The 250,087-nt window shown below is 38.3% G+C and overlaps 2 protein-coding genes across 3 annotated transcripts; one reads left to right on the plus strand and one right to left on the minus strand.

Annotated features, from left to right (window-relative positions):
• Nucleotides 1-60,273: 60,273 nt before the first annotated feature.
• On the minus strand, nucleotides 60,274-63,008 carry tpbgb (trophoblast glycoprotein b). Of its 2 annotated transcripts, none has more exons than XM_028797660.2 (2): nucleotides 62,849-63,008; nucleotides 60,274-62,297 (listed from the first exon to the last, which is right to left on the minus strand). In XM_028797660.2, exon 2 carries the CDS (start codon nucleotides 62,062-62,064, stop codon nucleotides 60,901-60,903), a length of 1,164 nt encoding a protein of 387 aa, XP_028653493.2. In that variant the 5' UTR covers nucleotides 62,065-62,297; nucleotides 62,849-63,008; the 3' UTR covers nucleotides 60,274-60,900. The 2 variants fall into 2 exon arrangements, with proteins under 2 accessions (XP_028653493.2, XP_028653491.2); XM_028797658.2 differs by lacking the exon at nucleotides 62,849-63,008 and adding an exon at nucleotides 62,593-62,706.
• A 31,038-nt stretch (nucleotides 63,009-94,046) lies between these two features.
• ibtk (inhibitor of Bruton agammaglobulinemia tyrosine kinase) lies at nucleotides 94,047-243,367 on the plus strand. Its single transcript, XM_028797661.2, has 28 exons — nucleotides 94,047-94,214; nucleotides 103,833-104,631; nucleotides 104,925-105,021; nucleotides 105,282-105,406; nucleotides 117,653-117,763; nucleotides 126,196-126,366; nucleotides 129,768-129,885; nucleotides 138,435-138,615; nucleotides 139,215-139,338; nucleotides 157,551-157,728; nucleotides 157,937-158,108; nucleotides 164,691-165,287; nucleotides 166,500-166,586; nucleotides 166,905-166,987; nucleotides 167,062-167,099; nucleotides 169,039-169,135; nucleotides 181,811-181,912; nucleotides 183,243-183,360; nucleotides 183,444-183,504; nucleotides 193,408-193,535; nucleotides 194,324-194,436; nucleotides 195,303-195,451; nucleotides 209,857-209,957; nucleotides 212,067-212,153; nucleotides 213,850-214,017; nucleotides 219,537-219,674; nucleotides 234,351-234,483; nucleotides 242,594-243,367. Exons 2-28 carry the CDS (start codon nucleotides 104,305-104,307, stop codon nucleotides 242,717-242,719), a joined length of 3,930 nt encoding a protein of 1,309 aa, XP_028653494.1. The 5' UTR covers nucleotides 94,047-94,214; nucleotides 103,833-104,304; the 3' UTR covers nucleotides 242,720-243,367.
• The last annotated feature ends 6,720 nt before the right edge of the window (nucleotides 243,368-250,087 follow it).

Consider the following 250,087-nt stretch of genomic DNA (forward strand, 5'->3'; position numbering starts at 1 on the left):
GCTAAACGTACAGAGAAAGAATATGAAAACTAAGAATGCTCAAGTCAAGTGTATTCACTGCACGTTATCGTGCAATACATGGAACATGGTAGGGCAAAAAGATTTTCTGGCAAAAAGCCAACATCAAACTTTGAATTTGAAAGATGACACATGACAGACTGCCAGACCAAAAAGTTTTGGACACTGTGCTAGACACAAACAGAAAGTAGCTCTTTATTCATTTTACCCTGAATGGCAGTTGTAAATGTATCTTGTTAGGTGGATATCATTAGAAGTGAGGCACTTGTGTGATGGAGCAATGCAAGGAGAAAAATATATGCAAATCTTGACAATCCAGCAGGAAGACCAGCCCATGCATACAACTGAAGTATAACTGGAGTGACCTGGAGAATGAGAAGGTGAATGTTCTTGAGTAGCTCAGGAAATGGACCTACTGGAATCACACCAAAAATCTGAAGAAGGACTAGAAGGCTCTGGTTTGAAAGGATCTGCAAGGATGAAAAGGGGAAAATTCCATGTGTTCTTCTTTTTCTTCAACTTTTCCAACTTCTATGTGGGGTCAAAGTGTTCGATCAGCATTTTCCATACAGCTCGGTCCTGCATCTCCTCGCCAGTCAAGCCCTTTTCCTTCTGATCTTCTTTTAGTTTATCCATACACCTCCGCTTTGGCCTCCCTAACCTTCTCTTTCTCTGTACTTCCATTTCCATCACTCTTTTGCCCCCATATCCATTATCTATGTTCATCACATTTCCATTCAACTTCAACCTACTTTTGTGTACTTTCTTAGATATCTCTCTCACTTTTATTGTACCTCTGATTGTCTCATTTATTATTCGGTCCTTTTTTGTAACTCCACACATCCATCTCAACATTCTCATTTCTGTCACATCTAACTTCTTCTCTTGTGCTGTCTTTACTGTCCATGTCTCAGCTCCATACATCATTGCTGGTCTTACCAATGTCTTAAAAACCTTACCTTTAACCTTTGCCTTAAATCTTCAATCTCCTGATACCTTCCAATTGTTCTATCCACGTTGTACTCTATGAGATATCTCTGCATCAAATTTTCCATCTTGGGCTACCACTGATCCTAGATTTTGTATTTAAATTTATCCACTCTCTTCAATAGCTGTAGGCAAACTTCTGAATCCTGATCATCATTTTACCTCATATATTCAGCCTTCTTCCTATTTATCTTCAATCCTCTATTTTCCAAAGCACTTCTTCATTCTTCCAACTTCCTCTGCAGTTCCACTTTTCTGGTGCTACACAACACAATGTCATCAGCAAAAAGCATGCACCAAGGGATTGATCTTTACCCCATGACTCAACACATCCATAACCAGGTTAAAGAGTTAAAAGAAAATTCCTGGTGCAGACCTCCTCCAACTGGGACCTTGCCTGCTACCCCAACACTGCTTTTAACCCGATTCCTCACTCCCTCATACATTTCCTTGACAATCCTTGCATACTTCTCTCCTTTCTCTCTCATGCACCTCCAGAACTCTTGTCATTGGCACTCTATCATAAGCCTTCTCCCTATCAATAAACACCACTTTCAATCCTTTCTGTTTTTCTTGATGCTTCTCTGTGAGTTGTTTCAACTGAGAATGCATCCTCTCCCTGGCATAAAACCAAACTGCTCCTCCCCTGTTTGTGGTCTTATTCCCTAAGCCTGTTCTCTATAACCCTTTCTCAAATTTTCATTGTGTGTGACACCAATTTTATCCTTATGTAGTTTCCACAGCCCAGAATTTCTCCCTTCTCCTTATAAATCAATCAAACAGTTTCTCGACTCCTCTAGTATTCTCTCCTGTTCATAGATCTCATGTCTCTACACATCTACGTCCTCTTATCCAAAACTCTTCCACAAATCCTACAGGTGTATATCTCATATCTCGTACTCATAGATGAGTCAAAACTGTAATATCAACAAAAGACATTTCCACAAAGAACTGGCTTATGTTTCAATATTTGAGGTTTGTACATATTTCGGACTTTCTCTAAAAAATAATTTGATTAAGTTAACATTGTTTTTGTGGTGGAAATACTCCATAAGGGATTAAGGGATGGAACTAATTTCAAGAAAAGAAAAAAAAAATAGATAAAACTACAACAAAAGTTTTATTTGTTATAAATGGAAAATGCTGTCAAAACAGTATACATTGATAAATCCATATATGTTACTGTGAAATGATACCTGTCTGGCAACAGGATGGAATGGTCAGGTAGCATCCTAAGAGTAATGAGTCTTGGTGTTGGTATCCTGAGTTGCATGATGTTTAATTGGTAGACACTTTGCATTTATTTCTGCAGGGATTTATATGTTTTTATCATTTTTCTGGTAATGTAATTTACTGTTTTGCTTTTTTCTAGTAATTTGTGTCTAGATTTGAATGGCCACAGTCATTTTGTTTATGGTCAGCACCTACAGTACCTGCTATGCAAGGTCTCAGCCCACAGTGTTCTACATTCAAGTTTTTGGAGTCCTGTAACCAGAAAATATGCCTCTATGGTGGAAGAAAGAGCTCAGAGACAAGAGAAAGAATTGAGAGTGAATTAGATAGTGAGATAAAAGAATAAATTAGGTGGCACATCCAAGGGCAAATGGACATTACACCCATTGTTTAAAGTAGACCAGTACTCACTGGTATGGTGCTTCCTGTTCTGCCAAGAAGTATTGGCAGTTATTTTATGCATACCAGCACTTCACATCACACACCGCACTAACAACCTATATTTAGATAAATAAAATCTGTACTTTCAACAAGCTTTCATATTTCCAAAGGGTCCTTTCCCTTCCACTCTCTCAAACAGTTTCTGAATATCATCGCACATTTGGACACACTAAGGGGAAACCGATCACCAGTCCCAAGAACACATTGTAATATCAGCATTGCGTCTAGAACATTATATATGTAGGAGGAGAATGAAGATGCTGAAAGCATGACAGAGTACTGCCAGTTGTTTTTTTATCACTTCACTCACTGATTCCACACCAATAGGAGGATTAGGGGAGCGACCAGGATTTTGTGTTTTTGTGTAAAATTACCATGTAGAAATCATAACATACTATACACACACACACACACATTGACCAGCAAGGGGCAGTCCATATATTTAAAAGAAAACACCATGTAAGTTAAAAAAATAAACAAAATGGGAGCTTTATTGAACTAAAAATACAAAGCAGAAATAGAACAAACGGAATGAATGTAATGAAGGAATAATACAAAATAACAAAAGCTATGCCCTCTTTGTATTACTACACAATAATGAAGCCCTAACTGGAACTCTACTGTATAGGCAGTTGAGCCACCTCTGAAAAGACAACATGATTATTAAGCACTTGTTCATAGTGCCACCAATGTCACTAGCAACATCTGGCCTTCTCTTCCATCCTGCCAGGTGAACCCTTGCCTCTACTCTGCTCCCCACACCAAGCTTTTTTGATTGGGGATTGGGAGGACTTTACATGTCTGAACTCAGATGTATTTTCAGTGCCACTCCTATGTGGCAAGAAAGCGTTACAGAGTCATGTCTAACCCCATAAAACAGCCTGAACTACAGCTGCAGGGCACAGCTGCTGCCTGCTAGCAGTCTTTGGGACTAAAACAACTTCACCAAATGTCCCAAGCCATCCTCCATTATTTGGGTGTCCTGGCCAGGTAATGTATGTCTTGGCATCACATTAGGTTCACATAGAATATATACTATATACAGTATACTATATATACTGAATGACAAACGATGATCTTAATCTGTAGCCAAGATCAGAATAAATACCAAGGAGGCCCAAGTGAAAAAAAAAGTTATATTTATTATGAAAGCAAGAATTAAACCATGTTGCCTCTCTATATTTCCTAATATAAGGTATCCCCCCTTTTTAATAGGTAGGAATGCTGTTCCACTTCCCCTTGTGGTTCATCTGTGTCTGGGACCTTGTAGTAATTAACTCTGTAGCACATAATGTTTAGATATTGTTTTAAATTTTAATAACAATAATAATTCTATACATTTATATAGTGCTTTTCTCACTACTCAAAGTGCTTCAAAGAAGCTCATACTTTGCATGTCTTCCTCAGACTATTGACAGCAACACAAAGCCAATAACAAAAAATAAAAGCCAATTAATATTAAATTATACATTGAATGATATATACTGTACATACATAAAAGATCATGCATTTGTCAGGAAGAATATTGGTCCTACTACCTGTGACAGCACAGCATTCCCTCCAGGCATCTCTGCTGCCAGAGCTCACTTTTACTCTTTGTCAGGGTTTCTTAAGTTTATGCCATTGTCCTGTAACATGCAGTATAACCTGCAAATATATTATGTATACACTGTATATATATATATATATATATATATATATATATATATATATATATATATATATATATACGAGGGATGTTCAAAAGTTTGTGCACTTTTATATTTTCGTTGGAAATGGTGAAGGCATGAAGAGTAGTAATTGGGCATTAAAAAGTTGGTATGACGCTGGTAAAATTGCATCGCAAACGAAGGTGACTATGTAGAAAACTGATGTAATTTGTTTTTGAAATTCTTAATAAATAGAGTTAAAAAAAAGTGCGGAAACTTTTTCATTATCCCTCGTGTATATATATATATATATATATATATATATATATATATGGTTGAAATAGTTTACTGTCAAATAAATGCAAAGAGTACGCGATACGTGTTTCGCCCTCATTCTGGGCTCATCAGGCGTACACACTCCACTGCACTCCCTCTCGGTAATCGAACCTTGGACGTCAGCGCCAGAGGCGATGCCCCTAACGTTGCGCCACGGCGTGTGGTTCGTTTATTTGACAGCATGTAGATCGGGGTGATTACATTCACGGCATTCGTAGTCTGTGTCACAATCTGATTGTATGGGTGGTTACCACACGCCGTGGTGCAACGTTAGGGGCATCGCCTCTGGTGCTGACGTCCGAGGTTCGATTACCGAGAGGGAGTGCAGTGGAGTGTGTACGCCTGATGAGCCCAGAATGAGGGCGAAACACGTGTCGCGTACTCTTTGCATTTATTTGACAGTAAACTATTTCAACCATTCTATGATCTGCTCCTCACAAACTGAGGGCACTGTGGCGGATGTTAGCAGATTGCTGGCCAACCACAAGCGTTACCTGGTAGGTAACCACCCATACAATCAGATTGTGACACAGACTACGAATGCCGTGAATATATATATATATATATATATATATATATATATATATATATATATATATATATATATATATATATATATATGCTGTATATAACGATAGGGCTCGTTGTCGCCCCATTAACCCCAACAGACAAACGCTCTGGACACCAAGTAAAAGCAATAAGAAGTGTTTTAATCTTCTTTCTTTTAAACAGTGCCTCCAAAGTACCCCTGCCACAATAAAGAGGTAGTTAAATCAGAAATTACAATAATAATACAATTCTTCTCTCCTCCACACCACCACGCAAGCTCTGTCACACTCCTCCCAACTCCGGCTCACCTGCTGGATTCCCAGCAGTCCTTTAATTAGTTCTTGACTCAGAAGTGCTTCTGTCCTTCCAACCATGTGACTGGCTAGCACTTCTGAGTCTAATGAAGAACTGGCTTTTCTTCAGCCCAGAAGTACTTTGCCGCTTCCTGACTACCTCGTACTTCTGGGCTATAGGGAAAGGATGAGTCCAACAGGGCTGAGAAATCAAACTCCAAGTCCCAGGATGCCCTGCGGGAATCCAGGGCACCGCTGCATTCCAGGGGAGCTGCCATCTAGCGTTTTGGGGGAGGCAGTGTTCAAAAGTAGCTGCCTTCCCCATCCTTCCATCCTTTGGGTGCCCCAGCTGGGTTGAGCTGTAGGCCGTCCCTCACACATGTGTTTATGCCTCTTACAATTTCTTAGAATTGAAGGAGGTTAATTCTCTATTCACAACAACTGGTTAGAAGCTACATGCACAACATTCATGTGCCATGAAGCCTACATTTACTGCAATCCTCTACATTATATGAATTACTTCTCATTTTTTTGTATCTTTTATTCATCTATTGCAGACGTAGTCAGTTATTCCCGGACCCCTGTTCCCACAAGCATTAAGTATTTCTATGAATATTTTTGTGGGAACATCAATATACAGTACAGTATATAGTACATGCTGGCACAATATATATAAATTTAGGCCAGAGGATATGCTGCCAACATCTGCACGAGGCATGGAAGAACCATAGATGCCACTCATATTTTATGCACACATGCACACACATGCACACAACATATATTTTTATACCCATCCCTGTGACTTCAGAATAGCTTTGCATTGGATGTAGTAAGAAAATTATTAAACAAACCACACATACACACCCATAAAATTTTAAATCTTTATTAAAGATAATTGTAAGGCAATAAAAAGATCCCTATTTACAAGCTGCTTCAACAGCCTAGATTCATAAATGCAGGAACTGTAACTGCACATATTGCTATTCCACAGTAATATACTTCAAAAAAGCAAGTGCATGCAGCACCCTCACTGGACTTCATGAATTTCAAATGCCCATGTGGTTATGATTTCCATTGTTTATGCAACCATGACAGTGGAAATGATTTAGAGTTTTTCCATTCCTCCTCACAAAGAACCTTTGTTGTTTTTTTTTCATTTTCAAGTGGGATTGTGGCTATAGTCCAAGAAAGGAACTAAGAAGGATACTGCAAAGACTACGACCCCACTCCAAGGGGTACTGTATGTGTCACCTACCCTTGGGTCTGAAGTGCCAAACATGCAGTCTGTAAATAAGCTCAAACACAAAAATAAACACAGTAGCAGAGGATAGAGAATACTTGACAAAAATAAAGTTTTATTCACATTTGTGTTATATTACCACTGTGTCTATACATAAAATATAAATATTAATTTGTAAACAAATTCAATTTATTCAAATAAAAATGAAACAGCATGTCTGTAATAAGGAAAGAAATATAATGTTTTAGGCGCAGTTATTCAGTTAATTATGATATTAAATAATTTTACATGTTACAAAGTGCAACATTTGCAAAAGGGTAGCATGATGGCACAGTAGTTAGCACAGAGCCTTCTTCTAGACCAGGGGTGGGCAGATTCAGTCCTGGAGGGCCGCAGTGGTTGCAGGTTTTTGTTCCAACCCAGTTGCTTAATTAAAAACTAATCCTTGTCAATTATTTAATTGCATGGCTTGCTAGTGCTTTAACTCTGCCATGTCAGGTCATTCTCATATCCTAGATTTATTTTTCTTTCTAAGGATATCATCCAAATGATTTGAAGTCTAAAACAGATGAGTAATTCTCAGTGCTTCACTTTTTTCTCTTCACTTTCCTTCCAAGTATTTAATTAAACCAAATAGTGCATGATAAATACACACAGGTGTAAATGAAAACAAGCTAAATGGAGAAATGCTGGTCTCTTTTGTCATTTGCATGGTATTGCTAATTAGGAGCAATTAAAAACCAAGAATACAGCTGTTTAAGACTAAAATAAGCAATAAGGGTTCAAAATCTTAACGAGCGAGACAACTAAAGTGAAGCTGAAGTGTTACTTGAGCAATAAGCGCTTCTTAGTAAGCAACTGGGTTGGAGCAAAAACCTGCAGCCACTGCGGCCCTCCAGGACTGAATCTGCCCACCCCTGTTCTAGACATTGTGGCTGTGTTGTATAAAGTTGTCAACCTACGGCAGAGAGACAAATAGGTACATAGATCAGCAAATGGCACTAGACAGAATGATAAGAACTCACCATGTACTACTGTATACAGATTGATAAGTATAAAAGGCACTATATAATAGATAGATAGATAGATATGAAAGGCACTGTATACACTACAATGGTAAATGGACATACAGCAGTCAAATAAACACAAAGCTACACTTAAATCTAAAGAGTAAAATAAATAAATAAAAGAAACAATCTACTTCAAGATAACACACGAAAGTAGCTGAAAAAACATTATATACCTCGAGAATGTGAAAAAAGACATCCAATCACTTTCATGGTAGAGTCAGCTTTGTGCTGAAGGTGCTCTGCAGTATTATCCATCCATCCATTATCCAACCACTATATCCTAACTACAGGGTCACGGGGGTCTGCTGGAGCCAATCCCAGCCAACACAGGGTGCAAGGCAGGAAACAAACCCCAGGCAGGGCGCCAGCCCACCACAGTTCACACACACACACACACACACACACACGCACACGCACACACACACACACACACACGCACACACACCAAGCACACACTAGGGACAATTTAAAATCGCCAATCCACCTAACCTACATGTCTTTGGACTGTGGAAGGAAACCGGAGTAGAGTACCTGGAGGAAACCCATGCAGACATGGGGAGAACATGCAAACTCCACACAGGGAGGACCTGGGAAGCGAACATGGGTCTCCTAACTGCAAAGCAGCTGTGCTACCCACTGCGCCACTGTGCCGCCCCTGCAGTATTATCATGGTATAATAATAATAATAATAATTGGCAGGGCCCCAGGGGTGGATGAGATACGCCCGGAGTTCCTCAAGGCTCTGGATGTTGTAGAGCTGTCTTGGTTGACACGTCTCTTCAACATCACATGGACATCAGGGACAGTGCCTCTGGATTGGCAGACCGGGGTGGTGGTCCCCCTCTTTAAGAAGGGGGATCGGAGGGTGTGTTCCAACTACAGAGGGATCACACTCCTCAGCCTCCCTGGAAAAGTCTATTAGGGGGTTCTGGAGAGGAGGGTGCGTCGGATAGTTGAACCTCGGATTCAGGAGGAACAGTGTGGTTTTCGTCCTGGTCGCGGAACAGTGGACCAGCTCTACATCCTTAGCAGAGTCCTGGAGGGTGCATGGGAGTTCGCCCAACCAGTCTACATGTGTTTTGTGGACTTGGAAAAGGCGTTGGACTGTGTCCCTCGGGGAATCCTGTGGGGGGTGCTCCGGGAGTATGGAGTACCAGACCCCCTGATAAGGTCCCTGTACAACCGGTGTCAGAGCTTGGTCTGTATTGCTGGCAGTAAGTCGAACCCGTTTCCAGTGAGAGTTGGACTCCGCCAGGGCTGCCCTTTGTCACCGATTCTGTTCATAACTTTTATGGACAGAATTTCTAGGCGCAGCCAGGGTGTTGAAGGGGTCCGGTTTGGTGGACTCAGGATTGGGTCACTGCTTTTTGCAGATGATGTTGTCCTGTTTGCTTCATCAGGCCGTGATCTTCAGCTCTCTCTGGATCGGTTCGCAGCTGAGTGTAAAGTGGCGGGGATGGGAATCAGCACCTCCAAATCCGAGACCATGGTCCTCAGCCGGAAAAGGGTGGAGTGCCCTCTCAGTGTTGGGAGTGAGATCCTGCCCCAAGTGGAGGAGTTCAAGTATCTCGGGGTCTTGTTCACGAGTGGAGCGTGAGATCGACAGGCGGATCGGTGCGGCGTCCGCAGTGATGCGGGCTCTGCATCTGTCTGTTGTGGTGAAAAAGGAGCTGAGCCATAAGGCAAAGCTCTCAATTTACCAGTCGATCTATGTTCCTACCCTCACCTATGGTCATGAGCTATGGGTAGTGACCGAAAGAACGAGATCGCGAATACAAACGGCTGAAATGAGTTTCCTCCGCAGGGTGTCTGGGCTCTCCCTTAAAGATAGGGTGAGAAGCTCAATCATCCGGGAGGGGCTCAAAGTAGAGCCGCTGCTCCTCCGCATCGAGAGGAGTCAGATGAGGTGGCTCGGGCATCTGATCAAGATGCCTCCTGGATGCCTCCCTGGTGAGGTGTTCCGGGCATGTCTTACCGTGAGGAGGCCCCAGGGAAGACCCAGGACACGCTGGAGGGACTATGTCTCCCGGCTGGCCTGGGAACGCCTCGGGATTCTCCTGGAAGAGCTAGAAGAAGTGGCCGGGGAGAGGGAAGTCTGGGCATCTCTGCTCAAGCTGCTGCCCCCGTGACCCAACCTTGAATAAGCAGAAGAGGAAGGATGAATGGATGGATGGATGGATAATAATAATAATAATAATAAAATACTTTATTAATCCCTGAGAGAAAATTGCCTTTTCACATGACCTTCAGGGGCTCAGAGAACGGGGTCAGCTATTGTACAGTGCCCCTGGAGCAACTTTCATGTTAAGGGCCCAAACAGAGCAGGATCCTTTCTAGCAGTAATGGGATTTGAATCGCCAGCTTTTCAGATACTAGTGCAGATTGTAGAGCATGTGAGGCTCTGTTCATGATAGCCAGAATGCTTAGCTCACATCTTTCTGTCTGCGGCTGTCTTCAAGGAGTCCAGGCGAGTCCTAAGAAGAGAGTAGGGGTTCCTGATTAATGTTTTGGTCTCCTGCAAGATGGTCTCCACATCAGGATCACACAGTGTAGAGTGCTGAATGCTGGTCAGATATACAAATAAGAATTTCACTGTATTCTGTCCATGAGACAATCCTACTAGTACTGCAAACCGAGCCAAAGTGGCTTCCATGTATCTCCCACCACCAGCCTGATACACAACTAGAGTAGGCCAGTTTTGCCCTAAAACACAGCATCCTAGGTCAATATAGAGCTATAAAGAGGACAAAAATAGCTGAAGCAAATGAAACTGAAATTCATTTTAAGAAAAAAGGCACAAGTACCAGAATGTAAAGAAACACATCAACTGTTGTTCAGTGAAAGCTTTCTGTATCCGTCATGCATTCTATTTTTTTACCTGCTAGATTCATCCAGATTTTAATTTTAATTTACATTCGACCTCTAAGGCTGTATAACACGCTACGCCAGCAGATGTCTTTTTCTAACTTATCTGTTTCATTTGTAATAACCTAAAGGTGCAGGACGCTGTCCTGATGATTATGATTCTTGGCTTTCTTTTATTCTTTGTGGATGCTGTCCTATTTTAAGCATACAAGTGACAGGTCAGCATAAAAGCAGTACAGAGGCCAATGTCAGTCAAAATCCACACCACCAGGTAAGAAGGCGGCTGTAAATAATGAGCCGTTCTACTCACTGTTTCGCCCCAAATAAAAAGCCAGCTCACAAATCTACTGACTCAAATTTTATCTGCACTGGGGGTTGACAGCATGTGACCTAGAAAAAGTCAGACAGCCCTGGCTGCACTTACACCTCATTAGTTTAGACTAAAAGGTCATTGCAATAACATGCTTTAATTTACCTTGACACCGTCTTCACGACTATATAGAGTAGCATAAAATGAATTCCAAAATGAAAAAGTGACAGATATCCAGTTCAGAACTAAAAAAATGTTACTTCAGAACGATGGCCTTTTGTGTATAAAAGAAGCAACAGCTGTGAAATTCAAGTTCAAGACAGGTGGAAGGTGTTTATTCTGACTCATCTGGCGAAAATCAGCCAAGGAGACGTCATCCCAAAAAAAAACTATGAACTGAAAAATTAGCACTTAAAAAACAAAACATAAACTGTTCAAAGAAAATTTAAACAAAGACACCTTCACACCTAAACTTTGTGTCTGTAAATTTAAAAGTTCCTTTATAAGGGAGATTCAAGAGGAAGAACAGCCTGCAATTCATCAATCAGTTCAGAAGCACAGCCGAGGATTTTCTTTAAAGGTTAAATAATTGAAGAGGCACTGGAATGGGTGGAAACTAATGCTGCAGATGCAAAAAAGGATAAAGCCCGCTTGGGAAAAAAAAAAAAAAATTAAAAAAGGGTGAGTGCCCATTCAGTGACTGATATGCCATGTTCTTTAAAATACCCAGCACCACAATTTCAATAAATCGTTAATTTCTGACATTTTTGCAAGCAATCACCACATTTTTAAATGATGCTTATTCTTCTTTGCTGACATCATTATTTAAATGATATCCTTACTGGCTTTTTCATGTTTTGGTCCTTTGTGTATCTCTCAAAAATGTTTCTGCTTTGTCTTTCCCTGTTAATAATATTCGCTTCATCAGATCCACACCTTAAACACTACTTGATGGCTCGAATCTTTTGCTGAACCCCTCCATGCTAATGTACCCACAAATGTTTAACAAACAGAAATAATAGGCACATTGACTGATATGGTTAAAGCCTGGCAACCACTTCATGGTAGTATGGCGTTACTGAGATGCAGGCTTCATGCAAGCTAGGGTTGCAACACCCATAAACACACTATTGTCTTCTTTTCTTTTCTTTTCTTGTCTCCAACCCATATAACATAGCTGGTCTCACTACCGTCCTGTAGACCTTCCCTTTCACTCTTGCTGATACCTGTCTGTCACAAATTACTCCTGACACTCTTCTCCACCCATTCCACCTTGCCTGCACTCTCTTTTTCACCTCTCTTCCACAATCCCCTTTACTCTGTACTGTTGATCCCAATTATTTAAACTGATCCACTTACGCCAACTCTACTCCCTGCATCCTTACCATTCCACTGATCTCCCTCTCATTTACACACATGTATTCTGTCTTGTTCCTACTGACCTTCATTCCTCTCTTCTCTAGAGCATATCTCCACCTCTCCAGGGTCTCCTCAACCTGCTCCCTACTATCGCTACAGATCACAGTGTCATCAGCAAACATCATAGTCCACGGGGACTCCTGTCTAATCTCGTCTGTCAACCTGTCCATCACCATTGCAAATAAGAAAGGGCTCAGAGCCGATCCCTGATGTAATCCCACCTCCACCTTGAATGCATCCGTCGATCCTACTGCAGACCTCACCACAGTCACACTTCCCTCGTACATATCCTGTACAACTCTTATGTACTTCTCTGCCACTCCCGACTTCCTCATGCAATACCACAACTCCTCTTGAGGCACCCTGCCATATGCTTTCTCCAGGTCCACAAAGATGCAATGCAACTCCTTCTGGCCTTTTCTAAACTTCTCCATCAACATCCTCAGAGCAAACATCACATCTGTGGTGCTCTTTGGTGGTATGGTAGTTAGTTCTGAACTCCAGGGTTCAGATGCTGGTCTCGTTGCTGTCATGTTTTCTCCATGTCTCTATGGATTTTCATTTAAAAAATGTGCACATTATGTTAATTGGTCACTCTAAATTGAACCCTATGTGAAAAAGTGTAAAAGTCTGCAATGTCCACAGTTGATTCCTGCCTTAAACCCATACTGTTAGGATAGACTTTGGCTATTGATGCCCTGAACAGCCTTAAATAAGCGTAATACTAAATGGATGATTTGAAATTCTGTTATATAATATTCTGTTGTATAATAATGGGAACTCAAAAACAGTTTGGCTGGACCACACCTTAGGCTCATCTCACCAGTTTAGGATTTTTCAACCATCCCCTTTTGTCTTGTGAACTGGCACCTTGCTCACAGAGTTATTACGAATGGATCAGAAGATGAGTGCATTTTCAAAGGACTGGAACTAAAATAGTTTACTAAACCCCAAAGTTTCCTTCTCATACGCAAAAACCAAAACCCAGAGGTATAACTGTGAGCATAGTCAAAAAGAAACCACTAGAGACTGATAATGTAACCAAAACCAAAATGCTAATATTAAGAATCAAATTATGGGTCAAAGATATGAATCATAACCAGAAGACTAAGACTAAGCGTTCTTGATTAAGATCTTTTCAGAAAAAATTCCAAAATCTCGAACAAAGCATTGAAGCGATATACAAAGATTTATAGGAAACCTAATGTTAACCCTATACAATGTGATTACTAAAAATTCAAAAATGTCATTGTTAAATAAAATCAGAAAAATATTAATATCTTCCTCAAACTAAAAAGTAAATTAGGAAAAACTTAAAATAAATCGTTATAATGATACACAGCAATGCCTTAATAAAAATTTGCCAAAGACAAAAAAGCAAAAAAAAACAAATAACAATGATTTACTGATTCACATTTAAACCACCAGTTTCTTTATACATTTTTAGATCTATAATGTACAGTGGTGTGAAAAACTATTTGCCCCCTTCCTGATTTCTTATTCTTTTGCATGTTTGTCACACAAAATGTTTCTGGTCATCAAACACATTTAACCATTAGTCAAATATAACACAAGTAAACACAAAATGCAGTTTGTAAATGGTGGTTTTTATTATTTAGGGAGAAAAAAAAATCCAAACCTACATGGCCCTGTGTGAAAAAGTAATTGCCCCTGAACCTAATAACTGGTTGGGCCACCCTTAGCAGCAATAACTGCAATCAAGCGTTTGCGATAACTTGCAATGAGTCTTTTACAGCGCTCTGGAGGAATTTTGGCCCACTCATCTTTGCAAAATTGTTGTAATTCAGCTTTATTTGAGGGTTTTCTAGCATGAACCGCCTTTTTAAGGTCATGCCATAGCATCTCAATTGGATTCAGGTCAGGACTTTGACTAGGCCACTCCAAAGTCTTCATTTTGTTTTTCTTCAGCCATTCAGAGGTGGATTTGCTGGTGTGTTTTGGGTCATTGTCCTGTTGCAGCACCCAAGATCGCTTCAGCTTGAGTTGACGAACAGATGGCCGGACATTCTCCTTCAGGATTTTTTGGTAGACAGTAGAATTCATGGTTCCATCTATCACAGCAAGCCTTCCAGGTCCTGAAGCAGCAAAACAACCCCAGACCATCACACTACCACCACCATATTTTACTGTTGGTATGATGTTCTTTTTCTGAAATGCTGTGTTCCTTTTATGCCAGATGTAACGGGACATTTGCCTTCCAAAAAGTTCAACTTTGACTCATCAGTCCACAAGGTATTTTCCCAAAAGTCTTGGCAATCATTGAGATGTTTCTTAGCAAAATTGAGACGAGCCCTAATGTTCTTTTTGCTTAACAGTGGTTTGCGTCTTGGAAATCTGCCATGCAGGCAGTTTTTGCCCAGTCTCTTTCTTATGGTGGAGTCGTGAACACTGACCTTAATTGAGGCAAGTGAGGCCTGCAGTTCTTTAGACGTTGTCCTGGGGTCTTTTGTGACCTCTCGGATGAGTCGTCTCTGCGCTCTTGGGGTAATTTTGGTCGGCCGGCCACTCCTGGGAAGGTTCACCACTGTTCCATGTTTTTGCCATTTGTGGATAATGGCTCTCACTGTGGTTCGCTGGAGTCCCAAAGCTTTAGAAATGGCTTTATAACCTTTACCAGACTGATAGATCTCAATTACTTCTGTTCTCATTTGTTCCTGAATTTCTTTGGATCTTGGCATGATGTCTAGCTTTTGAGGTGCTTTTGGTCTACTTCTCTGTGTCAGGCAGCTCCTATTTAAGTGATTTCTTGATTGAAACAGGTGTGGCAGTAATCAGGCCTGGGGGTGGCTACGGAAATTGAACTCAGGTGTGATACACCACAGAGGTTATTTTTTAACAAGGGGGCAATTACTTTTTCACACAGGGCCATGTAGGTTTGGATTTTTTTTCTCCCTAAATAATAAAAACCATCATTTAAAAACTGCATTTTGTGTTTACTTGTGTTATATTTGACTAATGGTTAAATGTGTTTGATGATCAGAAACATTTTGTGTGACAAACATGCAAAAGAATAAGAAATCAGGAAGGGGGCAAATAGTTTTTCACACCACTGTATATGTATATCTTAATATTCTGGCACATCCGAGATAGAAGGAATTCCTTCATTCATACGTTTTCAAAAAAGGAAAATGACACATGGAATCCAACATATGAATCCTCATTTATGTGTTATTATCACTTCAAGTTCTGAGTGTAGCTTGCATATGGACACTTGCAAGCTGAAATGCTTATTTAAATGCCACTTTCTGTACTACATAACTGAATTGTATGTCTAAAGTGAACTACAATGGAGGAAATATGACTGAACATACAGGTTGCTGTAGCTCCCAGAGTGCTTCTGGGGTGTTAAATTTCCTTTTGGGGAATGCCTTAGAATAGGCAGAAAGCTGGCTTCTATAAAATCAGACCAAATTTGATGACAGTTCATCTGGCATGGCAGAAACCATAGCCACTTGGTGATCAAGTCTGCAGTATCATCAACCTCTCTTAATTGACAATAAGGCAGCCAAGACTGGGTACAACAAGGGGTTTTAGTTATATCCAGACAAACCAGTAAAACAATGAAAGTTCTTCATGATAGTGGAGGACTTAACATTTGGGGAGGGTGAGAGAGAGGGATCAGCCACTTTGAATATTATGGAGAGAAAGTAGACTTGGGTTCATGAGTGGTGGATCTTTTTTTTAATTTTATTGATCTTATTTAAAGAAAACTACATTCCATACAATCATGTCAAGGAGAGACTACAACATGAGCAAATCTTTCAAAACAACAAAGAAGAATGTCCTTTTCGCCACTATAAATGCTTATTCAAAGATTTGATCATTTAGATCTTGCAATATTTGTAAAAAAGTTTTGAACAGATCCTCTAAGTGAGAATTTATTTTTTTTCCAGTTTCAAATAGTATAGAACATTATTAACCCCCTGACTTATAACAGGTGAGCTGGGATTCTTCCAGCTGAGCAAGATAAGTCAATGTGCTAGTAGTGTGCAATTACAATCAATGTGTCCTTCTATACTATAAACCCATCCTGGAGTACTGTCTGATAGGCATTCAAAGATTTTTGTCCAAAATTATGTTAATTTTGTGCTCCCCAAAACATGTGGCCCAATGAAATGGAAGATAAATTGCAATGTTCATAGGTTGAATCTTGCCCTGGATGTGTTTTGGACAATTTTAAACAAAATAAATGTGATCAATGAAAGATTTTAAGTAGGATGATTGAATGCTATGTGCATATGGAGCTGGAGTATATTCCATGCTTGAATGCCTTCCACTCCTTTTCAGAAATGTTAAGTGAAAGATCCTTTCAATGTGCCCTAGTGTCTTTGAAAGTAAGAGACTCTAAAATGTTTTTATATATTGTTGAGATGCTGTCTGAGTCTTCAAGATTGATTGACCATGGAATAGAAATGGATGGGAAGTGTGAAAAACTGAGCAGGATTCTTTTAGTGAAGTCTCTGATTTGAAAGTAGTGGAAAAATAGTGTTAATGGAAAGTTAATTTTGAACCGTAATTGTTTATAAGTTGCAAAGACATTATCTGTATACAAATCTCTAAGTGTTTTAATCCAAGACATTATCCAAACATTAAATACTATGTAGGTTTGAGAGGGTAGAAAAAAATGATTATTACGTAAAGGTAACAGATAACAGCTTCTCTGTCTTAAACTGCATTTGTTCCACATTCTGAGTGATTGATGGATAATTGGATTATACAGTAAGTATATACGTAGATGATAATTTGTATTTACTTGGGCACAAAGTAGGGAATATAATGAAGTACACCAAGATTTTATTTCTATTGAAGTCCAGGCTTGTGTATATTCATTAATTTGTGTCGATGTCCAGGGACCTGATGTATAAACGGTGCATACACACAAAATTGTTGCGTACGCACAAAAATGTTGAGTACGCCTGTTTCCACGCTTAAATCGTGCTGTATAAAACCTAAACTTGCCGTAAAGCCACGCACATTTTCACGCCAGCTAAATGCTTGGCGTACGCAAGTTCTCCACTCGGTTTTGCAAACTTGTGGCACTCAGTGTCAAAGCAGTGCTTTTGTTCCAGTGTGGTTTCCCTTTCTTTTTTAGATCCACATCCCTGACGTGGCTTTATCATATACACTGAAATTAACCACATATTGTTTATTAGTTTAAGGCATCTGATTGTAATTAACCCGTAACAATATGATGGTCCACGGAATGGCCAAACTATTCCAAATACCATAGCTGCTTTAGCATTGTTACTCTCACTACACTTTCTTCTTTTTCTTTCAGCTGCTCACGTTAGGGGTTGCCACAGCGGATCATCTTTTTAGTTATTACTCTCACTGCACCACTCGGAGTATTTATATCACTATATCTGAGTGTGGAATCACAGCTCTACAGCAACTGATCAGAAAGAGAATTATCGGTATACAGCATCTAGCACACGCTTCCTCAGCCATACTGCCTATTTGAACTGTTCCCATACGGCAAACACTTCAGAGCCTTTCCTGTACTGACCTTGTGGTTCAAAAACAGTTTCATCCCAAGAACTATAAATGCAATCAATCAGTCCATCAAGTGCTCCTTGTAGAACTGTTTGTACTTATAAGTACAATTACCTCACTGTAAACTTGCGGTACAGTTATAATATTGCACAACCTGAGCCACTTTAGCACGTATTTACATATGATGATGATATTTTTAAGATAAAATACAGCATAATATGTTTATTACATTATACAGATAAAATGTTAACATCATTTAAATAATCTATATTGTTAATAATTAAACATGTGAGGACACTATGTTGCAGCGCAAGCAAGAAGCTGGTGCCCCATTCAGGGATTGTTCCTGCCTCGCGCTATATTCTTGCTGGGGCTGGCGCGACACTGGAAGGATAGATGGATAGAATAATTACACATGTACTACGAAGATATTTCAATGTTCCTTAAAAGTTTTGAAGAATCGGAGTTCTAAACTTACAGATGGCTTAACGTCCATTACTGAGCTGACTGTGTGGAGATTGGGTACTCGGAGAAAGAAAAGGAAGGACAGGAATTAGGGGTTAGTACATTTGAAAGAGATAGTACTGCTGCAATAAATGATTTCTTCGAAGGTCGCGCACAGCGCAGCACGCATCTTGCAGGAGGCTAAAAGAACAATCTCTGGAATGGGCACCAGCTCATCACTATCACTGCACCACTGTGTTCTCATGTTTATGATACACTTTAATTCCTAGCATCATGAAAATTATATCACATAGAAGAACACATACAAAACAAAGCATTTAACGTGCTACTTTAGTTACGATGGTATTTGAGAAACTAATAAATTAAACGATTTTAAGATGAAGTTTATGATGTTCTGCTCATTATTTAATGACAAAATAAACTACATGATTAAAGTGGAAATTTCAAGATTAAAGTTGACATTTCAAGCTTTTTTCCCACTGTGTCCCTATTTTTTTTTCATATGACACTCAGATGGTGGGCTACGACTTGCCTTTTCACGGCGACTTTGATATCTGACAACTTCTTTTTTTATGCGACTTTGTGAACTTGAGCTTTCCAGTTTCTCCGACACTCTATGTTTCTCGATCAACTTCCTTTTGTTGTTTATACCACTGTTTAAACCAACAAATAGTACATTTTTCCTTGCCTCCACTTGGCAATCGCTGAACTTCTTTTATTTTCCCCCGTGCTTTTGCCATTGCCATTTCACAGAACGCTGAGCTTAAGGGCTATTTATATTGATTTGCATATTCAAAAAGGCATAATTCTGGGAGGACTTGGGAAGTGGCAGCCGGCGCGTGCATGTGCATTATTTATGTAGCGGAAGAATGTGGAAGTTGGTGAACGCACAGATTAAGGCATCTGGATTTTTTTGTGCTTACGCTCATTTCCGCTTTTGTCCGTATGCCATGTTTTCGTGTGAATTCTATGCACGGCGTTACGCATGAGGCCCCAGGTCTTCATAGCTTGCGCCCATTAATAAAATTGAAAATTAGGTAGTGCCATGCCCCATTCTGCTTAGGTCATTGTAGAGTTGCCCTTTGGATGTGTGGGTGTTTCAAATTCCAAATAAATTAGATTATAATGGAATCTAATTTTTTGAAGAACAAGTTGATAATATATAAAGGGATGCTCTGAAATAGAAATACAAGCTTGGGAAGGATGTTCATTATGACAGTATTGATTCTTCCTGCTAATGTAAGATGGTAATTAGACCATCTGTTTACATCTTACTTATTTTTTTCCATGCAGATAGCAAAATTTTGTTGAAAAACTATCTTTATATTTACTTGTGATGTTTAAACCTAGGTATTTGAAATGTTCTGTTGAAATAAATTGTCCAATCTAATATTGTGAGTGAGAGAGTTCACTGTAAAAGCACACTTTTATTCAAATTAATTTTGAGTCTAGCTATCTTGAAATTCTGCTAGTGGATTGAGGACTACTGATATATACAGTACCATATCATCTGCATATTCTCTGGTAATTCCCTTTGATACATTTCAAAAGTGAATGGCCAATGGCTCAATGGCAATTTCAAAGAGCAATGATGATAGGGGGCTTCCTTGTTGAGCACCATGTTCTGGTTTGAAGCAGTTTGAAATAATGTTATTACTAGAAACAGAGGCTTTTGGACTGGTATAGAGTAGTTGAATCTATGCATATACATTTGGGCCAAATTTGTTCAATGTGGTGAATAGGTAGTCCCATTCAACCATGTCAAATTCTTTTTCTGCATAATAAGATCTCTGGTGTGTTAGATTTTATGTGTGAGTATACAGTAATCCCTCCTCCATCGCGGGGGTTGCGTTCCAGAGCCACCCGCGAAATAGGAAAATCCGCGAAGTAGAAACCATATGTTTATATGGTTATTTTTAGAATGTCATACTTGGATCACAGATTTGCGCAGAAACACAGAAGGTTGTAGAGAGACAGGAACGTTATTCAAACACTGCAAACAAACATTTGTCTCTTTTTCAAAAGTTTAAACTGTGCTCCATGACAAGACAGAGATGACAGTTCTGTCTCACAATTAAAAGAATGCAAACATATCTTCCTTTTCAAAGGAGTGCAAAGCAAGCAGTCAAAAAAAAAATCAATAGGGCTTTTTGGCTTTTAAGTATGCGAAGCACCGCTGGTACAAAGCTGTTGAAGGCGGCAGCTCACACCCCCTCTGTCAGGAGCAGGAAGAGAGAGAGAGAGAGAGCCACAGAAAAACAAAGTCAAAAATCAATACGTGCCCTTTGAGCTTTTAAGTATGCGAAGCTCCGTGCAGCATGTCCTTCAGGAAGCAGCTGCACACAGCCCCCCTGCTCACACCCCCCTACGTCAGCGCAAGAGAGAGAGAGAGAAAGTAAGTTGGGTAGCTTCTCAGCCATCTGCCAATAGCGTCCCTTGTATGAAATCAACTGGGCAAACCAACTGAGGAAGCATGTACCAGAAATTAAAAGACCCATTGTCCGCAGAAACCCGCGAAGCAGCGAAAAATCCGCGATATATATTTAAATATGCTTACATATAAAATCCGCGATGGAGTGAAGCCGCGAAAGGCGAAGCGCGATATAGCGAGGGATCACTGTATTACATTAAACAAACATTGAAGATTAGAGGCTAAGTGTCTGCCTTTAATAAATCTGATTTGGTCTTGTGATATTACAGAGGGAAGCACTTTCACAGTCCTTGCACCTATAACTTTGGAGAGTATCTTAAAATCATTATTCAGAAGTGAAATTGGTCTATATGATGCACATCATAATAAGTCTTATTTTTCTTTGGAAAATGCTTGGCGAAAATTTTGAGGTAGAATTTTGTTGTCTCTAGCTTATATAAACGTTGATAATAGTGGTGGAGCTAACTTATTTGAATTTTTTTTTATACAAGTCCACAGGGTAGCCATCAGGGCCCACTGCTTTCCCACAGTGGAGTGAGTTTATAGCGTCTAGTAATTCTGAGAGTGTCAAAGGTGTATCCAGTTTCCAGAGTATCTAGCTGTGGTATTTGTAATGTGTCAAAAAGTCATTGGATTGTGTCTTATCATATTTAAACTGGGCAAAATATAAGGACTTATAGTACTCTCTAAATGTGTGGGTTATGTTTTTATTGTCAATGATTTTATCACCATCTATGTTGGTAATTTCTGTTATTGAATTGTGAACTTCTTGCTTGTTGACGAGGGGGGTATTTTTCGTACGTGGATTACTCGCTTAGCCGGATGTAATTGTTGACGATTTGGCCTGATCCTGGATCTGTCGGTTTTTTGAAACTCTTGCTGGAAGTGTTGTCATAGCAACACATCCAAATCCGCAAACCTGCTCGGAGCAGGTTTGTTCTGCGTAAACAAGGATTAGTTTACACACGTGATCAGTGACGGTGCGTGGAAGTCATCCAGTCAGGGCTTCGCCGTTCATGAATGAGCGACCAATTGATATTGGTGCGCAAATTATACGAAGAGAATTTCATATAAAGAGGGTTTTGCGCGATCGGCAAAATCCTTTATTGCCCCCGGAGGAAATTCTGTACGAAAGATACCGCTTTAGCCGAAGGGGAATATTGTACCTCAAAGATTTATTAGCTCCGTATATTCGAAGTCAAACTCGGCGAAGTCGGGCTCTCACAACCACACAGACAGTAGGCATTGCTTTGAGGTTTCTTGCAAGCGGCACTTTTTTATATACTGTAGGCGATGCGGAACATCTATCGAAAAGTGCAGTTTGCCAGGCAATTCGTAAAGTCTGTTTGGCTCTGAAACATTTCCTTCAGGTTTTCATTGTGTTTCCTGGACACCTGCGTGTGCAGACAATAAAAGAGGCGTTTCATGCCATTGCAGGTAGGTAATACACAGGCTAAAACACCCACAGTTCCATAAAGAATCCCACAATCAGCCTAACATTCTCATTACCAGGATTTCCAAATGTGATTGGGACACATGGAACTGATCAGAGTGGAGTTTGATCAAACATTATTTGGAAAATGTACCTCTCCTCCTGATGAATAATCAGACACAGTGTCTTCATCAAATATTTGACCTTCGTTAATATCTCGTTGGTCAGACACAGGTTCTAGGGATATGACATTCCCTGCAACTGACCCAACAAAAAAGAGGGCTATATGGAACATACCTATAGCACACATGGAGGACAAATATATGCAATGACCATCCTTTACCTGAAATGAAATGACCACTGCATCCTGCCACTGGTTCTGAGGAGGAGCTTCCCCCTGGAATGTCCTCAGAAACAGGGCGATGGGCATTTTGCTGGAGAGCCAACTCTTCTGCAGGGGTTAGGTCTGGACCGCGTGGACCTCCACCTGTTTTTTGCTTGTCTGCCTCCTTATTAGCTTTAAAATTAATGTTTTTTATATTATATATGATTCTTTATGTCAACAATTCTTTAAATAGTTATATACCAATATTTACCAGTTTGAAGTATATTCTTGTACTTCACTTTAACCTGTTCCCATGTTCTCCTTGTGCTCATGTTTGATCTGGAATTATGACATATTAAATAATAATTAATCTGACACATAGGAAATGAAACGCTGCATTCAGTAAGTGCAATGTACACTTTTTAGCGTTTAATTTTTTCGGCCACTTTTTGCCAGCCGTCTTTTCTGGTCTGGGCTGCTTTTGCAGTGTTACCCCTTGTGTATATTAAATCTTGAAATTCTTCGTGTCCTTCGAATAAAAGGTCTTGCGCCGCGTGTGTGAAAAAAAAATGCGCCCGTTCTTTCATCATTTTGTTGCAGCCTATCAAAGACTTGCTGATCATGTTTTCTAGATTCAATATATATGGGCTTTTCACTCAGCGCATGCGCGCGCATTCATCTCGTATGATTAGATCCAGCTACACTAATCTAATACACAGCTGCGTTTGAAAAACCGACTTATCTGGATGAGTTTCACTGGCATTAACTCATTCAGGATGAGGCACCTGATCTCGGATGGTTTAAGCGACGTACGAAAAATACCCCCTTGTTGAGCTAATAGTTAATAGTATTGATGTTGTGATTAAAAGATGAGATGTTCTGTTTCTTTTGATGTAAAGAGGTTAAATTCTGATTGTAAAACCTGTCTTTTCCTATAAAGTGCCTCATTTGGAGACCTGGCATATTCTCGATCTATTCTGGTAATTTCAATGATTAGCTCTGACGCCAATTTATTTTTGTGGGAAAGACATGAAATAATCTTTCCCCTTAAAACGCCTTTCCATAATATTCCTGCAGAGACCTCTGAGGATTCATTTGGCTCAAAAAAATAATCAGTTTGCTTAACAATTAAATCTTTACAGTTCTCATCAGGTAATAAGAGGGGTTTAAGACACCATCTACAAGAAAAGTGTGTAGGGCATATAATGATTTAAGCTCCATGATCAGAGGAGATAACAACATTGTCGTACTTGCAAGATTGATTGCGGGCAATAAGTTATCATCAATAAACAAATAATCACTTAAAAACTGTGATCTACTGGTGAGAAGAAGGAATATGCTCTTGAGTTTGGATTTAAAAATCTCATTGAGTCTGATAAGTTATGATCAATTACAAACTGTGATTATTTTTGCAGTATTAACTTTTATTGCCGATGTAGTTGAAGACTTATTCATGTGTGGATTTAAAACACAATTAAAGCCTATGGCCATTATAATTTAATGAGTGTTCACAATAGGAATAGATGCCACCACATTTTGGATGAAATCTCTATCATCCACATTAGGTGCATAGATATTTATCAAAATTACTTTAGATTGAAATAAATTACCCATCACCATGACATATCACCCTTCAGGATCAGATACTACATCTGATGCTGCAAAAGAAATTGTTTAGTGTGTTAAGATTCCCACACCTCTTTGTATAGCAGGAGTGAAAGATTTCACCAATCCAATCTCTTTGCAACCAAAACTGGTACTTATTAATTAAGTGAGTCTTCTGTAAAAATGCTATCTTGGCATTTAAACCTGTAAGGTGAAAAAATACTTTTTTTCTCTTTAGATTGTGATTGAGACCTTTGACATTCCAGCTCACAACATTCACTATTTGGTCAGAGAGACACAGCTTCTGACCTTTTGAGAACATTTTGTAAACTTAAGTAAAAGAAATATTTTGTTTAATACAGTAGCTTGATTTCTTATTGTCGCAGAGTATTGTTGCTACGGAGCTTATTATCATGTTGGCACTTCCAAGCTGTCAGGGTAGAAAGGACAGATACAGTATGTAGTAACTTTTACTCTTTCTCCCGCCACCAGCCCATCTCCCCCGAGCCATCCCCAATTTGGCCTCCCCAAGTGAGGCTTGACAACGTTTTGCAAAGTTTCAGTCCTCTGACATGCCAAGAGACAAAGCACGTCCAAAACAAAACAGACCCCCAGTAGCGGTGTAGTAGAGATTAAAATTGAGATATCTTATGATAATACAGTCCAGATGCAATAAACCTAGGGTATGATCTAAAACAGTCTGCTTAGGTGGACAAAAAATCTAATAATATTGTAAGTAACTAGTTACTTAGTGGTTACCAAAATATTCATATATAATAATAATAATAATAATAATTCATTACATTTATATAGCGCTTTTCTCAGTACTCAAAGCGCTATCTCCATCCATTTTCCAACCCGCTGAATCCGAACACAGGGTCATGGGGGTCTGCTGGAGCCAATCCCAGCCAACACAGGGCGCAAGGCAGGGAACCAATCCCGGGCAGGGCGCCAACCCACCACAGGACACACACAAACACACCCACACACCAAGCACACACTAGGGCCAATTTAGAATCACCAATTGACCTAACCTGCACATCTTTGGACTGTGGGAGGAAACCGGAGCGCCCGGAGAAAACCCACGCAGACACGGGGAGAACATGCAAACTCCACTCAGGGAGGACCCGGGAAGTGAACCCAGGTCTCCTTACTGCGAGGCAGCAGTGCTACCCACTGCGCCACCGTGCCGCCCTATTCATATATATAATAGAAGAAATTTCAATATTGTAATTGAAAAGAAAAAGAAAAAACAAAATTAAAAAGTGGCTGAAAAGGAAATAAAATGTATAGTTATGGACATGTTGCATTACAAATAGCAGAAGCAGAATCTTCTTTTTTTACCAGGACACGATATGACTCATGATCATGTTTTAAATGATGTCAGGATCAGTCTTTTTAGCTCTTTCTCTGCTTCTTTAGGAGAATGGAAGTTGTAGGATTTGTCATCAAAAACCACTTTCAGTTTAGCAGGAAACAAGAGGATGTATTTGATTTTGGCTTTGTGTAAGCTCTGTTTAATGCTGTAGAATGCAGTTCTTTTAGCAGCTGTTGAAGGGGAGAAATCTGGGAAAATATTAACCTTTTTTGAAATTTGTTGGGGCACCTTTCACCCCTGATTTGGTTAGGTGGTGGCTTCCCCTCCAATACTATGTAGGTATATTTAGAGTAGGTTCATCAGGTATTTATTTTAATTATATTCTCATATGGTATTTTGCAATGAAGCCTGGCAAGACTTTCTTTACTACATTATGGATTTTTGTGGTGAGTATTCATTCCAGTATTCTTATTAAGTGCTCTCGACAGAAGAGTCTCAGTCTTCAGATTCACTCACTCATTAGAAAAAAACTTGAGTGTTTGTTATCTAATATTACATTTTTTTTTGAATACCCATGAGTTATTTTTTAGCAAAAAATTGCAATAATAGATAAAATCAGGAAAGGGTCAAATACTTTTTTCTTGACACTTTAAGTGTCTCCTAGAGGTGGGGAGGAATGAAGAAAAGAGGAACAGTAAGCTGAGAGTGAAGAAAAAAAAATCTAAACAAAGGGTAATTACTTTGCTTTTAGGATAGTTAGCCTTTTCTATTGCTATGTTCTTTGTAGACTTCACATTTGCAAAAAAAAAAAATCATTGTCTGTTGTGGTCGGGTGCCATTTGCTCTGGGTTCTTTTCAGTGCCAGTGTTTAATGTCATCACACAATTCTGCTTAGTTTTAAAATATAATGCACAGCTGCATTTAGTTATATATTATCCATTAACATCCCCCCAGATCATCCATATTGAGAGCATAAACCAAACTAAAAGCTACACTAAGTGAGTTTAAAAGCTTTGAATTCTGATACTTTGAACGCAAAAAGTTACTTTCTACTTTTTACAAGAGAAAGACCACAAGTGTTTAGTGCAATTAATTCACAGACATGTTTAATATCATCCTACATGGTCTTGCAGAAAGTAGGATGGACTTGTAAAGCAACTCCAGAAGATGCACTCTTTGGGCCAAAAGAGCTATATAAAGATTGATTATGATCCTTATGTCAAAAAACTGCCATTCCGATTCTATCAGTGCACTAGAACATCACAGCGCTCTTTCATCTAGCTGAATAAACAAGATTTCAAGGCCTGTTTTCCTGCTGTGTAAAACATTAAAGGCACTTTCCTCATGCAAATGCGTAAATTCATTTTACAAAAGCACAAGGAGCGGCCCTTTTTCGGTTCACTTGAAATTACAGAACGCTGTTAGAGGAATTACTGCCAGGAGATATTAAATAGCATGACTTGAGCTGCACTTGCAGGTAGGCTATGCAGCAGAGCAGTAGAGGTAAGCAGTGCTCTTGAAAAATTCTGAACCACAATCTGATTGCCAATGGGAGCGAATGTGATTTTTGCAAGAAGTCAGCAGATTGTGACTTTTCCTTAGGAACTGCAGCCTTTTGCTGCAATTTACAGACACCCTTTTAATTCCTGATTTAGCAAAAACCTCAGTTACCTGCATGAACATACTCATTAAGAATGGTGCCACTGAAAAGCGAAGCTGTGAGATCTCCCTGTTTAAGAAATCTGAAACTAAAAGTGTTACCACTTTTTATTGGCCTATATTCTTTTTTAGAATGTACTTTGTTTATTCAAGTGTTGAAGGAAGCCAGCAAAATCAGACCTAGGTTGGTCCTCCCTGAGAAGGACAGACTCACTCCCACAATCACACTCAGCCATACTGAGACAATTTAGAGTCACCAGTAAACCTGGTAAGTGACTAAGCCAAGAATGGAACCCAGGTGACCAAAGTTCAACTTCCTGTCCCTCCAAGTTAAGGACATGCCTTATTTTCTTGCTTTGGGGATTTTGCTGTTGGCATAGGCTCACAAACATTTAATCTTGAATAATAAAACAGTAACCATTACTACACACAATCCCAGCCCCATTTCAAAAATTCTTACTCAGTTTGCTAGGTAGCATTGAGAACTAGTCAGAATCTGAACCCTAAATGGGTTTCCCTAGTCCTCAATAGGATGTGCTGTAATTAACTAAAAAGCAACCCCATTTATAATTGACTTACTGTTGTGAACAGTGGGTGTGCTCTCTTTTATCCAGAATAACATGAAAGACACCAAAAACAAAATGACTCGTTAACTATAAGACTAAACATAGGTTCGTATATAGATAAAACTTTATTAAGGAAATTGCAGGGTTACAGCAGTAGACAAAAAAGGCATAAACATACAGATACAAAGAATTATACTTTAGGAAATCTGAAACTGTACAGGAAACTCATCATGAGGACGATAATATCTACTCAAATAAACTGACAAACTTAGGTGATGAGATTAGCAACTGCAGTTATCAGTCTGACATCCCCTATGAAAAGAAGTCATGTAATGCGACATCAGGTTGGCTACACGCTCCCTTGTCACATCTGGGAGCCTCTTCTACCCAGAGCCATTAATAGTCCTGAACTGAGATGAGCAAATGAGGACACACACATTCAGCAATGGGTTGGTACATAAGTGACAGTGATGTTATTAAAACCAAACAAAAAACAGTGTTCAAAAAGTGCAGTGCATAAAACCATAAATAAATTAATACTCCATAAAAACACAGTGTCTGAGTGGAGGTTAAAATATACAGAAAATAACTATTCCATTAAAATGAGGTTAAAATCACAAGCAGGAATCTGTTCCAGAGCAAACTCATGAGTCCTGGTGCATCCTTCTAAACTTGATGTCTCCTCTGCTTACCCCACACAGGATCTTGCAGCCTATGAGACATCCTTCTGACAGGTGCAGTCAACCCTCAATACTTGGCTCATGTCCCCTTTACCAAGCCTTCGACATCCATGGGGAAACGCACCGACGTGACGCATGTCTCTTACCGCCATTCCTTCAACATCTATGGGAGACCCTGCATAAAGGGCCTCTCCTACTCTCCAACACAGCTCAATAGGAGCACCCCTTCTTCAGTCCCAGGCTCCTCTCACTGAGGCTCGCTCCCAACCACCTGCCTCCATTCCCTTGCATGCTGGCGTCTCCCAATCCTGCTGTCTCTGTCGTTCTTTCCTTTAACCTCCATTTCCTTTCTTTTCATTCTTTCTCTGTTTCTTTCTCTCTGTTCTGCTTGTTTCTTTTTTTTCTCCTTCCCCACTGCTGTGCAGGCTCCTTTGTATGGCCTGATCGGGTACAGATGTGACCCTCTGCCCACTCTGTGAATGAAGCACCTAACTGATCTGCTTGCATTTGCACGTGAGTGCACAATCAGCCAAGCACTGCAATCAACCCTATCATGTGCACACCTACACACTCTTGGTACACGATTATTTATTTAAAAACCTGCACAATGCCACGGACCACTCATCACACATCAACCTAACTTATTGTATCTGATTCAACCTTTTATAAAACCAGAATAATGTTATTTTGTTTTATATTTGAATAATGTGTCAGGTTAATGGGGGCTTAGAAGAGGGGTAGTTAAGACCCAGCAGAGTTTGTACCCAGGAATCACTAAGATTCTTGAACAAAACAACTGAGCAAAATCAAACTCAAACTCAGAAACAAACAAAAGTGAAAAGCATAATTAAAAAAAATTCCTTGAATAGATATTGCTAGAGAAATTAATTTTTTTCTGCTAATAATCTTTGCTTTGACAAACAATTTTCAGACAATTTCTGATCACTTCACTTAGCCTTAAATAAAATAGCTGCCATATTGCTACACCCCCTATAGATGCCTAGTGTTATAGCCAGCAAAAGAGAAAATGGCAGAACAATAACATCACAATGAAAGGGGACACAATAGTAGAAAATAAGACTTAAATATTATGATTTTCAAATACGTTGTATCAAACCTTTGTTAAGTTACAGCAAGCAATACAACCTTCTCCTTCTCTCTCTCTCTTTCTTTCTTTCTCTTGGTCCTTTTCCTTGCTACTAGACAAGATTTTGATCAATTCACCTATTGACTCTTCATTTACTAGGTTGCTGGTTTTATAACAGAGACATCATAAAGCTCTCATCATGGTGTCCACATATAAATGAGTTTTCAGTTCTCTCTAGTGTTCTGGTGTAATATTGCACATTCATAGACTTGCAACAACATCTCCCAATTTATTCTCTTGAGACCCCTAACCAAATCTCTGATGAGGTACCCAGCTAAATAAAACATTTCCTTCCCAGTCCTGCTCATTGATATTACAACATCCAAAGCCATTGGCAGTGCATGTTATTATTATTCCTTCTGTTGTAGGAAATGCTAAGTAGGTAAAGAAGGGTCTTGAGACATCATTACAAATGAAATTCAAACATAGCTGTCCTTTATTTAAACCAACTGGAGGAGCCCCATGTGCTTTGTTTCATGCAACAAGAAATTAAACAAAGTATTTCAATTATACCAATCAGCATACAGAAAAATAGTATATTTTAGAAACACTTCTTTGCCATTAAGTATTATATAAAGTCCCAAAACAATTAATTATTAAAAGTTGTGGGTAAATACCTGGTTAAAACAAATGAGACTTCTTATAAATAAGCTGTTATCAGAGAACAAAATCTAAAGTCAAATGTTGTGTATCTCATTTTCTAATTTAAATGTCCAGGTATACATGAAATCAGCATGTCCTATTATAACAGTGGTGGTGGTAATTCCCTGCTGACCCATAGCCTCTTGCCTCTTGTCTTCCTCCCTCTGCAAAAAGAATGATTGACAGCCTCACCACCTCTGACATCACTTCCAGTGTCTGTCCACCTGGACCCGCCTCTTCCTGTCTAGCCTGTATTTAACCAGACGTGTTGCCATATTGGATAGTCTAATTTAAGACACATGTCTTTAGAGGCATTCTTTTTGTGGCTGAAAAGCATTTATTATTTTTCCTTCAAAATATACAGAGTAAATGGTGTCGCTGAAAACCTTTGTCTTGTCTTTGTCCTTTTTTTACAAGGTCAATCTATTAGGCGATATAGGTGACCACCATGGCCGCCATCTTCTGATGGGTGTCATTTATGAAAGTTAAGGGCCATACAGTCCGGATACCAAGGGGAACAACAGGATCATCAAATACTGGTGATACTGAGTGTGCACTGTTACCAGATGGGCACTGTTTATGAAATTAAAAGTGTGCTTGCTCTGTACACCAAACTGTGCGTGCTCCTTAATGTCCAGAGAATATACACAAAGGGGTGCCGTTTGTTCTACTGAAGGAACGTGTACTCCGGACACTTAGGTGGATTCCTCTAAACCCCCGCAAGTTGCCGAAGTCTAATAATACTGATTACCTGCAATGGACATTGATGGATGATGTTTGTCCACTAAGCCACAGGCTCCAAATGTAGTTTTGCCGGCACTGGTAACAGGCAAGCAGTTTTAAACACCTTTTTATTTTCCATTACTCATTCATTTCTTCATATCCCTGCCCTGTTATAGCTCTTTCTTGCTTGCAGTTTGCTTGTCCACTAGGCCACTAGTTTAGTGCAGGTGGTTGATCACTATTTACTGAAAAAGAATCTACTTCACTTTATTTGTCTGAAGTTTCCAGATTCTGGCCAAAATGGAACAAGTTGTCTTAAACTGGGGAGTTACTGGACAAACTGTACCTCAGGACACTTGACCGCAGTATTTCCTGAGATTGCGCAAGCTAAATTTGAAGCACCAGTCAAGGTATTTTAGACCCATTTTGAGCGGTAAAAATCCATCCTGTCATGAACAAAACAAATAAGCCACAAAACAAATGAGTTTTATAATAAACTACAAAAAACATTTTCTGGCAGTCAGCTCTGTGGCTTCAGCTCTCTAACCATTAGTATTATTCTCTGCTTATAGCAGGTTCTCTTCTGCCCAGTATAATTACATCTGCTCTATGAAGCATGACCACAATTTACTATACAAACTCATTAGTGAAACTCTGAAGAGCCTTGTTCATAACAAAGCAACAGCAAAAGGATTGAGATCATCTCCCTGGAAACATGAGATATGAAACAATCTCCACCTGTCCCCTGCACACGAGCCCTCGATTGTTACATGGAGAGTCTATCCCTTTTGTCATCATCGCCTGAATTAAATTTGCACTGAAGCCCTTCAGAAAATAGACTGTAAAACAAATGAACTGTTACAATTTCTCCAGAAGGGAAACGTGAGGGTTAACATTTCGAAGGCATTGTCTTTAGGTGGCTAATTAGGAATGGGCTTGAATTTCATATAGGCTTTTGTCAGGTAATTAAAGGATGTACTTTACATTAGTTTCTAGGCAAAATTATAAATATCCTTTCAAATACCAAAGGAAGAGGCTACACTATGTTTCGGGCTACACTTTAAAAGAATATATATACTCTCATTGTGAAAATCTGTAGTCCACTCTAAGTCTATAACAACAGCAATAATTATTTCTATAGTGCATTTGCATACACAGGATGTAGCTCAAAGTGCTTTACAAGATGTCAAACAAACATCAAAAGACAAGCAAAACATTAAAATTAGATAGAAATAATAATGAATGAATAAGAAAAAATGCATTTACATAAAATAGATATATAATTAGTAGGAAAGATGGAGTCCACATATATCTAGTATGGTTTTTTTATCATCTAAAGATGAGTGCAGACAGCCGTATGGAATGGGGCAGAAAAAAGAGAATAAAAACTAGAGGAAAAAGCTAAATCTGCAGAGGTTTCAAGGCCAAAAAACTACCCAAATACCACTGTACATTCGACTTAACATAAATGTGAGTCATTGTTTAGACTTAGGAGGCAGTAGTAAAATATTTTTGTTTAATATAGCTTGCATTTTCATATGAAATGACATTAAGTTCACAAATCTTGACACCTCTGTGAGATTCAGCCACTCACTTTAGGACAAGTGGAAAAAACTGCTAAGTTGCATATTTTTTACTCTTTTAGGCTTTCATGAATAAAAAATTCAATTGATGCTAAGCTTCCTTTTGTGATAGTGCGTTAATTAAGTGGCGGCAGGAATGTCTGATTTTTATTTACATTCTGTGAGCCCAGTAATGTTGGCCTGGAGCTGAAGACTATGCTGCTAGGAATCAGACCTGATCAGGATGCCAGTCCAAAGTGGTGTGGAGGTAGGATTGCTATCTTATGCTTGCCTACAGTTAAAACACTGCTTTTACCAGTAGTTTTAAATATTTTGCAGTTGAAAGATATCTGTCATTTTCTAACCCTCTTAATCCAGACCAGGGTCACAGGGGATGCTGGAGGCTATCCCAGCTAGCATAGGGCGCAAGGCAGAAACAAACCCTGGACTGGGCACCAGTCCATCGCAGGGCACACACACACACTCAAATGGCCCAATTTAGCATCACCAATTCACCTAACCTGCATCTCTTTGGAGAGTGGGAGGATGCCAGAGCACCAAGAGGAAACCCATGCAGACAGAGGGAGAACATGCAAACTACACATGGGGAAGAACCCTAGTCTCCTTATTGTGAGGCAGCAGCGCTACCACTGTACCACCATGCTGCCCCATATTATTAAAGAGACAATAGAAAATTAAGGCTTATGAACCATTGTGCTTAAAAAAAAGAAAAATAACTGAGAAGTAATAAACATGGTCAAATATGGAGAAAGACACAGCATAATATAACAAAGCATTCTCAAAACCACTTAACCCAATTTTGAATCACAGGGGGTCATATGGAGAAAAAGAATGATCTTAAACTAGACAAAGGGGCCACCAGGGCTCGATTGTCTTATACATTCATCTGGTATCTTTAACAAATTATATGATTGCTGTAAGAGCCATTCTTAGTAAATTAGTGCGCATACTGTATGTATTTGCTTAGTTGTAAAAATGTTTAGCTTTGCATCACTACAAACATAATGAAAAGTTCAGTCTTACTCCTTACAAGCTAACACGGAAAGGGAATGTCCCTGTCAACCTTCCAGAATTCTTATGCATATATATTTTTGTGTGTGAGTGTGAGTTGCAAAGTATAAGGGTGCACAGTTTTCTGACTGTATTGTAGTAACTTATTAAGTTAATAATGTTAATATACTGTGGTAACAAAAAGAAACAGAACAAAGATACTGAAGCCTGAGCCTGAAAGTGACATGGATAAGTGTACATTATGGACTTTTTCTTCCGTTTTTTGTGATTTGTATTTCTTTGAACTCTACTAAAGAAGGTTTAACAGCTATAAGTTACTTGGACTGTGGAACTGCTTGTGTGAAATATCATAATTGACGTATAAACAATTTTAGAAGCTGAGAGCACAGAAGAAACACAGTTACATTTGTTATGAACTTTGTATTGACCCTTGCTAAGTCATTTCTACCCAGATTTTTACTATTTTATTACATTTCTGGTTTGTTGATTAATATTATTGTTATAATGATGACATCAACATGCACCGTTTTAGATTTAATTTTTACTGCAGGCATCGCCATTTTACATCTGATGGCCATGTTGTTTTAACAATGAAGTCACAAGGCTGCATTATGTAATGTGACAGTGGATATTTAAAGACTACCTTTCAAAGATGATTAACTTTGTTTAGAGAATTTGTTTCCAGTTTTGGTTTTCAGTTTTCGTTCTTTTTTGACTATTGATTTTCGCTTCCCATTTTAGGTTTGTTGCAAGAACATTTTGATTTTCTGTTTTGTGACACTGGCCTATTTTGCTGACTAAGATTTTTGCCTGCTTCCTATTAATTCTCCTCTCCTGGGGCCTCATTTATAATGCTTTGCATGGATTTGAGCATCAAAAAATGCAAGCTGCTGAAAAACGGGAAAATGTGTATGCCACAAAAACCCCTTAGATTTATAAAACCTGTCGTACACACATTACTATGCATTTTACCAATTATAAATCATAATTACCTTCTAAGTATGCATTTGTAAATGCACCTCCAACACTGCCCTGAATATATGGAGCATGCCAATCAACCTCATACATATGCAATAGTGATGCTGCAGATCTTCATCGGTTGGTACAGCAGCTCCCACCTGACGCATTGAGAACCTGCCACCTCCATACAAGAGTATCTGGCTGGCCATACTCTGCAACTGAGTGCCTCTATTCTTCACTCTAGAAATCCAGGAAAGGTTTAAAGCACCATTGTCTGAGTAGGTAGCCACTATCACATGGAACGTGTAATTACGTAATTGCATTTACAATGAATAGTACAGATCATATGAAACACTGAGGGTTCAGCCAGTTACCTTACGTGCAGCACCATCATGTCTGTCAAAGCTACTTTGCCTCAAAGTAAATGCATCATAGGTTGACCCAGGCCACTGAGACACAATGTTTGCTAGTCACATCTTGGGTGACTTGTGTATTAATAGAACTGCTTATGGTTAACAAAAGCAGCTTCATTCTCGCTAGGTGTCAATATTGCAATATTAGTGCAGTAAAGTACTCTGATTACATTAAGAGAACCTGACACTCCTGCAAATTACCTTTTTATGTTGCCAAAAACATGCTTTTGTTTCGTATGTACACCCATGCTATATGAAAACTGGATTCAGTGCCTCAACAGTTGGTTAATTGCTTCCAGAACAGCAGGCATGATAGAGTGAAGCTGGGCTGAGATACTGTTGATCTGTCAGCCAGTTCCCTGAGAAGTGACGACAGGTAGCTGATATAAACTGATGAAAGACCAAAAAAGTTCTTCAGTGCAAATACTTAGGATTGGCCCTCTTAAAAGGAAACTAAAATAGAGTCTGTACATTATATTCATTGCTTTTGAGGTTTAAAATGTTTGTCACATCAGCCCTCAACATAGTAAAGGTTCTCCATCCATCCATCCATCCTCTTCCGCTTATCCGAGGTCGGGTCGCGGGGGCAGCAGCTTGAGCAGAGATGCCCAGACTTCCCTCTCCCCGGCCACTTCTTCTAGGTCTTCCGGGGGAATCCCAAGGCGTTCCCAGGCCAGCTGGGAGACATAGTCCCTCCAGCGTGTCCTGGGTCTTCCCCGGGGCCTCCTCCCGGTTGGACGTGCCCGGAACACCTCACCAGGGAGGCATCCAGGAGGCATCCTGATCAGATGCCCGAGCCACCTCATTTGACTCCTCTCGATGCGGAGGAGCAGCGACTCTACTCTGAGCCCCTCCCAGATGATTGAGCTACTCACCCTATCTTTAAGGGAGAGCCCAGACACCCTGCGGAGAAAACTCATTTCAGCCGCTGTATTCGCGATCTCGTTCTTTCGGTCACTACCCATAGCTCATGACCATAGGTGAGGGTAGGAACATAGATCGACTGGTAAATTGAGAGCTTTGCCTTATGGCTCAGCTCCTTTTTCACCACGACAAACCAATGCAGAGCCCGCATCACTGCGGACGCCGCACCGATCCGCCTGTCGATCTCACGCTCCATTCTTCCCTCACTCGTGAACAAGACCCCGAGATACTTGAACTCCTCCACTTGGGGCAGGATCTCGCTCCCAACCCTGAGAGGGCACTCCACCCTTTTCCGGCTGAGGACCATGGTCTCGGATTTGGAGGTGCTGATTCCCATCCCTGCCGCTTCACACTCAGCTGCGAACCGATCCAAAGAGAGCTGAAGATCACAGCCTGATGAAGCAAACAGGACAACATCATCTGCAAAAAGCAGTGACCCAATCCTGAGTCCACCAAACCGGACCCCCTCAACGCCCTGGCTGCGCCTAGAAATTCTGTCCATAAAAGTTATGAACAGAATCGGTGACAAAGGGCAGCCCTGGCGGAGTCCAACTCTCACTGGAAACGGGTTTGACTTACTGCCGGCAATGCGGACCAAGCTCTGAAACCGATCGTACAGGGACCGAACAGCTCTTATCAGGGGGTCCGGTACCCCATAGTAAAGGTTCTGTGATATGAATTATTATGCATGTGAGTCATAATTTATCTGATTTGGCTGCATTTCCCTAATTGATCAAGGGTGTCGTCATTTCCATTTAAATATACACATTACTCCGTCAAGTTTTCTTTTAGACATCCCAGTATTTCTGTGGGAAGTTGCGTCCACACATTTCGAGCCTCTTTTTGAGCGTGTCCAAGCTTTATAAATGTGGCTGCTGGTCTTTACAACTCCTTTCCCTTTTAAAAACTCTTCTCTTTTTAAAGTATTTCATAATTGAGCAAACAAAAAGACGAATTGGTTGAAGTAGTAATATATATATTTTTGGACACATGAATAACAGGGTAAATGAATAACATGAATAACACCTTGTAACAGGGTCTAAAAGTTGAATATATGGTCCTTTGTATGATTGTTTTTATTTGAATCAGTCCAGTAATTATGTGTGTTTGTGTGCCCACATTTTCTTTTTCAGTGTTTCTTGGAACTGGGTTTTAGAAACACCTCCATTAAGACACAGACTAGAGATTATTATCACCACTGTGAGTGCACAAGTGTATTCTCAAATGGAGGGGAAAGAGGAGGTGGTGCGCTAAGGGGTGCACAAAATCCATCCCTATGACTATCTGGTATGTTCTGTCTGGAAAAGCAAAGAGAATTAAACATTTTAGTCAAGCAGTAGAGGTTACAGGGGACCAAATTGGGTCTTTGGAATTCTTAAAGAAATCAATAAAGGTGAACGATTAAAATTTTTTCAACTAAATAGTGAATCATTTACATAAGGACACTTGTGGACACAATGCATCTTGATAGCTACAAGCAAAGTATGGAAACACGTAGTTGAAGTTAAAAACCATGGCAACATTTTAAAAGCACCTGGATGACATAACTTAGCTGTTAGTTTAACAAATGAGGTTTACCCTTTCATGTGTTGAACTTATGTTATTTTGAGGTTCTCAGATAAAATTGTTATTATCTACTGTATATGGTATGATAATTCAGTTTTAATACACTTTGGTAAAAAAGAAATACAAATGGGTAATTATGTATGATGAAAGCTAAACACTTTGGCACTAATAAACTGGAATAGTGGGGAGTGAAGTTCATCCTAATTCCCTCTTCCAAATTCCAATATGTCTCTTGTCTCGCTCTCTAGTGTAAGTTGAAGATCTAGAATTACAGCCAAAATGCTATTAAAAATTAATGGTTTACACTGCCTTCAGTAAATATTCAAGCACACTGCTAATTCATTTAAATGTACCATTATTCTCTACCTTGTATTCTGCACCACAAATTTAAGATACAGACACACCTAATAATTCATAAAACGGAAGAAAACAACTATGAGATAGCTAACTAACTAAACAGTGTTGCAAGTGAAGAAAAATTGTTTTCTTGTGAAATTCCTAAATTCACAATGCTGTGTTAAAAATCACAGGCACTTCCCCTGGCAGTAAAATGCACAACATGGGAACAAATCCTGTGCAAGATATCAGCAGATTGATATCAACTAACCAATTTACAGATGTTATATGACTTGATTTTGTCTCTGGATTGTGGGCAAAAATGTTATTGTCTGGAGGAAGCCCACATGAACATAAAGAGCACATGCACACTCCACAAAGAGAGTACTACACTTCTAAATTCACAGATCTCTAAAGTATGTTGTGGATACCAGGGGGCGCACAGCTCTCCAAACATCCGAACACAACAGATACCAGGCACCAGTTCAGTACAACACAAGTTTATTCAAGTGGGGAAAGCACTTTTCTCTTGCTCCCCACAGCAACACAGTACATCAAGCACAGTGTTTGCAGCACACAGCACTTTCTTTCTCTCTGTCTCTTCTGTCTCTTGTCCGCCTCTACTCCTCCTCCAACAATCTTTGTTCTCCTCCACCCGACTCAGGCTCCTTGAATGCAGTGAGTTGGCTCCTTTTATAGGGCCCCTGGAAGTTCTCCAAGGTGTCCCGTATTCACCTTATGGCCACACTTCCGGAATCCTGCAGAGAAGGGCTCTGTAGTTTTCTATGTGGGCCCTGGCGGTGACCACAGACCCCAACAGGGCTGAGCTTCCAAGCTCCAAACCTGTGGCACTGTCCTAAGCCAGGGGGACTGCCCTCTGCTGTTCTGGGGTAGGTAATGCCTGGTGTAAGCTCTCTCCCCTGATCATGTATTAGCCCCAGCTGTCCGTTACAGTGTATAACATATATGTTAAAACACAATAAGAGAAAACAAATGAAATTAATGCTTCAGTGTATGTAATATTTGTTCTTTGATCATTTTTCTAGCTGTCGTAATGTGATCAGCTAATTAAGCAGCAGAAACTCTAAGCTAAAGATTATTATTCAAAGCAGGAAGACAGTTCACGGAAATTGGCTTAACATGTGGTTGAGTAGTCGTTATGTTGCCCAAATTATTTACTTGCTCCTTAACTAGGTTTAAGAATAGGATTTCAAAAATAAACACAAATCAGGCCTTCATTTATTCTTGAATATTTTGCAAAAATGCTTTGTTCTGCTTTTTCAAGTCAAGACATATGAAGTTAAAGGTAGCACATGCCTGTGATATAGCATTAAAAAACACGCACACACCAAGTATAAATTTCAATTTTTGTATGACTTGGTGGTGTGTCACATAGTTATTTGAGTGGAATTTGTATGTTCTTGCATGTTTCCTTCAGCAACTCAATTTAGAAGTTATTGTTGTAAGGTGTGCCAAAACGTACTGAAAACCCCAATATTTAAAACAGTACAGAAATAGCATTTTTGGAATATGAAAATGTTGAGATAAGCAGTAGACATTCAGCAAGATGTGAGTAGGTATAGTTAAACATTTCACACTGAACTTGAAAATCTTCAGCAAGATTTATTCTCTCACGTATATATAAAATACAAATAGTGCATAATTTTTTTGTTTGACGAAGTTAATTGAATTGTTAAATGAAATCTGGGGGAATAATAAACTATTTGTGAACTCATTTAGAAAAATGTATTGTTAATTGTGGAGCTAAATTAAAAAAAAAAAACGTTATTTTAGACAAGGTAAATAATCTGGATCAATTATTTCATTTTTGAATGAAAAGGTTAAGTACCCCTAAAATAAATAAATACCTCCACACAATGAAGGTAGGCCATAAACAGGAAGCCATCCATTATTCCTTTTTGTCATCAGTATCAGTATTCAGTGTTTATCTGAATTGAACACAGGACTCTTGACCAATAATCATCACTTCCCTACCAACCCCAATGGGTTAAGTAAGAGATGCTTACTTACTTAGTAAGTAAGACTTAGTAATTACTAAAGGATTAAAAGTTGATATAAAGCAGGTCATTGATACAGGTCTATCAGACCATTTTCTTCTACTTTTTAATATAGAAATAATGAGAAGCATATTGTTAAAAAACGCTTCTTTGACTCATCAGCAGCTTTAAAACTTACAAACATTCTAAGCAATCAGTCCGTTTATAGTGCTAACTACAATAGTGAGGATAATGTAAATAGTAAGGTAGAAAGATTTAATACTAAGGTGAGAGCTGCTGTTGACATAGTTGCACCTGAAAAGAGAGTTAAAAAATTTTCTAGCATTGTTATACCATGGAAGACCCAAAGAGTATCTGATCTAACGAGAACATGCCGTAGAGCTGAGCGTAAATGGAGGAAGACTAAACTAACTATCCACTATGAAATATTAAAAGTTAAAATAACAGAATACAATAACACAGTCCGTCTTGAGAGGCGCTGCTATTTCTCTAAGATTATAAATAACAATGCTAGTAATCCCAGAGTCTTATTTCCGACGATTGATCGTCTGTTAAACCCAGGTAACTCAAAGGAATGCCTCCTAAGTACTTCCAGTAAAACCTGTGAGGCTATTGCTGTATTTTTCAATCAAAAAATTAATGATATTAGAAATAACATAGTATATCTCCCCAACACTAAGGATCCTCCTAAACCCCAGTATTCCGTTATAAACAAACTTAACTCTTTCACCAGGATAGATTTACCTGATTTACATAAAATAATTTCTCAAATGAAACCCTCCACCTGTGCCCTTGACCCAATACCAACAAATTTTTTCAAAGAAGTATCGGGCATGCTAATTGATAATGTTTTTGACATAGTAAATTCATCATTAGATACAGGGGTCTTCCCAGACTGTCTTAAGACTGCTGTAGTTAAACCCCTACTTAAGAAAAATAATCTCAACCCCTCTGCTCTTGAAAATTATAGACCCATCTCTAACCTGCCTTTCTTAAGTAAAATTCTAGAGAAGGCAGTCATTATGCAGTTAAATGAGCACCTCAATAAACATGCTATTCTTGATAAATTTCAGTCAGGTTTTAGAACAAATCACAGCACAGAAACTGCACTCGTTAAAGTAGTAAATGATTTGCGGGTAAATGCAGACAGAGGTCATTTATCTGTTCTCATCCTCTTAGATCTGAGTGCCGCATTTGACACCATTGATCATAATATTCTTAGAAATCGCCTTAGTCAATGGGTGGGCCTCTCTGGCAGCGTCTTAAATTGGTTTGAATCCTACCTGGCAGGGAGAAAATTCTTTGTTAGTTATGGTAATTATAATTCAAAGACACATGATATCCTATATGGTGTTCCACAAGGCTCTATCCTGGGTCCGCTGCTCTTCTCAATCTACATGCTTCCATTAGGTCAGATTATCTCAGGACACAACGTGAGCTACCACAGCTATGCTCATGACACACAGCTGTATTTATCAATTGCACCTGATGACCCCGAATCTCTTGATTCACTAACACAATGTCTAACTTGTATCTCAGAATGGATGAATAGTAACTTTCTCAAATTAAATAAAGAGAAAACCGAAATGTTAGTGATTGGCAATAATGGATACAGTGAGGCTATTAGAAATAAACTGGATGCATTAGGATTAAAAGTCAAAACGGAGGTAAAAAGCTTAGGGGTAACCGTTGACTGTAATCTAAATTTTAAATCACATATTAATCAGATCACTAGGACAGCATTTTTTCACTTAAGAAACATGGCAAAAGTTAGACCTCTTATATCATTGAAAGATGTGGAGAAATTAGTTCACGTGTTTGTTTTCAGTCGACTAGATTTCTGTAACGCACTCCTCTCAGGACTACCCAAAAAACGTAAAGACAGAAAGACATAAATCGTTTGCAACTAGTGCAGAATGCAGCTGCTAGAATCCTTGCCAGGAAAAGAAAATCCGAGCACATTTCTCCAGTTTTGATGTCACTACACTGGTTACCTGTGTCATTCAGAACTGACTTTAAAATTCTGCTTATGGTTTATAAAACCTTAAATAATCTCGCCCCGTCTTATATATCGGAATGTCTGACACCCTGTATTCCAAATCGCAACCTCAGATCCTCAACTGAGTGTCTCCTTAGAATTCCAAGAGCAAAACTTAAAAGAAGTGGTGAGCCGGCCTTCTGCTGTTATGCACCTAAAATCTGGAATAGCCTGCCAGTAGGAATTCGCCAGGCTAATACAGTGGAGCACTTTAAAAAACTGCTGAAAACACATTACTTTAACATGGCATTCTCATAACTTCACTGTAATTTAAATCATGATACTCTGTATATCCAATTCATTATAATAACTATTCATTCAAAATCTGTACTAACCCCTACTCTCTCTTCTGTTTCCTTTTCCGGTGTCCTTTTGGTGGTGGCCACCACCATCTACCCAAAGCACCATGATGTTCCAACATTGATGGATTAAAAGCCAGAAGTCTGTATGACAATCAGCATCAAGTGACTCCGTGAGAACCCTAACTACAAAGAGGACTATTTCATTTATGTTAGGTAGAATGCCCAGAGGGAACTGGGCGGTCTCGTGGCCTGGAACCCCTACAGATTTTATTTTTTTCTCCAGCTTTCTGGAGTTTATTTTTTTGTTTTTTCTGTCCACCCTGGCCATCGGACCTTACTCCTTTTCTATGTTAACTAATGTTGTCTTATTTTAATTTCTTATTTTGTCTTTTATTTTTCTTTTCTTCATTATGTAAAGCACTTTGAGCTACTTTTTGTATGAAAATGTGCAATATAAATAAATGTTGTTGTTGTTGTTGTTGCTTTTTGGGTGGACTATTGCTTTAAATAGTAACTAGGTTTACTTGTGAGTCATCTCTGAGGTTGGGGCAAGGCTTTTACATTATAGTCCCTATCAGTGATTTTCATTTAAAGTGAAAGCAGTGTTACAGTTGAAAGTCATATGTCCCTTTGGGCACACCACCCCTCATTTTTTGTGTTGGTGGAACTCAAGAGAGCTCCTAATGTACATGTCCCCCATAACCCTCCTCTCTCTCATGTTGATGTCCAACTAGGCAGAGTGGCTCTCTGTTTTCACACATTGGCTCTTCTTTAAATAAATTGCCTGTACCTGGCCTTTTCGCTGTCCCAAGACAACTAAATGCCCATTCTGTCCATGGTAACTTCTTCACAGTGAGTCAACCCATCACAATATTCAGTGATATTTTTAGGTAAATCCAGTCAGCTACAGTGGTGTGAAAAACTATTTGCCCCCTTCCTGATTTCTTATTCTTTTGCATGTTCGTCACACAAAATGTTTCTGATCATCAAACACATTTAACCATTAGTCAAATATAACACAAGTAAACACAAAATGCAGTTTGTAAATGGTGGTTTTTATTATTTAGGGAGAAAAAAAAATCCAAACCTACATGGCCCTGTGTGAAAAAGTAATTGCCCCCTGAACCTAATAACTGGTTGGGCCACCCTTAGAAGCAATAACTGCAATCAAGCGTTTGCGATAACTTGCAATGAGTCTTTTACAGCGCTCTGGAGGAATTTTGGCCCACTCATCTTTGCAAAATTGTTGTAATTCAGCTTTATTTGAGGGTTTTCTAGCATGAACCGCCTTTTTAAGGTCATGCCATAGGCATCTCAATTGGATTCAGGTCAGGACTTTGACTAGGCCACTCCAAAGTCTTCATTTTGTTTTTCTTCAGCCATTCAGAGGTGGATTTGCTAGTGTGTTTTGGGTCATTGTCCTGTTGCAGCACCCAAGATCGCTTCAGCTTGAGTTGACGAACAGATGGCCGGACATTCTCCTTCAGGATTTTTTGGTAGACAGTAGAATTCATGGTTCCATCTATCACAGCAAGCCTTCCAGGTCCTGAAGCAGCAAAACAACCCCAGACCATCACACTACCACCACCATATTTTACTGTTGGTATGATGTTCTTTTTCTGAAATGCTGTGTTCCTTTTACGCCAGATGTAACGGGACATTTGCCTTTCAAAAAGTTCAACTTTTGTCTCATCAGTCCACAAGGTATTTTCCCAAAAGTCTTGGCAATCATTGAGATGTTTCTTAGCAAAATTGAGACGAGCCCTAATGTTCTTTTTGCTTAACAGTGGTTTGCGTCTTGGACATCTGCCATGCAGGCCGTTTTTGCCCAGTCTCTTTCTTATGGTGGAGTTGTGAACACTGACCTTAATTGAGGCAAGTGAGGCCTGCAGTTCTTTAGACGTTGTCCTGGGGTCTTTTGTGACCTCTAAGATGAGTCGTCTCTGCGCTCTTGGGGTAATTTTTGTCGGCCGGCCACTCCTGGGAAGGTTCACCACTGTTCCATGTTTTTGCCATTTGTGGATAATGGCTCTCACTGTGGTTCGCTGGAGTCCCAAAGCTTTAGAAATGGCTTTATAACCTTTACCAGACTGATAGATCTCAATTACTTCTGTTCTCATTTGTTCCTGAATTTCTTTGGATCTTGGCATGATGTCTAGCTTTTGAGGTGCTTTTGGTCTACTTCTCTGTGTCAGGCAGCTCCTATTTAAGTGATTTCTTGATTGAAACAGGTGTGGCAGTAATCAGGCCTGGGGGTGGCTACGGAAATTGAACTCAGGTGTGATACACCACAGTTAGGTTATTTTTTAACAAGGGGGCAATTACTTTTTCACACAGGGCCATGTAGGTTTGGATTTTTTTTCTCCCTAAATAATAAAAACCATCATTTAAAAACTGCATTTTGTGTTTACTTTGACTAATGGTTAAATGTGTTTGATGATCAGAAACATTTTGTGTGACAAACATGCAAAAGAATAAGAAATCAGGAAGGGGGCAAATAGTTTTTCACACCACTATATAAGACTGCAATGTTTTTAGAAAGTAAATCTGTAATTAGGAGCAGACATTGTTTTAATAGTTCTGGCAAATTATATAATGAACAGAATGTATGATTCTTGGCATAAACTGCTGTCATTCACGTTTCTAAGTATATCCAAGCTGTATCAGCAGTATCCTTTTCTGTTTTTAAAGAACTTTGAGAAATCAAGCCTGTTTTCAACAGGGGAGGAAAGTCATCACATTGAGAAGCTACATGGTGTCTGTCTACTTGTATAAACATCTTCCTTTACGTTAAAATTCTAAATGAATCCATCATCTTTCTGCAAGTATGAAAGTCAGGGCAAAGACAGAAAAGTTTAAAAGAGTGATGTTAAAATATTCTTGGGAGGACAATGTTTGATAGAAATATTGATTCTGTAATTTTATTCATCATTATTTTTTGCACAAAAATAAAAAGGAAAGCAATGTAAGATTGCAAGAAAGATTAAAACAGCATTCATAATCCAAAGGGAAGAGTAGAAAAAAAAAACATGCAAATATACTGACAACCATCCTGACATGGGCTGCTGTCCTGTACAGGGATTGTTCTTACCCTGCATCTGATGCTTGCTGGGATAGGCTGTATCTTCCCTGTGGCCATGCTCTAGATAAGCAGGTTTAGAAAATTGATAGAAAGATGGTTATCATTAAAATCAATCAGAATAAATACACAACGACTTGAACATAAATAGCAGTCAGTAGACAATGTGAGTGGAGAAACAGTATTAGTGGAATGAACAAAAAAGTCAGCGCTGAGAAGAGTTACATGTGTAAACGGCAGATCAAAAATGAAGGAAAATATTTGGGCCTTCAGAGGTGATCTGACCGGTGGAATCCATGAAGTCACTTAAGCAGACCTGTCAGTCAATCAATTTTATATATCACCATACTGCACCATCACCACAAGTTTTATACAGCAACACAGACCATATCAACTTGGCAAACCCAATTAAACTAAATTCAGTATTCATAACACTAACAACAACATGGAAATAAGACATCAAAATTAACAACAAATCCAGAAAAATCCACTGAATTCAGGGCTACCTGAATGATACATAGTCAGCCTTCCTAATACCTAGTGATACTGTATATCTTCATAAATGGGCTCAATCTAATCTAATGTTAGATCACTTCTATCTAACTTCTAATGGGAAAAAAACGACCAACTATTAAATACCTCACAATTGTCTGTAGCAACTTTACCTCGGACTTAAACGTTGCAGCCAATATTGACCTTCATGGTTACCACTGGAGTTAAATAGTGTGTCTCCAAGTTCTTTGGCCACTTTTCTGCAATTAAGCTCAGGTCTCACTCCTGAAAATGAACCCTTTAATCTCTCACGCACTACAACAACAACATTTATTTATATAGCACATTTTCATACAAATAATGTATCTCAAAGTGCTTTACATGATGAAGAAAAAAAAAATAAAAGACAAAGTAAGAAAAATAAGACAACATTAATTAACATAGAATAAGAGTAAGGTCCGATGACCAGGGAGGACAGAAAAAACAAAAAATACTCCAGACGGCTGGAGAGAAAAAAAAAAAAATCTGCAGGGGTTCCAGACCATGAGACCACCCAGCCCCCTCTGGGCATACAATCACTCTTTGTATTTAGGGTTCCCACTGGAAGGACTTGATGATGATGGTCATGTAGACTTCTGGCATTTAATCCATCAATGTAGGAACATCATGATGCTTTGATTAGGTGGTGGTGGCGCAGGTCATCACCACAAAAAAACGGGAAAAGAAACAGAAGAGAAAGTAGGGGTTAGTACGGATTTTAGAGCCACCATGAATAGTTATGAAAATGAATTGAATATACAGAGCATCAGGATTAAACTAAAGTGAAGTTATAAGAAGGTCATGTTAAAGTAATGTGTTTTTAGCAGTTTTTTAAAGTGCTCCACTGTATTAGCCTGGCGAATTCCTACTGGCAGGCTATTCCAGATTTTAGGTGCATAACAGCAGAAGGCCGCCTCATCACTTCTTTTAAGTTTTGCTCTTGGAATTCTAAGGAGACACTCATTTGAGGATCTAAGGTTATGATTTGGAATATAGGGTGTCAGACATTCCGATATATAAGATGGGGCGAGATTATTTAAGGCTTTATAAACCATAAGCAGTATTTTAAAGTCAATTCTGAATGACACAGGTAACCAGTGTAGTGACATCAAAACTAGAGAAATGTGCTCGAATTTTCTTTTCTAGCAGCTACATTCTGCACTAGTTGCAAACGATTTATGTCTTTTTTGGGTAGTCCTGAGAGGAGTGTGTTACAGTAATCTAGTCGACTGAAAACAGCATCTTTCAATGATATAAGAGGTCTAACTTTTGCTATGTTTCTTAAGTGAAAAAATGCTGTCCTAGTGATCTGATTAATATGCGATTTAAAATTCAGGTTACAGTCAATAGTTACCCCTAAGTTTTTTACCTCCGTCTTGACTTTTAATCGTAATGCATCGAGTTTATTTCTAATAACCTTATTGTATCCATTATTGCCAATCACTAAAATTTCAGTTTTCTCTTTATTTAGCTTGAGAAAATTACTATTCATCCATTCAGAGATACAAGGAATGTGGCATAAGGTAGAGAGACAACTTGGTCCTTTCCCAACATGGCATACTTTTATCACTATATTTCCAAAACCTGCATATTGCATATTGGTGGTGATCCCATTGCTTTCCAGCCCTGGACCTAAAGTTGTATCCATATTATGGTGATATCTATAATAATAAAAGGCAAAGCCCTCACTGACTGACTCACTCACTGACTGACTGACTGACTCATCACTAATTCTCCAACTTCCCGTGTAGGTGGAAGTCTGAAATTTGGCAGGCTCATTCCTTACAGCTTACTTACAAAAGTTAGGCAGGTTTCATTTCGAAATTCAAAGCGTAATGGTCATAACTGGAACATATTTTTTGTCCATACACTGTAATGGAGGAGGCGGAGTCACGTATCGCGTCATCACGCCTCCTACGTAATCACGTGAACTAAAAACAAGGAAGAGATTTACAGCACGAGTCACACGCGGGAACGAAGGTAAATGACGTTAATTTTTGACTGTCTTTTAATACTGTGTAAGCATACATATTAACACATGTGCAATTAAACGTGTGCATTTACGGGGTGATTTCTCAGGCTTAAAAGCTCACCTTTTATCAAACGCGGGAACAAAGGTAACTGACGTTGTTCACTGTCTTTTAATACTGTGTAACCATACATATTAACACATGTGCAATTAAACGTGTGCATTTACGGGGTGATTTCTCAGGCTTAAAAGCTCGCCTTTTACTAAAAAGGTAAATGCAAAACTATTTTCAATCAGTTTATTGAAACGCTCCCGTTAAGGATTGCAATAACATATTCGCGAGATAAAAGAACGAAGTAGGGGGAAATGGAGGAACAGCCGGAAACAGCGAAGAGCAAAAAATTAATTAAACAATTGAGAACGGAGCGAGTGAAGCATACAAGCATGTTCATAAGGGAAACAAAGCACGGTGTAAAACGTAAGTTTAAATTAAGTTTATAGAAACGCTCCCGCTGCGGATTGCAATAACATATTCGCGAGATAAAAGTTTAATGAGAAGACACGAAGTATAAACGAACCACACGCCGTGGCGCAACGTTAAGGGCAACAGTTTCAACCATTCTATGATCTGCTTCTCGCAACTGAAAGACGGCACATGGCGGATGTTAGCCGACTTGCTGACCGCAACGTTAGGGGCTTCAACTATGGCGCTGACGCCACATGTCAGTGCCAACACTTTGCAGACTGTACTTAAAAGACACGCCCTCCTCACTGGACAGTTAAAAAGACCAATCAAACTAACGATGACATCAAGTATTACCCAATCAAAAGTAGGAAAGGAGGCATCTTCATAAAATGCGTGTGGGATGATTTGCATGACACGCTGCTTTAAAAAAAAAAATGATAAAAAAAATACGGGATAAATCCCGTCCAGTATTGATTCAAAACGGGACGCGCAATTTCATTCTCAAACGCGGCACGATTCCGTATTTTAAAGGACGGGTGGCAACCCTACACTGCCAGGTAACCACCCATACAATCAGATTGTGATTCAGACTAGGAATGCAATGAATGTAATTACCCCGATCTACATACAAGGCGAAAGTCTTGCAACATTCAAAGATGATGGTTTGGGATAATTAGTACTTATTAAGTACACCATGGCACATAAAACAGCTTATGAAGCCTTGAACCGATAAAAGCAAGATCTCAGAGATCGTAAAAAAAAAAAAGGAGGTAATGTCGTTTTACTCGCTGTACATTTTAGTCAAACATTACCAGTTATTCCACGAGGGAGACCAGCAGATGAACTCAATGCGTGTTTAAAATCCATGCTTCTCCCACGCTCGGTTATATGTCGCGTGTTCTCGGGTAGGTACACCAAAAAATGTATACATTTAAGCATGTAATGGGCAAACAAAAAATGAGGTATACCCGAAGGCACTGCAGTAGTACTCAATGTAACTTTACTTCTTAAATGTTAATGTTTTACTGTTTAATAATTTATACGCTTCTTATATATTGTTCAAATTCTTTTATCAAAATACCAGTGACAGCGCAATGCACGATAACATGGAGAGAATACACCATACGCATCTGCCCACGGCCGCCCTATTGTGCGCAGATAGGAGTTGATTCTAAAATAAAATAAACATAAAAAGAGTAATACAATCATCACCCATAAAGCGGATAGCAGACGTGACGTATTATATGTGTACCACATTTCAAGTCAATAGGTGAAACGGTTTGCAAGCTACAGGTCATTTAAAATCCTGGACAGACCAACGAAAAGCCACGGTAGCAAATTATAGAAGAAGATTTTACTGTTTAATAATTTATATTTTTATGAAATGTGCTTCTTATATATTACTTCATATTCTCATATGATAATGATGTTAATGTTGTTTATATTTATTTCTATGTCATTGTAAGTGCATCTATGTGTGTATATGTATGTATATATGTATGTATGTATGTATATATATATATATATATATATATAAAAAATATATATATAAAAAATATATGTGTATATGTATATATAATATATCTGTATATGTGTGTATATGTGTGTGTATATGTGTATATGTATATATATATGACAGCAACACTCATAACAATAACACAATTACATTGACAATCATGTTACGTTATTTTTAAAATGTTTCCTTTCCTTTTTCATAACCTCTTTAACACACTACTTCTCCGCTGCGAAGCGCGGGTATTTTGCTAGTATTTAATAACTTAGGCCTTCAAAAAATTCAGTCCTTAAAATCTTCCTTCTCTATTTCTCCTTCCACCTTTTCTTCAATCTGTTTTTAAAGCATGTGGGATTCTAGTTTCATCCGCTTTTACACCCCACCCTTCATACTAATTCTCACCACACTATCCCATAGTCGTAAACCTTTATCAACTTAATCTTCATTGGTTTGTAAGACATCTAATCAATCATTACCAACTCAATTAATGTGGTAACGGGACCTCCCATGTGTCCCTTCCATTTCATCAAGTTCAGTTTTGAAAAACATCTCTTTGCTGTTGAGATTTCCAAATTATCAACAGACCCAGTTCAAGTTTGTTCACCATTTATATTGTGCCCCACTTACACAACATGCCTATTAATTGATCTCTGACCCTAAATGCTGATTTCTCTTTTGAATATACAGAGGATTGTGTACTGTACACATTTTGGGATTCCCCTTCAGTGAATAGGCTTTGCTCTGGTGTGTCTAATTTTCTTGCATTTTCTTTCTCAAAACTAACATTCCTCTTCTTGCTCATATCTTTTTACTATGAGACCTTTCTTTGGTTCATCTTTCTGCTCTCACTGGAAATCTTCCATTGCCCTTTCTCTCCATGGCTGGAAATCACAGATTTTCAATTTGACTTATCTGGAACATCTTGTGTGCAAAGAACAATGGGCCTCCTCTCCCTACAGCAGCACATGGTCTGATATGGTAGTGCAAGTGCATGAGGGTGTGTCCGGTGGTCCTCAATGCACCCCTGTCCATTATTTTTTTCTTCAATGGAAGCAATATGGTGCTGCTCCTCACCTACTGGGCCATTCAGGCTCTTCTTTTATTGTTTTTAGATATCTAATCTTCACATAGCTGGTTTGAGGTTTTATTATATGTAAAATTTTAGGTTTTCAATAAAGCTTTGATAAAAAGGGGCTAAACTATGAAACAGTAATATTTCACAACATAGTTGATTTTTAATGAAACGAAGACATAGTGTTAATCAAATTACAAGTACGGAATGTATTCTTCTGGAATAAGCTGCTGTCACTCAAGTTTCTATCTATACCCACGCTGTAGACATGTCTACTTTTCAAACAACTTTGCCAAATCTATCATTTCAGTAAGGCAATGCTGGAAAATAATTTCTACAAAACACGAGAAGAACACTGGGCCTTTGGCTTTGATTTGTAAATAATGCCACTTTACAATGCCATCTATCGTAGGTAGATTGTTTCAGAAAACAGAAGAGACACAAAAATAAATGGGCATTAAAATGACCAGCATTGGAAAATCTTAAGCATCACTGAGGTTAATGGGGTAAGCAGTGTAGCCATTCATTTTGGAGTAGTTAATGACAGCTTTGCAAGTTACAGGCAAATTTTAGTACTTGGTAGCTGTCAAAAGACCACTGTAGCTGGGCCAGTTTATAGGCAAATGCTGACTGAATACTAATTTTATTTTTTTTACCTTTAACCATTTTTATTATTAAGTCCACTTCACTTTCAGGGAGCTAAAACTAGTTCTGGGAACATTAGATGCAAGCTTGGCTCAAGAGGCAAATAGAGCATGCGCTCAAACAAAAATGCAAATTCAGATTCAGTAATCAACTGACCTGCTCTCTGGATTTGAACTTTACTAGTGCAACGGAAAAACTGAACCAAAGCGGAGTTGTGGCTTTGAGGCTAAGGATCTGCGCGCTGGTATCTGAAAGGCTGCCATACAGTTTAGTCAAATCCTGTTGCTGCCAGAATGGATCCTGTTCTTTTGAGCCCTTGAGCAAGTCCCTTAACCTAATAATTGTTCTGGGGGCGCTGACCCTGCGCTCTGACCCCCAAAAGGTCATGTGAAAAGACAATTTCCCCTCAGGAATTAATAAAGTATCCTAAAGAATGGAGAAAAGTATCACATTGAGGACAGGGCCATCTTAACCTATGGGCACTAGCTGGGGGCCCCAGGAGGATAGGGGCCTGCGATGATTCAGATGCCTATGTTTGTTTCTGTTTTGCTATCAAAATAGGGGCCCCAGCGCACTACTTTGCTGGGGCCTATGATGCTTTTAAGACGGCCCTGATTGAGGATGCAACATTTATATTTCAGTGAGAATGCACTGCATTGTCCTTATTGCAAAATTCCTGGGTGTCATGTTTATCAGAAGCAGCGGCCGATGTTCCTCTGAACAGTTAGACAGTTTTTTTTTCCCTTTGCTGCTGATCCCATGAGAAAGGTCATAGCTCACTGCATAAAAAATGAAAGTAAAAACAATGGTGTTTTTTTCCACTCACCTTTCATCAGGCTTTCCAATGTGAAGAGCTAAGTTCTACACTAATTAGCTGCTGGAAGACAGACTGACCTACAGCATAAGTGAGCCTGGAAGAAAGTATTGAAAATATGTCCTAACTTCACATAATTGACAGGCTTAGGACTACTTATGAAAACAGCAATCTTATAATGAAAAACTGAAGAATAAAATACACTTGACATTAGTCTGGGAAATGGTGGCATACTGTTGAACAAAGAACTCTGTCAAACAAGTAATAACTTATACTTGTGATGTGTGAAAATAGCCAAAGGAAGGACGGGAGAAAGGGGTGTTGAAATTGATGGGGTTAATTTAGCACACTGCACCACTGAGATGCTCCTTTCAGCGTGCTGAATAACGCGTGCCTTCAGTTACACCTACAGAGTGTCAGAGGAGCTTTCATTAATAAAGCAAGCTTCTTAAAGTGTTTTCACTGATTGCCAGAGACAACACAAGAAGCAGGAGGGTGAACAAAAACCATCAGCTCACCAGCATGATAAACATTACTGTGTGTATTACAGAGGTGTTGTGTTTAATTTTAAAGAGCCTTAGGGAGGCCTGCCAAAGTCTGACAGACTCATGCTATCTTACTGGCTACGTTTTTATAGACATTAAGCATTTAGGAAATGTGAGCACATAATCAAGGGTGCCGCAGGAAACATTACTTGAGGATTGTGTTGGCTAGTGGACAATAAACACCATATGCATTAGCAAAGACTTAAAAAAAATTGTGCCTCACACTTACAGGGACATGCAGCCATAGTATGTGAAAATAAATGTTTGCGGCTTCCAATCCAGATAAGCATTTCATATCTCTAGGTTAGCTAAAAAATAATAAATTTACATTGACTGTCACAGTTATGGGACAAAAGAATATTGAAAAACCATGGATACACAGGGCAGAACAGTTGTAAGCAACCCTGCTAGCGAAGTCCAGGTGAACGGCCATAGCCTGTGTAGAGTCTGTGTGGGCTGCCCGTGTGTGTGTGTGTGTGTGTGTGTATACCCCTTAGCTACATCAGATGGATGCTCATGGAGATTAGTGGCTCTAATTTGTCCCAGTATTTGTATGAGTGATCATGTGAGTGAGTATGCCTTGTGATGGACTAACAGCCTATCAAGGATTAACTCCCATTTCCACTCAGTACCTACTGGCATTGTCTGTAGCTTCTCAAAAGCCTGAAATAGACAAAGTGGGTTCTGTAAATTAATAGATATGGGTACACATAAAAAATCCATTCTGTAATTAACATTACATTCCAGTAATTAGTTACACGCATTATGTCCCCATTATGTTAAATGTAACTACTAGGATAAATGAATGCACAGTATAAAATAGTCTTCAATGGTGTGCAACTTGTAAAATGAATGTCACTAAGTCAGCATGACTACAAAATGTCAATTTATTAAGTGCAAAATAAATCATAGCTATACAGTTAGTAACAACATATGGAAGAGCTGTTTTACTATTCCCATGCTCTGCCCCCCACGCAGCTCCTGAGACTGAGTGGTGCCAGATGTGTGCCGCCCACTGGCTCCTATGGAGAGTGTCCTGGGAGCTTTAACCAAAACAGCTGTAGTTAACTCTAGCTGATACACTGACCTGTGAATCCATACATCCACTGAGCAACTTCACATTCTGTTTGGCAATACAAGTTTTGCCCAAGGAGACAGCTACAATGTCCCAAACATCCCAAGTGAAAATGAGTGGTATCCTCCACCTAGGGAGTCAATTTATCAATCTTTAACTTATCTGCACCTTTCATGTAATCACAAGTTATATATGTAGTACCAACATAAAGCAATGAGGCACACTGTAAAATACAAAACCAAAACAAACAGCAGTCTTAAACCCACCTAATACAGTTCAGGGTCACAAGGATGATGAGCCAGACTGGTGTACACCCACACCACCCCTCTGCTTTTCTCTCAACACTGGCTTCTAAATTGCCTGCAGACAGCACATTATCTTGCCAGATGAGATTTGTGTTATTATTTGAAATATTCTCGTACATCAAAAAATGCAGAATAAACAAAGATGGGTGCCAATAACTTTGGTCAGTTTCAATTGTGGGTTCTTCTTCTTTCGTGGAGAGGTACCAACAAATTTGTCCATGTCTGTAATGGATGAGGCTCCTCAGTTCTTACTCCCAAACTGTGGAATGAGTTTTCCATTGTCATCTGATCATCTCCCAATCTATTGATGTTCAGGTGCTCATCTTTCACTTTAGACTTCTCCTGTCTGCCCTGTTTCTGAATTACTGATTTGATTAATCATCAAACTTTTTTTAAGTTCTAGTGTTTCATCAAGCATTGGGAATTGTATAGCTGTGGCACTATGTCTTTCATGCTTAATTTGTTGTCTCTATTACTTGCTAACTCTGTACTTTACAATCACCCAAACTGTATTTTATGGTTTGTTTTCTGTAAGCTGCCTTAGATAAAGACAACTGCTAAAATGATAGTAAATGATAAAAATAAGCAGCATCAGAAGCAATGCAGGAAATGATCCTGGACGGGGTACAAGTCAACTGCAAAGTACATTCACATAGTTCCAACTTGGAAATGACAAGGAAACTAACATGCTTATCTTTGAGAAGTGGATGGAAAACATGCAGACTCAGTAGGGCTTGAACCTGAGATGTTGAAGCTGTAAGGCAGCAGCATGAAGCCCTGTGCCACTATGCTTCTGCCAACAGAAAGATAACTGAAACCCTAAACATATCCTGGCATCACATGATAATATAAAAATGAATGACCTGAATGTAAAAAGAGTAAGAATTATCTGACAGTATGGTCAGCATTAGTACTGTAGAAAATCAAGTCTAAAAGAATTAAATAAAGACACGACAGAAAAAAGCAACAGGGATTTGCAGGTATAATGAGATCTGGGCATTAGGAATGACAGACTAGCTGAGAGACCTAAACAGAGAGCTCCTTAGGGTAGAAACCATAAAGGTGAAAACACTTTCATTCAAAGTGGGCATTTAACATAGAAATAAGGCCAGTGGGGTCTAAAATGTTAATACAGCAACCACAGAGACAAGAGGGAATTGGGGTTGACAGAATTTATGACTTTTTAAAGGTAGCTGATGAACACTGAAGAAATCTTGAGGCAGGAAGCTAGCATATGTGAGAGGACTGAGAGGTGATGTAGTGAGAAGGCAATCTCTGCACTATTGGAAGGTTATAGTAAAAACACTCAAACTCACAATAATTCTGCTATAGTAAAAACACTCAAACTCACAATAATTCACATCACCACAATCCTGCATCTAAATGAGGAGGCCGCTCTTGCTTCTTATTCCCTACTCCATTGTCTTCATCTTTATCATCTCTGTCACTACCACAGCCCATCAGTTTAGCTTGTGCCACGACAGGACTTGAGGGTGGGCCTAAGAAAATAATAATTTGGTTATCAAGTAACATAGTCATCTTAAAAGCCCTTAGGAACAGAATGGTTCTTTCACTTATAGGCCCACATACTCAAAACTCCTGCTGGGTTTTGTATTCTTCTAAACATGACATATTAATAATATGTTTCATTTATTCAGGAACTGAAATAGTTAAATACTGAACTGTATTACAGTAATCCTTTACATGGAGCCAATGCTGCCAACAGAGCATAGGCAGGCTTCACCCCCTAGAGAAGGACATCCTACATCTCAGTACTAACAAGCAAGGTAATATGAGGGTTTATTGATCCGTTAAACTTAATCCCCATTTGAAAATTGTTCGGCAGTACAACAGACTATCATCTCTTTCTGGCATGCCCCTCGGGCTAGACAGCAGCACTTTTCGTACTACTGTTTTTCTTCTAATTGCAAATGTCTCTGGGTCCCAAGACGCTGATGAATCCTCTCCAGCAGGATGTCATGAAGCAAGCACTTTCCTTCTTTGATTATTACTGCTATCAAAATATTTAGAAAAGCACACAAAGTGTAGTAATGTTCTTAACCTTCTAGCCCCAGTGACAATACCTACCCAAAACAAAAGTCTGAGCGGAAAGTGCCTGAACTCCTCTGTGCAGCTAAGCGGAGTGAATTGTGTTGCTTGTAGCAAAGGTCCATACACTTAGGGAATAAAGAGCCAACTGCAATAACATTTAACTTACAGGGGAACCATATGCTATACTGCATTTCATAGTGTTTAGCATTTACTTCTTCTCTTGAACCTGCCAAATATAATAACACATTAAAAAAGGTGCCTTCTAATAAATCTAAATAACCTTAATGCAGTTTACCCTATGAAGTCTTACAGAATATTCACGCATATCCACAATTTTCTGAAGTCTTTGTGAAATTTTAGAGGTGCAATCCAGAAATGGCACACAAAAGCCTAATTAGTCAAGATTTAAAGCGATTACAGCACACATTCCTGTGAGGATTTTTGCTGTTTAGTATAACATACATTACCTTTCCCCCAAAACTCATGTTTTCAATGAGAGGTAAAGAGATAAAAGCCTTTATAAATTCATCTTTCATAACATTTACTGCACATCAATGTCAATAGTTCTTCTTAGATTGCACAAGTTACAAAGCATAAGGGAGATGCAGACATCTGTTTGTTGAAAAACAGAACAGAAATGGATTTTTAACTGTAATTTGCACATGCAGAGAACAAAAATCTGTAATGCTTGTATCAGAAGCAATTAAAAAATGTGTTTAAACTTTGAGAGGCTTGACAGTATTTTCCAGCTCATTCCAGCTGTACCATGATAATTAAAGGACCTGCATCTTGTTTTTAATTTCAAACAGCTGAAAAATTGATTCATGAAACAAAGGACGACAAGAGTGCCGAGTGAAATTAACAAAATGATGTCACAGTGTTCCCAAAGGATCACTAGGTTACGAATATCACTCCCACAATGCAGCTGACAGACAATTCCCTGCACATGCTACCAGCAGGAGTAGAGAATCCCAAAGGAGAAACCAAATCAAATCAAAGTACACATGAATCAGAAATGAGGATTAAACACAACACACTATGTGAAAAGTATCCACTTTGGTTTTGAGGGGCTGTATGACTAAATGTCAGTCAGGACGAATGTCACCTCAGCAGTTGATGGTGACTGAAAAATGCAAAGTTGTCGCAAGTCAAGAGGATTTTAAATGATGGTTTCACTAATGTTTTCCATCGTTAATAAGCTGTATAAACATGATGAAGAAAAATATTTACGTGTATCTTCCCTCCATATTAATAACTATCACACTTTTCACTCAAACCCAAAAGCAGGACCTGACAGGAAATTAATTCTAATTTACAACTACTTACAAACTGGATGGTGAATAAGAAGGACGGGGATGCGTGACACCCTACAGTATAACAGCAAGTAAATTTAATGAGATTCACCAATATGTTTGCATTGTTTCCAACACAACCAAAAAGCAGAGAATTAAAACTCCTGTAACATGGCAGCGGTCAAAGGTTGCCCCCTAGTGTCCACAGAGGCGATTACATAAAACTTCTCTTTATTTTTTTTTCTTTCTGCAATAAGTAACTATTTTGATTTAAAAATGCACATATTAGAATATAAAAGAAAGTTTTATGATTTGAAAAACTTCATATGGTTTGTGTTAATTAATGCACTCTTCAGCAATCACCTGACCACAATATCCACAAAATGAATCAGACAGCAACAGTAAAACCTTTGGAAGCACACGAAAAAAGAATCAGAAAGGATCAGAGTTCAAAGCACTCCTGCCACATCACATAAACCATTCAGAAACATTAAGCTAGTCAAAATGGTGACTTTACAAAAAGAATGCATTTTCGTTTTATTAGATGAGCAAATATGCTTCCTAATCATTTGCAGCTTATTGAGTCTCTTTTAGTATAAATGTCATTGATAATAAGTTGCTTACAAGCAGAAGGCTGAAGTAAGTGACTATTAAATTCATTGGATCTGGAAGGCAGTCCAAAGTCTTCTTGGGGACGGGGGTTGAAAAGCAGGGGGTTTGGTTTTGGGTCCTGAGAAAAACCCCATGCAGATGCAGACATAGGGAGAACATCGAACCTCCAAAGACACCAAGCCAATACATCTGATTCATGTCTTCTTTTAGTTTATAATAGTTTAAGAAAAATCCTTGCAGACTCACACAGACAGTGGCTGGATACAGAACTTCAGCATATAACTGCCATACCTTTAAGGAGGCATCACTAAGCACTGCATCACTGTGCCATAAAGAATTACTTGTAGAGATTGTGGGTTCGCTTCCCTGTGTGGAGAGCACTTTGAGTAGTGAGAAAAGCGCTATATAAATGTAAAGAATTATTATTATTATTATATACTAAATGGACCGGTTAAAAAATAAATGCATACAAAGAAAAATAAGGAAAACTCAGTGTCACTTAAGGAAAGAATTTAAAGAACTACCATAGCCTGTCCTGTTTATATCGCCATACAGTGCTTTGAAGTTTTCCATCTAAAAATTGGTAACACATCATGCATAACAAGGCTGAACACTGTGAAACATCTGGGCTAAAAAACAGAATGCTAAAAAAACACCCAGGAGCTGTTTTGACACATTTATATAGTTTAATATATTAATATAGTTCATTTTTCAAGAAGGCAAATTCCCTAGAACATGTGACATAAAACCAGTCCTAACTCCTTCTAGACTTAAAAAAAGAACTCAGAAAAAAAAAAGGAATTAAGCAGTTAATACACACAGACCTTGATTAGCAGGGGGTCACTGGGCAGACTAATGAGTGAACAAAAAAAAAATGAAAGTGAATAAAGTCATTCGCCTGCAAACCGTACCCTCTGCCCGAGCAGCATATGCTGTATACTACATTTTTAAACCCTGAAACTCCAGTCAAAATATATCCAACACTTTTGAGGGCAAATGGCATTTGACAATCTTATTTCAGAAAGTAGTAAGATTAACAATCTGAAGGCTTACAATGCAAAATGCAGAACTGTCTAATAAACTGAGAGTGTCATCTGCAATTGAAAGCTACTTAATAGATAAGCACTACGCATATATATATATTAATATATATATGAAACATTATAGCCTGCCTTGGCCATATTTGCTGACCCATTTCTCTCTGAAGCTCAGTGCAAGGAAAATGAAACCTACTATAACAAATATCATTATCCTATTATCTATCTAGGTAACAGTTATCTTTACATGTCACTTTACTCAGTTATATTAGGGAACTGTTTATGCTTAGTTTGCTGCAACACATAACCATACAAATAAGAGAGTTACCAATGCATGCAAAAATTAGAAAGGAGATGAACAATTAAACTTTCGACTACTCCTATGTAGTGCATTGATAGCTCTTTGTTCCTTGGACTTTGAAATTGTCTTCTTTTCTGTGATATTATTAACCTCCAATGTAAATTATGCAATACTGAAATATACCATTTGGCTTAGTGTCAATTTTGAAAACTTAAAACAATGTTGTAAAACAGCGGTCAACAGAAACATTTCTGATTATTCAAAAAACTTGTAATAGTTATTGGATTTTACACAGATGTATATACATACATATATATATATATATATGTATGTATGTACAGTATGTATGTATGTATATACAAACACACCAGTGAAATTGTTCAGTGCTATAACACATTTTGAGCTGCATGCTTTCAGCATTACCAAGTATTCAGAACCATGCAAATCTGCAAATGCATATTAAATGGATCTCTAAATGTGTTTTTTTTTCAGATTACATTAGTAAAGTCCTCATTACAATTACTAATTGTTGACTGCAATAATGAAATAATTGAATAAAAGTTCAAATAATATGACAAAGGTATTTTAATAACTGTGAAGTGAGCACTTGGAATAAATCAAAGCCCCTAATTTCCCCTCTGAGGAATGCTGATACTTTTTACACTGCTCTGCCATGACTCAAAAACAATATAAAGGTTCCAATGGTTTTGCTCGTAAAATTAACTTTCATTTGTTACATTATGTGAAAATAATTATTCTGTATCCCTCTGCTCAGCACTTTTATTATACTTTTTTAATATAAACTGGACAAAATAACATTCTCCAACTAATTTACTCCAAGTCAGTGTCACAAAACTACACATTTTCCAACTGGGGAATTCTGTCCTGTTCTTACATGGTTATTTAAGTGGTGAACATTCCCAAGTACCCTTTTCCACTTCATTATCTTAACTACTGATAAGAATGATTAATTTATGAAAGGAAGAGCGAAGACAGACATAATAAAAATTCATAGCTATTGGACACGCTTTACCTTTACCTAACATTTATGTAGTGCTTTTTTTTTTGTTATACATATAGCAAACCGATTCATTTTGTGTCAGCAGCCTAGAGTTCAATTAATGTATAGCTTCGTTTTACTGCTTAAACATGCAACTCACAATGATCTGTCACAAAAGAAGAGTCAGACATCCCAAGGACATAAAATTGAGATATACAAAGGAAAGGCTGGGTAAATACTTCTTACTGGAATTGTTAAAATCCTCCAAAGTCTGAATGTTCATTTTTTTTCCAAGAATGGCTGGGGGAGTTGGGGGTCTCCCCAGTGAAATACAGATATAAAAGTGGAGTGGCATGGGGACCAGGAAATGTGCAGCTTGAAGTGGCAAAAAAATAAAAAGGTCATCTATGGTCACTGGCAAGCACATGAGTTAATCCCCTTTTGTTCCTTTAAAAATGGAGAATTTCATTCATGCACAGAAAATCAAAAAATAGACAAGAGTCTTGTAGCCCCCTCAGCTCCATTTAAACATCTGAATTTAGGCTGAGATTTGTCAGTCTGGGGTCCGTGTTTATCTCATAACGGTAGTGATAACCTTCCATGTGGTCTCTGCACGCATCCCTAATATTGTAAAGCCACTTCTTGATACCTTTTCGGTTAAGGTACAAGACAAGCAGGAATATGACACCTATCAACGCCAGCACTATACCCAGAAACACGTAGGAGGTCTGCAGAACTCTCTTCATATCCTCGTAGTTGCAGTCCACCTGCGAAAGATCGACGTTCACCAGTGGGATACGTCGCAGGGGATCCGGGAACGCACAGCTCAGACTGGTTCCGTCCACAACGATGTCCGTACGGCGAAGCCACGCCACAAAGTCTTCAATGTTGCAATCGCAAATCCAGCTGTTGTCCAATAGCTGCACCTGAATGTCCGGCTGAGTGTCTAGGCTGTGCAGAGTGGAGTTGCACAGCGTTTTTAATGCGTTGCTCCTCAAGTCCAGCTGATGTAGACTCAGATTTCTAAAAGTGTCTTTTCGCAAACTCACTAACGAGTTATTCCTCAAATCCAGGCTCTTCAGATTGACCAGCCCCGAAAAGGTGTCACCGGGAAGAAACGACAGCTGGTTATCAGACAGATCCAGGCTGACTAGATTTGCCAGGCTCCCGTTTTGCAGCAGCGCATATAGATCGGGCATAACCGAGCTGTTGGCCATTGCACTGCTTAGGTTCAGCTCCCGTACACTATTATTGGCACCGAATGCTTCAGGGCTGAATGTGAGGATTTGATTGTGGCTCAAATCGAGCACCTTCAGGTTGGGCATTTTGGCAAAGACCTGAGGGTCGATTGACGTAATCCTATTACTACTAAAATTCAGATTAACCAGTTGGTCTAAAGGTTCTGGGAAGGAGTTCGATCGGAGTTCCTGAATAAAGTTGCCCGTTACGAACAGGATCTTGACGCTGGGTGGAATGTCTTTGGGAACATCAGTCAGATTTTGACTGAGGCATTTCACGATGACTCTATTGCCCGGGCTCGAGCACTCGCAACTCTGTGGGCAAGTTATGGTCTGTGCCGACAGCAGACGTAAAATCCCCAGAAAAGCCAGAAGTGCTGCGGGCGGGTGTAACCGCTTTCCCGGCTTAAGTCCCACTGCAACACAAAACAGAGGGCCCGCAATTGACATTTTCTTAATCGTAAATTCTGTGGTGTGGCGCAAATATTGCACTTCAGTTATCTCAGCTGGTAAAAAATACAAGCAGGCTCAAACTTCTCTTGATGAAAAAACAAGCAAACAAACAAAAAACACAAAAAGTATCTTGCAAGACGCTATACGGTCATCCCGTCAGCCTCTCCAAGCCGGGCTGGGATCTCCGCGTCTCGCATCGTTCTTCGCCGGGAGCCACGCATCACCCCGATCTGAAAGTAAAGCAGACACGGATCATTAGAGATATGTTTAACAAAAAGAAACTACTAAAAATAAGCTTTTATAAAAACGCACAGGTCTTTTTATTTCCCTCCTTTAAGTTGGGTGAGTTTTCTTTGGTGTCTTATTACCGCGATCCTTTCAACATACTCCCGGATCTTCTTCCCACTGCCTGGAGTTAATTCTTGCAGAAGATAATAAAGCAAATTGTCTACACCACCCCCAGAAGTATTAGCCAAGAAGAGAATAGGGATCGGTCATTTCACGTACGTCAAGTAAAGTCCTTACCGCGATTAATGGATGTATGGGGGCTCCTTAATAGTTTTCTAAATCGCTTCTCCCCCTCAGTCCCTTCTCCCTTTCTCCTCCGGTTACTTCACAATGAGAACACCTCCCAAAGTGCAGTGTACATTACTCAGTGGGAAATACCACTCCAGCTACAAAGGGGTGGTGGATCCTAATGTTCTTCTTCCAGCTAACGATGGTAAAGTTTTTGCTCTACTTTAGTTTCTCACTTTGTAATTTATTTTTAGACTCCACTTACTTTTTCTGTATCAGTTGACGAGTTGGTCGAACACACCGCTGCCCCGCTTTAAAGTGTGAATGTGATTCATTAGCCTACGGTTCCAAATTCCTCGAGACGGGTGGCACTTGAACATCTGGCACGCATCTCAACCAAAACTGAGGAAGCGAGTACAAAGCAACGGAAATATCTCCATTTTGGCTGTATATGATTTCATCCAATCGGGCATCCGGAAACACCCAATTGCCTTAGTATTGGTGAAAGCTTGTGCCGGGGGCGGGACGTTTGTCATTCTTGAAACTGTAATTTTTTTCTATTGTTTTCTTAACGCCAGACAGGTAATATTGCAGCAGGTAATTTTCTCCCGATTTGTGCCTCGGTATTTTAAAGTGCATAACTGCTGAAATTCAAAAGTATTTCCAACTTTTCTAACGAAACATGAAAGCGAACGAGATTTATTTAAAATTAGCAAAGTACAGTATATGTTGATGCTACTGTGTTCAGTTTCCGAACAGTCTTATTAAAACACATTTTTTATGTGATTTACTTTCAGTAATAAAACTTTACAGAGGCATCATTCAGGACCTATGTAACTTTATGCCTACGCATACATCCAATGGAAACTTAAACATAATCCGTTAGGCAGACCCAATAGGGGCTCCGTGGTATAATGCATCTATTAGTCACGTACTGCTACGTAACAAGAGCTTAACACAGGCATTGTTTGTGGTATGTCTCTTGTATCTGATATCACTGCCCTATTTACATCTAAAATGCTCAGATTGAAAGAGTGTAGTGTATTGCATTGGTACTCACATCTTATTAATTCTGATAGGGTACCCTTGGTGAACTGGTCAAACAAAAAACATGTCAAAATGTATTTCTACAATGCAGACAAAAATGTGGCAAGGTTTAGCTGCTGACTCACAACCAGAAGGATTGGAGTCCATCAGACACTCTCAGGATCTGTAGAAAGACACAGTCATGTCTTCCATGCTTTTGCATTTGAGTGTGAGAGCACCCAAGAGGAGTTTGAGGGTGCCCAAAGGTCTGAGACCATTAGATCATTTATATGCATTTACAGTCTTTTGTCATATATTTGGTGTTACCTCATCACCCACTAGAAGAAAGGTGGGCGTCAGTGTCAATGCAGAACTATGAAATTGACTTTGATAATGAAAACGGGGATTTAAGATGAAGAATGTCATTTAAGTGGCAGTGAATCAACTGAAGCTGGTATGACTCACATCTATTCATGAAATAGGCTTTAAAACAAAGCTTGGCAATGTATTTTAGTTTTTTAAGGTTCATTTATGGAAGATGTCATGTTTTGTAAGAATGGCAACATACACAAGCTCCTATGCTGGGTGCTGCACCATTGGAGCTTGTTAACAGCGGAACAATAGGTTATTTCAGTGCAACAGTGACTCACAGAGGGTGAAACTAAAAACCTAACATTACCATCCTTAGAGAAAATGCCTTCTTTTCCCAAAAGCTTAATGGTGAATGATTTTGAAGTCCCTATAGGATGACTTTGCTGTTTATGTCGTTAATGATGTAAATACTGGGAGGATCATGAATGGCAGTGGAATAGTCAGCAGATTCTTTGTGCTGGAAGCAGTTCTCTGAGGAACCATGGGTGGGTTCAGTTTCCTGTCTATACAAACTGTGTTTTCTGGACTTGGAGAAGATTTTTGACTTAGGGTGACATCTTGTGAAATGTACCATAAGAGTTTGGGATTCCGTGGTTATTGCTGCATGATGCACAGTCCCCATTTTTTTGGAACAAGCATTTTGTTAGCATATTTGGCATTTAATCTTATCTTTCTGAAGTGGAATTTCACAAAGAAATCATTTAGGCTCGAAGGATACCAATCTTCAGAACTGTGTGAGTTGCATCCCTTCAGTTTGTGGAAGCTGTTGTCCTCTTGGTCTATACTATGGATTACTTTTAAAAACATATTTTGAAGTCACTCTGCAAAGGGCTATATATATATATATATATATATATATATATATATATATATATATATATATATATTCAATAGATTACATTAAGTTTCTCCTGCTTTAGCTACTCTTACTAGACAAAGAGATTTCTAGACTTATATATATCATACAGTGCATTCAGAAAATATTACATTTATGTACACTTTACTGAGTTGTAGATTTAATTTTAAATGTATAAATGTGCATTTTTTGTACATCAATCTATAGTTAATAACGCATAATGACAAAGTGATTGAAAACATGTTTTCAGAGACGTTTGCAAATTTATTAAAAATTAAAAACTGAAATCTCCCATTCATAGAAACATTCAGACCCTTAATTAAGTACTTTGTATAAGGTCATTTGTCAACAATTACAGCTTTAAGTCTTTGTTGGTAATTCTCTAAAAGTTTTGTATGACTGGATTTGGGCAGTTTATCTCATTCTTCCTGGCAGACTGTCTAAAGCTCCATTAGATTGGTTAGGAAGCGTTTGTAAACTGTCATCTTCATGTCTCTCCACAGATGCTCTAAGGAGTTTAAGTATGTATTTTGACTTGATCACACAAGGACAATCATAGACTTCTTCCGAAACTACTCCAGTGTTGACTTGGTTGTATGCTCTGAGTCATTATCATACTGAATGGTGAACCATCACCCCAGTCTGAGTTTACATGCACTCTGGAGCAGATATTATTTAAGGATATCTCTTTATTTAGCTGCATTAATTCTTCTCTCAGTTCTGACTAGTTTACTTGTCCCTGCTGCTGAGAAGCACCCCCATAGTCTGATGCTACTACCATGATGCATCACTATAGTCACAGTATTAAGTAGGCAATAGGCAGTTATTGGTCTTCGCCAGACATAATGCTTTGCAGTTCTTCCCAAAGCAATTAGTTTTTGTCTCATCAGACTAGACAATCTTTTCCCTCATGCTCTCAGAGTCCTTAAAATGCTATTTGGTAAGCTGATTGATGGAGTGCTGCTGAGATGGTCATACTTCCTACAGGTTCTTTCATCTTAGCAGAGGACTTTTGAAGCTCTTTTAGAATGACCACTGGGTTATTGGTCATCTCCATGGCAGAACGGCCAAATCTAATGGTTCAAGACCCCTCCCTTTTTACAGCTATTGAGACTCGGTACTCACAACGATTTTATCATGGAGGTCTACAGAGAGTTCCTTGGAATTCATGACTTGATTTACAGTATGTCCTCATGTGCAGTGTGAATTGTGCAATCTTATATACCCATGTGTGTGCCTCTCTAAATGAAGTCCAGTCAATTCAATTTGCCACAGGTGGACTCTAACCAAGTTCTACAGGCATATAAAGAGTAATTAGAATACACCTAACCACAATTTGGAGTGCCACAGCAAAGGGTCTAAATACTTGTATGAAGGAGAGATTTCAGTTTTTGAATCATCAAGATGAGTTGGGAACTGTTGCTAGGAATTTGAAAATCTATGTGGTCAGTTTTGCTTGGCCTGTTGCCAGTCAAGGGAAACCAGGTGGGAATTGAGTGAATGAGTAAAGGTGTGATAAACATGTGACATGCTTCAGAATTCCTTTATCATGAACAGCTCAATATAAGACAAAGAAAACACCAAAAAGCAAAGTACAGCTACATGATTAGCAACTATCAAACTTTATTACTTTTTTAGTTTCCTAGACAATTAGTTATTAATTTCAAGTAATGCAGTTTATTATATTTAGACTCTATCTATCTATCTATCTATCTATCTATCTATCTATCTATCTATCTATCTATCTATCTATCTATCTATCTATCTATCTATCTATCTATCTATCTATCTATCTATCTATCTATCTACATAAAATCCAACATCTGTCTGTCTGTTTGTATGTATATCTGTCTGCGGGCCCTCCTCACTCACGCAACAGCCTCCGTTCGAGTCAATTTACCTCTCGCCACATGTTGGAGTGTACCTTACCTCTGCTTAGTTACCTGTTTATTCAACAAACATTATCATCTGTAGATTGTTAAGGAAAAACGTTTGATGTTTTTGAGAGGGAGATCAGAGTTACATGCATTTTAGAGGTTAGCTGCTGATTGCCAGAGATATCACGGCCATGTGTTTTTCTCCCCAAGTGGAGGACACTCTCCCATCAGAGCTGAACACGAGCAGATACAGTGGCAATGTTTGACCTTGGAGTGTACTTACCTTCTGATTGGCCAGAATTAAATTTTATTAAATTGATTTTTAAAGTTCGAACTGTTTCACTACTATGTGGGCGGAGCTGCGGGGTTCAGCTAGTATTATATAAATAAATGCATTAACAACAAAGAATGTTAATATTGAAAAATGTATTTATTTATCTGAGGATGGGGATGGCATAGTGGTTAATGCTCCTGGGTTTGAATTCTAGATGTGGTTGTTGATTTTGTGAAATTTGCACTTTATCACTGTACATGTCTGCATTGATTTTCCTACATGTAAACACACATTCACATATTCAAAAGACATGCAGGTTTGATTAATAGATGATTCCAATTTGGCCCTATAAATGTTTTTGTGCTTTGGAATGGATTTTTCCTTTTCCATTACCAATTCCTGCCTTTTGCTCATTGTTATTGGGATAGCCTCCATGCCCTAACTCACCATCCCACCATCCTGAATAGATTTATGTGGGTCTTAGAATGTTATGTTCTAATACATGAATTGGTCTCCTTTAGAGGAATGCAGTGGCATGGTGGTCAAATATGTTATGTCACAAATCCAGAAATCCTAAACACTTGTCTCTTGTTCCCTCTGTGGTATAGCGGGTCCACAGCTCGCGTCAAAAGGCCATTTTTAAAATAAATAATCGGTGCACTTGCGGCTTAGCGAGGGAGCGTGGTGGTGTGTGGCCGTGCGGTTCTCGGGGAATGCATGATGCGGGCGAACCTCACTTAAGTGCGCAGGTGAGGAGTCGTTCACGTCTGTAATTGTTCCTGGGAGCCGCTGATTGCCACAGGTGAACCATGTCCCCGTCATAAATAGAACCGCGAGACGGCTAGCAGGGTGGAAGAGAAAGAAAAGAGAGACAGAAGTTGCAGGAAGCAGTGTGGAGAGAGAACTGGAGAGAGAGAGAGAGAGCACACGCATGCGTGCAGGCTTGCAGGCAGCTGGACTGTGAGCCCTATCAGGGTGTTTGGCCAACACCTAGGGCAGTTGGCTGTGGTCGCTCCCACTGAGCATTTAGTAGAGAGCGGAAGTGACTGGAAGAAGGATGGCTGGTCACGTAAGGCCGAGAAGGCAGCGGGAGTTGGGAGGTGAATTCCCTGGCATGAGCGTCCTGGTCGTTAGGGAACCTAAGTCTAGGTCTGGAGAGTGCATGACCGAAGCCAGGGATCGGGAGGCATCCGGACCAGATGAGCGGAGAGAAGGTCAGCTGCACAGAAGGGTGACTCTCCTGTTGCAGGGCCCAGATGGGAGAAGCAGAGGAGCCACCAGGTAAAAGAAGACACTGGGCTTTGTGGATTTATTTTTAAGAGACTGCTTCCAGCGTTGTTTTAACCTCGTTGTTTTAACCTCATTGTTTTAAGGATTTATTTATTGGTTTTTACCTCCACGTTTCAATTTTATGGGATTATTTACTTATTGAAGGATTGTGTCACACTGCACTTATTTAATTTGGACACTTTGTTTTTGAATGTTTTGTTGTTTGCTGTTTTAATAAAAGCACATTGGCACTTTTTTACACCATCCCCTTGCTCTATTTGTTGTGCCTCACTGCTGTGCTCATCAGTGACATTACCAATGGTATCGGGTTCAAGGGCTCCCAAACACAAGATGGGAGCATGGAGTAGAACCCGCATCATCACATCCTCCCATATCAGAAAAAACAAGCATGTTGTGTTAACTGATGATTCTAAATGAGTAAATGTGGATGTGTACATGGATGATGTCCCATTCAAGGCCAGTTTGTGTCCCATATCCATGGCTGCTGGGATAGATTGGATTTCTGCAACCTTCTGATGGAAAAAGTAGGTTTGGAAAATTGATGGATGGATATTCAGTATACTTTTAAAGTAGCTTTAACCTAATACATTTTTAGTGGTCGTGTGGATCTGACTGACTAAAAGTTTATTGCAAAAAATCTTTGAATTTTACTATGCATGTTTCAAAATACAGTACAGTACATATTTAACAGTTGTGAACTATGGATGAGAAATTGATATGCTTCTTTAAAGTTTCATAATTATTGTAAAGTATTAGATTGGCAGTTTAGCTTAATACAGATAAAATTCCATTATAACGAATATCTTTACAACGAAATTTTCATTACAATAAAGTATTTTTATGGTCCTGACAGCTTCCCCATATGACACGAGTCTATAGAAATCTTGTTACAATGAAGTACATTCAGCAGATACTTTCATTATAATAAAGTGCACAAAAGACCTTGAAATGCCTGAATGAATCATTCACAGAGCAGTTAGTTCTGTGACCACAGCTCAGTTGTGCACAACGATCCCCAAACAGAAACACTGTAAAAAAAAATGTCTTTCTTCGGACTTTCCTCGTGCTGGTTTTTTTTTTGCTGTTTTTGTTTTTGGTGGTTTTCAGTGATACCTTTTACTTATTGCTCATCAACATTTGAAAAATAACCATTGGAATTTAACTCATTGTCACCCTCCTATAGAAACGGCAGACACAGAAAAACGATAACAGTTCATATTAGAAAAAAAAACTTAAATTTTTTGCAGCGCTCGATTGCTGCAAAAAGAAAAAAGACATGCCAGTGAATTCATAATTTCACCATCGACACTGCCAATTTTCTTGAAAGACAGAGCAAAAAAAGTAGAAAAATCTCAGATTGCAAACGTATGTGAACTGCTACATTTGAAGACGTTGAAAAGGCTGTATTTATGTGGTTCAGTGATGCTCATTCAAGAAACATTACTATTAATGCGGCACTCATTCAAGAAAATGTGAGGTTTGTAAACTCTCTTGGGACCTCCCCCAACTAGACAGCAAGCCGAAAAGCGTCCCGAAGTGCGATCTCCGTGTCTGTACGGGGCAATAGGCTCACAGATATGCTGCTGCGTCTCTCCGCAAAGTAAACAGAAAAGATCTCAATGGGTGATGCAAGGTTAGGAGCACGTAAATTGTAAATGCAGATACTGTAACAGGATTACTTGGTCACTGACCTGGCCACGATCCTGTCTGACTGCTATGTTTGTGTATAGCAGAGTGGCAGATCACGCTATAATAAATAAGTGTGCAGTTCCTGTTTCAAGCTGAATAAAGCTGGTTTTGCTAAAGTACTGAGACTAAGCCTCGTGTTTTGGGGTACAAGACAGGGACTTATAGCGCAACTCCGATCTTTTATGATTTGCTTCTGTGGCGCTTCACTGCAGTGCTGTGAGCCTCCTATTGCCCTGCCCCAGCAACGGACAAACAATCTTCCACAGACGCTGCAAACGTGCTTCAGGACGCACTTCAGCGTGTCGTTCCCATTAGGTTGGGAATGTGGGGAGTTCAGAAACCTCACAATATGAAAAAGAAATAGTGAATCGGCTCTTGACTGATAACTGTGCTGTCCACAACATGCTTCCACATTCAGATAATGTTCGCTTTGAATACTTCCCACCCAATTGCACGGCAGCGCTTCAGCCATTGGATTTGGGCATCATTCCATCCCAGAAAGTGTATTATCGCAAGAAAATGCTGAGAAAAATTCTCATCAGCATAACTTGTAGGCAGGAGGAGATTAAAAGTAACGCGAAAGAAGCTACTGAAATGATTGCAAATGCCTGGATACAAGTTAAAGAAAGCACTATAGTAACAAATACAGAATCTCATTACAACAAAATATTCATTACAACAAAATATTTTTTAGGTCCCTGGGAGTTCATTATAACGGAATTTTACCTGTAATTGCAATTTCCCAATCACATAAATCAGGAGTATATATTTAGTACTGTAGTCATACACAAAAACAATGATTATTATACTTTTATATTATATTTATGAGATACTATGTTATGCATGTTCCATCAAAGGCAATTGCAATCCATTGTATTGTTACTTAGTTTTGTTTTCCTCATCAATTTATCAGTGGTTCAACAGATTTGTTTGGGTTTGTAAGACAAGAACAGTGTAAATTTATTTGAGCTAATCTATAGTACTAGGGTGTTAATGCTGTATTAACCATTATGGATGCAATGAGAAGGGGCCTGAGCTCCCTTGAAAGCTTGCATATTGTAATCTTTTTAGTTAGTCAATAAAAGATGTCATTTTGCTTGACTTCTTAAGAGCTAATCTATATAATCTGTGTAACTTGCAAAGCTCTGCATATTCTGATGAGCATTTTAGTATATGTATAAATATAGAGTGACTAGAAGTGTACTTTATTTTACTTAGTATATGAGATGCTTAAATACTTTTATTTATTTATTTAATGTTTGTATGTAAATGTTCAAAATGCAGTTGTTTCTATATCTCTATAACAGGATCACTAGCAGGTTAACTGCCATAATCAGAGTTACATAGTGTGTTAGTGGTGGAAACTAAGCCAACAAATGTACACGCTAAACTCAAACTGACGCTTTAGCCACGAGTTCATTCTGTCCATCAGCTTTGACACGCAGTGTATACAGGTCTGTGGTGTAACATAAAAACTAATGAGGGAGCAATCAATATTTTTTAATGAAAAAGGATGCACCAATCAGCCACAACATTGAAACCACTGACTGGTGAAGTGAATAACATTGATTAACTTGTTACAATAACACCTGTCAAGAGGTGGGATATATCTTGCACTAAGTGAACAGTCAGTTATTGAAAGTGATGCTTCAGAAATAGAAAAAATGGGTAAGCATAAGGATCTGAGAAACTTTGACAAAGGATCAAATTGGGATGGCTAGACAAATAGATCAGAGCATCTCCAAAACGATAGGTCTTGTAGGATGTTCCTGGTATACAGTGGTTAGTACCTACCAAAAATATTACAAGGAAAAACGACCAGTGAAATGGTAACAAGGTCATGGGCATCCAAGACTCACTGATGAGTGTGGAAAGCAAAGGCTAGCCTATATGGTTTGATCCCACATAAGAGCTGAAAAACTTAATGCTGGCCATGACAGAAAAATGTCAAACCAGACATTGTGTCACATCTTTCTGCACAGCCACCAACCGATAAGGGTGCCCATGCTGATCCCTGTGCATTGCTAAAGCATGTAGGTGGCCAGGTACATGTGTGTCATTTACCTGGGGAAGAAGTGGCAGGAAGATGCCCTGTGGGAAGATGGCAATCTGGGAATCTGGTGGACGCAGTTTGATGCTCTGGGCAATGTTCTTTTGTTAAACCTTGCATTCATGTGGATGTTACTTTTACAGCACCTACCTAAGATTGTTGCAGACCACATACACCCCTTCTTGGCAATTGCATTTCCTAATGGCATGGGCCTTTTTCAGCACAATACTGCTCTGTGCCACACTATAAAAATTGTTCAGGAATTGTTTGAGAAACATGTCGAAGAGTTTAAAGTATTGACTTGGCCTCCAAATCTGATCACGTATCTGTAGGATGTGCTGGAAACACAAGTCTAATCCATGGAGGCCCCACCTCGAAACTTACACGACTTAAAGGATCTACTGCTAACATCTTTGTGGCAGATACCACAGGACAGCTGTCTTGTGGAGTTCATGCCTTGATAGGTCAGAGCTGTTTTGGTGGCATGAGAGGGACCTGCACAATTTTACGTAGGTGGTTTTAATGTTGTGCCTAATCTGTGTATCGTATCTGTTTAGGTTTTACTTATTCGTGAAGCTCATTAATGCACACAACATGTGAAATTCTCTGTTGGGTTTTTAGTCTTATGACTGCAAATGCTAATTCACCACTTGTTCCCCATGTGACTTTGAGAACAACATGTACTCAGGAAGAATGTGAAATTCTCCTGTTGTTTTACTGAATGCTGTGATGGAAGCACTGTTTTAAAAATTCAAAACTATATTAAATATATCTATATAACTATATAATTCTCTATATTTTATACAGTATGTAAAGTATGTATGTACAGTATTTACATACACATATTTGCATATTGATTAAACATGTGATTAAGAACTTCATTGTACTCTTCATATATGACAATACTACTACTACTAAGCATTTAAAGGAAAGTGATCATCAATCAGTGTTCAAGTGCATTTAAAACTCATTATTATAAAATCTGTTTACTCTTAAATAAGGCAGTGAAGGGGTTTGGGACACTACCCAACAGCACAAGGTACACTTACATTCATATCTCCACATTCATTCAGACAGGCTGATTAACGTAAAACAAAGGTGCAATACATAGGGACATCCCAGACTCCCCAATTAATCCGTCATACACACTTGAAAGCCTCCGAATCAGAATTGTGGGGCGCTCCTGAAGATAAATTTTAAAACATGTTATGGTATTATAAATCACTCAGTGCCCTTTACAGGTTTGCAAGAAAAAATGTTTAATTAAGAATTCAGAAAAGGATCACTGTTAGGGTGTTTCCTTTTCTTTTAGTCTGCCTCACTCTTGAAATGATGTGCTTCTGCCAATCCATGCTCATAACTAATTAGAGCTAAAGTGTTGGCCTTTGGTGGGATGGCATTAGCCTAACTGTTCATAAATTTTGGATTTATTTTTTTTAAATCAATAAGAAGAATAAAAATGTAACAGACAAAGATATTTCAACTGAAAGTTTAATTGCTGTTAGAACAAGCATCAAAAACTGCTGTAGCTAGTGAGCTGGTGGCTTCTGTTCTCCTGCACAAAAGTGTGTGTGTGTTGTTAACCAAAAGTGTCTGTTCTGTGTAATGTAGGTCAAAATACAGGGTAGTGTAGCTTTTGTTAGCAGATTTCATATTCGTGTGTGCTCCAATTAGTCTATTTCAGATAAGAATATCCTAAGTAATAGTATTCTATTAGGATACTTGAACATTTCATAGTATCTGAGTCAGATTTTAGCATTCATCCAAAAATGGAGCAATAATGGGAGCTTGTTAGGTCTTGTTACATAAAAGTAAACGAGCAATAGATGCATTTTGCAGTACCTAAACTAAAATGTTACCATAAATTCTTAAAAAATTAAAGAAACTGTTTTGGTTTGTCCTTGGACAAGAAATTTACAGTTTCTGTCTCTCCTCCTTTCTGGACATTTTCAACTTTGGCTACTTAAAAAGACTTTGGTACACTTTTGAGCCTATGCACGCCGGAGACCTGCTGTTTGAGTTTGGATCCACGTTGACTGGGGTGAGGCCTTTTTTATGGTGGCCGTAGCTTTTTTGTTTTTGTTTCAGAAGTCTTCCCTCTTTTCTGAGCTTATGTGTGACAGGAAAGCAATAGCTAGGATAATGAATCCAGGATTCTAAAGTTGTTAGTCTTCAGCACAAGACACAGTACTACTGTCCCACCCACATTCAAAACTGCTAATGAAAAAAAACAGTTTTTATACTTACAGTAAGCCATTTATTATAATTTGTCATTCTTATTTACAAATGTGGTTGCATTTATTAGGTTTTTGATTATGTTTATGTCTTGCTATACTTTCCTGTTTGAATTTACACACTCTTTAATATAGTTTTCTTAATTTTGTAATAATCTACGTTATTCTTGAAAATGAACTAAAAAAGTGCCCCCCTGCATGATGTAAAAATTGATTGTGAAGGTGTGTAGTATATTAATTTAATGAACAGTTACTTTTTAAGTAATTGAGGTAAATTACAATTAATTTTGCCCCATCACTGTGTGTGTGGTATTTGGATATTCTCTCTGTGTCCATATGTGTTTTCCTGTCATATCCTTACAGTGTACAAATTAAATCTGTTGGTTTGCTATGAGTGAGTCTGAGTGTATTAGCGAGTGTGGCACTTCATATTAAAATATGAGAATGAAGTTCTGAATGGATGAGCTTCCCATGACTCTAAATTGAGTAAATCAGTGGATGGATGGATAGTTTACAATTATTGTTTTTACAATAAAAATCCTCCCCAATCTTTCTTTATCTAAATTAATAATAAAATAAAAATAATAAATTACCTTATGAGCTGAGTTTGAACATTTCTAAGTCTAGACAATATTCTCTTGGTTAGAAAAGCTTCTAACATTATATGAAATGTATTTAATTGTTAATTGTAGCAGCTCTCCCAAGTGTTCAGTTATTGCAACTGCACAGAAGTATGCATTGTTTTCTTAGCATTTCTGCCATATCTGCAATGCTGAAAAACATATAAATGACATACTATCATTTTACACACAATTCTTTAGAACATTCATTGAGACACACTGAGTTCTTTTGTTAACCACTTTTAGTTAGAAAATCAGTGGTGCAACAAAAATTCTCTTTTTTTCTGTCGATGCTATAATTACAAAATTGTGGACCACAGAGATTTTTAAGTGCTTTAGCAGCAAGACAATTGTATTATCAGTCTGGACAGATCATTATAGAAATATCAGACTTTAATATGTGTGTTTAATAATGATTTTGATCTAGTGAGCAAATCTGTCACAATCAAACTAATCAGAAAAATTTTAAAATACAATAAGTTCTCTTCTTTGGCTATTAAATTATTATTTTTTCAGACTTCTTGACTTCTCTTAAATTTTCTGTTGAAAGAGCTCACTACTTTGTAAAACAAAATTGACTTATTCATGTTAAATCTAAAATCAACCAAGGCCTCCAAGCACAATTAGGATCAGGCTAAGAGTCAGTAACACACTAGGATCTAAAGCCAAACATTTAGTTTTAATTGTTGAAATCTAAAACTATTTTTTTCCTTCTAAAAATCTCAGTGACAAGAAATGTCCCAGGAAATATGGACACTGGGACACTGGCATCAGGTAATGGGACCAAGGACCAGTGAAACAGTACAGTGAGGCAGACTCCAGAAGAGCAAGTTTCGAAATAAAACATAATTTCTTGAGCAAAAAAAAAAAGAAAATGTGAAAAAGAAATAATTGCAAAGATAAAAGCAGTCCAGGTGGATTCATTCAAAACATGTGACCAGTAAATACCAAGTAAAAATTATTCTCTAAACATTTTAGTAAACAGATAAGAAAAAAATATCACAATTAAATCTTCGCCTTCTCCATCATAAACGGACAAAAACAAAAATAAGTAGCCCCAGGTATCCACCAAGCAAAACTCTCTCTTCCTTTCATTTTCGGAGGGAGTTTAACTGGTGCTGACCTCTTAGAGCAGCCATCGCTACTTGTCTTAGCACAAAACTACTGTCCCACCAAAAAAAAAAGTCCTTCTGAAAAGAACTAAAAGCTTATATACTCTATTGGAGTACTACCTGATGGTGCACTGTGCTTCACACAACATCACTACATGCAAACGTCACATTTCAAATTTCCTGAAGTCTGCGCTGCTGTGCATCCTCATCCCCACAGCAGCCTGTATCATGGAGACCCACTCTGCACTACTCACTTTGTACACTCCCTGTAAATCAACTGCCAGTATTCTTACTTTGCCAAACATCTGCCCTTTTGGTGCACTTTGTATTGTCCAGATTGCTACTACCCGAAGGTATGTATACATGAAAGCAGGCACATGCATCACTGTGCTCTCCAGCAACTCTTAGCGCCTCCAATTCCCATCGCAGACTCCCACAAAACATCAGTAAGTATTTTAACAGACTGTATTTTCAAATACTAAAAGACAAAGCAGTGAAGAACTTCTTCAAAGTCTCTTATTCTCTTAAATGATTCTGAACAACACCAGCCTGAAGAAATCAGATCCATTCTCAAGTCAGATGAACCCCACTCATAAACCCTTTTAATTTCCAAGAGGTGTTGAAAATCTCTGACCTCTTTCTCACCAAGCATTAATATATTCTTAAGTTTTATGAATGCTCACAATACAGGACTGTACACTTTTCTAGCTTTTTTTATCATATCATCTTCATTTACAAATAGGACTAACCAGAGAGAACTTCCACTGTCTTTAATACGAAAAGCTGTCACCCACCATTGTATGTGAGTCATCAACACACACAGTAATGGGACAGACTATCTGCAGCATGCTTAATAACATTATCTGTGTTTTTTGCTGCAAACAGGGAAAAGGAAAATTACCAAGTGAATGCTCAAAATTCTCATTCAGGGCACAGATATCCTCAAGTGCTCCCAGGGTGTCTAAAACTAATGACTAAAAGATCTACTGTAAGAAGCTGTCTCTGTGCCAGCCCTTTCACAAATTAACTGAATTTCAAAGAATTTATTGTTGAGATTATACAATGTTCACAATGATATAGGCTACAGCAGATTGGCTATCCTAGTAACTCAAATGTATTTTCTCAACATGGAAAAGAGAAAGAAAGTCAGAAATATTCACATACTGAGGGTGAAAGACTCCAAACCTGCCTAGCAATATCTAGCGATGAGTGAAACAGGCAAGTTTCAATTCACATACATCCACTGAATTGAATCTAAAATTTATTTTGCAGGTGATTTCACAATTGTGAGATATGAAACTCACTAAAAAAGCCATCCACCCCCTTTCCTAACCCCACCATCACTTAGAAATCATCATTTCCTATTTTTGATTTCCACAGAAGGGGATGAATATACGAATGCTCCAAGTACAGTGTAACGTCAGGCTTTTTTCTGTCTCATATGCATTTTTATGATTGCAATCACCAAGATTATCATCATAATTGGTTAATGGGCAATGTGTCTAGGGGTTCAACAAAATGTCTACATGTGACAGATTAGTCAAGTGACTTTTTTAAATAGAGGTTTTAATTTAAATATTAAATGATTATGGCAGAATATTTTTCATTGACTTCAGTTCAGCTTTTGATACTATCATCTCTCAGAAGCTCATAGGGAAGTTGAATCTGCTAGGCTAGAACACTTCCCTTTGCATCTAGATCCACGACTTTCTGGCAAAGAGAGACCTTAGGCAATCTGCATTGGAAACACCATTTCCTGTACCATCACGTTGAGCACTGGTGTCCCCCAGGGCCATGTACTCAGCCCACTTCTGTTCACTCTGTGGAGTTATACAGCTGGGTACAGCTCTAACACAGTCCTTAAGTTTTCAGATAACATGATAGTGATGAGTCTCATCAGCATGTGGAATGAGTCAGCTTACAAAGTGGAGATACAATGACTGATCTACTGGAGCAAGTGCAACAATCTGTGTCTGCAAGAAGGCCTATACTGTGCACAACACAGTTCACATCAAGGGCTCTGTAGTGGAACTGGTCCTCCAGAGTACTAATTTACTAGTTTTACATAAGGCAGCTGACCTTACATGGTCAATTAACACCACCACAATAACCAAGAAGGTGCAATGACATCTCCATTTGCTTTGGTGGCTAAAGAAGGTGAGCCTACCTCACCCCATTCTCACCACATTCTACAGGTCCATCATTTAGACCATTTTGAGAAGCTGTATTCCTGTCTGGTTTGGGAATTTCAGTGTCTCTGACTGTAAAGTCCTACAACAGATAGCACACACAGCAGAAAAGATCATTGGGACCTGTCTGCCCTCCATTAAAGACATCTTTATAAAGTGTTGTATCTACACAACCTATAGCATTGTGAAAGACCGTTCTAACCTCTCCCATGGTCTCTTTGTCAATTTTCCTTCTGGAAGAAGATTCTGTAGCATCTGAACCAGTGTTGCCAGGTTCTACAACAACGTCCACCCATTGGCTATGTGGACTCTGAACTCTATGCTGCCCCCTGCCCTCAGACCTGCACCTAGTAGCTTATTTATATGCAGTACATTTATTATACTTGTTACTACTGTTGTTGTTTAATTATTAGCTGTTGTTATTATGTATTTTTGCTATCTATGGCAAATTATTACTATCTATTCACTTACTTATTATTTATTTATTTATAGTATAGGATAGTTCTTTATCTGTCTTGTACTTGTGCTGTGTTTATGCATATGTTGCACCATGGTGCTAGGGATCCTTATTTTTTTGCCACTGTATGCTGCAATACTGTGTATGCAAAATTAAGTTTTGCAGTATTCAATACTCCGTGAATCATTTCTCTCATTATTAGCAATATCTTAATTTATTCATTTAGATGAGGCCATTATAGAAATTATAAAGGAATTATGCAGTTGTTTTCATATTTATGTATATTGTAAAGTAATCAGGTGAAACAATCTGAAGAGTTGGGGCAGCAGCGCCATGATCTTTGTTTAACAGGCGTGCCTATTAAGAAAAATAAACAAAAGAAAAAAAAAATTAAAATACAGGACCTAGTAGGTATGATGATCTTCAGCTACAGTTGCTCCTGGAGTGATGATGCTGATCCCCTTTTCCTGTGGGGATTTCTTCTGAAATGTTCTACTGTTCAGTGTGACTCTTACAATATCTTACCATTTCCTCTTAATTTACAGTTGAACAGTATTGTGGAACTTCTGCTATTTCCTCAGATGCTGTAAATACACGATTACCATGGGACTTCTTTATAGGGGAAGAAAAAGCTTATCAGGGTGGAGCAGAAGATTTCACAGAACTGGAATAAAGATAGTGTCCATATTTACACTGAACTGTAGTAAGCAAAAGGGCAAATTGTTCCTTTCAAGAGTAGAGACACCTAAAGTATGCAATGTATATGAAATTGGGTTGATATGCATTTATCTCTTGCATTGTTATGAAACACTGTCACTCCTACCTTATTTGTGTAATTGCCATTCTTCCTCCTTTGAAGAAAATATTACAAGACGAAAACGAAAAGGTTCTGCACTTGTTCTTTATGAAGTAGTGGCATGTCCCCTGCCTGAACAATCCAGCATTTTGGGTTCATATCTCACGCCTGAATATTGTCCATGTGGAGTTTGCATGACCTCCCTGTATCTGTGTGGATTTTCTTTCCAGGTACACTGTTCTTTCTCTCACAGTCCCAAAGACAATCATATAGGTCTGGCTAATAGGAAATTTCAGCCTGGTCCAAAGTGTGAGTTGCGGGTGTTACATGAGTGGGTTCTGTGACAGACTTCCTCCCTGTCTAGGGGGCTGTTTACTGATTTGCACCTTTTGTTCCAGGGGTAGGCTGCAGTCCCTCACAACCCTGAATTGAATTAAGCAGATTTGAGAATGTTGTTGTTATTGTGTTGTAATATTCATACATAAATTAATAATTGGTGTCACTTTTCCCCACTGCTTTGAAGCTTTTGTGCAGATAAAAATAGCAGAAGAATAGGGCTTATAACTGACAATGTTAGAGATAAGAGTTCAATTGATGAATGGAAAAAGGCTTTTTGAACACTGCTCTTGATGTGTTACATTCTGTTCATTAATCACAGTGCTTCTATTGGTTCTATATGGTCTGCTGTACTAAAAATAATTCATTCAGAAGCTCTGTGACTGAGCTACACAATGTTGAGTGGACCCCTAGGGAGAGAGAAAGCATTTCTAATCATCTTAACCCTTGCAGATTCTTCACCTGCGGCTCCACAGGTGGTGAGACAGTAACTTTATCAGGAGCTTGTGCAGGCCGTACCACCCACTTTTCTGAATTAAAAAGCAATATGATCTTTTAAAAGCCTGCCACCGCAGACATGCCTTTGACTCAGTGACCCCCGTCTGCAATTTCTCACATTGCGTTTGATCTGAAGCACTTACTGCTGAGTCTTTTTAAAACAAAAAACACTTATGCTGTCAGTGTCATTAAGTGGAAAATAATTTGAATCCTTTATTTAAAAAATAGTTATTGCAATACAAATACACATTTACAACATATTAAATGTAAACAATTTTTGTTTCGTGATTCTTAAATATATTGACTATTTTATGTAATGGATAGATAGGTGAATTCTACTATTAAACAGATTTGTGTAATTTATTTCAATAATTGCACCATTGTTACAATGGCTTTTGAAAGGTTAGTTTCTTATATGGAAGATAAATACAGTACATTTTTACAGCTGGCTCCCCTTCTTGCCCTGGGGGTACATTGATGACCATTAAAAGAGGAACTGAGAAGTAAAGATGCCCCAGAGGTTGCTGTCTTCTCATTGCAGGAAAACATTGGAAGTGTACACCAGAAGATGTCCAAGAAGGGAAGCCAGAGACCTGAAGAATCCTGTGCTGTTCAGGAAGATGTCCTGGGAAATCTGAGAACCAGCCCTTCTTGGGATATAAAAGGCCACATGCTTTGGTAGACAGCAGCTTACTCAGTCTAAAAAAGAACAAGGACGCTGCCTTAGAGAAAAGAATACCACTCTTAGTTGTTCTGAGTGCCCCTTAGTGGTTTGTGAGATATGGCCGGTCATTTATCCCGGCCAATACCCCCAGGCCGCTAGATGGAGCCCTCCTTGCAGCATGGAGGTGCCCCGAATGCCAGCAGGGAATTATGGACAATGAAGTTTTTATGCACAGCCCTGCTGGCTACCATGGGGACCGGCAGGAGTTGCTGCAGGGAGGCACAAGAACATCTATTTTTCCCTACACCCCGGAAGTACGTCCCAGTCACATGGACAGAAGGAATGACGTGCTTCCGGGATGAAAAATAAGAGTTTTTGATCTGACCCGGAAGTGCTAAGAAGTCACATGGACTGAGGGTTCAGAAGCACTTCTGGGTCATGGACTATAAAAGACTCTGGGAAATCCCAGACAAACGAGCTGAGCTGGGTGGAAGGGTGGCAACGTGTCTGGGAGAGAGGAGGATTGTGTATTGTTTAATATTGGTGATTTATATGAGTATTGTGGGTGCTTTGTGCACATTTATTATTATTAATAAAGTCATATTGGACTTTTATCTGGTGTCTGGCATGTGGTCTGAGGGTTCAAGGGAGCGACAGCACTCCTATCTGTCACAGGTTATAATATACATTCTGCATATACAGACACTGAGAGGTGATATTAATAAAAACAATCATCCATCCATTATCCAACCCTCTGTATCCAAACTACAGGGTCACAGGGTTTGCTGGAGCCAATCTCAGCCAGCACAGGGCGCAAGGCAGGAAACAAACCCCAGGCAGGGCGCCAGCCCACCACGGAATAAAAACAATCAAATCCATTCAAATCTAAAGTATAACACATTTCACTGTAAATCTTATGCACCTTGTTAGTTTTCCTTCAATCATTAGGTCGACAAAAATAAAAAACAAACAAAACAGTATCAGCGTCATATGCTGCCTGAGGTATATAAGTACACCTGTTTTTTAACAGTCATATGTTTAAATCCATTTTTGAAAAGTCATCTGCCAAAAATGTTTGGAAGGGTCATGATCAGGTAGCATTTTGATGAAAGACATGAATGATTTTGACATCCCTTATAACTATTAACAATTAAGCCTCTATACATATACAGTGATCCCTCGCTATATCGTGCTTCGCCTTTCGCGGCTTCACTCCATCGCGGATTTTATATGTAAGCATATTTAAATATATATCGCGGATTTTTCGCTGCTTCGCGGGTTTCTGCGGACAATAGGTCTTTTAATTTCTGGTACATGCTTCCTCAGTTGGTTTGCCCAGTTGATTTCATACAAGGGACGCTATTGGCAGATGGCTGAGAAGCTATCCAGCTTACTTTCTCTCTCTCTCTCTCTCTCTTGCGCTGACGTAGGGGGGTGTGAGCAGGGGGGCTGTGTGCAGCTGCTTCCTGAAGGACAGGCTGCACGGAGCTTCGCATACTTAAAAGCTCAAAGGGCACGTATTGATTTTTTTTATCTGTCTCTCGCTATCTCTCTCTCTCTCTCTCTCTCTCTCTCTCTCTCTCTCTCTCTCTCTCTTCCTGCTCCTGACAGAGGGGGGTGTGAGCTGCCGCCCTCAACAGCTTTGTACCGGCGGTGCTTCGCATACTTAAAAGCCAAAAAGCCCTATTGATTTTTTTTTTGACTGCTTGCTTTGCACTCCTTTGAAAAGGAAGATATGTTTGCATTCTTTTAATTGTGAGACAGAACTGTCATCTCTGTCTTGTCATGGAGCACAGTTTAAAACTTTTGAAAAAGAGACAAATGTTTGTTTGCAGTGTTTGAATAACGTTCCTGTCTCTCTACAACCTCCTGTGTTTCTGCGCAAATCTGTGACCCAAGCATGACATTCTAAAAATAACCATATAAACATATGGTTTCTACTTCGCGGATTTTCCTATTTCGCGGGTGGCTCTGGAACGCAACCCCCGCGATGGAGGAGGGATTACTGTAGTACCCCCATAATGACATCAAGATGTATACATAAACAATGCAGATTGTTAGTGAGAAATGTGAATGTGAGAAAACATTTTTCATATTTATACTTTAACATAGTTCATTAGATTCAAGGCTGCAAAGTGAAATGAAAAGAACTAAGTCCTTGTATGTAGCTTTTGATTTACTGGACAATCTACATCCCCATTCTCACTTGTGATTACAAGCTCTTTGGGCTGACAAAAAGAGTGACACAGATATGTGCAGTCCTGTGCAGAGTTGCTGAGCTCACTCTTCATCACAGGATAAACTAATTATACTACATTTTATTTATTTAGTGCATAGCCTTGTGTTTTTGAAAGAGCCAACAATATTGTCCACAAGCATATCATTATTAAGTTCAAAATACTCATCAACGAGCATTAAGTGCTTTTTGAAGTAAAAAAACACAGAAAAGTTTAAAAAAGACTGCAAATTAACCAAAGGTGCCATGCTACGACTACATAAAATGAAGCACAATTTTTTTTTGTAGCTGATGGAGATGCTGTTTTTCAGAATGTAATAAGAAAAGAACAGGATCTGACTGAGTAAAAATAATTAGTAACTTTTGTTTTTTTTTGTTGGTAGACATTTATTCAAACCTACTACTTTTGTTTTTTTTTGTTGGTAGACATTTATTCAAACCTACTATATGATGAGGCAGTAAAAATGTAGGGACTGATGTTCATGGAGAGTGAGATTTTAGCAGTTTTAAGCTTTGCATGAATTATCTTTAAATCACCTTTGTTATATTACCAAATACCACTATTGGTGATGTTCTTTAATATCGAGTTCTTTTGCAATCTCTTTCACATCAACACCACCAAGGATGCTGCTCCTTTGGCCTCCCTGACTGTAGATGCTTTCAACAGTCCATGCTGTTTGTAGTTCATAAATTACTTCTTGTCACTTGTTCTTTTCTGTACTGATTCTTTTCTGTACTGATTAAAATGTTTAGTTCATTGCATGAGTCATGTAAATGTGCAGCCTGTAAATGTCATTTCTGTTTGCACTAAGTTAAAGTAAAACACAATTTATTTTTAGAACTTTATTGTCTGGGTATGGGTAGGGCAAAGAAAAAAGAACCTTGAACATACAACTGTATAAAACTCATAAAGAAATGCTTGAGTAAACAATGTAAAGAAATTAAAATTATCTAATGATAATAATATATACTCCAAATTCACATTATTCCTACTGATTACCTTTTTTATTTAAAATAATACAGTTACCTGTAAAAGTCTGTTTTATAATGACCATCAACAAAAACTAAGTCACTAGGAACAGAAGGAATTGATCTGCGGCAGAAATGTTCCACTCATTGGCAATTTCATGTAGCATGTTTAACAGTAAGCAGCTCAAGTTAGATAAAAATATTAGCCCCTGGTAGAAAAAAAATTGTATTGAGAAAAGTACTTAGTTAGATGCATAGTACTTCTGATACATCTGATTAACCAGTGGCACTATAACTGAAGCCCATCGTCTTATAAAATTTCATGGGTGAAGCCAGGTAACACAGCTAGAATTCTATAATGAGTGTGTGTGTAACCCACACTATCCCAAGGAACATTACAAGTACAGATATATAACAAAACTGTTTACATTTAATTTTTAACAGTAGCGTACTGGTAAGTTGAGTAGTTTTCTCTTGGTCAGACTGTGAATATGATAAAGTTTGAACCAAAAATCTTGAGGGCTGACATCCAGGTGCTTATTCACTATGCCACACTGCCCAACCATTATAAGACAAGATATACTGGTCAGGCTGAATTGCCACTTTATTGCACACACCTACCTTTTCATATATCTAGCTATTACTTCATGGAAGGACAGAAGAAAATGCTACTTAAAATAGGCAGGTATATGTGAGTGCAATTTAGTGTGTTAGACTAAAGTGGCTACAGACTGAAATGGGTTTTTTGAAAGTACCACGATAGCAGACTTCAGTATGTGTATATCATAAACAGCAGTCACCATGGAAAATATAGATATTAGTGACTATATTGTCAGAAACAGGCATTTGATATTATGGGCCAATGAATGTTAATACATTATATGCAAAGTAACAGGTGAACAGCTGGAAAGAATGGTGGTATGTCAATATTAGAATATATAACCTATTGTGTCTAGTCACAATGCCAACCATGCAACTGGGTTCTGCATCTTGTAGAATAAAACATGAAGTTGCAAATGCACTAAGCTAATAAACACAAACACAGGACAATAATGGACTGGAAAAACATTACCCAGTTTCTGCTCATTCACAATGATGGGAAGACCAGAATATTATGAAAACCCCATAGGTTCCTGGATCCTTTCAACCCATGTTTAACAACAGATGCTGGTAATGGCAATTTAATAGTGTGAGATCTTTAATATGACACTTGTTGGGGTCTGTTGATATAAGCAGAGCAGCATTTGCATTCTACAACATATCAAAACACCATTGCCAATCTAATCTGTCTTTTCTTGCAACAATGTACATTCCTGAGAATTGCTAAAGTTCAGGAAAGTCCTTAAATTGTTCCAGAAGCACAGCAGTGAGTTGAAATTAATTACTTTGTTTCCCCAGTCACCCTCTCTCAATAAATCCAACATTTGTGAAATTAGCTGAAACAAACTATTTGGATGTACAAGCAATTAATGTGTAACAGTTATCAGGTGTATTAGTGTTAAATGACAGCCAGGGTATTTTTTTCCTGACTTGAATTTGTTTGTTGTTTCACTGTCACATTTTGTTAATAAATCTTCATTTTTAAAGATTTCACGTTTTGACTTGTCTCTACAATCCAGAATTTTATGGTTTATCTCTCACTTGTGAGACATTTTGATATATTTGGGACTTCATAGTATATACTTTTAAAACTTTTAAAGCCAGCCAACTCCTCCTAGTTAGGGGACTAATTGGATTACAATGAGCCTCTTCTGGGCCAATGAAGGTCCTGGTTTTGTAGTTCTTTTTAGAGGCCTCACACCTTTTCACTATGTTTGAGACTCCATTTCATAACAATTAGAGTCAATATGTGCCAGCATCTTTGTGACACAATTTAAAGAACTTTTAATATTTCAGAATGAGTACAGACAATTTTGAAGGACACTAGGGGAATATCTTGATATTACTCAACATGTCATTGCCTAGTGCACTTTATCCAATTCAAGTTTATGCAGGGCCAGAGTCTATCATGATAGCACTGGGAGCAATTTTGGAAGGACAGCCTAAACAGGATGCCATTACATCACAGAACTGACAGAAGTACATACGTGAAAAAGGGCAATTTTAGAGTCTTCAATCAACTTGTTACACACATCTTTGGAAATCTGGGAAGAAACCCCACATAGACACAGGGATTAAAGTTTTTGGGAAACACCCATCTGAGTCTATAAACCACTGGAGGTAATTTTTTGCAAGAATTATTGTTAAATGTTTAAATAAACTTTTTTATTATTATTAGAAAACACATAATAACAAAGCTTGGGAAAAAGTGGCCTTTACAATCACCTAGGAAAATGATAATTTAATATACACATAGCTCAGTGTGGACCATCTCTTAAGCAAAGCAGGAAAGAAGGCAAAGAAGTGATATATTCACAGAAGTTTATATAGGCAGTGAATAACATTGGCTCTTATCTTGTTCTTCAGCACGTTACAGGTCCTTATATACAATGTATGACAATTTAATTCCTGGAACAGCCATGTAGTGTCACAAATGCTACAAAGTGCTACTGAAATGTTGAAGCTGTTGAAAGTGGCATATGGTGCGAATGCTATGTAAAGATCAGGAGTGGCATAAGAGGTTCAAGGAAAGGTGAGAAGATGTGAATAACAATGCTTGAAGTGGATCACCCGTCCTAATCACCTGACTTGTGAATAGCCAATTGTGATTTCTGGCCTTTCTCAAAAATAAAGAACTGCCATGAAAGGACAAACATTTTCAGAAATTTCTGACATCCAAAAAAGAACTCATAGGCCTTCCCGAAACAGAGTTCCAGGTATCTTTCCAGCAATAGTAACGTCATCTAACTAAATGCATAGCTGTGGAAGGAGATTACTTCAAAGGTAATGTGCAAACAACGATCATATTATATTATAGTTTACTGCTAAAGTGTATGATTTACATATGAATTTAGTACATGTGTCATAAAAAAGCCTCCTAAATGCTAACTACACAACTAGGGAAGCTAGATTAAACAAAATGTACAAGATAAACTAATAATCCTCCTAGTATTATAAATATACTATATAATAATATGTTTTTATATATATATATATATATATATATATATATATATATATATATATATACTGTATATATATATATATATATATATATAAGCTGAATTGTCAAGGCAGCAGTGCAGGCCACCTCAGCAGAGTGCCAGTCTGCTGTTAGGCAAAGTGGAATGTAATATATACTGCAATGCCTCCACATTTCACAGAATATAGCATATATGAAGAATATACAAAAATCCTGGGGCATCATACACCAAAACAATTTAAGTGAAATACACGTGTGAATATAGATACAACATTAAGATTCAGTACTCTAGATATTTTAACAACAAAACTATTTGCTTCTCTCTTTCATGCGTATACTCTCAGAGGCATAACCAAATGGGGATACTCCTTATTCTTCTCTCAGCTTTCTTCTTGTGTGGCACAGTGAACCTTCTACCTGTGGTTGTCATTCCTGGGCACTTATTTGTATGATGTCTTTGGGTTAAAAAATATCACAGGTAGACGTCTTCCTGTAAAAAAAGTCAAATCTGATTACCTCCCGGGTAAAGCTTTCTAGCAATCAGGAAGTAGTGACAGGAGCAGGACCTTGAAGTCTGTCAGGTTCTAGCCATAACTTGTCACACTGACAGAAAGTGCGTGATTGGTTGCTCAGCTCTTATGCCTGAGGCAGAAAGGGCTGCTCTGTAGCTGCACTAACGATTGAGCAGTTCTATTTAAGATCCTTGATGGTCACAAAAGGTGAGGAGAGGGCTGGAAAAGGTGATCAAAAAATAGCTCTTCCTCAAAACCCCGGTATAGGCTACCACATCCAAAGGGATCAGATTCAATGCGGTCAGAAACAGAATAGTTTATATTATGGTGCCTGGAATATGCAGAACCGTATGGACAACCTGAGCAGTGAATATCTTCAAAGGTGAACTACTATCATTGCCAGAGAGTTGCAGGGATGCCAGATTGACATTGGTGCCCTCTCTGAAACCTGACATGCAGATAAAGAACAATTAAAGGAGAAGAAGGGTGATTGCACCTCCTTTTGGAAGGGCAAACCAGCTCATGAACAGAGAGGTCTGTTAAGAACACCCTCATCAGCCATCTCCCCAAACTCCTTGTTGGCATAAATGAATGCGTAATGACTAGATCCCTAATGCTTGCACCAAACTAAAAGGCCACTGTCATAAGTCCTTAGTTCCAACGCTTAACGCAGAGGATGATGTTAGGGAGATCTTCTACCCTGACCTTAATCAAAGTCCCCAATGGTAGGGTGAAACCAGGGTAGGGAGAAACTACAGCATATGGAAGGGTACCATTGGAAAAGAAGAAGTAGGAAACATAAATTCCACTAGCCAACCCGCGGCGTAGCATATGCCGCATAATTATGTATTGATGGGCGAACACTTCCTGAACAACACAGTTGTCCAAAAGGGTTTGGGTTTTATGGATACCACTGTGAGTGAATGAAAAGATGGACCTCTGGAGAGAGCAACATACAATTGTCCATGACTGAAAGCGGGATCGTCTGTGATGATACAGGCCATGCTGGTGAAAGTTACTTCGTCGGTAGGGATAAGTTTCAGCACTTGTTCATTAAGGTGGAGCGAGTCTTCGTTATTGACGCTTAATATAGCTTGCGTACTGAGTTGTTCCAGAGTCACAGTTGAGAAACACGTTTTTAATGTTTTTTACGCACAGGGAAAAAAATGAACATGTGAAACATCTGTAATGTAATAAGGCATAATATAATAAAGCACCAAGAAAAGTAACATTGCAATAATGCACGCAACGACCCGATTGCTGTAAACAGAAGTGAAAACAAAATCGAGCCTGGTGGATTCTTTAACTGCCTTGTAGCGCAATGGTAGTGTTGCTGCTTTGCAGTAGATAGATAGATAGATAGATAGATAGATAGATAGATAGATAGATAGATAGATAGACAGACAGACAGACAGACAGACAGACAGATAGATAGATAGATAGATAGATAGATAGATAGATAGATAGATAGATAGATAGATAGATAGATACTTTATTAATCCCAATGGGAAATTCACATTCTTCAGCAGCAGCATACTGATACAATAAATAATATTAAATTAAAGAATGATAATAATGCAGGTGAAAAACAGACAATAACTATGTATAATGTTAAATGTTAACGTAAGGAGACTCTGGAAGATTTTGGGTTCGCTTCCAGGTTCCTCCCTGTGTGGATAGCGCTTTGAATACTGAAAACACCGGTATATGAATGTAATGAAGTATTATTATTCTTATGCGTCCAGCGCTCTCTCTCTCTTGCGCATGCCTGTATGTGTGTGTGTGTCGCTCGCTCTCTCGCTCGCTGCACGTGTTCCTGCAGGCTTACGCCGCATAATTATTTATTGATGGTTGAACAGTTCCGGAAAGACACAGTTGTCTAAAAGGGGTGGGGTTGAGGATAGAACAGTAAGTGAATGAAAAGATGGAACTCTGGAGAGAGCAACATACAACTGTCCGTGATTGAAAACTGGTTTTGGCAGATACATGCATATCTTTTTGAAAGTTTGGCCCTGTGTCTTATTAATTGTCATTGCAAAGGCCAATCTAACAGGAAATTGTCTTTGTGTAAAAGTAAAAGGCAAATTATCTGCGACAAACAAACTGTTTTATATGCTGCATACCAACCTGCGGCGTAGTATACGCCGCATAATCACGCCGCTTTTTAAATGTTTTTTAGGGCAGAGGGAAAAAAATGAACATTTGCAAAATCCGTAACGCTGCTTTCAGTAAGTACAATGCACACGCATTTAATTTGTTGGCCACTTTTTGCCAGCCGTCCTTTCTGGTTTGGGCTGCTTTTGCAGTGTTACCGCTTGTGCATATTAAATCTTGAAATTCTTTGAGTAACTAATTAACTAACTACACACACACAGCTTGTGTGAAAAAAAATGCGCCCGTTCTTTCATCATTTTGTTGCAGCCTATCAAAGACTTATTGATCATGTTTTCTAGACTCAATATACATTGGCTTTTCACTCAGCGCTGGGGCGCGCATTCATCTCGGATTATTACATCCAGCTAATCTGCTACATGGCTGCGTTTGAAAAACCAATTTATCCCGGATGAGTTTCACCGGCATTAATAATTAGGAATCTGGTTGGAGCAAAACCCTGCAGCCACATGGGTTCACCAGGACCGAGATTGGGAAACACTGCTGAACACAGACGAAACCGACTCAGGTGAGGAGTTGGGGCGGGCAAAGTAGTTGCAGCTATTGATTATTCAGTGTTGTTTGCCTGGGTGTCTGATCTGCTCGACGGGATCAGAAATAAAAGGAAAACAATGTGAAGGCAATGTCACAGGTGTTCATGTGGTATAGCTCCCCTTCAAAAGGCCATTTTTAAATAAATAATCACAGCGCTCACAGTGTAGCGAGGGGCGTGGAAGTGTTGCTGAAAGTCAGCCATGTTGCGAAGTTTGAGAGCAACAATTTCGTCAATGACATTTTTCCAGAAAAACCCAACTGATAGAAACAAACAGTTACTTGATGCAGGAATTTCTATAACATTGAAAGAAGTGTTGTTTCCATGAAATACATTTGAAGCGGTAGCCATGGAGGGCAAATGAACAGTCAACGTGGCTCACAGCTGGATTTGGACCGCAGCACAGACCAAAGCGAGTGAGTATGTATTTGATGAGCTGTTCGAGTTTGCGGGCGTGGCTCCTTCCTGCCTGCGCCATGGGTGTCTTACTTGTCGTCGCCTTAGTGAATCCACATCCCTTCCTGCGTGCGCCATGGGTGTCTTACTTGTCGGTGGCTTAGTGAATTATACCGAAAAGTCAACGTGGCTCAGAGGTGCATGTGTACTCTAGCACAGACAAACATAAATGACAGCGTTTTTTCCGAGTCGTCGTGTCCGAGTTGGTGGGTGTGGCTCTGCGAGTTGTCGTCGTATCCAATGGTCTTAGAGTTGGTGGGCGTGGTTCCTTCCTGCGTGTGCCATGGGTGTCTTGCGTGCTCTGGCGGCGGCTTAGTGAATTATATATATAGATTGGTGTTCTCCTGTTAACAAAGTGTTTGGAGCACAAATTTTACCACCACTAACATACTTTTTTGCCAAAAGAGCAAATTCAAAATATCCTGGATGCACCCTCACTCCAAATTCTGGTAGTTAATCGATTACATAATTGTCCATACCAAGGACCACCATAATGTGCTCAACACCAGAATGATGATCAGCACAGATTGCTGGACAGACCACCACCTCATTCGCGCCATAATTTCCATCTGTCTCATGCAGAAAATAAGGGTTCAGAAAAGACTGTCCCGGCCACAGTTCAAACTTGAAAACTGATGTGACCCCAGTGTGCAACTGCAGCTCCAAACAGAAATAAGTACTTCACTGTCATTGCTGTATAGTAATAATGAACTGACAGAACTATTCAGGGTTGACACGGGAGTCAAGCAGGGACATGCCTTTACTCCCACCCTGTTATTCGTCTTCATTGCTATTATTTTCCAGCTCATTAGTGGTAATCTACAAGAAAGAGTGAAAATTTTGTACAGAACTGATGGACAGCTCTTTAATATTAACAGATTTAGGGCAGAAAAAAATTAAAATTACTTCTATCACTGAGTTCAAGTATGCTGATGACAATGCCCTTGTGATAAACTAATAGGAAGATCTGTGGGCCACCCTAAATGAATTTGTGAAGGCCTGCAAGCAGCTCTACATAAAAAAGACCCAAATTTATACCAACTATCTCCTGGTAATAATACTCCTGCTATGCTTCCAGCCATCTTTGTTGACAATACCACACTGCAGAATGTGGACAACTTCCAATCAGCAGCTAACAGTCCTCCAAAGTAGATAATGATATTAAAATACACCAGCTTGGATGTGCCAGTAGGGTGATTTCAAGACTAAGAAAAAGGGTCTATGAAAATTGACAAAAATTCTGGTATAAACAGCCATAGTACACATCATACTTACCACCCTTGCTCAGAATTCTGGACAACACACAGCAGGCACTTGAGGTCTCTTGATGCACATTAACAAAGATGCCTCAGAAAAATCCTCAACATTAGCGGGGAGGACAAAGTACAAACTCCAGTATACTTCCATCCATCCATTTTCCAACCCACTGAATCCAAACAGGGTCACGGGGGTCTGCTGGAGCCAATCCCAGCCAACACAGGGCACAAGGCAGGGAACCAATCCCAGGCAGGGTGCCAACCCACCGCAGGACACACACAAACACACCCACACACCAAGCACACACTAGGGCCAAGTTAGAATCGCCAATCCACCTAACCTGCATGTCTTTGGATTGTGGGAGGAAACCGGAGCGCCCGGAGGAAACCCACGCAGACACGGGGAGAACATGCAAACTCCACGCAGGGAGGACCCGGGAATCGAACCCAGGTCCCCAGGTCTCCCAACTGCAAGGCAGCAGCGCTACCCACTGCACCACCGTGCCGCCCATTCCAGTATACTTGAAGAGGACAATATCCCCATTGTCACTGCCACTATTGCTCAACACAATCTCAGATTGACAGGACATGTCATCCAAATGCCAGACTCATGCATACTCAAACAAATCCTCTACTCACCACTTCTTAAAGGACAATGGGGGTGGGAGGTCAAAAGAAAAACACAAGGACAACAGCAAAACAAATATAATGAAGTCCTACATAGATTTTAACAGTTGGGGGGCATCCACAACTGAAGGGATGACCTGGAAAAATGTGGTTTGTGGCAGTGCCACACATTACAATCCTCCACAGAGCTGCAGAAATCAAGCAGAGACTCAGAAAGGAGAGAGCTGATGCCAAAAAGATACAACCAATAACCATGATTTCCCCTTGTCCAGACTGCCCAAAAATATGTGGGTCTAGGACTGGCCTCTTTACTCACCTGAAGACCCATAGGAACCAGGATTCAGAAGGAGGGGCAGACATGCTCGACTTTGAGTGACTGCCGATGGTAATGATGATGATAATGGTGGGCTGATGAACTGGTACCCAATAGATGGTGGTTCTCACGTTTGAGGAAATGTTGCAGAAACTGAGACTGGCTTTGTGATTATGCAGTCCATCCATCCATTATCTAAAATTCATTCCTCTTAGCTCTGATTTTATGCAATTTTAAAACATTGTTCATATGGAGATGAAGTGTCAAAGTGAGACTAAAAAGCAGTGAAGTAATATTTATGAAGTTCCAAGGGTGCACGTCCAACAGGGGTTATTAATGTACCATTAAAGTACAGTATTAAGTTAAGGATTTTAGAAACCTGCTGTAATATATTACTGAAAAATATTTACTACAAACACAGCTAATACCCATTTATTTGTGCCCATTTGTGTGTAACTTATTGAGCCATTTTCTTGATTTTAGGTTTAACATCTCGGTCAATATACTGTACTGTATAGGTGGAGAGAGAAGCACACAGAATGTTACTTAAGATAATGAGCAACGCCCAGATAAGTTACCATGTTACTTTAAAAGCTCTATTACTTTCTCACGTTGTTGTTAAAGGCTAGATAAAACACAGCATAGAAAAATAACCATTGTAATTTTATTATAGTAATTTATATATAACGTATGTTTTAGATTTAAAAAAATGTATTAAACAATCACTCTGTCAGCCGCTATAATAATATTTCTTATAATGACGCAATTTGTAGGCATTTCTGGTGCAGAAAACCTTTGAAGCGGAACATTTGCACACTCTATGTCAGCTTTAAAATTAAATAAGTTAAAACGTTCACAATAAGCGTATACATGACTTTAGAGATACATTACTGGGACCTTGACGCCTAACCAATCAATGATTAGAATGCGATAAATTTTCCACCAATCAGAGAGGCGCTTGTTGCAAGGTCTACTGGCTTGGTGTACTTTTTCTCCAAGTAGTGTTTCGGGCTCACTTGAAGCACAGCAAACGCAAAAATTTGGCATTTTGTTATTATTTTTCACTGATAATGGGATTGTCTAAAACGATTTTCTCTTTTTTTCAATGTCATTTTCGTATTTTCAGCTAACGTCAGGTAAGTGGCAAGCTTTCATATATATGCCAGTTTGTCTTTTGCTTTGAAATTTGGTGATGTGTCACTTATGTCAGGTTGATCTGACAGAAATCGAGGGTCACGCAGAGAAAGCGCACAAGTTATAAGTCAGTACAAGCAATATTTTACAGGCTTAATAAAAAAATGCGTTTTGTCTGAATTTAGTGCGATCCGCTTGTTATTACGTTTGTCGGCAGTATAGAATTAATTGTTAACTCAGAATACTGGTCTCATTCATTTTGTAACGTTGCATGCGTTTATATTAATTTTAAATGGTTTGTTTGGAGGTACAGTAATTTGTTTCTTGACAACTAGGTAGCATATAAGGCAAATTTAATAAATTTAAGGGAATTTCAATCTTCGTGTTAAATGTCAAATAAAGTGCGGTTACAAATCACAGGATTGGGAAAAATCTGTCATAATTTGTTTAAAGATTCCTCACGGACAGTTGTCTAAAGGAAAAAAGTGAGCCAAGTAACGAAGGATCAAATTTACAAGTACAGTGCTGGCAGTTGTTTATTATTGTCCCATGTAGTACATTGGAAAACTCCTTTCATTTGTTCAGATTTTAAAAATTTGATACGTTTATTAATCGTGTTTATCCATTACAGTATGATCGGACACATCACTGTAATTATACATACCTTTTACACACTAAAGAACTAGAGCGTTTTTGGCAACATTTGAGCAAGGCTGGACAAGTCATGGATGGCATACCTGTCCATTGCTGATGTAACAGTCACAGTACCCTGAGTCACGAATGCCATCTTACAGTCCTCAGTTAAATCAGTCAATCAAAATTTATATTGCAGGATATGATTACTTTGCTGCAACTAATGCTGACAGTGATAATTTTGCTAAGTAATAGGTGTATGATAATGGAGTGCTCCTATTATTTGTGAATTTCCCCTTGGGATTAATAAAGTATCTATCTATCTATCTATCTATCTATCTATCTATCTATCTATCTATCTATCTATCTATCTATCTATCTATCAGGTCATATAGTCTTTCTTTCTTTCTTTCTTTCGAGTTAATGCACTTCTGTTGCGGAACAGCCAAGGAAGGTACACTTCCAGGCAGGTGATGTGCTTTCTAAATGTGCAGCATTGTTTGGTGGTTACTGGTTTCGGCATGGGTTTCCTATGGGTGCTCTGGTTTCTTCCCACAGCCCAAAGGCATGCAGGTTAGGTGGATTGGCAATTCTAGATTGAACGGTTTGCGTGTGCTCGTGTTCACCCTGTGATGGAGTGGTGCCCTGTTCAGGGATTGCTGCTGCCTTGTGCCCAGTGCTTGCTGAGATAGGTTTCAGCTTTCCTCCGACCCTGCTCATGAAAAAGAGGGTTTTGAAAGTGGATGTGTGGATGAAGGTTTACCTTTTTTAATGTGTTTGTAAAAATAATTTCAATGTTTAAACGTAAAGGAAAATTGCCTGAAAAGAGGAGGATGTAGGGTGGGTAATGATTGTTGTCAAAATTGATAACCATAAAGTCTTTTTTTTTTTGTGATGGCACACCATAGGGTTGTACTTTAAACTGTCCTCAAAATAAAAGCAACTGCATGTCAGACTTGGCAGATTTGTACAATTTAGGAAAGGAGCATTGTTGGAAAGGTAGATAGTATAGGCTAATGTTGCATAATAACTAGACTGACGTAATCGGGGGACAAAGCTTGAGATGGGAGTGTTGACTAAGTATGCACCACACAGACAACTGCACTAAGCTTTAAGGTAAATAAAATGAGTGAAATAAATAGTCTTAAGAAAAGCAATACAGTAATCCCTCCTCCATCGCGTGGGTTGCGTTCCAGAGCCACCCGCGAAATAAGAAAATCCGCGAAGTAGAAACCATATGTTTATATGGTTATTTTTATATTGTCATGTTTGGGTCACAGATTTGCGCAGAAACACAGGAGGTTGTAGAGAGACAGGAACGTTATTCAAACACTGCAAACAAACATTTGTCTCTTTTTCAAAAGTTTAAACTGTGCTCCATGACAAGACAGAGATGACAGTTCTGTCTCACAATTAAAAGAATGCAAACATATCTTCCTCTTCAAAGGAAACAGAGAGGAAAGCAAACAAACCAATAGGGCTGTTTGGCTTAAGTATGCGAAGCACCGCCGGTACAAAGCTGTTGAAGGCGGCAGCTCACACCCCCTCCGTCAGGAGCAGAGAGAGAGAGAAAAACAAAGTCAAAAATCAATACGTGCCCTTTGAGCTTTTAAGTATGCGAAGCACCATGCAGCATACTTAAAAGCTGCACACAGAAGGTAGCAACGTGAAGATAATCTTTCAGCGTTTTTAGACAAGCGTCAGTATCTTCTAGGTGTGCGAACAGCCCCCCTGCTCACACCCCTTACGTCAGGATCACAGATAGTCAGCGCAAGAGAGAGAGAAAGAAAAGTAAGTTGGGTAGCTTCTCAGCCATCTGCCAATAGCGTCCCTTGTATGAAATCAACTGGGCAAACCAACTGAGGAAGCATGTACCAGAAATTAAAAGACCCATTGTCCTCAGAAATCCGCAAACCAGCAAAAAATCCGCGATATATATTTAAATATGCTTACATATAAAATCCGCGATAGAGTGAAGCCGCGAAAGGCGAAGCGCGATATAGCGAGGGATCACTGTACTAGTTTCATAAGATAAGCATATGAACAGTGGTACATTTCTTAACTTTGTAACGTCTGGAAAATTTGTCAATAATTAATAGTCACAAATGTGGTCACTTCACTTACAAAGACAATATTAACGTTCATGCACTTTACCCAAAGAATAAAAGTTCAGTTATTTGTATTCAATCTGTAGAATATCTTAATACAGTTGGCCTATGTGTTTCTGAATTTTTGAAGACTTATCCATATTACTAAGCGAGAATGGTAAACCGGATGGACGCAGGGACATCCGGCCATGGGCCGTGGACGCAAAAGACGTGCTGCGCAGGCGCCCCACAAATCCCCCCCCTCCAAGCAACGGAAACCGGATGGAAGGCAACGTAAAATAAAAAATGAGGCGCCGCGCCCATAGCACACAGAAAAAAGGAGTCAGACGCCGGCGCCGCAAACAGCGCCGCACGAAGCCCATTGCACACGAAACGGGACACACACAAAGAAGAGGATTGAGACCCACGACACACAAAGCCCCCCTCCAGTAATTGAAATAAGAAATGAGGCGACGCGCCCCTAGAACACCAAAAACAAAGGATTCACACGCAAGCGCCACATAGCACACGAAACGGTTCGCACACAAAAAAAGACGATTCAGACCCACGACACACAAACACCCCCTCCACTAACAGAAATAAAAACTCAAGTAACAAGCCCCTAGCACACAAAAAAAAAAGAAGACGCGAGCGCCACACAAAGCCCATTGGACACGAAACGGGACAGACTACAGACATAGCACACGAAACGTACACAAAAAGGACGATTCAGACCCACGACCACACTAACATAAATAAGAAATGACACACAAAGCCCCATTTCTGAACGAACCGTCCGTATTAAACATACGTCATCTCAACTCATTCACACTATGCAGCATAGGTGGATCTCATTACAATGAGGCACTATTAACCGTTCAACCGCAGAAAAGGCTCCATATTATCAGTGAGTGCGATCCTCCATATTACATATCCATATTTCTAACGCTGAAGAACAAACAAGTCATGAATTCACGATTACGGGTACAAAACGATACGGCTCGGGTAACGGGACCAAACACACGAACCCGCATGATAAAAAACAATACACGTCGGCGCCTACAACGCGCTTCTGAAACTCCGTAAGAAAAAATGTCTCGGCTCCAAATACGCAAAGCTCAACTAACACAGTTACAGAAACGAAACCAGATGGACAGACACAATCAACGTAGACGCATGCACCAAGCGTCTCAAAGTGCTGCATCGAAACAGGCACAGGTTCAAAACGAAACACCTCCCGTCTCAGACATACAGAAACGGCAGCGAAGGGACAAAATAAATAAACACAGACGTCTACAACACGCATCTGAATTGCCGGTAAACAAGCAGACAAGGCTCCAAAAACAGAAAGCTCAACTGACCGACATACAAAAACGGGCAAGGCTCAATTCAAACACTGCACGCCGTAAACTACAACGGGCTTCTCACACAGCACAGGCAAATCGATTACAGCTCCAAAACAACACGTCCCAAATACTGGACATACAACGCCGCGCCTCTCAAACGGCACAAGCAAAAGATATACGTCACGGACATCAACGACAGACACCTGCTAAACGCTTGCGCCAGTTAGCTGACAACACGTTCAATAATGAGTCCACTATTCAGGAAAATTCATTGGGATTAATGAATGTCATTTCCAATCATTGTCATTCACTTAACTTCCCTGAAGAAACAACTGGCAATACAAGTAATGAATTTACACGTTGTTGTCAAAAGGGTCAAATTAGACTGCCTCCTTTACATTCATATCCTGAATATCTACAGAAGCTTCTAACTAACGATGTACCTGAAAGTAAAAACTTTATGATCTGCATTAGATCCTACAAATCGCTATCCACTATGAACATGAACAGTAGCCATGCATGTGGCATCCGTCTTGCAAAACTGTTAATTATTGATGAATGTTTGTACAATGGCATCCAGTCACTTACTCAACACCATTGATAAACTTCTACAAACGTTGATGAATAATAATATTCCCTTTGGAGGAAAGGTACTTTTATTAGGAGGAGATTTTAGACAGTGCTTAGCTATTGTTCCACATGCCATGCGCTCAGCTATTGTTCAATCCATCTTAAAATACGCAGACAATTGGCATCGCTTTCAAAAGATACAGTTAGTACTAAACATGCGATGTCCAGATCCAGATTATAACAATTGTTTATTACAACTGGGAGATGGTACACTCACCAATACAGATGGACTTCACCCAGATATTATTACAATTCCTCAAGCCTTTATCTGAGACGTCTTAGTTACAGAGATATTTGGAACAGCAATCTCATTAGACCAAATACCCCTTTTAATACAACACACTGTATTATGTCCAAAAAATATTAATGTGGATCACATAAATAACCAAGTCATTGCATTACTTCCTGAACAGACACAACTCTTTCTAAACTCTGACAAAGTTGACTCTGATGACGACAATGACCATCTTCATTTCCCCTTAGAATATTTAAACACTATTTACCCACCATGGACATGGTTGGCATCCACCTCTCTAAACCCGTTTTTGGACATGGGCAACTTTATGTGGCCTTCTCACAAGTTCGACCTTCATCTGACGTTAAAGTTAAGGTTATAAGTGCTCCATTCCAAGGAAAACTCATTCAAGAACAAGACACCATCTTTACTACTAATGTTGTGTACAAAGAAATTTTCCAATATACCTTTACACTGTGCCACACACTTTATTGTTTGCTTTCTATATGCATCATCTACACCTTCACACTATGCTATATCTCATTCATACATCACGCTCTTTGTCATTTCCTAACACCAGGGGTTGGCGAGCGAAGCGAGCAGGGGGCGGAGCCCCCTAGTAAATAATACTTAGAAGATGGTGCTTGTTGTCTCATTATACTCTCTCACAGATAATGCTCCTTGTCACTGTGCTCTGCTGTGTACTACAGGGCAATGTATATACAGTATGTCTTCTTTTGGCCTGGGTTTTAAGACCCTTATTAGCTAATGATCAAATGCTTATACTGTCATGATTCTATAATGACCAGATTGTACAGTATACATATTGTGTATTTATAAGACCAAGATATTTGCACATAAACTTTACAGTTGGAGATAGGGAAAACAACTGTGAAAATGCACTGTAGAATCCAAGGAGGTACCTAGAAACATATTTACAAAGAACTAAGTGACTTAGTTAATGCAAAGGCAAAAAAACGAGTTGTTACTCCCTTCAGGAAAAAACATTTTTATTTTGTCAAGTCAGTCAGTTTCGGACTGAGTGATGCACTTGAATGGTAGCATATTTCTTGTAGTGAAGTGTGACTTAAATATGCTAATAAAATAAAAATAGAATTGCCTTCAAGAAAGAGTTGTTTTGACAAGCTCATTTTGACACACCCATTAGTTGTGACGGGCTTCTTTTGAATTTCTTCTGACTGTTTAATATACACCCTTGGATTGTGTCCGAGAGTTATGGAGTACAGAAGGATTGATACCTGAACTGCTTTTTGTTGTCCGAGTGCTCATATCCACTCTTTAATTATATTTTTTCATAGTACATTTAAGAATGGTGAGTTCACATACTCTGCTGTGTTAGACAGGTAGAATGGAATTATGTTCCCTCTAAGTTATCTGATAGCAAGTCTGCCACAGCTTTGTGCAGCATGCTCAGAAAGGTGATAAGCAGAAGTGGTGCTTTAGCTATGAGTTTACTTTAAGTAAAATGTAATGTATACTAACTCACAGATTTACTGTAACTTTAGGAAAATAAAGAACAAAGTTAATTCTTCTTTGTTTGTCTTTTAAACTCGAGTCTGTAACTGTGTAACCATTAATGATTTTCAGATATCTTTGTTTTGGAATAGTATATTGATTCAATGTTTAGGCCAGAGTTTGAATCCCAGCCTTGGTGCACCTATGCAGAGTTTGCATGTTCACACCCATCCATTTGGAGTTTTTCCTCGGTTTTTCTTATACATTGTAAAGACGTTTATGTTAAATTAATCAGCAACTTTAAACTGTCCTAGGATGAATGATTGTACAGGTACGTTAAGTAGCTTCTGAACAGGACATGCATAACACACAAGCTGGCTTAGAGAGGCAAACAGTATTATTAATAAAGTCTTCATTGAGCAGAGTCACTTTTCTCTCTTCTCCGTACTGGCAAGCAGTACAGGACCATTATCGTTTGCACCACCAGATGCTAGAACAGTTTTTATCCACAGGTCATATGCCTTTGTGCAGCTGCTCTCACTGACAACTTGAAGCACATAACTGTGTGTTCCTATCTCTCTATGTCTCTTCTGGTGTTTGTACTTTGCTATTGAAACTTTTATGTGTGAGACCTACAAATAAAAGCCATGTCACATTACACAACTTTTTCAGCAATTTTCACAGGCTTCATTTACGTAGTCTTCATGAATTGGGCAGTTGTGAAGTGTGGCATACTCCACAATTCACTCCAACCAGTCTGAAACTCACTCTGACAAAGTCAAAACTGGTTTGATTTTTGTCATTACTCATAGGGGTGGGCTGTGTACACGAGAGCTGACAACCAATGAGTGCTAACCCAGACATACTATACATATGTAGCATGAGGAGTAAGGAATGTGGGTGTTGTGGATCTTGCAAACAGAAGAAAGGCTTGTCTGTCTGATGTCATCATTATACAATGTTAGGGTGGGGGGAGCTGAAGAAAAAAGAGCAGAGATTGTGAACTTACCATACTTGTAAATTACTTTACTGGCTGGAAGAAAAACGAGCATGCTAACAGTACTTTGGAACCGTAAACTATGCTGGAAATTCAACACGCAGACATGCAATTTGACATCCCCACAACATATAGTCATATAAAATAACATACTTCAGCAGAAAGATATGCAACATCAGTCAGCAGGCTTGACATCATATCACCTCTTCTTGACGTTGTTTTATGACATTAGCCTCAAGTATTTGTTTAAGGCGTTATACAAGTCTTAAACATGTTAATATGTTATACAGGTAATTGACAAAATAAAGAATCTAAATAAAAGCAGGATCCAAATCATAGTGAAAGCAGATTTACCTGTATTGATGTGATAATTGAGGTAATTAACTACCTGACATCTTGTAATTCATAAGGGTGTGTTTAAAACTGCTGGGTGGACCTAGTTGCATATTATGTTGGCAGAAATGTTTTAAAGCAGAAAACTAATTGTTGGGTCACCGTTGACGGAAGCCTCAGTGAAGGAGACTGCGCAAATTGTATATTGCGGTAACATAATTGCGGTAATGTTTTTAAGGGTATCTGGGGGAAAGACCTTATCAGCTTAGAGTGATTGTTTTCAAAATTGCACAATCCTTCACTGATGTACATGCCTTAATTTGAGATAACAAAGCAACTCTGGAGACATTGACGGCAAATATCAATCTAAGACAGAAAAAGATTGTTTCATCAAGAAGAGTCCTTTGAGAATTTCACATGAATCATACTGTAATATGGTTATGATGTATACAACATACAATTGTCTTCAAAAGTGTTTTGTTAGGTTGGATGTGGTGCAATGAGCATAAACTTGTCGAAAGTGCAATCTGTTTCAGCTAGTGGATGAGTACATGTATGGTGAACCAAAAGAAGTCCACAGGCTCGAATAAACTTGTGTTGTCAGTTTAAATGTTACATTTGACTATGAATGTGGTGAGAAGTCAAGCAAAATGACTTCTCACTACATTCATAATGGCTAACACCATACAACACCCTAGTACTATTTGACTACGAAATACTTTAGTTCATAAAAACGTGTATTTTTCTGTTCTGAAACAGTTTTGTAACCACAAACTATACTCACTCTTTAAAAGAAGTAGTGTTGTGTTTATTAAAAAAAACAGGAAGTGGTAAAGAATCTATATTGCATATCTGCTTCCATGATTTAGCTTTTTTTGAAAAGAATTAACCCTGCTTATCCTTTATAAGAATATACCTATTGTTTTGGTAGCATAGTGCTGCAGTGTTGCTTGCCTTGTAATATAGAGACTGGGATTCACATCCTGGGTCCTCCCTGCAGGAGGCATACTCCCCATGTGTCTTCATGGGTTTCTTCTGGGTGCTTTTGTTTCTATAGTCCAAAGACATGCAAGTTAGGTGAATTGATAACACTGAATTGGCCGTAGCCCGTGCGTGTGGTGTGACTGTGTGTCATGAGTGTGTTCATCCTATGGTGGACTGGTGCCCTTTCCAGGGAATTCGTTCTGCCTTGTAGCCTTTGCTAGCTGGGATAGACTCCAGCCCCCTGTGACCTTGCTCATGATTAAGAGGGTTTAGTAAATGGTATGGTTTTATGAATGGTGTCTTAATGTTTTACAAAATAGGAACCAATCCTTTTTGACCAGTTTGAATGCACTGACAAAAATCCAGATTTACTATATAGTTTCTGTAACTTAATAACTTTATTTATATAGCACCTTATCATACATTTACATGCTACTCAAGGTACTTTCCACAGATTGATCAACAAAATCAAAGATGCACCACATTTACTTGGATTATCATCATTAATACTATGATGCTGCCTCCTTACTAATGCTCTCCAATAAGATGGGGTTCACAAGGAAGCTGTTATTAAATTTTTACAATTATTTATAATCACAGTGTTGTGATATTTGACCAAGTTATATTTGTGCTTTAACTATAGGAATCTGGGAGACTTTTGATAGTACACACTTGATACTAGCGACAAAAAATTCACAGTCACTAAAGTGACTATAAAATATGCTGCTCTTCAATAGATGCTAAAAGTACAAATACTGTAATGTTTGTAGAAGTTTTGTTTTTGTCATTGTGGCAAGAAAATAATCTTGCCTCAATTGGCAGATAACTCTAATCTTACTCGTAATATGAAGATATAATCCTTGCTTAGTTTTATGTATATACTTTTTTTTCCTCTCCAGGTATCTTCAACAATTATGGATTCATAAAATAGTTTGCGGAAAGGGGGGGGGCTCCCCCTTGGTGACTGGCTTCCTTTTGAAGGGTTGTGTTGCTTATATTGGGGAGGCTTTTCAAAGAAGGCAAGAAAAATCTGTGGATATTTTCTTTTTTTGTTCTGAATGCAAAATATTATGTGTATGTATGATATACACATTTGTATAACTTAGTTAATAATGAAACTAATGCCAAACACTATTACTAGAAATTATTTTGGCATCTTTTCTTAAATTAATACATGCTGCAAAAATGTTATGAAGTCTGTGACTTTTTTAATAAGTCCGTTTGTGCTAAGCACAATTCTGACCGACTTGCCAATGTAGAGATTTCTTTTATTTGGCATTTTTTCTTTGCCCAAGAAAAGATGTGAAGTTTTTAAGTAGTGCAGTATTTGCCAGACTCTTCTGCAAATTAAAATTTCTTAAACCTATTAGAATGAGTTTACTATTGTGTGATTGCACTTCCAAGTGCCATTCAGTCCAACATGGTTTGGATATTGTCTCTGTGTTGACAAGGGGGACAACAGAGTCTCGGGTGAAAGCATTTCTTTCTGTGTATTGCCACAACTCAAGTACTGTCAAAGATGAATTTGGAAGGACAGCACTTCATCTTGCTGCCTCAGTTGGCAAGAAAGGAGTTCTTGACTGGCTTTTGGATGTCAAGGGGGCAGACATTGGTGCCAAAGAGAGAGAATCTGGATGGACAGCCCTGCACCGAAGTGTTTTTTATGGCAACATAGACTGTCTCATTTCACTTGTAAAGGTACATAATTTAATTGTATGATTCTTATTGTAGTGCTGTGATACGTTTAAATAAATAATATTAATTCTAGTCATTAAAGAGTTTGGTAAAAATATGGTTGTGCTGTATTTCAAAATGTGTGACTTTGCTTTGAGCTTTAGCAGCCATGCTGATTTAGTTCAGCTTTGCAGTAAAAAAAATAACACAGAACACATCTAAGCACAGTTTTTATTTAATGTTAAAGAATGTTTTCTTTGTCTAAATAAAAAAGTAGTTTACTATCTTTTTTTTTTTTTTCTTTCTTCTTTTTCCAGCATGGTGGTAGTATTAATGAGCAAGATAAGGAAGGCCTTACAGTTCTTGATCTAACAATGAAGGACAGACCTTATCATTTAACTTTCAAACATACTGGTAATTATTTATCTGTTTCATTGAACATAAAAAACAGCAGCTTTGTTACTAATTCTGTAACCTTACTCAGCAATAAGGGGTAGCTCTTTCTTTAGCTGAACAAATGTCTATATTGTAATAGGTTATTTTATCTTTTGTAAGTAAAATGGTTCAAAATATAACTTCATTTTTCCCAGTGGATCTCACCTTAATCAGCATAATTACAATATTTAGTTAGCATATTATGTTAATTTTGTTGTACTGTGTTATACACTTTGCAGATCCCACTGAAGTTTATACATGGGGCAATAACACCAATTTTACCCTTGGTCATGGAAATCAACAAAGCAAGTATCATCCGGAACTTGTAGATATATTTCCTCGAACTGGGGTTTATATAAAACAGGTAAATTCATTCTTGGTTGGTCTTTTGTTTGGCCTTAAGAATATAAGTGATAACTAAGAAGTATGTTAACAGATTTCATTGCAATTGTAGTTGTGTTCACTAAAGCTTGCTGAGTAGCTTTTGTTGCATTGAAAGTGCATTCATACATATCGACCACTGCTACTGTCTTCTTTTGCTTTTCTCTTTTCTTCAATGCTAGAATGTTGGACAAACTGCAGCAGCCTTTTTACATATTTATTGCCTCCTTTCATAAGCAGGATATATAAACATTGTGTAATTAAGCAATTTAAAAAAGTCAATATAGAAAAAGTACCTTGTTGCGTGATATTTTATGCATTCACTGTTTATAGGTATTGACCAAAAAGCATCTTTGTAAGTAAGTAAAAATGAATTTATTAAGAGCCCATTACAGATAAGTCACAAAGTGCTGGACAATTAAAACACTGAATAAAATGAAATATCAAAACAACATAAAATACAAGGACAATATAAAAGTCACACACAGACAGAAAAACTACACACGTTTGTTTGATATATTTCAACATCTTTGCCATATTTGTATAGCATCTTAAGAAGCTATTAATGCTTTTTGTTATAGAAAAACCTTATTTTAAATCGGTAACCTTATGTATAACCAGATAACTGAATTAATCCAAAAAGCAATTCATTTCATAATGTTTTGGACTAGAGAGTCAAATGTAGCTCAAATCAATTGTTATCTGTATGTGATTTATTGTAGAAACGACAGTTCATGCATATTGGGAGTGCTTGCCTAACAGTGTAGGGTGTGCACCTTCATATATTTTAAATTTGAAGTGCAGCTAAGTGAGAGAATTTTTTGTTTAGGAGTCAGTAACCATCATTTTAAAATGGATTGTTCTTAAATGCCTTTTCCACAGATTGTTTTTATTACTGTTATGATACAGTAGCTGAAAGCTGAGATGTGCTATAGTAATTTTTTTTTTGTTTTTAATCTTTTGCTGCTTGCATTTTTGACCCGCTGGTTGTTTTCAGGTCCTGTCTGAATTTTGTTTTTAATGAATGAAGTGCTTCCCCGGTGGCGCAGAGGTAGCGCTGCTGCCTTGCAGTAAGGAGACCTGGGTTCGCTTCCCGGATCCTCCCTGCATGGAGTTTGCATGTTCTCCCCGTGTCTTCGTGGGTTTCCTCCGGGTGCTCCGGTTTCCTCCCACAGTCCAAAGATATGCAGGTTAGGTGCATTAGCGATCCTAAATTGTCCCTAGTGTGTGCATGGGGTGTGTGTGTGTGTGTGTGTGTGTGTGTGTGTGTGTGTGTGTGTGTGTGTGTGTGTGTGTGTGTGTGTGTGTGTGTGCGCGCGTGCGCGTGCGTGCGCCCCCCTATGGTGAGCTGGTGCCCTGCCCAGGGTTTGTTTCCTACCTTGCGCCCTGTGTTGGCTGGGATTGGCTCCAGCAGACTCCCGTAACCCTGTAATTAGGATATAGCGGGTTGGATAATGGATGGATGGAAGTGCTCCCCCCCCCCCATGTAGTAATGAATGGAGATTTTATAGGCATGCGGGAGGGTTTCAGGTTGGGTTTTACAAAGAGTGATATACAGTGGTTACAGGCTACTAAATTTATCTTAACATGTTCACATGCTAAATTGACTGATTTTCTTTTTTGCATTAAATGCTACATACATATGGTCATAGTAGTATGCCATATTTATTAATAAGCGCTGAAATCTGTGTAAAATGTTAATACAGAGATTCAAAAATATACTTCATTGCATAATTAATCTTCTGAAAATAAAGTTGACATACAGTACATTTTTCTTAGAATGAAAATTATGTTGCAAAATGTGTCTTAAATATGAGATAGACTTTACCCTGAAATGGTTTATCAGACTGGATTGTGTTGATGAAGGAAAGGTGGGTTTGTGATGTCTGAGAACATTAATCAAACTATGGCCATAAGCAAAAGCTTCTGGTTTTCCATTCAAACAAGTTTTACTTATTGAAAACTTATTGAATTTAAGTATGAAAATTGTTTCAAACTTTGCTTTTCCCCACACAAAATTACATAAACATTCTTTTTATAATACCACTGATTTTTGAAATCGTGTGAGATTATGCCATTTGTTTTGCCCTTTTCCTGGTAAGTCCGAAGTATATGCATGTATACCATATTATAAAACTGTTCCAAACTTTGATCTATTAGGAACTGACATTATTGTATTCAAAAAAGATTTATTTTTTATTCTTTTATTTATTTTTTTAATGCATAAGTGTACATACTCAATATTAGTACAAAAAAAAAAAAAGAGTATGTACTGTACCTTTAACATTACACAAATTAATAATTCAGAATTTAGCAACACCCCTAACAGAATCCATCCATCCATCCATTTTCCAACCCGCTGAATCCGAACACAGGGTCACGGGGGTCTGCTGTAGCCAATCCCAGCCAACACAGGGCACAAGGCAGGAACCAATCCTGGGCAGGGTGCCAACCCACCGCAGGACACACACAAACACACCAAGCACGCACTAGGGCCAATTTAGAATTGCCAATCCACCTAACCTGCATGTCTTTGGACTGTGGGAGGACCCCTAACAGAATCAGAATTCAAAATAGTTTATAGCTGTAGGAATCCAAGAGTTTTTAAATATGTTGCTCTTTACCCTCTGGAACCTAAATCTGCAGCTTGATGGCAAGAGATAAAAATTAGGAAAAAGAGGATGTCCATTGTCATACTGAATTGACTTGGCCTTCTTTCTAACCTATCTGTAATATAGTCCAATGACAGAGGTTTGCTGTAAACCAATAATTTTACTGCTAATTTCTACAATTTTGTTAAGACGGTTTATATTCTTAACTAGGGGGCTCCGCCCCCTGCTCGCTTCGCTCGCCAACCCCTGGTGTTGGGAATGACAAAGAGCGTGATGTATGAATGAGATATAGAATAGTGTGACGGTGTAGATGATGCAAATAGAAATCAAACAATAAAGTGTGTGGCACAGTGTAAAGGTTTATTTGAAAATGTCTTTGTACACGCCGTTTAAGTGTAAAAGGTAATTCCAGCTCAGAACTTGTAAGGTCATTTAAGATGGTTATTGTTGTGATCAGAGTCAAGTTTGTCAGAGCTTAGAAAGAGTTGTGTCTCTCCAGGAAGTAATGGAATGACTTGGGTATTTATGTTTTCCAAATTAATATTTTTTGGACATAATATAGTGCGTTGTCGTCGCAGATAAAGGCTTGAGGAATTGTAATAATATGTGGCTGAAGTCCATCTGTATTGGTGAGTGTACCATCTCTCAGTTGTAATAAGCAATTGTTATGATCTGGTTCTGGACATCGTATCTTTTTTACTAACTGTATCTTTTGAAAGTAATGCCAATTGTCTGCGTATTTTAAGGTGCACTGAACAATAGCTGAGTGCATGGCATCTGGAAGAATAGCTAATCACTGTCTAAAATCTCCTCCTCATAAAAGTACCTTTCCTCCAAATCGAATATTATTATTCATAAACGTTTGTAGAAGTTTATGAATGGTGTTGAGTAAGTGACTTCATGTCATTGAACATTCATCAATAAACAACATTTTTTCAAGACGGATGTCACGTGCAGTGCCACCGTTAATGTTCATAGCGGATACCGATTTGTAGGATGTAATGCAGTTGATAAAGATTTAACTTTCAGGTACATCGTCAGTTATAAGCTTCTGTAGATATTCAGTATATGAATGTAAAGAAGGCAGTCTAATTTGACCCTTTTGACAACAACGTGTAAATGTATAACTTGTATTGCCAGTTGTTTCTTCAGGGAAGTGAACTGAATGACAATGATTGCAAATGACATTCATTAATCCGAATGAATTTTCCTGGTGTATGTTTTCCTTGTGCCGTTTGAGAGGCGCGTTGTTGCATGTGTAGTATTTGGGACGTGTTGTTTTGGAGCTGTAATCGATTTGCCTGTGCTGTGTGAGAAGCCCGTTGTAGCCTTCGCTGCCATTAACGTATGTCTGAGACGGGAGGTGTTTCGTTTTGAATCCGTGCCTGTTGCGATGCAGCACTTTGATTGATAGATTGCGTAATGTGGATCTAGGATGTAGATTTGTGCATATTTGCGTTGTTGATTTGTTTCAGGGTGCACTGTTCCAATGCGATGCAGTATTTGTGCACATATGCGAAAGCAGTATGGTCCATTGCCTTTTGGTGGCCTGATATTTACTCCGGTATATGCAAAAGCAAATGAACTATTGTAGGATCTAATGCAGTTCATAAAGTTTTTACTTTTAGGTACATCGTTAGTTAGAAGCTTTAGTTGAGCTTTGCGTTTTTGGAGTCGAGACATTTTTTCTTTTAGAAATATGGATAAGTAATAAGGAGTATTGCACTCACTGTTAATATGGAGCCTTTTCTGCGGTTGAATGGTTAATAGTGCCTTATTCTAATGAGATCCACCTATGCTGCATAGCCGTCTATTTTGTTGTTTCTTTCGTGTTCGTGTGTTTGTTCCTGTTATCATTTCCTTTTCGTTTTGTACCCGTGACCGTGTATTCATGACTTGTTTCTTTCTCAGCATGCGAAATATGGATAAGTAATAAGGAGGATCGCAGTCACTGTTAATATGTTTCCTTTTCTGCAGTTGAACGTTTAATAGTGCTTTATTGTAAGGAGATCCACCTATGCTGTCTAGTGTGAAGGTGTTGACGTTCACTTTAGAATATGTGGCTTTGGGTGTCACTTCTTATGGATGTGTGTGTGTGTGGGGGGGGGGGGGGGTGAGGATTGTTGTTGCGCGAGCGTCTTCTTTCTTTTTGTGTTCCTGGGTCTTGTTTGAATCCCCCTGTTTGTGTGTGTCCCGTCCGTTGCTTGTAGGGTCTGTGGGGTGGTTTTGTGTTCTTTTTTTTGTGTTCCATGGGCTTGTTGCATCCCCCTCTTGGTGTGTGTCCCGTCCGGTGCCTGTAGGGGGTGGGGTGCCTTGCTGTTGTGCGCGAGCCTCTTTTTTTTTTTTTTTTTTTTTTTTTTTTTTTGGGTCTAGTTTCGTGTGCAATGTGTTTCGTGCTTTGCTTGCGTTTGAATACTTTTTTATGTGCCTTTTCCTTTTTTCGGTGCTCTTTGCGCCTCATTTCTCCATTTTTCCTGTGCTCACTCCTTTTTTCTGTGGTCTTGTCCGCCTCTCTCGCCCTCTTTTGTCCGCCTTTCTCGGCTCCTCAGCCGACTCTCGCGGACTCTTTTTGCGCCTGCGCAGTACGTCTTTTTGCAGCTACGGCCCATTGCCGGATGTGCCTGCGTCCATCATCCGGTTTAGCATTCTCGGTTAGTAATATGGATGCTGAAGTGGTCAAACCAATAAATAAAAGAAAATATAACAATAAATTCAATAATGGACTTTTGTGGTTTTGTCCACTTTAAAACAATTTTGTTTCTCAAGAAAGAAAAGTCAAGTCTGCAATTTCCTACAGATTTGTTCTGTGTTAAGATCAAATTTTAGCCTATTATCAATGATTGTCCATAGATGTTTTTAGTGCTTTACCTAGTGCACTCTCTTCCTCTAAATTAATGGCGGGACAGTAAGAGGAGGGGAGCACCCAAGATCTACAACCATATACTTTCTCTTATAGATATTTAACTGTAAAAAGGCACAATTACACCATTGAACAAACTCATCAACATGTCCATGAATCTCCTCATTATCTTGTAGAAGACTCACAATGATAGATTCCTCAGCAAATTTCAGGATATGTCCTGCAGTCATCTGTGTATAAGATAAACCAAACAAATAACAGAAAACAGCCTTGCGGTGTCTGAATATATGTATAGAGGCCACCAGATCCATTACTTTCACTGTGCTCAGTTATATTGTTCAAAGCTTCTCTGCTCAATCATGGGGTTTTTCTTTTCTTTTCTAACATGTTATTTTTCTTAAAATGGTGCTATGCACGTGTGAAGAAGCAGCTGTCCATCACAGTGTGCCTACATTTACAAAAAAAAAAAAAAATCCACTGTTCCTTCTTCTGGCTTTCTTTCAACATCTTGCTATAAGTAGATGACACAAATACAAGCTGTACCTTGTCTGAAAAGGCAGAATCTTGGGACATAAGAGAGCCGATTGGAGGAACAAAAGTCAGTTATTTTGATTTTTCAAATTAGTGACCCAATAGATGACAAGTAATGACTGACCTTGCAGCTTTCATATTTAAATTTCTTTATCTCATCAACTACATATGGAAGAATGATTGGCAGCATTTGAAATTTTCTTTTTTTAACTAGAAGAAGCCTCCCTGTAAAATTGACCCAGCCTGAAGTTATACATGTGCAAGTGGGGAGGCGGGCTCTTGACTGAGACAAATTTGACCGTCTTTGCAGACACATAGAAGAACAACACAGATGCATACAAAGAGATGTAATATGCTGCTTTGACAGCAAACAATTGAACTTCAGTTATATTGATTTGTAAACAGATGATCTCTATTAATTTTTTTAAGAAATTAGTGTAATATCCGTGCATGTCGGTGGCTACAAGAAAAAGTTTAAACAAGTCTGAGACTCTTATGTGCCCTTCTTAATGCTAGCAGCAGACAGTGTTATGGCTGGATTCCTAAAATCATTTCAATATATTTTCATACATCCCTGTGATCAGACTCTTAGGGCTCGTTTATACTTCATGCTCAGAACGCGTATGCGCCCGCATCATGGCTGCCACGCGTTCTCGGTGTTCATTTGATGCGTCCTCTGAGCAGTTCCTCAGAAATTAACGCGACGCGTGCGTGAGTTGCAGTACCAGCAAAAAGTCGGGGGGTGCAGTGTGCTAAAAGTTGGAATGTGACGTCAGAGTCTCTGTTTACTATCTACATGGGACAGAAAGCTTTGCAGATCCTACGAGATCGGTGTGTGCACTTCAATATTGGATGAATGGTTCGATGTGGTGAAGCAAAATGCTGACATACAGATGTATTAGTTTGTGCTTTTATATTCAAGCGTCGCATATTCCCAATCGTAATGACATGATACATTTTAAAAGTCTCGCATACCGTCTTCTGTACCGTCTTTTTTTTTTTTCTAGGGCTTCCATCCGGTCCTGACAACAGCGGATCGCCAGCTATAGATCGCCACATCGAGCACATTAAATTTATGATATTCTAACTCTCTGCACATTTGAAATGCATTAAAGTATGTATGTTACATGTTACAGATAAATTGTTAATTTCGTTTAAATAATGAATACTGTTAATAATTAAACACATGGGGGTTACACGGTGGAGGAGCGTTAGCGCTGCTGTCTTGCAGGGAGTCACGTTGCTGATATTCCCTGCCTGGAGTTTACATGTTTTCCTGCTAGGTTTCCTCAGTGTGCTCCAGTTTCCTTCCAAAGATATGCAGATTTTGTTACACTAAAATTACGCTAGTGTATGTGAGTGCTTGTATTCATGCTGCTGATGCCTTGTCCAGGGATTGTTTCTGCCTCGTGCCCAATGCTAGCTGAAATGGTCAAATCCCAGGACTGATGGATTTAATCATTAAACATCCTTTTCAGAGATATTGTGGTAAGGTGTCATCGGAAGTTAATGGGTGTTCCAGGCAATTCACAACACAGCAAAGCTGAACCTGTTCTCACTGTGATAATATCTCTCACTGCCACCTGGTGGATTCCTCCAGATTTACGCAAAATACGCGTGCAAGTATAAACACTACAACGATTGCGTAGCAGGAGCGTCCGCTGTATAAATCTGGCCTTAAGGAAATGAAACATGTATGTACAGTATTGCTTTTTATAAATGTTCTGTTTTCATAAGCACATTTCATGAAGTATAGCAAGCTAAAATTTTTCAATTTTATAGTATCAGCTTTTTAAATTTACTTGGTATTGGTACCATTGGAATAAAGATTTTAAATAAAAATTTGAAATGGTTGGAAGCACTGTCACTGTAACTAATTTAGTAGGTCTTGATGGTGTTGTGACAGAGTACAGTGGAACCTCGGTTCACAAATGTCTCTGTACACGTACAAATCGGTTTACGACCAAAAAGTTCACCAAACTTTTGCCTCGGTTCACGACCACACACTCGGTATACGAACAAGCCAGTTTCCCTTTCGGTTTGTACATGTTCAGTCTCTCCCTGTGCAGCGAGCAAGAGAGAGAGCGAGAGAGCGCACGGCACGCACACACACACAGGCAGCGAGAGAGAGAGAGAGAGCTGGATGCATAAGGTAGGAAGGCAGTTAAAGACTGCACTGGGCTTGATTTTGTTTTCACTTCTGTTTACAGCGATTGGTTCGTAGCGTGCATTGTTGCAATGTTACTTTTCTTGGTGGTTTATTAAATTACGGATTTTTCAAATGTTCATTTTTTTCCCTGTGCTTAAAACTCATTAAAAAAAAAAACAAAAAATAAAAAGTTTTTAGCCAGCGGTTGGTAGCGCTATAGCGCAAACTATTGTAGTGTTAGTTTTCTCTGTTGTTCAAGGTTTTCTCAGTGTTATTCAATGTTTTTACATTTAGTTTACTATTACGCTGTGCATTCTATGGTTTAATTAACTACATTTGTGCTTAAAAACTTAAATATATATATTTGCATACAGTTTGTATGGTCTGGAACGGATTAATTGTATTTACATACAATCCTGTGGGGGAAATTGCTTTGGCTCATGACCAAATTGGTTTACGACCAGAGTTTTGGAACGAATTATGGTCGTGAACCGAGGTTCCACTGTATTCTGGACTTTGAAACCCTCTGATATTGATAGTGGAAAATCATAGATACTTTAATCCCAAGGGGAAATTCACATACTCCAGCAGCAGCATACTGATACAAAAACAGTATTAAATTAAACAGTAATAAAAATGCAGGTAAAAACAGACAATAACTTTGAATAATGTTAACGTTTACACCCCCCCCCCCCAGGTGGAATTGAAGAGTCGCATAGTTTGGGGGAGGAACGATCTCCCCAGTCTGTCAGTGGAGCAGGACAGTGACAGCAGTCTGTCGCTGAAGTTGCTCCTCTGTCTGGAGATGATACTGTTTAGTGGATGCAGTGGATTCTCCATAATTGATAGGAGTCTGCTGAGCGCCTGTTGCTCTGCCACAGATGTCAAACTGTCCAGCTCCATGCCTACAATAGAGCCTGCCTTCCACACCAGTTTTGTCCAGGCATGAGGCGTCCCTCTTCTTTATGCTGCCTCCCCAGCACACCACCGCATAGAAGAGGGTGCTCGCCACAACCATCTGATAGAACATACGTAGCATCTTATTGCAGTTGTTGGACACCAGCCTTCTAAGGAAGTATAGTCGGCTCTGTCCTTTCTTACACAGAGCATCAATATTGGCAGTCCAGTCCAATTTATCATCCAGCTGCACTCCCAGGTATTTATAGGTCTGCACCCTCTGTCATCTCTAATATTTCAGCATTCACCTTGCTCTTGAAAGCTAAAGCAGCAGAGCTTTCTCCCTTGAAATAGAATCCACTTTTGAATTCTTTGCATTGCATGGATTTCTCACTGTTGTATATCCATTTGCATTATTTCATAATTATTCACATACACAAAGCAGAATTAAGAGCTAAAAGTGATTATGTAGTATATAGTCCTTAACTGAGAGTACATGCAGAACTCTCCAACAATGTAAAATAACAGATGCTTGAAATTTAGTGCTGAATTAGTCCTTGTTAGATGTGCACTTACATTTAGAGTAGGACTATCAATTAATAATTAAGTGTAAGATTTTTCATTTAAAGATTGTGGACTACATACATGCACATCCTTATAGGTGAAATAAATGATTAACATGCTTTTTTAACATTAAAATCATTAAACTTTTATACACAGGCAGCATATTCTAGACTGCTCAGTTCTCAAATATTTCATTAATTATGTTAACTGGTGTGATGCTTCACCCATTTTTTTTTTTTTTTCTTTTTTTCTTTGTACTTATTGCAGTTTGCAAAAGCTTTCAATTCTTTCAGTTTTGTTTAATTTTTATAAAAATTTAGGATGAAACATCAGAGACATTCCATTGACTGTTGTGGCGTATTGCCTGGACGCCTCTACGCTGGAAGCACTACGGAAGGGAGCGTTTTCAGAGCATTACCTCCCCCAGAGTGCTAGATGGCAGTCCCCCTGGGTTGCAGCGGTGCCTCGGACTCCCGCAGGACTCCATGGAAGCTGGAGTTTGGTGCAGCCCTGATGGGTTCCGTGGGCACTGCCAGTGGGTGCTGCAGCTGCTGTTCAGCCCTTGATTGCAGCTCTTCTGCCACACCTGGATGTGCTGCTAGAAGTAGACCAACGAACACCTGGAGCAATTCCGGGTGCCTTATAAAAGGAGCCAGCATCCACTACTCCAGGAGCCAGAGTCGGGTGGGATTAAACAAAGCTTGCCAGGGCGAGTGGAGGAAAGGGAGAATAGAAAGAAGTGTGTTTAGTGTTTGGAATTGTGCTTTGACTCTGCACTTCCCACAGGGAAAAATGACAAAAAATAAAAATATGTGTCCAGAACTTGTGTTCCACGTCTATCTGTGTTGGGTTTAGGTGGCAGTGCGCCCCCTGGTGGTCCACACTTTTTAACTTTACAAAGTCAAAATAGTGCTACCAAATTTGAAACCTGACCCAAAATCAGCCACTCTCAAAGCACGTAAACACATTTGTAATGAATTCTCACACACTGTTACTCCATTTCACTCAGTTACTAAATGCTTGAAGTGACTGACAGAACATACTGTGTCTGTTTAAAACTGATATTGTATAACTTTATAACACTTTTGAAAATGGGGCATAGCTGATAACCATAACAGGCCTACTGGGAAATTGGCACTGTAAGCAAAGTGAACATACTTACTTATTTTAGCTACCTTCCAAGACATAACATGCAAGGAAACATTCCAGTACAGAAATTTTTATTATAGAGTTTTTGTGGAATTGATGACCCTACTTGGAATGACTATCGTGTTAAATATTCTGTACTTTATTTCAATATAGGAAGTAGGGTTGCGTAGTGTACTGGTACAGGAGAAGTATCAACAACATTTAAAATGGTACAGCACCGGCATTTCCAGATATTTGGTACTGGAAGTAAATGTCCGCTTTCCACTCTCTAAACTCTTCGCCACTCAGTAGCTGGGTAAAAATGTGCTTCGATGTAAGGAAGACTTTGTGAAACTACAGCTTCGATTCAATACAGACGTCACGGGGATCCCCCATTGCTTTGACGCAATAAGACTTCACTGGGGACTCTCTATCACTGCCCTATTGTTCTAATGCATACTTTATGCTGTCAAGAGGGAAGCGTTGCATAGTGAAGCATGATGTTATGATGCATCACGTAGGCACGCAATTGTATATCGCAACAGGGAGGCCGGAGTAAGACTGAAAAGTTTTGTAGTTGTTTGGTATTTGCTTCATAACTGTTTTGGTACTGGTAGTGAGGTCCAAAATCTGATATCAATACCAAAGACAATATTTTAGTACCAGTCTGATACTAATATGATGTCAAAAATATTCTATCTAACTTGCTTAACAAATCTCGGCCGTCTCTTGGTATGTTGTGTTTCAACCATTGCAAACAGATGTTTCTGCAGTATACACACAATAATGTGGTGAGTTTTTTCATTGGCAAACTTTGTATTGGTGAATGAAAATATTCTTAAAAACAAACTGTTCAGTATAACATGTTTGGAGTGTTACTTTTACAGCATATACTTCTTAATAGGGGAGTACTTGACTATTGATGAATTGGTCTTTTTAAGTAAATAATAGTGGGGATTGAACATTAACTTTGCCTTTCAAATATTCCTGCCCCTTACACAAAGTTCATTCTGTTCCTCATTAGAGTCTGCCCCTCATATACAAGCTGTACCTAACAATGAAGCATCAACCACATTTGTTGCTTCAAGTACAGAGTCTTCTGGTTGGATTATTGATGGATGATGCTGCTATTTATGCTTTCTGATCTTTTGAAGCTACAGAGAAAAAAAATTCAACTTATAAAAACAAGAACAATAAAGAGCTGCAAACACTTGCCAGTCAGATTTTATTTAGCTTTACACAATATAACAAAATGCAGAGTACTTTTTTTGGTCCAAGCTTTTATGGAGGTCTTATGCATTCACTTTATTTTTACTGGCATTTAAAATGCAGTTCAAAATTCACAACAATGTCATAAAGGATTACGATTTCTCTCCGTACAAAGGTAAATAAAAAACATTTTATCATGAGCAGTTGTTACAAGCATATAAATATATTTAAGTTCTATTTTCTATTTATTTATTAATTTATTTATTTAAATCCTTCTAGGTAGTACTGTGCAAATTCCACTCGGTGTTTCTTTCACAGAAAGGTACAGTTTACACTTGTGGACATGGACAAGGTGGCAGATTGGGTCATGGAGACGAACAGACTTATCTTGTAAGTACTTCTCCTTTAACATATTCTTTTTGTTATGTATTACACTATACAGTGCTTCCTAAATTCATTTGGGGGGGGGGGTCGGGGGTCTGTATGGATTGTCCCACACCGAGTCTGCAGCGTGCCTTCATGGCTTGCTCACAGCTGGTTCTGACAAAATTACGGCCTGTATCCTTTTGCACCTAACCGATTTTCCTCATGCCCACCTTGGGTTCCATTCCACTTCCTATCACATTCCTGCTTTCTTGTTTAAAAGGCACTTGAGTCAGACTCGTAACGTGGTTAGATTAAAGGGGAGATCACACAGATGTAAGTAAATCTGTTTATGTCGTGTAGTTTTTTTTTTTTTGTTTTTTTTCTCTTCTTCACAGTACATTCAGAGTTTATCTTGATTTGTTTTTCAAAACATAGTAAATACAGTGCCCTCCATAATGTTTAGGACAATTACATATTTTTCCTTGATTTATCACTCTGCTCCACAGTTTAAAATTACATATCAAACAATTAAGTCATAAAGTGCATATTGAAGACTTTCATTTAAGGGAATTTGAATACATTTTGGTCACACGTGTAGAAATTACATCACTTTTTATACACAGTCCCCCCATTTCCAGACACCATAATGTTTGGGATATAGCAACAGTACATCTGTTAAAGCAGTAATCTTTAATACTTTGTACTTTCATATCCCTAGCATTCAGTGACTTGAAGTCTGCGATTCATAGACATTACCAGGTTCTGAGTATGTTCTCTGGGGATGCTCTGACAAGCCTCTCATGCAGCCATCTGAATGACCGGATATTATATCTGGGTGATATTTATAAAATCCTGAAAATTGTTCAGGATTTTTTCCTTCCATCTTTACTTAGACTGTGTAAACAAAGAGCAGAACTTCAGACTTTTGTCTGAACCATGTGTGGTGGCCTTGAATTTGATTAGGGAGCTGTGTGTCTTACAGGCAAAATGTAAAATAATGGCAGTGTACAATGTCTGGACAAGGCGTATCATGTTTTGCTTACAGCAAGAATGAGACATGGAATGTGGTGTGTGTGTTTTTTTTTTTTTTTTTTTGTAACCATTATTATATATTTTCCTTTTCTTTGGTTACAAAATGAAAACAACTGCAAATCATATCACTTTGCAAGTAAACATAAATTAAGTTCCAAAGTAAGAAATGGTGGATGTTCTGCTTATAAATGAGACAAACAAGTCTTTTGCATATTCTATAAATAATTTAACTGATATTTCTCGTTGTATTTGTATATTGCATTCTACAACGTGTTATGCATTTTTTGTTATCTTTTTATATCATTGTGATAAGATTGTGTGACATTGTTAATGTATATAAAATATTTTGTTTGATGATTCATCCTCTCAATATTTTACCAGCCATGATCAATGCTACCTAGGTTTCTTCTGTGGTACGTTCACATGTGGCTTCCATGTGTTTTTTGGGATTTAGTGGCACACAAGTCTTGTTAAGTCAGCAGATTTAAAAGTGATGTAAAAATTAAACTGCAGGTCACCCTTCAATCTGCCCCACATCAGTAAATAGCTAAACTGCAGCTCGTACCAAACTTTGGTCAGCTCTGTACCTCGTATGATAACAAAGGTGTAAGTAAGAGTTTAGTTGACACCTGTGCAGAGGATCCTTCAGACAAAAAGGCTTTCAAATGGACATTCATGTTAGTGCTGTGACTGTAAACTGAACCTGCCTGTATGTGATGGACAAAATAACACTCCTATAAAAAGGCACTGGTTCTGTAAATAGAAGTGACCTTGATCTAATCACCCAAGGTTACACCTACTTTCAAAAATTATATGTACTTTACTCTCCCTGAAATCTTAAAGCTTTTGGTCTGTTCTGTCTTTGGAAAGACAAAGCAGATTTTGCAATGTGTGTGTCTCTGACCAGCCAAGCTCTGTGCCAGTGATTTAAGTCTGGTCTCTGAAGACTGAGAAGCAGCCGTTACATCGATAAAGGAACTTGAGCACCTATACTCTTTTGATAGAAAGAGTAATGCCTTTTCCATATGAAATTGAAGAGGGGAGAACAAATGACCACTTGGCAAAGAGTGAAAATGCACGTTAATGCAACAAAAATCCTCCACTTGATCCCAGAGCAACAACAGCAGCAAGTCCACACACTATCGGACATCAACCTGAAAACTGTTTGTCAAGATAAATTAGAACTCTAAAACTGCTAGTTAACAACCAGCCTTTTCTATGTTATATGTGTGTCTGTCATGTCTATCCTGTGTCCTGTCTTCTGTGTCAATGTATATGCCGTAATCATATTTGTATAATCCTTGTGTTTATCAATAAATTGTGTTATTCAGTTACTTAAAACAAGTGTACTTGAGTTACCTTAATATAAGTCTAATGGATGGAGACCCCTTCCTACTTAGAAAGGTAAGGAAAATTAAGTGGGAGCCTTACCAAATTTAATTGCCAACATTGCTGAAGGCAAAATTACTTGAGTTAAAATACACTGTTTTCCAGCATTATTTTTGGCATCCCTGAATGAGAATCTTGTTAAATCTTTTAATCACCGACATTGTTGAAGGTAAAACTGATAATTAACTGAGTCATCATACAACCATCTTTCTGTGTTAATTTATGTGAGACAAAGGCCACAGGGACTGCTCTGATGGCCTTTCCTTTGACTCGTATCGAGATAGAGATTTAAGGTGTGTAGGAGAAGTAGCCTGAGAAGTAGAAAAGTTTGATCTGAGTAAATGGGACAGTAAAATAAGAGAATATCTCAGAGATTTAAAAACTCTAGGAATGTGTACCCACTGCCACAGAACACGAGAAACTGATACTAATCTATAAAACCATGAATAAATCTGTTTAAGTGTGGATTGAAAGACCATGTTAACATTCTTAATGACTTTTAAAAAAATTTAAAGCCCTTATGTGAATATGTGGCCTGTTTCGATAGGTCAGCACTAGTGACAGCAGCTCATCAGACCAAAATAAGGAAGCATCAGAGACCAATAAAACAATGCTCTGCATGAATGCTGTTTCACTGCTAGAAATTATAAAGAAGGGAAATTGACATGAATTTTAAGGAGCTGTATATTTCAAACTTGTGGCCATCCATCAAAAACATTGTTTTATTTCATTTCAAGCTTGGGAAAGTAAAAGTTCTACATGTCAATACTTTCACAGCCGAACATATTTATAGTGCAGCTCAATGAAATGAGTAAACCCCTAAAACTAAATGGAGCAGCACTGCACTTCTGTCAAATGGTAAACCTAAAAGCCTAATGTGGAAATGGCAATGGAGAGGCAATTGCAAAAACAGTAGGGACTATAATCAGTCAAGGCTTGAAGAGTTCTTTGCCCTGTACCGCGTATGTAAGATTAAAGTACCACAGATGGGAGAGCCTGTGCCCCTTGAAGTGGTCACTAGAGGAGGAGGAGGAGGAGGAGTGCCACCCCCAGTTATCTATCTGGTTGTATGGTGAGATCCTGGACACTGCTTTTAAGAGTATTTAGGCCTGTTAAAACAAAGTGAAAATGTAAAAACATTTACCTCAGCACAGACATCGAAAAAGTCATCCAGTATGATATGTTTTTGGAATTTCTTGTTCACCTCAATATTTGATATAGTCAAACATGAACTGAGGCATTCAAGCAAGCGGCTCTGTGTTGAACCATATAACACAAGATGCATGCAAGACCAAGCCAGATCATGTTTAAGAAGCCTGCATAATGCTGGCAAGCAGAGAAATAAAAGTAATTCATCCCATTTATGTCTCTAATGTGGAGACTGAGAAATATTTAATAGGTCAAAATCTTTTAGATGGGATGTTTCCATGAATAGACTGCAAAAAAAAAAAAAAGAAACTGGGCACGAGTGAGGAAACCTCACACATTTGAAACCGATGTTAGAAAAGCAGAAATGGGAAAATCTAGTGAAGATGGAAATAGGGCTAATTCTTCTAATTGACAAAAATAATAGAAAACCTGAGGACCAATAAAAAAAAAAATGGTAAGAGAGCACCTTTCCTTCCTTTATTTTGTAAATAGTAGATATGAAGTCTGTCTTATGTAAAATAGGAATCAATTGCATAAAGTGTATTTAACCTTGCATTGACTGGAGTACCTCTCAAAGCTAAAGCAATGAAAGTTGAACTGAATTGTTAAATAGCACATCATGTTCAAAGTAGTAATAGTTGACATACATAATTTAGGCAAACATTGAACCCTGAATGCCTTTAGGAATCACATTTGAGCCCCTTCCAGATGAAACAATAAACACTTGATCAGAATGGAAGTAAAGAAGACTTCTGTAACACACAAAAGGAATGATTCATCGCTGCTATTGCTGTCTGGGTAGTATTTTAGAATACTAGGTTTTTAATGGCACAGCTGAAGGAAAAGAGAATTTGCTACAATGCTAATTCACAACCAAAGGTTAGAATATTAGACACTATTGAGATAACTGACAATAATGAGGATTAGTAACAGGTACAGAATGATTTCACGGAATAATGTATAGTGTTTAGACTATGACAACTATGATAAAATTGTTTGTATTCTGTTACAATTGCATGCCTAAGGTAACCAAATATAATCCTGCTAGCTTAGATAACATATAAATTAGAATTGGAATGTCTCTGAATCATAGTACTGTATAAGGTATAAGGCGGTGATGCTTTTCAAGGATGATCACTTGGGTAATACTTTACATCTCTTGTATTTTGACATAAGACATGCCTCAATGGACATCAGCTTCTGAACAGGAAGTAATATGTAGGACAGACTGGCATTATTCATTCTGATCTGTCTGGAACACTGGTCCTTGGTTTAAAAAGCCAGAACCATGATACTCTGTATCAGCTAAAATGTCTCTTCTTCTCTTTGAACTGGTCTCTCTTTGGAATGTAGCTTCTACACCTTATTTGATGAGAAGACTGATTGCAAACCAAGTAACTTTCAATAACAGCTCTTTGTTGCACCGTCTGGACACCCGAGTTTGAACAAAAAAGCCATAATTCAATGAGTGGCAACCTTGATCTACGAAACTTTGCTCCAATAATCAACTAAAAAGGAGAGGCTTAGGTGCACCTGAGAAAGCAATGGCAAGATGTCTGCTCCTTCCTTTAAAAACCTGAGCACAACCCAGATACCTGTATGTATTTATTCTTTCAACCTGGCCATACTTTATGCTGTCCAGAGCAGCACACCATAAACTATATAGTGTGGCCATAACAAAAGTTGGAGCAATCCCTTTTACTTGAAAGGGCAACCAGTGCAGGACTGGATGAGTAGAAAATTTGTTTGTATTGGAGTTGGATTAGGAGACCATGAGTCAGGATCTTTATAAGGAAAGCATTGAGACTGTTTGTAAGGACACAAATTCGTCTTGCTGAAAATGGTAGGTGACTGACCACCACCTAACCCAGCAGGTGTGATTCCCCAGCCCTCCCCCCCCCCCCCATCAACAAGACGTCCGACATGATGTGGTGAGAAACCGCAGCACTACCCACGACCAGAAAGTGTGACTGATGTGAAAGAGGAGATAAGCTCCTAAAACACAGAATGAACAGCACGCTGACGATTTTTCTGTGTATCTAGAGAAAGCCAGCCAGGAAAGGGACAAATAATCGATGAAAACATAAGTATACCTGCTTTCTTTCAGAGAACTATTAATTGTAAGTTAGGGGTTAGAATAAAGCCGGCTAATGTATTGTTAATGGTATCACTGAAAAGTAATAACCTTTTGTAGGATAAGTTCTAGCTGTTATAAGTTTCATTATAAATCCAGTAGGAAAGTTCAGAGCAGCATCTCATACACATACACTCAGCAAAACTCTGTACTGGGGGAGGGGAAAGATGTACCAAAACCAAGAGATTGAGTTCCTTACTTTAAAATGTGCATTAACAGCTGTATTCGGTGTTCTTCCAGATGGACTTGAATTGGAGAAGGACAAGCAAACGGTGATTGCATTCACTACACTTTTGGCACGCAGACTTATTTTGTTAAATTGGAAGAATCCTAATTCTTCTCTTATAAGTCAGTGGGAAACCGATGTTTTATATTATTTGAAATTGGAGAAAATCAAATTTTCAGTTAGAGGATCTGTACAAAATTTTTTCAAAACATGGCAGGATTTAATCAATATTATTTTAGAATAAGAGAAATAACTATTACCGCATTTAACTCCCTTCTCCATCTCTTATTTTTATAGATATTTACTTCTCCCTTTCTTTTGTTTAATGTTGCCTTATTAAAAAGCCTTAAGCAATTTTCCTTTAGCTAAGCTCTCCTTCTCAGGGGTGGGGTTTGATTAGTCTTCAAATTTGTTGGGTTATAAATTGATCTGTTTGTATGGAATGATTACAATGAAAATTAATAAAATAAAAATATTAAAAAAAAAAAAAAGTGCATTTTTTCTATAGGAGAGAAGATTTTTAACTGAGCTGTTGTAATTTTATGTTTTGTTTTGTTTGTTTCTGTCCTTCATCTGTATCTATCTATAAAGATGGTTATCTTTTGTAATTTGTGGGGGTTAGGGTTGCTGATGTGAAAATCCATAAATATGTTTTGGACCCATGATTAAACATTATTCTAAGTTTATTGCACTAAGTAAGATGTAAAAATGTGAGAAACCATGAACCCTGTGCAAGCAAATCACATGTGTGAGGCAAGCTGTGGAGACAGATGTGTAGCACCCAAATACAAAGTGTATGGTTCCACAGTTTTACAGTGAACTGTAACTTTTTACAAAATTTAACTTATAATAAATTTGTGTGTACAGTAATCCCTCGCTATATCGCGCTTCACCTTTCGTGGCTTCACTCCATCGCGGATTTTATATGTAAGCATATTTAAATATATATCGCGGATTTTTCGCTGCTTCGCGGGTTTCTGCGGACAATGGGTCTTTTAATTTCTGGTACATGCTTCCTCAGTTGGTTTGCCCAGTTGATTTCATACAAGGGACACTATTGGCAGATGGCTGAGAAGCTACTCAGCTTACTTTTCTCTTTCTCTTGCGCTGACTTTCTCTGATCCTGACGTAGGGGGATTGAGCAGGGGGGCTGTTCGCACACCTAAACGATACGGACGCTCGTCTAAAAATGCTGAAAGATTATCTTCACGTTGCTATCTTTTGTGCAGCTGCTTCCTGAAATGACATGCTGCACGGTGCTTCGCATACTTAAAAGCTCGAAGGGCACATATTGATTTGTGCTTGAAAAACAAACTCTGTCTCTCTCTCTCTCTCTCTCTCTCTCTCTCTCTCTCTCTCTCTCTCACCCTGCTCCTGACGGAGGGGGTGTGAGCTGCCGCCTTCAACAGCTTTGTGCTGCGGTGCTTTGCATACTTAAGCCAAACAGCCCTATTGATTTGTTTGCTTTTCTCTCTATCTCTGTGACAGTCACTGCTCCTGACACGCACTCCTTTGAAGAGGAAGATATGTTTGCATTCTTTTAATTGTGAGACAGAACTGTCATCTCTGTCTTGTCATGGAGCACAGTTTAAACTTTTGAAAAAGAGACAAATGTTTGTTTGCAGTGTTTGAATAACGTTCCTGTCTCTCTACAACCTCCTGTGTTTCTGAGCAAATCTGTGACCCAAGCATGACAATATAAAAATAACCATATAAACATGGTTTCTACTTCGCGGATTTTCTTATTTCGCGGGTGGCTCTGGAACGCAACCCCCGCGATGGAGGAGGGATTACTGTATATATTTATCATAGTAAGTCATAAAAATGATTAATATTACAATCACAAAAGAAATCCTATAAAACACCAAGCAAAAAACAATCAACATTCATGACGCAGTCTAGTTTTGGAGATGCGGGTAATGTTGATGTATTTAAGAAAGTAAATCCCCTGTGAACAACATCCTGAAAGTTATGTAAAGTTTTGTCCTCCTGTGATGCTAATGTGAGTGAAAAATCTGAACTAGTTGGGAGCACTCCCCAGATGATGTTTTCCAACTGAGTTGAACTCACATGAACAATTGGGCACTGGACAAGAACAAAAATCCAAAGAAACTTGTTATCCAATGGATGTAACTGTAATCCAATTGTGTAGTGAAGCACTGAAATAAAAAGACAAGCAACAACATGATGGCTCACTTTTTATAGTTGTGCTTTATTTTGTTCCGCCCAGCGGCCAACCTATATGTAAGTTCTATCTATCTAAACTTGCATATATACCCAACTTCTATTATGGTTATGTTATAAGTAAATTGTATTATTTTGTTTATTGCAGTAAGCATGTTTAGTTATTTGTTGAAGATAAATCTGCACATCTGGAACAGAACAGAGAAAGTAAAAGTATTAAATGTAGCCTTTCAAGGATTTATGAACTTCATTCTTAGATTATACAGATCTCTGTATGTATTTCTGGTGTTTCAGCTTAATTAATTAATTTTTGTTGAATTTTTTTTTTTTTTTGATTATTAGTTTCCTTGTGTTGTCGAAGGTCTTCTTGGTCATCACTGCACTCATGTCGCTGCTGCCAAAGATCATACAGTTGTGCTGACTGATGATGGATGTGTGTTTAGCTTTGGGCTGAATAGCTTTCACCAGCTGGGAATTGTGCCACCTCCTGCTATGTGTAACGTACCAAAACAGGCAAGTGTTTGTGTTAATTTATTTATTTTTTTTAAATACTGTGAATACTGTTGATTCGTGTTGTTTTAGATGGGCAAACTCTCTCAGTTGTTGCCATTCAAATCCGTAGGAGATTGAAATTCATTGGCAAAGAGATACAAGCATGCTAAACTTTCTTTTGAACTTTTCCAAAATTATTTTTTCCAGGTTATTCTGATTCTTGTTAAAGTATTGACAAACGTCGGAGAATATTTGAGTAGTTGTGACTATGACAGGCATTTTAGCCCAATATGCCCCCCAATTCTATATACTTAGATTTTCCAAAATAAGTTGAGATTTGAAGGTCCCTAGTTCAACTTCCTACCAAACTACTTGGTAATTGTGTGTCTTTGAGTTCTTTGCCTAAGTAAAAACTTTTTATCATTTGTGCAAATTTTGCTATATAAAAGTTTACAATTATGTCCACCTTTTTTTAAGAATTTATTTTAAATTAATAGTTGGGTTCTGCTGTATTCTCTTCGTAATTTTAAACTTTTCATCCATGTTACGCAAAAGTTTGTTTGCACCTATACTAAAAAGTTTGAACTCCTTAAATCTCTCTTCACATAGCTCATACCTCTTAGTTCCAGAATCAGCCTAATCACTCTGCTCTAGACTTTCTGTAGCATCTTTTCAGTAATACTGAGGCCAAAGCTGTACACGGTACTCCAATTGAGTTCTATTTAGTGTATTTATAACTTCAGCGTAACAAGTATAACCTCCATTGACTTGTACTCCACAAATTGTGTATTCAGAGTTAACAGTTCTACTTCCTACATGTAACATGTTACATTTAATTACATTATTGTTAATGTGCATTAAAAAAGGCAGTGGCTCCAGTGCTGATCCTTGAGGAAGACCAATTTTAACATCACCTAATCCTCTAATCCTGAAAAAGCTATACCACAACGGGGTGTTACAGACTGAAATCAAATGTGTGTTTTTATTATATTATAGTAATAACAGCAGCTCACTACTCAATGCAGGAATTATCCAGACTCAAACTCACTACCTCTTGATTACAAGACAGTAGTTCTTACCTCTACACCAGCCAAACAGACACATCGGCTGATGTTTGAGCTTCGGTTTTTACTCATTGACAGCAACATGTAAATTTAATGATTTTTTTCTTTGGTTATATTCTAGTACAAAAACTTGTTTTGTTATACCTTTTGTGAAAGTGTTTATTTGAAATTTGGACTTGTCTTCACACAGTATACACTTAATGTCTGCATTTTGTCATTATTACAGTAAGATGAAAAATTTTCTGTTTAAGTTATGTGTTCAACATTTCTTGCCACACATTTCCTGTCATCCTACATTTACCCAGATCATTGTAGACACGGAACACGCATGAAATGTATGTATTCCATATAACTATATATTATTTAAGCTATACAATTTCAAACCCCTCACTGCCAGATAAAGAGACTTCAGCATCTAAGATAACTTCAGCTGCCTCCGTGGGGGGATAAGTGAGCAGGCTGCCAGTGCCAATCGACACATTTGTAAGACAAAGATGCTGATGATGAGAGGTGCAAAGGAATTTAAGGTGGCCCGGGATTACAACTTTTTTTGAAGGCTTCATGGATTCTAGTGTTAAGCGCTTTGAGTGGTGAGCTGCTATTATTATTACTGTTATTATTATCATCATCATATAATAAAAACATACATTTTGATGTGAGTCTGTAACATCCTCTGTAAATTTACGATACTTGTAAAAGTTAGCACTAAAGGGATAAAAGCAAACAGACAAAAGCAGCTCAATCATTTCTTCTTAGTGTCTTGTTGAGCAAACATATAGCTTCAGGGATTCTAGTGTTGATTTTCCTACGATGCAGGCTGATCTCAAAGGCCTTTAGTTCCTTAGATCAGCCTAATTGGCATTTTTATATAATGGGATAATATTTTCTAGCTTGCATGGCGTCTTTCAACATCTGCAATAAGATGCTGCAGATGTTCTATCAGACGGTTGTGGCGCGCGCCCTCTTCTACGCGGTGGTGTGCTGGGGAGGCAGCATAAAGAAGAGGGACACCTCACACCTGGACAAACTGGTGAGGAAGGCAGGCTCTATTGTAGGCACGGAGCTGGACAGTTTGACATCTGTGGCAGAGCGACGGGCGCTGAGCAGGCTCCTGTCAATCATGGAGAATCCACTGCATCCACTGAACAGTATCCTCTCCAGACAGAGAAGCAGCTTCAGCGACAGATTGCTGTCACTGTCCTGCTCCACTGACAGACTGAGGAGATCATTCCTCCCCAACATTATGCGACACTTCAATTCCACCCTGGGGAATAAACATTAACATTATACAAAGTTACTGTCTGTTATACCTGCATTTTTATCAGTCTTGAATTTTATGTTTTTTTTTTTTTTATCAGTATGCTGCTGCTGGAGTATGTGAATTTCCCCTTGGGGATTAAAGTATCTACCTATCTATCGACCTACAGTCTTAATTTGCTATGTACTGAACTGAAGTTTCCCTTACTTATTGAATTCAAAATAGTTTCCATTTCTTCATTGTTTGTGTAGTATTGAATATCTTATACAGTAGAATCTGATAGCAGACTGGTTAATATTGTGCTGGGTTAGAAAATGTTACGTCCAATTATAAAGCCAGATGTGTTTGATCACATAAATTATTTTTTAATATAATAAACGGCATGCCTCCGTTATATTACAGTTATCAGGAATGTCTAATAGTCCATGTTTATAGCAAAGCAAGACTTTGTTCTTTATGCAAGTTGTTAATGGCTCCGCTTCAGTATGCGTCACAAAAAAAAAAAAAAAAAACGGCCGTAGCAGCAAGTTCTTTTTTGCTTTCATTGGATTAATGAATTAAACATTATTTTCTTTAGTACCTTACATACAGATAACTGTGTCAAATCTCTGCAAACAATAACAATTGTGATAGGCTACTAAAACTATTCTTTATAACTTCCATAATTCTATGTAGAATTTACCTTAAATATTTTGAGAGCTTTTTTGTTTCTTGTCACAAAAACAATGTTTCCCAAAGAAACACTTAGCTTTTGGCAAGAAATGTCACTCTTTATATTTCTTGCCTTCTTGTCGACCATACCAGTTAATACCATTCTGCTGAACTGCAGCATTTGTTGGTCTGGAAGAAAAAGGACAACTTTATCTTTTGGCGCACGATCAGTCGTTGGTGGAAGTTATGTTTAGATCTGATAAGATGAGAGTTTGCAGGAAACTTTGTTATATCTAGTATTGCTGCAGTAATGTAGCTTTGACAAAACACTGTATACATACAGTATTTTAACAGAATATACAAAAGTGTGTGTGTGTGTATATATATATATATATATATATATATATATATATATAATATTTTTAAGTTTATTTGACTTTTCTTAACAGATACTCTCTAAAACACTGAAAGGACGGACTGTGATTGGAGTTGCTGTAGGCAGGTTTCATACAGTTCTTTGGACAAAGGATGCAGTATATACTATGGGACTGAATGGTGGCCAACTTGGTAAGATTATATACAAACCTTTTAATTTTTTCAAAGGCAAATTATACTTTTATTGAAATCTTTTTCCATTCGGCATGTCTGAGCGAATACTTTAAATTCTTAAAAACTATCCCCCTTTTACTTATTAGTCTTGGGAAAGTCTCATAACATACATTTTAAGTGCACATCAAATCATAACTAAATTCTGAAGAGCACTAACGGAACAAGTAATTAATCCCTGTAAGTCTTGACAAAACAATTTACCAAATCAAGGAGGTTTTATGCATTCACAGGTATTTCTAGGAATGGAGCATAAACTTAATTCCTGTAATTAATTATGATTCCCATGTTTATCTAGATTGGGAGAGGTAAATATCAGTTGAAAAGATAACCATAGTAAACCATAAATCCTAAAACACAAACTATTGTTAAGGTGTGGCTATGCTTCAAAACGAGGTGGAGAACTTTTATGGCATATACTAAACTTCAAATTGTAACAGTTACATGGAACAGGCAGAATGTAGTTTACTGTAAACAGTTTACGGTGGAGGGCTTATTGGAGACAACCACTTTGACTGAAATTGGCTTTTCTAGTTTTTCAGTCTCTTTCAAGAGATTTAGTAGTAATTAATGTAATGCTTTGTATTTCCAATACAAGCATTCATTTTGGTAATCTTCTCAGATTTTGTGATGGGCTTGAGTTTAATACATCGATTTGCATGGGATGATCCTACAACTACACCAGGACTGGGTGCAAATAAATGTGTAGGCATTTTAGACAACACATTTAAGGGAGACAATCATTTTCTGAATCAAATTTTTGACAATCTGCACTGCAGCCAGAGTAGTACATTTATGCTGATGAAAGCTTCCTTAGGGGTAAGAGCAAACAAAAAAAAAAACCTTTAGTTATCTATTCAGAAAGATAACATACTCCAGTGACTTTTCTAAACTGGTCACAAGAGTGATCTGGTGTTCTTTTTCACAAGGCTGATATTTTTAAACCTTCGTCTCAATATTCGTTGGCTAAAAAATGTTTGCAGTGCTTCACTGTAAGCAATACCAGTTGGGATGATGGTGATCCCATCAAAACTATTTCCGTCTTACAGGGCTAAATGTACATCCTTTGTGCCTAGTTAATATGATTATTCAGTAAATAGAGATTTGCTCACTGCACAAAGGTGTTTGCTAAAAGCTCAATGTGCTAATGTTAATTTTACTGAAACAAATGCATTACACCCCAGTTTAGATACAATTTTTTTTTTTTTTATATAAAAAGCCTGACCTTACTGAGACATTTATTGGAGAATACTGTTAAAAGTAGTGTCTTGCTTCAAAGAAATATGAACAAAACTTATTTTTTACATTCTTAATAATATATTTAATTGAATTAGTGAAACAAACAGATTTAGAAATAATATATTGTTGCTTCAATATTATTGTGATCTTGTATGTGCTACAAAACTGAATTTGTAGTAGAAGCAATTAATTATGGAGGACTGGGCCTAGTGATCCAAGAGATTGACAGTCAAATAAGGTAGGCGATTGTACACAGTTATTGTTAGGCAGGGGTGACAAACTTGATCTAGCTTGTGGACTATCTTTTGCAGCCCGCGTCAACCATATTCAAAACATAGACGGAGATATAGATCTTTATTTGTCACCAGGGGGAAATTTGGCTTTTTGCAGAAGCTGTTTAAATAAATTAATAAATAGTTAGGTGGATAAATAAGCATACCCACACACACACTATGCTCTGAACACACGCACACACTTTCTTCTTCTTTTGGCTTCTCCCGTTAAGGGTTGCCACAGCGGATCATCATTTCTCATATCTTCCTGTCCTCAACATCTTGCTCTGTTACACCTATCACCTGCATGTCCTCTCTCAGCACATCTATAAACCTTCTCTTAGACCTTTCTCTTTTCCTTTTGCCTGGCAGCTCTATCCTTAGTGCTTTGAACACACACCACATTGACTAAAATGGAAGAAAATTAAAAAGCAATGAAACTTCTGAATTGACCGTCACAGTCACACATTATACTTACGTATTACTATTATAAAGGAGCCCCAGTGGTGTTTCTTGATATACTTGTGCCAAAAGATTTATTGGATAAAAGTACTCAGCCTTACTGTGTTATAGAGAGGATTTTCAGCATCGTTCATAATGGTACTCAGTTTTGTTTTAATTTTCTCCTTTGTTACTTCCTTCTGGATGTCTATAGTGTGTCCTACAACTGAGCTTGCCCTTTTAATTAGCTTGTTGATTTGGTGAGCCTCTGTTGAAGTGATGTCACCAGCCCAGCACACCACAGCGTAGAAAATTGCACTGGTATAGTTCCTCTGTTTTCCAGTGCCATTCCAACCTATCATTAATGTGGACCATCTCTGCATCCGCTCCCTGAATAGTGACTGGACATAGAGGCTGTTTTTTGTGATGAAGGTCAATAACCAGTTTCTTGATTTTGCTGATGTTAAGTTGCAAAAGATTCTCTTTGCAACAAGAAACAAAATTCTTCACCTGACACCTGTACTTTGTCTCATCCCCTTCATCATTACATAAGTGCAGAATCCTCTGTGAGTTTCTGCAAATGACATGACCTGGGGCCTCATGTATAAACGGTGCGTACGCACAGAAATGTTGCGTACGAACCTTTCCACGCTCAAATCGCGATGTATAAAACCTAAACTTGGCGTAAAGCCACGCACATTTCCACGGTAACTCATTCCTTGGCGTACGCAATTTATCCGCCCGGTTTTGCAGACTGGCGGCACCCAGTGTCAAAGCAGTGCTACTGTTCCTGTGTGATCACCCTTTCTTTCTTAAATCCACATTCCTGGCGCGGCTTTATAAATACACTGAAATTAACTGCATATTGTTTATTAGTGTAATGCATCTGATTGTAATTAACCTGTAGCAATATAATGGTCCAGGGAATAGCCATAGTATTCCAAATACCATAACTGCTTTAGCGTTGTAACTCTCACTGCATCTTCTTTCAGCTGATCCCGTTAAGGGTTGCCACGGCAGATCATCTTTTTCCACATTACTCTCACTGCACCACTCGGAGTATTTATATCACTGTATCTGAGTGGGGAATCACAGCAGCAGCTGATTGGAAAGAGAATTATCGGTACACAGCATGAAGCAGATGCTGCCTGAGCCACAGCAAACGCTTTAGTCCCTGTACGGACTTCGCGGTTTAGAAACAGTTTCATCCCAAGAACTCTAAAGGCACTAAATCAGTCCATCAAGTGCTCCTTGTAGAACTGTTTGTACTTATAAGTACAATTACCCCACTGTAAACTTGCACTACAGTTATAATATTGCACAACCTGCGCCACTTTATAAAGCGCGTATTTACATGTGATGACGGTATTCATTTCTAAGACGAAATGCAGCAAAACATGTTGATTATATTATACAGATAAAACTTTAACTTCATTTAAATAATCTGTATTGTTAATAATTAAACATGTGAGGACACGGTGCCGCAGCGCTAGCTAGTTCAGTAATTGTTCCTGCCTTGCGCTGTATTCTTGCTGGTGCTGACGCGACACTGGAAAGATAGACGGATATAATAATTAAACACGTACTACTAAGATATTTCAATGTTCCTTAAAAGTTTTGAAGAATCGAAGTTCTAAGCTTACAGATGGCTTCACGTCTATTACATAGCTTATTGTGTGGCGATTGAGTTTTTGGAGAAAGAAAAGTAAGGACAGGAATTGGAGGTTAGTACGTTTGAAAGAGACAGTACTGCTGTAATAAATTATTTCATTGAAGGTTGCGCATGGCGCAGCAAGCCTCTTGCGTGAGACATGAACAAGTACTGCGCCACCGTGTTCCCATGTTTAATAACATGCTTTCATTCCTATCATCATGAAAAAGATATCACGTATACATCTCAGTATTTTAATTATTCAGAGAGCTGTAATATCACGAATGTAATGGATTATGTGTCCTGTCGGAGAAAGAGAAAGCCCGTTTAAAAAGCAGGTAGTGATTCACACACAGAGCACATGGAAGATCAAATACAGAACAAAGCATTTAACATGCCACTTTAGTTACAATGGGATTTGAGAAACTAGTAAATTAAACGATTTTAAGATGAAGTTTATGATGTTCTACTTTAATGGCAAAATAAACTACGTGATTAAAGTGGAAATTTCGAGATTAAAGTTGACATTTCGTGCTTTTTTCCCCACTGTATGCCTTTTTTTTGTCTGTACCCTAATAAGCTTTCATATGACACTCAGACGGTGGGCTACGACTCGCTTTTTCACGGCGACTTTGATATGTGATTTCTTTTTTATTTCGGGCACTGTGCGACTTTGTGAAGTTGAGCCTTCGAGTTTCTCCGACACTCTGTCACTCGATCAGCTTCCTTTTGTTGATTATAGCACTGTTTAAACCAACAAATAGTACGTTTTTCCTTTGCCTCCACTTGGTATTCGCTGAAATTCTTATATTTTCTCCCGTGCTTTTCCCATTGTCTTTTCACAGAAGGCTATTTATATTGATTTGCATATTCAAAGAGGCGTAATTCTGGGAGGAGTTGGGGCGGGACAGAAGGCGTGTGCACGTGCGTTACTTTTCACGCAAATCGGGATTTATGTAGTAGAAGAACGTGAAAGTATGCGTGCGCACAGATTCCTGCATCTGGATTTTTCTGTGCGTACGCACAATCCCGCTTTTGTGCTTACGCCATGTTATAGTGTGAGTTCTACGTACAGCGTTATACATGAGGCCCCTGGTGTTATATTTATAGTCTGAGGCATACAGAGTGAAAATAAAAGGAGACAGGACTGTTCCTTGTGGTGCTCCAGTGTTGCTCACATCCATATCAGAAACACTGTTACTGTTACATATAGCTCATGATGATAGGTCGATTTTCTCAAAAGACCCCTTTTTAACATTTGTTTCATATATCAATTGTATCCATGAATAATTTAGCTGGATTGCATTTACAACAGCTATTAAAACATATATTCAGGGTCCGATCACATTTATTTGCCCAGCACTGAAAATCATAGCTACTAAACTGTAAACTAGAAACTGTTAATGACCCAACAGAAAATGTGAAAAAAAGAATGCTGGTGTTTTAACACAATGACAAAGATGTCATGGTCACATGTAGATAGATAGATAGCTGCCACTCTGCTCACTTTTTAAATCTACATGGTTATGGAGGCTAGATACTCTTCCGTGGAACTGACTGATCTGAACTGTCTGTGGTTTTGGGGAAAAAAGATTTCAACTTTCAGACTCGCATGTCCTTCCTTGTCTTGCTGATGTCAGATGTATTAATGATTCTAAAGTTATTTCTGACAATGAAAGTCTTTCTCTGTCTGTGGCAATTCAGGAATATAAAGGTTTTCTTCTGTTAATTGACTTGGCTGTTTGCTTTGTTGTACGCTGTTGTTCAGAAAAGTTCTTAACTCATTTTTTAAAAAGTGTAACATGAATCTTCAGTATGCATCGGACAATGAAAAATGAGACAAGAAGAAAGATAAAAATAACAGCCTCTAAAAGCTTTGTGTCAAAAGCACATGCAGAAACAAAAGCAGCGTCTGTTACTTGTAATAGAGATGACATAAAAGCATGAGACAGCCTATTACTGTTATCAAAAGCATCTTGCCTATGGTTGTGCGGCGCATTTATAGTAAAGGAGTCAAAAACTACTTGCCATTCCTCTGTAACTCACCAGCATTGAACAAGAGCATCAGTTCTAATAATTGAAAGATCTGCTATGCAAGTATACATTTTGATAAAGTAATTGACAGTTCCCTGCAAAACAAATTAAAAGGGTTTGTACTGTGTTTATTATTTTTGTATGTAGCATACGGTAAAAGATGGGTAAGAAACAAGTACTGCATAAGTAAAACGCATATATATATAATGACTTCTGAAGAATTAGAAAGGACTAATTAGTACAATGTAAAAAAAAACACCTTTAAAGTACATTAAAGGTATATCTAAACAGTAGAAACTGCAGTACCATTAATGATTAAAAAATTATTTTAAAACAAATAATGTTTATGCAGTGTTTCCACTGCCAGTAACTATTATTTTATAATAAGTAACAATTATTTTATAATAAGTATTTTATGAATAATTGTTTTATTACCATAGACTCACAATGATGCTGATTTAAAATGCATATTGTCTGTAAAAGTAACGTATGCAATGGGGGGAAAAAAAGTGGAATCCATGTATTAACTTAGTTTTGATTAACCTCATTTTTTTTTTCTTAAATTTCAAAAGTAAAAGTTCCAACACTAAATATTTTAATAAATTGATCTGTAAATTAAAGACCATTTTTATTTATCAATGTTTTATATTTATATTTGGCAGCTTAGCCAAATACTGGTCTTTAATTGATAAAGTTTAATCTAATGGTAATATTAAAATGATGATGTAATTTTAGGTGTTTACTGCATTCACTTCACAGATATAAACAGTACACTGGTCACTGATTCTGACCACTTTTGATGGTTGAGTGATTGGAATTCCAGTCAAGTAACTGTCAAATTAGAGTAAATGTCTTACCAGTAGTTGTCAGACTCGGTCCTAGTTACTCCATGTGACTGCAAGTATTTGTTCTCGCCAGTTTTACAACACTGAAATTTAAAAGGTTGTGACTACTTCAGTGTCAACCATACTAACATGCTCATTAGTAAACAATGGAGAATGAAAACTGTAAAAATTAAGTCAAAAAAGAAGACTTCATTATTCTCTGGGGACATGCATATATCCTGGGTACATCTCTCTATTGTAAAAAAATAAATAAATGAAAATAAAAATCTTGGGAGGGAGACTAGGGAGACGAGACATGATCTTCTCGGAAGACAATTTGATGGCCTGCAAGAGACACTTTAATGTCACGTGAGACAAGGCAGTGAGACAACATTTAAAACTAACCTAGCAGTTGTTGGAATGCTTTTGGCAGATACACTTCATGTGCTCCCAGCTTTTAAAACAACTACAAGCGACAAGGAGGAAACGCAGCTCACCAGCAGATGATCTGACTGCTTTTCCTTAGTGTGCTTCACTAGGCTGAGTCCAGTTAGCAAAACAGTTTACAGTAATCCCTCCTCCATCGCGGGGGTTGCGTTCCAGAGCCACCCGCGAAATAAGAAAATCCGCGAAGTAGAAACCATATGTTTATATGGTTATTTTTATATTGTCATGCTTGGGTCACAGATTTGCGCAGAAACACAGGAGGTTGTAGAGAGACAGGAACGTTATTCAAACACTGCAAACAAACATTTGTCTCTTTTTCAAAAGTTTAAACTGTGCTCCATGACAAGACAGAGATGACAGTTCTGTCTCACAATTAAAAGAATGCAAACATATCTTCCTCTTCAAAGGAGTGCGCGTCAGGAGCACAGGCTGTCAGAAACAGAGAGGAAAGCAAACAAATCAATAGGGCTGTTTGGCTTTTAAGTATGCGAAGCACCGCCGGTACAAAGCTGTTGAAGGCGGCAGCTCACATCCCCTCCGTCAGGAGCAGGGTGAGAGAGAGAGAGAGAGAGAGAGACAGAGAAAAACAAAACAGTGAAAAATCAATAGGTGCCCTTTGAGCTTTTAAGTATGTGAAGCACCGTGCAGCATGTCGCTTCACGAAACAGCTGCACACAGAAGGTAGCAACGTGAAGATAATCTTTCAGCATTTTTAGGCGAGCGTCCGTATCGTCTAGGTGTACGAACAGCCCCCCTGCTCACACCCCCTACGTCAGGATCAGAGAAAGTCAGCGCAAGAGAGAGAGAGAGAAAGTAAGTTGGGTAGCTTCTCAGCCATCTGCCAATAGCGTCCCTTGTATGAAATCAACTGGGCAAACCAACTGAGGAAGCATGTACCAGAAATTAAAAGACCCATTGTCCGCAGAAATCTGCGAACCAGCAAAAAATTCGCGATATATATTTAAATATGCTTACATATAAAATCCGCGATAGAGTGAAGCCGCGAAAGGTGAAGCGTGATATAGCGAGGGATCACTGTATTTGAATGTTACTATTTCTTGCTTTAATTCCTTCAGTAAGACAGTATTTCCTCCTGATAGGAAAGAAATGTACTATTATGTGTAAGCTGATATCTGAAATAGTAAATCATCTATAAAAAGCAATTAAAGTTGATTTCTATATACTACATGCGGTTAGATTTCTTACTAGGTAGTACAAAGAAAATATTGACAGTTTGTATCTAAACTGAATGAAACCTTTCATGCTCATAGCTGACATTTGTTTGTTTTGTGTATATTAAAACTCCATTTTTCATTATTTCTGATTTTCTCTAGCAAAAATTAACTTACTCATTGAAAGTGAATGTTATTCTTTAATATTTAGAACTGGACCATTATTGCGGCTTATTTTTCATTTACTAAGGCACTACGGACTTTTCACAGGCAAAATAAATATACTGTTATTTTAAGCTTTTATTTGTAATATGCCCTGAAGCATCTTGAAAAATGCTATCAAATGATGTATTATTATGGATATTACTGTGTTACAATTATCATTACTGTAGAACATTATTAATATGGTACTTTTAACGTGGGCTTTCAGGTTACCTTTTGGATCCTAATGGAGACAGATATGTCTCCTCCCCTCGTCAAGTTTCTGCACTGCATCACAAAGATATGTCAATTTCTATGGTTGCTGCCAGCAATGGAGCCACTGTTTGTGCTACAGAAAAAGGGGATATTTATCTGCTGACTGACCATCTGTGTAAAAAGATCTCCTCCAAGTAAGTTTATTTATAAACATTCTGTGTTACATATTAAATTAATTACTTAGAAATACAGCAAATAGTTTAACACCTTAAATGTATAAGGCAAGACAGTATTACAGTTGCTTTACTTTTCTTTCTGTAACAAATACATATATCTTGTGTAGCTTTATATGGAGTCATCATTTAATGTTTGAATTTGAAATGTTTTCGTTACCAACTTAGAACAGAAGAAATTTCCACAACTGGCTTTTTTTTTTTTTTTTTTTTTTTAATTCTTTTAAATATAATGCTTTGTAGCTAAAGACATCTTACTCAAGTAACAGAATGTCAGAGTACATAGTGTACTATTTGCAGAGTTGTTTACGTGACCTGTCAAATATCTTTGAATAATCCCGTTGTAATTTTACTCTTGGAAAGTATGAAACACAAATATACATTTTTTGTATGGATCTGCATTTGTGTGTTTCAGTAATTAAATCACTAATAGTGAAGTATCCTAAGGCGCTACCCGTAAAGAACAGTGGGCTAGAATAAAAGATATATTTCCTAGCTTTTTAACTGAGAAACCTACCTTTGCTTACATGGCTTACTTGTATTATTTTGTTTTTATGTAGGCAATTCAATCTTAAAAAACTGGTGGTTACTGGTGGGATCCTGGATCACAGAGTTGATGCTCACATTCTCAAAGAGGGTGGTGGTGAAAGTGTTTCTATTCTTGTCCTGGATGAAGCTGGCAGAGTAAGTTTACTTTCTTTATGTGTGAACAAGTTTGTTGATATGTTTTTTTCCTTTTTCTACTAGCTCTTTGAAAGTTACAGTATGTAAATTACAAAGTACATTTTTCTATTTGTTGTTTTCCTTAATTTCCTAAATACTGTTCTTAAATATATACGTGTGCATGTTTTTTTTTTTTGTTTAGAATTGAATAATTTAATAAATTTAAATTTAGCAATATATAAAAACTTTTTTTTTTTTTTTAATCCACATAACTTTACGGTAATTTATTATCTGTCAAAGAACTTCAAAATACAGATGGGTTTTCCGTTACAGCAGTCTTAATCCAGGGCAAGTTGTGATTACCTGAATTTCAATTAATTTTCAGCTTGAGACATCAGTATTTTACTTACAATCAGAGGAAGCTGGTGTTGATGTGAATCAGTATGTAGCTGCCATCACTAGCACTGAGGCTGGGTATTGTACAGAACCTACTTTGTTGTCATTTTCAATCATTTTGTGCATTTTTTCGCACATGTCATGCAGTCATCAGTGATGGATTTTCATGCCATTTGTATATCCTTATGATTTAAAGTACAAAAATATTTCTTCATTGCAGCACCAGAGCAAATTTGTGGGGGGTATTTGGTTTCCAAAGGAGGGCCAATGCATGATTATAATACAAATAAAACCCACAATATTTTAAATGTACATCAAATACATCTAAGGAGGGACATACACAACTGACAAGAACAAACAGAACTTCATACTGTGCATCACAGATTTCCACTATTGCTCACTAAGGTCAAGGCCAAGGAGGTATTGTTCTTGGGGAAACTTGCATAAGATGGCATGAATACAACGGAAAGTCATAAAATAAAATCAAAATAACAAACATATGCATAAGCATTCACCAATGGCTAATCTGCTGCTTAGCTTGCCACTGCATGCAGCTAACAATATTATTAAAATAGCAAAATTCATTTACTGTCACCTTAATTTTTATCTAACAAAACACTTCACTGTTGATCAAATAAAACTGCAACAAGACTTGTGATAATGTTATATTAAAACACATATACAAAGGTAAATTTAAACCTTTGAGCTCACCATTAGAAAATTTTAACTCTGAGTTTGGGAACTAAATCTCTACAGCAATAATGTAAACATCACCGTGACTTGCTGTCCTGCAAGGATGTCACTTTTATATTGCAAAATAGTAATTTCTGTTTAGGTCATTTTTATTATATATATATATATATATATATATATATATATATATATATATATATATAAAATATAAAATAATAATTCACTAAGCTGCCGCCAGCGCACGCAGGACGGAGCCACACCCACCAACTCTAAGACCATTGGATACGACGAAAACTCGCAGAGCCACGCCCACCAACTCGGACGCAGCAACTCACAAAACATGCCGTCAGTCTATTTGTCTCTGCTACAGTCCACATACACCTCTGAGCCACGTTGACTTTTCATTATTCTTTTCGGTTACGACGCATGACCGCGTCCACCATCGCAAACTGTTTTACACGCCATGGTCTTAGAGTTGGTGGGCGGGTCTCTGTGAGTTGCTCTTGCGAGCAGGTGCATGACCAGGCGGTGTGTATGCTTCGAGAATGAGGGTGGACGCGGCAGGACCATCTAAGAAGAGGCATGTTTATCGCGGATGTGAATCGCTGTATGCAGCGTGTAAAACATAGGATACGCACGATAAATAAACCACTCTTAGCCCGCCAACGCTAAGACGATGGGATACGCCAACAACTCACAGAGCCACACCCACCACCTTGAAGACCATGGGACGAGAACGCCTGCCCGCCCGCCCGCCTGACTGTTACCAGCGTGTAAAACCATCGCAGCTTTTAACTCACACAATGCAACAACTCGCCAAACAAGGACGCCCTGTCTCTCGAGGCATTCACACTGCCGGAAGACAACCATGGGATACGCAAAAAATAGCCATGTCAGTCAACTCACAAAGCCCACCAACTTGAGCATGCATCTACCCACGCTCTGAAGGCATTCACGGTGCCTGCTCATGTGCCCGGATGCAACAACTCTCTTTCGTCTCTGCTACAGTACACATGCACCACTGAGCCACGTTGACTTTTCATTATTCTTTTCGGTTTCGGCTGCATTTCCATATATAATCCACCAAGTCGTCCGACCATGGGATACAAACGACAGAGCACTGCCTAAGAACTCGAACCGATAGAGAGACACGCCCACCAACTCTAAGAGCACCAACTCTAATACGCCTGCCCGCCTGACTGTTACCAGCATTCACCGCAATGTACTGGAGTGTAAAACCATCACAACTATCAGACGCTGTCTATATCTAAGAAGATATATAGATACTCATTATTCCCCGGCACGCATCCACCCACGCTTGCTCTCAAGGCATTCACAGTGCCTGCTTATGTGCCCGGACGCAACAACTCACCACACACAAATTTTGCTTAATTTGACTCAACACGGGAAACCTCACCCTGCCCAGACACGGAGAGGATTGACAGATTGATAGCTCTTTCTCGATTCTGTGCATGGTGTTGCATGGCCGTACTTAGTTGGTGGAGCGATTAGTCTGGTTAATTCCGAAAACAAGTGAGACTCCCTACTGCTAAATAGTTACGCGATTGCCAAGAGGTAGGCATCCAACTTCTTAGAGGGACAAGTGGCTTTCAGCCACGTGAGATTGAGCATTAACAGGTATGTGATGCCCGAGAATATCCGGTAGTGCACGTGCGCTACACTGAATGGATCAACGTGTGTCTACCCGGGGCCGACAGGCATGGGTAAGCCGTTGATCCCCATTCGTAATGGGCACTTGGGCTTGCAATTGTTCCCCACAAATGAGGAATACCCAGTAAGTGCGGGTCATACACTTGCTCTGATTACGTCCCTGCCTTGTGTAAGCACCACACCCAACCCCCCCCCCCCTTCATTACTACCATGGTCGGGTGACTTGGTGGATTATATATAGAAAAGCAGCTGGAACCGCAAAGAACAATGAAAGGACAACATGGCTCAGAGGTGCACAGACGACAGCGACTCGGGTGATGAGTTGGTGGCAGGCACATGAGCAGGCAGTGCGTACTGAACGATGATTGTATGTTGGTTTGTAGCGTGCATTGTTGCAATATTACTTTTCTTGGTGGCTTATTAAATAACGGATTTTGCAAATTTTGTCCCTCTGCTTAAAAAAACGTTAAAAAAGCGGCGTGATTATGCGGCGTATGCTACACTGCGGGTTGGTATGCAGCGTGTAAAACAGTTTGTTTGTCGCGGATAATTTGCCTTTTACCTTTACACGAAGACAATTTCCTGTTAGATTGGCCTTTGCAATGACAATTAATAAGGCACAGGGCCAAACTTTCAAAACCATATGCATGTATCTGCCAAAACAAGTTTTCAGTCACGGACAATAATTGTATGTTGCTCTCTCCAGAGTTCCACCTTTTCATTCACTTACTGTTGTATCCTCAAACCCACCCCTTTTAGACTACTATGTCTTTCCAGAAGTGTTCAGCCATCAATAAATAATTATGGGGCGTATGCCTGCAGGAACAGAGAAAGAGAGAGAGAGACACACACACACACACACACACAGAGGTGCGTGCGAGAGAGGGAGGGAGGGCTGGACGCATAAGAATAATAATACTTCATTACATTGATATAGCGGTGTTCAAAGTATTCAAAGTGCTATCCACACAGGTAGGAACCGGGAACCGAACCCACAATCTTCCGCAGTCTCCTTGCTGCAAAGCAGCAGCACTACCACTGTGCCACAAGGCAGTTAAAGAATGCACCGGCCTCGATTTTGTTTTCACTTCTGTTTACAGCGATCGGGTCATAGATAGCATTGTTGCAATGTTACTTTTCTTGGTGGCTTATTACATTACGGATGTTTCACATGTTCATTTTTTTCCCTGTGCTTAAAAGACACTAAAAAAGTGTTTCTAAACTGTGACTCTGGAACATCTCATTACGCAAGCTATATTAAGCGTCAACAACGAAGACTCGCTACACCTTAATCTACAAGTACTGACACTTATCCGTACTGACGAAGTAACTTTCACCAGCGTGCCTTCTTCGTCAGAGACGATCCTGCTTTCAGTCACGGACAATTGTATGTTGCTCTCTCCAGAGGTCTACCTTTTCATTCACTCAGTCGTATCCTCAAACCCACGCCATTTGGACAACTGTGTCGTTCAGGAAGTGTTCTCCCATCAATACATAATTATGCGGCGTATGCTACGCCGCGGGTTAGCTAGTGTAAATTTAGATTTTGTAATATGGGTGTGTTTTTAAAAAAATAAATAAATAAATAAAATAAAATTTCCCCATGTATGTAAAACTATGTCCAAAAGCCAGGCCTCGTCTTCACAGACCCTGAACAGCCACTAACCACATTGCAGTGACCATGTTTCAACAGCTTTATTTATTTATGTATGTAAGTTTAAAACAAATACCGCAACATTTATTTATATAGCACATTTTCATATAATAATTTAGCTCAAAGTGCTTTACATGATGAAGAAAGAGAAAAAAAAAGACAAAATAAGAATTAAAATAAGAGAACATTAATTAACATAGAATTAAAGTAAGGTCCGATGGCCATTGAGGACAGAAAAAACAAAAAAAAACTCCAGACGGCTGGAGAAAAAATAAAATCTGCAGGGGTTCTACGCCATGAGACCGCCCAGCCCCCTCTAGGCATTCTACCTTACATAAATGTCCTCATTGTATTCAGGGTTCTCATGGAAGGACTTGATGATGACAGTCAGGTGGACTTCTGGTCTTTACTCCGTCAATGTAGGGACATCACGGTGCTTTGATTAGGTGGTGGTGGCGCAGATCGCCACCACAGAAAACCGGATAAAGAACAGAAGAGAGAATAGGGGTTAGCATGGATTTTGGAGCCACCATGAATAATAATAATTAATTGAATGTACAGAGCATCAGGATTAAACTAAGGTAAAGCTATGAGAAAGCCAAGTTAAAGTAATGTGTTTTCAGCAGTGTTTTAAAGTACTCCACTGTATTAGCCTGGCGAATTCCTATTGGCAAGCTATTCCAGATTTTAGGTGCATAACAGCAGAAGGCCGCCTCACCACTTCTTTTAAGTATAGCTCTTGGAATTCTAAGCAGACACTCATTTGAAGATCTAAGGTTACGATTTGGAGTGTAAGGTGTCAGGACATTCTGAAATATAAGATGGAGCAAGATTATTTAAGGCTTTATAAACCACTAGTCATTAAGCCCGTTATAATAACGGGCGCTAGAACAGTAGTGCATAAACATTAGTAGGAACAGTCTAAATTAAATGGCAAGGGACCTTGACCTCATTCTGTTTGTTGGTCGTATTTTTGTTTGTTTTTCAGCCTTTCTTTTGTTGATGTTTACTTGCTGAGCTGACCGTTCTTCATGGGCTGCCGCCATGTATTGTGTGTATTTAATTTTCTGTGACAGTAATACTGTGTTGTACGTCCGCTGGCTTGTACGTCCGTAATATACTTTTAATTTTCTCTGGCGGTAATACAGGCGTGCGCGTCGGTAATATGCCTTTAATTTTCTCTGACAATAATACTGGCTGGTATGTGGCTGTAATATGCGTCACTGTATTGTGTACCTTTAATTTCCTCTTGCAGTAGTACTGGTTTTTATTTCCGTAAAACGCCTGTAATTTTCTTTGACAGTAATATCGCGCATAGCACCGTGCCCCGCACATCACCAGAAGTCACACACACACGGACACCTGGACGCACACAGGGATTTTATTAAAGAGGATAAGCAGTATTTTAAAGTCAATTCTGGATGACAAAGGTAACCAATGTAGTGACATCAAAACTGGAGAAATTGTTCAACATAGCAATTGTGTCCTTCCTTTAAATAACTGTTATGCTATCTTCTAAGTTTTTTCCCTTAGGCCATCTAGTTATGTCACTTGCACATCTGCTATATGTAGGTTTTTGTAAAGATCTCAAAAGTGTTAAAATATTTTTGCTTGAATGCTTGTCATTTGTCTTATTAATATCAAATGTAAATATAGGTCTACAGCATTTGCATATCGGTTAATCCTGGAATGCCTAAACAGTGTGCAAATTCAGTGTTTTTTAGGTTCATTCACGTATAATATGAAAGGCACCTACTGCAATACTTATATCTGTCTGTGTACATGAAACGACTTGGCTCTTAGTGGACTGATTTTGTTGAAATTTTGCATACTTTATTCTACGCCAGGGGTCGGCAACCCGCGGCTCTGGAGCCGCATGCGGCTCTTCAGCCTCCTTGTAATGGCTCCTTTTGGCCTTGACAAAAAAAAAAAAAACATGAAAATGAATAACGGCAATTTCTTAATTTAATTTGTATATAATATATGTAATATATATAATGTTTATTTACTACTACTACTGTTATACACTTTAACATCTAATTTTTATTTTTTATTTATAATTTGTCAACTAAAATATGCGTCACATCTATGTCTATAGCCCTCGCCTTTACCTGCAGGTGGCTTCTGGAGTGTGCGACCCCTGCACTAACCATGAATAAATCCCAAAAATGAAAAATCCCAGAAGAGAACAGAGAGTTTAATTCTGCGTGGACAGAAGCATTTGCCTTCACCGCCAACGACGCTGGCTTACTGGTGTGCTTAACATGTGGTGATAAATTATCGAACAACAAAAAATGTAACGTTGAAAGACATTTTCGAAACAAGCACTCAGCATTCACTGAAAAATACCCAAGTGAAGATAAGCGAAAGAGAGCAATTTCGGAACTGCAACGGAAAGCTGAACAGAGCAAACATACTTTCAAAAAGTGGATCACTTCTCCACAATCAACTACAGCTGCTAGTTTTGTGGCAGCTGAAGAGATCGTAAGGAGGGGTAAGCCGTTCACAGACGGAGAATACATGAAAGAATCGTTCATAAAAAGATCAGAGCATCTATTCTCTGACTTTAAATGTTTTGGTGTTTGAGCGCATGATGACAGTGTTTGCCAGAGATGTACAGAAAGGTACACTCTCTCACTTCCCCTCCCTGAGAGAGTTCAAAGCAGTGAACATTCACATAAATTGTGATTATTTCCACCGTACAATTATTGCAATGCAAGCTGCATTTAGAGAAAGATTCAGTGAGTTCAGAAAGAAAAAAAACACTCTCTCCTTCCCTGGACATCGACCCATCCCTGCTGAACACATCCGCATTCACAGGAGTAAGTAAGCCCGATCTAAAAATTGAACTGGCCGCATAGCGGATAAAGATTTATGGGTGTCCAAGTTCAAATGCCTGACAGCGGATCTTGAAGAAGTCGCCCGTCAGAAGGCTACTCTCGCTAAAGAGCACAAATGGACTGATATTGAAAACCTCCCCAAACCCGACAAACTTGTTTTCAATACATGGAGTGCCATTCCCGAAACATATATGAACATGAAAAAATATGCATTTGGAGTCCTGTCCATCTTTGGCTCAACATACTTATGTGAGCAAGTTTTCTCAAGCATGAACTTCATAAAGTCCAACTATCTCTCCCACCTCACACATGAGCCTGCAGTCCTGTGTGAAGGTCAAAGTCACATCGTATAGCCCCGACATAGAACAACAACAACATTTATTTATATAGCACATTTTCATACAAAAAGTAGCTCAAAGTGCTAGAGATGAACTGCAGCGAACTTCAGAAACAGAAGTCACATTAAACAGGTGAGAACAATAGCATTTAATAGGCTAATATTTAAAAAAAAAAAAAAAAAACACATTTATTTCAGACCCGGAGCTGATGTAGGTTTTTTGTATGTTCAGGTGCTTCAGTTGATTGCTGGCTGAGAGGGAAACCTGAAGAGGATGAGAGCACACTGAAATGGAATTTTATGTTTACTTTTTTAAAGATGCTAAGCTACAGCTAAATGTTTTATTTATATTAAAGTGGGCTAGTTTTTATTTTAATTTTATACAGGTATAGGAAGGACTCAAATAGGCCTGCAGAGTTCATTTAAATTTATTTCAAAGTAGGCCTACACATGCACACTGCACTTCTGTTTGTTGTATTCCGTGGTTGTAACATGTAAAATCTAAAAAAAGATTAAAACTTTTAAAAGTTTATAAGCTGTGTTATGTTTTGCGGCTCCAGACTATTTTTCTTTGGAGGAAGAGGGGGCAAAATGGCTCTTTTGATAGTGAAGGTTGCAGACCCCTGTTCTACGCTGTTAATAATTGTGTATTTTATGCAGTCTACTAAAGCATATAATTGTATTCTATTCCCACTGTTATTTCTATTATGATTCTTTGTTACAAAAATGTTTAATAAATATTTGATAACCGACTTGTTTAAGTAACTAAAAAATGTAAAATGCTCCAGTTTTCAAATCAGTTAACTTTGTCACCAAACTCACCTGAAGGGTACACAGTGCTTACATATTCTAAGTAGGGCCATTTTCACTCTCTGTTCATAGATAATTATATAATATGCTAAAGCAATGCATGTTTTTAATGAAATTTCAAATGATCATTTTAAGAATATAATACAGGCTTAGTAGTTTCTATATAGTTCTTAACAATGTGACTTATGTTGCATTTGGTGTATAGTGCAAGATGAAATGGGAAAACTCTTACCTAGCTCTGTTAATTCAAGGATGACGGCTCTCTTTTTTGAGTCTGTCCATGTTGTCCTGAGCAAATAAATGGGGGCAATATTTATTAACATGTTCTTACTGAGTTGACCTTGCACACATGAAAGCTTAGTGATAAACTGCACCGATTTGCTTTTCACAAAGGAAAAGACTACATTTACACAAGCCATACTTACGTTTTTTCTTTGAAGCTTAGGGAACTGTGTTACAACTAGAGAACCAGCTCCCAAGCTTTAAAAATAGATGTCTATGTTGCCATTAACTTTTTTTCATTGTTGCTGTTAAAACATTGGGACAATTTTAGGTGAGAACAGGCCATTTAGCACAACAAAGCTCGCCAGTCGTATCCACTTAATTCTTCTAAAAAACATTGTCTAATTGTGAAAGTCTCTAAAGTCCTATGGCCGGTTTATACATCATGCTCAGAACATGTACTTGGCCCACGTGTTCCCAGCGTTCACTTAATGCATCCTCTTTAGCATGTCCTCAGAAATTAACTTGCCGCATGTGTGAGTTGCAGTGGCTTGATGTGGTGAAGCAAAATGCTGACATACAAATGCATTTGTGGTGCTTTTATATACAAGCATTGCATATTCCCCATTGTAATGACATGATACATTTTAAAGGTCTCACATACCATCTTCTGTGCCACATCTGAAAGGCACAGTAGCGTATTTGAGCCATATAGAAAAAAAATTAGGGACAAGTGAAAAGGTCTATTTTTTTGATTAAAGTGGAAATTTCAGCTTTAATTTCGTAATTTCAACTCTAATCTCGTTGTTTATTTTGTCATTAAAGTAGATCATCATAAACATCATCTGTAAACCACCCATTGTTAATTGCTACGTGTTTCTGGGGCTTCCTCCTGAACCGACAGCAGCGGTAAACAGCAATTGCTACACAGAACACATTAAATGTATAATATTCCAGCTCTCTGCACATTTAGAATCCTTAGATTTATACTTGACTAGCAAAATACCCGCGCTTTGCAGCGGTGAAGTACTGCTTTTAAAATTTTTATTAAGAAGAAAAGTAAACCTTTTTAAACTGAGGGAAAATGAATCAATAATTATTTGTTAAGGATCTCTCTGTATACCACGTTGTCAGTTTGCCCCTCCGGTTGTAATATGACCAAGCTGTGTGCTGACCTTACTCTTGAGCATGCAACGTACAGTTGGCCATGTGAAAAGCAGTCCTGCCTCAAATCAATGCCAACGTTTTGTTGTGTCTGTCCCTGAGACTTATTGTCATTGCGAAGCAGAGCCTTAGTGGAAATTGGAGGCGTTTCAATTGAAAAGGGAGATCAGAGGGTATAACGGGGATGCGAGGAATAATAACTTTCTCCCCTGAGCCACCGCCAGTAAAAATAGTTGCCTCAATGAGGTTCTTTTGCAGAGACATGACCTGAAGTCTCGTGCCGTCACAAAGTTTCAGTGGCTGTACGCAAATCCACAATCGGTTTCATATTGTTTTCGTACCTTATCAATTGTGTAATGTGTTTTTTGAACAGGTTTGATTCATCGATGTGATCACTCCTGCTGCGTTCAGTCACTTCACGTGAGCCACTCTCTTCTGTGATGTTGCGATGTCCATGGGTTTATTTAATGTTACCTAAGACCCGGCAGTTAAAAGTTTCTCGCTACAGCAATTTTAACTCTGTTACACAGTGATCCAAACTGTCGTTTATACCTTGTGTCTTCTCATTAAACTTGTATCTCGCAAATATGGCATTGCAAACGGCAGCGGTCAGTTCACGTGCTTACGTGGGAGGCGTGATGACGCGATATATTTTGATATATATCAAAATACCCGCGCTTCGCAGCGGCGAAGTACTGCTTTAAAATTTTTATTAAGAAGAAAAGTAAACCTTTTTAAACTGAAGGAAAATGAATCAATAATTATTTGTTAAGGATCTCTTTGTAAACCACGTTGTCAGTTCGCCCCTCCGGTTGTAATATGACCAAGCTGTGTGCTGAGCTTACTGTTGAGCATGAAATCTAACGTGGTTTGTGCCCTTCAGAATTAGCATTTTAAACAGTTAGCATTTACCTTTTTAATAAAAGGCGAGCTTTCAAGCCTGAAAAATCACCCCGTAAATGCACACGTTTAATTGCACGTGTTAATATGTATGCTTACACAGTATTAAAAGACACTCAAAAATTAACGTCATTTACCTTCGTTCCCGCGTTTGACTCGTGCTGTAAATCTCTTCCTTGTTTTTAGTTCACGTGATTACATAGGAGGCGTGATGACGCGATACGTGACTCCGCCTCCTCCATTAGAGTATATGGACAAAAAACAGGTTCCAGTTATGAACATTACGCGTGGAATTTCGAAATGAAACCTGCCTAACCTTTGTAAGTAAGCTGTAAGGAATGAGCCTGCCAAATTTCAGCCTTCTACCTACACGGGAAGTTGGAGAATTAGTGATGAATGAGTCAATCAGTCAGTCAGTCAGTGAGGGCTTTGCCTTTTATTAGTATAGATATCACTTTCATGATGAGATGCATTAAAGTATGACTATAACATTTTACAGATGTGAGATATGGCCAGTCATTCATCCCGGCCAATACCCCCAGGCCGCTAGATGGAGCTCTCCTTGCAGCATGGAGGTGCCCCGATTGCCAGCAAGGAATTATGGACAACAAAGCTTTTATGCACAGCCCTGCTGGCTACCATGGGGACCGCCAGGAGTCGCTGCAGGGAGACACAAGGACATCTATTTTCCCTATACCCCGGAAGTACATCCCAGTCACATGGACAGGATTCCGGGATGAAAAGAAGAGTTTTTGATCTGACCCGAAAGTGCTAACAAGTCACATGGACTGAGGGTTCAGAAGCACTTCCGGGTCATCTATATAAATAAAATTCTTTTCGTGTTTGAAACGGAAATGACGTATGACCACGGAACATATTATAATATAGGAACTTATTATTTGTGTGAGAGTTATTTTACTGATATTGAAAAGAAGAAAAAAGACTGTTTAAATAAGGAGCTGGGAAGGTGAATGTAAAGAAGAAGCCAGCAGTAAAGCAAGTGAGACTCCGTAATAAGGACGGTTGGGTGCACGGAGAAGGAGTGACAGCTAACCTAGAAGGACCTTCGGAGCACGCGGCTTTACTTTGCTTTTATGCTGCTGGTGTCGGCCATGGACGGACGCGAACGCTGAGACACCCGGGTGAGACGGACTTCTTCCTTCAACAAAGGAATCGTCACCAGGCCAGTGAGATCGCTTCTTTTACATTTAAATTCAGTATACGAGTCAGCGGAACATATCTGACTTGATCACTGGATTCATTGCAGATTTCCCAGGCCATGTAAATTTAGACTTTAAAACAAGAACGTGCTGTTTGTAAATAGGATAATTTTCCGTTTGTTTTCCTTGCTTGCTTGCTTGCTTTCTTTCTTTGCTGTTTCGCTGTTTTCTGGGGAGTATATTAGAGTGTTTAAGGGGGTGGCATATTAATTAGGGTTTGTGTAGTTATTTTAGAATTGACAAGGATTTAAAAGGTGTTTATTGTTTTGTTTGATTTATAATCTTTTTTGTTTGTTTAAAGAATTGTTGGGGTGATTATTTCCTTTGTATCTATACTAATAAAAGGCAAAGCCCTCATTGACTGACTGACTGACTGACTCATCACTAATTCTCCAACTTCCCGTGTAGGTGGAAGGCTGAAATTTGGCAGGCTCATTCCTTACAGCTTACTTACAAAAGTTAGGCAGGTTTCATTTCGAAATTGTACACGTAATGGTCATAACTGGAACCTCTTTTTTGTCCATATACTGTAATGGAGGAGGCGGAGTCGCATATCGCGTCATCACGCCTCCTACGTAATCACGTGAACTGAAAACAAGGAAGAGCCCCAAAGAGCGCTGAAGAAAACATTCATTACACAATTGAGAAGGCACAAGAGAACGGCTCACGTGAACTGACTGAATGCAGCACGAGTGATCACTTCAATACTGCGGAAACAAAGCACGGTGTAAAACGTAAGTTTAAATTAAGTTTATAGAAACGCTACCGCTGCTGTTTGCAATACCATATTCGCGAGATACAAGTTTAATGAGAAACGTTCCCGCTGCCGTTTGCAATACCATATTCGCGAGATACAAGTTTAATGAGAAGACACAAGGTATAAACGACACTTTGGATGACTTTGTAATGGATTAAAAATTGCTGTAGCGAGAAACTTTTAAGTGCTGGGTCTTAGCTAACAGCACGTAGAACGCAGCACGTCGGAAACAAAGCACCGTGTAAACCTAAAGTTTAAATTAAGTTCATAGACCTACAAAAGGTTGCCATTGATTTGAGGCAAGATTGCTTTTCTCCTGTACAACTATACGTTGCATTCTCAAGAGTGTGCTTGCACGGCTTGGTCATATTACAACCGGAGTGCTGAACTGACAACGTTGTATACAAACAGAACTATAACAATCGTAATAAACGAACAAAAAAACAGCGGACAACCCGTGGATTAAATAAAAAGGCTGCTTCCGTTGGCGAAGCAAGGAAAAAGGAAGACCTTATATAGCGTTCGTTTATAAAACAGCGGAGAGGCTGTGTGAAGTCAGCTTCACAAAAAAACAGATCCTTAACAAATTGTTATTGGTATATTTTCCCTCAATTTAAAAAGGTTTTCTTTTTAATAAAAATTTAAAAGCAATACTTCGCCGGTGCGAAGCGCGGGGATTTGAGCGACTGACGCATACAGACATATTCATGAGTGCAGGTACTTCGGAAAGAAAGCACCGTGTAAACCTAAAGTTTTAATTAAGTTCATAGACCTACAAAAGGTTGCCATTGATTTGAGGCAAAATTGCTTTTCTCCTGTACAACTGTACTTTGCATTCTTAACAGTTAGCTTGCACGGCTTGGTCATATTACAACTGCAGTGCTGAACTGACAACGTGGTATACAAACAGAACTATAACAATCGTAAAAAAAGAAGAAAAAAAAAAGCGAAGAACCCGTGGATTAAATAAAAAGGCTCCTTCCTTGGCGAACCAAGGAAAAAGGAAGACCTTATATGGCGTTCGTTTATAAAACAGCGGAAAAGCTGTGTTAAGGATGCTTCACAAAAAAACAGATCCTTAACAAATTGTTATTGGTATATTTTCCCTCAATTTAAAAAGGTTTTCTTTTCTTCTTAATAAAAATTTAAAAGCAATACTTTGCGGGGATATATATATATATATAATATATATATATATATATATATATATATATATATATATATATATATATATATATATATATATATATATATATATAGATATATATATATAGATATATATAGATATATATATATAGATATAGATATAGATATATATAGATATAGATATATATATATAGATATATATAGATATATATATATATATATATATAGATATATATATATATATATATAGATATATATATATATATATAGATATATATAGATATATATAGATATATAAGATATATATATATAGATATATATATATAGATATATATATATAGATATATATATATATAGATATATATATATATAGATATAGATATAGATATAGATATATAGATATATATGTATATATATATATATATATATATATATATATATATATATATATAATATAGAGAGAGAGAGAGAGAGATATAAATATAGAGAATGATAGATATAGAGATAGATAGAGAGAGAGATAGATATATATATATCTATCTATGTATGTCTGTATATGTGTATATATATGTAGATATGTAAATATGTATATGTATATATATGTGTCTATGTGTGTGTATATATATATATATATATATATATACGGTATATATATAAAATGTGTGTGTGTGTATATGTATATGTATATATATATATATATATATATATATATATATATATATATATATATATATGTATATATATATGTGTGGATGTGTATATGTATATACAACCCCAAATCAGAAAAAGTTGGGACAGTGTGGAAAATGTGAATAAAAAAAGAAAAAAACAAGTTATAAATTCTCCTCAAATTTTACTTCATTGCAGACAGTATGAACACAAAATAATTCATGTTTTTTTTTGTCAACATGACCATTTGATTTGTAAATAAATTTCCATTCTTGCCATTCAGGCTTGCAACACATTTCAAAAAAAAGTTGGGACAGTACAGCATTTACCACTTTATACAGTTCCCCTGTCTTTTAACAACACTTAAAAGACGTTTAGGCATTGAAGAAATCAAGTGACTAAGTGTTGCAGGTGTTAGTTTGTCCCATTCTTCCTGCAAACAACGTTTTAGGTGCGTAACAGTACGGGGTCTTCGTTGACGCATTTTTCGTTTCAAAATGCGCCAAACATTCTCTATAGGAGACAAATCAGGGCTGCAGGCAGGCCAGTCAAGCATCCGCACCCTCTTCTTACACAGCCATGCCTTTGTTATGCGCGCAGTATGTGGTTTGGCATTGTCTTGCTGAAATAAGCATGGGCTTCCCTGGAAAAGACATCGTCTTGAAGGCAGCATTTGTTCTTCCAAAACTGAGATATACTTCTCAGCATTAATGGTGCCATCGCAGAAGTGCAAGTTACCTTTGCCGAAGGCACTGACACAACCCCATACCATGACAGACCCTGGCTTTTGGACTTGTATCTGGTAACAGTCTGGATGGTCCTTTTCCTCTTTGGTCCGCAGCACACGGCGTCAATTTCTTCCAAAAAAGATGTGAAAAACCGATTCGTCTGACCACAATACACGTTTCCACTGCACAATGGACCATCCCAGATGCCTCCGAGCCCAGAGAAGTCGACGGCGCTTCTGGACACTATTTATGTAGGGCTTCCTTTTGGCACAGTACAGTTTTAGCTGGCATTTCCTAATGTAACTACGTACTGTAGTGCTTGAGAGTGACTTCCTGAAGTAGTCCTGAGCCCACGCAGTTATATCATTTATTGATGAATGACGGTTTTTAATGCAGTGCTGTCTGAGGGCTCGGAGATCACGGCCATTCAGTTTAGGCTTGCGCCCTTGGCCTTTGCGCATGGTAATTTCTCCAGATTCCCTGATTCTTTTCACTATGTTATGACTGTAGAGGGAGAAATGCCCAAATCTCTTCCTATCTGTCTTTGAGAAACGTTTTTCTTCATCATTTCAAAGATTTTTCCCCGCACTTGGTGGCAAACTGGCGATCCTCTGCCCATCTTTGCTCCTAAAGGAGTAGGCCTTTCCTCGATGCTGCTTTTGTACCGAATCATGATTGCAATCACCTGTTAACATCACCAGTTTCAAATCACATCATTATTTAGTTATTATACCTCATTACTACCCCTTAATTGCCCCCATCCCAACTTTTTTTGGAATGTGTTGCAAGCCTGAATGGCAAGAATGGATGTTTATTTACAAATCAAATGATGTTGACCAAAAAAAACATGAATTATCTTGTGTTCATACTGTCTGCAATGAAATAAAAGTTAAGGGAAATTTGTAAATTACTGCTTTATTTTTTTATTTACATTTTCCACACTGTCCCAACTTTTTCTGATTTGGGGTTGTATATATATATATATATATATGTACATGTACATATGTGTATATGTAGATATGTATATGTGTATATATGTTTATGTATATATATGTTTACATAACCTCTTTAACACACTACTTCTCCGCTGCGAAGCGCGGGTATTTTGCTAGTAAATTCATAAAAGACCACTCCAGATGAGGATATCAAATTGGGGCTAAGGTTCGGTTGGGTTCCGTACTTAATAGAATTAATTTTCCTAAGAGTAGGAGATTTTTGTGTGTGCTGGGCTCCTCATTCAACTTAAGAGGAACGCGCTACACCTTGATAGTAAAAGAGATGAAGAAAATAGTTTTGCGTCTTTCTACTTTTTAACTGTGCCGAGCTGTAAACAATGTGAAGACGAGACCGCCTTCAGCGGCGAGGGGCCGTAAGAACAAAGTGGACGCTGGGAGGTGCGGAATGTCAGGCTTCTCCTCCAGGTCATTAGCTTTGCAGTTTCGGGCAGCGTCCTCTCTTCTCGCACTGTTTGTCACACTTCAAGTGCCCCGTCGGCTCCTGGGACAGTGGAAATCTTTGCGAATGAGTGTAATCGGCGCTATTGAAGCGGGACTGTCTTGGTAAATTGCAGTGCACGGCTACTTACTGTCCCTTAAGATGAATTTGGGTCACTAAAACCCTGCAACATTCAAGGTTGCTTTTGTGATGAATTTTTTTAAGAAAATGGAGGATCTAAAAAGATGTACCGACCTCTTCATGTTAAGTATTAGACTTGGGAATTGTTTGGAGCTTCTGCCCGTTAAGCACGGAAAGGCAGCGTCCACATTTCTCAGAATAATTTTTTGCTTAAATCACAGGCACATAGTGCAAGATTGTCAAGCAGGTAGTTTGCCCGAAACCACTGCAGTAGTACTCAATGTATCTTTTACTTCATAAATGTGTATAAATTATTAAACAGTCAAACATTAACTTCTTACATCTTCTTCAGTATTGTGGAGAGGAGGGTGCTTGGTGCACTGTTTATTAATAATAAACTCAATATTTTGGATTTTATCTGGTGTCTGGCGTATTGTCCGAGGGTTCAAGGGAGCGATAGCGCCCCCTATCTGTCACACAGATAAATAACTTAATTTAAATAATGAATACTGTTAATAATTACACATGGGAAGGTGGCACAGTGGCGGTAACGCTGCTGCTTCACAGGAAGTCCCATCCCTGGTGTTCCCTGCCTGGAGTTTGCATGTTTTCCTGCTTGGTTTCCAGAATGTACTTCAGTTTCCTTCCAAAGATATGCAGGTTTCAGGATTTGGTGATGCTAATGTATGTTTGCACTTGTATTCATCTTGCAATGAGCTAATGACATTTCCAGGGATTGTTTCTGCCTCGTACTTAATCCATCCTTTTAAAAAAATATTGTGGCAATGTGTCCTTGGAATTTAATGGATGTTTCAGGTAATTTACAACACAGCGAAGCTGAACTTTTTCTCACATTTATGATATTTCGCACTTCCACCTGATGGAATCTTCCAGATTTACGTAAAGTACACGCGCAAGTACAAACAGTACATCGCTTAAGTAGCAGAAGTGTCCCCAGGAGCAAGTATCGCATCACGTGAAGTGTAAACCCAGCCTTTCTGTCTACCATGCTACTTGGTAGCTTAGTCCAGGCTTATGCCTACGGTCCTCTGCACTTGATTTTACAAAACAGCTTTCACTCCTTCACACTTTGTGACCAAATATAGAAAAAATGTACATGTGATTTTAAAATAGGTTATTTTTTTAATGATCTTTTTTCAGTGTTATTGTAATTATAATACTGTTTAGAAGCACATCCCCCATGATACGTTTCTCATTCACATTCATTTTTCATTTCACTGTGTAATTAATAACATTGCCTAGTGTGACTGTGTAAAACACATCTCTTTGAATTTAGAAGGAATTAGTGACATTATAAATAGCTTATGGAACCTTTTTCTTTTTATTAAAAATATTTATCCAAGATTTAACAAATTTGTAGATAAGTTATCATATTTCCAATTAAGTACTGAGGTAAATTGTACTGAAAATGTACCTTGTGGGTTTTTTAGGTGTTTTCTTGGAATTCCTCAAGTGGAACTTTGAAACTATGCAGATGGGTTTATGGTCGCCAAGTTTACATGTCCGATATTGCACTGAATAAAAATTTGATGATGTTTGTCACTCCAGAGGGAGAAGGTTTTTCAGGACATTGGGTGAATGCCACTACCAAAAAAAATGGAAAGAAAGGTATGTGATTGAAACATATAAATAAAAAATGCAATCTGAGTACCATGTTTATTTATGTCACAATGAAGTATTTTGAAATTAATAAAACTAATGTCTATATAAATGAATTATAAAATCCAGTTTTTTAAAAATTACTAAATCTTGCTGCATGTTTAGTTTTTTTTTTTTTTGTCTGATTTTATTACTTTTTAATATGTTTTTATTACAGATGATGCTATTAAGATTGGAAATACTCTAGACTCATCCTGCCGCTTTGAAGCTGGCAGCACATATGAGCGAATTAGACTTCAAAAAATTTCATTTATTCACAGAGCTGTCAGCATTACTGCAGATACTAATGGTCGTAACTTTGCTGTTTTACAGTCTGACCCAAAAACAAGGTTTGTATTTATTTGGTTTTGTTTTTAAAATTTATTTTGTATCTTTAGGTCATATTTGGGATGGGAAGTTGTGCCATCTGGGGTATACTGGAAAAAGACTGGGTGAAATCAAAATATATACTAGTCCTCAGCGATACAATAAGTAAAATTATAATTCTTTTATACAAGATGTGGTAGTTGTCATCATATAACCTGATAGATGCCAAACAGCAACCAACAGTTGCACTAAGGGTGTCCTCACACTAGGCACATTTGTTCCTTATAGTACTAGAGCACAATTGTCCCCCTCCCTACAACTTCTGCTGGCCTGCACTCACACTGTACTTTAACATTCTTGGCCCGAGAATGCTTTCATCATCACTGTGATAATTCAAATAAAGCTATTAAACATTCTGTTACTAAGAAGTCATCTGAAAATGTTTTCTTCTGTGTATTGCCAGTTCCACTCAACTTAGTCTCGACATGTTTACATTTATTTATTATTTATTCTCTATAAGAATCACTTTTTTACACTGTAGATGTCCTCCTATGTACACATTACATGTTTGTGTATCATTAGTGTTTTATGTGTCAGTTAAATTTAATTTTGTATAGCTTTCTTCACTAAGTGCAAACCTAGCCTGTGTGTTACTCCTTATTTTGTTTTAGGTATACTGAAGTGTATATTTTTCCAGTGTTGTAGGTTTTGCAGTGAAATATATAACAATGAATTGAATTAAAGAGTGCAAAATATCTTGGTAAAGGTTATCTATCATATTATTGGTTGTTAGCATATTTTTTTATTAGATGCTTGAAGAAAGTAAATGGAAATAGGTGTTGAGGTTGAATGTAACAAAACTAAATAAGCAGAATCTAAAATTTGATATACTAATGCGTTGAGATCGCTGAGTGACAAGGTCAGTCTGATGGAGAAAACAAAACATGCCTGTGTATTGGCCAATATGATTAATGAATGTTAGAAAAGTAAAACTCTTTGGAGAAAATTAAGGTAAATAACATGCTTTACTTTCCCATGGACTGCTAATATTAGAAGGCAGTTGTGAAGGCTCAAAAACCCAATAGAGTATAATTTTCAGATGTCATGGAATTGCAAGAAGCGAAACCAATGCCAATGGTCGACAGAGCACCTTCCTGTAGCAGGCTATGGAAAAGACTCCCAGGCGCACACATGGCTGAAGTGAAAGGTCACGCGGTCAGGCTAGATATAGGGCGGTGACGTGACACCAATGGGGTCATGAAAGAGGAGCGGGAAGCGTGGCAGTCCGAAGGAAGAATAGGAATCGAGAAAAGCGGCGTGGGGGTGTATGGGAGGCCTCAGGCAGCGTGGAGAAGGGTTTGGAAGAGCAGGAATAGGAATGGAGAAATGCCGTGTCATCTGCGTGTGGGCGGGACCGGTTTTGAAGAGGAGCCACAGGCAGCGTGGGGAAGGGTTTGGAAGAGGACGAATAGGAATCGAGAAATGCCGTGTCAGCTGCGTGTGGGTGGGACCGCTTTTAAAGAGAAAGTAGGACAAACCAGAAGAGAAATATATATGAGATACCGTATATACTGTCAAATTGTCTTTTGTGTTGTATATATCCTTGAAGCACAGTAAAATACACAACCAGGCATCACAGTTGGGACAATAGTAGCATGAGTTCTTGTGAATTTTCTTTCCAGACAGATCAGCTTTAAACAGAAAATTGTATGTGGGCGATTGACACAAGTGTCACTTTCAGATACATCAGAATTACTTTTTATTTTGCTGTCCATTTCAGTTTCACTGCGTGAAGAGAGTTCACTTCATCATCACTGCTCGCATCACTGTCAAGGGTGCAACACCTTGGCTGCTGAAAACGTTTTTTTACAAAACATCATTATGAGGCTAGGAGAAGACTGGTCTGCACTGTTGCCTGTGTAACACTTGGGCCTGTCACTTGTACAATGAATGCCTATATCATTTCCCAAGCAATGCAGATTTTCATTTGACACATTTACTGCCCAAGTGATCCTTGGGTCAAATCAAACACTTACGCGAGACATGTCTATACAGTTGCTTGAGTGACACTCGGGACTAACGCTTTTAGTACTTTTAACAGCATAAGTGATGAAAAAATTTGCTCACTGACATTTACTTTTCTAATGCAGGGAGGAAATTGAGTGTTTGCCAAATTATTGGCTTCAGTTTTCCCATCAAAAGTTGTTGATTTCCTTTTTTGTGAGCTTTTGCTCTGGCTGTGACATGTTCATTGGCATGCAGTTAATATGGGATTTATAGCTGTGTTCTACTTTGAATGAGATCCATGTTAAAAACCCCTTTTGAAGTAAGGTTTTGTTTTACCCTCTTGCTGAGTTTCACAGAACCAGATCTTAAGGGAAGGTAAGAATTTTACAGGCTCAATATGACTGCATGCATATTTTTATGGGAAAGCTGCACCTTCAGCCAATTGGATTGAGTTAATTTCTTTGGGCTGAACAAAGCACAGCTTTTTTTAAGCTAATATGTATGTGAGTGCACTGTTTGGGTTACATAAGAGATTAGTTGCTGTTCATTCCAAACATTGAATTGATATGTACTCAAAAATGGGTATTTGTCCATTTATCTTAATATCACCATTGCCAGATAGTAAGATCATCTTAATAGCCAAATGCTGGTAACCCCAGTCATTCACAAGTAATTTCATCATTTTAGTAGAAGAATATGGAAAGAACAATCCTGTAATGATAAAAATAACATTTTTCAAAAATTTAAATGTGGTAAAGGTGTGATAGGTAGGTATTTTGTATTAACCTGGAAAAGGCAACCTCAAGAAGTGGAGGGGCTTTCTTTTTTATATAATCACTAATGTCTTGCTATTCAAATATACACAGATAAAAAAGAATTTGGGAAATTTTTTTTTCTTTTTCTTTTTTTTTTTTTTTTTTAATAGTTACTAAGAACTTGTGATGAGTTAACCCTACTGAATTTGCTTTGCGTCAGGTTTCCGTGAAATTACGGAAATGTTCAGGAATTTTACCTCTGTAAAATGCATTGAAGTTAATGCGGATGGAGAAACTAAGCTAGTTTTGAGTGGATTATAATCGTGAGATTTTTTTTAAGTGTCCTAGAACACTAGGGAGGTGTCTGCCAACTATGCTGGACCAATTATTGTGGCCAAAAATGTGACCAGAGCAGTGCAAACCATGGCACCACCATGTCTCCCTGAGGTAAAATTAAAAGAATTAAATATCAGAATAGTACAATTTATTGCAAACAGGTGAAGGAAGCAAGAATTCATTAGGGTTTGCACCCTCAGAGATTGGGTAGCACATGTACTCGCCTCTCTCAAACTGAAAAGTGAAATTTGTTTTTCTTTTACCCCAAAGTTTTTGCTTGCTTACTGCTGCTGATACCAAATAAGCGCAACACCAAACCATGTGGAGTTTTCACTTCTTCCTGTTTGCATCAACTGCACTGCACTCTGGGTAATACTATTAACATGACAGGCACATGTACTACACACAGGTCACATACTAGTACATACAAAAAGACATTAGCTTTAAGATACAAATAAAACCACACATTTCCTTACTTTGTCAGGCTTCCACCTCACTCGGATGAATTTCTGGATCATACTAATGGGCCCCTGGAAGTACTCCCGGGTGTAGCATAAAAGGAAGAAGAGGGATGAAGCTTGCTGAAGGGAGGAGTGAAGGCAGAAGGACAGAGAAAGAAAGGAAAAAAAAGAAAGTGGTGTGTGCTGTACTTACTGTGCTGTGGGAAACAGTTTGGAAGAGATTCCTACATAAATAAAGCCTGTGTTGTGCTGGGACTTGTGCTTTGTATCTGTTTGTGTTGGGTTAGGGGAGCCAGTGCACCCCTGGTGGCCACACCAGTTTCCATTTTGTGTTTAAATGTATTCTCAAGTTTTATGATAATTTTTAGCTCACATGAAAACAGTTCTTATTAAATCCTTAACGGAAGAATTTTATCCGCTATACTTATTGATCTGACATAATGCCCACTACTAGGATCAGCAATATATATGGGAGATTGGGGATTGACCCATCAATCACTGGCTGTTTCAGCTCTTTGATATCACACTGGCCTAGCAAAGCATCATGGAGTGGTGGGATATAATGTTCATCTATGCTGGCCACATGGTGAATTTTCAGCAAAATATTATGAGAACAGGGTCACTGATGAACCTAGCAAATTTGCTGCAGAAAATGTTTTGGCAAATTTCATTGATCAAAACTACCAAAACCTATTTCTTTAATGGGGGTAATTATTTGTTGGTTTAAATTACAGTGGGAATGACTTGAAAGTAATTTGTTTATTCTATAATAATCATCTGTTTGATAGACGTTTGGGCTCATTAACACCTGTGCATTTTCAGAGACAGTTGTTAATGTAGGTACATATTTTTGTGTGTGTGTGCATGTTGATGCATCTTTTTAGCATGCATTGTTGCACATACAGGTTTATGCATCTTCATGCACTAATGTTTTCATAAGTCTACCTGATATTTTCCTGTAGAAAAAGCAGAGTGACGCTTCCTTCACACTTATATTGTAACAGCTACGCTCACTCTGTGACTACGGCAAGTTACACACTCTAGTAAAACTGAATTGAAGTCCAGACTCGGCCACGCCAAACTGCATTTTCCTTTAAATCTCTCGCCCTACCTCTACACAGATACCATAGTCAACAAACAAAAAACAAAATCAGATAAATAAGTCGAATTAAGAGTTTAGCAAATGTAAAGTGAATAAATTAAAAAGTTGAAATATTAAACACTGTAGAATTCCTCAATCCTGAAATAATGCAATTATGTTCAATGATAAAGACAGAAATGCAAATATGTCCCATATCTTTTTTGCCTTAACTACATAAGTAATTATGAAACAGAGCTAACAACTACAAACACAATGTCCAATTTAAAAACATGGTAGTTACAAGGAATGAAAAATAGATAGGACTCTGCAAATCCAAACAATGAAATGAAAATGGATGACCCAGTTCAAATTGCATTATTCTGAAATGTAAACCAAAACAACCTCACCAGTGAGTCTAGAAAGCAGACAGACAGCTATGGGTATTGGATGACAAAAGTCCAAAAACTTTTACTGCTGTGTATCTGAATGAAATCTGTCGTTCTTTCTGTGAGCAATAGCAGTATTTAAATTTAAAGTGACCACTCCAGCCTCCCCAAAAGCAAAATACTGTGTTTTTTTCCCTATTCTTTGCACAATTAGTATGGACAGACTTTACAACAAGCAGTATTCTAGTTTTAGACAGACTGCTAAAGGTATGTGCAGATTTTTCTAATAGCTCACTACTCCATCTTGTGATCGGAAAAGTTATTACAATGTAGTTAATTGAAGAATAGTGGTTGTGATGAGATACTTAAAAGTCATAAATCACATGTCCAAGTTGTTGATCTCCCGAAATCTTCTCAATAGCTGCCTTGTCAAAAAGCTTTCCTGTTCTAGCATTTTACAAAATATGAATATTTTGCATGCCAGTTATGTAGTCAAGAGCTAACAATGCAAAAAATATGCTGATTTTTCTCAACAAAAAGTTTAAATAATATGTTCCTAAAAGTTAATGGTACAATATCTGCAGAAAACTTTGCTCCTCTCATTTAATCTTCTCTTGAGAATGTTAAATAAAGTTTACTTCTAGTCTGAGCAAAAAGGAAAAAATAGGTGGAAATGGTAGGTTGGACTAATGTAAGTACTGGTTAGTAATGGTTAATGACATTTTGATAATTTCTCAGCCTTTTAAAAGTTTTATGCATTAGACAAGTTACAAAATGTATTACTTTCAAATCTTTTACCAAGTGTTTCAATGTGTCTTGCTTTACCAGTTTATTACTGGTCTTAACTTGTAAATGCTGCTTACACTATTGTACTGAATTGGCACCTGTTCTGAGTTTTGTTTTGGTTGTGGTCATAAAAAAACAAGAGAGTTACTGTCACAACTGTCAAATCAGTATCTGGTTTTGTCTTTGTTTTTCTATTTTGCTGATTTAAGTGATTCATGGTAACAAAGTCTTGACATTTCTTTCTGCAACTTGTCGACCCTCAATAACTGGTGCAGTTCCAATTGATAACAGATTGGTTAACTCTGCTGAATGTTTATTTATCTACCTTTCACTCCCAATCTCTTTATTTTGGTTCATTATTTCTGTATGTAAGTCTGTCAGTTTGCTTTAATATAACTGTCTTAAAACCCTTTTTTATCTAGATACCAATGGAAACATTTGTTCTGTGTTTTATGTTTATGACACTTTGTTACCTGAATTGGAATTAAATGAGACTTTGAGAACCCTGTTTTCCGTTTTTGATCTGGCCACAAAAACCTTTTCACAGAAAATGTTAATACAGCATAGTAATGCTGAAAATCAAAGTATATAAATTAAGTTCATTTTTGTGCAAATACAGGGGAAAATTGTTTTCATTTCATTTAACTTGCATATAATCCTAAGTATACTTCTACTTCTTAAAAAGTTCATATGTTAATGAGGCAATTATGACAATTTATTTAAAATGTGTTGTTTATCTGATGCTCACTTGTATTTATCTAACCATCACTATTCTTCTCCTGTTTTCTTTCAGTTTATATGAAATTCCCAGTGTGTCTTCATCTACCTTCTCTGAAGATTTTAACTGCTTACTAACACAAGCAGACGAGATGGATAATTTTCATGACTTAACATTGCAAGTGAAAAACAGGACTTTCCCAGTACATAAGTACATTCTTTCCATGAGGTCAGATTATTTCAGGAAGTATTTTTATCCAGGATCACAACTGCTGTTGCCTGGTGATCTAGAGTGCAATGAAGATGCAGTGGGATGTACTATATTTTCTGTTGAAAATGTCCAGGCAGACATATTTAAGTATCTTTTGCAGTTCATTTATACAGATAGCTGTGACTTGCTTATTGATGGTTTCATAGTTGGAACACAGTTAAATGAAATGAAGAATGACTATCTGGATCCTCTAATTTCTAATTTGCAAAAAACAGATTTCAATCAAAATTTGAAAGACATGTCAGCTTATGAAGTTTATCATAACCGTCAAGTAGCTGTTGGTAATGAGAAAGGTAAAGCCAAAAACATTAAGAAATGCAAGTGTGTCAATGAGGAAACAAATCCAGTGAAAATGCTGCAGAGTATAGCGAAGAAATATGGAGTCACTAGCTTGGCTGCACGGTAAGAAGTAGTATTTATTGGCAATTCACTTGCAAGGTTAAACTTGGGGATCATACAAAATGTTATTAAATGAATTATTAAAAATATTTGGAAGAAACTGATAAAAAAAAAAGTTTTTAGTCTCTAAGCAGTACTTAATATATTGTGGTTGCATTAATATAATTTTTTGCTTACTGTATGTTGAAGACCATGTTTATGATATTTACATAATGTTAAAATTGAGTTCACACACTTCATTAAATTGCAATGCACTTAAATGATAATAATAGTTTCAGATTGGTCAAAATAATGATGGAAGATGTTGACCTGGGGCGGCATGGTGGTGCAGTGGTAGCGCTGCTGCCTCGCTGTTAGGAGACCTGGGTTCACTTCCCGGGTCCTCCCTGCATGGAGTTTGCATGTTCTCCCCGTGTCTGCGTGGGTTTCCACCGGGTGCTCCGGTTTCCTCCCACAGTCCAAAGACATGCAGGTTAGGTGGACTGGCGATTCTAAATTGGCCCTAGTGTGTACTTGGTGTGTGGGTGTGTTTGTGTGTGTCTTGCGGTGGGTTGGCACCCTGCCCAGGATTGGTTCCTGCCTTGTACCCTGTGTTGGCTGGGATTGGCTCCAGTAGACCCCCCGTGACCCTGTGTTCGGATACAGCGGGTTGGAAAATAGATGGATGGATGGATGGATGGATGTTGACCTGTTGATGTGCCAGTTCTTTTGTCATCTTTTGAAAGCTGCTAATCTAAATCCTCCATCCAATTGCTAATAACTGGCCATCACACTGAATAGATTTTAGTCCACCTTTCCAAATGTTGTATATTGTAAGCTGACCTCATAACTCATTTTACCTCCTTTAACTTAAGTTTATATTGTCCTTATATTTAACAAATACAAAAATGCCATTAAGGAAATCTTCATTTTAGTTATTTGAAAACCAGTTACATTTATAATATGTTAAAAACAAATTCAAAACTTTAGTTCTCTCACAGTACTTCTGTAATGTTATGAACTGCTGCTTTATCCATTTTGACTAAGTGCCTTGTATTAAAGTCTGCACACTTAAACTAACAACTTGCTTTGTAGTTCTCTTAAATTCTAATTATGCATTGTATATAATCTATCTATTTAAAAAGACTTCACTTTTTCAAATGAAAGATGGCCATTCTTTATATTTATCTGAAGGTTTGATTTAATTCTTATTATCTTACTATTTTTTTGAAATAGGCTGGATGGTGTCAAATTCGATAAAGGAAAAGTAATTGTATTGCACAAGAAGACTGGAAACAAACCAAAGTTTCATCAAAAACAATGGTATTTCTATTTTGATACATATGAAATATATCTTTTTCTGTTTTTAGTTTAATTGGCCACATGTACTCTTTTTTAGCACACAACACTCAACAGTAAAACTTATATACGCATTTATTTTTTTGTGTTGCTGCATATATTAAAACAAATTTAGTTGGCCATGAGAGGATATTTGAGATGTGATCTAAATAGGCCAATTTTAAAGTTGTTTTAAGAACAACACAAGAAATGTTTCAAATGAGAAGCCAATTTTCTAGATACTGTAAATAAAAAGTGTTGACAGTGCTAAAAAATTTTTTTTACTTTCTTTTTAATGCTCAGCCCCTACCTGTGTGATGTGACTTTACGATCAAAAGATGGGAAAGAATTTCCTTGTCATAAATGTGTACTTTGTGCTAGACTAGGTATGTATTTCTCCTCAAAACTGTATATTTATTTTGTGTTATTAGTAAGCTAATTCATTTCTCTTCGATTGTAGAATATTTCCGAAGTATGTTGAGCAGTTCATGGATTGAGGTAAGGTTATTTTCAGACACAATAATTTTAAGTATTGGAAGATTTACAGAAGTCAGTCCTGAAAGCTGATTTTAATTGTGTTGTTCTGGATTCAAGCATACATTTGAAATATATTACCAAGGTCTGGTTTACCTCCAAGATCGGGAGTAACACTGAATAAAGTATGTTGTGAAAAGGCTTAACTGTTTTTTTTTCTACTTTTCCATAAACATAACCCATTTAAAGTGCTAAAATAATTAATACATAAATACATAATTTTTGTTTGCACTCATGTGCTTGTAAAACCTGTTTTTTTGTGAGCATTGCAGTAGCAGTAAGTTGAAGTCTACAGATTAAGCCATTCTGTCACTAACATTCCAATTCCTTCTGTGGAATTCCCACATTGTGTTAAGGTGGAGCAGAGACAGAATTCCCTCATTCTGTCCTGACTCTTCTCATAGTAGGCAATGCACAAGGAGAATCCTAACATAATGGTCAAACAACCTCAACTAGTTCCTCCCAATGGAGACACAGAGCAGTTTTAGTCCCCGTTTCTAAACTCTTCACCTTGTGAGCCCAGCAACAGACTAATAATCAGTCTCATGATTTAGGTCACTACTTGGCTTTCATGACCAAACATGAAACTGGGTATGTGTATTATTGGTAAATTAAAAGCTTTGTGCATGTCTTAGAGTAAACACACATTTTGAAATGCTTATATCAACAGGAGAATTACCTTGTAAATACATATTAAAATTATGCTTATAAAAATGTGTGACTTATCAAAGTTTTTTAAGAAATCACACTTAATAACTCGGGAATGGAAAACTTTAACTACAGTAAATATGGTAGTTTTCTCATTGTTTAGCTGAGTAAATATATTTAATATAGTTAACATCATATCTGATTCTTAATTAATGTAAAAATTTGCAAAAACAAAATGTAGAATGAGGACCAGTAGCTCTGCAAATTTTAATAATATCATAAAGTTTGTAATTAATCACATAAAATAATTTTTAGATGCAGTTTGCTTCAAACCTGCAGATGGAAAAAATGTGGCCTACTATAGACTATTTTTTCTCTGTGTATTATTTGAATAGACTTTTAACTTAGAATCACATGTTTTGTAATGGATACAAGTCACTTAAAAGGTGTGAAGACTTAAAACCTTCATCGGCTGCTCTATCTTTTGAGCACCATTTCCAATTGAAATGCAGTTATGTTAGATAAAGACACTGCAAAGCTTTGTCTTGACGAGTTTGTTTCAGATTTCACTTTACACTGGACATGTCCAAAGAAAAAAAAAGAAATGTGCGTTGTGTAGGGATAAAAGTTTTTGTCTCGTAGATGTATCACTTCTGTTATTGGAGGTGCTAGCTTTGACAGGTTCAGTTTCAAATAGCACTACTTAGCCAAAATTGTTGCTTGAGCTTTGAATGAAACTTAACACATTTTAATGTGTCTCTGTCTTCAGATATTTACATGTAATGCATGAAAAACATTACAATTAAGTTGTTTGTTATGGGGCGGCACGGTGGCGCAGTGGGTAGTGCTGCTGCCTCGCAGTTGGGAGATCTGGGGACCTGGGTTCGATTCCCGGGTCCTCCCTGCGTGGAGTTTGCATGTTCTCCCCGTGTCTGCGTGGGTTTCCTCCGGGCGCTCCGGTTTCCTCCCACATTCCAAAGACATGCAGGTTAGGTGGATTGGCGATTCTAAATTGGCCCTAGTGTGTGCTTGGTGTGTGGGTGTGTTTGTGTGTGTCCTGCGGTGGGTTGGCACCCTGCCCAGGATTGTTTCCTGCCTTGTGCCCTGTGTTGGCTGGGATTGGCTCCAGCAGACCCCCCGTGACCCTGTGTTCGGATTCAGCGGGTTGGAAAATGGATGGATGGATGTTTGTTATGGCTGAAAAACCTTTGTTGTATTTTAATATGCCCTTTTATCTCATCTTCTATTTATTTAGGCAACTAGCTGTTCTGTAGTGGAGATGCTAATCTCTGCAGAGGTGCTTCAAGTTATAGTGGACTATGTCTATACAGATGAAGCGCCTGCTATCAAAGGTACTTTAAGAATGATTTTGGAGTATAGTTATTGTTTATCTGGACATTTTATCCAGTAATATGAATTATTAAAATGAAGAGGACAATATTTTTATTTTTACCAGATAATTTGCATTTTTCAGTCAGAGTAATGTTGTAGCCTATGTTATCTTCCAGCTAAAAAAAAAAGTCTCTGCTTGCCCCCTCCTGTTGTTTTTGGAAAGAATCCACAACCTTAGACCTGTTCAAAATAGTCAGAGAGTCATCTGTTTAGGAGGAGTCCAGACCAAGACTTGCTAATTGGTAGCTTACTGAAGCCTGGCTATGTCAAATAATAATAGACTGGTGCCTGTCAACACAAGATAAATGGTTTGTGTCTTTCAGTAATTTGATCATGTATATACAACAGCATAAAACAAAAGTTTAAAAAAAAAAACAAAAAAAAAGGTTTTACTCAATGCATAAATTCATTAGGCTATCTATGTTGTAATAACTGCCTTTGGGTCAAAATTAATTATACCTTTAGATATCTATTCATATTTCCCTTCATAGTTCATCATAGTTTATTCTATTTTATCATTTTAAATTGTGTTGTCCTTGTCTGTTGCATCAATACTACAAAGGCAATTTCTTCACATTTTAGTATACTTAACTTGTATTAAATTTTATTTTATTGGCTTTCATGGATTATTTTAAGTTTTTGTTTTGTCTCTATAGTGATGTTCTATAAAATTTTGTAGCTGTGGTTTTTATCTTTCATTACCAATCTTTTCAAAATTTCCTGATGTATTAACGCATAAACATAGAATTAAACAAGTGACAAGACACACAACCTCTGAGGAAAGCTCCAAAGAGTAATCAAAGCTTTTTCAGCCTGAACCTTTACCCAAAAGTGTTTTTTACCCAAAAGTTACTAAATTCAAATTTGTATCTAGTGAAATGTGTGAATTTAAAGTTTCTGGAATATCCATATTACTAACCGAGAATGGTAAACCGGATGGCATGGACGCAGGTACACGGCGATGGGACCATGAGACATACTGCGCAGGCGCGTACAGCGCACGTCTCATAAACTGCAAGCGAAATTGTATCCACCACGCACGAAGGAGTCGCAGCCCAAAAACGAAAGAGCTCAACTGACGTGAATGAGAAATGAAGCAACAACGCGCCCATAGCTAACAACTACCGACACAGCCACACAAAAAAGAGGATTCTGCGCTGCAGCCCAGATTCAAACGGAAGAGGCTACGGAGGCCCCACAGGTCCACACAGATGGTATGGAAGGCACGGGAAAGTACGAAAGGCAAAGGCGCCTACACAGCATAGTGAAACCCGACATAGTACGGAAGGCGCAGGCGTCACCGCCATATTGTGAGTGGCACTACTCTGGAGTGAAGGCGCAGGCATCACCGCCATATTGTGAGTGGCACTACTGCGGAGTGAAGTTAGGAATAATGTGCTGCTTGGGACTGTACAAACCGCTGAACGCTTTACACCAAATTCAAACATAATACAGCTCAACAATACAAACACGAGCCCACCTGGATAAGATCAATGAACGCAGGCGCCTACAACGCGCGTCTGAAACTGCGGAAGCACAGCAGGCACGGCTCCAAAACGAACGAGCTCGACTAATGTATTTCAGGATACCCAACACCGGGGGTAGGCGAGCGAAGCGAGCAGGGGGCGGAGCCCCCTTGTATACTTTATAGTGCAAGTTTAAAAACCATTTATCAAAGCCCACTTGGATTAAAAAAATTGTAAAACCAAGTATTCTATTACTGCGGTGGGTTGGCACCCTGCCCAGGATTGGGTCCCTGCCTTGTGCCCTGTGTTGGCTGGGATTGGCTCCAGCAGACCCCCCGTGACCCTGTGTTCGGATTCAGCGGGTTGGAAAATGGATGGATGGATGGAAGTATTCTATTATCATTGAATTTTGATAACAATATACCTTTGGAGAATTATTCTTGCCTAGTCAGTATATACTAGGGCCAGTTACCGTATTTATGCCCAGTTAAGAAATGGACTGTGACATTACGAGGTGAGACACAAAAATAACCGGACTGGGCTTGGGGCTTTCCTGGAGAACCGTTTGGAGGTCGGCCGGACGTGAATCATATGGCGTGTAGGAGGAGATATAGTTCTATCAAATCGCAGACTGGCTAGGTACAGTGCATCCAGAAAGTATTCACAGCGCATCACTTTTTCCACATTTTGTTATGTTACAGCATTATTCCAAAATGGATTAGTTTTTTTCCTCAGAATTCTACACACAACACCCCATATTGACAAACGTGAAAAAAGTTTTACTTGAGATTTTTGCAGATTTATTAAAAATAAAAAAAAATTGAGAAAGCACATGTACATAAGTATTCACAGCCTTTGCCATGAAGCTCAAAATTGAGCTCAGGTGCATCCTCTTTCCCCTGATCATCCTTGAGGTGTTTCTGCAGCTTAATTGGAGTGGTAAATTCAGTTGATTGGACATGATTTGGAAAGGCACACACCTGTATATATAAGGTCCCACAGTTGACAGTTCATGTCAGAGCACAAACCAAGCATGAAGTCAAAGGAATTGTCTGTAGACCTCCGAGACAGGATTGTCTCGAGGCACAAATCTGGGGAAGGTTACAGAAAAATTTCTGCTGCTTTGAAGGTCCCAATGAGCACAGTGGCCTCCATCATCCGTAAATGGAAGAAGTTCAGAACCACCAGGACTCTTCCTAGAGCTGGCCAGCCATCTAAACTGAGCGATCGGGGGAGTAGGGCCTCAGTCAGGGAGGTGACCAAGAACCCCGATGGTCACTCTGTCAGAGCTCCAGAGGTCCTCTGTGGAGAGAGGAGAACCTTCCAGAAGGACAACCATCTCTGCAGCAATCCACCAATCAGGCCTGTATGGTAGAGTGGCCAGACGGAAGCCACTCCTTAGTAATAGGCACATGGCAGCCCGCCTGGAGTTTGCCAAAAGGCACCTGAAGGACTCTCAGACCATGAGAAACAAAATTCTCTGGTCTGATGAGACAAAGATTGAACTCTTTGGTGTGAATGCCAGGCATCACGTTTGGAGGAAACCAGGCATCACTCATCACCAGGCCAATACCATCCCTACAGTGAAGCATGGTGCTGGCAGCATCATGCTGTGGGAATGTGAATGTTTTTCAGCGGCAGGGACTGGGAGACTAGTCAGGATAAAGGGAAAGATGACTGCAGCAATGTACAGAGACATCCTGGATGAAAACCTGCTCCAGAGTGCTCTTGACCTCAGACTGGGGCGACGGTTCATCTTTCAGCAGGACAACGACCCTAAGCACACAGCCAAGATATCAAAGGAGTGGCTTCAGGACAACTTTGTGAATGTCCTTGAGTGGCCCAGCCAGAGCCCAGACTTGAATCTGATTGAACATCTCTGGAGAGATCTTAAAATGGCTGTGCACCGACGCTTCTCATCCAACCTGATGGAGCTTGAGAGGTGCTGCAAAGAGGAATGGGCGAAACTGGCCAAGGATAGGTGTGCAAAGCTTGTGGCATCATATTCAAAAAGACTTGAGGCTGTAATTACTGCCAAAGGTTCATCGACAAAGTATTGAGCAAAGGCTGTGAATACTTATGTACATGGGATTTCTCAGTTTTTTTATTTTTAATAAATTTGCAAAAACCTCAAGTAAACTTTTTTCACGTTGTCATTATGGGGTGTTGTGTGTAGAATTCTGAGGAAAAAAATGAATTTAATCCATTTTGGAATAAGGCTGTAACATAACAAAATGTGGAAAAAGTGATGCGCTGTGAATAGTTTCCGGATGCACTGTATATCCTGTGAATAGCCCAGTCAGTATTGGCACAACAGTTGCTACACGAGTTGCCACTATAATGTCGGGTGAAAAATCGAACAACGAATCATCATCAAATTTCAACATCTCTTTTTCCATAAAGCAGTTTTTGACTGACAAAAGCATTCCTGTTCTCGATCATTCTCCCTATTCGCCCAATTTAGCTCCCTGTGATTTTTACTTGTTCCCGAAAATCAAAAGTGACTTGAAGGGAACACATTTTTCTTCAATGGATGAAGTGAAGACAAAAACGGCAAGCCTGTTGAAGAGCCTCAAGCAAGAAAATAACAGCACTGTTTTAATCAATGAAAGATACGTATGGAGCGGTGTAGAGATGGGGGAATAGAGGGGGAGTATATAGAAGGTGAAAATGTTTAGAATGTTGTAGTTCATCAATAAATATATATTATTTTACCAATCCGGTTACAGTAATCCCTCGCTATATCGCGCTTTGCCTTTCGCGGCTTCATTCCATCGCGGATTTTATATGTAAGCATATTTAAATATATATCGCGGATTTTTTGCTGGTTCGCGGATTTCTGCGGACAATGGGTCTTTTAATTTCTGGTACATGTTTCCTCAGTTGGTTTGCCCAGTTGATTTCATACAAGGGACGCTATTGGCAGATGGCTGAGAAGCTACCCAACTTACTTTTCTCTCTCTCTCGCGCTGACTTTCTCTGATCCTGACCTAGGGGGATTGAGCAGGGGGGCTGTTCGCACACCTAGATGATACGGACGCTCGTCTAAAAATGCTGAAAGATTATCTTCACGTTGCTACCTTCTGTGCAGCTGCTTCCTGAAGCGACATGCTGCACGGTGCTTCGCATACTTAAAAGCTCGAAGGGCACGTATTGATTTTTGCTTGTTTGTTTTTCTCTGTCTCTCTCTCTCTCTCTGCTCCTGACGGAGGGGGTGTGAGCTGCCGCCTTCAACAGCTTTGTGCCGCGGTGCTTCGCATACTTAAAAGCCAAACAGCCCTATTGATTTGTTTGCTTTTCTCTATCTCTCTGACATGATCTGCTCCTGACACGCACTCCTTTGAAGAGGAAGATATAGTTTGCATTCTGTCTTGTTATGGAGCACAGTTTAAACTTTTGAAAAAGAGACAAATGTTTGTTTGCAGTGTTTGAATAACGTTCCTGTCTCTCTACAACCTCCTGTGTTTCTGCGCAAATCTGTGACCCAAGCATGACAATATAAAAATAACCATATAAACATATGGTTTCTACTTCGCGGATTTTCTTATTTCGCGGGTGGCTCTGGAACGCAACCCCCGCGATGGAGGAGGGATTACTGTATTTTTGTGTCTCACCTTGTATACCATTGCAAAATGTCTTTCAAAGATGATCCAAGATCTATCTGGTCTTCATCATCAGGTGCAGAAGAAAATGTAGCTACACTGGTGTGAATCATAATGAAGAAATCAACCATTGTTGCTGCATTAGAAAATAGAAAATTAAACAATTGCAACATACATCACTATGACCAAGAGTCTAAACTACAGTTAAAACCATAATTAACTCGGAGACAAACGCATTACAAGCAAAGAGAGGTGCAATTTTTTCATGTTGACAATATATTCCATATTGATTACTAGCCTCAAAAGGATCACATAACCAGTGAATATTATGCAGATTTGCTTTAGAGTTTGCAGCAGTCAGTTGGGGGGAGAAAGCAACAAGGAAAGCTGTCTACCATCCCCCTTCTGCTTCAAGACAATAGCCAGGTTTCCATCCAAGGAGTTTTTGCAAAAAAATATTTAGCGCTTCAATTTTTTTTACCGATATAGCTGATGGAAATGCTAATTATCGATAAAATGTTGTACATGTCGACATAATATTTTTCCGTTTAACTTTAGCACATAAATTCCATATCGATACTTCAGATGTCGCAAAAACTACATTGGAAACAGTTTTTGTCGGAAAAAAGGGCTTTAACGCAAATAAATGTGTCACATTTTCATCACGTGCAATCAAAATGAGAATGGCGGAGCGGTTCACATGGTCTGATGAAGAGAGTTTTTTTTTTGATTAAACGTTGTTATTTTGTATTAATTCAAATTTCAGTTTTAATTAAAAACCTTAAGGGAAGCAGGTTAATTCAGTTGTTATCGCACTGTGAAGGGATGTTGAAAGGTAGGCTCACCTGTACAGATCCAATGCTGCAAACACAGCTGCATCATGGGCACTTCCAGGAGTGCCAACGCAAATGTCTCGTATCATGCACCTGTCATCAACAAGGGCCTGGAGAACAATAGATGGCCACCCTTTGCGATTAATGTAATCGCGGTAGCCTTCCGTCGGGGGAAGAATAGGCACATGCGTGCCATCCAGCGCACAGTAAATCTGTGGCACAAGATGCACCAAGGAATTGCGGTATGCAATTTCATTGGCCTCCGCTACAGTCGGAAGTCTGATATAACGCCGCATTAATTTTTCTTTAATAGCGGTGCACACAGCATATACACATCGATGGACGGTAGTTTTACTAACCCCGAAAGTTTCTCCAACTACTCTATACTCGGCGCAGGTTGCCAGCTTGTAAAGGGCGATGGCAATCCGCTTTTGGGTTGGAACCGGTGGTCGGTGGCAACCTGTGATGGGCACAACATCAGGACTGATGAATCCACACAACATCTCAAACGTCGGCCGTGTCATTATAAAATGTTGCAGCCAGAGATTTTCTGTTAAGTGTCTCTCCACCACCTCCTCCCAGAAGGTCTTATTCCGTCGTCTCTCCCATACCCGTGGGTTTCGTCGCACTGGGGTACTTTCTTCGAGCTCTAGGGCTATCAGACAAGCAACTGCTTCATTCTGCTGTCGTCTTCGGATATTATGTACAATTCCAATTATTTGTGAAACTGAAATAACAGTAAGCTGGTCTGAATAATCTCTCCATTTCTTTGTTTCTTTGTTTAGTGGAGGGGGTGTAACGTGGAAAACAAAAGGTAGATAATTTGCGACATACACAAAATTAAGAATGGAAACGGCTCAAGGGCAGATTTTTTTCGCGATACAACAAAAGTTATGCGACAGTTCGTTTTTGGGGGGGATGACGTCATCACGCACACCATTTTATCGATAAAAAGCCAGTTGGATGGAAACAGGCTGGAGACAGCAAATTTCGCACATTTTTTTTACGTATATTCTGTTCGTCGATAACAAAACGTCGCAAAAAACTGGATGGAAACTTAGCTATAGTGGCCACTTGCACTGCACAGGTTGCAAAGCTATTCTGCGAAATTCTGGTTTTAAAAAGAAACCTCTATCACCTTGTTCTCTACTCCTGGTTCTTTCTGACGGCCACATTTTCCCTAGGTTATTTTCATGAGAAGCTCTATGACAATGACAAAGCAGCTACAGAAAAGTGTTTTGACAAAATATTTCCTTTGAATGACATAGAAAAGCTTTGCAAATGTAACAACAGGTTCATTCACGTTCACAGGCTTTTTGTTGAAAATTAAATTTGTTTGGTTTTATTTGTAACTAGCAAAATACCCGCGCTTCGCAGCGGAGAAGTAGTGTGTTAAAGAGGTTATGTAAACATATATATACATAAACATACTGTATATACCCTAAGTTCTTGTCTATAAGCCGGACTCATGTATTAGCCGGAGACCAAAAATCATACGAATTTTTAAAATAAAATCGTATCATAGATAAGCCGGACTCATGGATAAGCCGAACGTACTATAACCTATAACTAATAGAAGGGAGGGAGGTCAGTGGTCTCACTCGCGCCCATTTAATTTCTTTAAGGGGGGAGAGAGTGTGAGATATTGTCGTCTCTCTCACTCCCCGCATGGCGCGGTTGGAGCGGCCGGAGCGCGTTCTTTCTGCTCTGGGCGTCGCCAAGTCAACACGAGCGCGTAGCGGTCATTTAAATTGTGATTTTATATGTAAGCATATTTAAATATATATCGCGGATTTCTGCGGAAAATGGGTCTTTTAATTTCTGGTACATGCTTCCTCAGTTGGTTTGCCCAGTTGATTTCATACAAGGGACACTATTGGCAGATGGCTGAGAAGCTATCCAGCTTACTTTCTCTCTCTCTCTCTCTCTCTCTCTTGCGCTGACGTAGGGGGGTGTGAGCAGGGGGGCTGTGTGCAGCTGCTTCCTGAAAGAAATGCTGCACGGAGCTTCGCATACTTAAAAGCTCAAAATGCACGTATTGATTTTTTTTATCTGTATCTCTCTCTCTCTCTCTCTCTCCCTGCTCCTGACAGAGGGGGTGTGAGCTGCCGCCTTCAACAGCTTTGTACCGGCGGTGCTTCGCATACTTAAAAGCCAAAAAACCCTATTGATTTTTTTTTTGACTGCTTGCTTTGCACTCCTTTGAAAAGGAAGATATGTTTGCATTCTTTTAATTGTGAGACAGAACTGTCATCTCTGTCTTGTCATGGAGCACAGTTTAAACTTTTGAAAAAGAGACAAATGTTTGTTTGCAGTGTTTGAATAACGTTCCTGTCTCTCTACAACCTCCTGTGTTTCTGCGCAAATCTGTGACCCAAGCATGACAATATAAAAATAACCATATAAACATATGGTTTCTACTTCGCGGATATTCTTATTTCGCGGGTGGCTCTGGAACGCAACCCCCGCGATGGATGTATAAGCCGGACTTATGTATAAGCCGATATTCTATTTTTTCATTTTCACAACTTTTTTCCTTAGATAAGCCGCGGCTTATTGACAAGAACTTAGGGTACATAAATATATACATATACACATCCACATATATATACATATATCAACATATATATACACATACATATATATATATATATATATATATATATATATATATATATATATACACACACACACATGCAGACACATATACAAATATGTATATGTATATATATGTATATCTACATATATATACACATATATACATATATATACATATACATATTTGTATATCTACATATATATAAACATATATACATATATATACATATTTGTATATCTACATACATACACATATATCTATCTATCTATATATATATATATATATATATATATTATATATATATATACACACATATATATATATATATATATATATATATACACATACATATATATATATATATATATATATATATATAGCTGATTAGCCAGTGGATTCGCTCAGTGAGTGCAAGAGAAAAAAATAAAATGTATGTATAAAATAAGTTAAATTGCCAAATTTATTTTTCCACAAATAAAGAGCACTTACAATAACATAGAAATCAATAAAACAACATTAACATCATTATCATTTGAGAATATAAAGTAATATATAAGAAGCACATTGCATATAAATTATTAAACATTAAAATGTTCTTCTATAAAACAGTACCGTGGCTATTAGTTTGTCTGTCCAGGATTTTAAATGAGCTGTAGCTCGCAAACCGTTTCACCTATTGACTTGAAATTTGGTACACAGATACTACGTCACGTGTACTATTCGCTTTCCCACACATATGAACACATATATATATATATATATATATATATATATATATATATATATATATATATATATACACACATACATATACAGACACATACACATATATACATATACATACATAGTGCGTTGCAACACGGGCTGTGATTGTTACATGGGAGGGAGACGACAAATCACAGCTTCCCGCTTTGTAATCGGGCTTGTGATTGCTGCTTTGATGGATGTCCAGATCCCACAGTATTTCCCCTTAGGAGAGGCGTTAGGCAAGTGTAATTGAATAGTGGTGGTGCAAGTTATTACTCTTTTTATCTTTATTTTATTTTATTGTAGAATCAACTTACAGCTGCGCGCACCAGTGCGTGCGTGGCGGATGCGTACGGCTGACGTTTTCATTGTCTACCACCTTCGCTAATCATTGTTGAGGCAGATTGAAGACTTAAGTGCCAGCTTAACTGAAAAATTAAAGAAAACGTACTAAGTTTTAAAAGAAATCATTTTTAACGGGAAAAGATGCCGACGAAAGAAGAGAAGCAGCGGGACGCTAGGGTCAAGAGCTGCTCATTAAGCAGCAAGCGCATCAACCTCTGAGCAAACGAATGGTAAACGTACAGAGAAAGAGGATAAATACTATGAATGGTCATGTCAAGTGTATTCACTCCACGTTATCGTGGAGTGCGCTGTTACTGGTATTTTGATAAAAGAATCTGAATAACATAAGAATCGTATAAATTATTAAACAGTAAAACATTAACATTTAAGAAGTAAAGATACATTGAGTACTACTGTAGTGCTTTCGGGTATAGTACATTTTTTGTTTGCACATTACATGCATAAATGTATAAATTTTTTGGTGTACCTACCCAAGAACACGCGACATGACCCGGCAGTTAAAAATTTATCGCTCCAGCAATTTTAACTCTGTTACAAAGTCATCTAATATGGTATTGCAAAGGGCAGCGGGAGCGTTTCTATAAACTCAATTTAAACTTACTGTTTACACCGTGCTTTGAAGATGCATAGTATGCGACACGTGTTTCGCCGTAATTGTGTGCTCATCAGGAGTACAGAGTTACTGCACTCCCTTACGGGAATCGATCCTCGGACGTAGAGGCGAAGCCCCTAACGTTGTGCCACGGCGTGAGGTTCGTTCATTTGACAGCATGTAGATTGGGGTAATTACATTGCAGGCATTCGTAGTCTGATTCACAATCTGATTGTATGGGTGGTTACCTACCAGGTAACGCTTGTGGTTGGTGAGCAAGTCGGCTAACTTCTGCCACGGTGCCCTCTTTCAGTTGCGAGAAGCAGATCATACAATGGTTGAAATAGTTTAATATATATAGCAAAATCACCGCGCTTCGCAGGGGCGAATATGGTATTGCAAACGGCAGCGTTTCTATAAACTTAAAGTTACGGTTTATACCGTGCCTTGTTTCATATTCTTTTCCTACCTTATCAATTGTGTAATGTGTTTTTTGAACAGGTTTGATTAATGCAAGTGATCACTCCTGCTGCGTTCAGTCACTTCACGTGAGCCACTCTCTTGTGTGATGTTGCGATGTCCACGGGTTTATTTAATGTTAGCTAAGACCCGGCAGTTAAAAGTTTCTCGCTACAGCAATTTTAACTCTGTTACAAAGTGATGCAAACTGTCGTTTATACCTCGTGTCTTCTCATTAAACTTTTATCTCGCGAATATGTTATTGCAATCCGCAGCGGGAGCGTTTCTATAAACTTAATTTAAAGTTACGTTTTACACCGTGCTTTGTTTCCCTTATGAACATGCTTGTATGCTTAACTCGCTCCGTTCTCAATTGTTTAATTAATTTTTTGCTCTTCACTGTTTGCGGCTGTTCCTCCATTTCCCCCTACTTCGTTCTTTTTTCTCGCGAATATGTTATTGCAATCCTTAACGGGAGCGTTTCAATAAACTGATTGAAAATAGTTTTGCATTTACCTTTTTAGTAAAAGGCGAGCTTTTAAGCCTGAGAAATCACCCCGTAAATGCACACGTTTAATTGGACATGTGTTAATATGTATGGTTACACAGTATTAAAAGACAGTGAACAACGTCAGTTACCTTTCTTCCCGCGTTTGATAAAAGGTGAGGTTTTAAGCCTGAGAAATCACCCTGTAAATGCACACGTTTAATTGCACATGTGTTAATATGTATGCTTACACAGTATTAAAAGACAGTCAAAAATTAACGTCATTTACCTTCGTTCCCACGTGTGACTCGTGCTGTAAATGTCTTCCTTGTTTTTAGTTCACGTGATTACGTAGGAGGCGTGATGACGCGATACGTGACTCCGCCTCCTCCATTACAGTGTATGGACAAAAAATATGTTCCAGTTATGACCATTACGCTTTGAATTTCGAAATGAAACCTGCCTAACTTTTGTAAGTAAGCTGTAAGGAATGAGCCTGCCAAATTTCAGCCTTCCACCTACACGGGAAGTTGGAGAATTAGTGATGAGTCAGTCAGTGAGTCAGTCAGTCAGTGAGGGCTTTGCCTTTTATTATTATAGATTTTCTTGATACATCAGATGAAAATCATTTTGATTATCCCTTGTATTTTAATCTCTTCCATGTATTTGTCAAACTGTAATGGAAAGATGGTTTTATTAGAATTTAAGATAGCTCTGTCTCCGAAAGGATGAGGTGAATTTAATCTACAGCAATTCATTACAAAAACTGCTATGCACTCCTGCGGCATGAAGTACCTTTTTGAGTCGTAAAGAAGGATAGAAACTGAGAAGATACTGACATAACATGATATTTAAGAAAAACTGGAGAATAATAGACCTAATACATAATTCTGGAGGATTCTGTTTGATAGTCTTCATGTAGCATAAGCCGCACCCCCAGATAAAATCTTAAGAAACTAAAGTTAATTAGAAAATGTGAAAGATGTTAAAGGTGACAGGTGTTTACAAAAGAATGAAAGCAGTCAATGGGGATGTTCAAATGTCTATTAAACAAACAAGTAAATATAGGCTGACAGCCTTTTTGTTCTGGAAGCCAAAAAGGAAAGGACAAAGTGAAGAGGTCACTAATAGCTAGTCAGGAGAGCATACTTTCAGGCCACTTAACCAAAGAGTCCAGTGGATATAAGTGACTAGAAGGAAGTAAAGCATATAGATTATGGATGATAGTACAGAATAAAAGAGAGTGTTTAAGGATATACATAGTTGCATAGTGAGAGAGTAGGAGTTCACATGTTTTTGGTTAGTTTATTATTTATGCATGGAAGAATCATACTGTATAGTGAGTGTTTGAGTTTTCACAAAAAAGTATTAGATAATATGTATGTGTCTAGAAAAATATAATACTTTGGGTACTGGGAATAAAAATAATTCTGTTACAGATTTGCTAATTTTTTTAATCACTAATAAAGGTCTTGTTTTTCTAGAGGCATCAAATGTGGAGTTTATATGCAATGTTCTGGCTGTGGCTGACCAGCTTTTGATCACTCGTTTAAAGGAGATGTGTGAAGTAGCAATTACTGAAAAGCGTGAGTAGCTCAAGTAACTTGCCTATGTTGTACCTTTTAATGAAGAAGCACATTTTAAAATTAACCTCCTCCCTCCAACCTTATCTCCTTTCATTACCTGTTACAAAATCATTTAGTTTATAGTTTTATTTTGTCAATATTCACATTTTGATGGGTTCTACTGAGCAGTTCCATGTATCTTAGTTTCTTTTTATTTTTCTTTCATTCCATTGATTTGCCAGAAATCTGATTCACATTCTGTGTTCCATTATTAGTTGGTTTAATTTGCCTTATTTTACTGGAGACTTGAATCCATACTCCTGCTTTCCCTCCATAAATGTGGATTACACTAAAGAAGGTTTAAAAAAAAAAAACAGTCAATTTGGGTGCAGACTGCAACAACCAGTACAACATGGTGAAACAACAATGTAAGATAAGCAACTGCATAAAATAATTGATAAAATGTAGGCTATGTAGCATACATGTAGTTTTGACGTTGTTGAAGAACACAGCAGTGGAACACTGGCTAATTTTTTTTTCCTCAGGTACATTTTAGCAGCTAACATGGTTAGTAACTTATTTGTTTAATTAACTTAAGTTTAAAAAAATTGCATCAATTAAACATCATTCTGGGTCAACATATTTGTTTTTTGCTTGTATTAATCAAGTGGGATGAAGCTAGGTTCAAGCTGAAGTTGTTTTTTTCTTTCATGAGTCCCCAACTTGCTGTGTTTTCTCTTCATAAGGTAATATTGTTGTACCAAAAGTGCAAATAGAATTCATTTTTAGTAAAACAAAAACAAAATCAGCCCCTGATTATAGATTAAAACCGTCTGATTAAAAATTCAGGCGGGTTTCTTTCATGACACAAATTTACTGGTTTAAAATAAATCTCAATTGCAGCCTGTCTTTTAGAAGAAATGTCTTAATTTTTTGGCTCAGCATAATACTGTAATTAAAATGGACGGAGGCCTTGTCTGTCAATATACTAGAATAAGCTTCTCATTATAGTTAGCAGCATGCATCTTCCCGTTTTTTGATATCCTAATATATAATAATAAATCCTAATATTAAATTAAGTTCTCATATCATTAATTTTGTGCTTATGGAATAGATACTTTAAATTTTATAATACACATAGCAAAAATGTGTTTCTCTTTTTTAAAAAATTCTTTGTTAGACCTCCATAACCACACTATTTGATGTTCTCAGTTTTTAATTGCAAGAAATCTGGGCTTTGGTCCATTATCATTTTCTGTGCATTCATATGGTATTTTCATGTGACAGTACATTTCATTTGCACTGCATTAGGTGTATTGTTAATTTTATATTTAACTGTATTCCTTTTTAGTTACTTTAAAGAATGCAGCAGAGCTCCTTGAATTCGCTGCTATGTACAGTGCAAATCAGCTGAAAATGTCCTGCATGCAATTCACTGTATTTAACATGGCGGTGCTACTTGAAGCAAGGTATATTTTAATTGACTTCTTTTTATTTAATATACGGAATTGTTACCACAAATTATTTAACTCTTTAAATCTTTTGTATTTAGAGCTTTGGATATTCTGAGTGAAGAAGTATTAAAAGACCTGTCAGCTGCTTATAGGAAAATGGTATGTGGTAATAGATTTTTATTGTTCAGTCTAGAATTAATGTAGTCAGAATGAGTACGAAGTACTTGTTCTGTCGTTTTTCTATGCATATATTTGTGTGTAATGTTAAATTGCTATAAAGGATGAGCAAGATTAATAATGCTATACAGTTTCCAAAAAATAGCCTGATTTAAAAGTTCAGTGAAAAATCAAAGCCAAATAGGGGCTGGTTTGTCTGCTTTAAAATGTACCTCTCTAAAGTGTACCTCTGCACAAGATATACTATAGTTCTGACTGCCCAGATAATCTGGATGACATTATTGTTAATGACAGCTGACAAGATTTAGAGAATTTTACGTGAACTGGCCTGTATGTGTATGCAGCAGTCTGTTCTGCTCAAGCTTATCCGCAGTCACTAGATGGCGCATGTATGCACTTTTACATTTTTTCAGCACTTGCTATGAAATACCAGTGTGCAGCAAATGCCGCCACGCGAAAACAATGCCGTGCTAATGACGTGTACAGACCCAATGTTGAAACGAAGCAATCACCTCGGCTGAACAAAGTGCAAGTGAAACACCTCAGCAACAGATGGCTTTCAGAAAAACATTGTTGAGACAAAGATTAATAGGACTTATATGCCAGCGATACAGCTAACATATAGTATTACCAGTGTCTTTTTACAAAAGCCAGTGGGGCAGCATCCACAGGTGGGTCCAAGTCCTCTGCACTGGGTAATTCTTATGAGTTAGCTGATGTCTCTCCAAGTTCAAGAATATAATAAAATTGCTAAGGTGTATTCGTGTTGTTTTTTATCCCGAAGACCACATGCAGCTAGTGTGTGTGTCTGTGTGTTTGTGTGTGTGTATGTAAGTACTGTATATATAGAGAAAACGAACGTTTTATTATTTAGCAGTGTAGCTCAGACAAGACAAATTTAACTCTAAATTTATTTAGTTAAGTATTTTTTGCCCATTAAAAAACATTCAACTCAAGACTCATTCCACTCAATTATATAAATACAAATTAAGGTGCAATATAGGGCATGATAACTATTTCCTTTAATGTGGGCACAATAAAAAACAACTTTAAGTGCAATTTAAGGCATCATTGCTTCTTACTTTGAACATGGAGAGAGAAATAAAACTAGTTTATGTCCACATCATCAAAAAAGAAGAAAGAAAGCAAAGCAGACCTGAGCTTATAATTTCAAATTTTTTTTTAAAAACATGAGGATGTCTATATTTTCTAGGGAAAGTGTAGATCTCTTTGCTGTAACTTTGTCCCCTGCTGTTGAGAACACCCTCTCGCTAGGCACTGAAGTGCCAGGCACAGCAAGATGATGTCTTGCCATTGTGGCAAGGTGAGGGTATTTACATTTGTTGCTTTTCCACCAAGTCAGTGGATCACCATCGACTGGAATGCCACTTGCTGCCTCATAGAATGCCAACTCCTCTTTGATGGTGTCAGCAAAAGCCTTGCTGACCGTGTCCTTCTGTGCAAAGGTCTCGCCAAAAAGCTCCGCCATTGCCGACTTCTTTTGAGGAAGAGATGTGTCTGCTCCTGTTGGTGCTGCATAGTGACGCTGCAGGGAAAGTTACATTATTGATTAAAACTTTTTTTTTTTTCCATAGACATTAAAATGTGGCAATAACTTAATAAATAAACTTAACTAAAAACATTATCATAAAAAATATATAATTTCAAAATATTTATTTTCTTTACCTCTTCACAGTCTTCAGTGCCAAGACTGCTCACCATCTCGGTATCACTGTAAGTCCTCAGGCGTAGGGCAAGGTCTAGGTGAGACAGTGACTTGAACCTTGGATCAAGTGCAGTAGCTCTGTGAAGGTAGTCCTGTAGGGTTGGTGGTGAAGTGTATCTGGGCTTCAGGTCCTCTCTAATGGCAGTCTTGACATCTCTTGTGATTGTGCTATCTTCCTCACTTGGGGCAATGGATTGTAGGATCCTTGTTTTCAGAGGCAGGATCATGGACACAGATGGTGCAGCTTCAGTGCTCAACAGAGTTGTAACCATTTTGAGTGGTTTGAGCATCTGGAGGACCTCCTCTGCCACTTTAACATCATCATCAGACAAGGTGACGATGTCTGTGGCATTTTTCTTCAGGGTTTTGTCTGTTAGTGCAGAGTATATAGCTTCCTGCTGCTCAAGATAACGCTCCAACATATCATAAGTGGAGTTCCACCTTGTGACATCATGTATGAGCTTATGAGTAGGCAGCTGTAGCATTTCTTGCTTGGTCTTAAGCACATGAGCAGCTGTTGAGCTTCGGTGGAAGTAGGAAACCACCTTCCTGATCCTCCCAAGGAAGCAGTCCATCTTGCACACTTTCATTCCCTTTTAGGATGCTAAATTAATTGCATGTGCAAAGCACCCTATCTGTGGGCCCAGTTCTGTTTCATTCACTGCATTTATTTGGTTTTTGGCATTATCTGTTGTGACTGGGATATTAGTATTGGGCCTCTCTAACCTCCACTCTTCCACTGCTTTTGTCAATACGTGTGCCAGTGTGACTCTCATAGAGGGGGAGTGTCTGCAGTACAGGGCTTCGTATCTCCCACTCCGCTGTGATGTAATGAGTGGTCACGTTCACATAGCTTTCTGTTGCCCTGGAGGGCCACCCTTCTGTAGTTAGTGCCACAGAAGATGCCTGGGACAGTTCAGCCATAACTTTTGACTTTTCCTGCTCATACATACTTGGGACGATATTGTCACTGAAGTGAGTGCGCGATGGAATATCATAGCGTGGCTCAAGCACGTGTATCATATGTTTAAACCCCTTGTTTTGCACAACGGAATATGGCCTCATGTCTGCAGCAATAAACACCCCAATAGCTTTTGTAATAGCTTTAGCCCGGTCTGATTGGGCAACAAAGGGCTGTTTAAATGCTGCGGATATCTTTGGTTGTTGCGCAGCCGTTGTCTTGGGTCCTGTCACATCAGGGTGGTGTCGTTTTAAATGAGTGGCCATGCCCAATGTGCTGCCAGTCTCATAGGGCTTCCTCGTGCCACACAGTCGACAAACTGTGGTGGTTTTATCCACCACCCTTTTCCCATCAACATATTTAACAGGGAAGCCAAAATGCTCCCACACATGAGACTTAAATGATGCTGGAGGTTTGTCAAGCTCCTCTGCTTGAACTGCTACTGCTGGACATGACCACGCGTATGAAGCGGCAAACTGGACAGAAGTCGAGAGAAAATGCGCGAGAGAGGTTGAGTTAGTGCGCGAGAGAGAAAGTTAGTACGCGAGAGCTACCGAGTTAGTGCGTGAGAGAAGTTTAATTGCAGTTCAGTGCGCGAGAGAGGTTGAGAGAGTGCGCGAGAGACACGCGCACAATACAGTGGAACTTTTTTTTTTTCTCGGATCTTCAGATCATGTGCGTACTGAACCGTGGACAGGAATCGGTTTGGATCACGGATCAACAGTGATCCGTTGTACCACTAGTGATGGAGGACATAAACCTCATGTGGTCCAAAGGCCAAAACAACCTATACTGCTAAAGAAAATATTTTTAGAAATTTTAAAAAGACAGACAATTTTTAACTTGCTTTTGGTGTTTACAACCTTGGTCACCTTGCATGGCAAGTATGTTCATTGAACCATTATAAAGGCCTTATAAATAACAATGCTTTACAAGTGATTTGGCAGACAGTTTTGAATTGGATTGAGGAGATCCAGTTTTAGTAATAAGCTAATGTTTTATTATTAAGCAACAAAACAATCAATAGAGTAGAAAATATGCTGTTGTCCCTCCTTATTTTGAAAAAAAGTGCGACATCCCACTAAAGGTTGCAGAGATTTGGGACATGATTATAGATAGGCGTAGAATTGGTTTTAACACACAAAACATGATTATTAATCATTTTATGTTAAAAGCAGTATCCAGAATAAATTGGAGCTGTGATTATATGTATTTATAATTATAATGATGGTAAATTTATATATCCCAGTAAATTAGATTCAGAGATGTGTGGAATAAGTTAATGTAGCTGAATGTAGTACTCTGGAACCTTTAAATTATAAAGTTGTTTTGGACACATTAGCAGAGTAGGAGCTGATATGTTACACTGATATAAAAAGGTCTTTTCAGGTTTTTAATTTTTTTTTCCTTCATTGCTCATTTTTCTAGATTATTATCAGATCATCAGCCATTTGGTAAAATTAGATTACAAGAGAATAAATAATATTTAATGTATTTATACAATATCAAATGTAACACAATTACCACTTTCAGGGCATAATAATTACTTCTTTAGTAACGCTAACTGCATCATGACTTCATGTTATTGATTATTCTGTCCTGAGTGTGTTCCCCTAGAGTTGCTCAGTGCATGTCCCATTTGTCAGAGGCCCTGTGGCAGACTCAGGACATGCTAGTGTAATTATATCTCTTGGGTAGCTTGTAAATGCCTAGGATTTCTCCAGGAAGAGCTGAAATCTGTGGCTGGGAACAGGGAAGTCTGAGGTGACCTGGTTGGCCTGTTGCCACCACAGCCCTCACCAAGAAAAGTGGTTTGGCATGATGAGATGATTAAACTGCTACAGGCTTACAGATACCTAGACATTTTTAGTGTTCTTTGTGATATCATGAGAGAATTTTACATAGTGGTTTTGAAAACATACTTTTACACAAAAGCCTCTCTAGAGGTGTAGTTGGTTTTGGTCTTTCCTGATTATTAACCAATGTTTTTTATATAGCTGGCTGTAATTATACAGTTGCTAGTTTGACATCAGTTAATGGGTCACTTTCAGACCCTCCTCTATGCATTACTACAATCCCCCAAAAGTTGCTGTGAATAATAGGCAGTCATAAAGCAAATCATTTAGGGATGCTGCAATCAGGTTTTTTAAGGCCGATACAGAGCCCAGTTTTTTTTTTTCTTTATCCCTTTAAAAAACCTTTTACACTAAGCTCCTTCATAAACAGACATAGAATCTTTATGTCCTATGTTAAAGTGTCATTTTATAATTAAACTGTAGGCCACAGGTGTTCATTTTCTATTAATAAAGTGATAGCTTGTATGCTTATAGTTCAGTGACCATAAAAATACTAAAATACAATTTCCTTAAAATAAGGAAATGAGGCTTATCAAAAAGAGTACTCTTCACCATTTCTCTAACTATATACAGTGGCAAAGTACTGCTTTAAAATTTTTATTACTGTAAGAAGAAAAGTAAACCTTTTTAAACTGAGGGAAAATATACCAATAATTATGTAAGGATCTCTTTGTATACCACATTGTCAGTTCGGCCCTCCAGTTGTAATATGACCAAACTCTTGAGCATGCAACGTAGAGTTGGCCATATGAAAAGCAATCTTGCCTCAAATCAATGCCAACCTTTTGTAGGGTCTGTCCCTGAGACTTATTGTTATTGCGAAGCAGAGCCTTACTGAAAATTGGAGGTGTTTGAATTGAAATGGGTTTCATCGATAACTTCGCATCCAGCTTTTGAGAGTTTAAACATTCATAAATATCAAAGTGTCCACTACTCAAATCGTCTCCTGTGAATCTAAGATGTTTAAGAGGCATTGGCGGTTGTCCAAAGGTGTAAAATATTTGGCTATTTCAGTACACTTGAAAGCGGCAACCGAACAATTCAGTGGCAGCCATCAACTCACATGCAGAACCATAGGTGAAGGGCTTAAGCATTTCACTCTTATAGTGCTTCTGTGTAGTATAATTATCTCCTGTACCGTCATCAGTCCACACCTTGAACCTGTCCCAGTCATTCAATACATAAGACACAATGTTCCTCCGGATATCAAGAGTGAGCCTGATATGGCCATGCAATATGTAACAGAATGGAATGGAAGAGAATGGAAAAGGCAGTCGCCATCTCCGGGCATGGAAACCACTCGGTAAGTGGCAGTTCTTTGATCGATGGTGATCACCTCGATAGACATGTTAATGGGGGTACAGTTGGAACGATAAAGGAAATGGGTACCTGAACAATGTAAAGTAAGTCTAAAATACCTACACAATAACTATAATCGTAATAAACGAACAATAAAACGGCGGAGAAGCCGTGGATTAAATAAAAAGGCTGCAGTTATCAGCAGGGAGACGTGAATACCGTGGCGAAGCAAGGAAGGGAATGAAGAGACCGGAGCGATGGACTGCCTTATATAGGCAGGCAGGCAACTATGTGGGAGGAGTGGAGATGGGGGACCCAACGCCACCTCTCACGGCGACCGAGCTGCAGGCTATGGACGTATATATGTACATAAGTAGGATTCAGTTAGCGTTGGGAACCCGCATACCAAATTTCTTGAAGATGGGCCCATAAGTAACAAAGACCGTTGGAAAGTTCAATATGGCGGCCGACAGTGGCATCATACCACTGAAATAAGTACGTACATCGGTTTCGGTTAGCGCAGGGAAGCCGCCTACCAAATTTCGTGAAGATAGGGCCATAAATAAGAAAGTTTAACATGGCGGATGTTGTCGACCGTTATGACCATTACACATAGAATTTCAAAATGAAACCTGCCTAACTTTTGTAAGTAAGCTATAAGGAATGAGCCTGCCAAATTTCAGCCTTCTACCTACACGGGAAGTTGGAGAATTAGTTATGAGTGAGTCAGTGAGGGCTTTGCCTTTTATTAGTATATATATTTATGTAGATAGATACTTTATTAATCCCAAGGGGAAATTCACATACTCCAGCAGCATATTGATTAAAAAAACAATATTAAAGAGTGATAAAAATGCAGGTATAACAGACAACAACTTTGTACAATGTTAACACAATGTTTACCCCCGTCCCCCACCACCCGAGTGGAACTGAAGAGTCTCATAATGTGGGGGAGGAACGATCTCCTCAGTCTGTCAGTGGAGCAGGACAGTGACAGCAGTCTGTTGCTGAAGCTGCTCCTCTGTCTGGAGATGATACTGTTTAGTGAATGCAGTGGATTCTCCATTATTGACAGGAGCCTGCTCAGTGCCCGTCGCTCTGCCACGGATGTCAAACTGTCCAGCTCCATGCCTACAATAGAGCCTGCCTTCCTCACCAGTTTGTCCAGGCGTGAGGTGTTCTTTATGCTGCCTCCCCAGCACACCACCACGTAGAAAAGGGCGCTCGTCACAACCGTCTAATAGAACATCTGCAGCATCCTATTGCAGATGTTGAAAGACGCCAGCCTTCTAAGGAAGTATAGTCGGCTTTGTCCTCTCTTGCACAGAGCATCAGTATTGGCAGTCCAGTCCAATTTATCATCCAGCTGCTCTCCCAGGTATTTATAGGACTGCACCTCTGCACACAGTCACCTCTGATGATCACGGGGTCCACGAGGGGCCTGGTCCTCCTAAAATTCACAACCAGCTCCTTGGTTTTGCTGGTGTTCAGTTGTAGGTGGTTTGAGTCGCACCATTTAACAAAGTCCTTGATTAGGTTCCTATTCTCCTCCTCCTGCCCACTCCTGATGCAGCCCACGATAGCAGTGTCGTCAGCGAACTTTTGCACTTGGCAGGACTCCGAGTTGTATTGGAAGTCCGATGTATATAGGCTGAACAGAACCGGAGAAAGTACAGTCCCCAGCGGCGCTTCTGTGTTGCTGACCACAATGTCAGACCTGCAGTTCCCAAGACACACATACTGAGGTCTGTCTGTAAGATAGTCCACGATCCATGTCACCAGGTATAAATCTACTCTCGTCTCTGTCAGCTTGTCCCTAAGAAGCAGAGGTTGGATGGTGTTGAAGGCGCTAGAGAAGTCCAGAAACATAATTCTTACAGCATCACTGCCTCTGTCCAAGTGGGAGAGGGATTGATGTAGCATATAGATGGCATCCTCCGCTCCCACCTTCTCCTGATATGCGAACTGCAGAGGGTCGAGGGCGTGGCAAACCTGTGGTCTCAGGTGGTGAAGCAGCAGCCGCTACATGGTCTTCATCACATGTGAAAAGATACTGCATATATATATATATATATATATATATATATATATATATATATATATATATATATATATATATATATATAATTGTGTGTGTATGTGTAAAACCTCAATTATACATCAGGGTTTGGGACTGAGGTTGTGACGGATAAGAGAAAAGATGGATAACAGAACAGATACTTTTAAAAATGATATAGTGTAGTTAGTGAATAGTCATATTTATTTACTAAATGAAATATAATATAGTATTAACAAAATTAATCAATTAATATAATATTGTAATGACCAGCATAATAAAGAAACACAACTCAGAGGTACTGGAGTTTTATACTTCTACTTGGAGTCTTTATTCCATAACAAACAGTTCCCTGTCTTATACTCCATTTTCTGGGTTACTGAGCACACCTCCAAAACAATAAAAGAAAGCTTGTCAGCCCCTTACAGAACAGAAGCCCTTCACCCAGTCCCGTTACTTACACCATTCATTACACACTTTTTGTTCTCCAACAGTGCATTACAAGCTTCCTTGGCTGTCACAATATATTAACAAAACATAACAGAATTTAAAAAGAAAATTAGGATGCAGGAGACCATTAACATTACCGTCAGTGGTTTCCATTTTCAACTCGTTTTTCAATTTTTGTCAGGATCACGCTTTATAGTTCACTGTTGTTCTTCCTGCTCCGTAAATTGAAGCAATATTGAAGCAGTTTTGTAAAGTTCAGTTTTTTGTGACAATTACAACACAACACGCTTATGTTTATCAGCCGTAACAATGTATAGTAGATTAATTCTAATAAAAGAGAAAAGCCTAACACATGGTGCCAGTGCCCTAGCAGCACAGTGTACCACATGGCAGTAACAGTACAGTAATAGGTAGGTGCTGGCATGCATTTTTTTTTTTTTTCTGTTAAATATATATTTATTATATTTATACACGCATATTTTTTTTCTTCAGTGTTTCAGCTAGACATTCATAATTCTTGAGGTGTGATTATAAATATGGATTATTATTTTAACAATGCAGTACTTGTTTCTTACCAAAACTTACACTATATAACACACAGCAATAAATGAACGCAGTACAGATCTTTTATAAAGCTGCAAATATATCAAATGATCATAAGCTCTTTATCAAGAAAACACTAAACTTACATGTTTAACAAGTTTATAAGTAAAAGACACATTTTTATGTTAAGCTAACAAACCTATTAATTACTAACAGCAATTTCAAATTCTCTTTTTCCAATTAAAAATGTAACCTGCTGCACTCAAATCAAGCTTGCTGTCCAAACTGAAATGGTGTTCATTTTAATCTAAAGGACAAAATGAAAAGATCTGAATTCATTAGAGTAGCTTTTTTTGCTGTTTGTGTAATTGCACAGGTCTAATATAATAAGGAATAAGGCTAATATTTCAGTCACCTTTCGCTTTTTTGTAAAACAAGGCTTGAATTGCTTTGTTTACACTACAGGAAATTTGGTGCAAACAAAACAAAAAAAAAAACGTGCTGGCTCAGTTACCATAATACCTTGCATAAAGAAGTACTGCAACTGAATTACTGTAAAACCTAGAACAACAGGAGCTGAAAATATAATTTTTGTGATTGTCCAATTTACTGATCACGGATCAAGGTGTTTTTATTTTAAATTGAAAATCGACCGATTTAGATTGGTGGACAATCAGTCGGAGCATCTCTAAAATCCGATAAGGGGAAGTAGTATTCACATCACCATAATGCTGAACTGAATGGTACATTCGTCTTACCGAGAATGTTGAAATTATTATAGGTATCTTTTATTAAAAGGTATTAATGTCTGTACAGCGTACGGCTTTATAGTACTTTTTTTTTTCTTTCTAAATATATGAAGTCAAATACCTTAAGTACCTAACCTGATTACCAGCCTATAATTAAGAGTAACTTAAATTAAAAAAAATAATAATAATTTTTTTCCTTTTTAAAAATTTTTTTTTAAATTTTGTCTGTTGGGTAAAAAACATAGATTCCTGCAATGCAGAAAAGAATTATTACACCTTACCTGGATGGACCAGACCTATCTACCTTTGACAAAGAAAACTGGGAATGTTTGGAAAGCTGTAAAGATCAGTCAGAGGTGGATAATATCTCTAGGTAGGTAGGTGTGTGTGTGTGTGTGTGTGTGTGTGTGTGTGTGTGTGTGTGTGTGTGTGTGTGTGTGTGTGTGTGTGTGTGCATGTATGTAATTTGTACAATTTATAGTATTTTAGTAAAGCTGTACAGCATAATCAAGGCAACACATATATGAAAGTGTAACCTTTATGAAAAGGTTGCAAAAATAGGTTTGTTTTGTCTGAACGTTAATAATGTAATAATAACTACTACAAGTATTCATTTGTATTTTTACAATTACATTTATTCCATAACATCACCAACATGCCTAAAACTAAAGTACAGCCTTTTTGGAACATAATTAATGATAATCTATTTTTTGCAGGTTAGTCCGAGTTGGTTCTGTTTCTGACATTAATTGTCAATTATTTTGTATATATTTTGTAAGTCTTTACTTACAAAGATGGTTGTCCCCAGTGAGATAAACTGGAAAAATAGTTTCTGAAATAAATGAGAATAAAAAATGAAGTATAATTCGACACAACTGTAGCATTTTATGCAAAACTATAATTTATTTTACATCAGAGTAGTTGATATCCTCAACCTTTTTGTTTTTCATGAAATGTTTCAGGTCCATGTGATGGTATAAAACATGATGCTGATTTTAAATGTTGGAAAATTAATAAAATCTGGTCTTTAGAAATGGAAAATTATATTTTTTATTAAATACAATATCCAAACATTGTTTTAGTTCAGCTAACTTAAGTACAATTAATCCATATTGTAATGTCAGTTTGCAAATGTAAATTTGGTTTTGCTATATCTTTCAGAGATCACATTCTAAAGAAAGCTAAATCAAAAGCTAAGAAGAAACCAAGGAGACGTTCTGACAGTTCAGGAGGTTATAATCTATCTGAAATCCTCCAAAGTCCACCTTCTCCTGGTAAGAAAATTAATAAAAAATATACTTTTGTCTGTGGTGGGTTGGCACCCTGCCCGGGATTGGTTCCTGCCTTGTGCCCTGTGTTGGCTGGGATTGGCTCCAGCAGACCCCCGTGACCCTGTGTTCGGATTCAGCGGGTTGGATAATGGATGGATGGATGGATATACTTTTGTTCAATCCAGTTAAAAATCCCTGTGTTAGCACTAGTCTCTAGTTTTTGTCATATTAATTTAAAATGTTAATTAGTTATAACTTCAAAAAATAAGCCCACAGAGTATTTTATGTGTACAGTGTTGTATCTAAGGATGTTCTCACAGTGTATTCCGTGCTAGAGCATGTTTGTTCACATTTAACCCCCCAAAGACTAGTTTGTTTGACTAGGGGGATTGCTCCGTGCTGGGCCAACCATACCATGCCCTGGTCTGCTTGGAAGTGGTTGTCCTGGGCAAGTTTCAGTAGGATTCTGGAACAGTGTGATCACTAAATATGCCCAAGCATGGATCACAGACATGATGTCAATGATGTGATGTCATTTCATTTCATTTAAAACCATTTGAGTTAAAAACAGGTTTTTATTCTCACCTTACAGAAGAACGTGAATTGTAGTTGGCAAGAAAAGCTGTAAATTCTTCCCTTAACATCATTTGTCTCTGTAAAAATCTTCTCGTATGTGCAGCACAATTAACAGCAAAACACTGTGCTGCACATTCAATAAATCTGTAAGATGGTAGAGCATCATCCTGTCCCACATGACTCCAAAAAAAAAAAAAAACACAAAATAAGGAAAGTCATTTTGACTTGTATGCTGTCACTCAGTGTTTGGATCTTGTTATTTTTTGTAAAATATGGTATTTTTTTTTCTATAGGTATAGTGACTTCTGGCAAAACCAATTCAGCTGAGTCACTTCAGGAGCTGTTAACCTCGGATTCAGAAGGAAGCTGCTTAGGAGTTAATAGCCCTAGGGATCTACAGTCACCTGTTTTTGTGCCAAGAAGCACTTATGATACAGATGAGGTTTGGTACATTTTCTAGAAAATTTTGCTTAAATTAAGTCATGCTTTAATAGCATTCTCAAAAATGCTTGATCCAATTTAGGGTTGTAAGGAGCTAGGAATGAGTACCAAAAAAAAAAAAAAGAAATTATTCCTCAAAGTAACACCAGCTAATTGCAGGGCCCACTCTAATAAACTTAACATTCATGGCTTTGGGATGTAAAAAGAAAATTGGAGTAAATAGAGAAGTTTTTACACATGTATGGGGAGAACATACAATTTTTGTGCAAACAGTACTGTGTGCAAGGTACAAACCCAGGACATCTGCTCGGCTACTGCACTAAATACTGTGCAACATGCTCTCTCTTACTTCAGAGTATTAGTTATTTTTGTTTTATGTAATCAGTTATATTTTTTTTACATTTTGATATTTAAATAATTGTTTTTATATTAAAATCATAAAATGTGATGAGAGAGAAGTGCGCTAAACATTTTTGATTCTGGAAAATTGCAGTTCACCAATATGTGAAGCCTTTCACAAGCCACTGTTAGTTATGTAAAACATCTTTGGATCTATAAATACAAAGGAAATATAAGGAGCAATAGAGAAAAATACTGCATGTACTGTATAACAAATACAATGCTTATACAGGTAACTCATTTTCTTAAAACAATGCAACTTAAGATGGCACACAGTACATATGCAGCAGTCTTGGTGTGAAGTTGCTCCTGTGCCTCTACTAGAATGGTTTCAAATTTGTGACTGCTGATTACAGGAAATCTGTAACACAAGATGATCCAGAACATCATCCATCTCACCAGATTTATGCTGCGCAACTTATGAAGTCTAAAGCAACCCACCTGTTGTACCACTGATAAAAAGAATGCACTTTTTGAAAATATGTAGCAACACCAGCTGAACTATTGTTGATCAAGCGTTTACCCCTCTCCAATAATTTATAACTTGTACCTCAGTCTGATTGTATTCAGGTCTGGGTAGTTGCACAAGAATTTAATGTGTCCCAGCATTATATCAAGAGCTTCTAAACCATTTCTTAATCTGCTCATCTAACTCAGGTTTAGAGGGCAATTACTTTTTCATATAGGGCCATGTAGGTTTGGATAGTTTTTTTTTTTCCTTAATAAATAAAATCATCACTTAAAAACTACATTTTATGTTTACTTGGGTATCTTTGTCTAATATTTAAATTTGTTTGATGATCTGGAACATTTAAGTGTGACACACATGCAAAAAATAAGAAATCGGGAATGGGGCAAATACTTTCACAGAACTGTATCTCAGACCTAAATATTACTTTTGATCTTCAAGAATATATTCGAGCATACAAAGACTCAACATCATTGGCTGTGTGCCATTTATCAACCAATTAATGTCTGTCTTTAACGCACTGTTCGTTATTAGACAGAGCTCTTCATCCTCAGCTCGATAAACCTTGCATTTTGGGTCATGTGGCACTTCTTCAGTACTCCAGGTGCTCTAAAAATTTTACCTTATTACTTCAGTCACTCTAGATATGAAGACAAAGTTTAGAAAGTTAAAAGCCATAGTATTTATTAAAGAACAATAATACTAGTAAATGAAAGCATAAAAGAAAATGTGGATAGCAAAGTCTGGATATATATAGTCTTTAGAAAACATATAAAATTTAAAGATATTAAAAATGAATGTCCCAGGGCAGCGTTGATTTAGCAATCAATATTCGTGGACTGCTTTAGCTGACGATCAGATGAAAATGGCCACACATTGCTGGTGCCCTCTTCTGATGACACACTGCTTTCTTCAGATGTCGCCCTCTTCTGGTGTCTTCCTGTTCTTTTCTGATGTCTCTTTCATACGAGGCATATTTATTATAAAAGAGTTTTGCAACATATAATAGTTGTATATGCCTCATTGGCTGGCTGTCAATTTTGAAGGAATATCTGTAGTACTAGGGTGTTGTACCGTGTTAGCCATTATGAATGTAGAGAAAAGCCAAGCAAAATGACACCTTTTATTGGCTAACTAGAAAGATTACAATATGCAAGCTTTCGAGGCAACTCAGGCCCCTTCTTCAGGCAAGATGTAATACAGAAACTGAAGTTGCCTATGTTTATATACACACTCTAGGACAAGAAACAACATTGGTAAATCTTTAAATGAGAGATTTTGTATGTAAAAAATTAATAGATTCATTCAGGCTAGGGTTAATTTAGCAAGAGAGAAAAGAACAATGTATTGTCAAGATCTCTGGATAAGATAACTGTCCAACAAAGTCTTTTGAAGTTTGTAATGAGTTTTTCAAAACAATGTGGGTCTGTAGACAGGTTGTCTGTCATTCTGAGAGATGTAAACAATCCTCATATCTGGCCATAAAACTCTTGTCTTTATTCAATCCATGTTGTAAAGTATTAAATTTTAGCATGAGTTTAACTTCCCATTCTTTTCTCTCTTGCTGTGTTTTGAAGTTGCCCATAAGCACTGTGACCTTAAAGTCCTTCTCACAGTGTCCATGGCTGTTGAAGTGGGCCGCCACAGGAACATCTGTGTTGCCATGTTTAATATGGAACCTGTGTAAGTTCATTCTCTGGCGGAGTGTTTGTCCAGTTTCTCCCACATAGAGTGCAGTGTCAGGACATTTCATGCAGAAAATTAGGTAGACTACATTAGATGATCTGCAGGAAAATGATCCCTTGATGTGATGTTCGAGTCGGCAGTGTGGTATAACTATACGGTCTGTATCATAGATGTGGGCACATGTTTTGCATCTTTTCTGTAGGCATGGAGATGTGCCATTTTCTGTTGGTTCACTTAGGGAGCCTCGGACAATTAATTGTTGAAGGTTTGGTGGTTGTCTGTATGCCAGGAGGGGAGGTTCAGGAAATACATTTTTCAGTGTTTGGTCATTGTTTAGTATTGGCTGAAGTTCTTTTATAATTTTTCGAAGTGTTTCAAGATGTGGGTTGTAGGTGACAACAAGGGGGATGCGATCCTTGTTGTCTTTGTTTTTATATTCCAGAAGGTTGTCTCTGGGTATGGCAGTAGCTCTTCTTATTTGAGTGTCTGTTGTTTTCGGGGTGTAACCTTGTTTGATGAAATCTTGTCTGAGCTCCTGCAGTTGTTGATCCCGGTCTGTTGGGTCTGAGCAAATACGATTGTACCGTATTGCTTGGCTGAAAATAATGGAGCGCCTTATATGCTTGGGGTGAAAGCTATCATTTTTCAGGTAGGTCCGTCTGTCTGTCGGTTTGTGAAAAATAGAAGTTACTAGGGTGTTGTCTTTCAGTTGAACGGTGGTGTCAAGAAAGCTGACTTCTGTTTTTGAGTAATTCAGCTTCAGCTTTATGTTGGGGTGAAAACAATTATATTCATTATGAAAATGGAGGAGGTCCTTTTCACTGGCAGTCCAGATTATGAAGATGTCATCTATGTAACGGAGATACAACATTGGTTTTACGATGCACATTGACATGAAATCTTCCTCCAATTTTGCCATAAAAAGATTTGCATAGTGAGGTGCAAACCGACATCCCATTGCAGTCCCCATTTGTTGTAAGTAGCAATCCTGTCCAAAAGAGAATAGATTATGTGTCAGAGTGAATTTTATCATTTCTATTACTGACTTTGTGGGTAAATCATGTTGTTTGAGGTACATTTCACATGCCAATATGCCATCATCATGGGGGATGTTAGTGTAAAGTGCCTCAACATCCATTGTGGCCAGTAAGGTTCCCTCAGGTAAGGGGCCTAAAGCAGACAGTTTTTTTAAGAAGTCAGTGGTGTCCTGGATGTAGCTGGTTGTGTTACGGGTGAGGGGTTTAAGGATCTGCTCCACCCAACCTGAAACATTTTCTGTAAGGGAGCCAATTCCTGAGATTATAGGTCTTCCTGGGTTCCCTTCTTTGTGGATTTTAGGAAGCATGTAGAAGTAACCCATTTTGGGGTTCTCAGGAATTAAACTGTTTACATGATCCCTGATGTCAAGAGGAAAGCTACTTACTATTTTTTTTAGTTCCTTTTTGTAGAGATCTGTTGGGTCTTCTTGCAGTTTGTGATAATGCATAGTATTGGACAATTGTCTTTGTGCCTCCTGTATGTAATCTGACGTGTTCATGATGACTAAAGCACCCCCTTTGTCTGCTGGTTTGATAATGATTTCTGTATTTTCCCTTAGTGAATGTATGGCTCTCCGCTCATCCCTAGTAATGTTTTCTATCCGATTTTGTTGCCTGTTTAAGATTCCTGTTTTCACTCTCTGTCGGAAGCAGTCTATATAATTATCCAGGGTAGAGTTTCTGCCAGCTTCTGGTGTCCATGTGGATTTATTGGTGGGGTTGTTGTAACTGCTTGTTGTTGGTTCCTGTGTGTTACTGTTTTCTTTCTTGTGGAAAAATTCTTTTAGTCTGAGTTTTCTGAAGAATTCTTCCATATCACTGCAGAGTCTGATGTTGTCAATGGGCTTTGCAGGACAATATGAGAGTCCCTTTGTAAGTACCGACATCTCTGCTTCATTTGGTGTGTATGAGGAGAGATTAACAATGCAGGTCTGTTGCTCTTTGTTTTTTGCTATTAAGTGTCCAGCTTTCTCTCGTAGTCTATGCAGCTTTTTCTTTTTGTTAACAATAAGGAGTTTCTGGAGTCTTTTGTAATAGCAATGGAGCTCCTTTACCATCTCCTGCCTGTCATTTCCAAGGAGCAGGATGAGGTCTTGGATCTCTCTTTGCGTGTTCTTCTTGTTTTGAAAAACTCATTACAAACTTCAAAAGACTTTGTTGGACAGTTATCTTATCCAGAGATCTTGACAATACATTGTTCTTTTCTCTCTTGCTAAATTAACCCTAGCCTGAATGAATCTATTAATTTTTTACATACAAAATCTCTCATTTAAAGATTTACCAATGTTGTTTCTTGTCCTAGAGTGTGTATATAAACATAGGCAACTTCAGTTTCTGTATTACATCTTGCCTGAAGAAGGGGCCTGAGTTGCCTCGAAAGCTTGCATATTGTAATCTTTCTAGTTAGCCAATAAAAGGTGTCATTTTGCTTGGCTTTTCTCTACATTCATAATGGCTAACACGGTACAACACCCTAGTACTACAGATATACAAGACACCGAAATGTACCGCTACTACATGGAACTGAAGACCCGGTGGAAGAAACTGGCACACATGGACAGCGACATCTTCTTCTTAACTAAATGCAAAAAGGAAAATCTTATCCCGAAAGGCATCATGATAAGGAATCCAACCATTCACACTTATAATACTCGGTTTGCAGAGCAACTTTGTTTTAGGACATCTGCAAGGATAAGAAACCACTTAATACAAATTTTCTACAACATCAAGAAGAACACGCAAAGAGAGATCCAAGACCTCATCCTGCTCCTTGGAAATGACAGGCAGGAGATGGTAAAGGAGCTCCATTGCTATTACAAAAGACTCCAGAAACTCCTTATTGTTAACAAAAAGAAAAAGCTGCATAGACTACGAGAGAAAGCTGGACACTTAATAGCAAAAAACAAAGAGCAACAGACCTGCATTGTTAATCTCTCCTCATACACACCAAATGAAGCAGAGATGTCGGTACTTACAAAGGGACTCTCATATTGTCCTGCAAAGCCCATTGACAACATCAGACTCTGCAGTGATATGGAAGAATTCTTCAGAAAACTCAGACTAAAAGAATTTTTCCACAAGAAAGAAAACAGTAACACACAGGAACCAACAACAAGCAGTTACAACAACCCCACCAATAAATCCACATGGACACCAGAAGCTGGCAGAAACTCTACCCTGGATAATTATATAGACTGCTTCCGACAGAGAGTGAAAACAGGAATCTTAAACAGGCAACAAAATCGGATAGAAAACATTACTAGGGATGAGCGGAGAGCCATACATTCACTAAGGGAAAATACAGAAATCATTATCAAACCAGCAGACAAAGGGGGTGCTTTAGTCATCATGAACACGTCAGATTACATACAGGAGGCACAAAGACAATTGTCCAATACTATGCATTATCACAAACTGCAAGAAGACCCAACAGATCTCTACAAAAAGGAACTAAAAAAAATAGTAAGTAGCTTTCCTCTTGACATCAGGGATCATGTAAACAGTTTAATTCCTGAGAACCCCAAAATGGGTTACTTCTACATGCTTCCTAAAATCCACAAAGAAGGGAACCCAGGAAGACCTATAATCTCAGGAATTGGCTCCCTTACAGAAAATGTTTCAGGTTGGGTGGAGCAGATCCTTAAACCCCTCACCCGTAACACAACCAGCTACATCCAGGACACCACTGACTTCTTAAAAAAACTGTCTGCTTTAGGCCCCTTACCTGAGGGAACCTTACTGGCCACAATGGATGTTGAGGCACTTTACACTAACATCCCCCATGATGATGGCATATTGGCATGTGAAATGTACCTCAAACAACATGATTTACCCACAAAGTCAGTAATAGAAATGATAAAATTCACTCTGACACATAATCTATTCTCTTTTGGACAGGATTGCTACTTACAACAAATGGGGACTGCAATGGGATGTCGGTTTGCACCTCACTATGCAAATCTTTTTATGGCAAAATTGGAGGAAGATTTCATGTCAATGTGCATCGTAAAACCAATGTTGTATCTCCGTTACATAGATGACATCTTCATAATCTGGACTGCCAGTGAAAAGGACCTCCTCCATTTTCATAATGAATATAATTGTTTTCACCCCAACATAAAGCTGAAGCTGAATTACTCAAAAACAGAAGTCAGCTTTCTTGACACCACCGTTCAACTGAAAGACAACACCCTAGTAACTTCTATTTTTCACAAACCGACAGACAGACGGACCTACCTGAAAAATGATAGCTTTCACCCCAAGCATATAAGGCGCTCCATTATTTTCAGCCAAGCAATACGGTACAATCGTATTTGCTCAGACCCAACAGACCGGGATCAACAACTGCAGGAGCTCAGACAAGATTTCATCAAACAAGGTTACACCCCGAAAACAACAGACACTCAAATAAGAAGAGCTACTGCCATACCCAGAGACAACCTTCTGGAATATAAAAACAAAGACAACAAGGATCGCATCCCCCTTGTTGTCACCTACAACCCACATCTTGAAACACTTCGAAAAATTATAAAAGAACTTCAGCCAATACTAAACAATGACCAAACACTGAAAAATGTATTTCCTGAACCTCCCCTCCTGGCATACAGACAACCACCAAACCTTCAACAATTAATTGTCCGAGGCTCCCTAAGTGAACCAACAGAAAATGGCACATCTCCATGCCTACAGAAAAGATGCAAAACATGTGCCCACATCTATGATACAGACCGTATAGTTATACCACACTGCCGACTCGAACATCACATCAAGGGATCATTTTCCTGCAGATCATCTAATGTAGTCTACCTAATTTTCTGCATGAAATGTCCTGACACTGCACTCTATGTGGGAGAAACTGGACAAACACTCCGCCAGAGAATGAACTTACACAGGTTCCATATTAAACATGGCAACACAGATGTTCCTGTGGCGGCCCACTTCAACAGCCATGGACACTGTGAGAAGGACTTTAAGGTCACAGTGCTTATGGGCAACTTCAAAACACAGCAAGAGAGAAAAGAATGGGAAGTTAAACTCATGCTAAAATTTAATACTTTACAACATGGATTGAATAAAGACAAGAGTTTTATGGCCAGATATGAGGATTGTTTACATCTCTCAGAATGACAGACAACCTGTCTACAGACCCACATTGTTTTGAAAAACTCATTACAAACTTCAAAAGACTTTGTTGGACAGTTATCTTATCCAGAGATCTTGACAATACATTGTTCTTTTCTCTCTTGCTAAATTAACCCTAGCCTGAATGAATCTATTAATTTTTTACATACAAAATCTCTCATTTAAAGATTTACCAATGTTGTTTCTTGTCCTAGAGTGTGTATATAAACATAGGCAACTTCAGTTTCTGTATTACATCTTGCCTGAAGAAGGGGCCTGAGTTGCCTCGAAAGCTTGCATATTGTAATCTTTCTAGTTAGCCAATAAAAGGTGTCATTTTGCTTGGCTTTTCTCTACAATTTTGAAGGATAAATTTGCTCAAACTCTTTTTAATCTGTTTGAGTATGTCCGTTTCCCAAACAACAAAGTTTTTAAGAGCCTTCCTATCTCAAGATGTAAACCTTTTGTCAATTTCTAGACCCACGGAATCTCCTTTTGTTCGTAGTTTGTCAAATAAATGGATACAGCTTGAAGCATGTGCATGTTTTCCCTTCCCAAGCTGTCAACCACTTCAGTCCTAGATGCAAAAGATGTCACCACGGTTATTATAGTTTTGTCTTTTTATATTAGTTTTTATTTCTATTTTAATTCTGATCTTACTTTGAAATTCGTGTTAGTTTTTCTTCATCGTGTATTTTTAGTTTCAATTTAGTTTTTATTTCACAAAGACATTTCTGTCTTATTTTTATATATATATTAGTTTCGGTTTTAATTTTAGAAATTATGGTATAGTTAAAGAACTACTACGGAGTTTATTTTTGTGTCACAATCAGACAGGACTTTATACTTAACGGGTTTGGATATGAATTTAATGTTACTAGGACCTTACTACAGTACATGATTTACTAGCTGGTATTGTTTTGATCTTATAATTAAAACCAGATACTGAATATGAACAATTTTATCATTTTTTAAATATTTTCTATGTCATTTTTTTCTGAACATATGTGAGCTGACTGTTGGCATGCTTCATCTTTTCCTATTCTTGCCCAGAATGGGACAATTTGTGAGGAAATTTAGGTGAATATCAAGGTTTGAGAGTTTTTTTTTTTTTTGTTTTTCTCTAAATGTTTACAGCACACAATATATCCTGTTCAAAGACAATATCCTTACAATTAATGCCTTCAATATTGTATTCAGAAATCTTCCATACAGTTCTTTGTTATTTTCTACCAGGCATATTGATCTCTGTTTCCATGTCAGGCACATACAATTTATAGACAGAATTTTGCCACCTGCAGACCTGAAAAGATACAAAAAACCAGAAAATAGATTCCATTGTTGTTCTGACAGCTGTGATCATGAAAATCATGGGGGCTTAGGAAGAACAAGGCTCTTAGGCTTGAATCAATGTGCAGACCCCACCTAGCTGTATTAAGGGAAACAAAGAAAATATATATTGGGTATTGGGTGTACAGTTTATTTATTATGAACATGTTCTTCTTAAGTTTGCATATGCTGGATTTATGTCCAAGTATCTGTTGATGGCGTTCTCATTTGATAGCCAAGATTCGGCCAGCTCTCTGCCACTTTTAGTACTGGCCTTAAATTTTGCTTGTACATTGTCCCAGTTAAATGTATGTCCTGTTGATTTAGTATGCGTGTAGATCAATGAAAGTGAGTCCTTTCTTCTGACGGCGTTGCGGTGTTCCTGTATACGTGTTGCGATTCTTTTTGAATCATAAAAACTACTTTATGACACGTGATTCATACGTGATTCATTTTTTCTCCCTTTGTGGATCTCCAGCTGCAAATATGCAAACCGTATCACAGACCTTCTCTTCAATATATATGTATATATATGTGTATGTATATATATGTGTATATATATATATGTATATATATATGTATATACATATATATTGAAGAGAAGGTCTGTGATACGGTTTGTGATTCAGTTTTGGGGGGGGGAGATTCGGGGGGGGCTGGAGCTTTGGGGTGGGGGTGGTTGGAGGTGACTAAGTCAGTATGATCAAGGAGATTGGGGGTGGTTGGAGGTGACTAAGTCAGTATGATCAAGGGGGGGGGGGTTGTATAGTTTAATTATTGTGTACATGTCCTTCTTAAGTTGGCATATGCTGGATTTATGTCCAAGTGTCTGTTGATGGCGTTTTCATCTGATAGCCAAGACTCGGCCAACTCTCTGGCACTTTTAGTACTCTCTAAGTAACAGCACAAGTACAGACACAAACCAAGTGTAATCAAGAATTACCGGTTCGATCCCCAGTCACTCCTATATTTGCCGTTTTCAGTAGTAAGCTGCTCTTTTTGTTAATATTATACAGTACACACATGCACTTGGTTTGTGTGCACATTCTAAGTCGGAGGGGGGATGGAATAGCCGGCTGCTGGCAGCTTGTCTTTATCCGCACATTTAGAGGACAAAAGACGCTGGCGGAGAGGTGTAAACGGATTTAAGAAGCAATTTAAGGGGGGCCGGATCTACGAGTTTTTTTGTAGGCTCTGGTAATTCTAGTGTTAAGGATGGCTTCTTTCACCTGCATGGAGAGCTCCTTTGACCGCATGTTGTCTGTTCACAGCAAAATCTTCCACATGTAAGCACCACACCTCAAATCAACTCCAGGCCTTTTATCTGCTTAATTGATAATGACATAACGACGGACTTGCCCACACCTGCCCATGAAAAAGCCTTTAAGTCAATTGTCCAATTACTTTTGAGCCCCTGAAATGGATTGTGTTTAAAAAAAAAAAATGCTTTAGTTGCCTCACATTTTTATGCAATCATTTTGTTCACCCCACTGAATTAAAGCTGAAAGTGTGCACTTCAACTGCATCTGAGTTGTTTCATTTAAAATTTATTGTGTCCAAATGTTTATGGACCTAACTGTATTTTCTAAACTCGCTTATCTAGAGCAGGATTGTAGGAAACCTGGAGCCTATCCCAATAGCTTTGGATGCAAGACAGGAAAAATCCCTGGACAGGGTGCCAGCCTATTGCAGTAATACTATATAATGCAATATGCATGACATGGCAGATGTTAAGAACAAAAAAAGTATATTTCATATATCTGTTTTGAAACAGAGAAAGATTGAAAAGAGAGGGAGACAAATATTTTAAAACATAATTCTTCCACCGGATTATTTTCACAGTATCTGGTATTTTGAGCTGTGAATGTAAAACTACAGTGCATCCGGAAAGTATTCACAGCGCATCACTTTTTCCACCTTTTGTTATGTTACAGCCTTATTCCAAAATGGATTAAATTAATTTTTTTCCTCAGAATTCTGCACATAACACCCCATAATGACAATGTGAAAAATGTTTACTTGAGGTTTTTGCAAATTTATTAAAAATAAAAAAACTGAGAAATCACATGTACATAAGTATTCACAGCCTTTGTTCAATACTTTGTCGATGCACCTTTGGCAGCAATTACAGTCTCAAGTCTTGTTGAATATGATGCCACAAGCTTGGCACACCAATCCTTGGCCAGTTTCGCCCATTCCTCTTTGCAGCACCTCTCAAGCTCCATCAGGTTGGATGGGAAGCGTCGGTGCACAGCCATTTTAAGATCTCTCCAGAGATGTTCAATCGGATTCAAGTCTGGGCGCTGGCTGGGCCACTCAAGGACATTCACAGAGTTGTCCTGAAGCCACTCCTTTGAATTCTTGGCTGTGTGCTTAGGGTCGTTGTCCTGTTGAAAGATGAACCGCCACCCCAGTCTGAGCTCAAGTGCGCTCTGGAGCAGGTTTTCATCCAGGATGTCTCTGTACATTGCTGCAGTAATCTTTCCCTTTATCCTGACTAATCTCCCCGTCCCTGCTGCTGAAAAACATCCCCACAACATGATGCTGCCACCACCATGCTTCACTGTAGGGATGGTGCCAGGTTTCCTCCAAACGTGACGCCTGGCATTCACACCAAAGAGTTCAATCTTTGTCTCATCAGACCAGAGAATTTTCTTTCTCATGGTCTGAGAGTCCTTGAGGTGCCTTTTGGCAAACTCCAGGCGTGCTGCCATGTACCTTTTACTAAGGAGTAGCTTCCGTCTGGCCACTCTACCATACAGGCCTGATTGGTGGATTGCTGTAGAGATGGTTGTCCTTCTGGAAGGTTCTCATCTCTCCACAGAGGACCTCTGGAGCTCTGACAGAGTGACCATCGGGTTCTTGATCACCTCCCTGACTAAGGCCTTTCTCCCCCAATTGCTCAGTTTAGATGGCTGGCCAGCTCTAGGAAGAATCCTGGTGGTTTCGAACTTCTTCCACTTACGGATGATGGAGGCCACTGTGCTCATTGGGACCTTGAAAGCAGCAGAAATGTTTCTGTAACCTTCCCCAGATTTGTGCCTCGAGACAATCCTGTCTCAGAGGTCTACAGACAATTCCTTTGACTTCATGCTTGGTTTGTGCTCTGACATGAACTGTCAACTGTGGGACCTTATATAGACAGGTGTGTGCCTTTCCAAATCATGTCCAGTCAACTGAATTTACCACAGGTGGACTCCAGTTAAGCTGCAGAAACATCTCAAGGATGATCAGGGGAAACAGGATGCACCTCAGCTCAATTTCGAGCTTCATGGCAAAGGCTGTGAATACTTATGTACATGTGCTTTCTCAATTTTTTTATTTTTAATAAATTTGCAAAAATCTCAAGTAAACTTTTTTCACGTTGTCATTATGGGGTGTTGTGTGTAGAATTCTGAGGAAAAAAATGAATTTAATCCATTTTGGAATAAGTGCTACTGAATTAATGGCTGTGTACATACTGTATCTAGGGCTCAGTCAGAATCACAGCTAACAAGCTGCCATTTATGAACAGACTGAAATCCTGTAAGGGATTATCTGCAGCTTTGAAAGTTGCTGAGCACTTTCAAATCAAAATCACCACCTTGGTATGCTTCACTAACACTTGGACCAGAGTTTATCAGGCTGTCACTATGATCTCCTGGAGAAATGTCATTATTATCACACAGTAAATTGCTTTCTTCTTCACAAGCTTTTTCATCCGATGTTCAGCTTGCTCTGTCATCACAAATCCTGTGTGAACACTCGCCCTTCATCACCAGCCACCGTTTACTGGATGAATATATGCTGACGGCTTGTGGTTGGTTACTTTCTGTTTAAGACTTAAAAGTTAAAAGGGCAGGATTATTTACTCATGAACCAAATATGAAATTCTTATCAATATATTTTGTTTAATTACGGAACCCCTGCAGCTCAGGTTAGCCCTTTGCATAAGTCCGGTTGTTAACAAAAATTAAAAAATATTTTTCGTATATTAATTGTTTCAGTTAGATTTTTCAGCTACTTTAATAGTTTCGTTTAATTTTAGTTTTTCGTTTTAGTATTGTTCATTATTTTATTTCAGTTTACTAAAATGCATTTTTATTATTCGTTTCAGTTTTGATTTTAGTTTTCCTTAACTATAATAACCTTGGAAGTCGTCATTGTGCTTTGATTACTATTACACTTCAGGAAAACAGGATTCTTTGATATTAAAACTGCCCATGCAATTGTCCTGTATTTCAATTCACCTTGTTTGGCTTGAGCAAAATACAATAGAAGTATAGACACAGAATTGCAGATTTTGCACACCAGATCAGTTGGCCTTAGCCAAGCAACCTAGATTCTGCAGAGCTACATGTACAAATCTGTAAATATCTACAGCGCCAAAACATACAACAAAAGAAATAAAACCAAGGTGGTAGTCATTTTAGTGCCATTTTGTATCACATTATTATAGACTGGCCATTTAGCCCGTTACAATAACGGGCGCTAGAACAGTAGTGCATAAACATTAGTAGGAACAGTCTATATTAAATGGCAAGGGACTCTGACCTCATTCTTTTTGTTGGTCGTATTTTTCTTTCTTTTCTTTTGTTGATGTTTACTTGCTGAGCTGACCGTTCCTCGTGGGCTGCCGCCGTGTATTGTGTGTCTTAAATTTTCTGTGACAGTAATACTGTCTTGTACGTTCGTAATATACCTTTAATTTTCTCTGGCAGTAATACAGGCGTGCACGTCGGTAATATGCCTTTAATCTCCTCTAACAGTAATACTGGTTTGTATGTGGCTGTAATATTAGTCACTGTATTGTGTACCTTTAATTTCTTCTTGCAGTAACACTGGTTTGTATTTCCGTAAAACGGCTGTAACTTTCTCTGACAGTAATATCGCGCATTGCACCGTGCCCCGTGCATGCGCACTTCACCAGAAGACACACACACACACGGACACCTGGACGCACACAGGGATTTTATTAAAGAGGATGACAAAAATAGAATGAGCAGCAGCTTCACAGGAGCTGAAGCTAAGAAAAGGAGAAATTTGACATCAGCAAGACTTTACTCATAGTATTACACTATAGAAGCTGAGACTGTTGCCCGTTCTGTATGACATTACAGCATCAGTCCAGCAGATTCTAGATAATTGTTGTTTTTTTAAGTAAATAAAATACCTTATATAAAGATACCATGTGTCATGCGATAAATATACATGTTGTAATATTTGATGTTGAAATCGTACCCCTGTATTTTTAAGTATTTCTTATAAACTTTAAGGTTTATGTTTCCTATTAGGACTGTTTGCTAACGGTTCATTGTGATGCATCCTTTGGACCATCATTTTGAACCTGAACATGTACTTTATAAATGTGGTGGTATTTTACAGGTGGAAAAGAAAACCATGGCATTAAAATGCCTAAGCAGAAGCATAGAATCAAAAGAGGAGAAAATGTGTAACCCTTTCCCTATCCCTTACCCAAAAACAAGGTATGAAATTTGTTGGTTTTGTAAGTCCTACTGGTCATACACTGGTGTGAAAATAAGTACATTCCATGGAAACTGTTGACTTTTGCAACAAACAGGCAAACAGTAGATCTTCATGCAAAGAATGCCTACAGGTAAATGTGATGTAGTGGAATAAAATGTCAAGGACAATGAGCCTTTTATTCATTTATTGAACAAAGGTATTAATAGAAAGAGAGAACACCCTACACCTCAGAAGCTGGTATTTCCCCCTTTAGCAGAAATGATTTGTAGGCATTTTGCATAACTGCCCACCAGTCTTTGACATCAATGTGAAATTTTTGACCACTTCTCCATGTAAAATTCCTTCATTTGCAAAATGTCTGTGGGTGTTGAGTACCATCAGTTGCCCTGATTACATTAGGAAAATAGAATGGCTCTTGGGAGTCAAAATTGGGCTCATAAGCCTACTCATCATCATGGGCAAAAATCTTGCTGCTTCCAAATGGCCATTTGCATGGTTTTCAAGCAATTCCAAACAAGCCATATTGTGTCAAACCATTATGCTATGAATAGGCTATAGGGCATGGTGTTTATAGCTTTCTTTAAGCAGGGAATAAATCACATCTGTGTTCTTACTTTGGTTTGATTTCTAATCCTGAGAAACAAGAACAGGTAGTCCAAACTGACAGAGTACAAATAGCAGCATTGGCCCCCTTTTAAAAAAAAAAAAAAAAATTTTATATATATATATATATATATATATATAAAATATATACACATCATAGTTATTACATTTCAGCTTTATTATGTTTGTCACATAAACACACATTTAATAATGGCATAGGTATATGAATTATTGCCATTTAGCTTGGTTTGGCTGCATTTCTGTGCTTGATCAAAGGTGTGGTCATTTTTCAGTTGCTCTGAAATGTTGCCTAAGTAAGGATTGATTGAGTTCCGTCAGTATTCAGAAGTTTTCCTATTAAAATATCTTATTCCTGTCCAATCCAAACCTTTGAATGAAGGCTGCGTATGCACATTTCGAGGCTCGCTCTTGTGCTTATGCAAGTTTTATCTGTCTGACCCCTGGTCTTTGTCTATGTGTTCAATGGCAAGCTGTAGAAAAGGATTTTTACTGGTGCACTTTGCATGCAGGTCAAACAAATGCTTGCACTTCACCACCAAATTTTGCAAGAGTTACCTGCAGATCCCATGGTGCAATTATGGGGTTCTTAGAGACTTCTTTTAGTATGAAACAGTTAGCTCTTGGGGTGAATTTGCTCAGGACAGCCAGTCCTGGACAAATTAGCAGGCATTTGAAATTTGTGGCACTTGTAAATGATTTTCCTTACGGTGGAATTACGGATTTGAAGAAGTTTGTCGATCTTTTTAAATCCCATTGCTAGACTCCTAGGCATCCGCATGGTCTTAACTTAACTTAAACAAGTTTTACCTGCATACTCTCTAAAGAGGTTCTAATCATTGACACCTAATCTGGAATACCCGATTCTAATTTAATGGATTTGAAGTTGTGATAAATGTAAGGTTGTACTTATTTTTTCATGTGACAAGTTTACATTTTTGTTAATTTAGATTATAAGAATGAATACACCATGTCAAGTTTATGTGTCATTTGTTCAAGTATATCACCATTTACCTGCAGACATTGTTTGCATGAAGAACTATTTGTCTGTTCAAAATTACTGAAAAAGTCCACAATTTCCGTTGGGTGTTTTTGCTTTTTCACATGACTGTATGCTTATTATGGCCCAAAATTATGTCTGTTTCCTGGAAAAAATAATTATTTTAAATAATTTTATTTTTATTTTAAATTATTTATTACATTTTCATCATTTATTGTAACTTATTATTTTTAGTTTATTTAGGGAGAAAAATTTGAAAGAAATAATAAGGTTATAATAAATGTAATGTAATTTCTTTGCTGTTTTTCTGATTTACTGCCAATACTGTTTCTTAAAATAATAAGAAAACTTAACTTATATGTATATGCTTAACTATATCAAAATTTTTATACCTTTAATAAATATGTACACTTCTAGTGTTTTTTTTTTTTACCTTAAATATCATTAGTATTATTGTCATCCCAATGTATTCTTATTTTATTTGTAGTCATACACCACCTCCTGTGCTGGACCTTAGAGCTTTCATGGAAATGGAACAATCTTTACAAAATCGTGGATCTACTCCAAAAAGCAGGTTATTTTTCTTTTTATAACAACATCAGTCTATTATTCACATTTACATTGTTACTTTGCGTTTTCATGTTAAACAATTTCTTTTTTGAAAACTTTTAAGGAGCTATTCAAAAAATTGTGAAAGATTATTACATTTTATTACTGAAATGATGGTATCTTTTGAGGAAAACACTGTATTCTGTAAGTGCACATTAATGGTTTTTGTAAATCACATTGCAAAAATAAATTTTCTGTCATTCAGATACACAGCTGTGTATCTTATTCAAAGAGCAAGAAATTAAAAATTGTAATGTGAAGGAATAACTAAAAGATAATCAAGCATCCTAAATGCGTATTTAATTTTCTTGAATTTTTTTCAATAATCTTAAATAATTGTCTTGGGGTTTTTGGGCCCCCAATTGTGTTTCAAGTACGCAACTACAGCATGGGATGGGCTTTACCCCAAAATACCGCTCCATGCAGAAACCGATCCATAAAATCCCTCCTGGATGTGAATACCACAGACCTGTCAACACAGGTACTGACAAAGTGGAACAGAGTGATTCATTCATTCTTTCAGATTCATTCTATACTGAATTGCCAGTAGACTAGTGTGAATGTTAACACTGTTTTCTTTAAACTGGACACTATAGACAGAAAAGCAGCCTGTAAGCAGAATAAGAAGCCCAACTGAAGGTAACACCATAAATTCTTAAAACTAGTTATAAATGCTGTAAATTAGAAATGTTATAAATGATAATAAACATTGCTTATTATACACACCAGGTTGTATGAGAAAGTTCTGACACTTTTTTCTTAGTATGAACATGCATACTACACAAGTGTATATCTCAGTCTCACTAAGGTACACGTTCGCTCTACTCTTTTTTGCTCACTACTTGACTATAACCTCACTACTACTTTCTTACCTATGTCACAAAAGGTGCAACTGACAGTGAGGGAACACTCATTAGATTACTAAGTTTTGATCATGTGCATCATTAGAGCAAAATTGAAAGGACAAGTGAGAAAACCTTTCAAAATTCATTTTACCAGAGAGAGATTACTTTCTTGTGGCACTTGATTTAATTCAGTTTTGCAAGTTTGATTTATAGAATCAACCTGCAATTAGTCAAGGAGACTATGTTGAAACTTGAAGGTTGAGGGGGTGAGACTTAGGTACAGTGTTTTATTACACCTCAAATTGGTCATATATTTAAATGGTTTTTACTCAGAATCGTAAATCTGCATAACTCAAAATTATAGGTTGATGTTTGTTCCCAAATACTTCACTGACCTAAATCTGGATATTTTTGATATCCATATTTTCTAATACTCCGTTTATAAATTATTGAAGTGATAGAAAATGCATGATTTTACTTGCCAATTTAAAAAAGTACATGCATTACTATATTCCTGAAGATCTCAAAGTTTCAATGTCCCTGCTGCTTTCTAATAAAATTGTAACTGTACTTGCGGTAAAGTAAAAAAAAAATCACAAATTATTGTTTAGTTTGCAGATTCTTTATCTGTAGTCAGTGCTTTTAACTACAGTACTTCCAGAATTGGAAATGTCACATTATTTTTAATGTAAATTCATTAAATACTATAATTATTAGGGGTTTGTAATATTAAGTTACAAATAGCCGCTGTACCACTATTCATTTTCTGTGTTTTTTTTATTTCCACTAAAGAGTGTGTTTGTTTTTGGTTTTCAGTGGCAGTAAGACGGTCTTTCAAGCAATGAAACTTTCCCAGAAGCAACGTAAAATGCTTACTTTAGCATCTAAAGATGGCGGTGATGCAAAGGGAGAGGAAAAATGCACCAAAGAAAAGTCAGGTCAAAGTACTTCAACTGTAAATCCTTCCAAGACTGGGAATCCATGGTGAGTTTAAACAAATCATCTTAAATTTGTAAACAAGAAACTAAGAAACAAAATGCTTGCTTACCAAGTCACTTTTGAACTTATTCAACAGTACAGTTTCTGGCCATTGATACATTCTCACCAAATGTGTTTCTTTATCTCAACTACATTAGACAACAGTGATTTATTTTTTTTTTTTGTTTTGTTTTTTTTTTGTTTGTTTTTTTTTACATTATGGTAATTTTGTATGTGTATGCCATTGTACCCTTTTCATTATTGGTAATGGTGAATACGATATGACTATAATCACATTTTTTACATCTTTACCTATTAGCTGAAACACCAATAGAAACAAATAGGTTTTTCCAATATTTTTCAGTGTAATTCCTACCAATACACATGTTACATCTTTCAGGAAGCTTCTCTGTGTCATTCAAATAAATTTGTTTTAACTTAGTTAAGTGGAGAAGAAGGGGAAATTGTTGAAAGTTTTCTTTGCTGCTTTTTACCCTGTTGAGTTTTGCAAATGCCTAAGCAAACTGGTGTATTATTGAATGGTTATGTGAGGCATATAATCAATATGTTAACATGATTAGATATTGTGCACATTAACCTTTTTCAAAAATAACTGGGATCCTCTGTATTAATAATAATTTTGAACACTTTATTTCACATCTTAATCTTTGTTTGATTGAACTTAAAAGATTGCAATACCCTTACTATTTCCTCTGCTCATACCTCAGTGTATTTGATTATCCTAATGTTGGAGTTTCTTCAGTGCTAAAGGTAAACTGCACTCCACAGATGAAGCCTCATTAGGGTGTTATTCACATCAAGCTATATAATTTAATATCATAGATAATCCTAACCAAGGATCAGCCCAATCAACTTTTTTATATAATGGGATATTATTTGCTAGCTTCCAAATAGGTGAGTTTTCCTGTGTTCGAGTTTTGAAAACATGCATCAAGGGCTTAAATATATAATCACTAGGATATATGTTACCTAATCCTGGTGATTTGTTTTGATTTCAGCTTTTTAATCTAAGTTGAAAATTTCTTTGTACATTTTATTGTATTATAAAGATCCTTTCTTAATCTAAAGGTTGCAACACATACCTACATATAACATTAATAAGAGGAAAATGAGGCACAAAAAAACAATAAAGTAATAATAACAGAATAAATATCAAGATAACAGAATATATCACAAAAACCAACTACCCAAAAAGTAAAGAAGAAGAAAAGACAACTGAGAGTTAAGCCAAGAAAAACACTTCCAAGATGTGTGTTCAGTTTTGAAGGAATATAGAAAAGAACAGTCTTGATGCACTGTAGTAACTAGCTCCAAAGTCTATGGGCCATGGCACTGAATAATCTGCCTCAACACATACAGTATGTAGTTTGGTCTGAGGAACCACCAGCAATGCAGTGCTAGAGGATCTAAGAGCACATGAATGAGCTCAGCTAGTTAAGTGGGAGCTAGTTCATTCAAAATTTTGAAGGCTAGCAAGTAGAAGTTTGTGTTGTATACAAAAACAGTTGGAGAGCAATGTAACTAATAATGTACAGGAGTAAAATGCTCTGTATGTTTAGTTTAAGTAAGAAATCCTGCAACTGGGTGCTGAATAAACTGTAGTCTAAACCAGGGGTCGCCAACTCCGGTCCTAGAGTCCTGGGGCCTCATGTATAATGCCGTGCGTAGAACTCATACTATAACATGGCGTAAGCACAAAAGCGGGAATGTGCGTACGCACAGAAAAATCCAGATGCAGGAATCTGTACATACGCAAATTTCCACGTTCTTCCGCTACATAAATCCTGATCAGCGTGAAAAGTAACGCACGTGCACGTGCCTTATGTCCCGTCCCAACTCCTCTTAGAATTACGCCTCTTTGAATATGCAAATCAATATAAATAGCCTTCTGTGAAAAGACAATGGGAAAAGCACGGGGGGAAATATAAGAATTTCAGCGAATACCAAGTGGAGGCAAAGAAAAAACATACTATTTGTTGGTTTAAACAGTGGTATAATCAACAAAAGGAAGTTGATCGAGTGACAGAGTGTCGGAGAAACTCGAAGGCTGAAGTTCACAAAGTCGCACAGTGCCCGAAATAAAAAAGAAATCACATATCAAAGTCGCTGTGAAAAGGCGAGTTGTAGCCCACCGTCTGAGTGTCATATGAAAGCTTATTAGGGTACAGACAAAAAAAATAGGCACACAGTGGGGGAAAAAAGCACAAAATGTCAACTTTAATCTCGAAATTTCCACTTTAATCACGCAGTTTATTTTGCCATTAAAGTAGAACATCATAAATTTCATCTTAAAATTGTTTAATTTACTAGTTTCTCAAATCCCATTGTAACTAAAGTGGCACGTTAAATGCTTTGTTCTGTATTTGATCTTATGTGCTCTATGTGTGTGAATCACTACCTGCTTCTTAAACAGGCTTTTTCTTTCTCCGACAGGACACATAATCCATTACATTCGTGATATTACAGCTCTCTGAATAATTAAAATACTGAGATGTATACGTGATATCGTTTTAATGATGAATGTAATGAAAGCATGTTATTAAACATGGGAAGACGGTGGCGCAGTGCTTGTTCATGTCTCACGCAAGAGGCTCGCTGTGCCATGCGCGACCTTCAATGAAATAATTTATCACAGCAGTACTGTCTGTTTCAAACGTACTAACCAATTCCTGTTCTTACTTTTCTTTCTCCAAAAACCCAATCGCCACACAATCAGCTATGTAATAGACGTGAAGCTATTTGTAAGCTTAAAACACAGATTCTTCAAAACTTTTAAGGAACATTGAAATATCTTCGTAGTATGTGTTTAATTATTATATCCGTCTATCCTTCCAGTGTCGCGTCAGCACTAGCAAGAATGCAACGCAATGCAGGAACAATCCCTGAACTAGCTAGCTCTGTGGCACCGTGTCCTCACATGTTTAATTATTAACAATACAGATTATTTAAATGAAGTTAGATTTATCTGTATAATATAATCAACATATTTTGCTGCATTTCATCTTAAAAATGATAACGTCATCATATGTAAATACGCGCTTTATAAAGTGGCGCAGGTTGTGCAGTATTATAACTGTAGTGCAAGTTTACAGTGAGGTGATTGTACTTATAAGTACAAACAGTTCTACAAGGAACACTTGATGGACTGATTGAGTGCGTTTATAGTTCTTGTTGTGAAACTTTTTCTAAACCGCGAAGTCCATACAGGGAAGTCTCTGAAGCGTTTTGCCGTGGCTCAGGCAGCATCTGCTTCATGCTGTGTACCGATGTTCTGTTCTCTTTCCGATCAGCTGCTGCTGTGATTCCACACTCAGATACAGTGATATAAATACTCCGAGTGGTGCAGTGAGAGTAATATGGAAAAAGATGATCTGCTGTGGCAACCCTTAACGGGAGCAGCTGAAAGAAGAAGAAGATGCAGTGAGAGTTACAACGCTAAAGCAGTTATGGTATTTGGAATACTATGGCTATTCCCTGGACCATTATATTGCTGCAGGTTAATTACAATCAGATGCATTACACTAATAAACATTATGCAGTTAGTTTCAGTGTATTTATGAAGCCGCGTCATGATTGTGGATCAAAGAAAGGAAGGGTGATCACACAGGAACAGTAGCACTGCTTTGACGCTGGGTGCCGCCAGTCTGCAAAACCGAGCGGAGAAATTGCATACGCCATGGTATGAGGTACCATGGAAATGTGCGTGGCTTTACGCCAAGTTTAGGTTTTATACATCGCGATTTGAGCGTGGAAACGTTCGTACTCAACATTTCTGTGCGTACGCACCGTTTATACATGAGGCCCCTGGTCACCGTGGCTGCAGGTTTTCATTCAAACCCTTTTGTTAATGAGTGACCTGTTTTAGTTGCTAATTATCTACTTTTGAACTAATTCTTGAAGACTCAGACCCCTTAATTGTTTCTTTTACCTTAATTAGCAGCCAAACAATAATGAGATATACAATTAACCAAAACAACTGGTGTCCAATGTACAATATCTGAAAATAAAGAAAGATGAAGGTCTCAGGAATGTTGATCTGCTCAGGTCTCCAAAACATTTTAACTTGAGCTCTGGGAAAAGAGAATATCAACAATTTTGGAAATGTCTGCTAATGCACAATGAGAGCAGAAACAAGCCGTGGAATTAAAGAACAAGTTCAATTAACGACAAAAATCGTCACCTCATTAAGCAGCTGGTTGGAGTGAAATTGGTTGGAGTTTCAGGCCTTGACTTAGTTGGTCTTCTGTTGGCTCACTCACTTCACATTTCATTTCTGTTTGGTTGCCATTTAAGGAAAGAAATTAAGCGATTCAGAGGAACGATGAAGAAATTCAGAGGAACAAACCTTAAAAAAGCAATTCAAAAAAGGGTTAGAATGAAAACCTGCAGCCATGGTGGTTCTCCAGGACCGGACTTGGTGACCACTAGTCTAAACTGTAATCGCTGAGTGCTTCTTAATAGCCCCTGTAACTGTGGGATGTTATCAACGTCTTGAGGTGAAAACCTCAGCAAAATTAAATATTTGAGGATTTGCCATTTCACAATCAGTGTTTTAATTTACCTTACCACTATACTAATAAACCTCGCCCTACTAATAAACCTCACCACATCCTTGACCCCTCTTTTACTAAAGCATTTTAGCTTAATTATTTTTTGTTTTGTCGGTTCTGCTCATAAGCCCTATTCATTTCTTTTTTCCTTTTTTTTTTCTTTCTTACTGCTTCTAAATTATTGGATGAACTTGTCCTATATTGCAAAGGAAATTACTTTTAAACCTACTCAGATGCCCTTAAATTACCTCCTTCAAATATTGTCACTTTTAGATGTATCTAGCCAAAATTTGCCCTACTAAAATTCTTCGGTTTTGGCAGAGTGCCCTTTTTAAAAGCAAAAACAGTGTGAAATATGTTTTGGTTACTTGAGCCTAGTAGTTTGAGCATCTTTATACTCTGAATTCTATTCTAATATCACAGAATAGTACATTCTGTATAATCATTTTAAAATAAATAATACATTTAAAATGGCCAGGTCCAGGCATTAATACTTTTAACATATAGTCAGTGATTGCTTTATAATAAAATATCAATGAAATCTTGTTGTGTGCCTCACTATTTTATAAGGTTATCCCAGTTAATGTTTGGGTAATTAGTCCCCCACTACAATACTATTCCTACCCAATCATGTTTTCTTTAAAAAGATGCATATTGAATATATTGCCTAGATTGGGAATAATCCATTCACAATGTCAGACTTTCAGATTTTTCCTGTCCTTCCTAAATACTGTGTACCTGTCTTATTGTTATGCTATCGTAACTATGTGCAGCCATATATGATTCCTTATTTGTTTTATTCATGAAACTTCTAGCATTAAGTAAAGCGGTGTTAAATACATTACTTATTTTATTTTTATGTATTAATTGTGGTCTTGTAATTTTAAAATTACCTTGTATATGTGTATTGTTTCAGTGCTATTATTTTCAAAATGATGCATTTTCCTTCTTTAGGACTGTCCCAGTTCAGTCTGCTGCTGTATCGTTAAGTGAGGTTCTCATGACACAGAAGACAATGGACGATTCTGTGGGTTCAGCTGGGAAAAAGGTGTCTTTTAAAAACCCTGAGCTCCATGCTGATAAGAAATTTGGGTAAATATGGAGAACTTTTCTGAAGTTCTTAATTTTTGTCTTGTCAATTGTGAAACATCTACGTCTAGGATAGAGCTCTGCTGGCAGCGGTGTTATCTGGCTTTTTTTTTATTATATATCCAAGATATCCTGTATTTGGTCAATCCAGGAGGATTGAACTAGAAGTATATTAAAAAGCATGAGCAGGAAACCAAGGGGGTCAGAACGTGAAGGAAAGAAGGAAAAAGTAGTTACTCTCATCAAAGTCTAAGTCAAGTTCAAGATATGGCCTATCAGAAACCACGTTGGAAGAGACAAGCGAAGGAATGGTTCTGCCTGGACCTCACGCTATAGCATCTTCCCCGGTGGACAACGATTATGGAAGCAAAACAGCAAGTGAAGCAGGCAACAAGAATTCGCTGATCTAATGCATAATATTGGAACTGAGCAAGGCCTCTTTATCCCTGCAGTCAGCTACTACCAACACCCCCAGTCAGTAGAATCAACTTCAACATATTACATATCTCCTCTCTCAAAGCACAGAGGAGATCAAAATGGCGATGCAATGATTAATGTACACGTGGGAACAATAGATGAGACCCGCAAGAGAATAGATGATATACACAAGAAAACAGACAAAATTGATGTCAGAATAGACTGCAGAATGGACAAGCTGCTTCAGGAAATTAAAGATCGGCATGTATGTTTAAACAATAAATCTGATGTAAATCTTAATATAGCTCTAGCAAGTATCCTTGGAAAAAATACAGGAAAATATGAGCAAAATTGAGAATAAAATAAGAAAACTTGTGGATCACCTGGAAGATGTTAAATGTTTACTACTCGAATTGAAGTAGTTGAACAATCGATATCTGCCATTGACAAAAAATAAACTACTGCTGATAAATTAGCTGTGTTAGAAAATAGATATAGAAGGAACAACATCAGAATCAAAGGTCTCCTGTAAAACTGTAAAAGTACAAACTCACTGAAATTCATAGCTGATTTACTTTCTAAATTAACTGGAGAAGACTTTACAGTGAACCCTCGTTTATCACGGTTAATCCGTTCCAGACTCTACCGCGATAAATGAATTTTCGCGAAGTAGGATTCTTTATTTATAAATCGAATATTTTCGCAGTTAGAGTATAGAAAACCTGTTTACGACCTTCTAAATACGTTTTTTAACATTATTAGAGCCCTCTAGACATGAAATAACACACTTTAGTCACCATTACACTCGTATTACCCAATATATTAGACAAAATAAGAGAAAATAAGACATATTAGACGTTACAAATATCATATTATTATTATTTACTGTACATTTAATTACACACACACACAGTTCTTACACACAACCACTAACCTATGAAGGCACGACCTCAGTAGGAGAGTCTTCAGGTGGTGCAGTGTCTTTAGCAGGTGCGTCGTTGTCTTCTTCCACTGAAGGAGTACTAGGAGTAGGCAGTGGGTGTCTGGGTGCGCGGCTGAAGAACATCTTGATAGGCAGTTGCTGGCACTGTCTTTTCATTTGCGTGAGGAGGCTTTTGTAGGGTATTGCCATCTTTGATCATATCCAAGAGTTTCACCGTCTCCTGGATGGTAAGCATCTTCCTCCTGCGCTTAGTTTCATTGTCAGAAGGCTTAGAAAAAGCAGCACGTTTAGGAGCCATCGTGGGGCTTAGATAAAAGTTCTCAGAAAGCGTATGCATAGTGACGTAAGCGTGTATGAGAAAAAAATCGCAATAGAGTGAAGCCGCGAAAGTCGAAGCGTGATATAGTGAGGGATCACTGTATATTGGATCACTGCAGCTTATCACATACATGGTTTGAATGCCTCAAAACCGAGAAGCTTGATTGTCCGATTCGACAAACTGTTTGTCAAAGAAAATTTGAAGTTGATTCTCAGACAGAAACAGGAGATTATATTTGAAAATAATTTCATACATATTTTCCCAGACTTCTCCCCTTCAACATTTGGCTAAACATGCTACATTTGCCGCATCAAACAGTGTTTACGCAAAGCTGAAATCACATACACCCTCTTGTTTCCTGCCAAATTGAATGTTTTTTTCTGATGGCCAATTCTACATTTTCAGTTCTCCTGAAGATGCTGAAAAAGAGCTAAAAAGACTGATTCCAACATTGTCCGAAATGTGAACATGAGTCGGGTTGTGTCCCAGTTATGCAAAGATGATTCTGCTCATGCAACATTTGCCATAACTATATATTCTATTTCCATTCCTTTCTATTCCCTTTTTGGCCACTTTTTTCTTTTAAAGTTGCCATGTTGAATTTTATTGTGTTATATATGCATATATTATGGTAACCATTAAGAGGTGTTTTTTTTTTTTTACCTAATACAGTGGAACCTCGGTTTGTGAGCATAATTCGTTCCGGAAACGTGCTCGTAGTCCAAAGCACTCGTATATCAAAGTGAATTTCCCCATAAGAAATAATGGAAACTCAGATGATTTGTTCCACAACCCAAAACAATTCATATAAAAATGATTAATACAAAATATAAAGTAAAAATACATAAAACAGATTAATCTGCACTTTACCTTTGAAAAGAATCGTGGCTGGTGTGAGTGAGTTTCTAAACTCTTGTGGGATTGCACCCAACAGGACGAAACGCGGAAGAGCGTCCCAAAGCAATCGCAGTCTCCTGAGCGCACGCACGCACGCACACACACACACACGTGAGCGAGCAAGCACACATACACACACACGCGCACACACAGACACACACGCGCACACACAGTCACAATGCTAATGTTGCAGTAAACAGTATACGCTCGTATGGATGTTGACTATATGAGTGAGGCATGCCGACTCAGACGGAGAATAGCAGACTATTTCCCACAATCCCGCAGCGTGAGAGAAGAACCATCAGCTCAGTTGTGATCACATGACGCTCAGCAGACAGAGCGTATACATACTACTCGTACTGCAAGACCTCGCTCGTTTATCAAGTCAAAATTTTTTAAAAATTTTTGCTCGTCTTGCAAAACACTCGTAAACCAAGTTACTCGCAAACAAAGGTTCCACTGTACTTATTTCTTATGGGGACTGTTTTAATACTATGCCCTAGGTTTTTTTTGCTTCTGGACTGCAATGTCATAAGATCTCTTTTCCCCCTTATCCTAAAGTGGACTGTTTAACATCATATCCAAGGTTTATTGTATTTGGACTGTACTATCATATGATATCTCAATTTAAATTTTAATCCTTTCTGCACAGTTGCTAGTGGCTTGTTTTGTTTTGGATATGCTCTGTCTCATGGCATGTCAGAGGACTGGAACTTTGTGAAGTGTGGTTGCATCACTTGAGGACACAATTTCAGGGAGGGCTGGAGGGAGGGAATGGGGAGAAAGAGAGCAAGCTATTTATTTTGTATCTCTTCACCCAAACACCTGTAATTGCCAACATAATAATAGGTTCCTTAGCCATAATACTTGGCAATAATCAAGGGCACAGCTATTGTATGACACAACATACTACTTTTACTTAAGATTACAAAATGTCCTCTAATGTTCAGAAAAAGTGTCCCTTTGACCAAACAGTGAACTTTGTTAGCTGGAATGTCAAAGATCTCAGTCACGATCTAAAGCAGGAAAAAAAGTATTCTCTTACCTATCAGGCCTAAATGCCAAAATTTTATTTTTACATGAGTCTTACTTAATAAGTAAGGATCAATTTTGGCTTCAAAGAGATTGGACTGGCCAAATCTTTCACTCCAGCTATACAAAGAAAACTAGAGGTGTGGGACTCTTAATACACTAAATAATCTCTTTTGTAGCATCAGACATAGTTTCTGATCCTGTAGGGCAGTATGTCATGGTTATGGTAATCTATGTAAATCTAAAGTAATTTTGATAAATGTCTACATGTATGATAGGGACTTCATTCAAAATGTATTTGCATCTGTTCCTAGTATGAACATTCATTGAATTATAATGGCCGGAGACTTTAATTGTGTTTTAAATCCAGACCAGGATAGGTCTTCACCTACAATAACGATAACATCTAATACTGCAAAAATAATGACACAGTTTGCAATGGATCATAATTTATTAGACCCACAGATATTTTAAAATCCAAACTCAAGTGCATATTCCTTCTCATTAGTACATCACAGTTACTCAATAATTGATTATTTCTTTATTGATAATAATTTATTGCTAACCATTATCTCCAAATGGAGAACTTGGGAAAGTTGTGGATCAGAAAAAGCTGGTCTACCAAAAATTAAGGGTGCAGTAACAACACATTCAAAAAGTCACAGGGGATCCCAGAAATACACCAAAAGAATCTAGGTTTACTTTATTCCTTAAATAAAGTAAAATGATAATGTAAAAACTGCATTTTATGTTCATTCAGGTTTCTTTTCTCAAATGTTGAATTTTGTCTAATGATCTAAAGCCGTTCTTGGTGTTAAAAATGCAAAAGCAAAGGCTACAAGGATAGGGGCAAATACGTTTTCACAGAACTATGTAACAATATCCCAACATCAGTCTTATATTTCTTCATCCCTGTATCCTTCACTAAGCTTTGAACCATGTATTAAACCTGATTTCTTTACTCTTATCTGGCTTGGTATGTGGAACAGGTAGAATTTTAGATAAGACTACCTTGTCAGTTCTAATTTTCAGCTTAGCACTTAACTTTCTAAATTCAAAGATAGTATTCATTCTGTCCTTACAGTGTTTACAGAAAGTATTACTCCAAATATTTAGCATTTTGCTATGTTGCACCTTTGTGCTAAAATTGTTTAAATTCATTTTTCCCCCACAGCAGGCAACACTAAGTACACCAGAATGACAAAGTGAAAACAGGATTTTAGAATTTTTTGCACATTTATTTAAAATAAAAACCTGAAATATCACATTGACATAAGTATCCAGACCCCTTTACTCAGTACTTTGTTAAAGCACCTTTGGCAGTGAATACAGCCTGAAGTTTTCTTGGGTATATTGTGACCAGCTTCATACACTTGAAATTTGGGATTTTCTACCATTCTTCTGTACAAATCCTCTCAAGCTCTGTCAAATTGAAAGATGACCATTAGTAGACAGCTGTTTTCAGGTCTCTCCAGAGATGTTTGTTTGGGTATAAGTTCATCTCTGGCTGTGAAACTCGAGGACATTTAGAGAATTGTCCCTAAGCCATTCCTGTGTTGTCTTTGCTTTGTAATTAGGGTCATTGTTCAAGATTCAAGGTGTACCGTGCTACTTAAAACCACACACAGCAAAACAAAATTGCATCTCCCGGCCTGATTATATGCAAGAGTACTGTAAATAACTAAAATAACAACCAGAATAAACAGAGTAAAAATGTATATTCTACATAGGTACTGTATAATATTTTGATGAAGAAGATATTTTAAAACCTGAAATAACTTAATATTACAGAAATAATTCTGTGTTTCACTGTATTAATAGACTACCACTGTATTAACTGACTGATCAAGAGTTTAAAAGTCTAAAGGCTTGTGGGACAAAACTTGTTTTTTTGGAAAGTGAACCTTTGGCTGAGTCTGAAGTCCATAATGTGCTGGAGCAGGTTTTTATCAAGGATATCATTGTACTTTGCTCTTTTCAGTTTTCCCTCCTGCCTCTCTTGTTTCCCAGTCACAGCCACTGAAAAACAGCCCCATTGCATGATGACCATTGAAATGGTTTTGCACAGGTACACAGGTGATAAGTGCTTAAGTCTGGAGAAAAGCCATCATTCCAATCCACATTTAATTAGTGGTTAAGAATGGTAATGTCTGTCATTATTTTAAGATGCTATTCTTTCTCTGGTCCTTCATCACTTTCCCATCAGTTCTGCAGAGAAAGTGCCACTGAATTATGGAGGTAAACAATATAAGGAAACACATAAGCAGTTGTACACCAGAATGATTGAAGACACATAAATGTATACTCTGAGAATGCCCTTCTCAAAGTCTAGAAACTGGAATATTGTTTATTTCTACAGAGCCACAAGTTTCACAGAATTGAGTAAACTCGGTAAAGAGATATGGCCCCGCATTGTTCTACAGTGGATCAGAAAGTAGACACTTTACAGCAACAGGAGACTGGGTTTGAAACCTAACATGGTTAATTCTTATGTGGTGTGTGTTTTCTCTGTGTAGGTTATTTTATAGGTAACTCCAGATTTTCTCCCATGCCCCTGAAATGTATATTTAGATAATCAGTGACTGTACATTGGTCTGGTATGAGTTTGTGGGTTTGTGATGAAATGCTTTCAGTTTCAGATTGCTTCCTGCCTCTTGTGCCTTAGGCTTTAAGAGTAAGCTCTGGCATGTTCAATGCGGAGAAAATAGCTTCATTAAAAACTTACAGTGGGTTGGGTTTCATGTTGCCTTTTTTATTTTATAACATTCAACAAAACAACACAGAAAAGCAAGAAAACAGTATTTGTTTTGGTCACACTTGCGTCATTTATATATTGACTTGTCTATCACAAGAGTTACCTGGTAGACATTCTTGTTTTCTATTTTGATTTTACAGCCTTCCTAACAATGAGTAGAGAATGTAGTAATTCACATCCAATGCATATAATATAGTTTTTACAAAGAACACACAAATAACTACACTTCTAAACATGTACACTTTCTATAATGTGGAAATCTGGAGATTTCATAGAAACCTTTGAAAAAGTACAGAGCAGTATTCACAATTATGTATAATGTTACTTGCTAAATGGTCATATGATAAGTTACTATTGCTGATTCAGCTTTCAAACATTTTCAATATACTGCTCCTCTTAACCACTAGGCCACACTGTTTGTCATGGATTATAAACCGCCAAAAAACAATCATGGGTCATGAAACATAAGTACTTTTAGAAACTGCTATGTTATAAAAGGAATTTAAGTCTTTAATAACAAAATATTAATATACAATTGTTTTCCTTTTGTATTTTCATATTTAACAAATTAATAGTATTTTGTTTAGTGAGTGCTAGGATTTTGTTTTAGGTTGCATACTTCTCAAGAGGTTTTTGAAACTGGTGCTTAACATTACATGTGCTTATAGTATGATTAATGTTTTTTCATGTATTTAATAAGCGGTGCAGAATACTTTTATTGTTGTTGTTTCATATTCAGCTAGTGACATTCTGGTTAGTAATTATGTTGCTGCGAGATTTACTTTCTCTAAATCGAAGAACACTTTTTAACACCTAGCCTAAATTTTTTTTTTAAAGGGACACTCAATTCATCCATTTGTAACCTAATCTAATCTATTAACTAAATTGTTTATTTAACCTTTTCTGAATAAGCTACCCAAATAACTTCACTAATTAATCAGTTTACTTACTGTTTGCAAGAAGCGTGTGTGTGTGTGTGTGTGTGTGTGTGTATACATGTATGTACAGTTCTGTGAAAAAGTATTTGCCCCTTCCCGTTTTTTTTTTTTTTTTTTTGCATGTTTGTCACACTTAAATGTTTCAGATCATCAAACAAATTTAAATATTAGACACAGATAACCCAAGTAAACACAAAATGCTGTTTTTAAATTATGATTGTATTTATTAAGAAAAAAACTATCCAAATCTACATGGCCCTATGTGAAAAAGTAATTGCCCCCCTTGTTAAATCATGAAGTAACTCTGGTTAATCACATTTTTTGGAAAGCTCAGTTCAATGTCATTAGCCACACCCAGGCCTGATTACTGCCAGACCTATTGAATCAAGAGATCACTTAAATAGAACCTGTCAGACAAAGTGAAATAGGCCAAAAGATCCCAAAAAGAAAGACATCATGCTACGATCTAAAGAAATTCAGAAAAAGTTATGAAACAAAGTAATGGACATCTATCAGTCTGGAAAAGGTTACAAACCCATTTCTAAAGCTTTGGTACTCCAGTGAACCATGGTGGGAGCCATTATCCACAAATGGAGAAAACATGGAACAGTAGTAAACCTTCCCAGGAGTAGCCGGCCTACAAAAATTACCCCAAGTGCAGAAATGACTCATCCAAGAGGTCACAAAAGAACCCAGAACAACATCTAAAGAACTGCAGGGCTCACTTGCCTCAGTTAAGGTCAGTGTTCATGACTCAACCATAAGAAAGACTGGGCAAAAATGGCATGCATGGCAGAGTTCCAAAGCAAAAACCACTGATGACCAAAAAGCGTCCCATTACATCTGGCATAAAAGTAACACAGCATTTCAGAAAAAGAACATGCCAACAGTCAAACATGGTGGTGGTAGTGTGATGGTCTGGGGCTGCTTTGCTGCTTCAGGAACTGGACGACTTACTGTGATTGGTGGAACCATGAATTTTGCTCTCTACCAAAAAATCCTGAAGGAGAATGTCCGGCCATCAGTTCGTAACCTCAAGCTGAAGCGCACTTGGGTTCTGCAGCAGGACAGTGATCCAAAACACACCAGCAAGTCCACCTCTGAATGGCTTAGAAAAAACAAATGAAGGTTTTGGAGTAGCCTAGTCAAAGTCCGGACTTGAATCCACTTGAGATGCTGTGGCATGACCTTAAAAAAGGGAAACCATCCAATGTGGCTGAATTGAAATAATTCTGCAAAGAAGAATGGGCCAAAATTCCTCCACAGCGATGTGAATAACTCATTGCCAGTTACTGCAAACGCTTGATTGCAGTTGTTGCTGCTAAGGGTAGCACAACCAGTTATTAGGTTTAGGGAGCAATTTACTTTTTCACATAATAAATTTTTTTCCTTAATAAATAAAATCATTCCTTAAAAACTGCATTTTGTGTTTACTTGGGTTATCTTTGTCTAATATTTAAATTAGTTTGATAATCTGAAACATTTAAGTATGACAAAAATAGGAAATCGGGAAGGGGCAAATACTTTTTCACAGCGCTGTGTGTGTGTGTGTGTGTGTGTGTGTGTATATAATATATATATATATATATATATATATATATTATAAATAAATATAATTATATAAATATTTTATATATTTTTATATATATGAGAGACAAAGACATGCAGGTTAGGTCGATTGGCGATTCTAAATTGGCCCTAGTGTGTTTGGTGTGTGTCCTGCGGTGGGTTGGCACCCTGCCCGGGATTGGTTCCCTGCCTTGCGCCCTGTGTTGGCTGGGATTGGCTCCAGCAGACCCCCGTGACCCTGTGTTCGGATTCAGCGGGTTGGAAAATGGATGGATGGATAGATAGATATAGATATATATGGTAAAATTCTTGGTGTTTTTATGTTTTACATTTTGAATACTGTGCTGTTATCAAGAATGTCTCTCTTCTTTTTTTTTATATCTCTCTATTATAAAAAGAAATCCTGTCCCCTGTCCTGATAGTCTACTATACGTGATAATCTCGAAGGACATTTTAAAGACCCACGAGACCAAGGAGACTTGCCACGGTGTGTCTCGCGGGGACCGTAAACATGAGATGCACGGGCGTGGGCCAGAAATAAGACAGGTATTGCTTTTACAACGTCATGCGAGACCAGGCAGTGAGCCATCATTTAAAACAAATCAACAGACCTCTAAGCTAGCAGTTGTTGGATTGCTTTTGGCAGGCAAGCATCATGTGTTCCCAACTCTTAAAACGTCATGCGACAGGCAGAAGAGGCAGCTAGCAAGCAGCAAAAAGACAGCAAATGATCCAAAGGCATATCTTTAGGGTACGTTCAGCCACAACACCCTTCACAACACGAGCAGTATTATACGTCTGGGAAGAAATAGATGTAACCTCGCGCGGGGCAGGAAATAAAGAAACAAGTATTGTTTTTACAAAAGTCTTTAAAGTAAAAGGTGAAAATAATGCATATGTAACAATTCACAAGAAAATAACAATCTCTTTAAATTGTAGATTGCCTGCCTAAGGTAAAGTCATCCCTGATGAATGGGAACGTGGGAATGAGGAGTCCTTTCATTGGATTAGCGCTATTTCAGATGTGGAATGGCAAAATGGGGGAGGCAGCTTGATGAATGAGGTCTCCAGGACTTAAAACAAATCCAAATCATATTATGTGATATCATCTAATGTGAAATTCTACTCCGTACTTCTAGAATTTTTATTTTTATACTGTATTGAGGATTTGTTCAGTTCTATGTATTGTACTGTATGATTCAGAATCAAAAGACAATGAGTGAACTTCATAAAGACGTTTACAAACATTGGCGCTAAACACATGCAGAGCAGGTTAGAGACTACGAAACCAGTGAAATTAGAAAGGCTCAAAAAAAAAAAAAAAAAAGGTGCTATACACATGGAGAAAGTTAAAGGGTATGAAAGTAGGAAAATTAGAAAATATAAAAAAAGAAAGTAAAGATCGCAGTAGCGCAAACAAACAAACTGCCTCAATTAACTATGCACCAGTCTAACTTTGGTTTTGTACAATAATTACTACACTATTGCACCTTAACACTTAATTCTACTTTATTCACATAATTTTACTTATTTATTATGTTCTACTATACTATTATCTTTCAATCTATGACTTTTTGTTAATCTAACTGATATTCTTCTAACTTTGCACAGTTTTTGATAAGCGGATCAGGATGCATTTCACTGCGTGTTGTCCTGTATAACTATGCATGTGACAAATAAAGAATCTTGAGAATTTCAAAAACGGAGTTTTACCGCTCCATGCATTTATTGGTTACTTTGTTAGTGTATATAGTGTCTGCTTATTTAAAAAGCTAAATTTACCCCAGGAGTCAAAAACGTTCTGTCTGGCCCTTGTACAAAAACCTAGACAAAAGCTGGGGTATGGCCTTGGTAACCCCATGTACCTTTGGAACTGTGAGAGGAAAATAGCACGACTTTACAGACAGGAGTCCAATGTAGAACTCTACTTATTTTTTTACTTTGTAAAAAAAATTAACTGCTGATGATGTAGATCGTTTTGTCTGTAATGAAATTCCAAACAGAGAAACCTGTCCTGACCTCATTAAAAACATTCAGCATATTGGGACTCACAAGATTACAAGTATTGTTTTTACAGAAGTTCTGAAATAAAAGTGAAACTAATGAAATAGCAACAATTCAAAGAAAAAAAATCTTAAAAGTGTGCATCCGGAAAACCAAACACGGGGGTTGGCGAGCGAAGCGAGCAGGGGGCAAAGCCCCCTAGTCTAATAAGTTTTGAATCACAAAATGTTCTGAATAATGTGCTTTGATCAGTTACAAGAAGGGGGCCGGTTTCCATGTAGATAGATAGATAGATACTTTATTAATCCCAAGGGGAAATTCACATACTCCAGCAGCAGCATACTGATACAAAAACAATATTAAATTAAAGAGTAATAAAAATGCAGGTAAAAACAGACAATAACTTTGAGTAATGTTAACGTTTACAAACCCCCCCCCCCCCCCCAGGTGGAATTGAAGAGTCGCATAGTTTGGGGGAGGAACGATCTCCCCAGTCTGTCAGTGGAGCAGGACAGTGACAGCAGTCTGTCGCTGAAGTTGCTCCTCTGTCTGGAGATGATACTGTTTAGTGGATGCAGTGGATTCTCCATAATTGATAGGAGCCTGCTGAGCGTCCATCGCTCTGCCACAGATGTCAAACTGTCCAGCTCCATGCCTACAATAGAGACTGCCTTCCTCACCAGTTTGTCCAGACATGAGGCGTCCTTCTTCTTAATGCTGCCTCCCCAGCACACCACCGCGTAGAAGAGGGCACTTGCCACAATCGTCTGATAGAACATCTGCAGCATCCTATTGCAGATGTTGAAGGACGCCAGTCTTCTAAGGAAGTACAGCCGGCTCTGTCCTCTCTTGCACAGAGAATCAGTATTGGCAGTCCAGTCCAATTTATCATCCAGCTGCACTCCCATATATTTATAGGTCTGTACCCTCTGCACACAGAGAATGTGAAGTTGGGCAAATAAGTTTTATAAACTAAAAAATGAAAAGCGCAGTCTTAAAATGATTCAGATAACATTCATCACCTTTAAGTCTAAATTTAAAGAATATAAACTGATGGTTCAATATATGTTTTGATGTTTTCAGTGCTCAAAAGTACATTACGAAACCATATATAATACTATGTTAATAAATGTGACATAAATATTATACAGAAAAAAGTATTAATCTAAGAACAAACAAGGAAGTGTCACTTTTTTAATCCATATAAGAGGTTCAAAAATATTTTTTTTTTCATGTTTAGACTTTTTTTTCCAGTATGTATTCATGTTCTCTTGTAAAATATTTTAAAGACGTAACATAAGTAATTTAATAATTTCTTATATGATTTCTTTCAGAATTAAAAGATTGTTTTATTTGGAAATGTTATCTTAAATAATTGAATATAACTTAAACTGAAGAATAGACATGCTTTATAGTAGTACAGCAGGATAACCACTTGGCAGCAGTATGATTCTTTATCTGATACAAAATCTGTTTAAGGTACATTTTAATAAGAAAGAATATATAATTTTGATTAAAATTGAAAACACAAAGAAAAAATTATTGTGTATGTGTGTGTATGCATGCATGCACCAATCAGCCAAAACATTAAAACCACTCATTGGAAAATGAATAACATTGATTATTTCATTACAGTGGTGCCTGTCAAGGGGTCAGATATATTAAGCAGCAAGTGAACAGTCATTTCTTGAAAAGCAAGATAAATAGGCAAATTGTGATGACTGGGTCAGAGCATCACCAAAACAGGACATGTGGGGTGATCCTGGTATACAGTGGTTAGTACCTACCAAAACTGGTCTAAGGAAGAACAGCAGGTGCACTGGTGACAGGGTTATGGGCACCCCAAGACCCATTGATGTAGCAGGGAGCATCTGGTCCAATCTCACAGAATAGCCACTGTAGCACAAATTGCTGATAAACTTGATGCTTGCCATGAGAGTGATGTCAGAATACACCGTGCATTGCAGCTTGCTGCATATGGAGTTGCATAGCCGCATACCAGTTCAGTACCCATTCTGACCCAGTCCACTGCCAAAGTGCCTGCAATTGACACAGGAGCATCAGAACTTTACTATAGAGCAATGGAAGAGGGTGACCTGGTCTGATGAATCATGTTTTCTTTTAGATCATTTGGGCAGCCAGGGGCATATGCTTCGTTTACCAAGGGAACAGATAGAAACAGGATGCACTATGGGAGGTAGGCAAGCTGGCAGAGGCAGTGTGATGTTTTGGGTACTGTTAATGTTCTGCTAGGAAACCTTGGACTCTGGCATTTATGTGGATGTTACTTTGACACGTACCACCTGCCTAAAGATGGTTTCATACCAAGTGCAACTGTTCACAGCAACAATATTACCTGATGGCAGTGGCATCTTTCACCAGGGTAATGAGTCCTGCCACAATGCAAAAATTGTTCAGGAATGTTTTGAGGAATATGACAAAGAGTTCATGGTCTTTGACTTTGCCTCCAAATCCCTTAGATTAGATCTCAATCCAGTCAAGCATTTGTGAAATGTCCTAGAAAAACAACTCAGTTCCATTGATCCCCACTTTGCAACTTACAGAACTTAAACGATCTACAGGTAAAATCTTGGTGCCAGATACCTCAAGACACCTTTAGAGATCTTGTGGTGTCCATGCATCAGTGGTTCAGAGCTTTTTTAGTGGTACGAGGGGGGCCTATACATATTAGCCAGGTTGTTTTAATGTTGTGGCTGATAGCTGTGTGTTTAGCGAACATTCTTTTAGTATCCATCAATCCATTACTTTTTCAAACTCCGTTTAGATTCACAGGTTCCAAACCCTATCCTTACAGTATTCAGCATAACTCATGGTCTCTGGATCAGCTGACCAGTCCTTTTTATGGGCATACACATTCACGCTTGTCTATCCCGTGCCGATTCTATCTCGCCAATTAACTTAACACACATCATTGGGATTTTGGAGGAAAATAGATGAATAATAATTACCTCTGCTTTCTTGTGAGAACCTATCTTTAAAGTTTCTAAATTACCTTGGTGAATATTTTTTTTTTGCAATTGCAATGTTTTTATTTTTATATCTTAAAATAATGTAGCCAATTGTGTGTTCCAAATTATTTGCATCTTATTTACTTAATACCTATTGCATCCCCACACCTTTGTCCTCTTTGCTTTAATTCTCTTTTTAGTATTGTGTTAAATAAAAATGTTACATTTTGGTTTGATTATGCACCCAATGTGTGTTATGAAAATCATTGTGCAGTATCACATAACGTTTTAGTTATTTTGTGTTATGTCTAACATGTTATATCTTTCCTGGGAGAACCAAATAACACCTTTTAACAAATAGAAAAACTTCAATAAATCTGTAGGACTTTAGGTTCACTTAATTAACTTAATTAGGTTAATTATTACTTCTCTATTCATCATACTATAATCTGAATTGGATATGTATTGCTTTACAGTAGCCCAGGTTGTCTTCATTTTTAGAGTTAGTTGGACTCCTTAGATGCAGTAATTGTTTCTTATTTGAAAGACTTAACTTCTACCTAGAAATGGAATACATCAATAACTTTCGCTAGTTAGGAATTAGACCTTCTGGTAATCTTTATGGTCTCATGCACAGTGATGGCAAATTAATGACATAAGAAACTGACAATGTAATGTAGCTTAATCCTCCAACCCATTCCCTATATTTTTTTATTGTTACATTCAGATGCTTCATGTATTGTAGGCAAATCAAAAATATGTAGGCAGCATAATAAATATTTTGTATTATTATGCACATATTTAATTATTTGCTCCTTTTTTCAATAAACTTTTAGGCCCTGGCAGTTGAGTGCAGTGAATAATATCTCGGGGGATGGCCCAATGAAGTTTGCTGCCATTTTAGAACAAGAACAGCAGCAAGAGGCTGCTTTGATAAAGAGCAGAGAAAAGCCACTGGCTTTGATCCAGGTAAGCAGTTTTTTCTGATAGATTTGTTTTAAAACATTTTATGAAAGCAATGTTAAAAGCAATACTTTTCAATAAAAGTATATTTATTTCTTTTTATGTCATCCAAGATTACAAATACAAAATTTCGATGTGGGTACAAATGTAGAACCAATTTTTAAACTAGGTCATGGAGCATGCATTGATGACAACATTAATCAAACTAAGGAAATTACAATATGTTACATAAAAAAGACTAATAATTTGAAATGTTCTAAATGGATCAGATATATGCCTGTATCAACAATAGTGAAACAGCTTTCCAATGGAGGTTAGAACCCTTTTAGCAATGGTTTCAGATTAATTTTATTTTTGTGTTGACCTGATGACTATACAAATATTATTGTGAACAGTAGTGATGCGCAAACCTTGGAGAATTCATTTTACCATGAATTTGGATAAATTGTGGAAATATTTGTGAAATTCATGAACTCTGAGAAATGCATTGAATTCAATGGGGAAGTAGGAAGTGAACTTTGAGTGGATTATAATGGTGCAGTGGTCTTTTAAGTGTCCCTGACAGCTAGGGAATAGTCTGCCAACTATGCTGGACTGATTATGGTGGCCATATATTTGATGTGAAGTGTGAGGCAACAGTGCTAACCACTGCATCACCATACCTCAAAGAAAAAAAGATGCAGCCATAATGAATACTACAAGCAAATTACAACAAATGACCACTGACTAATAATTAGTAAATAAAATACAGAATATTGCACTGATGGAGTTCCACTCTTGGTGGCGCACATTGACCTTCCACAAAGCAGCGGCATGGGACTGGCTTGTTTCATTGTTTGATGCAGCTCTGAGAGCAGCTACAATCTGTTTTGTTTCCAGTTTATTTGTGCAGATGGTTTCATCAAGAAGAAACATCTTGTAAATAGTAATCAATTTTTTGTTTTTATTTCACAGTGTGTGGGCTTCTTCAAGGTTTGTTTTGGGATAGCTGGGCACATGGCTAATTTACATCTGGAGCTATGCTGCCAGCACACAGGGATCAATGGTATATGTCCAGTGGCAGTATACATAATATTCTCACTATCGTCAACTATTGTATCCCTTAGATGAAAATACTGCAGGTTTTTTTTTTTTTTTTTTTTTTTTTTATTATATAAATGCATGCACAATGGAAATCCAGGGGTGTTGAAACAACCAAGAGTATAGAAGAGTGGGGGTTTCCTCTTGGTGAAATGAGTGTCATTCGAAATGGGAAAATATACAGCAATGCCAAGCGCAATAAGGCATTTATTTCAATTGTGTGTTTGTGACTGAGCGATGGGGATGTCGGCAGTGATCTTACAGTAAGTATATGTGAAAGTTCTTGGCTGCTACAACTCTGGTGTCTCGCTTGGCTTGCAAAGCATCATCAGGCACTTGAGGGAAAAGAAATGTTCATCTAATCTGCTCACACTGTGAATTTCCAGGGAAATATTCAGTGAATGATGTTATTAGTAAAAACATATTTTTTGCAAAAAACGCTTTGTTGAACTTCACCGACAAACACTAGTGAACAGTCAGTAACTCTAGCATTTCTAAACAGCAATGATGCTGCTTGTCATTTTTTGTTTTTGGTGCTTATGTTATATGCCATTGTAAGTGACCTGTTTAAGTTGCTTCTACACTCCATTGCAAGTGTTCTTCTGTCATGTGGTTTTTACACAGCTCGGTATCCTTCTGCACCCCCATAGTAGTTGTTCTGTATGTTTCTTTGCTCTCTTAACCTAATTTTAGTGTAAGTTATTTATGATAAGACATGCAGCAAAAATTTTAAAAAAATATTTGGAAGGTGGTCATTGGATAATAGTTGGACAGAAGGAGAAAAATATAGCATAATTAAACATCAAGAAGGTGGAGGACAAATTGAACAGTTACAGATTCACATGGGAGTATTAAGTTATCATAAAAGGTTTTGTAAGTTTAGGTTAGATGTAGCCTATGATTTTAGGTGAGAAAAATGGCTTTCCATGCCAGCACTCTGGTGTACATTATACTCTCAAACACACTTAATCTATTTCAGGGGAGGCAAAACCTTTCCCAGCAGCATTGAGCACAAAGGCAGGAATCAGTCCTGATAAATGTGCTGGACCATTAGAGTCAGTTGGCATTATATTTAAAACACACAGCACTGAGTTGTTGTTGTGATGTTGAAAAAAAACTAATTTAGCTCATTGCAGCATGCAACTTATGGATGGGGGGAGGCAAGTTCAGAATTTACAAAGCATCTCTCAGAGGACAAAGCAGCAGCACACTACAGAAAAGAATTAATTTCTTTGCAGTCAATAGGACTTCAGAAGAAAAGCAATTTACCATTTTTGAGTGTAGTTAATGTTAACTCTGCAGATGAATTTATCAGATGGTTGAAAAGAGTTTAAAACAATGATTTAACCTCCTTAGCATTATTTTTATCTCAAAAAATGGAGCAGGCATTGCATTTTTTTAACTTGAAAAATTACATTTTTATTAAATCTTGTCTTTCTACTGTAAAACGTGCAAAACACTAAAAGTACAAAGTCAGAAGTGTAGAAAGTATAACAATGATACAAATAATAATGCTTTATAATAATCACAATAATATGAACAGCACACTGTAGATGTGCGAGTGACATGAGTTCCACTTTTTGATTCACCAGAACCACTTTCAGTTTCACTACCGGAAGACAGGTTTACCTCGTCACCACAAGGTGGCCAGGAGAAGATGTGTCTATACCGTTGCCCAAGTAATGCTCAGGCCTGACTGTTATGCAAGACACGCCTATACCTTTGCCCGAGTAAAACACTTGGCACTTTTTTAGCCCGAGTAATCTTCTGATCTTATGTGAGATGCGTCTATACAGTTGCCCAAGTGACACTCAGGACTAACAATTTTAGCACTGTTTTTACAGCCCAAGTGGTGTTTGGGTCTAAAGCGAAGGAGGTTAAGCAGCCCCTGTTCTGTCTGCATCCTTACTGTGCTCTCTCTCTGTTCACAATAAAAAGTAGCTGATATATTCTCTTGCCCCCAAGCTGTCAAATATGGTTTCCTTCATTATTAAAACTGCTCCTAGAGTTCTTCCTGTGCCATCCTAAACTTTCTGCCACTTTCTTTACATTTTTGCAATATTTTCTCATTTGGCTAAAACTTATTACATGCAGTATGTAAAGATACCTACCATTCAATTAGCACTTTCAAACAGAGACACAAAGTTCAATACCTGAAACAAATGTTGCAAATACATATTACAGTAAATAAAAAATATAACATTACTTGTCTGCTGTAAGGAACTTATTATGTATACTATTTTCTGATGTTTTCAAGACACCTACTTTACAAACAATATTTTGTGCATAACAGCCAACCAGTGTTACCATATGGAGATACTGAAGTATTCTTAAGTGTTGGGGGTCCTGAACCTTAAATTCAGTATAATCCTGTCTTCTCTGTGTGTGTTTATTTTTTAATCCAAGGGTAAATGTTGCCATATTTATTATTTTTCATAGTACTAGTGTCTATAAAAGGAAATGAAAATGCTGTTGTTGCACTGGCTCATATAGATTACAGCATTTAATTCTTTAATGTGGGAGTAAACACACAAGTCCATAGTGCTAAGCACAATCTTTTTATGTAGCAATGGACACTATGTACAGTATGACATCTGTTTCACTTGTCAAAGGAACAACTGCATAGGAACCAGGTAGAAACCTGGAAAAGCAAAAAATGTGTAATAGGAGCCATGAAAGTGAACATTAAGTTGTATCTAAATTTAACTCAAAACAAGCTTATCTTATGTAGCAGGTAAGGTGCTTGTGTAGAACTACAATCTTGTGGTTTAAAGACAAGTCAGGAATGTCTCTGTGAGCCATTTATAAACAACTTAAGATTTCAAGATCATTAGTTCAAACATTTGTTGGTATGTTCAAGTTATTTGGAACTGCTGATACTTTGCTAATGTAAGTTTGAAGACCTAAACTTTCACGCTCAGCTAAAAAGAAGTTGGTTCAGATGGTTAGATCTACAATCCAAAATCAAAGAGAAAAATTTCAGCCATTAACTAGAAGTTGCTGGAACACCAGTGTCACTGTGAAGCAAGTTTTTCATCACCATGGAATAAGAAGCTGCCATCTAAGAATGAAGCCCTTGCTCCAAAATCAACACTTTGGACAAAGAAAAAACCTTCTGAAGGAAACTTTTTTTATGGTCAAATGAGACAAAGATTGAGTTTTTTGGCTACAGTGATCAGAGGCATGATTGGAGAAGAACACATGAGGCATTTGTCCCCCAGTAATACTGTGTCAGCTGTCAAGCATGGAGGTGGTAGTATCATGCGCTGGGGCTGTCTTGCTGCCAGTGAAAATGGTGCCTTGCACAAAGTGGATGGAGTAATGAAGAATGGGGACTGCCTCAGAATTCTTCAGTATAACCTCAACCCATAAGCATAAAGGTTGAAACTTAGACAGAGTTGGGTGTTCCAACAGAAAAAGGACACTAACATGAACCCTACTGAAAATATGTGGACTATGCTTAAAAGTCACATCTGTGCTAGGAAATCAATACATTTTCTTGGATTCTACTAGTTCTGCCAAGAAGAATGGCCACATATCCAATTACAATTCTGCCAGAAGCATGTTGATGGCTACCAGAAGCATGTGATCAGGATGAAACATGCTATGAGAATTTTAACCAAATACAAGTTGTGTTATATGTATATGTTTCACCTTGTATGTATAATTGTGACCCTCTGATGGGTTTAAGAAAGCCCAGTCATTCTGCCACAGGAAAAGAACAGCTGTAGAAATCATTGAAAGCCTAATACTTCCTCAACATTTGTATCCATTGTATGAGTGTATGTAAACTTTTCACCTCAACTGTTTATACAGTCCAGGGACCTCGTGTATAAAAGGTGCGTACGCACAAAAATGTTGCATAAGAACGTTTCCATGTTCAAATCGCAATGTATAAAACCTAAACTTGGCGTAAAGCCACGCACATTTCCATAGTAGCTCATACCCTGTCGTATGCAAGTTCTGCGCTCTGTTTTGCAGACTGGCGGCACTCAACGTCAAACCAGTGCTACTGTTCCTGTGTGGTTACCCTTTCTTTTTTAGATCCACATCCCTGACACGGCTTTATAAATACACTGAAATTAACCACATATTGTCCATTCATCCATCCATCATCCAACCCGCTATTTCCTAACTACAGGGTCATGGGGTCTGCTGGAGCCAATCCCAGCCAACACAGGGCGCAAGGCAGGAAACAAACCCCGGGCAGGGCTCCAGCCCACCGCAGACCACATATTGTTTATTAGTTTAATGCATCTGATTGTAATTAACCTGTAACAATATAATGGTCCACAGAATGGTCAAACTATTCCAAATACCATAACTGCTTTAGCGTTGTTACTCTCACTGCACCTTCTTCTTCTTTCAGCTGCTCCCGTTAGGTGTTGCCACATTGAATCATCTTTTTCCATATTACTCTCACTGCACCACTCGGAGTATTTATATCACTGTATCTGAGTGTGAATCACAGCTGTACAGCAGCTGATCGGAAAGAGAATTATCAGTATACAGCATCAAGCACACGCTGCCTCAGCCATGCTGTCTATTGAACTGCTGTCATACGGCAAACGCTTCAGAGCCTTTCCTGTACTGACCTCGCAGTTCAGAAACAGTTTCATCCCAAGAACTCTAAACGCACTCAATCAGTCCATCAAGTGCTCCTTGTAGAACTGTTTGTACTTATTAGTACAATCACCTCACTGTAAACTTGCAATAGTTATAATATTGCACATCCTGAGCCACTTTATAAAGCACGTATTTACATATGATGACGATATCATTTTTAAGATGAAATGCAGCAAAATGTTTTTATTATATTATACAGATAAAACTTTAACTGCACTATGCCGCAGTGCTAGCAAGCCGCTAGCGCTCCTGTTCACGGATTGTTCCTGCCTCGCTCTGTATTCTTGCTGGTGCTGACGTGACACTGGAAGGATAGATGAATAGAATAATCAAACACGTACTACGAAGATATTTCGATGTTCCTTAAAAGTTTTGAAGAATCAGCGTTCTAAGCTTACAGATGGCTTAACGTCTATTACAGAGCTGATTGTTTGGAGATTGGGTATTTGGAGAAAGAAAAGTAAGGACAGGAATTGAAGTTAGTACGTTTTGAAAGAGACAGTACTGCTACAATAAAGTATTTCTTCAAAGGTTGCACATGGCACAGCAAGCATTTTGCGTGAGACATGAACAATCACTGCGCCACCGTGTTCCCATGTTTAATAACATGCTTTAACTCCTATCATCATGAAAATAATATCACGTATACATCTCAGTATTTTAAGTATTCAGAGAGCTGTAATATCAAGAATGTAACGGATTCTGTGTCCTGTCGGAGGAAGAGAAAGCCCGGAAGCATGTAGTGATTCACACACACAGAGCACATAGAAGATCAAATACAAAACAAAGCATTTAACGTGCTACTTTAGTTACGATGGGATTGAGAAACTAGTAAATTAAACGATTTTAAGATGAGGTTTATGATGTTCTACTTTAATGACAAAATAAACTACGTGATTAAAGTGGAAATTTAGAGATTAAAGTTGACATTTCATGCTTTTTCCCCACTGTGTGCCTTTTTTTTCTCTCTGTACCCTAATGAGCTTTCATATGACACTCAGACGGTGGGCTAAGACTCTCCTTTTCACGGCGACTTTGTTATGTGACTTTTTTTTTTTTTTTTTTTTTTTTTTTTTTATTTCGGGCACTGTGCAACTTTGTGAACATGAGCTTTCGAGTTTCTCCAACATGCTATGTCACTCGAACAACTTCCTTTTGTTGTTTATACCACTGTTTAAACCAACAAATAGTAAGTTTTTTCTTGCTTCCACTTGGTATTCACTGAAATTCTTCTATTTTCCCTCTTGTTTTTGCCATTGCCTCTTCACAGAAGGCTGAGCTTAAGGGCTATTTATATTGATTTGCATATTCAAAGAAGTGTAATTCTGGGAGGAGTTGGGGCGGGACAGCGTGCACGTGCGTTGCTTTTCACGCTGACCAGGATTTATGTAACGGAAGAACATAGAAGTTGGCGTACGCACAGATTTATGCATCTGGATTTTTTTGTGCATAAGCACATTTCTGCCTTTGTCTTTACGCTATATTATAGTGTGAATTCAGTGCACGGTGTTATACATGAGGTCCCAGGTATTTAAATGATTTTATTGTAACTGCTGTGAACAATTAAACAAATAAAATATGCAGTGCATTTTGGTAGTACAGGCATGGATATTTTAGTTTGGGTTGTGACCATACATCTAATGCTAGTTTTGGCTGCTGTGAAACTGCAAAATTTAGTTATGGCTTATATCTAATTTAGTGACAGAGTTACATAAGAATATTCAGCATGTGAAAGTTGTGATATCTTCAGAGCCATACCTGTGGTGTGGAAATATTGGCTAATTTAAATCATTTAATGAATGCAAAAATATTTCTTGCACCAAGTTATGAAATCAACTTTACAAACTGGAGCATATGTGTAAAATTTTATGTCTAATTCTTTAAATTAGATGATTTTATTTTTAAGTTTTTAATTAATTTCTTTAAATGAATTAGGAGAACAGAACGGAAGAGCTTGTTAGGCTGAATGTCCTGCTCTTGTCACAGTTTTCTAATGTTCCAGTCTATAAGATGATGTCCTCTAGGAAAAACCAGAATCTCTCGTCAGATGACTCCCTTCAGTTTGTGTTTTAAAAAATACTAGATAAACAGAACATGCTCTGTCTATAAATACTTATTGCTGATTGAAGTAATCAATCATGAAATTCAGTGCATGGTTGCAAATTATTTGAATTTGACAAATGTTGGCATCCCAAATTCATGACTGTTGCTTATGTATTGTGCATTTTTAAGGTGTGAATGTTTGCAGGAATATCAACTTTCAAGCCAGTCTGTTTTTTATTCACCATATTATTACTGTAATTTCTTCAGTCAGAAAATTGTTTCTTCCACTGTTGTGTTGAATGGAAGGGAGAAAAAAAATACTATGTTGAAAATTCCCTTCAGATAGTGTTTTTTGTTTGTTTTTCAGATTGAGGAAAGTGCTATTCAAGATTTACTAACACACTACAAAGCTTTTGGAAATCCTGATGAGTTAATTCTTGTGGAACGAGCCTTACAATATCCTATAGCAACGCCAACATGGAACAAGCGCTGAGCTTTCCATGAAGATGATGCAAGATGACATTAAGAAGAAATCAAATAGCACTCGTACATCTTGACATTTGTTCTGAATTATTTTTTTTCTTTAAAGTGGAATAGCACAATGTGTGTTTAATTCATAGCTACAAAAATAGATACTTTAAAAAAAATTATATAATTTATATTTTCTGGTAGAATGTGACAGTAATGCACAATTTACTCCATGCCCTAAATCCTAAAATGTATTAATAGTTATTAACAGATTGTTAAATTAAATGGAAAAGAAAATGCTGTTACAGTAAAAGGATTAATTCTGCCTTCAGGCTGTGTTCTGCTATATGTCTTCACTAGACAATATACTTTTTTTTTTTGTTTGTTTTGTTTTGCTTGGGATTGTTTTGTTTGCGTATGATTACAAGCAAGTGCTTTTTCCCTTTTTTTCCCAGCAATTGGATAATTTCAGTCCAATTTAACCATTTCGCTTGCTGAATTTAAATCCATTGTTTTCATTTTATTTATAACAAGTTTGCATTTAAGTTAAACAAAAACATACAGCATACTTCTGTCCTATAAGGTATACATGAAGAAAAGCTTGTTTTGGGTTCTCAATCGGTGAAATATTTTGTAGTCCTGAAGCAATAAAAAACACAAATGCATAGTCAAATGTGTTTTGAGAATTTAATTACCATTAATAAGTCATTCAGTTACCCTTTTATCTGAACCTGCATCTTCTACTACACTGTGGACTGTCCTCGCAGCACCAGGCTCAAAACACAGGCAAACCTTGAATGGGTGTCACTCTGTTACAGGGCATGTTTTAAGCTGTCATTGCATGAGATGTTCACTTTAGTGCCTGTTCGAAAACTGGACTGCTTAAAGTAAAATAAGTGTGTGTGTATATATTTATATACTGCTTAAAAAAATTAAAGGAGCACTTTTAATTCTGAGTATAGCATCAAGTCAGTGAAACTTCTGGGATGTTGATCTGGTCAGTTAAGTAGCAGAGGGAGTTGTTAATCAGTTTCAACTGCTTTGGTGTTAATGAAATTTTGACAACAGATGCACTAGAGGGGCAACAATGAGACGACCCCCAAAACAGGAATGGTTTAACAGGTGGAGGGAACTGACATTTTTCCCTCCTCATCTTTTCTGTTTTTTCACTAGTTTTGCATTTGGCTACGGTCAGTGTCACTACTGGTAGCATGAGGTGATACCTGGACCCTACTGAGAATGCACAGGTAGTCCAACTTCTCCAGGATGGCACATCAATATTTTCTAGAAGGTTTGCTGTGTCTCCCAGCACAGTCCTAAGGGCATGGAGGAGATTCCAGGAGACAGGCAGTCACTCCAGTAGAGCTGGACAGGGGTGTGAAAAGTCCTTAACCCATCAGCACGACCGGTCTCTACTCCTTTGGGCAAGGAGGAACAGGATGAGCACTGCCAGAGGCCTACAAAATGACCTCCAGCAGGCCACTGGTGTGAATATGTCTGACCAAACAATTAGAAACATACTTCATGAGGGTGGCTTGAGGGCCTGACATCCTCTAGTGGGCCCCGTGCTCACTGCCCAGCACCATATAGCTCGATTGGCATTTGCTATAGAATACCAGAATTGGCAGGTCCACTACTGGCGCCCTGTGCTTTTCACAGATGAGAGCAGGTTCACCCTGAGCACATGTGACAGACGTGAAGGGGTCTGGAGAAGCCATGGAAAACGATATGCTGCCTGTAACATCGTTCACCATGACTGGTTTGGTGGTGGGTCAGTGATGGTCTGGGGAGGCATATCCATGGAGGGACACACGGACCTCTACAGGGTAGACAACGGCACCTTGATTGCCATTAGGTATCGGGATGAAATCCTTGGACCCATTGGTAGGTACTTTATTAATCCCAAGGGGAAATTCACATACTCCAGCAGCAGCATATATTAAATTAATATTAAACACAATATTAAATTAAAGAGTAATAAAAATGCAGGTAAAAACAGACAATAACTTTGGATAATGTTAATGTTTAACCCCCAATCCCCCCCCACCCCCCCCCAGAGCTGTTCCTCTGTCAGAAGATGACACTGTTTAGTGGATGCAGTGGATTCTCCATAATTGATAGGAACCTGCTGAGCGCATGTCGCTCCGTCACGGATGTCAAACTGTCCAGCTCTGTGCCTACAATAGAGCCTGCTTTCCTCACCAGTTTGTCGAGGCATCCTGCTTCTTAATGCTGCCTCCCCAGCACACCACCGCGTAGAAGAGGGCACTCGCCACAACTGTCTGATAGAACATCTGCAGCATCTTATTGCAGATGTTGAAGGACGCCAGCCTTCTAAGGAAGTATAGTCAGCTTTGTCCTCTCTTGCACAGCGCATCAGTATTGGCAGTCCAGTCCAATTTATCATCCAGCTGCTCTCCCAGGTATTTATAGGTCTGCACCCTCTGCACACAGTCACCTCTGATGATCATGGGGTCCATGAGGGGCCTGGGGCCTCATGTATAAACGGTGCGTACGCACAGAAATGTTGCGTAAGAACGTTTCCACGTTCAAATCGCGATGTATTAAACCTACACTTGGCGTAAAGCCACGCACTTTTCCACGGTACCTCATACCCTGTCGTACGCAAGTTCTCTGTTTGGTTTTGCAGACTGGCGGCACCCAGCGTCAAAGCAGTGCTACTGTTCCTGTGTGGTTACCCTTTCTTAGATCCACATCCACAACGGCGGCTCAAGTGCTCCTTGTAGAACTGTTTGTACTTGCAAGTTACCGTGAGGTAATTGTACTTATGATACAGTTATAATATTGCACAACCTGAGCCACTTTATAAAGCTCGTATTTACATATGATAACGATATCATTTTTAAGATGAAATGCAGCAAAATATGTTGATTATATTATACAGATAAAACTTTAACTACACGGTGCCGCAGCGCTAGCGAGCTTGAGCTTCGTTCACGGATTGTTCCTGCCTCGCGCTGTTTGCATGCTGTGGCTGGCGCGACACTGGAAGGATAGATGGATAGAATAATTAAACATTACAACAATATTTCGATGTTCCTTAAAAGTTTTGAAGAATCAGCGTTCTAAGCGTACAGATGGCTTAAGGTCTATTACAGAGCTGATTGTGTGGAGATTGGGTATTTGGAGAAAGAAAAGGAAGGACAGGAATTGGGGGTTAGTACATTTGTAAAAGACAGTACTTCTGTAATAAAGCATTTCATTGAAGGTTGCGCATGGCGCAGCAAGCATCTTGCTGTAAGACATGAACAATCATTGCGCCACCGTGTTCCCATGTTTAATAACATGCTTTAACTCATATCATCATGAAAATGATATCACGTATACTTCTCAGTATTTTAATTACTCAGAGAGCTGTAATATTACGAACGTAATGGATTCTGTGTCCTGTCGGAGGAAGAGCACTTTGTAGTGATTCAGGCACATAGAGCACATATAAGATCAAATACAAAACAAAGCATTTAACGTGCTACTTTTGTTACGATGGGATTTGAGAAACTAGTAAATTAAACGATTTTAAGATGAAGTTTATGATATTCTACTTTAATGACAAAATAAACTACGTGATTAAAGTGGAAATTTTGAGATTAAAGTTGACATTTCGTGCTTTTTTCACACTGTGCGCCTTTTTTTTCACTGTAACCTAATAAGCTTTCATATGACACTCAGACGTTGGGTTACGAGTCGCCTTTTCACGCCGACTTTGATATGTGACAACTTTTTTATTTCGGGCACTGTGCGACTTTCTGAACTTGAGCTTTCGAGTTTCTCTGACACGCTATGTCACTCTGTCAACTTCCTTTTGTTGCTTATATAACTGTTTAAACCAACAAATAGTACGTTTTTCTTTGCCTCCATTTGGTATTTGCTGAAATTCTTCTATTTTTCCTCATACTTTTGCCATTGCCTTTTCACAGAACGCTGGGCTTAAGGGCTATTTATATTGATTTGCATATTCAAAGAAGTGTAATTCTGGGAGGAGTTGGGGTGGGACATCAGGCGCGTGCACGTGCGTTTATTTCCATGCTGAGCAGTATTCATGTAGTGGAAGAACGCGGAAGTTGGCGAACGCACAGATTCCTGCATCTGGATTTTTCTGTGCGTAAGCACATTTCGGCTTTTGTGCTTACGTCATGTTATAGTGTGAATTCTACGCACGGCGTTATGCATGAGGCCCCAACCAGCTCCTTGGTTTTGCTGGTGTTCAGTTGTAGGTGGTTTGAGTCGCACCATTTAACAAAGTCCTTGATTAGGTTCCTATACTCCTCCTCCTGCCCACTCCTGATGCAGCCCACGATAGCAGTGTCGTCAGCGAACTTTTGCACGTGGCAAGACTCCCAGTTGTATTGGAAGTCCGATGTATATAGGCTGAACAGGACCGGAGAAAGTACAGTCCCCTGCGGCGCTCCTGTGTTGCTGACCACAATATCAGACCTGCAGTTCCCGAGACGCACATACTGAGGTCTGTTTGTAAGATAGTCCACGATCCATGCCACCAGGTATGAATCTACTCCCATCTCTATCAGCTTGTCCCTAAGGAGCAGAGGTTGGATTGTGTTGAAGGTGCTAGAGAAGTCTAGAAACATAATTCTTACAGCACCACTGCCTCTGTCCAAGTGGGAGAGTGATCGGTGTAGCATATAGATGACGGCATCCTCCGCTCCCACCTTCTCCTGGTATGCGAACTGCAGAGGGTCGAGGGAGTGGCGGATCTGTGGCCTCAGGTGGTGAAGCAGCAGCCACTCCATGGTCTTCATCACATGTGACGTCAGAGAGACAGGCCGGAAGTCATTCAGCTCACTAGGACGTGATACCTTTGGGACTGGGGTGATACAAGATGTTTTCCAAAGCCTCGGGACTCTCCCCAGCTCCAGGCTCAGGTTGAAGATGCGCTGTAGAGGACTCCCCAGCTCCAGCGCACAGGCCTTCAGCACTTGTGGCGATACTCCATCTGGACCCGCTGCTTTGCTGGCACGAAGTCTCCTCAGCTCTCTGCTCACCTGTGCTGCTGTAATTGTGGGTGGGGATGTCTCTCCTATGCTGGTATCAGCAGAAGGATGGGTGGAGGGTGTAGTACTCCGAGGTGAGAGTGGGTTAGGGTGGTCAAACCTGTTAAAGAAGTTGTTCATTTGGTTTGCTCTCTTCGCGTCTCTCTCGATGGTGGCACCCCGCTTCAAGCTGCAGCCCATCCCACACTTCCTTCATGCTGTTATTCTGCAACTTGTGCTCCAGCTTTCTCCTGTACTGCTCCTTCGCCACCCTGAGCTGGACTCTGAGTTCCTTCTGCACGCGCTTGAGCTCATGCTGATCACCTCCTTTAAAAGCCCTTTTCTTCTGGTTCAAAAGGCCCTTGATGTCAACTGTAATCCATGGCTTGTTGTTAGCATAGCAGTGTACTGTTCTTACTGGTGGCGCAGTGGTAGTGCTGCTGCTTTGCAGTAAGAGACGGTGGAAGATTGTGGGTTCGCTTTCCGGTTCCTCCCTGTGTGGATAGCGCTTTGAGTACTAAGAAAAGCGCTATATAAATGTAATGAATTATTATTATTATTACTGGAACTACAATGTCCATACAGAAGTTGATGTAGTCAGTAGTGCAGTCAACAACCTCTTCAATGTTCTCACTATGTGATTGTGGTAATGTGCCTTACTGGCATTACCTGTAATTAAATAAAATTTGTCAAGTGTCCGCTGCAGGGTTGAGAGGCATTTGTTTGTAATAAAAAGTTAAAGTATAAAGAAAGGAAACTTGCCTTTTTCATTTTTATAGAATGCAGATAGACATCTTTACTGACCTTATTCGTGCCTTTTGGAGAGTGTTGCAGTAGGTCTTGTGTAGAATGGAGAGACAGCCTTGCCATTAACCGGCCGGCATGGCATTGTCAGTCCTCCAGTCCTGCGTGTGCCTCCCGCGACATCATAACACTAAAGGAGGAAAAAAGTGTGAAGCGTCGTAGTATTAGTTTACCGCGGTTTAGAAAAGGGATCCCATGTCTGTAGTTGTCTGGGCAGTAGCTCATGGGAAGGACTTGAAAATTTAAGTGCTTACGTTAACTTAAGTCAGAAGCGCAGTTTGCATCTCAAAAGCCAGCACAGCTATGCGCGCGCACACCGGCTGCTTGACCTATTATAGTATTTTTGCAGGGCAGGAGACGCCACTTCTCGCAGACGGGTTCTCATCATCGCGTGGTTGTAGAGAGATGACACAGGACAGCTTAATTGGTCGGCACATAGGCGCCAAATATAAAAAGGACTAATTTTGGTGGAGGTATTTATTTGGGTTATGGTTATTGGTGCACTGTTTTTTTTTTTTGTATATAGTCACTATTTTTGAGCTTCATTTACTTACTGTTTTTGTGTCTTTTGCGGTATTGGACTGTGTATTAATATATAAATTCCGCAGGACATTATTTTTGTTAAGTGCACCTGTAAATAAAACCTCACTTTATTTTTCAAAAACCCAACCCTTTTTGTGTCCGTGTCTCCCTGTCTTACACTATCATCCTGGTCATGCTCGGTCCCACATACTAGACACCTAGAGTATAGGCTGGTGTTCCTAATTCCCACTATACGGGGTGTCACAGTGATCCCTGCAGGATATCCCAGTCCGTAGTTCCAAAGCAGTCTCTCAGAGCCTGCTCTGCCTCAGGGGTCCACTTCCTGAATGATCGTGTGGTTGCAGGTAGGACCCTCACTTTTGGTTTGTAGTGAGGCTGAAGCAGAACCAGGTTATGATCTGCTTTCCCAAGTGCAGGCAGCAGGGTGGCGCTGTATGCGTCTTTAACGTTTGCATACAGTAAGTTAATAGTCTTATTTCCCCGGGTGTTACAGTCCACATACTGGGAGAAGGCAGGTAATGTTTTGTCCAGCGTCACATGGTTAAAGTCCCCAGTGATTAGCACAAGCGCCTCAGGATGCTGCGTTCGTAACTTAGCAACAGCAGAATGGATGATGTCACCTGCTATCTCCACGTCCGCCTGAGGAGGGATGTAAACAATAACAACAATGACGTGTCCAAACTCTCTGGGCAAGTAATAGGGACGCAAACTTACGGCCAACAGTTCGATGTCCCTGCAGCAAGTGGAGATTTTGATGTTTACATGTCCAGAGTTACACCACATTGTATTGCCATAGAGAGTGAGTCCTCCTCCGTTGTGCTTCCCGCAGGTACTTGCGTCTCTGTCCGCTCTAACTGTGCTAAACCCGGGTAGCTCCATGTTAGCATCTGGGATGCTGGTAGTTAGCCACTTTTCGCAAAAGCACAACAAACTGCATTCTCTGTAGGTCCTGACATTTTTCACCAGCGCTGCCAGTTCCTCGATCTTATTTGATATTGAGTTCACATTACCCAGGATCACAGAAGGCACCAAAGGCT

The sequence above is a fragment of the Erpetoichthys calabaricus genome, chromosome 3, assembly GCF_900747795.2.
Source record: "Erpetoichthys calabaricus chromosome 3, fErpCal1.3, whole genome shotgun sequence".
NCBI classification, from domain to species: Eukaryota; Metazoa; Chordata; class Cladistia; order Polypteriformes; family Polypteridae; genus Erpetoichthys; species Erpetoichthys calabaricus.

Coding starts and splice junctions, on each gene's coding strand:
- tpbgb (XM_028797660.2), bottom strand. CDS start 62,064: ATGTCAATTGCGGGCCCTCTGTTTTGTGTTGCAGTGGGACTTAAGCCG.
- ibtk (XM_028797661.2), top strand. CDS start 104,305: ATGAGTTTACTATTGTGTGATTGCACTTCCAAGTGCCATTCAGTCCAA. Junction 105,407..117,652: donor CTGGGGTTTATATAAAACAG/GTAAATTCATTC, acceptor AAATCCTTCTAG/GTAGTACTGTGCAAATTCCA. Junction 195,452..209,856: donor GCACTTATGATACAGATGAG/GTTTGGTACATT, acceptor GGTATTTTACAG/GTGGAAAAGAAAACCATGGC.